The sequence below is a fragment of the Stomoxys calcitrans genome, chromosome 3 (genome assembly GCF_963082655.1).
Source record: "Stomoxys calcitrans chromosome 3, idStoCalc2.1, whole genome shotgun sequence".
NCBI classification, from domain to species: domain Eukaryota; kingdom Metazoa; phylum Arthropoda; class Insecta; order Diptera; family Muscidae; genus Stomoxys; species Stomoxys calcitrans.
The window spans coordinates 26,598,725-26,887,082 of record NC_081554.1 but is presented as its reverse complement, the minus strand read 5'-3'; the positions used below and the strand labels follow the sequence as shown (position 1 = coordinate 26,887,082).

Genomic DNA, 288,358 nt, shown 5'->3' with positions numbered 1-288,358 from the left:
TTAAAACTTCTCTACCAAGTGGTGTGGGCTTGGTAGAAGGAGTCGGTTGTCGGTGCGCGCTTCGAATGGTGTTTGTGTAGGTAGCGGGCGTCTTGTTGTCGGACTCCCGTTGTTAGCAAATTGGGCGCTAGCTTGGCTGACCTCGGGATCGTCGTGTTCGGCTGAAGTTGGAAAACTGGTCGGGGGATATGCTGACGACGTGCTATGTTTCGGTGGTAGGGAAAGGTAGATGCGCTCTATACCTATAAGAATATAATTTACAATCGGGATTTCATGTATCGCCACTACAAAGTCTACGGGATAAACGATATTTAGTAGGTGAGCATTCCTGACAGCAACTATCTACGGTCGGCAATTTTATCTTGTGATGTCACAAGGTGCGGATGCAAGCCAGGCGCGGATTCACCTAGGTGCGGACGCGAGGTAGGAGCGAGTGCAACTGAGTGCGGATGCGATCTAAATGCAGATGCAGACTTAGTGCAGATGCGAACTAATCGCGGATGCAGCTGGGTGCGGATGCATCTTAATGCGAATGCAGCCTAAGTGCCGATGCGAACTAAGCGTGGATGCGACCCAAGCGCGTGTGCAACTGGGTGCGGATGCAAAGTAAGCGCGGATGCAACTGATTACGGATGCATCTAAGTGCGGTTAAGTGCGGATGCGAGGTAAGCGCGGATGCGAGCTAAGCGCGGATGCGAGGTAAGCGGGGATGCGAGCTAAGCGCGGATGCGAGCTAAGAGCGGATGTCACTAGACAAGAATGCAACTGGGTGTGAATGCAAGCTAAGTGCGAATGCAATCTAAGGGCGGATGCAACTGAGTGCGGATGCAAGCTAAATTCGGATGAAGCCAAGTGCGCATGCGAACTAAGCGCGGGTGTCACTAGGCGCGGATGCAATTGGATGTGGATGCCAGCTAAGGTCGGACGCGAGCTAAGCGCGGATACAAAGGGGTGAAACTAAGTGCGGATGCGAGCGAAGTGCGAATGCGATCTAAGGGCGGATGCAACTGAGTGCGGATGCAAGCTAAATTCGGATGAAGCCAAGTGCGCATGCGAACTAAGCGCGGGTGTCACTAGGCGCGGATGCGATTGGGTGTGGATGCCGGCTAAGGTCGGACGCGAGCTAAGCGTGGATACAAAGGGGTGAAACTAAGTGCGAATGCGATCTAAGTGCGGATGCAACTGGGTGTGAGTGCGAACTAAGCGCGGATGCGAACTAAGCGCGGATGCGAACTTAGCCCGGATGTGACTAGGCACGGATGCATCTGGGTGTGGATGCAATCTAAGTGCGATGCGAGCTTAGTGCGGATGCAAGAGCGGATGCAAGCGCGGATGCAAGCGCGGATGCAAGCGCGGATGCAAGCACGGATGCAAGCGCGATTGCAAGCGCGGATGCAAGCGCGGATGCAAGCTAAGTGCGGGGCAAAAACCTGAAGCTATGTCAGGACAAGTTTTTTCGATTGTGGACTCTGCCACTTATCCAGTTAAGCCTGTCTTTCTCTAGAACCAGAGAGATCACGATAATGGCAGCAAAGACTAAACCCTAAGAGCACTAACGAAAACAGACTGATTGAGAATTATCTCTAGCATTGGAAAAAATGCAAAAAATAAAATAAACACTCAATGACATACCAACACTCAATAGTCTCCACATTGATTGTTTGCACAACTCACTGGCGGAGTTGCAATGTGTATACCAGTAAAGACAAGCCGTGTGTGTGTCTGATAGCATCAGTAGTAGGCAGTCGTGGAGTAGTCCCAAGCACATATGAGGCAGGTTCGTACTTATCGGCAGAACAAATTGTAGGAGGGCAACCAGTACGCACGAGGCATGACCGATTGGCAGAACGAGTCGTAACTGGCCGGTAAATGTAAATAAGAGCGGGATGTAGAGTAACTATGTATGGGCAAATGCAGTTTGTCGCTTGACAACTTCTATGGTCTCAAGAAGCCATATTGGGGTATTCTAGGGGCTCAAGAAGTCAAATCTGAAGATCGGTTCATATGGGGGCTATATTAGTTTAAAGATTGATTCAAATCACAATTGGCACAGATATTGGATGCCATATGACAAATTTCATTTAAATCAGATGAACATTGAGGCTTGTTGGGGCTCTAGAAGTCAAATCTGGGGATCGGTTACTATGGAGTCATAGCAGAAATCTTTGTGCCAAATTTCCACCAAATAAGGTTAAAATTGAGACTTGTAGGGGCTCAAAAATTCAAATCTGGGGATTGATTTATATGGGGGCTATACAGTTAATAAATGGATTCAGATTCACTTACCACAGATATTGGAGGCCATATGCCAAATTTCATTTAAATCTGATGAAAATTGAGGTTTGTAGGGGCTCATGAAGTCAAATATGGGGATCGATTTATATAGGGGTTATATCTGTTTATATACCAATTTAGATCATACTTGGCACGGATATTGAAGTCAGAAGCCTTTGTGCCAAATTTCAGCCAAATCAGGTTAAAATGTTGGCTTCTAATGGCTTAAAATAAAATCCGGGGATCGGTTTATATGGGGGCTACATGGGGTTTATATACCGATTCGGATCATACTTGATACCGATGTTGGAAGTCAGAACAGAAGTCAACTGCCAACTATCACCCAAATCAGGCTAAAATTGAGGGTTCTAGGATATCAAGATATCAAATCCGGAGATCGGTTTACATGGGGCTGAAAAGAAGACCATATATTGATATATTTTTATCAATTTAATTTAAAGCGGACGAGCTTGCGAGACTAGCATTCCTAATACCCTACACATTCCAGGGATACTGGAATCTGTGGGTATGCCTCTAGCGACATGCAAACTAAGTTTTCAGGATCAGGCCCAAAGGACAACGTATGATAGATGGTCACAAGGAGGCGGCTGTGAGCACTCCAAAACTATGTGGCCCAAACTAGACTCGAAGAAGTCCACCGCTTTGCTGTCACTGGCTAGAACAGCCGTCTCAGTCATTGTGTCCGCCATGACAGGTCAATGTCTAATCGGAAAACATGCTGACAGACTGAAGGTTTCCAGCAACGGCTTTTGCAGAAGCTGTGAGGACATCGAAGAAGAAGAGACTATAGAACACCTTATGTTTGTGTGTCCCGCACTAGCAGTCAGAAGGAGTTCCACTTTAGGTTCTCATTTCTTTGAGGACCTGTCTGATTTATGGGATGTGAACATTCGCAAGTTGTTGGGCTTTTTAAAGCGATCTGGATGGTTAAACGGTAGGAACAAGAAGGCATCTTCCTTCTCCTGACGAAAACGTCTTAGTGAGTCTGATGGCAGACTGCCACTTAAACCTAACCTACATGAGGCTGAATTAGTTTATAGATCGTTTCTGATCATGCTTGGCACAGATATTGGAGGCCATAATATTGGGTTGCCCAAAAAGTAATTGCGGATTTTTTAAGAAAAAGTAAATGCATTTTTAATAAAACTTAGAATGAACTTTAATCAAATATACTTTTTTTACAATTTTTTTCTAAAGCCAGCTAAAAGTAACAGCTGATAACTGACAGAAGAAAGAATGCAATTACAGAGTCACAAGCTGTGAAAAAATTTGTCAACGCCGACTATATGAAAAATCCGCAATTACTTTTTGGGCAACCCAATACAAGCCCTCGAATAAAACAAAGGGCTTCTAGGGACTCAAAAATCAAATTCGGGGATTGGTTTATATGGGGGCTATATCAATTTATAGAGCGATTTGGATCATACGTGGCAAGGATGTTTAAAGTCAGAACAGAAGTTCTTGTGCCAAGTTTAGTCAAATTGGGGCTTCTAGGGGTTTAATAAGTTAAATCCTTGGATCGATTCATTCGCAATCCCTAACAACCTACATCAATAAGAAGTATCAGTGCGAAATTTAGAATTTCCTTATATGATAAAAATGGAAAAATGATCGTTATTAACTTCGAAAGATATTTTTTTCTGAAATATTTGCGGGCTTCCCATTAAAAATTCTGTTAAATTGTTAATGTAATGTCCCGTAAAACAGCAAGACCAGAATTTTCAATGTTCTGGCTGGTGCTGTAAATGATGTTGCTGAATATATGTACGTATAAATATTCTTTCCATGGCTACTAAGAGTTTTCATCACAATAGGGGGCCTTTTTCTGGCTTTAGCCAGAAGACAAAAAAGATGACAAAACTAAAAACACTGGCAATTGGCTTGCCTCTCACAAAACAAGCTACAGTTGAATGGCATATCTGTGACAGAACACAACTTACCAGATATTTAATGTTTTTAAACTTAAAACTTCACATAGTCCAAAACAGTAGACCACCCCAACTACCCCTTTTGGTGGTGTAAATGTTAATAACAAGGCTTACACAGTCTGTGCTTAATCGGAGTAAAGCTATAGGGGGAGGGTTTAAATTTAATGCCTTTAGTAATCAAGCACCCAATGACAAACTTAAATAACGAGTATGCCCAACAAGCGCTCCTCCTGCAACGGTTTCTCACATAAATGGTTGGAATTGCCAAATGGCTCTCTAACACCCCCCGCTGACAATGAAAACTTTTTGTGGCTGACTTAAAAATAACGGCCTGAATGACCACAAAAAAAGCACCCACACACACACACAATGGAAATGACAATTCAATGGATGATGACATTGCGGTGGAGGTCTAATGATTTGTTTAAGTATCTTTGCGAAATTTATACTCTCATTAGTTAATCTCATAGCCAGAGTTTGTGGTTAACTTTGGCAATTTTAAGAAGAAATTATCTGTCATTATTTTATCACTGCTGCTTTCGGTATACAGAATGATAGGAAGGGGGTACTACATAGTAATGTTAGACAAACTCACCCGGGTTTTTGATTTTCAGTAAAGCATGACTATTGAAATTTAAGAAGAAACAAAGAAAAACATCGTTAAGGCTGAGCAGAGAAGATTTTTGTATACCATTGCAAATTGTAAATTTTGCCCATGTACATTCCACTAAGGGACAGGGGCAAACTTTTCACATATCAATGAGTACAGTCCGATTAAAGTTAAGTTCAATGATAAGGGACCTCCTTTTTTTAGCCGAGTGCGAACGGCGTGCCGCAGTGCGACACCTCTTTGAAGAGAAGTTTTTACATGGCATAATACCTCACAAATGTTGCCAGCATTAGGAGGGGAAAACCATCGCTGAATATTTTTTCTGATGGTCTCGCCAGGATTTGAACCCAGGCGTTCAGCGTTATAAGCGGACTTGCTAAGGCCATATAGGAAGAAAGATATATATGGGAGCTATATCTAAATCTGAACCGTTTTTTTCCAAATCAATAGCGTTTACCTTGTGCCAAAGAATTGACATGTGCAAAATTTTATGACAATCGGACAATAAATGCGACCTCTACCTTGATCACAAAAATACATGGACAGACGGACGAAGCTTAATCGAATCAGAAAGTGATTCTAAAGCTTCTGGGAACAGAACAAGCATAATCGAGAAACCGGTTTATATGGCAACTACAATATATCAGATTATAAACTGATTTGGACTGGACTTGGCACAGTTATTGAAAGTTCTGCCAAATCGGACAGAAAATGCGTCTTGTAAGGGCTCAAGAAATCCAATCGGGAGATCGATTTATATGGGAGCTATATCAGGTTATTGACCGATTTGAACCGTACTTACCACAGATGTTGGAAGTCATAATAGAACACCGCATACAAAATTTCAGCCCAATCGGACAAAAATCGGGGCTTGTAAGGGCTCAAGAAATCAAAACGGAAGTTAGGTATATATTGGAACTATATCGGGTTATATACCGACTTGGACCTTACTTGGCACAGTTGTAGGAATTCATAACAGAACACTGTGTTCAAATTTTTAGCCAAGTCGGACAAAAATTGCGGCTTACCGGGGGCGGACGGACGAACATGGCTATATAGACTCAAAACCTCGAGACGATATATTCTTTATGGGGTCTTAGACTAATATTTCGAGGTGTCACAAACGGAATGACTAGATTAGTATACCCCCGTCCTGTTGTGGTGGAATTTTGCCCTTGAATTTAGTAAACTTGGTTATAGTGTACTTATGACACAGCTTTCTTATTATACCCTCCACCATAGGATGGGGGGTATACTAATTTCGTCATTCTCTTTGTAACTACTCGAATGATCGTCCGAGACCCCATAAAGTATATATATTCTTGATCGTCATGACATTTTATGACGATCTAGCAATGTCCGTCCGTCTGTCCGTCTGTCTGTTGGAAGCACGCTAACTTCCGAAGGAGTAGAGCTAGCCGCTTGAAATTTTGCACACATACTTCTTATTAGAGTAGGTCGGTTGGGATTGTAAATAGGCCATATCGGTCCAAGTTTTGATATAGCTGCCATATAAACCGATCTTGGGTCTTGATTTCTTGAGCCTCTAGAGGGCGCAATTATTATCCGATTTGAATGAAATTTTGCACGAAATATGATATCCAAAAATTGTGCCGAGTATGGTTCAAATCGGTTCATAACCTGATATAGCTGTCACATAAACAGATCTAGGGACTTGACATCTTGAGCTTCTAGAGGGCGCAATTCCTATCCCATTTGGCTGAAATTTTGCATGACGTATTTTATTCTTACTTTAAGCAACTGCGTCATATAAGGTTCAAATCGGTTCATAACCTGATATAGCTGTCATATAAACCGATCTAGGGTCTTGACTTCTTGAGCCTCTAGAGGGCGCAATTCTTACCCGATTTGAATGAATTTTCGTACGACGGATCCTCTCATGACCATCAACATATGTGTTTATTATGGTCTGAATCGGTCTAAAGCCCGATATAGAATCGGTCTAAAGCCCGATATAGACCCATTGATAAGTATACCGATCGACTCAGAATCATTTTCTGATTCAATTTAGCTATGTCCGTCTGTCTGTTTGTCTGTCCGTCTGTCCATGTTAATTTGTGTTCAAAGTACAGGTCGCAGTTTTCATCCGATCGTCTTCAAATTTGGTACAGGCATGTTTTTGGCCCTAGAGACGAAGCCTTTTGAAATTGGAAAAAATCGGTTCAGATCTGGATATAGCTCTCATATATATGTTCGTCCAATTTTTTTACAACTCTCGGCATTACTGGTGAATTTCCTGGAAATCGGTTCAGATTTTGATATAGCTCTCATATGTATATATCACCTGATTTTCACTCCTGGAGCCACTGTAAGCTCATTTATTAACCAATCTTGCTAAAATATTGCACAACGCTTTCCTCTATGACTACCACAATATACATAGAGTTTGGTCAAAATCGGTTGAGATTTAGATATAGCTCCCATATATAGGTTCGTCCGATTTCCAGTAATATTGCAATAAAATTGTCTTTTGTTAACCGATTTTCTCGATATTCAGTAGGAGGGATTTTCTCTTGACTCTCAATATTACTTGTGAATTTCATGGAAATCGGTTCAGATTTAGATATAGCTCTCATATATATATCGCCCGATTTTAACTTATAGAGCCACTGCAAGCGCATTTATTGATCCATCTTGCCAAAATATTGCACAACGCTTTCCTCGATAACTACCACAATATACGTAGAGTTTGGTCAAAATCGGTCCAGATTTAGATATAGCTCCCATATCTATGTTCGTCCGATTTCCAGTAATATTGCAATTAAATTGTTTTTTGTTACCCAAATCTGTCGAAATTTTGCAGGAAGGATTTTCTTATGACTCTCAATATTAGTGGTGAATTTCATAGAAATCGGCTCAGATTTAGATATAGCTGACATATATGTATATCGCCCGATTTTAGCTTCTAGAGTCACTGCAAGCGCATTTATTGACCAATCTTTCCAAAATTTTGCACAACGCTTTACTCGATGACTACCACAATATACGTAGAGTTTGGTCAAAATCGGTCCAGATTTAGATATAGCTCACATATATATGTTCGTCCGATTTCCAGTAATATTGCAATAAAATTGTCTTTTGTTGACCGATTTTCTCGAAATTCGGCAAAAGAGATTTTCTCTTGACTCTCAATATTAGTGATGAATTTCATGGAAATCGGTTCAGATTTAGATATAGCTCTCATATGTATATATTGCCCGATTTTCACTCCTGGAGCCACTGTAAGCTCATTTATTGACCAATCTTCCCAAAATTTTGCACAACGCTTTACTCGATGACTACCACTATATACGTAGAGTTTGGTCAAAATCGGTCCAGATATAGATATAGCTCCCATATATATGTTCGTCCGATTTCCAGTAATATTGCAATTAAATTGTTTTTTGTTAACCGATTTTCTCGAAATTCGGCAGAAAGGATTTTCTCTTGACTCTCAATATTACTGGTGAATTTCATAGAAATCGGTTCAGATTTAGATATAGCTCTCATATATATATCGCCCGATTTTAACTTTTAGGGTCACTGCAAGCGCATTTATTGATCCATCTTGCCAAAATTTTCCAAAACGCTTTCCTCGACGACTGCCACAATATCTGAGGAGTTTGCTCAAAATCGGTTCAGATTTAGATATAACTCTCATATATATGTTCGTCTGATTTTGAGAAATATTGCAAAAAAGTGATCATTTGTTACCCGAATCTGTCGAAATTTTGCAGGAAGGACTTTCTTATGACTCTCAATATTACTGATGAATTTCATGGAAATCGATTTAGATTTAGATATAGCTCTCATATATATATATATCGCCCGATATATATATATATGCAACTGCAAGCGCATTTATTGACCAATTTTGCACAACGCTTTCCTAGACGACTACCACATTATCTGAGTGATTCGCTCGGAATCGGTTCAGAATTAGATATAGCTCCCATATATACGTTCGTCAGATTTTGGGTAATTTGCCATAATGTTGTCATTTGTCAACCGTAGTTTTTACAGTTTGAACATATTTGCTCGCCGAGGTCCACCAAAATTGGTTCAGAATTGGATATAGGTCCCACATTGTACTTATAGGGTAGGTGGAGGGTATTATACAGTCGGCATCGCCCGACTTTTGCCTTTCCTTACTGGTTATGCATATTTTTTCAAATGAGCTGCTCCGAAGGATTTACAAGTAAAAAGCTTTCTCTTCCTCTTATTCACCAGCACAGGAAAAAAACCTTTTACATTATTGCTTTAATATTTATGTACATTACCTAATCTGCTGGTTTTGCAAAAATGGTTTCTGTTGTTTAAAAGATAACCAGTTTTTGTGTGCTTTATTTACTTAACTTTTGGTTGGCTATTATTTTTTTAAATAATCCCTTTCAAACAAACGGATCATTACATACACATAAGATATCAAAAATGTTTTCCTTTTTTTTTTTGTTTGCAGTCCTTTGTGTCTTTGTAGTACAAATCAACCGACAAGATAATAAATATTTAAACTTATTATCTATACAACTTGAATCCCCACTTATGTGCTCACACTCATTCCGAACGAGACAGAGAGAGAGAGAGAGAAAGGGAGCAGCACAATCAAACATCACAAATGGGTAGTAATTTTATACATATTTGTTCAATGCTCTCATGGGTAACCGACCACAAAGCATTACCAACATCATTACCATTCATGCCAAACCCATCTCCGTGTCCAACAGAGTGCAGCAGTTTTCTTTTCAAATGTTTTTTTTTTTTCAGAAATAGCTGCAGCAGCACCATCAGCCCACAGAGCATAAATGAAAGAAATAAGGACTTGTTCGTTTATCCTTTCGTGTCAAAGATAACTTATTGTCTGTTGATTCAACTGTCGTTAGACATGAAGAAACCATACATCATCGGACATCTCCCAGCTCAGCTCAACATTGCATTGAGTCCAACAAATCACACATATCTCATATGACCCGCTTGCAACGAATAGCAAAATGCAAAAAAATGAAAACGTACCAAGAAAATGAAAAATGAAAAATAGATGTGAAATGAAATGCATACACGTTTGTATGTATGTGTGCACTTGTGATTTGAGCTATGGTTTATATACCAAAGATGCTGGTCTGTCTGCCTGTCTGTCCGTCCGCTCGTCCGCCTGTCTATCTATCAAAATGATTTCTTTAGTTTAACTAACACAATGACATCGATTCTGCTTTCCAATACCACCCCCACTACTTGATGGCACCCACTTACACACACACACACACACACACATGTAAACAATTGCATAGGGGGCTTCAAACGGAAATGGGAAAAAAGGAAAAAAGCCAAAGCAAGAGATGAGAAAGAGCAAAAATAAAACTAAATTTACAAACTGACCATTGATGAGTTCATGACCATTTGCAAATATCCCATGCAAAATACTCTCCCACACCCGCACACACACACACACACTCTTTCAATTGTTAGTTCCCTTATCGGGACTGAGTGTTTTAGACATCTACTACACATACATCATCATCAACATGCTGATGGTTGACTACATCAATAGGGAGTTCCATACGATTTTTTTTTGTTGATGGTCCCTTTTGAGATGCTTATGCTTCCTAAATCACTTATTTAGTTTTTATACCCTCCATTATAGGATGGCGATATTCTAATTTCGTCATTCCATTTGTAGCACATTAAAATATTGATCTGAGAACCATAAAAGTAATAGACATTCTGAGTCCATTTAGTCCGTCTGTCTGTCTGTCGAAAGCACGCTACGTTTCACAAGAGTAAAGCTAAGCCTCTGAAACTTTCCTATTACTGTAGGTCGGTTAGAATAGTAAATGGGCCATAACAATCCATGTTTCGATATAGCTCCCATATAAACCGATCTTTCGATTTTATTTCTTGAGCCTTGGAGGGCGTAATTCTTATCGGATTTGGCTTCAATTTTGTTCTATAACGTTTTCATTGACATTCAAAAGATGTGCCGAGTATGGTTCGAATCGGTTCAAAACCTAATGTAGCTCTCATACAAACCAATCACCCGATTATACTTTTTATAACCACCACCGAAGGATGGGGTATATTCATTTTGTCATTCCGTTTGCAACACATCGAAATATCCATTTCCGACCCTATAAAGTATATATATTCTTGATCAGCGTAAAAATCTAAGACGAACTAGACATGTCCGTCCGTCTGGCTGTTGAAATCACGCTACAGTTTTTAAAAATAGAGATATTGTGCTGAAACTTTGCACAGTTTCATTTTTTGTCCATAAGCAGCTTAAGTTCGAAGATGGGCCATATAGACCGATCCGCTGATTTAGGGTCTTAGTCCCATTAAAGCCACATTTATTATCCGATTTTGCTGAAATTTGGGACAGTGAGTTGTGTTAGGCCCTCCGACATCCTTCGTCAATTTGGCTCAGATCGGTCCAGATTTGGATATAGCTGCCATATAGACCGATCCTCCGATTTAGGATCTTGGGCCCATAAAAGCCACATTTATTTTCCGATTTTGCTGAAATTTGGGACAGTGAGTTGCGTTGAGCCCTTTGACATCCTTCTTTAATTTGGCCCAGATAGGTCCAGATTTGGATATGGCTGCCATATAGACCGATCCTCCGATTTAGTGTGTTAGGCCCATAAAAGCCAAATTTATCATCCGATTTGGCTGAAATTTCGGAAAAAGTGTTATATGAGGCCCTTCAACGTCCTTCGTTAACTTGGCGCAGATCGGTCTAGATTTGGTTATAGCTGCCATATAGACCGATCCTCCGATTAGGCCCATAAAAGCCACATATATTATCCGATTTTGACGAAATTAGGGACAGTGAGTTATGTTAGGACCTCCGACATCCTTCGTCAATTTGGCCCAGATCGGATCAGATTTGGATATAGCTGCCATATAGACCTATCTCTCGGTTTTAGGTTTTGGGGCCATAAAAGGCGCATTTATTGTCCGATGTCGCTGAAATTTGAGACAGTGAGTCGTGTTAAGCCCCTCGACATACTTCTGCAATTTGGCCCAGATCGGTCCAGATGTGAATATAGCTGCCATATAGACCGATATCTCGATTGAAATTCTTGGCCCCATAAAAGGCGATTTCACTGAAATTTGACACAATGACTTATGTTTGACTTTTCGGCATCCGTGTCATATATGGTTCAGATCGGTTTATTTTTAGATATAGCTACTGTACTTATTAGTATTTGGTCCAAATCGGAACATATTTCGAACGAACTTAACGCCTTTTTACTTGTTGAGCCTCTAAAGGGCATAATTTTTATCCGATTTGGCAGATATTTTGTACAATGACTTTTATGACGTGCAAAGTATAGCCTGAATCGGTCAGAAACCTGATATTGCTCACGATCTTGCAATTGCACTTCTTAAGCTCCAAGAAGGCGCAGTTTTTGTCTCATTTGGCTGAAATTTTTCACGACTTTTCCTCTGACCTTAAGTGTCAAATATGGTCTGAATGGGTCGGTAACCTGATAGAGCTTCCATATAAACTCATCTCCCGATTTTGTTTCTTTAACACTAATAGGTCGAAATTCTTATGCGAATATTGCGCAAGGACTCCAATGTAAAGCAAGTATGGTCTGAATCAGTCTATAACCTGATATGGCTCCAATGGCACAGCAATTCTTATCCATTATCCTTTGTTTACCTTAAAAAGGTATCTCTTTTTCAAAGAACTTGACAAATGCGATTCTTGGTGGAGGGTATATAAGATTCGGCCCGGCCGAACTTGGCACACTTTGACTTGTTTAACATCACTTGCACATACACATACACATACACACACACACATGTACTTATACAGTCATATTCATTCGAAAAAACTCAAAAGGCTAAAGCAATTACTTTTAACTTTAGTAGTTAAGATTTGTGTTTACACTTAACACCACATTGATAATCATACCAATCTCTCTCTCTCTCAAGAGCCATAAGAGAATAAGAGCTATGTCAGGTTAAAAACCGATTTAGACCATACTTCGCACAGTTTTCGGAAGTCATGACAAAAAACTCCACTTCAGCGCAATCGGATAACAATAATGGCTTCTAGGGGCTCAAGAAGTCTAATCGGTAGATCGGTTTGTATGTGAGCTATATCAGGACAGTATATTTGGACAGTACTTGGCACAGTTGTTGGAAATCGCAACAGAACACTTCGTGCAAAATTTTAGCCAAATCGAACAAAAAATTGCTGCTTCCAGGGGCTCCAGGCGTGAAATCGGGAAATCGGTTTATATGGGAGCTATATGGGTTTAGCGGGGCCAAGCCCTGGCAGTATTCTTGAATACTTATGACCTAATAACACTTAATATTGGTAAAACTGCTACCTTTGTTGATAGAATTAGCGAGGAGGTTTAAGGTGTGACGATATGTTCGAAGAATCCAATCGATGAGTTTCAGCATTGGAGGGTCTCCATGGAACACTCTTTCTCTGATCATAGCTACATTAGGTTAAGAATACCAAGGCCAGAGCCGAATCCGATAAGCTTCCGGAATAAGTTAACAAGTAAAAAGGCATTAAATTCAGCCGGACCGAACTTTAGATACCCACCACTTCGGATGTGTAAATCCCATTACGTCACAATCCGGTAAAATTTGGATAACTTAAGCACCCAAACTAGGCACGGACATTGAGTGGTCTAATATATATGTCACTATTCAATTTTGTAAAACAAAATATTGGTCTCTTTGGCAGATATATCCAATTATAAACCGATCTGAACCATATTAAGGTCGGATATCGTGAGGCGCAGTAAAACTCACTTTTTCAAATTTCAGCGAAATCTGGTAATAAATAAAGCTTTTATGGGCTTCAGTCCCCTTATCGACAGATCGGTCTTTATGGCAGCTATACCTAAATATAGTCCGATCAGAACCATATTTAGTTTGGATATTGGGAGGCCTTAGTCTACTAAGCTTTTATAGGCTTCAGACCCATTTTTGGCAGATCGGTCTATATGGCAGCTATATCTAAATATAGTCCGATCTAAACCATATTTAGGTCGGGAATCAGGAGTCTAAAAATAACTCACTGTTTCAAATTTTTGCGATATCGGTTGAAAAATAAAGCTTTTATGGGCTTCAGACCCTTTATCGGCAGATCGGTCTATATGACAGCTGTGTCTAAATATAGTCCGATCTGTACCATATTCAGGTCGGATGTTGGGAGGCTTGAATGCGCACCAATCCAAATTTCAGCGAAATAGGATAAAAAATAAAACTTTTATGGCCTTCAGACCCTCTATCGGGAGATCGGTCTATATGGCAGCTATATCTAAATATAGTCCGATCTGAACTATATTTAGGTCAGATGTCGGGGGGCTTAAAATAACCCACTGTTTTTAATTTCATCGAAATCGGATAATAAATAAAGGTCTTATGGGCTTCAGACCCTTGGCAAGATAATGTCAACAGGATTACGACTGCGCCGGTGAGGTTTTTCGAAGATATTTGTGCTCTTCGGGAAAGGAAATCAGCCCATGAAAAACCCTGGATGACCGGGGAAATTCGCAATATTGGGAAAGAGGTCCGCTAACTTTTTAACAGAGCACCTTGTAAAAAGCGGAAGTATTCGTATTGGGATGTGTATTACACACAGCTCAAGGAATACAATAGCGGCGAAACGTGCCTCCTGGAAGCTTTTCTGCGAACAGGTCGATAGCGTTAACGACGCCGCCAAGATGAAAAAGTCTCTCTCAAAAACCCAGGCCCAAACTGAAACGTTAGTAGACGACGTGGAAGTAAGAGCAGAGACAATGGAGGACATGTTGAGGCTTTTGATGAAAACCCATTTTCCATAGAATACGACGGGACCAATGGAGACACCGGAAACTTGGAATAATGATCGAAGGCTTATCATTACAGAATTTTTTGTAAAGAAAGCCTTGAGGAGCCTCATTTAAGAAAACCGGACCTGATGGAATATATCCGGCGTTATTACAAAAGGCTGCCTCACAGCGTGCCTAGGACTTGCATATACACCGAAATCCTGGTAGGAGGCAAGGGTGGTATTTATATCCAAGCCCGGCAAGGCAAGTTATGCTACACCAAGGGCCTACAGAGCTATAAGCCTTACGTCCTTTCTACTCGACACCATGGAACGTATTGTGGACACCAAGATAAAGAGTATGACATCCAGCGAACTGCTCAAATACAAACAGCATGCCTATGTCAAGGGAAGGTCGGTGGAGACTGCCCTGCACGAGGTTTAACATATTGGGTTGCCCAAAAAGTAATTGCGGATTCTTCATATAGTCGGCGTTGACAAATTTTTTTACGGCTTCTGACTCTGTAATTGCATTCTTTCTTCTGTCAGTTATCAGCTGTTACTTTTAGCTTGCTTTAGAAAAAAGTGTAAAAAAAGTGTAAAAATACATTTACTTTCTTTTAAAAAATCCGCAATTACTTTTTGGGCAACCCAATAAAATAGAAGAATCCTTCAATGCCAAACTGTACGTTGTCAATGGCATTGGTATGCATTGGTATCGAAGGGGCTTTTAACAATGTGCTGCCCAACACACTGATCCAATTCTTAGAACAGTATCGGGTCTACCCAGTCCTTAGAGACTAGATAAACCATATGCTAAGGAACAGGTGGATAAATTGTGTGTCCCATGACATAAATATAAGGGAGAAAGTGGCACAAGTCACGTCACAGGGGGGCATTTTATCGCCACTCCTTTGGGTGACCAGCATAAATGACCTATTACAGATTCTGACTTAGGAGGGATTTGAACCCTTCTGCTACGCAGACAATGTTATAATACTTCTAAGGAGTAAGGTTCCGAAGCAGCCATGCAGAAGAGCCGAAAGGGTCTTACAGATGGCACACAACTAGGTTAGACTTAGGGGTCTCAATGTTAACCCAGAGAAAACTAAATTCTGCCTGTTCACGAGGAAGACAAAGGTGGGCTAGTTTGACGCACCACGTTTCCTCAATAAAACGATTTCGATATCTGACAAGGTCAAATACTTAGGAGTAATCTTGGATAGGAAACTTAATTGGAAATGTCACATTCAGGAGCGTACTGAGAAGGCTCACAGATGTTGGGCACTACGTAGATGGGCCGTAGGCTCGAAATGGGGCCTGAATCCGAGGATTGTCCCCTGGTTCTACAGAAGCGTGATTAGACCAATACTTACTTACGCCTCAGTAGTTTGGTGGATTGCTATGGAGAAAAAGTGCAATGTTAGGACCATACAACAGGTTCAGAGAACATGTTGTCTTGGCATAGGCGGAGCGATGAGTACCACGACAACTAGAGCACTAGAGACTATTCTAGATATACGCCCCATAGACATACAGATTAAGTGGAAGGTAGCCATTGCGGCTAAGACACTTAAAGCGATGGGAGAATGGATTGAGGATAGGAGCAGCAGCTCATATCATAGCAATATAATCGAGGCGACGATAGGAAACCTATCGCTAATTCGATCGCATCCTAAAGCTGATTAGTTCGCAAGTTAACGCTGATTCGTCCGCTTGCTATCGTGGATTCGTTCGCATCCTAACACTGATTCGTTCGTATACCAACGCTGACTTGTTCGCATCCTAACGCTGATTCTAATCTAAGACCCGTCGAATGAGCCTATTCCCGAAGACAAACGAATACTATACGAATTCTTAACCGCCAGAAAATGAATCAATTCCGACCGTTTCTATACCAAAGATATTTACCGAATAGAGAATCTGCCCGACCGACTGGCTCAATTCATAGCCACCTACCGGCAAAAACCGCCTTACTGACTGACACCAATTGCTGAAGTATATTAGCAATAAAACACGTACAGCGTACCCTGAAAGGGATTTTTAAGTGCGTTATTATTAAGGTAGGCCACCAGCCGTCCAGAGTTTACCTTTAAATAGCCACAAGATAAAACCTAGACGACTGTTAGCCTACCTCAGCTGTAGATAAAACCACATTACAACCAGTGGTTCACATTTCTCCTTTGAAACTATTTAATTAACCCACAGTGTATCTTGTGTATTATACCAATCAATTATGTTAACATTCCCCCCTAAAATTTATATTTCTTTTTGATGGCATAAATACGTGTGAGTATGTGAGTGTGATTGTGATTGTGAGGACATCCTAGTTTACTCTGGTATCCGTTTTAAATAAACATAACCCAACTAATTTGCAACCATTGAAAAGAAAAATTGAATTCCGTTCTGATGATATTTTGATCGTTCACATCCCAGAGTGAGTGTTCGAAATTAAATGCCAATGCCAATGCCATGCAATACCATGTGGAAATAAAAGCAATTTTAAAAGCAGGAAATGGCTCGTAATGGACACCTGCAATTAAAATTCAATTTCGAAAACTGGGAAAATCTAATAACTATTCAATATCAAGCAGTTGGGCAATGCCAATGGGAGTGAAAGGGGGATTTTTAAATTGAAATGTTGTAAAACTTCCTCCATGAAAATGCTCAAACCAGGAAAATATGTTTGATAGAAGATAGAAAAGTTCCTATGTCCTAGATGCCATTTTATAATCAAAGTTACTTAAAGTAATCTTGTCCATTGTGACAACACAGGGAAGAACTCAATTACTCAAAATATTTTAACAGCCCCTATGATTGTGCAGTATGCAACATTCTTCGCTTCAGTAAAGCAGCAATAATCCTGTTTATAGAAAACTCTGTTTCCTTGCTTATGTATTTGGATGGTTCATTCAGAGCTCAAAAGGGATCGAAGCGATCAAGTTTGTCATGCTGAAATTAGTTGTCATTTATTTCCAATTTCCCCTACATAATCTAAAGACGATATTTCCAAATAATTTCACTTTACGAAACTATTTTGAATTCATTTAATCTTCTTCTCGAATTTTAACCCGTAAAATCCTTTTTCCACTTCCACTTCCTAGCACTTGGTAATAAAATATTGAATAAATGCTTTTAAAACTGTTTCATTAAATCTTCACCTGCTTCACATTTCCATTGAAGGTTTATTTAAGTGCCAGTGAAAAACGAAATAAAGCACTTCGTTATGCTGCAGGGGAAAAAAATGAGGAAAAAACACTACCTTCAAGGATATGCAAACAACCATCACAGAAAATGAAACGGAGGTGGCGGTATAAGGAGAAAGCCAATAATGGCAGTGCAGTGCATGTATAATTTAATTTATTTTATATGAGTGTAAAATTAAACAAAATTCGTTTCATTCTTTCCCCTCTCTCTCTCTCTCGCCATCCCTCTGCCCCCCCCTATCCTTTACAACTCGCATTACTTGCAATTCCACTTTTATATCCCTGAAAGGTAAAGGCAAAAAATGGTAGAATGCTATTCAAACTGATCAAATGCACACACACACACACACAAACACACACACTAACATGGGAATACGTTATGCGCACATACTTAAGTTAATGCTTGCACAAAAGCACATTCCTTCCTAACATATCCGACTAGTTGTACCAGAAAATACACAAGGGAGAACTCTTTGAATTCAAGGATAAAGCTGGGATCATGATATTACGAAACTTGATAAAAAAATTTTTTTGGAAAATTTCTACAAAGTTGTATTTAAAGATTTTTAATACAATTTTCTCTAAAGAACAAGTTTGGATGAGATTTTCCCTTTGATTTAATTTAATGAAATTTTCTCTGTAGAAAGGCAATGGAAACCAGTAAGGAAAGGCAAAAAAAGCGGTGCTGACTTTATAATACCCTACACCAAATCTTTAAATACAAACGTGGGACTATAACTAATTCTGAAGCAATTTTGATGGACCTCGGCGGATGTATTCAGATAGGTCATTAAAATAACGGTATCAAATTTCGAGCAAAAGAAATATGTTCAAAATGTAATAACTACGGTTGACACATGATGGGAGATGGGAGCTATATCTAAATCTGAACCGATTTCGATCAAACTTTATGGATATTGGGGAATTCGTGGAGAAAAGCATTGTAAAAAATTTTGGAAAGATTGGTCAATAAATGCTCTTGGGCCTAGGAGTGAAAATCGGACGAACATATATATGGGAGCTATATCCAAATCTGAACCGATTTCTATAAAAATCACCAGTAAAATTGAGGGTCACTAGAAAATCCTTTATGCCAAATTTCGAGAGAATCGGTTAACTTATGACCATTTTATTGCTGTATTACTGCAAATCGGACCAACATATATATGGGAGCTATATCCAAATATGAACCGATTTCCATGAAATTTACCAGTAAAATTGAGGGTCATAAGAAAATCCTTCCTACCAAATTTCCAGAGAATCGGCTTACAAATGGCAATTTTATTTCAGTATTACTGCAAATCTGACTAACATATATATGGGAGCTATATCCAAATCTGAACCGATTTCTATACAAATCACCAGTAAAATTGAGGGTCATAAGAAAATCCATCCTGCCAAATTTTGAGAGAATCGGTCAACAAATGGCAATTTTATTGCAGTATTACTGCAAATCGGACGAACATATATATGGGAGCTATATCCAAATCTGAACCGATTTCTATAAAAATCACCAGTAAAATTGAGGGTCTTAAGAACCTACCAAATTTCCAGAGAATCGGTCAACAAATGACCATTTAATTGCTGTATTACTGCAAATCGGACGAACATATATATGGGAGCTATATCCAAATCTGAACCGATTTCTATAAAAATCACCAGTAAAATTGAGGGTCATAAGGAAATCCTTCCTACCAAATTTCCAGAGAAACGGTCGTCAAATGACTATTTTATTGATGTATTACTGCAAATCGGACGAACATATATATGGGAGCTATATCCAAATCTGAACCGATTTTTTCCAATTTCAATAGGCTTCGTCTCTAGGTCAAAAAAGATGCCCCTACCAAATTTGATGACAATCGGATGAAAACTGCGACCTGTTGTTTGTACACAAATTAACATGGACAGACGGAAAGACAGACGGACATAACTAAATCGAATCAGAAAGAGATTCTGTGTCGATCGGTATACTTATCAGCTGTTAGTGCTGGCGACATTTATGAGGTACTATGCCATATTAAAACTTCTCCCCAAAGAGGTCGCACTGCGGTACGGCGTTCGGACTCGGCTATAATAAGGAGAGCTAACAAGTAAAAGCGTGCTAAATTCCGCCGGGCCGAATCTTATATACCCTCCACCATGGATCGCATTTGTCGAGTTCTTTTCCCGGCATCTCTTCTTAGGTAAAAAAGGATATAAGAAAAGATTTGCTCTGCTATTAGAGTGATATCAAGATATGGTCCGGTTTGGACCACAATTAAATTATATGTTGGAGACCTGTGTCAGCCAATTCGAATAAGAATTGCGCCCTTTGGGGCTCAAGAAGTAAAATAGAGAGATCGATATATATGGGAGCTGTATCGGGCTATAGACCGATTCAGACCATAATAAACACGTATGTTGATGGTCAAGAGAGGATCCGTCGTACAAAATTTCAGGCAAATCGGATAATAATCGCTACCTCTAGAGGCTCAAAAAATCAAGATCCCAGATCGGTTTATATGGCAGCAATATCAGGTTATGAACCGATTTGAACCTTATTTGACACCGTTTTTGAAAGTCATAATAAAATACGTCATGCAAAATTTCAGCCAAATCGGATAGGAATTGCGCCCTCTAGAAGCTCAAGAAGTCAAGTCCCCAGATCTGTTTATATGACAGCTATATCAGGTTATGAACCGATTTAAACCATACTTGGTCCGATGTGGACCATATTTGGGATGGATGCGTGTAAACAAAATCGGAGGTTAAATGTGACTTTTATGGTCTTTATACCCTAGAGCCGAAGATCGGTCCCTATGCAGCTATATCTAAATATAGCCCGTTCTGGACTATGTTCGGGATAGATATTGGGGTCTTGCATAACTCAACTCTTTACAACTCATGGTTCCAAATTTTAGAGAAGTCAGGTAGTAAAAGTCCTTTTTATACGCTTGAAAACCTAAATCATCAGATCGGTCTCTATGGCAGCTATATCTTAATATAGCAATACCTGGACTATTTTCGGGACAGATGTTGGGAGTCTTAATACAATTCACTGTTTCAAATTTCAGCAAAATCGGAGAAAAAATGTCTCTGCTATAGGCTTAAGACCCTAAATCGCCACCTCGGTTTAAATGGCAGCTATATCTAAGTATGGTCCGATCTGGACCATATTTCGTTTGAATGTTAGAAGCGAAAGCCGGGCAATGACAAAGGAAATGTTTCAACGTCTCATCATCTTCCCCGCATGCGCTGCACATGCTATCACTTGCCGCACCGTAGTCCTATGTGTCCCGTTACACAAAAAAGCTAAACTGACCTCCTTTTTACTTCCTTTCAGTAACGGCCTCGTCCTCTCACGATTTGGATCACTCCATAGGATTTTCGCCTTCCTACGACTTTTTCGCTGTTCCATAGTGTTACATGCGCGTTTGTCGCCCATGCCCTTAAATTGGACTGCGTCAACCCGAAAGGCTTCGGGTTAACCAAATCTACCGACTTCAGTTCTCTGGTATGCACTGGCAAATCGTCTGCCCTTTCATTCCCCCTTATTCCGTTATGGCCCGGCTCCCAAACGATCCGGATTTTGCCATCCTCAGAGAAGGCATTAATCTCCTTCTTACACTGCAAGACTGTTCGTGACCTTATCCTTCTGATTGTTGTAGCCCTTATGGCCATTTTACTGTTCGAAAAGATGTTCACACTCAACGTCCTCGCGTTAGCACTACACCACCTCAGGCATTCTGTGATCGCCCGTATCACCGTCTGCAGAACCGTATTATGGTCAGGCAGTCTAAAACAGATCTCAGTCCCTGGGTTCTCAATGTAGATCATCAGGCCCACTCTGTCCTCTAGCTTTGATCCATCCGTGTAACATGATCTTCCAAATGGCAATACTAGGGTTCCGTCAGTCCAAGACTCTGCCGCTGGTAGCAGTGCCTCGCACTCGACCATAAGTGTCGTCTCAGATATCCGATCAGAAACCTCTTCCATTCCTTCCAGGTTTCGTATTATCGCCTCGATTATACCGCGATGGTATGAGCTGCTCCGATCCTCAATCCATTGTCCCATTGCCCTTAAGTCTCATAGCCGCAGTGGCCGCCTCACATTTAATTTGTATGTCAATGGGTCGGATATCTAGAATAATCTCCAATGCCCTAGTGGGCGTGGTCCTCATCGCTCCGCCTATGCCAAGACAACATGTTCTCTGAACCTGTTGTATGGTCCTTATGTTGCACTTTTTCTCCATAGCAGTCCACCAAACTACTGAGGCGTATGAAATTATAGGTCTAATCACTCTCCTGTAGAGCCAGTGGACTATCCTCGGATTCAGACCCCATTTCGAGCCTACGGCCCGTCTACATAGTGCCCAACATCTGTGAGCCTTCTCAGTACGCTCCTGCTGAGCATGAGGACTCACTGAGTCGGTTTGCGAGCGGGCACTCTAATACACGGTTGGTCACTAAGGTTCTGCAGCCAATAGGTAACACAGAGACACACATTAATACTTGGTAGGTCACGCAGATTGGTGGCTCAGAGACACACACCAATAAACGGTTGGGCACTGATTGGTGGCTAGAAAGGACACCCTAATACGCACGAGGCTGCGGAAGATCACACAGTTGCGAAGCAAGAAATTCGGGCACGGAAAACAAAATGAGGCACACCCTAATACACGGTCTTGTCCCGGTTCACCGGGCCTGATGACACGAGAAGGCGAAAGGGGCTCTCAGTGGACATAAAACAGGGTTTTGAGCTCGATGGCAAGTGAGTGGCAAGGAGCCAAACCTTACTACACGGTACTGTTCGGATTCACTGTGTGTCGGCACGATGAAACTATCGAGGGCATTCCGTTAATATAAAACGGGATTGTGATCACGGTGGCAAGTAAGTGGCAAGGAGGTACACCCCATAATACGGCACAAAACGCGGGTTTGGTGGCTAGGAGGCATACCATACTACACTGTATTGTTCGGCTTTACTAGGTGAAGGCACGGAGGGCGATAGAAGGCAATCCGTGGACATAAAACGGAGTTTTGGGCACGGTGGCAATGAGGCACACCCTATTATACCGCATAATGCGCGTGTTTGGCGGCTAGAAGGCACACCCTACTGTACCGCACTGTTTGCGTTTACTAGGTGACAGCACGGGAAAGGTAAAGAGGGCTCTCCGTTAATGTAAAGTGTGGTTTCTGGCTCGGTGGCAAGAGAGTGGCCGGGAGGCATACACCCTAGTTCACAGTACTGTTCGGGTTCACTGAGTGACGGCTCGTGGAGGCGAGAAGACACTCTTTAGGTACACAATGAGGTTTGGGAGTGTTTTCGGATGAGTGCCAAGGAGTAACACTACCCTATTCACTCGCTAAGACAAAGCTAAGTAGAAAGAGGACACTCTTTTATACTCACCACCGAAGGATGGGGGTATATTCATTTTGTCATTCCGTTTGGTACACATCGAAATTTTCATTTCCGAACCTATGAAGTATGTATATTCTTGATCGTTGTAAAAATCTAAGACGATCTATCCATGTTCGTCCGTCTGTCTGTTGAAACCACGCTACACTCTTTAAAAATAGAGATATTGGGCTGAAACTTTGCACAGATGATGTCCATAGGCAGGTTACTTTCGAAGATGAGCTATATCGGACTATATCTTGATGATATAGCCCCCATATAGACCGGTCCGCTGATTTAAGGTCTTAGGTCCATAAAAGACGCATTAATTATCCGATTTTGCCGAAACTTAGGACAGTGAGATGTGCTAGGCCCTCTTTAATTTGGACCAGATCGGTCCATATTTGGATATAGCTGCCATATAGACCGATTTCGATTTAAGGCCTTAGGCCCATAAAAGACGCATTTATCGTCCGATTTCGCCGAAATTTGATACAGTAAGTTATATTAGGCTTCTCGACATCTTTATTCAATTTGGCCCGGATCGGCTAAGATTTTAATGTAGCTGCCATATGGACCGATCTCTCGATTTAAGGCCTTAAGCCCATAAAAGACGCATTTATCGTCCGATTTCGCCGAAATTTGGTACAGTAAGTTGTGTTGGGCCACTCGACATCCTTCTTCAATTTGACCCAGATCGGTCCAGATTTGGATATAGCTGTCATATAGACCGATCATTCGATTTAAGGTTTTGGGCCCATAAAAGGCACATTTATTGTCCGATTTCTCAGATTTTTTGGGACAGTGTGTTAGGCTCCTCGACATATTTCTGCAGTTTGGCTCAGATCGGTTCAGATATGGATATAGCTGCTTTGTAGACCGATCTCTCGATTTAAGGTCTTGGGACCATAAAAGACGCATTTATAGTCCGATTTTACCGAAATTTGGGACAGTGAGTTGTGTTAGGCCCTTAGAGGTCCGTCAATTTCAATTTGGCCCAGATAGGTCCACATTTGGATATAGCTGCCATACAGACCGAACTCTCGATTTAAAGTCTTGACCCCATAAAAGGGGCATTGTTAGAATTTTCTGACTTATGTTAGGCTTTTCTACATCCGTGTCCCATATGGCTTATATTTGAATATAGCTACCATATAATGGACCATATTTTGATATAGCCGACATATCGACCAATTTTTCCAATTTAGGATCTTAAGCCCATACCTGCTGGGATTATTTCCTAGTTTCGCTAAAATTGAGAAAAGTGAGATGTATTAAGCCTCTCGACACCCTAACTCAAAACGGTTTACATCGGACCATAGTTTGATACATCTGTTCTAAAGACCAATCCACCAATTAGGTGTCTTATTTATTATGCAATTTCGGTGAAATTCGGAGCAGGGAGTGGTTTGAAGACTTTGGCCATATGACCAGAATATGATGCAGATCGGACCATATTTAGATCTAGCTGCCATATTAACTGATCTGCCAATTTAGGGTCTTAATCCAATGAAAATCTCGGCACCTAAATAAAAATATTCCCTAAATACAAAATTTCAACGAAATTTTCCCTTAAAACAAAATTTTGGTGATTTTTTTTCTAAAGACAAAATTTCCATGAAATTTTCTCTAAAGGCAAAATTTCCATGAAATTTTCTCTAAAGACAAAATTTCCATTAAATTTTCTCTAAAGACAAAATTTCCATGAAATTTTCTCTAAAGACAAAATTTCCATGAAATTTTCTCTAAAGATAAAATTTCCATGAAATTTTCTCTTCAGACAAAATTTCCATGAAATTTTCTCTTCAGACAAAATTTCCCTGAAATTTTCTCTAAAGACCAAATTTCCATGAAATTTTCCCTAAAGACAAAATTTCCCTGAAATTTTCTCTAAAGACCAAATATCCATGAAATTTTCTCTAAAGACAAAATTTCCATGAAATTTTCTCTAAAGACAAAATTTCCATGAAATTTTCTCTAAAGACAAAATTTCCATGAAATTTTCTCTAAAGACCAAATTTCCATGAAATTTTCTCTAAAGACAAAATTTCCATGAAATTTTCTCTAAAGACAAAATTTCCATGAAATTTTCTCTAAAGACAAAAGTTCCATGAAATTTTCTCTAAAGACAAAAGTTCCATGAAATTTTCTCTAAAGACAAAAGTTCCATGAAATTTTCTCTAAAGACAAAATTTCCCTGAAATTTCCTCTAAAGACAAAATGTCCCTGAAATTTTCTCTAATTTTCTCTGAAGACAAAATTTCTATGAAATTTCCTCTAAAGACACAATTTCCATGAAATTTTCTCTGAAGACAAAATTTCCATGAAATTTTCTCTAAAGACAAAATTTCCATGAAATTTTCTCTAAAGACAAAATTTCTATGAAATATTCTCTAAAGACAAAATTTCCCTGAAATTTTCTCAAAAGACAAAACAAAATTTCCATGAAATTTTCTCTAAAGACAAAAAATTTCCATGAAATTTTCTCTGAAGACAAAATTTCCATGAAATTTTCTCTAAAGACAAAATTTCCCTGAAATTTCCTCTAAAGACAAAATGTCCTTGAAATTTTCTCTAAAGACAAAATGTCCCTGAAATTTTCTCTAAAGACAAAATTTCCATGAAATTTTCTCTAAAGACAAAATTTCCATGAAATTTCCTCTAAAGACAAAATTTCCCTGAAATTTCCTCTAAAGACAAAATTTCCCTGAAATTTCCTCTAAAGACAAAATTTCCCTGAAATTTCCTCTAAAGACAAAATTTACATGATATTTTCTCTAAACAAATTTTTTTAAATTTCCATGACTTTTTTTCTATGAAAAGTCAAAATCATTCACTTACCCCCCCTTACAGTACACCTATGCGTATACAACATATGCAAGCTAGTATTTAATGTGCATATGCCAGGACATGGCAGTGCGGCATTGGGTAGGTTTTTACTCCACAGTTAGTATTTCGTTAAAGCCATATTGCAGTAAATGGCATGATGTGAACACCAGACAAGCGTGTGTAAAACCAAGCAGCAGCTTGTCTGTCTGCCTGACTAAGTGAGTGGCCAAACCACACCAAAAGCCAATGGAAGCTGCGGGTAGAGGTTTGCCTTCCTTGTATCCTGTTCCAGTCTGAGATACTTGGCAAATAAATATTAACTTACATGCTTAAGGTAAATTGCGTATTTCTTTCTACATTCATTCGTTTGTGCACTTTTCCCAGCGGTGGATTTACCTCAAGGAATTTGTTCGGAAAAAAAAACACACACAGGGTGTCGTCCTATTCCTAGTAAAGCTGGGGATGCCGCCAAAGCTTTTATTATAGAAATGCACAAAGTGGCACACATATACACACACACACACACACACACTCATAACATATCTGGCTTACATTACGTATAATATTACAAAAATCCCCTGGCGTGATTATAAAATGAGAGTAAGGAAGAAACATGGATGCATGCATTTGAAAAAGGTGTTATGCATGCTGCGTTCTTGGGAAATTGATGTACCCATGGGCTTTGGTTTACATAGTTTTTCCTTTCACTTGCTGGCTCTTTTGCAGTGAAATTCGTCTCTGTGGGATGTGACTTTGTGCGGTGTTGCTAGCTTGGTTTCCCACATTCATACCTATTTCGGTTTATTTCATGGATAATAATCCTTTGAACAGGATTTCCACACAGGTTTTCTGTGTGGTGTGTTTTGCTTAAGTAAATATTTGCCTAAATTATACTGCAGCAGTTGCGAGTCTCTGATCGTTTTTATGAAAAGTTTACTGTCACAAAGCATTTGCCACACTCAGAACTCTTCAAGCCTCTAGATCTTCTGCAGGTCTTCCCAATCGAGGAAAAGCGGTTTCGATATGTCTTTCTTCACTTGCGTTTAACATCATGAGCTAGGATTTCTTCATACCTTCTAATATTTAGTTGACATATTTCCATGGTGGCACACTGTAATCCTTCTCAATTTTTTTTATACCCACCACCGAAGGATGGGGGTATATTCATTTTGTCATTCCGTTTGCAACACATAGAAATATCCATTTCCGACCCTATAAAGTATATATATTCTTGATCAGCGTAAAAATCTAAGACGATCTAGACATGTCCGTCCGTCTGTCCGTCTGTCTGTTGAAATCACGCTACAGTCTTTAAAAATAGAGATATTGAGCTGAAATTTTGCACAGACTCTTTTTTTGTCCATAAGCAGGTTAAGTTCGAAGATGGGCTATATCGGACTATATCTTGATATAGCCCCCATATAGACCGATCCTCCGATTTAGGGTCTTAGGCCCATAAAAGCCACATTTATTATCCGATTTTGCTGAAATTTTGGACAGTGAGTTGTGTTAGACCCTTCGACATCCAACGTCAATTTGACCTAGGTCGGTCCAAATTTGGATATAGCCCCCATATAGACCGATCCTCCGATTTAGGGTCTTAGGCCCATAAAAGCCACATTTATTATCCGATTTTGCTGAAATTTTTGACAGTGACTTGTGTTAGACCCTTCGACATCCAACGTTAATTTGACCTAAATCGGTCCAAATTTGGATATAGCTGCCATATAGACCGATCCTCCGATTTAGGTTCTTAGGCCCATAAAAGCCACATTTATTATCCGATTTTACTGAAATTTTGGACAGTGAGTTGTGTTAGACCCTTCGACATCCAACGTCAATTTGACCTAGATCGGTCCAAATTTGGATATAGCTGCCATATAGACCGATCCTCCGATTTAGGGTCTTAGGCCCATAAAAGCCACCTTTATTTTCCGATTTTGCTGAAATTTGGGACAGTGAGTTACGTTGGGCCCTTCGACATCCATCGTCAATTTGGCTCAGATCGGTCCAAATTTGGATATAGCTGCCTATAGACCGATCCTCCGATTTAGGGTCTTAGGTCCATAAAAGCCACATTTATTATCCAATTTTACTGAAATTTGGGACAGTGAGTTACGTTGGGCCCTTCGACATCCATCGTCAATTTGGCCCAGATCGGTCCAAATTTTGATATAGCTGCCATATAGATCGATCCTCCGATTTAGGGTCTTAGGTCCATTAAAGCCGCATTTATTATCCGATTTTGCTGAAATTTGGGTCAGTGAGTTTCCTTAGGCCCTTCGATATCTTTCTTCAATTTGGCACTGATCGGTTCACATTTGGATATAGCTGCCATATAGACCGATCTCTCGCTTTTAGGTTTTGGACCCATAAAAGGCGCATTTATTGTCCGATGTCGCCGAAATTTGGGACAGTGAGGTGTGTTGGGCTCATCGATGTTGGTCTTCAATTTGGCTCAGATCGAACCAGATTTGGATATAGCTGCCATATACCCCGATCTCTCGGTTGAACATTGACTTGTACTTATAAGCATTTGGTCTAAATCGTTTGATATATCTATATAGCTGCTATGAGGCAAAAGGTATGCATTTTTCACTGGATTTTGACGAAAGGTTGTTCACATATGTACCCGAGGTGGTGGGTATCCAAAGTTCGGCCCGGCCGAACTTAACGCCTTTTTACTTGTTTTTGCTGGCTTCAATCACACTCCTCGTTCCTTTTTTCCTGGCTTAACAAAACGATATGGCATAGTCTTTCTCTTCTGTTGACTATGTAGCTGCTCTACGATTGTCTGTCCCTTTGGAAGACCAAGGTACTTTCTATACACCAGACTTTGAAAGCAGATCGCAGCCTTTGGTCGGGTGTGGAGATTGTGCGTGCAAAGCAACGAGCATGAGAGCATGGAAATTGAATAATAAATTTCATTAAAACAAATAAAATAATGGGGTGTTAAATTTACAACAATGCTTAAGGGGTTTTGTGGTTAAACCACAATTTGTTGCTTTTCCTGCTGTGTTATAGTTTTTGTTGGCTTCCATTCGCTGCTTTTTGTTCTTTTTTTCCGCTTTGACATTTGGCTTTAGCTTCAGCTTTCACCCATGACGCCTTCATGTTTCACATTTCATTTTCAATTTATTTTGAAAATGACTTCATTTCAATGGCATTTTCTGCTTTGTATGTATGGCATGACGAGTAAGGAAGGATATTTGAACTGACCGCTCGCCTTTTCTGTGTTTTTTACCTTAGGGATAGGGGAAATATGGAATAATACAAAATGAAATCAAAAGGGAATGCCATTAAATTATTTAAATAACATTATCATTATGAGCTATTATCCATTCATTCATACAGCACACAGGGGAAGGGCGTTAATGTACATAATTGTAATCTCTTTGAGCAGTTCTCGAATCAGCCCTTTTCCCCCCTCCATCACCACCATTGGGTGATAATATGATATGCCATGTGAAAAGGTCAGGCAACCCGCACTAATGATATTTTAATTAAGGTAAGATATCACGGAATCGACAAAAAAAGAGTCGAGCACAGTGCTTTGTTTGATAATAATAAAGGAAAGTGGGGTGATGGACTATTCTGGCTCTCTTTAAAAAATCAGGGGTAAAATATATTAAATTCTTCTTTCTTCTATTATTCAAATTCAAATTTTGCCCATGAACATTCCACTAAGGAACAGGGGCAAACTTCTCACATATCAATGAGTGCAGTCCGATTCAAGTTTAAGCTCAATGATAAGGGGCCTCCTTTTTATAGCCGAGTCCGAACGGCGTGCCGCGGTGCGACACCTCTTTGGAGAGAAATTTTACATGGCATTGTACCTCACAAATGTTGCCATCATAAAGAGGGGAAAACCACCGCTGAAAATTTTTGCTGTGGTCTCGCCAGGATTCGGACCCAGGCGTTCAGCGGCATCCAGCGGGGCCTCCTTTCTTCTATTATATGAAAATGATATTGTTGTGCTTCGTTTGTTTATTTGTATGTCTGTTCCGTATAGACTCAAACACGGCTGAACCGATTTTCATGAAATTTTAACAGATGGGAGAGTTGGGCTCCCGTTCAAAATAGGGTTCTACATTTTTTGATATTCGAAGGGGGAGCGGATCCTTCCCCACAATCCAATTTTCAAAAACGCCAAATTTCGGATATTGATGCACCGATTTAAGCGAAATTTTGTATGCCACCTTATGATAGAAAATGTTAGGGTCAAATAATCTGGGGGGACGCCCCATCCGAAAACCGACCCGGGCGGACATGTTTACCGATTGGGACAATATGGGTATCAAATAAAAGGTATTTAAAATTAGAGTACGAACTTGATATGCAAATTTCGCCCAAAGTGTTTGGGGGGGACCTCCGCCCCAAAAAAAAATTCCAACAGGACTTTTTCAACGCTTTGGGAAATATGGGTATTAACTGAACGGTATTGAAAAGCAGAGTACAAATCTGACATAAAAATGTATCGTTTGGTGACTGAGGGTCCTCCCACCTCCCAAAAGAAGTGGACACCTTGGAGAAGAATTTTCTCCAAGGTGTTCACGGGGCCTCTCGTTCGGTATAATATGGGAATTTAACGAAAGTTCTATGACAGTAGAGTTCGAATCTAATGTTGATATAAGAATTCAAGGATCTTGGTCAGATCCAGCCGTTCAACAGGACATGTATATCGCGACAATAAAGTACAGAAATTATTTGTCTTTTAGGTCTTAGCGTCAGAGGGAGCGACCCTCTCCTCCCAATAAAAACAAAACCAAACTGTCATGTAGGACGACCGTGAATATATTGTATTCAAATGAAAGGACGTGTGGAAGGACAAAAAAAGGAATTAAAAATAATAAATTAAATCCGATCAGTATAGAATAGGACAGCAAGAAAAAGTCTTTGGTAGGAGAGTACACTTTTTACCCTCAAATCGAGAGAGTCGCAGGAGGATCTGTGGATCTTTAAAAATGTGGTGTCCCAAGTTTTAGCTTTGAAATATGATTTAAATTGTAGATAACCAAAATTACAAAACAATAATAATTAGTGTGGATCTATACGAGACCCGTTGCCCTGAATATCTTGATAGCCACCTTCAAAATGCCTAAAATTATGGGGCCAAACAAAATCGTGCTCTAGCACGATGCTGATACTATTTGAGTGTCCGCCCCCTAATATCTTGATAGCCACCTTCAAAATGCTTAAAATTATGGGGCCAAACAAAATCGTGCTCTATGCTGATACTATTTGAGTGACCGCCCCCTAATCTCCCTTCAAACCGGCCATGTTTGCCTTCTATGGCAATAGGGGGTACAAATGATAGGTATTTGATAATAGGAAAATAATTTGGTATGCAATTTTGAAGCCAAGTGTTTGGGTGTCGTCTCATCCCATAAACTCCCACTAAACCGATGGCGATTGGGACTCAAAAAAAATTGAGAGTAGAGCACGATGCTGATTTTTTCATCGCTAAGTGCGTGGGTGGCCGCCCCACCCTGCATACCCCTCAAACTGGACATATTTGAGGATTATGCCAAAAAGGGGCCCAAATCGGGTATCTGTTTTATGGCCAAGTGTTTCAGGGACGTCTCACCTCATACACTTCTCCTAAACCATACATATATACCGACTATAGGTCAAATGTGGTGTTTTAGTCTAATTTCCACTTCCGGGGCAAAGGGTTTGGCAACTCTAATCCACCACCAAAACCAGGAGAATGAAGTAGATCTAACATCCAAACTTTAATGGGCGCACCCTCCTTTTACCCTATTTTCAAAAATGTCGCTCAAATAAAAGGTATTTGAGATTAGATCACGAATCTGATATATGGGCGTCCACTTCACCCCCAAAAACCGGATATATTTACCGATCACAGCAATATAAGGCTCAAATCAAAGGTATTTGGGAGTAGAACACGAAAATGATATCCACATTGGGGCGAAATTTCTGAAAGGCCGTACCAGCACCCCAAAACAGGACTTATTTCCTGCCAATGTCAGTAAAGGGCTCTAATAAAATAAGAGAGTGAAAGAAGGCGCAGCGGAGAGGGCTCAAAAATGGCTGAACCGATTACCTTCCCAGAGTGAGTAGGTTGGTCTGGAAGGAAACATAGGCTATATAATTTTTGATATCGGGAGGGGGCGGACCCTCCCCCTAACCCTAAAAGTTTTATCCAAAAATAAAAGTGGACTGATCGGGACAATATGGGATTCAAATGGAAGGTATTCAAGAGCAGAGTACGAATTTCATAATAAGGTAGGGTCCAAGTACCTAGGGGGCCACCCCAGACCCAAAACCCCTTAAAATAGGTTTATTTGACGATCATGACAATATGGGACTCAAATGAAAGGTATTCGGGAGCAGATTACGAATATGGTCAGGAAATAGAAATAGGCTTTATAATTTATTGATAACAGAAGGGGGCGGACCCTCCACCGTTACCCTAAAAACACCACCCAAAATCAAAAGTATCGGTCCACTTTTGATTTTGGGTGGTGTTTTTGGGGTAACGGTGGAGGGACAATGGAGGACAATTTCTGTATCAAATGAAAAGTATGCGGGAGTAGATAACGAATCTAGCATACAAATTCATGTCAAAGTATTGGGGGTCACCCCACTCCCACAAAAACGCCCAAAAGTGGCACATTAGCCAATTTCGGATAATTGGGACTCGGTTTGTTTGTTCCGCATACACTGAAAAGCGTAAGAACCGATTTTCTCGAAATTTTCGCATATTGTGTAGATTGGTCTGGAAAGGTATTGGAAGGAGGACGGACCCTCCCCCTCATGCCAAAAACACAACCCAAAATCAAAATTGGACCGTTAGGGACAATATAGATATCAAATGAAATGTATTGGAGAGTAGAAAACGAATATAGTATTAAAATTCGAGTCTAAGTACTCATCGGGCCGCCCCAACCCCAAAACTGCCCCAGATAGACATCTTTGACGTTCATTTCAATAAAGGCTCAAATGAAAGGTATTTGGGAGTAGATTTCGAAAATGGCATACAAGTCAGATCGAAGTATAAGGGTCATGGGACTCAAATGGAAAGTATTAGGCAGTAGATTACAAATATGGCATAAAACATTAGGTTCAAGTAATGGGAGACCGCCCACCCCTAAATAACCCCAAATGGGCATATAAGCCGACCATGGCTATATGCGACTCAAATGAAAGTTATTTGAGGGTAGAATACGAATATGTCATTGAAATTTGCCTTCAAGTCTAGGAGGCGCTTTTATTCCTAAAGATACGTCAAATGTGTTAGTTGACCCATTATGACAATATGGGACTCAAATGAAAGGTTTTTGTGTGTAGAAAACGAATTTGATATCCAATTTTTGAGCCAAGTGTTTTGGGGCACGCCCTAAAGCACCCCCATAACTGAACTTCATTTCCGTTGGGAATAAAGAACGAATATCTATTTTCAGTAAAAAGTGCTGGTGGCCGCCCCAGCCCCAAAACACCCTCCAAACGGTTCATATCTACCGGCCATGGTAATATGGGGCTTAAATTAAAGAGATTTGGAAGAGCAACACGAATTTGATATCCATATGTGAGTCGAAATGTCTGAGGTGCCATCTCTCCACCAGGAACCGAGAAGGGGCGAATTCTCACACATCAATGAGTGCTTTCCGATTCAAGTTTAAACTCAATGATAAGGCATTGGCATTGTATGGCATTGTACCCCGCAAATGTCGCCAACATTAAGAGGGGATAAAGACTGCTTTGATCGATGTTCTCGCCAGGATTCGAATGCGTTGAGAGTCATAGGCTGCAATGGCAATAATTCGATATCCGCATTCAGGGCGAAGTGTCCTCACCTTTAAAAGATATTAGATAGTAAAAGATGGCGCAGCGTTAGTTGAGGGGCATAATGTTATTCTACATACCAAACTTCTGTAAAACCAACAAAAATTAAAGCTTCTATGAACCGAACAAAGATGATAGAGAGATCGGTTGATATGGGAGCTATATCAGGTTATAGACCGAATTGGACCATAGTTGAAACAGTTGTTGGAAGACATAACAGAAATTATATAAAAGTAACAGTTTCAGCGAAATCACAGAATAAATTCACTCTGTTCACGCACAAAGGTCAAGAACCTGATATATGGGTTGCCCAAAAAGTAATTGCGGATCTTTTAAAAGAAAGTAAATGCATTTCTAATAAAAATTAGAATGAACTTTAATCAAATATATTTTTTTATACTTTTTTTCTAAAGCAAGCTAAAAGTAACAGCTGATAACTGACAGAAGAAAGAATGCAATTACAGAGTCACAAGCTGTGAAAAAATTTGTCAACGCCGAATATATGAAAAATCCGCAATTACTTTTTGGGCAACCCAATAGCTCCCATATAAATCGATCTCCAGATTTGACTTCTTGAGCCCCTGGAAGCCGCAATTTTTGTTCGATTTGGCTGAAATTTTGCATAAGGTGTTCTACTATAATTTCCAACAACTGTGTCCGCTACGGTTCAAATCGGTCTATAACCTGATATAGCTCCCATATAAATCGATCTCCAGATTTGACTTCTTGAGCCCCTGGAAGCCGCAATTTTTGTCCGATTTTGCTCAATTTTTGCATAAGGTGTTCTACTATAATTTCCAACAAATGTGTTCACTACGTTTCAAATCGATCTATAACCTGACATAGCTCCCATATAAACCGATCTCCCGGTTTGACTTCTTGAGCCCCTGGAAGCCCCAATTTCTGTCCGATTTAACTGAAATTTTGCACGTAGTGTTTTGTTATGATTTTCAATAACTGTGCCAAGTACGGTCGAAATCGGTCGTTAACCTGATATATCTCCCCCCATAAACTGATTGCCCGATTTGACTTCTTGAGCTCTTACATGCCGCAATTTTTGTCCGATTTGACTGAAATTTTGCATGCGATGTTCTGTTACGACTTTTAACAACTGTGCCAAATGCGGCCAAAATCAGTCTGTAACCTGACAGAGCTCCAATGTAAGCCGGTCTCTTGATAATCTTTGTTAAATTTCTATTGTAGAAGCTTTAAGTTTTGCTGGTTTGACAGAAGTTTGGTATGTAGAATAAAATTCTGCCCTTCAACTAAATTTTTAGCAGAATCCATGGTGGTGGGTTCCCAAAATTCGACCCGGCCGAACTTACCACGCTTTTACTTCTTAGAAATGTTAGTAAAGAAACTTTTCGCATCTAAGTACCTTGGCATACCCGTGGTTTTGGGTATACCAAGTTTCCTTTCTCCAAATGTCTCAACTCAAATTCTGTTAAAAGGCTTCAGAACCCCTATTCCTTTCAACTTAAACTCTTAAATACTTGTTTTAAATTGAAGGTACACCCAATGTATTTCGATATTCCTTTGGTTTTTCAAAATCCCTATTATTTTTCTTTGATCTACAATTGCCAGGAAACAAAGACACATTCGCTTTGTTTCTTTGCCCACTTTGCAAAACAGTCAAGTGTTTTTAGAATACTTTCAAGAGTTTGTTGAATACATTCAAGAGTTTAATTATAGTACTTCCACATTTAATATCAAAAGGACTTCGAGGAAACACTCATCCATTAAACGTAATACTGTGCAAAACTCAAGTGATAATTATAAGCGATTTATATGGGGACCGTTATTAACCGTAGCTCTTTGGCCTCAAACACTGGCAGACCTCCAAGTATTTCCATTCTCTGCTGTTGAAGTTTGTGTTTTTTTTTTGTTGTGCCATAAAAGCATGCCCTAAAGTGGAATCCTTCATTAATGTGATTTCCTTTTGTGAGAGTGTGTTTATGAATTGGTGTGGGTGAAGGAGAGTGGCGGGGTTATCATTAACTAAACATATCAGACATTTCATATAATTTCCTTTGAAATCACATTTTCCTGATAACCTTTCCTGCCATTGCTCGCGGCAATCATTGACAGCAGCAGGCATTTTAGAAAAAGAAACCAGCAAAAGTTATGCCGAAAGGGGTTCTGACCCATTACGTTTGATTGAAACAGCAACTGTATGAATGAAGCAGGCATACTAGGCGAAAAAAAAACACATTTTCAGTTCAAGGATATGTGAATGGCATTGTAAACTATTGAATGATTGCAGAATATTTTCATGCTGACATTTTCATTTTCCCCCTCATATAACCTCTCACTATATGTGCAGGGAAATTTGGGTTTTCATCACAACATTTTGTCAATATTTTTGCATTGATGTAGTCTAGAAAAAAAAATGTGGGAACACCCAAACTTTTCTATGGCTTAAGTGAAATATAATATCTGCTAATAAATCACAACCCAAAAATGATGATTTATGAATTATGATGGTGAACTCCAGATATTTGCAACCATCAATCAATTCGGCTTTGGCCGATATACTACCTCCTACTTTTTTTCCCCTCGACATACATGCATGTGGTATTCCAATCCATTTCACAGTCATTCAATCAAATATTTGTGACTACCTATTCATCCTTTCAACTCATTCACAGAGAGAATGGGGAAAAGTGACATTAAAAATCTGAAAGTAAGTTCTCCCATGCAAGAGAATATGGAGTTTTCAGAGATTTTTGGCAAATAGAAATGAAAAAAACTTAAACATTTAACTTTAATTCGCAAGAAATCCAATATGCAATAGCACCAACCATAGAACGAATAGATGGTTGTATCTGCTAAACTATGCGTACTGGGGGGAAATGGGTCTTAATTCATGACTCCATCGAAAAATTACAAATTTCATAGAAAACCCATCAAAAATCTAATTTTCATATTGAAAATTTTAAATTGGCTATATCTCTTAAACTATGTGTCATAGAGAGAAAAAGGACTTTATTCATGACGCTTAAAAAAAAAATTCAAAATTTTATCTAAAATCCATCAAAATCGAATTTTCACTTTGAAAACTTTTAATTGGCTATATCTCCTAAACTAAGTGTCCAAGAGGGAAATGAGGGAAACGGTCCTTAATACGTGGTTCCATCAAAAAAAAATTCAAAAATTCAAAATTTTGTCTCTCCACCAGAAGGAGTACACGATGGCGGTCTTCTTCGATATTGAGAGTTCATTTAAAAATGTGGAAATAAGATATTCTCGCCTATTCAGTGGAACCTGGTGATAAACGAAATCCTATTGGATCTCAACGAAGTTGGCGAAAAACTAATCGCATATGCATACTACGTCTTCCTTTTGATTCGAGATAGATTTCTGCCGACGATCAGTGAGATAATGGAAAGGTCACTGTGGCTATTGTTATGGACTACGAAAAAAACCCAAAGAAGCCGGAGTTGGTGTTCTTCACTCGGAGATATAAGATACCGGAGTTTAGACTACCGTCCTTGGACGAAACTACTCTGCAGTTGTCAAGGGAGGCGAAATACCTAGGCCTAGTCCTCGATTCGAAACTGACCTGGAAAAGGAATACGAAGGAAAAGTGCCTACAGGCGATGTGCGTATTCTACTCCTGCACAGGGATGTTCGGTAGGAAGTGGGGAGTTAGCCCGAAGATGATATTGGGTTGCCCAAAAAGTAATTGCGGATTATTTAAAAGAAAGTGAATGCATTTTTAATAAAACTTAGAATGAACTTTAATCAAATATACTTTTTTTACACTTTTTTTCTAAAGCAAGCTAAAAGTAACAGCTGATAACTGACAGAAGAAAGAATGCAATTACAGAGTCACAAGCTGTGAAAAAATTTGTCAACTCCGACTATATGAAAAATCCGCAATTACTTTTTGGGCAACCCAATATATTGGATGTACACGGCCATTGTGAGGCCGGTGATGACATATGAAGCACTGGTATGGTGGAAGGCTGTGGAGAAGACTATGCGAACCAGGGAACTTTAAAAGCTACAGAGACTGGCCTGCGTCGGACCAGGGAACTTCGAAAGCTACAGAGACTAGCCTGCGTCGGTGTAACAGGCGCGTTAAGATCCACACCACAGACAGATCTGGAGTTAATGCTAAACATACAACATGTAAGAATATTCATTCGGGGCTGTGCCGTTAAGTTGGCGCTTTAGCTGAGGGAACTTGTCATGATGAAACAACAAAAAAGGCGTTAAGTTCGAACGGGTCGAACTTTGGATACGCACAACCCCGGGTAAACCACGTTTCCTCATAATCCGGTGAAAAATTCATTATTTATGCCCCCACAGTAGCTTTATCAAAATTTGGTCCGATTTGGACCAAATTCGACACGGATATTGACGTACAAGTCATTATTCAATTTTTTAGAACAAAATATTGGTGTTTTTGGTAGCCATATCCAAATATAGACCGATCTGAACCATATACGACACTGATGTCAAAAAGCCTAACATAAATCAAATTTCAGCGAAATCGGATTATAAATGTATACATATGGCAGCTATATCAAAATCTGAACCGATCTGGGCCAAATTGAAAAGAGCTGACGACGGGCCTAACACAACTCGCTGTCCCAATTTTCGGCGAAATCGGATAATAAATGTGCCTTTTATGGGCCAAGACTTTAAATCGAGATATCGGTTTATACGGCAGATATATCAACATCTGAACCGATCTGGGCCAACTTGAAAACGGCTGACGAAGGGCCTAACACAACTCACTGTCCCAAATTTCGATATCGGACAATACATGTGCCTTTTATGGGCCCAAGACTTTAAATCTAGGGATCGGTCTATATGGCAGCTATATCCAAATCTAGACCGATCTGTGCGATATTGCAAAAAGATGTCGAGGGACCTAACACAACTCACTGTCTCAAATTTCGGCGACATTGGACAATACATGCGCATTTTATAGGCCCAAAACCTTAAGTCGAGAGATCGGTCTATATGGCAGCTATATCCAAATCTGGACCGATCTGGTCCAATTTGAAGGAGAATGTGGACTGGCCTAACACAACTCACTGTGCCACCTTTCAGCAAAATTGGATAAAAAATGTGGCTTTTATGGGCCTAAGGCCCTTAATCGGCTGATCGATCTATATGGGGGCTATATCAAGATATGGTCCGATACAACCCATCTTCGAACTTAGCCTGCTTATGGACAAAAAAAGAAGGAGGCAGATGCTGTGTTTCGGTATTTCTGTTAGATTGCCGGATAAGTGCAAGATTATTCAGACGAAGAATTTACCTGATTCATGCGGAGAATGAACCTGACATCTTCGAAACTAAAGTTATATGTGGGCCGCCTTGAGTCCAAGAACGTTGAGGTCGAAGTGCGGCCTCCGTTTGTCCAAGTACTGAATGTTGTAGAAGAGAGGCCGTCGCGCACAATTACAACTGCGAGCGATGTCTTCATGAGAAGTGGAAGTGGGGGGTAGGAAGTGGGGGGTAGGAAGTGGGGGGTAGGAAGTGGGGGGTAGGAAGTGGGGGGTAGGAAGTGGGGGGTAGGAAGTGGGGGGTAGGAAGTGGGGGGTAGGAAGTGGGGGGTAGGAAGTGGGGGGTAGGAAGTGGGGGGTAGGAAGTGGGGGGTAGGAAGTGGGGGGTAGGAAGTGGGGGGTAGGAAGTGGGGGGTAGGAAGTGGGGGGTAGGAAGTGGGGGGTAGGAAGTGGGGGGTAGGAAGTGGGGGGTACGAAGTGGGGGGTACGAAGTGGGGGGTACGAAGTAGGGGGTAGGAAGTGGGGGGTAGGAAGTGGGGGGTAGGAAGTGGGGGTAGGAAGTGGGGGGTAGGAAGTGGGGGGTAGGAAGTGGGGGGTAGGAAGTGGGGGGTAGGAAGTGGGGGGTAGGAAGTGGGGGGTAGGAAGTGGGGGGTAGGAAGTGGGGGTAGGAAGGTGGGGGGGGGGTAGGAAGTGGGGGTAACACCCGAGCTGATTTCTTGGATGTATACGGCCATTGTGAGAACAGTAGAGGTGCTGCTATGGTGGAGGGCCGATTTTCAACTAAATTTATTAAATATCCATCCATTGGTATTGCTTTTATATAAAAACTATATCCAGATTTGTATACCCTCCACCATGGGTGTATACTAATTTCGTCATTCTGTTTGTAACACCTCGAAATATGCGTCTAAAATCCCATAAACCATATATATTCTTGATCGTCGTGACATTTTATGTCGATCTAGCCATGTCCGTCCGTCCGTCTGTCTGTCGAAAGCACGCTAACTTTCGAAGGAGTAAAGCTAGACACTTGAAATTTTGCACAAATACTTTTTATTAGTGTAGGTCGGTTGGTATTGTAAATGGGCTAAATTGGTCCATGTTTTGATATAGCTGCCATATAAACCGATCTTGGGTCTTGACTTCTTGAGCCTCTAGAGGGCGCAATTCTTATCCGATTTGAATGAATTTTGGCACGACGTGTTTTGTTATAATATCCAACAACTGTGCCAAGTATGGTTCAAATCGGTTCATAACCTGATATAGCTGTCATATAAGCATATCTGGGGACTTGGCTTTTTGAGCTTCTAGAGGGGGCAATTCCTATCCGATCTGGCTGAAATTTAGCATGACGTATTTTATTCTTACTTTCAGCAACTGCGTCAAATAGGGTTCAAATCGGTTCAAAACCTGATATATCTGCCATATAAACCGATCTGGGATTTTGACTTCTTGAGCCTCTAGAGGTCGCAATTATTATCCTATTTGCCTGAAATTTTGTACGACGGATCCTCTCATACGTGTTTATTATGGTCTGAATCGATCTATAGCCTGATACAGCTCCCATATAAATCGATCTCTCTATTTTACTTCTTGAGCCCCCAAAGGGCGCAATTCTTATTCGAATTGGCTGACATTTTACACAGGTCTCCAACATATAATTTAATTGTGGTCCAAACCGGATCATATCTTGATATCGCTCTAATAGCAGAGAAAATCTTTTCTTATATCCCGTTTTGCCTAAGAAGAGATGTCGGGAAAAAAATACTCGACAAATGCGATCCATGGTGGAGTGTATATAAGATTCGGCCCGGCCGAACTTTGCACGCTTTTACTTGTTTTTTCTCATTTTCGTTTTAAATATAGGTGATAGGAGGTAAACGATAGTGTCGATATTTATTATTAGAAAAATCGAATATTGCGAAAATCGATAATCGATCTTATTTTACTTCTCTTTCTTTCTAGGGTACCACAATGGTCTAAACTGGCCTCCGAGTAAAATCGCCTATGGTGGGATGCCCATTCATCCTCACCTAGCATATTCTTGGATATAACTATGGATGTGTTAGTGGAATTGTAATTAAATAGGATGTTGGTCGGTATCCAAAGTTCGGCAAGGCCGAATTTAATACATTTTTACTTGTCTTCACAACTCTTCATCTCCTTGCCTTCCTTAGCACGAAGCGGGTGGCATTGTATTTCATCATCATGTTTTTTCACTAGGTCCTCCTCTTTCCTTTTCTTCTTTTCTTTTTTTTCTGGCTGGGGGTGTCACAATTGGCCGTACTGGCCTCCGAGTGAACTCACCTTTCGGGTTAGGTTATCCTTTCAACCTAAAACTAGACGAAACTCTGCATCTTGGCCCCAAAATTCGACACTAGATTCGTACTCTAATCCCTAATACCTTTCAGCTGACTTCTTTATTTTCATTGTCGGTCTATACGCCCGTTTGAAGGGTTTTTTTGCGTTAGGGCTTTTCCATCAAATACTAGACCCTAAATTTTAGTTTTTGATTTTAAATCAAAGTTAAAAATTTCAATACCCAAAAACAAACCCTAAACCTGTCACCCATCTCGCAATCTATTTTCCCTTCATTTTTTCTTTGCAAAACTCTATTACACTTCAAGATACTTTTCATACTGCAACAAGGAAAATCCATTAGAGAAAATGAAACAATTCCGCGGCGCTGGCAAACTCTTTGAATTTTTTTCCCTTGCAATACAAATACCTTGCATCATCTTATTTTTCAAAGAGCCTAAGCCGGTGCTACCACTACTACAACGATCCACTGGAAAAGTCCTTGAACTCAAACGGGGGTCACCACCACTCATCCATTTACTACTAGCTTTGGTGGGGGCGCGCTCTTCAGTAAACCGTCAATCACAACCCTGCCATTATGGTTTCGAAATGCATCACCAACACTGTTCACCTTTCATTGTTCTCTTTGTCAAATATTCGATGAAATCACGTTCTTTTCCTATGCATTTACTAGTGGTGCATTTTTATGCAAAGTTTACTGACTGTGACGACTGCCGCCTCTAGGCAAAGGGTCAATGAAAAATCGCCGCTTTTGTATGGAGAAACACACAAAACTGATGACAGCACAAAATAAAAGTGGGAAAATCTTTACAATTTCCATGACAGCTTTGGTGGTTGCGGCCAACAGGAAATTGTCCTCCACCCTGATGACGCCAGCATTTTGAGAAATGGAAAGATTTCTATGTAAAGTGTTTACCATTTCTTTTTATAGGCGATTTGCCCATTTTAAACATTTAAATGTTTTGAAAATAAGCACAGTGTTTCAAATTCAAATTTCATTAATAAAAAGTCTTTTCCTTTGTTTATACTAAGAAGAAGGAGAATGGTCAAGTAGAAGGAGAATGATCACTCAGATACTTAGCGCCAGATTTTTATATCAGACTAGCAAAACCGGGCCCGCTCCGCTGCGGCTTCTTTAACTCTCGAATGTCATTTTAGGCCCTAAATGTGGATATCGAATGCTTGCCACTGTAGCGCATATCCCCCTATGACTCTGAAATCCTGGCGAGAACATCAGAAAAATGTTCATGTAAAAAATTCTCCTCAAAGAGGTGTGCCACTGCGGACCCTCCCTCATCATTGCCCCTGTTCGGCTCATGAGCAAACTCTACTCCCAAATGTTTTGAGTCCTATATTAGCGTATTGGTAAATATTTCCAGTTTAGGGGGTATTTCGGGGATGGAGTGGCCAACCAGAGACTTTGCCCAGAAAGTAAAAACAAGCTTCGTGCTCAACTGTCAAATACATTTGGTATCAGCCCCATATTGGCATGATCGCTAAATTGGTTCTGTTTACGGGTCGGGTGGACCCCAGGGTCTTCGTCCCGAACCCGTCCGTCTGTCTATAGAAGTCACGCTACAATCTTCCAAAAATACAGACCGATCCGCCGATTTAGACCGATCCGCCAATTTAGGGTCCTAGGCCCATAAAAGCCACATTTATTATCCGATTTTGCTCAAATTTGGGACAGTGAGTTGTGTTACGCCCTTCGACATCCTTCGTCGATTTGGCTCAGATCTGTCCAGATTTGGATATAGCTGCCATATAGACCGATCCCCCGATTTAGGGTCTTAGGCCCATAAAACCCACATTTATTGTCCGATGTCGCCGAAATTTGGGACAGTGAGTTGTGTTAGGCCCTTCGACATCCTTCGTCAATTTGGCCTAGGTCGGTCCAGATTTGAATATAGATGCCATAAAGACCGATCCTCCGATTTAGGGTCTTAGGCCCGTAAAAGCCACATTTATTATCCGATGTCGCCGAAATTTGGAACAGTGAGTTGTGTTAGGCCCTTCAACATCCTTCGTTAATTTTGACCAGATCGGTCTAGATTTGGTTATAGCTCCCATATAGATTGATCCTCCGATTTAGGGTCTTAGGTCCATAAAAGTCACATTTATTATCCGATTTTGCTGAAATTTGGAACAGTGAGTTGTGTTAGGCGCTTGGACATCCTTCGCTAATTTGGCCCAGATCAGTCCAGATTTGGATATAGCTGCCATATAGACCGATCCTGCGAGTTAGGATTTTGGGGCCATAATAGGCGCATTTATTGTCCGATTTTGCGGAAATTTGGAACGGTGAGTTGTGTTAGGCCCTTTGACATCCTTCTTTAATTTTTCCCAGATCGGTCCACATTTGGATATAGCTGCCATATAGACCGATCCGCCGATTTAGGGTCTTAGGCCCATAAAAGCCACATTTATTATCCGCTTTTGCTGAAATTTGGGACTGTGAGTTGTGTTAGGCCCTTCGACATCCTTCGTCAATATGGCCCAGATCGGTCCACATTTGGATATAGCTGCCATATAGACCGATCCTCCGATTTAGGGTCTTAGGCCCATAAAAGCCACATTTATCATCCGATTTTGCTGAAATTTGGAACAGTGAGTTGTGTTAGGCCCTTCGACATCCTTCGTTAATTTGGCCCAGATCGGTCCACACTTGGATATAGCTGCCATATAGACCGATGCTCCGATTTAGGCTCTTAGGCCCATAAAAGCCACATTTATTATCCAATTTTGGTGAATTTTGGGACAGTGAGTTGTGTTAGGCCCTTCGAAATCCTTCGTCAATTTGGCCCAGATCGGCTCAGATTTGAATATAGCTGCCCTATAGACCGATCTTCCGATTTTAGGTCTTAAGCCCATTAAAATGCCTATTTTTTGTCCGATTTTGCTGAAAATTGAGACAGTGAATTATGTTAGGCCCTTCGACATGCTTTGTTAATTTGGGCTAGATCGGTGCAGATATGGATATAGCTGCCATATAGACCGATTTCTCGATTTAAGGTTTTGGGCCCATAAAATGCGCATTTATTGTCCGATTTCGCCGAAATTTGGGACAGTGCTTTGTGTTAGGCTCTTCGAAATTATTCTGCAACTTGGCCCAAATCTGTTCAGATTTGGATATAGCTGCCATTTAGACCGATATCTCGACTTAAAGTTTTGGCCCCATAAAAGGCGCATTTATAATCCGATTTCAGTGAAATTTGACATAGGCTTTTCGACATCAGTGTCGTATATGGTTCAGATCGGTTAATTTTTAGAAACAGCTACTGTACTTATTAGTATTTGGTCCAACTAGGAACATTTTTCGATATTTTTTTCGGATTTTGATGAAAGGTGGTATGTAGACCACCTTTCATCAAAATCCCGAGGTGGTGGGTATCCAAAGTTCGGCCCGGCCGTCTTATCGCCATTTACTGCCAAGGCCATTTTCACTGACTCTCTTTCGATTCTTTCAAAGACTGCAGTTACTACTTTCGGTGACCGACCTGTGATGTCAATGTCGTAGGCATAGGGGATCTTAAAATCGGCTGCGATGACTGTCTCATTGACACTGTTGCTATCTGAATCTGAAACGGAAACACCACCTTCACTTAAAGGACGAACTGCGTATCCCTCTGGGTTATCCCTCTCTTGCTCACTCGTTAGTCTGACGAGTGGTTGTGCGCTGGAAGCATTACTCTCGACTACAGGTACCAAGGCACCCACACCAACGGGAGGGCCGAACAACACGCTACAGTCAGATGCCACCACCACAGCTGTAGGGACTTTGGAGTCCATCCTACTCAACTTACAACCAGACCCTTTACTTCTTAAGGACATATTCATATTTCCCTAATAAGCTTCGAGGGCAAACATCCAAAAATCGTAGTTGGTATAATTTTGTTGCACTTCTAAATTTTTGTACACTGAAACAAGCTTTAATTTTCCGAACACATTTGGTTATTCCCCAGTTTCAATAAAAACTCAAAAAATTTAAAGCACTGAATATAAAACAGAAGCAAGCGAATAAATGCTCTTAAAACCAAATTAATTATTTACGATTTGTATTAAAACATTGTTGTTGGATTTTTCTATTTTTGTATGCCGTTGAAATGTGACGAAGATGGCCGCCAAAGAAGGCAAGCTGTACCAAAAAAAAAACCCCTTCATCTTGTGCTAAGAAATTTATGGTTGCCCCCATGAAAGAGGGCAATAAATTGTCATAAAAACCAACTCTGGGGTTTGGTGTGATGCGGACACCAACAACCGCAATTTTCAATGCTATCTCTTTCCTGCGTTTTGCTCTTCTCTCTTGAAAAAGCGAAGTGCAAGCTGTAACCCTTCCCCTTGTCGCCAAAGAAAAAATTCCTTTCGAAAATTATGAAAGTCCATGGGATGAACAAAAAGCAAAAAAAAAAAACAAGTAAAAGCGTGCTAAGTTCGGCCGGGCCGAATCTTATATACCCTGCACCACCATGGATCGCATTTGTCGAGTTCTTGCCACGGTATCTCTTTTTAGGCAAACAAAGGATAAAACAAGAAGTAAAATAGAGAGACCGATTTATATGGGAGTTGTATCGGGCTATAGACCGATTCAGACCATAATAAACACGTAAGTTGATGGTCATGAGAGGATCTTTCGTACAAAATTTCGGGCAAATCGGATAATAATTGCGACCTCTAGAGGCTCAAGAAGTCAAGATCCCAGATCGGTTTATATGGCAGCTATATCAGGTTATGAACCGATTTGAACCTTATTTGACACAGTTGTTGAAAGTAAGACTAAAATACGTCGTGGAAAATTTCAGCCAAATCGGATAATAATTGTGTCCTCTAGAGGCTCAAGAAGTCAAGACCCAAGATCGGTTTATATGGCAGCTATAGCAGGATATGAACCGATTTGAACTATTCATAGCACAATTGTTGAAAGTCATAACAAAACACCTCATGCAAAATTTCATCCAAATCGGATAATAATTGCGCCCTCTTGCGGCTCAAGAAGTCAAGACCCCAGATCGGTTTATATGGAAGCTATATCAGGTTATGGATCGATATCAACCATACTCAGCACACTTGTTAGAAGTCATAATAAAACACCTTGTGCAAAATTTCAGCCAAATCGGATAATAATTGCGCCCTCTAGTGGCTCAAGAAGTCAAGACCCCAGATCGGTTAATAGGGCAGCTATATCAGGTTATGGATCGATATCAACCTTACTCAGCACACTTGTTGGAAGTCATAATAAAACACCTTGTGCAAAATTTCAGCCAAATCGGATAATAATTGCGCCCTCTAGTGGCTCAAGAAGTCAAGACCCCAGATCGGTTTATAGGGCAGCTATATCAGGTTATGAACCAATTTCAACCATACTAAGCACATTTGTTGGAAGGCATAGTAAAACACCTTGTGCAAAATTTCAGCCAAATCGAATAAGAATTGCGCCCTCTTGCGGCTCAAGAAGTCAAGATCCCAGATCTGTTTATATGGCAGCCATATCAAAACGTGGACCGATATAGCCCATTTTCAATCCCATCCGACCTACACTAATAAGAATTCTTTGTGCAAAATTTCAAGCGGCTTGCTTTACTCCTTCGAAAGTTAGCGTGCTTTCGACAGTCAGACGGACTGAAGAACGGATGGGCGGGCGGACGGACGGACATTGCTAGTTCGACTTTATGGGGTCTTAGACGCATATTTCGAGGTGTTACAAACAGAATGACGAAATTAGTATACCCCCATCCTATGGTGGAGGGTATAAAAACACAAACCATGCCCAAAGACTGTGTGTGTGTTGGTATTTATTTTTCTCTCAAGCATACATGTTGGAGGTACTCTGCCACGAGGGGAGGGCTTTTGGGAAGCCAGCAGTGACTGGCACGATGAAAAGTGACATTAACTTTAGCTTGAAATGTAATTAATCTCCATTAAATTAAACGCGAAAAGCAAAAAGACGATGGACTACAAATGAGTGCCAACATTTGAACGAAATGGCGATGTGAGTTGAAGAAGTTGAAAAAGCATGCAAGCACGAATCTCTAGATTTCTAAGTAAAGGATAAATGGTTGATAAACAAACAATGTGCCAGCAATGTTTGCAACAAACAAACAAAAAAATGCTTTTGGGAAGAATTATTGGGCCGAGCGACACAATGGGTTGTAATTTTTAAATGAGGTGAAGGTATTTTAAGAACCACTGATGTGTTGAGTTTGCCCACCAACATGGAATAGTTGGCTCACTAGACTAGTCTAGACTATTCTAGATGGTCTGAACATTCTAAGCCGATCTAGCCAAGACCTTTCATGTGTCCGTCCTAAGAAACCCCAATAGTAATAAACTACTCTCTTTCGTTTTGGCCCACATACTTGTTATTGATGTGGGCCATGGAAGATTGTAAATGGACCATATTGGCTGATTTATATATTCTCCTATACCAATCGATCCTCATATGAGTCTCAATTTTATAAAATCTTCATTCACAATGAAACACTAAATCCATTTTTCCTTGGAATCTTCTTAAAGATATTTTCATAGTACAAAGAATTCCACCTAATGGAGAATCTCCAAGTGAAATAAAAACGCCGACAAGTTGTTCCCCAAAGTCAAACACTTTAAGAGTTGTGGGTGACAACTAAGTAAGCACCAAAATAATAGTCAAATGAAAAGAAAACATCCCAGCTCAAGTGCATGATGAGAACAGAAGAGGAGTGGCGGGGGGGTAGGAACAGAGAAAAGCATTTCCTTTTAACTACTTCACAAGGCTGATGAAAATAGCTGGGGAAGTTGAAGTTTGTGCATCTTAAACACTTGCAAATGTAAAACAGGACGAGTTTAAGCACTAAACACATTTTCGCAATCACATTAAAGGAGTTGGTTTGCAGCCAAGATTCAAAGCATTTAGCGAGCAAAGGAGGAATGCATAATTAGAGCAAAGTCACTTTGAGGAGGACAAATGTTTTACACAGTACAATATCTCAGGGAAATAGTACGCGAAAAAAAGTATCATGGCCAAAATAAAGTTTTAAGTATGTCAGAAAGTATGCGGAAAACTAAGGTGATAGAGTCACCATCACTCTAGGACGCATAGTTGGGGAGATAAAGCCAAACTAAAGCTTTCAAAGTCAAAATTTGATTTTCCAAGAATCTTCGATGAAATTATAAAACATTTGGAGGAGTCACGAATTAAGGCCCAATTTCCTCTAGGATGCATAGTTTAGGAGATACAGCCATTTTAAGTTTTAAAGAAAAATTTCGACTTCTAATGGATTTTTGGTGAAATTCCAAAGTTTTTGATAGAGTCACGATGTAAGGCCCCTTTCCCTCTAGGACGCATAGTTTAGGAGATACAGCCATTTTAAGTTTTTCAAGTAAAATTTCAATTTTTAATGGGCTTTCGATGAAATTCCAAACTTTTTGAGGGAGTCACCAATTCAGGCCCATTTCCCTCTAGGACGCATAGTTAAGGAGATACAGCCATTTTAAGTTTTTTAATTAACATTTCGATTTTTAATGGACTTTCGATGAAATTCCAAATTTTTTTAATGGAGTCACGATTTAAGGCCCATTTCCCTCTAGGACGCATAGTTTAAGAGATACGGCAATTTAAATTTTGCATGTCAAATTTCGATTTTTTATGGACTTTAGATTTCATTCCAAATTTTTTGAAAATTTTGGGCCGAATTAAGGCCCTTTTCTTTCTAGGACGCATAGTTTAGGAGATACAGCCATTTTAAGCTTTTTATCTAAAATTTCGATTTTTAATGGACTTCTGATGAAATTCCGAATTTTGTGATGGAATCACTAATTAAGGCCCATTTCTCTCTAGGAGGAATAGTTTAAGAAATACAGCCATTTTAAGGTTTCCAAGTGAAATTGATGAAATCACGACTTAGGCCCATTTCCCTCTAGGGCACGTAGTTTAAGGAATACAGCCATTTTAAATTTTGCATGTAAAATTTCGATTTTTCAAGGATTTTTGATGGAGTCACGAATTAAGGCCCATTTCACTCAGGACGCATAGTTTATGAGATACAGCCATTTTACGTTTTTTTAGTAAAAATTCGATTTTTAATAGACTTTCGATGTAATTCCAAATTTTTTGATGGAGTCACTAGTTAAGGCCCTTTTCCCTCTAGGACGCATAGTTTAGGAGATACAGCCATTTTAAGTTTTGCATATGAAATTTCGATTTTTAATGGACTTTCGATAAAATTCCGAATTTTTTGATGGAGTCACGAATTCAGGCCCATTTTCCTCTAGGACGCATAGTTTAGGAGATACAGCCATTTTAAGTTTTTTAAGTAAAATTTCGATTTTTAATGGACTTTCGATGAAATTCCAAATTTTTTAGTGGAATCACGAATTAAGGCCCATTTACCTCTATGACGCATAGTTTAGGAGATACAGCCATTTTAAGTTTTCGTGTGAAATTTCGATTTCGAATGGATTTTGGATGAAATTCCAAATTTTTTGATGGAGTCACGAATTTGGGCCCATTTCCCTCTAGGACGCATAGTTTAGGAGATACAGCCATTTTAAGTTTTTCAAGTAAAATTTCAATTGTTAATGGGCTTTCGATGAAATTCCAAATTTTTTGAGGGAGTCACCAATTCAGGCCCATTTCCCTCTAGGACGCATAGTTTGGGAGATACAACCATTTTAAGATTTACAAGTAAAATTTCGATTTTTAATGGACCTTCGATGAAATTTCAAATTTTTTCACGAATTTAGACCCATTTCCTTCTAGGACGCATAGTTTGGGAGATACAGCCATTTTAAGTTTTGCATATGAAATTTCGATTTTTAATGGACTTTCGATGAAATTCCAAATTTTTCAACGATTCCGATTTCCAATTTTTCGACACGAATCAAAGGCCATTTTCCTCTGTGATTCGATTTTTAATGGACTTTCGATAAAATTCCGAATTTTTGATGGAGACACAAGTTAAGGCCCTTTTCCCTCTAGGACGCATAGTTTAGGAGATACAGCCATTTTAAGTTTTGCATATGAAATTTCGATGTTTAATGGACTTTCGATGAAATTCCAAATTTTTTGATGGAGTCACGACTTCAGGCCCATTTCCCTCTAGGATGCATAGTTTAGGAGATACAGCCATTTTGTTGCCCTTTGATCGTAAAGCATCTTTCTTTTAGCTTTTTAAAGTTTACTTAACAACTCAAAATTATGTTGGGATTGAGATGTTGTTTTAATCGTCTCCTCTATACCCCCTTTGGCACAAAGAAAAGGTTGATAATATAATTAAATATTAATTAAAAAATTGCGCCCCCAACTCTGCGCAAGTAGATGACATGAGCATCATGTTGCCAATATAAATTCCACTTTCTAAAACCAACCACACTAGACATTGGCAACGGAAAACTAAGGACACGTCATTGCCTTTGGTATGGAGCTCAAAGTCACATAGTTTGGCTTTATGTTGTCAATTTCGCTGTCATGGTTTCCCGCAATGCAGTCAATTTAAAAGCCACATAAAACGCGCCAAACACGGCCAAGAGAAAGCCAACTAAGGTTAAATACATTAATGTCCTAAGACCCATCTCTCCTTCCCTACCATAGCCAGAGGGTATGAAAAATATTACATTTCTTGATGATGGCAGTCACACGCCACGCAAACACACACATAGACACTTACTGCAAAAAACGACAGGAATCGCCACAACAACCAAAAACCGGGATGCTGCAAAGACGACGAAATAAGCCAAGCGAAGGAAAAACATGTTCAGATTTGACAGTTTGCTAAATTATAGACATTTACAACAATTCTTCATTGCCCTCAAACTAACATAACTATCTACATTCACACTTACATACATATGAACATTCCCTTACAGATCTTTGGTCGCATGTTCAAAATAGATTCTAAATTTCCGCCCCTTTGTGTCAAAAACTGAGTGTGGTAGTCATCAGTTTGCGCCGAAGACATTCCCCATACACGAGACCAATGTCCTTGTGAGGTGAATTTTATTGCTACAGCATGTGTCCATTGAGAGCATATTGGTGATGGGTATATAAATATCTCATTTAGGCATGTTTATGCATTGAGAGGCTATGCTCTTGAAGGCCTTGTATTTCCTTAACGTAGAGGGAAATGAGCCTTAAGTCGCAAATTCAAATTTCCTCAAAACTTCTGCAACAATCTTAAAATCAAAAAACTTTAAATTGGCTGTATCTCCTGAACTGTGGGCGTAGGGGGAATGGGCCTTAAATTGTAACTTAAACAAAAATTCAAAATTCAAGGGTAAATCTGTGGAAAAACGGAATTTCACATTGAAAACTTTAAACTGGCCATATCTCCAAAACAATGCATACTAAAGGGTAATGGGCCAAAATCCATGAAAATCGAGTACTCCCTTTGAAAACTTTAAATTGGCTGTATTTCCATAACTATGTGTCCTAGAGGGAAATAGGCCTTAATTCGTGGCTCCATCGAAAATCCATTAAAAATCGAAATTTTAATGGGAAACTTAAAATGGCTGTATCTTCTAAACTATGCGTCGTAGAGGGAAATGGTCGTAGAGAGAAATGGTCGCAGAGAGAAGTGGTCGTAGAAGGAAATGGGCCTTAATTCGTGACTCCATAAAAATTCATTAAAAAACGAAATTTCACTTGGAAAACTTAAAATGGCTGTATCTTCCCTCCGTCGTAGAGGGAAATGGGTCCAAATCGTGACTCCATCAAAAATCGTTGAAAAATCGAAATTTCACTTGGAAAACTTAAAATGGCTGTATCTCCTAAACTATGCGTCGTAGAGGGAAATGGGTCCTAATTCGTGACTCCATCAAAAATCTTTGAAAAATCGAAATTCCACTTGTAAAACTTAAAATGGCTGTATCTCCCAAACTATGCGTCCTAGAGGGAAATGGACCTTAATTTGTGACTCCATCATTTAAAAATCATTTAAAATTTTATCGAAAATCCCTTAGAAATCAAAATTTTACTTCAAAAAATTTAAAATGTCTGTATCTCCCAAACTATGCGTCCTAGAGGGAAACGGGCCTTAATTGGTGACTCCATCAAAAATCCATTAAAAATCGAAATTTCACTTGGAAAACTTAAAATTGATGTATCTCCTAAACTATGCGTCCTAGGGGGAAATGGTCGTAGAGGGAAATGGTCGTAGAGGGAAATGGTCGTAGAGAGAAATGGTCGTAGAGGGAAATGGCCCTTAATTCGTAACTCCATAAAAATCCATTAAAAATCGAAATTCCACTTGGAAAACTTAAAATGGCTGTATCTCCTAAACTATGCGTCCTAGAGGGAAATGGGTCCTAATTGGTGACTCCATCAAAAATCTTTGAAAAATCGAAATTTCACTTGCAAAACTTAAAATGGCTGTATCTCCTTATCTATGTGTCCTAGAGGGAAATGGACCTTAATTTGTGACTCCATCATAAATTTAAAATTTTATCGAAAATTCATTAGAAATCGAAATTTCACTTGGAAAACTTAAAATGTCTGTGTCTCCCTAACTATGCGTTTTAGAGGGAAATGGGCCTTAATTCGTGACTCCATCTAAAACTTTGGAATTTCATCGAAAATCCATTAGAAATCAAAATTTTACTTGAAAAACTTAAAATGTCTGTATCTCCCAAACTATGCGTCCTAGAGGGAAGCGGACCTTAATTCGTGACTCCTCCATAAAAATTCTAAATTTTCATAGAAAATCAATCAAAAATCGAATTTTCACTTTGCAAACTTTAAATTGGCTGTATCTTCTTAACTATGCGTCGTATAGGGAAATGGGCTTCAGTTCATGACACCTCCAAAAAATTCAACATTTCATCGAAAATTTATTAAAATTCGTATTTCACTTTGATAACTTAACTTTGCGTTCTAGAAGGAAGCGGACCTTAATTCGTGACTCCTCCATAAAAATTCTGAATTTTCATAGAAAATCCATCAAAAATCGAATTTTCGCTATGCAAACTTTATATTGGCTGTATCTTCTAAACGTTGTGTAGGGAAATGGGCTTCAATTCATGACTCCTCCAAAAAATTCAACATTTCATTGAAAATTCATTAAAATTCGTATTTCACTTTGATAACTTAATTTTGCGTCATAGAGGAAATTATACTCTTCCTAGAAAATCTATAAAAAATCAAACTTTCACTTGAAAACTTTAAATGAGCTGTATCTTCTAAACATGCGACCAACAGGGAAACGCGCATTAATTCGGGACTACTCCAAAAAAAAAAAAAAAAAAAAAATAAACTATTCGTCCTACAGGGAAATGGGCCTTAATTCGCGACTCCTTCATATATTGAAAAATTCATCGAAAAATTCATCAAAATTCGAAATTTTACTTTGTTTGGCTGTTACTCCTAAACTATACTTCCAGAGGGAAATGAGATTTAATTCGTGACTCCTCCAAAAAAACTTTGATATTCATCAAGGCTCCATGGAAAATCGAATTTTATTTTAAAAACTTTAAATTGGCTGTATCTCCTTAACTAAAAACAAGTAAAAGCGTGCTAAGTTCGGTCGGGCCGAATCTTGGCAACCCACCACCATAGATTCTGTTGAAAATTTATACAAAATAAATTTAGTGGTTGGCATAATTTCATTCTACATACCAAACTTACGTCAAACCAGTAAATATGAAAGCTTCCAGGAACCAAACAAGGATGATCGAGAGACCGGATTACATGGGAGCTATATCAGGTTATAGATCGATTTAGACCGTACTTGGCACAGTCGTTGGAAGTCATAACGGAACACCATATGCAAAATTTCAGCCAATGCGAACAACAATTGCGGCTTCCAGATGCTTAAGAAGTCAAATCGGGAGCTCGGTTTACATGGGAGGTATATCAGGTTATAGACCAATTTAGACCGTACTGGGCACAGTCGTTGGAAGTCATAACGGAACACCACATGCAAAATTTCAGCCAAATCGAACAACAATTGCGGCTTCCAGATGCTTAAGAAGTCAAATCGGGAGATCGGATTACGTAATAGCAATATCTAAATTTGAACCGATATGACCCATTTGCAATCCTCAACGACCTACATCAATATTTAGAATCTGTGCATAATTTCAAGCTGCTAGCTTTACTCGTTCGACCTCTATCGTGATTTCCACAGACAGACGGACGGACTCAGAACGTCAAGAATCACGAATATATATACTTTACTAGACGAACAGGGCCCGTTCCGCTGCGCCTTCTTTAATTCTCTAATATCTTTTTAGGGTGGGAACACTACGCCCTGATTCATGCCATCGAATTCGTGCCATTGTAACCTATGATGCTGAAGGCGTTCGAATCCTGGCGAGAACATCGGACAAAGCGGTATTTTTTACATTACATTAAGAGGGGATTAATGTTGAGAAGTGCTTTTTAGGGGAGGGATGGCACCTAAGATATTTCAACTCAAATATGGATATCAAATTCGTGCTGCACTTCCATATTTAATTTGAGCCCCATATTGCCATGACCAGTAAATATGAACCGTTTGGAGGGTTTTTTTGAGGCTGGGGCGGCCTCTACTCCCTAATACCTTCATTTGAGCCTCATATAGCCATGGTCGGCTAATATGCCCATTTTGGGTGGCAGACCTCAGATTACTTGGACCTAATATTTTACGTCATATTTGTAATCTACTGCCTAATACTTTTCATTTGGGTCCAATATTGACATGAACTTTGAATATATCTGCTTAGAGGAGTTTTGGGGTTGGGGGGAGGGCCCGCTGGATACTTGGACCCAAATTTTAATACCATATTCGTTTTCTGGTCTCTATAAGGGTATCAAATGAAAGGTATCATCTGATACCCTTATTGTCCATCGGACCACTTTCGGATATGGGTGGCGTTTTTGTGGTAAGGGGAAGGTCCGCCTCCACCCGATATCTAAAAATTATATAACCTATGTTTTCCTCCAGACAAACGTACGCAATCTATGAAAATTTTAAGAAAATCGTTTCCGCCAAGTATCATATAGTCATAATGGGTCTAATGGCGTTTTTGAGAGGTGGCGTGACCCCCTATACTTCGATCTGATTTTGTATGCCAGTTTCGAAATCTACTTTCGAATACCTTTTATTTGAGCCCCATCCAATATGTCTGTTTGGGGGAGTTTTGGGGTTGGGGCGGCCCGTTGGTTACTTAGACTCAAATTTTAATACCATATTCGTATTCTACTCTCCAATACCTTTCCTTTGATACCCATATTGTCCCGATCGGTCCACTTTTGATTTTGGGTTGTATTTATGGCGTTAGGGGAGGGTCCGTCCCCCTTCCGATATCGACAAATAATATTTTCTATGTTTCCTTCCAGACCATCCTACACAATATACAAAAATTTCGAAAAAAATCGGTTTTGCCATTTTTCAGTATATACGGAACAAACAAACCGAGTCCCATATATCCGTGATTGGCTAATGTGCCCATTTTGGGCATTTTTGTGGGGGATGGGGTGACCCCCTATACTCCGACATGAATTTGTATGCCAGATTAGTTATCTACTCCCGCATACTTTTCATTTGATACCCATATTGTATTGGACCGATACACTTTCGGTTTTGGATGGTGTTTTTGGGGTAACGGTGGAGGGTCCGCCCCCTTCCGTTATCAATAAATTATAAAGGTTATTCCTACTTCTTGAACATATTCGTAATCTACTCCTGAATACCTTTCATTTGAGTCCCATATTGTCATGATTGTCAAATAAACCTATTTTAAGGGGTTTTGGGGCTGGGTCAGCCCATCAAGTACTTGGACCCAACTTTTTTTTATGAAATTCGTACTCTACTCTTGAATACCTTTCATTTGAATCCCATATTGTCCCGATCGGTCCACTTCTATTTTTGGGTAATACTTTTGGGGTAAGGGGGAGGGTCCGCCCCCTCCCAATATCAAAAAATTATATAGCCTATGTTTCGTTTCAGACCAAGCTACAAAATCTGTGAAAATTTCAAGGTAATCGGTTCAGCCGTTTTTGAGTCTATACGGAACAAACAAATAAACACAAATTGAATTTTATATATAAGATGGGGTCTTTTACGAATATTTCGAAGTGTTGCAAATGGAATGACTAGATTAGTATACCCCATCCTATGGCGGTGTGTATAAAAATTGGACTTAATTCGTGACAAAAAAAATTGCAAATTTCATCAAAAATCATCATCCAAAAATTTTAATTGGTTCTATCTTTTGAACTATGCGTCCAAGAGGGAAATGAGCCCTAGTCCGTGACTGCACCAACAAATTTAAAATTTTGTCGAAGATCTATCCAAAATCGATGTGTCACTCCGAAAACTTTGAATTGGCTATATCTCCTAACCCATGCATGTTAAAGGAACTGCCTTTCTTTCTATGAAAAGTCTTTTTTGTGGTCTATAGCAAACAAATAAATCTTTCCCTTTTATACCCTACACCACTACCGTGTTACAGGGTATTATTACTTAGTGCTTTCGTTTGTAACACCCAGAAGGAAGTGAGATAGACCCATTGATAGGTATATGTATCGACTCAGAATCACTTCCTGATTCGATTTAGCCATGTCCCTTTGTCTGTCTGTCCCTCTGTCCATGTTAATTTGTGTACAAACTGCAGGTCACAATTTTCGTCCGATCGTCTTAAAATTTAGTACAGTCATGTTTTTCAGCCTAAAGACGAAACCTATTGAAATTGGAAAAATCGGTTCAGATTTGGATATGGCTCCCATATATATGTTCGTCCGATTTGCAATAATAATGCAATAAAATTGTCATTTATTAACCGATTCTCTTGAAATTTGGCAGGAAGGATTTTCTCTTGACTCTTGACATTATAGGTAAATTTCAAAGAAATCGGTTCCGATTTAGATATAGCTGCCATATATGTATATCGCCCGATTTTCACTCCAAGAGTCACTGCAAGCGCATTTATTGACCATTCTTGCCAAAATTTGATACAACGATTTCCTCGATGACTACCACAATATTTGAGAAGTGTGCTCGAAATCGGTTCAGATTTGGATATAAGTCCCATATATATGTTCGTCCGATTTTGAGAAATATTGCAATAAAGTGCTCATTTGTTTACCGATACTCTCGAAATTTGGCAGGAAGGATTTTCCCACGACTCTTGACATTATAGGTTAATTTTAAGGAAATCGGTTCCGATTTAGATATAGCTGCCATATATGTATATCTCCCGATTTTCACTCCAAGAGCCACTGCAAGCGCATTTATTGACCAATCTTGCCAAAATTTGGTACAACAATTTCCTCAATGACTACCACAATATTTGAGAAGTTTGCTTGAAATCGGTTCAGATTTGGATATAGCTCCCATATATATGTTCGTCCGATTTTGAGAAATATTGCAATAAAGTGCTCATTTGTTGACCGATTCTCTCAAAATTTGGCAGGAATGATTTTCTTTCGATTCTCGGCATAGCTGGTAAATTTTATATGAATCGGTTCAGATTTAGATATAGCTGTCATATATGTATATCGCCCCATTTTCACTCCAAAAGCCACTGGAAGCGCATTTATTGACTAATCTTGCCAAAACCCTGCACATCGCTTTCCTCGACGACTACCACAATATCTGAGGAGTTTGCTCGAAATTGGCTCATATTTAGATATAGCTCCCATATATATATGCTCGTCCGATTTTGGGTAATTTACAATAATGTTGCCATTTGTCAGTTTGAACTAATTTGCTCGAAATTTGATACGGATTGTTTAATAACCCATCTGAAAACATACGGCGAAGTCCATAAAAATTTGTCCAGAATAAGAAATAACTCCCACTTTGTACATAAAGGGTAGGTGTAGGGTATTATACGGTCCGCACCGCCCGATTTTTGTCTTTCCTTACTGGTTTATGTTTACAAAATACCTTTAATTAATTTCTTCACACTTCCTAATTGACCCCTCTAGTAGGTCATTAATATTTAAGAAATCTTGATTTCTATGTCAATTTAAGTCAAACCTCAATTCAAAGGCACTCCCTTTGCGCTCCTGTATTGTTTGGTATTCACCACACACATTTTCCCATATAGAAGAAAATTATGGCGGATATGAACGCCATACATGTGTCGTTAGTCATGATGAATCTTTCGCCAAAACCATCCAATAATACATACCACACAAGCAGCCAATATATAATGATGTCAATAAAGAGACAATTTAAATTGAGAAATGACATCGGAAATGCTCTAAGTATATGTGTGTGTGTGTAAATATCCAATGAAACATTTTGAAATATGAGCAAGCCAATAAAATATAACCATTTTGGGGTGTTCTCTATACAATTTAGAATGTTAGGGAAAACTTTTTGTGATGTTATACAAAACGTTTCAAAAAGCAGCCAAGCACGCAAGCAATGGCATTTGTAAAAGATGGGATAATGAATAGAATAACGAATGTAACGACTCATTAACTTCACAAAGTCCAAGTCAATCTCAGCACCTTCTATATGTCAGCCAGCGGACACTGACCATCCCATGGTATCATGGTACCTGGGAATGGTGCCCTTAACATACGTTACTGAAGGCTAGATAGACCTTGGCGGGTTTTTCGCATAAGCCAAGGGTTTTATTACGGATAAATTGATTTTAATGAAATTGGCATCAATCGAAATGTATTTTTCCAGAGATGTGCAGAATATATATGAAAATTAATTCTTCGAAAAGAAAGGCCACGAAAATGAGGAATTAATTTTCAATACAGGTTTTCCGCATAAGCCAAGGGTTTTATTACGGCTAAATTGATTTTAATGAAATTGGCATCAATCGAAATGTATTTTTCCAGAGATGTGCAGAATATATATGAAAATTCATTTTTCGAAAAGAATAACCAAGAAAATGAGGAATTGTTTTCAATACAAGATGAAATAGCACAAACACAACAAATTGTTGTTGCTTTTTTTACTTTAGCATTCGTTATTTGTGTGAATGCAAAGCCAAAGGTGGGTGTATTCGTCGTAAGAGTGTGAGAGGTGACTGGTATGTGCGAGAGAAAGAGTATGCTAAAAGATATCACTAATGGGGTGCTGGTGTGTAGTGTTACGGTTAAATACAACTTTGGCAACGCACTTTAAATTTTTGATGAATTAGTTCGTGGAGTCAAGAAATAACCCCCGTTTACCTCTAGTACGCATAGTTTAGGAGATACAGCCAATTTAAAGTTTTCCAAGTGAATATTCGACTTTTGAAGGATTTTCGATTATTTGAATTGAATTTTTTGGTGTAGTCACGAATTAAGGCCCATAGGATGGGGGATTCGTTAATCCAGTCATTCCGTTTGTAACAACTCGAAATAGTGATATGCGATCCCACGTCGTCTTGACATTCCAAGTTTATTTAGCTGTGCCCGTCGACCTGCCTGTCTATGAAAGGACGTCGGTGAACGATCAGAACGGCGAACGGACATAAGGCCCAAAATTTTTTTGGGCGTTAGGTCCGCTTGACAGTAGATCACAACACCCAATTTTTATTCCGGCTTTGTGACCTCCATACAGGCGAACATAACTCCCAGCTTAGGTGTATGTCGATATTGGCATGAGACGGATTAATATCCACAACCACTTTCCAACCTTATTTAAGCTATAGTCTTAAACCCCTATACCGGGAGATCGGTCTATATAGTTTAATATAGCTAGTTAGGATCTTAATGTAGGGCCGTCAGTGGAAGGCCCCGTCGGTGAAGGGCCGTCGATGGAGACGACTCATCTAACAACATAGTAGATAGTCGTCGCCCTGGACCGCTCGACGGTCAACTCGGAAATCTCCCGGTTGATGGATTGTATACTACGCGGCAGGCTTATCAACGCAGATTTGGGAATGTAGTCGGTAAACGGGAGACAGGGGAACCGCTTTATAGGGGGGATGTTCTCTCCGATTGCCTGGAACCTAGAAATATAAGAAATTCTATTGGATTATAACTGGAATGGCATGAAAATGGCCGCATATGCTATCGACGTCAGATGGGCTACGAGATGGGCTAGAGACAGTCAAGATGGGCTACGAGATATGGGTTCCGGATGAACCCAGGGAAGACGGAGATGGTGCTCTTCACTTGGAGATATAAGATACCCAATTTTAGACTCCCGTATTTGAACGAGATCACCTTGCAGTTTTCAAATAATACAAAATATCGGGGCCTGTTCCTCAACTCGAAGCTATCCTCGAAAAGGATACAGAGATGAAAGCGCTGTGCCATTCTAATCCTTCGCGAGGATGCTCGATAGGAAGTGAGGAAACCCCATAGATGATTACTGAATGTACACGGCCATTATGAAACCAGTACCGACATATGGTCACTGGTATGGTAGAAGGCTGTGGAGGAGAGGACACTGAACAGGAAGTAGGCTCAAAGACAGACGTGCGTCGAAATCACGGGAGTGTTAACATCCACACTGCAAGCAGATTTGGAAACAATGTTGGATATGCAACCTATAGAAATCTATACATACAGAACTGAGACGCCATAGCTGCACTTAGGCTGAGGAATCTTGGCATGCTGAAGAAGCGCGGCCACGGCCCTGGCCACGGTTCTCTGGATACTATGGATGCGGTGGGCAGACTAAGGAATGTGGCACACTAACCAACACTGAGACCGTTGCTAGAGAGGATCTTCTGGGTCCGCTTTCTTCGGGGAGAGGAGTGGTAGGCGAATCCTGCCTCATTTCAAAAGAATGAGACCTCGGTCTTAACAGATGGCTCCATGATGGAGTCAGGTACTGGACAAGGGTCATATACTAAGACATTCGATAAAGCTATGCCCCTAAGAGAGCTTAACGAGTGTGCGGTTTTTCAGGCAGAGGTCTGAGCTTTGACTATAGGCGCAATAAAACTCCTGGGAAGGGACTTGCCGTCTTCGAAACTCAGGATTAAAGTGAGCAATATAGCTACTCTCGAAACTTTCTCGAATGAAATTTTGCACGAATGTTGGTCTTGGGTCATAGGCACAGAATAAGGCTGGATTTGGTGTTATTCGTAAGTTAAGGTACTAAAAAGTACGAAATGGAACATATTTGCCCAGCGGGAAAGGAAATGTCTAGAATTACATACTTGGGCTCAAATTAAACAACTTCTCGAAAAAATAAAGATTGGTACAAAATATTGGAAAATCGTACCGGAAGCGAGAGAAATAGTACGTTTAGTACCGCAATTGGTACTATTTGGTACTTTCTTTGTAAGTTGAACTAGAACTCTGAATTTTGGAACATGGGTACACTTTGGCTATCATAATTGGCTGACTATGAGACTATTTGGAAATTTTTACATTTAGGTACCAAAAAGGTACGAAGTGGATGAACTTTGTATAGGGCAGATGCATATAAATAGAATTTTGAAATTTGACTTAAAAGACATCTGGTGCAAAAGGATGAGGGTAAAAAAGGGAATAAGTATTGGTAACGAGAGGAAACGTACATTTAATACCGCAATTGGTACCATTTAGTACTTTCATTACAGATGGAGCTAGAGGTCTGAAATTTGCCATGTGACTAAATGATTTATTCAAAATTCGTACATTTTCGTACCAAAATTGGTACCATTTGTTACTTTCTTTACAAATGGAGCTAAAGTTGTGATGCAGTTACAATTAGGTAAAATATGATGGGTGAATATGATTTTTTTTCAATTCTTACACTTTGGTGCCATTTGGTACTTGGGCAGATGGAGCAATAGGGCTAAAATTTGGGATGTAGGTAAAAAATATCTGATGGGCGATCAAATGATTTTTTTCACAATTCGATCATTTTGGTACCAAAATTGACACTATTTCGTACTTTCCTTATAGATTGAGAAAGAGGTCCGAAATTTGGCATGTAGGTATGACTGAAGCATAAATGACGGATAACTAAAGGATCTATTCAAAATTCGTACTTTGTGGAACCAAAATTGGTACCGACTCGTACTTTCTCTTCAGATAGAGCTTGAGGTCTGAAATTTGGCATGTAGGTTCAACTAGGAAATATATGATGGGTGACTAAAAAATTGGTATATGTTGGTACTTTCTGTTGAGATGGAGCTAGAGGCCTGAAATTTGGCATGTAAGTACAACTATGAAATATATGATGATTAGTTAAATGATGTATTCACCATTCGGACATTTTGGTACCAAATTTGGTACTCTCTTCATAGATGGAGCTAGAGGCCTGAAATTTGGCATGTAAGTACAGCTATGAAATATATGATGATTAGTTAAATGATGTATTCACCATTCGGACATTTTGGTACCAAATTTGGTACTCTCTTGATAGATGGAGCTAGAGGCCTGAAATTTGGCATGTAAGTACAGCTATGAAATATATGATGATTAGTTAAATGATGTATTCACCATTCCGACATTTTGGTACCAAATTTGGTACTCTCTTCATAGATGGAGCTAGAGGCCTGAAATTTGGCATGTAAGACAACTATGAAATATATGATGATTAGTTAAATGATGTATTCACCATTCGCACATTTTGGTACCAAATTTGGTACTCTCTTCATAGATGGAGCTAGAGGCCTAAAATTTGGCATGCTAATACAACTAGAAAACCAGTAAGGAAAGGCAAAAGTCGGACAGAGCCTACTATATAATACCTTACACCTTGCCTACAATTAAAAATTGGGGCAATATATAAATATCTAGGTATATGAGAGCTATAACTAGATCGAAACCGACAATTAAACAGATCGTTTGGAAATTGTTGGTACTACGGCCATATGAGTGCAAATCTGGCGATATATATGTATGGGTGCTACATCCAAATCTGAACCGATTTTGATGAAATCGCCGAAACGTGTTAAGATCAGTAACGAAACAATCCGTGCCAAATTTTGTGCAGATCGGTTGAAAATTGTAGATTCTAGGGACATTTTAGTGCGAATCGGGCGATGCATATATATGGGAGCTATATCCAAATCTGAACCGATTTTGATGAAATTTTGCAGATATGTTAATATTGGTAGCAGAACAATCCGTGCTAAATTTTGTGCAGATCGGTTGAAAATTTTAGCCAATACGACCATTTAAGTTCAAATCGGTCGATACATATATATGGGAGCTATATCTAAATCTGAACCGATTTGGATAAAAATTTGCAGATATGTTAAAATCAGTAACGAAACATTCCATGCCAAATTTTGTGCAGATCAGTTGAAAATATAAGTTTCTAGGGCCATTTAAGTTCAAATCGAACGATACATATATATGGGAGCTATATCTAAATCTGAACCGATTTTTATCCAAATCAATAGCGTTCGTCCTTGGGCCAAAAAAGTGATATGTGCAAAATTTCGTGATGATTGGATAACAAATACGGCCTGCACTTTGATTACAAAAATACATGGACTCACAGACGGACGGACAGACAGACGGACATGGCTAAATCGAATCAGAAAGTGATTCTGAGTCGATCGGTATACTTATCAATGGGTCTAGATCTTCTCCTTCATAGCGTAGCTAACAAATGCAAAAATCTATAGTACCCTGTACAGTGGTGGTGTAGGGTAGGTCTGAAATTTGCGATGTAGGTACCAGAGGAAAACATATAATGGGAGACTAAATGATCCATTCAACTTTCGCACATTTTGGTACCAAAAAGTGCAAAATAGTACGAAATATATTATCTTCGTCTACAGACAACGGGGACTGACTTGTGTTCAGTTAATAATAAGTGTCATATAAATGTTTTCTTTGTGCACAAATTCTATGACTTAAATTCCTCCAAATTCACTTTTTATACCCTCCACCATAGGATGGGGATATACTAATTTCGTCATTCTGTTTGTAACTACACGAAATATTCGTCTGAGACCCCATAAAGTATATATATTCTTGATCGTCGTGACATTTTATGTCGATCTAGCCATGTCCGTCAGTCTGTCTGTCTGTCGAAAGCACGTTAACTTTTGAAGGAGTAAAGCTAGCCGCTTGAAATTTTGCACAACTACTTCTTATTAGTGTAGGTCGGTTGGGATTGTAAATGGGCCATATCGGTCCATGTTTTGATATAGCTGCCATATAAATCGATCTTGGGTCTTGACTTCTTGAGCCTCTAGAGGGCGCAATTCTTATCCGATTGGAATGAAATTTTTCACGACGCGTTTTGTTATGATATCCAACCACTGTGCCAAGCATGTTTCAAATCGAATGATAACCTGATATAGCTGCCATATAAACCGATCTTGGGTCTTGACTTCTTGATCCTCTAGAGGGCGCAATTCTTATCCGATTGGAATGAAATTTTGCACGACGTGTTTTTTTATGACTTTCAGAAACTGTGCCAAGTATGGTTCAAATCGAATGATAACCTGATATAGCTGCCATATAAACCGATCTTGGGTCTTGACTTCTTGAGCCTCTAGAGGGCGCAATTCTTATCCGATTGGAGTGAAATTTTGCACGACGTGTTTTGTTATGATATCCAACATCTGTGCCAAGTATGGTTCAAATCGAATGATAACCTGATATAGCTGCCATATAAACCGATCTTGGGTCTTGACTTCTTGAGCCTCTAGAGGGCGCAATTCTTGTACGATTGGAATGAAATTTTGCCCGACGTGTTTTGCTATGACTTCCAACAACTGTGCCAAGTACGGTTCAAATCGAATGATAACCTGATATAGCTGCCATATAAACCGATCTTGGGTCTTGACTTCTTGAGCCTCTAGAGGGCGCAATTCTTATACGATTGGAATGAAATTTTGCCCGACGTGTTTTGCTATGACTTCCAGAAACTGTGCCAAGTATGGTTCAAATCGAATGATAACCTGATATAGCTGCCATATAAACCGATCTTGGGTCTTGACTTCTTGAGCCTCTAGAGGGCGCAATTCTTATCCAATTGGAGTGAAATTTTGCACGACGTGTTTTGTTATGATATCCAACTACTGTGCCAAGTATGGTTTAAATCGAATTATAACCTGATATAGCTGCCATATAAACCGATCTTGGGTCTTGACTTCTTGAGCCTCTAGAGGGCGCAATTCTTATACGATTGGAATGAAATTTTGCCCGACGTGTTTTGCTATGACTTCCAGAAACTGTGCCAAGTATGGTTCAAATCGAATGATAACCTGATATAGCTGCCATATAAACCGATCTTGGGTCTTGACTTCTTGAGCCTCTAGAGGGCGCAATTCTTATCCAATTGGAGTGAAATTTTGCACGACGCGTTTTGTTATGATATCCAACTACTGTTCCAAGTATGGTTTAAATCGAATTATAACCTGATATAGCTGCCATATAAATCGATCTTGGGTCTTGACTTCTTGAGCCTCTAGAGGGCGCAATTCTTATCCAATTGGAGTGAAATTTTGCACGACGCGTTTTGTTATGATATCCAACTACTGTGCCAAGTATGGTTTAAATCGAATTATAACCTGATATAGCTGCCATATAAATCGATCTTGGGTCTTGACTTCTTGAGCCTCTAGAGGGCGCAATTCTTATCCGATTGGAATGAAATTTTGCACGACGTGTTTTGTTATGATATCCAACCACTGTGCCAAGTATGGTTTAAATCGAATGATAAACTGATATAGCTGCCATATAAACCGATCTTGGGTCTTGACTTCTTGAGCCTCTAGAGGGCGCAATTCTTATCCGATTGGAGTGAAATTTTGCACGACGTGTTTTGTTATGACTTCCAGAAACTGCCAAGTATGGTTCAAATCGAATGATAACCTGATATAGCTGCCATATAAACCGATCTTGGGTCTTGACTTCTTGAGCCTCTAGAGGGCGCAATTCTTATACGATTGGAATGAAATTTTGCCCGACGTGTTTTGTTATGACTTCCAGAAACTGTGCCATGTTTTGATATAGCTGCCATATAAATCGATCTGGCATCTTGACTTCTTGAGTCTCTAGAGGTCGCAATTATTAACCGATTTTGTACGACGGATCCTCTCATGACCCTCAACATACGTGTTTATTATGGTCTGAATCGGTATATAGCCTGATACAGCTCCCATATAAATCGATCTCTCTATTTTACTTCTTGAACCACTAAAGGGCGCAATTCTTATTCGAATTGGCTGACATTTTACACAGGTCTCCGACATATAATTTCATTGTGGTCCGAACCTGACCATATCTTGATATCGCTCTAATAGCAGAGCAAATCTTTTATTTTATCCTTTTTTTGCGTAAGAGGAGATGCCGGGAAAAGAACTCGACAAATGCGATCCATGGTGGAGGGTGTATAAGATTCGGCTCGGCCAAACTTATCACGATATTACTTATTTTGTACGTAGTGTACTGTTCGAACTTCCGGAAACGATGGGCCTGGGCTCCCAAACCGGCTACTATACAATTTATATGACTGACTTACCTCTCAACTCGGCTTTCAGTGATTATGAACTTCTTTTAAAGTTTAATAAAAACACGTTTATTTTTGTTATATTTTTATAAAATTTATTTTTCTTGCATTTCTCAATACAATTTTGGTTTATACACATTTTACTTTTCGTTTTCTTTTTCTTGTTTGAGAGAATTCTTTAGGTCTCAATCGAATATAATGACGACTTCAAAATGTCCATTCCTTTCAATTTATAATTTAATTAATATATATTTATGTATAATCTAAAAACTTAAAATTAACAGTACTTGGGGGAGATGAACAAGCATCGAATAGGAGATTATATTAAATATTAAAAATATTTTTTTATTACATTTATATATAATTTATTTTTTAGTTTTTATATACAATTTAAGTCATTTAAGTCATTTAATTATTTGTTTTTTTCCTTAGGAAGAAAGAGGGAGAGGAAAAATTATGAATAAAAAAAAATTTTAGAAAAAGACAGAGTATTTTTATAACGAAAAGTTTTATGTTTTAATGTTTGTGTATAGTAGAGATAGGCATTATGAAATATAAACTTGGGATATTTTAAAAAGGAGATTTGAATAGTTTTTCAACAATGTGATTAATATTAATGAGGAATAATAGCAGTGGTCGAGGTTAGGGAAATTTTATATATAATTGTGGGATTAGGAAAAAATTCCACAAAATGATAATGTAATAGTTTGTTCATACTCAAACAACAAATTATTGAGCTTGTTAAGAGAGAGCGTTAAGGACAAAATAAAATAAAACGATATTTACTTCGGCTGAACCTAACATTTGCGTTTCTACCACAAGGGATCTTTGGATGTACCTTACGATGACTTTAAATCAGGAGTTTTAATAATATAAAGGCCAATATTTAAAGTTGCACCTAATCAAAAGTATTCATCAAGAATATTGGAGGCGTGTCGAATCTCTTCGAGATTTTGTGAACAATAGATCTCTTGAAGTGCTATACCAAAGATAGGACCTATGTTTTCCATACTTAGTACTTATGGACTTTTTAAGAGAGGGAAAAATACGCTCTTAAAAAAATCCAAATCATTGGTATATAACATTTGTGTTGAATATGCTAATACATACATTTAAATTGTATTCTTTACGAATATCTAGTCCATCAAGTACGTATATGGTTATTTCACCCAATTTAATTGGAGTCCAAAACAAAACAAGCCTATGTTTAATGTTTCGATAATGTAAACGCACCATGGAATAGATAAGGCAAAGAGATATAAAGAAATTTGTAGCATACTTTTAGGCTCTTTGAAAAATGCCAACTATCCACTACGACTCCTCTTTACAAAAGAGTTGCCATATTTATTTTTAACTGTTCTCCCATGTTTCCATTAAAGATACTAATTTAGCTTTTACGAATTTCTTACGTGCAAGTTACCCAACCTATTATACTTTTACTTTACTTTGTATTGTCAACCATTTACAGTTACGTAGCATGATCTTTGTTGGTGGTCTTTATCTATTGTGTTGGCGAAATAAATATTTGTTTATTTAAATTATAATTGATATTCGAGATACCATAACTCACAATCCATTTGGTTCCCAACCTATTGCATTTCTGAATATTTTGCACATCAAGCAAAATACGACTTGATTCTTGACTCGTTTCATTTTTATGTTTCTTCATCTCTAGGAATAAATTAGTTGTAATTTACTACTCACCAGAAACAAACGGCAGTAGCCGGAATAAAAATAAAAGGCCTCGGCCAATAAAAAACAAAAAAAATATATTTTTATTTTAAAGTCCTTCCAGGACACAACATCCTTCCAGGACACAACATCCTTCCAGGACACAACATCCTTCCAGGACACAACAGTAATTGGCGCCCAACGTGGGGCACACGAGTTAAAAATATCCTTAATATTAAAAAATAGGATAACGTGTGCGGACTGTTAAATTAATAAAGTTCAAAAATACTTATATAACATCCGTGAAAATTTTCACCAATAAAAAGTGACTGACATTCAAAAGAATTTTGGTCATCATTTGCTGTGCACTTACAACACACACGCCTGTGAAAACGAAGTGCTACCAAGCAGTTAAGTCAAATCAAGTGCAAGAGAAGAAATTAAAAAAAAAAATTTAAAAACCAATAATTTTTGCAAGTGACTGACACTCAAAAGAATTTGTCATCATTTGTTGTGCCACTTACAACACACACTCACATATTACGCCTGCGAAAACGAAGTGAAACTAAGCAGCCAAGTCAAATCAAGTGAAACTTAAGCAAATCAATTACCCATGAGAGGAAATTGGATCATCAAATTTGAGCAAGACGTCATCACCGTAAGGAAAATTTTAAGTTATCTTATATATTATATTATTTTGAATCCGACAAGATAGTTATAGATACATAAGTAAATACTTTTTGAAAAAAGTAAAAATAACAGTTATTTTTGGATCAGACTTCGTATGCTAGTGTATTTAATTAAAAAATAAACAAATATTTAATAAACTTATCCAGAATGAGTACCCCAAACACTCCGACATTAACGGCTGATGTCGTAGCGCGACTTATTGCTGAAAATTTGTCAGCTTTAAGGACAGAGGTTAGGGACCTTCAGCAGAGACTTAATTCTATCACAGTGGGGGATAATGTCGTGGAGTATGACACCCAAAACATCGATGAGAATATAGGTTGTGATGAGAGTTTGGAGATTATAAAATCATTGCCAGAATTTAGTGGCAAAGCAAATACATACGTTAGTTGGAGGGAGGCATCACAAAATTGTATGAGCCTTTATAACAGGGGCAGTAGGAAATATTTTGCTGCTCTTACAATCTTGCGTAACAAAATAACATCGTATGCAAACGATGTTCTTACAAATCACGGAACCGTGTTGAATTATGACGCAATTATTAGCAGATTGGACTTCGCCTTTGCAGACAGGAGACCAATTCATATAATCGAACAAGAGATGAGTATTCTGAGACAAGGGGGTATGTCCGTTTTGGACTATTATAACCTTGTCAATAAAAAATTGACCTTGCTTATTAATAAGACTGTGATGACCCATGGTAGTGGCAAGGACATCACCAAGGAACTTAATGAGAAAAACAGGCAGACGGCTCTAAGAGTTTTTATAACTGGACTACAGGCTCCTTTATGCGATATTTTATTTTCTCTATCGCCAAGTGATTTGCCCAATGCTCTGGCCAAAGCTCAAGAGCTAGAGGCAAACAATATACGTGCAAATTTTGCCAATCAATATAGCAAGAATTTGAAGACAAACAATGACACGCAGAAACAGAAACTGAATAATTCCAATAATCTGAGGTTTGAGAGAAAGTCTGATCGGAATCAGAATCAGAATCAATTAGGTCAACCAGAACCTATGGAAATCGAATATCCACAGAAGGATTATAAGGATAACGACTTGAAAAAAGGTAATGGACGATATCAGTACTTTAGTCAAGATAAATCAAAAGGACATGTGATGAACCACGCTGTTAAGCATTCACATCCCACTGATAGCTATGTGAACACACAACCACACCCAAAGACACCCAGGATAAATAATATAGATGAGGCTCATTTTTTAGAAGAAGATCCGGACTCCCATTCTTGTATCGATGGGACCGAGCAATAAATCGTAAACTGCAGATACTAATAGACACGGGAGCAACTGCTTGTTATATCAAGGCAGGCATTTACCCAAATAAAAAGGAACTGGCTATTAGGAAGAGGGTCAAGGCTGTTAATAGTTATATTATTATTACGCATTTTCACGAGATACATATTTTTGGACGAAAATTCATATTTTATGAGACAGCCGAACTTGATTCGGACCTCTTAATAGGTTATAATTTACTTAAGGATATTAACGCATCTATTGACATTGGTGAAAAACTTTTTAAGTATTCAGGAGGCCAGAGTAAAATTTTTGATGACGACTCACATATATGTTTTACAGAGAAGGCATCAGAACCAGGTGAAGAGATCGAACCTGGTAGAGCCGGAGATCCAAAAGAGAAATCTACACAAATTTTGAAATCTATAAATCTACAGGTCCTAGGAACAGCCCCTGGACTCGCCATCGATGATAATCCCAACGATGTGGAATATTTAGGAAATATTCCTGACCCCATAGTGACAAATACGAATCAACTAATGGAATTCAAACTCGATTCTAATTTCCCTACGTCTGAAGACAGTCAGACTTCTAGTGACAAGAAGGGCTCGCTACGAACTTCTTGCACAACTGACTCAGATGTGAGTAAATCGACATCCCGTAGTGAAAGATTAAGATTAAGGCATGACATTAAGTGTAGCATTTCTGAAAGTCATTCTAAAATTGATACAACGCTTCCGTTTAGGACAGACGTACTTGCGGATATTCGGACGGTTTCTACAGATCCGCTATGGAGTCGCCAATATCCATATCCTTTCGCGGCCAATGCGTTCGTGAAAGAAGAAATTGAAAGTATGTTGGAGAAAAATATTATTAGACCCAGTAATAGCCCTTACAACTCCCCAATATGGGTTGTTCCGAAGAAAGGAACAAATAACGATGGTACTCCTAAACTTAGACTCGTTATAGATTTCAAGAAAATCAATGAGCAAACAATTCCTGACAGATATCCAATACCCGACACTAATATTATTTTATTTAATCTGGGGAAGTCCAAGTACTTTTCAACTATTGATCTCGAATCGGGATTTCACCAGATCCTTATGAATCCGGATGACATCGAAAAGACGGCCTTTTCAATAAACAATGGTAAATATGAATTTTTGAGGTTGCCTTTTGGGTTAAAAAACGCACCTCGTATTTTCCAGCGGGCAATGGATGATATCCTTCGCCCCTATATTGGCAATATATGTCATGTCTACATGGACGATATAATAGTTTTTTCGGAAACATTACATCAGCATTTGGAACATTTGAGAACAATTATAGATACTCTTCGAAACGCCAACATGAAAATTTCTCCAGAAAAATCGAGATTTTTTAAGAAGGAAATAGAATTTTTGGGTTATATGGTTGCCCATAAAACCGTTAAAACCGATCGCAGAAAGATTGAAACGATTGTAAATTTTCCAATTCCTATTAATCTAAGGGAATTGCGAAGTTTTCTTGGCATGGCGAACTATTACAGAAAATTCGTAAGGAATTTTGCACAAATCGCTAAACCACTAACTGTTCTTACCTCTGGTGAAAACGGGAAAGTTTCCAAACACATGTCTAAAAAGACTCCAATCGTAATGAATGACGTTGAACTAACTTCATTCCAAAATTTGAAAGACGAGCTTACCTTGCAAGTAGAGCTTACTCAGCCGGATTATAGCAAGAAATTTATCCTAAATACAGATGCTTCTAACATTGCAATTGGGGCAGTGTTATCTCAGGATTCAAAACCAATTACATTTATCTCTAGAACTTTAAACAAGACTGAACGTAACTATGCAACGAATGAGAAAGAATTATATGCTATTGTTTGGTCTTTAAAAACTCTTAGAAATTATCTTTATGGGGTTACTAACCTGGAAATTCATACGGACCATCAACCACTTTCTTTTGCAATTTCTAACCGTAATCCTAATTCTAAAATGAAACGATGGCACGCTTTCATTGAAGAGTTCTCTCCGAAGATAATCTACAAACCGGGGTCATCTAATATAGTTGCGGACGCTTTGTCAAGAATAGAAATTCATAACATGACAGATGAATCAATGAGTGTGGATGAAGGGGACTTCGAGACACAACATTCGGCCCCGAGCACAGATATATTTTTTATTGAGGAAACAAGGAAGCCTTTGAATCAGTTTAAACAACAATTACTAATATCGAAAAACAAGTTTACAATACATGAGTCAGTGTGTAACTTTGGAAAAACAAGGCACATAATAGAATATGATACAGTTGCGAATTTATTAATCATTCTTAAAGAATATTTGAAGCCCAATCTCGTGACGGCAATGCATTGTAGCCCCGAAGATCTCAATGAGATTAAACGTCATCTAAAGGAGAATTTCAGTAATAAATTTCTTTACACTAATTCATTTCCATTAGATATTGTTAATAGAGATGATCAATGTGTCATTATTGAAGAGACACATAACAGAGCCCATAGAAATTTCGATGAGAACATTAGACAAATAGAAAACTCATACTATTGGCCAGAGATGCGAAAGAAAATGAAAGAATACGCTCGAAATTGTGTCATATGCAATAAAAATAAATATGATAGAAATCCCCGGAAAATACCAATTAATCCAGCACCAATTCCAGTACGGGAAGGCGAGCAGTTGCATATCGATATATTTTATTGTCCTGATTACTCTGGACAATGAACCCAGTTTTTGTACACCCCTTTTTAAATCCCTGATGGACCGTATGAATATACAACTATATTACTGTGACCCTCATCATAGTACTACAAACGGTCAAATAGAACGAGTACACTCCACAATTATCGAGGTCGGTAGGTGTATAAAGGAGGAATACAATCTGGTAGACAGTTTAGAAATTATGCTTAGAGCGGCACAAGAATACAATTTGACTGTTCATTCAGTCACCAAATATAGACCATATGATGTTTTTTATAATAAAATTTTACATGAGGATATTCCGGAAAAACTACGGGTGGCTCAGGAGAGAATGCTAGGAGCCCACAATAGGGAAAGGAAGGCTAAGGACTTCGTACCGGGACAGATAATATATGAGAAAAGAATAGGGGAGCGCAATAAGTTGCAACCCCGATTCAAAAAACAGATAATACGGGAGGATCTAGGTAATAAGATTAAAATTACTAATAGAAACAGAATTATCCATAAGGATAATATTAAAACTTAGCATTTTTTCATAAACGTTATGCTTCCATTTTTCTAGGAAATGATTCTTATAACACTGCTATCATCAGCGTCCTTTGCCTTTGGGGATGTAAAAGACTACACGAGAGAGAACTACGCCCTGATCCGGCATGACGACGCTTTAGTGTACGAAGAGTACGGAGATATTCTTCATGTAACGAATTTGACTTACTACAGGAATATACTTTCAGAAGAGAAATATTTTTTTGAACAGGAAAAGGCCAAACATTTTTATACTCAGTCTGAATTTTTGGAAATTGACATGCAAATTCAATTAGCTGAAACCCTGTTGATTCAATTGGATAATAGACGAATAAAGAGGGGTATTAATGAGTTAGGAACAGCTTGGAAATGGATTACAGGGACTCCTGACCATGATGACTTCATCTTTATAACAAACAAAATTAATGACTTAATAACAAACAACAATAGACAATATGTTACAAATTCAGAATTGTTCAAAACAGTTGAAAGACTTAGTACTGCCGTTAGAACACTTACAGGACATGCCTATGAAAAAATGGTACGCAGACACAGACTTGGAGTCGTTATAACTGATTTACAAAACGCTATTCAGACCATTGTTTTGGGCAAGGCTTTAATACTTAATCCGACTATATTACATTATAGCGAAATTTTTGACATATTACGACATGAATATAAACAGATACATATGACAGATTTACTAGATGCTTCGACTTTCAAAATTGTCCAGAATGACTTTCTTATAATTATATACATTAAATATCCGCTTATATACGATAAATGTGAGTTATACGAAAGTAAATCAATCGCCCAGTCTGATGGTAAACTAGAGATACCAAAAGAAGTTGTAAATTGTGGAAAAAAATATTTTTACGTTGAAAATTGTAAAATAGAGTTAAGTAATATATATTGTAAAATAAACGATAAAGAAAATTGTCTTATTAATTTGCTAAACAAAAAACACGCTCAATGTAAGAAACTTAAAGAAAAAAATAAACCAATAGATGTAATTAAAGAAGGGGCCCTTCTTATATCAGGAAACCATGTTGTAGACAATATAACACTTTTTGGAACATATCTAATAACATTTAATGACTCAATAAAAATTGATAATGTAACTTTTGAAAACCCAACCAGGAAAATAAATGTTTACTTAGAAACCCAGAACTATTACAATTATAAAATCCTAGAATATATTGAGTCTACAGATGATAATTTAAAACTGGAAAACAGAAATTTTATAAACAATATACATAACGAATATTCCAAGAGCCCCGTTATATCCAACATTTTTATTATCACCATTTTTGTTATTATATGCTATACTTTATATAAGTTTTTCATATATGTTAAAATCCGAAAGGAAAAAAAGCGCGTCAAGGATCAAGAAAAATTATTTATCCAATTAAATGAAAACATTTCAAATTTGATGATTCGGGACGACTCATCTTAAGAAGGGAGGAGTTACCCAACCTATTATACTTTTACTTTACTTTGTATTGTCAACCATTTACAGTTACGTAGCATGATCTTTGTTGGTGGTCTTTATCTATTGTGTTGGCGAAATAAATATTTGTTTATTTAAATTATAATTGATATTCGAGATACCATAACTCACAATCCATTTGGTTCCCAACCTATTGCATTTCTGAATATTTTGCACATCAAGCAAAATACGACTTGATTCTTGACTCGTTTCATTTTTATGTTTCTTCATCTCTAGGAATAAGTTAGTTGTAATTTACTACTCACCAGAAACAAACGGCAGTAGCCGGAATAAAAATAAAAGGCCTCGGCCAATAAAAAACAAAAAAAATATATTTTTATTTTAAAGTCCTTCCAGGACACAACATCCTTCCAGGACACAACATCCTTCCAGGACACAACATCCTTCCAGGACACAACAGTAATTTGCAGAGTAGTACCAACATACAGTTGTGCATAGTCAATTTTTTAATGATTAAATTCATATTTTTATTAATAATAATAAAAGTGGAGTTTGCACCAATGCTATTATATTTCGTAGAGTGCGCTTCCCCGTCCCCAAGTCCCGTTAATTATGAGGGAAAATCAATATAATGTTGCAGCTGTCTAGTCAGCGGTAAATTAAGGATCAGTTTGCTTTTTTATTTCATAGAGTGCGCTTCGTAAGAGAGCAACGTAAACAAATGTGTCTCGCATCATGGGTGGACATAAAAAGACAACAAATGACCATATTGTGAAAAGTGTTACAATTCTAATAAAGTCCCGCAGCAGTCTGGTCAGCGGCTGGTTAACCCTCCAATGAGTGAGAAGGTCCCTAGGGACCTTTTTGCCTTTTCAAACTGAAATTACTCCTACTTCGGCCACTACAACCCACCCCCAAAGTTACTCTGTATTCTAAGAGTATTTTGTTGCGCATCTTTTGGAAAAAAATCAAGCCGATCGGAACATTACTTTAGGAGTTATTGAGGTTTTAGTGAGAATAGTACGCGGACGTGTGAATAGGTCCGTATGGACCTTGTACTGAATCTCACTAATAAATGCATGTTTTTGGGCATCATTATAATTTTTTTATTGTTTCAACACATAATTTACTTGTTCTGAACACAAAGACCCAAATTAAAGACATTAGGGATGATGATAAAAACAAAAAATTCTAAGAACAAAAATTTTGTTCTTAGAAAAATACACACATATTTTTTTTTAATCTTCATTGAGAGAACAACAAAAGTACATGTGCACCGAATGTATGTGTTTGTTGTTTTTTTAATGATTATTTTTAAAGATGGCATCCAATGGAGTTAAAAAGCACCACCAACATCACGCACTCGTTATCGTAACGTGGTCGACTTCAGAAGAAAGAAACCAGGGCCAACAGGAAATAAACACGACCCCTATACAATAATGCGTTCAATCATGACAGAGGAAAAAATACACTCAGTGCTACGTGAAACAAATCGTAACAGCAGGGAGGTTACAGCTGCATGGAATTTGGCGAATCCCACGAAGAAAAAGGTGTGGAAGCCAGTGATAGTGAAAGAGTTTGACGCCTTTGTAGCTATTCTTTTGTATGCTGGACTCACAAGATCAAACCATGAACCAGCTATGGAATTGTGGGACGCGACACGTTGCCCAATATACAAAGCTGCGTTGTCGTACGATCGCTTCATGTGTATAAAGCAATTTATTCGATTCGATAATGGAAACACACGACAACAGCGACTCATCAACAGCAAAACTGCGGCTATTGACGACATTTGGGAAATGTTGCAACATAACTTGGCAGCAGCTTACACTCTTCATGAAGCACTAACAGTTGATGAGCAGTTGTTCCCTTACAGAGGCCGCACCCGCTTCACACAATATATTCCGTCAAAGCCAGCTAAGTATGGTTTGAAAGTATGGTACGGAAGCCCTATGCCATATTAGACTACAACGCCAACAAATGCGGCGTTGATACCATGGATGAAATGCTAGGCACTTACAGCTGCAAAAGAGCAACACAACGATGGCCGTTAGCCATGTTTTATAATATGGTGGACGTCGCTGCATTGGCTGCTTTTATCTGTGTGATGTTCATTGCTGTCACGAGAAGCTGAGCTACCGGGCGCGTCCACAGTTTGCGGATAGTGGAATACTCCATACGGAGTAACTGCAGCGGCAGTTGCGGACAATCAGCGATATCGAGCGAGTCTCAGTGAGAGACAAATACTGAGTGCCTACGATGCTCGATGTGACAAGGCGAGTTATTGCCGCCTTTATATAACCCATGTCCACCCTGTTCCCGCGGCGATCGGCCCTTTGGACCGGAACGAGCTTACTTATCCTTAGGAGTTTCTCGAGAATCGTTACCGCCAACAACAACTCAAAAATACGAATTTGTTAAAAAATAGTGAGATTATGCTACTGGGGGGAACGCCCTATCCAAACGGGCATGTTTACCAATTGGGACAATATGTGTATCAAATGTAAAGTATTTAAGAGTACAATACGAATCTGGCAAAAAAGGAAATGTACTGGAGAACTACCCACGGTCCTGAATGTATTAAACATTTGGACAACAATATATTTAAAGAATATTCAATTTTTAAAGGAAGGCCACCGTGTTTGTAAGATGCCGAAGGCCTAGTTTCAAATCCCGGTAGCACTAGAAAAAAAATTATCAGCCGTTGCTACATTTTCAAACCGGTCACTCGAAAAATTACCGGTTATAAAGAAGTCATTGACATTATCATCACCATCACCACCCAAACATCCGGAGCTCCTGAGACATCTCCACAAGTCAGCAGAGTACAAACCCTCAAAAATTTTACGAAAAATGCTTTCTATTTGCTTTACGAATTACAGATTTCGCCTTATTGCGCTATTTGCAATAGACCCTTCAAAGATCACAAATGGACCTTGCAACTGTAATTTCTCTTCAATCAATTCATTCGTCAGCATTGCAAATCCTTTTCCTCACTACGGGTACACACGAGAATTTCCATTCGCTTTGCATGCCATCACCGCACACATTTGCCGTGGCTTCAATCATCCCAGGCCATGTGATAGGACGGTCCTCGTGGCACTGGACCTATCAAAGGCATTCGACACGGTCAGCCATGCCAAATTATTTGAGGACATCGCAAACACATCCCTCCAGCCAGGCCTGAAACGATGCATCGCGAATTATCTGTGTGGTCGCCAGTCATTTGTGGAATTTAGAGATAAGAAGTCGAAACACCGTAGAGTGAAACAGGGAGTTCCCCAAGGTGGGATGATATCTCCAGCACTGTTTAACCTCTACCTATCCCCCAATCCACCCCCTCCAGACGGCATAGAGATCGTATCATATACGGACGATTGTACGATCATGGCATCAGGCCCCCCATCCATTGATGACATCTGCGATAGGTTGAATGACTACCTCAACGAGCTTGCCTCATATTTCGCTGCAAGAAATCTGAAGATATCCGCCAACAAATCTTTAGCCACATTTTTCACTACAAATACGCTTGATAGTTGAATACTGAGCTGAGTGTGATGGTCGATGGAGAAATGATTCCGACCATCAAGTGTCCCATAATACTTGGCGTCACATTTGACAGCTCTTACACATTCTCCTCACATGCCACAGCAATCTGCGATAAAGTCAAAGTTAGAAACAAGGTCCTCAAGTCACTTGCTGGCAGCACTTGGGGTGCAGACAAAGAAACTTTGTTGACCATGTACAAAGCAATTGGCCGGTCGGTGGTAAGTTATGCAACGCCAGTGTGGTCTCGTCAACTTTGTGTTACGCAATGGAATAATATTCAGATCTGTCAGAAATAATATTCACATCGACGGGCTGTCTTCTCAGTTCTCATGTGGACCCATCAGGGACTCCATCAGGAGACAAAGATCCTACCAGTGCGAAAGCAATACCTTTTGGGCTGTTATCGCAAAAACCATCCAAATCATCATCTTGTGGATCGATATCCACCGCCCAGAAGCCTTAAGGTAGATCTACACGATCTAGAGCGTGAGGTTCAGCGCTACAAGAGAGAACCTTTGGATCAAGCGAGTCCAAAACAACATTCATGCAGACACGGTAGCAGATGCGGTAATTGGCTACCGGCTGAATGTAGTCCTTGGAGAACGACCGCCACCCGAAGAAATCGACCTCCCCCGGCAAACCAGAGTATTTCTGGCTCAATTACGTTCCGGCACATGCAGCCGCCTCAATTCCCATAGAGCTAGGATTGATGCCGACGTGCAATATGTATGTCCCGATTGTAACCAGGGACCGCACGATACACGTCATCTGTTTAACTGCCCGGCCAGACCCACTCGAATCAGACCCAGATCCCTGTGGACGCAGCACCCCATCTTAGTCGCAGAGTTCCTGGGTCATGACACTCAACAGAATCAAGCAGACGAAAGATAGAACACAATAAACTGCTACAACAACAACGAGAAAAGATCCCCAAAAAGAAGACTTATGAAGAAGAAGATTTAGTATCAACATCAGGAGCACCTTAAGTAGGGCCAATGTCAAAAGAATTTAAAGAAGAAAACAAACAATCCCTGTCAATGTTACGTTAATCTCTAAACTCAATGTACCCCGTTGACCTAGAGGAACTAAAAGAAAGAATAGAAAAGAGGAGCGCGTGGTCAGACAAGAACATTGCACTTGATCAACGAAATTTATTTAAGTTGCATCACTAACTAACATAAAGTCAATAAGGGATTCTATTCCACGTTGTGGTAATGACCAATTAATATATTGCCCATGTTAATTGACCAAATAAACATAAAATTTAAATAAAATCATATTTTTTTTTATATTTTTTTTCTTTATTCATTATTAATCACATTGTTAAAAATTTTATATTGATTTTTAAATAAATTAAAATTGTAGTAAAAACAAAAAATTAAGCATTTTGGAGGTATAGTAATTTTTGTTTTTTAATAATAGAAAGCCTGAAATGCTTTCTTATCCACAGTTCTCTAAATTTATCTATCTGGTATATAGAGAGTATAGTCGTTATGGTAGATAGTAATAGAATAGGTATTATCTTATTAATTTGTTATTATAAATATTATTGTTGTCAATTATTGTTTTTTGGTTTTTAGAAAGTGTAATTAGTGATTTTCATAATTTCTTTTTCTATGTTTTTGCCATTAGTTCTTTTTCGCTACTTTTTTGAAAAGAGCTGCATAAAGATTTTATCGGAAGAAGGAAGCATGGCTGGTGGTTAGTTCAAAAATGGGGGGAGGGAAAGGGAAATGTTGGAAATCACAAGGCATATGTTTTTTTTTTTTTTTTTTGTTTTTTGTTTGCTTATGGAGAAAAGAGTTAAAAAGAAAAACAAACATCTTAATAATGCTAGGAATTATCTTAACTCACAGTTAACATGTAATGAGTGTTATTTCAAGAACCCTTTTGGATTTGCTGTTAACATTTCCAAACACCATTTCTTTTTGGCAATGCCTTATTCCCTTTTTTTATTTTTTTTTTTTTTTCAAGATTTTTCTTTTTGACTTTTGTTGGAACACTTATTTTTGCTTTCTTGCTTCAAGTTGTAGTTTTCTTTTTTAAGAAGTTTTGCATTTTTTTTATGTATATAATTTTTTCTATATAATTTTTTTTTTCAGATACTAAGGCCACATTTTGAGAGACAATTTAGAAGTGTGGTAGTGGGGAAAGGAAAAGTTTACAAAAAATTTTCGAATATAAAAAAATATATTTTAAAACCCAAAAAACACATACGTACACTTATAATTACTTATATTTTACATTAAATTAAAGACATGCAAGATATTTGTGTTGGGAAAAACATAGACGCCAGCTGTTGGAATATGTAGAAGAAAGATAAATGCATAACTAAAGTCAATCAGTCTTCATTAAACTGGAATTTATTAAATGAAGACAAGGCTTTTAAAAGGCCTATAGGGAGGGATATAAAGACCACAATTGCTCCTTGGAAAATAGAGATGCTACTCCATAACTTTTGTAACTACAGATTGGGTTTTTTAATATTATAAGAATTAGTGTTGAACAAATTTACTTATACCCCATTAATCTCTCTCAGTAGATTAACGATCTCTTCCTCACCAAGGAGGAGCAATTACTTGCAAGATATTTTAAGTGCAGATTTGTTGATAAACCTTAATATGAAAGTATGATTTTCTTTCACTTTCAAACTTATTGCATAGGCTCAATAGAGTCACTTGGTAATGAATATGATAATGTTTACATACGTAGTACAAAAAAACGCAACTAGTAAAAAAAAAACACTAGATGCAATTAAAATTTTTACTAACGAAAGATATAAACTTCCTTATGGATTTATTAATAAAATTTATTTTTGGGGGATTTTTGTTTTCCTCCTACTAAATTTGCTACAGCACAAGTATACAAGACTCTTTTAATTGCGAAATTTGTTGATAAGATTTTGCTAAGACGAAGATTTTAATATCACATCATAGCTTATTGCATAAGCTCAATAGAGTCATTTTGTAATGAATATGAACATTTTCCTCAAAAGAAAGTTACTTTCCTCAACTAGTAGTAAAAAGACTAGCGTATTTAAGAATCGAAAGGTTTAAATACCTTCGTAGGTTTTTTATTAAAATTTATTTCTGAAGGTTTTAGTTAAAATTTTGTACAGCACAGGAATATAAGACTTTTTTAAGTGCAAAAAATCGTTGATAAGATAAAGAAAAAACTAAGACGAGAACTTTAATTTCACATAACATATCCCGGCACGTTGAGCATTGGAACATTGAGGTCCAATCTGTGTGGTGTTCATTGCTGTCACGAGAAGCTTAGCTGCGAACTACCGGGCGCGTCCACAGGTTGCGGATAGTGGAATGCTTCATCCGGAGTAGCTGTAACTGCAGTCGTAGACAATCAGCGATATCGAACGGAGAGTCTTAGTGAGAGGTCGGGGTGAACCGGCTCTTGCACAAATACTGAGTGCCTACGATGCTTGATAGTACAAGGCGAGTTATTGGCGCCTTTAAATAACCAAAGGCCACCCTGTTCCCGCGCCGATCAATCCTTTGGACCGGAACAAGCTTGCTCACCTGCAAAAGCTTGACGAGGATCGCCACCTCCAAATGAAAATGTGGTTACAACAACAACAACATACCATACGCTTTATCGCATACACAAAAAAAATCGTTCTAAAATCAAGCTTTAAATTCCTATTTCATACTTGAAAATTCTAGTACGTCCACAGCAAGCATATTTGGAAATGTTCAGTGTTGAAAAATATCAAAACAAATAAGACAGCGCGTATATATTAAAAAAATAATGTAAATAGTTATATTATTGTATTATTATTTCGAATTGTTCTGCGATTTTCGCAAATTTACGATGTTAAGTATGATACATTTTTGCCCACTAAACTTATTGCTTAGGCTCAATAGAGAAGTTGTGTAATTGGAATAAAAGTTACTATTATATGTATTGTGTAAAGTGAAATAATAGAACGCAACACAACTGAGTTTGTTTATTTAAATTGAAAATTTCTACTCCACATGTAAAAGAGTAGACATATATGGGCCAAATCCTAAAAAGTGGAAATTTGACACTATGATATAAATGAACGTAGCTAACCATTAGGTGGAAATTGATGATTACATCAAAGTTTTCTTAGATGGATATAAAGGTGTTTTAATCAAACTGAACGGATTTTCATATTTTAACTGAGTTGGAAAAGAAAGCACTTTTCAACTTATTGCTAAGGCTCAATAGAGAAATTTTGTAAAACAAAATTAGAGTAATGCAAGGATCAAGTGTAAAGTATAGCAAGCTAAAGTTAGTTTTAAACAAATCAATCAACATATAACACAAGTTAACCGGAAACTCGGAGGTCAACGTAGCGCAGAGGTTAGCATAAAAGCCTATGACTCTGAACGCCTGGTTTGGCATACTGACGAGAATATTAGAAAAGTTTTTCAGCGGTGGTTATCGCCTCTTAATGCACATTTGTGAAGTACTATGCCGTGTTAAAACTTCTCCCCAAAGAGGTGTCACGCCGTTCGGACTGTGTTATAAAAAGGAGGCCCCTTATCATTGAGCTTAAAATTTGAAGCAGACAGCACTCAGTGATATGTGAGAAGTTTACCCCAGTTCCTTAGTGGAATTTTCATGGGCAAATTTACACTTGCAACCCGAAACACCAGGCAAACAATGGTGCCCTGATAAATTAGAGGGACTCCAATCACCAATAACTCAAACTGAAACCCTTACCAGCAAACTGCCACAACACCAGGCCAGCAACATTGTACTGTGGTATCTACTGACGCAGCAATATCCCAACTAAAGTCCCACGGAAAGCACACAATATCAGAGAGTAAGGCTAAGCTATAATTATAAGATTAGCTAGTAGTTTACTTCTTATTGTGAATTAAAACAAAAAAAAAATCGAGCTATAGCCAAACCATAACGAATTTACTTGCCAACATATTAATTTACATATAGAAATAGATTAGGCTACCGCACATATACCTGATTGGTACAGTAACACATAGACCAATAATTAGGTTTGAGCGGGGTAGCCGCCAATGGACACAAAAAACCAAATAAAGTCGCTAAGTAGAAGTTGAAGAAATCAACCTGGTACGAATATTTAATGAAATCAGAAAAATGCTTTAGATTGGATAATGAAAAAATGGTTCAAAACTCTTGTTGGGCAGTTGTGCTAGGGTGTACAATATTACTAAACCCATTAATCCCATGGCAGCCGGTTTTACATACCGGATTAACCCGATGGAGTTCTTCATCGGCAAGGGCTGCCGCCTCAGTGTATAACACACTGCTACAACAACAATAACAAAGCCCATGGGCTTATGTTCTTGCATATATACACAAATATGTGCAGTAGTGTGTGTGTATTTTCCAGCCACTGGTTTAAACAGACAGCTAACGGTTTTGTATAAGTTAACCCGAAACACCAGGCACACAATGGTGCCCTCGACATTGTCTCAAGGATCTGTGGAATCCGCTGACTAGACAAACTGCAACCACCAAACAAGTCCACCCGAAACCCTTAGCAGTAAACTTCAACAACATCAAGCCAGCAATATTGTAATGTGGGATCCGCTGAGGCAATACGCTGACGCTGCAATCTCCCAAAAATGAGTGACATTCAAAATCAAAAACAGCGAACAACGACCACAGCGAACGGCGACAGCAGCGAAGACAATTAGACTAAGCTAAAATTGTGAGTTTAACCAGTAAGTCAATTATAATTTGGAATTCAATAAAGAAGATCGGTCTAGCACTGAACCAAAAAGAATCAACTGACAAACAATTTAATTTATACAGCGCAACAAAATGGTATCCCTGATTGGCCAACTGAAAATTAATTAAAATGGCTGATAACCCCAAATGTTTCAACCCAGAAAGACTTAACTAAGAAAGCTACATCAAATGTCTTACGTCTCAACAGACGAAAAGACTTCAGGAAGGACAAAAATCGAACACCAACCTAACCTTACAAAAGGCTTTACATGAATGTTACCAACCAAGAAGGCTTATGGTGTCCGTGATTGGCCAACTGAAAATTAGTTAAAATGGCTGATAACCCCGAATGTTTCAACCCAGAAAGATTTAAAATGGCTGATAACCCCAAATGCTTCAACACACAAAGATTTAACCAAGATAGCTACAATCAATTATCTTACGGCTCAACAGACGAAAAAGGATTCAGAAAGGGCAAAAATCGAACACAAACCTAACCTTACAAAAAGCTTTGTTTCCAACCAAGAAAGATTCAACTCAAAAAGTTTCAACCCAGAAAGATTCAACCAAGGAAGCTGCATCAACCATCTTCTGTCTCAAGAGACGAAAAAGGCTTCAGAAAAGGCAAAAATCGATCACCTACGTTAAAAAAAAAATTGACGTGATCAGACGACTTTGCAATTCTATCACAAAAAATTTCAAGAACATATATTCCTGTGACAAGGTTTCTGTTTTTAAAACGGATTCGTAGAGGAAGGCCAATCACAACAATTTCACACTACAAATATTGAAACAATTATGAGCTTATGGTCTCAAAGGCAGACTCTCTATGAAGAGCCAAAGACCCTTCAGAATAAGGTCTTAACCAGAATAACTACGATGCAAGGTTTTTGTTTTTAAAACGCATTCGTAGAGGAAGGCCAATCACATTAATTTCACATAATAAATACTGATGCAATTGGGGGCCTGTGGACTCAAAGACAGAATCTCTATGACGAAGTATGGCAAAGGCCATTCAGAATCAGGTTTTAACCAGAACGACTACGATACAGTCGAAGCAGAATGACTACGGTTCAGCATCATATCATCAGTTATGGCTGACAATGGTTTCGGAGAATCTTTTGGACAGTTTGAGACACCTTCAATGTAGAAAGCTACAAACGAGAATTTTTCGAACCATAAAAGAATGTGTCAACCCAGAAAGATTCAACCAAGAAAGGTTCTTCAACACCATATATCAGATTTCTCTCAGCCGTGTCGTTCCGACAACACGACAACCACTTCTCTCGTTTTAAGTTACGATATCGGTAAGACATCGGATGATTCATCCGAATGTCGAAGCGAAATCGGAAAATTTTGTTAGCTGGGAGCTTACGACCCCCGCAAACCAAATGTCTGATTATCAGACATATTCTGAAGTTTTCCGACAAGATCTTACCGAATTCTCTTCGACATTCTGAGGAAATTTTTGTTCCGACAGTTCTGAAAGAATTGTAAACGATTTCTGACTACATTTTCGCATGGAGTTTTTTTTAGAACTTTTCTTCGGACAATTTGGAAGGAATTCTGAACGATTTCTGGAATTTTGTCTGAAGGAATTTTTGTTCCGATAGTTCTGAAAGAATTCTGAACGATTTCAGTAGTATATATAAGGGGATTGTGGAACTTGTGGAGCATCGAGAGTATGAGTCATCAATGAGGATTGATGACGTCATAACACCACCCCAACCCACCCCATTAATGACGTCATAACCGCACCCCACCCCACCCCATTGATGACGTCATAACCCCACCCGACCGCAACCGCAGCCGATCGTAGCGCAGGGGGCGACCGCAGGGGGGTATGTGGTCAGATGGCGGGCGGCCGGTTGAAATGTGTGGACGGACATTAGGGTGCAGATCGCAGGGCGCAGATCGCAGGGCGCAGTGGCAGATTTCGATGATGACTCATCGCCCAGAGTTGTGGTGAGGGTAGTTTAAAATTAGAATGATTATGCATGATTGTGTATGATTGTTAAGAATTGTGGTTTGAGTTGTTTATAATTAGAGTTGAGTGTGATAAGAAATGTGATTGGTATCGATAGTTATCCTGCAAAAGAAGAATTTTGGTTGGTACCGAGAGGTAACCTTTAACGCAATTTTTTGTATAAAAAGCTGAACAAATTGTTAGTAAACATGCAGCAGCAATTTGATTTTCAACTCAAAATTTAAGAAAATATTTATTATGGGATCAAACTTAAAGGAAATATCGGAGCAGGCTTCTTTCAAGAAGACTATTTTGTCCATTAACAACATGCCTTTCGATGAGTACTTCATCATACATCAAGCTGAAAGGAAGATGACTAAATTTGGCATGCGCTTGATGATTGAATTAAGTGATCATATTATGTTCCTGCCGGAGAAGTTTAATAATATTAATAATGAGGCCATGGCTGATCTTAATAGTGGAGTCTTATCAATTAAAAAGGAACAAATTAGCGAAACTAATTATAAATTAGTATTTGAATCAATAATTTAATATTTTTTATATATAATAAAGAGAAAAAAAGTTCATTGAAAACCGAATCAATATAATGAAGAGAACAATAAATTTCATATAGGTGGACATGAAATAACTATTCCTCTTGAATCAGATGAATTTTCGAATATATCTGAGTTAATAACGGATGAATATCGCAAGCTTAATAAAAAAATGGAAATCTTATTATGAAACCAAATTACAATACACTTCAAACATATCTGAAGAGTACGCTTGATCCAATTTATTTTGATAAAGAAAACACTATTGGTTCATTATTAGGTTTTAGTAAAAGAGTACTTGATTCGAATGTTGATTCTGATAAGGTGATAGAAATTACAAAAGTAAACACTATAGTTATTGAGTGTAATATTGTAACAGGATCCTATATAAACAACAAGTCAGCACACACTCTTCATCAGTTTTCACTCGTCGTTAGCCCAGGATATAAAATCACGGAAAATCCCACGAACGTTATATATCTACCTGTTAATACAAACACAATAAATACCATTATTTTGAAAGTTTTTGATCAATCTGGAAAATTGATAAACTTTCGTGGGGAAAAAATTTCAATTAGGAGGTATTAGTAATTTAACAAAAAGGAGGTATTTGCGGATATAACAACCACTCAACCATCAACTTTGAAGGGATACACAACTAAAATATCACATCAAAAAGGAAAAAGAGAAATATTTTAAGTAAAACTAACCAAGAGTTCCTGGAAAGTTTGGGTTTCACACTAAAATAATAAAGGGTTGAGTTTAAAAATGAGTAACATTGTTAATGTTTTACAAAAACCACAAGATTACAAATATCTGGCTTACAAAACATTTTCATGGGTTGAGATGGAATGATGGTAACATCATTTTTAAAGATTTTAACGATTATTTAAATAAATTTATAAAAAAACAAGAAAATCTAACAATATTTGTGAAAGGATGTGAAAAACAAAAATGGATAAAGCAGTTAATAGAAGAAGATATAAATATAACAAATTTAGATGATGCTAACTGTTCAAACATATGTAATCTTTATAAAAATAATTTGCATATGAAAATTTGTAATTATCATAAACAACACCCTAATTATAGATGTGCTGAAAAAAATGTTATTTTATTAAGTCAATTTATTAATGTTTTTTTTTAAATAAAACAAATAAAATAAAAACATATCGTTTTTTCTTTATTTAGGATATATAAGGCTATGTAATGTAAGTATACATTAGTTCCTTTTTTCATTTTGTTGGGGTAACTTCTCAAAGAAAATGATATTATCAACGAATATAAAATATCTATTAAAAGAATACAACTCCTACATTGATAAGGAACATAAACAATTTTTTGAAGAGATGATTGAAGAATTAAGGATATACAAAAATTTTTATACTTCATGTATACAAACAACACATGGAATTCATATATGGGACTGCAAGCTGAACTCGATAGAAAATATAAATATTTGTAGTTGTATAATTAAATATAATCGTTACACCCTATTACAAAAACTCTACAATTTATACTATCGCATTCTTTGCAATAAAAGTGTAATCAATTCTTAACTTCAACTTGAATTTTTTTAATTTCCTTTACCGCAATTGGGTTTAGTAATATGTGTGGTATAGCAAATATTAATAAATATAAGTTAACCACCCTGTTCGCCCCTGTTCCTTAATGGAATGTTCATGGGTACATTTACATTGTTGCATTGCATTTGCATACGTTAACCACTATATCACCCTAGTACAGAAAACTTTTCTATTTATGTTATAGCAGCACTTTTGAGTTTGAGGTTTGTTATTTTCTTCACCACAATGACTGAAATTTAAAATTATGAGAAAGCATACCAGGCATTTGTGGAATTATATAAACGTGAAACCAATTATTAACTTCAACTTGAATTTTTTTAATTTCTTTAACCGCAATTGCGTTTAGTAATATGTGTGGTATAGCAAATATTTATAAATATAAGTCAATCACTAAATCATCCTAGAACAGAAAACTTTTAAATTTTTGTTATCGCAACACTTTTGAGTTTGAGCTTTGTTATTTTCTTCACCACAATGATTGAAATTTTAAATTATGATTAAGCATAGCAGGTATTATATGTTAACCACTGAAAACATATTTACATAACACCCTAGTACAAAAACTGTTGCAGGCATATGTGGTACAATATATTTTTATAAATATATGTTAACCACCATAACACCCTACTACAAAAACTTTTGAGTTTTGTGGAAATATATATTTTTTATAAATATATGTTAACCACTGAAACATGTTTATGAATTAAATTTAGCTCATGAAAAATAAAAATTAACCACTATAAAAATTCTATATGAAAATGAATGTGTGCGTTTTAGATTTTTTTAATATAAATACAAAGAAGTTTTCCAACTCTTCATCAGAAAAATTGTGAAAATCAAAATTAAAACATGTTGTATATTAATTTCTGTGAAAAAACTATGACATTCCAAGTATTTGATAATGGTTTGTCACTAAGCGTCGAGGACGCTTGGTCACACCCCAAATTTTTTTCTAAATTTTGGGATGATTTAATCCTTACAAAGTTAAATAAATATTTAATTAATTCGGCGGATTTAACCAGAGAAGGTAAACTTCTCCAAGAGGCGGAGCTATGGTTATCATTTAACGTAAAATTTCATGATTATTTAGCTCATGAAAAATAAAAATTAACCACTATAAAAATTCTATATGAAAATGAATGTGTGCGTTTTAGATTTTTTTAATATAAATACAAAGAAGTTTTCCAACTCTTCATCAGAAAAGTTGTGAAAATCAAAATTAAAACATGTTGTATATTAATTTCTGTGAAAAAACTATGACATTCCAAGTATTTGATAATGGTTTGTCACTAAGCGTCGAGGACGCTTGGTCACACCCCAAATTTTTTTCTAAATTTTGGGATGATTTAATCCTTACAAAGTTAAATAAATATTTAATTAATTCGGCGGATTTAACCAGAGAAGGTAAACTTCTCCAAGAGGCGGAGCTATGGTTATCATTTAACGTAAAATTTCATGATTATTTAGCTCATGAAAAATAAAAATTAACCACTATAAAAATTCTATATGAAAATGAATGTGTGCGTTTTAGATTTTTTTAATATAAATACAAAGAAGTTTTCCAACTCTTCATCAGAAAAGTTGTGAAAATCAAAATTAAAACATGTTGTATATTAATTTCTGTGAAAAAACTATGACATTCCAAGTATTTGATAATGGTTTGTCACTAAGCGTCGAGGACGCTTGGTCACACCCCAAATTTTTTTCTAAATTTTGGGATGATTTAATCCTTACAAAGTTAAATAAATATTTAATTAATTCGGCGGATTTAACCAGAGAAGGTAAACTTCTCCAAGAGGCGGAGCTATGGTTATCATTTAACGTAAAATTTCATGATCCTGCTACTCGATTCATCTCCATTGTGGGATACTTGTATCATGTTGATAACGTAGACGAAAGAAATCCTGCAATATATGTTGAAATTTATCTGGATGACTTCGACGTGATGTTATTTAGACGAATTATGCCACAAAATTAATAAATAAACTCATCTCGATTCATCTCCATTGTGGAATAATTGTATCATATTGATAACGTAGACGAAAGAAATCCTTCAATATATGTTGAAATTTATCTGGATGACTTCGACGTGATGTTATTTAGACGAATTATGCCAGAAAATTAATAAATAAACTCAATTATATTAAACAAAAAATGTTTTTTTTTTAATTTTTTTTTTTGGTTGGGTAATCACCACAGATGAGACGTTTAGCTCTATATTTGGATCCTTGCACTGCTCTTTTTGGTTGGGGTTGAATTTCTGGGGCTTTTCTCTTACAGCTTTTATTTTTAAATAAACTAAATTATATATTAAAAAAAATTTTGGTTGGGGTTAAATTTCCCTGGGCTTTTCTTTTTAAATAAACTAAAACTTATGACGTCATCAATCCAATCCAATCCATCAATACAAAGAATTTTTCCAACTCTTCATCAGAAAAGTTGTGAAAATCAAAATTAAAACATGTTGTATATTAATTTCTGTGAAAAAACTATGACATTCCAAGTATTTGATAATGGTTTGTCACTAAGCGTCGAGGACGCTTGGTCACACCCCAAATTTTTTTCTAAATTTTGGGATGATTTAATCCTTACAAAGTTAAATAAATATTTAATTAATTCGGCGGATTTAACCAGAGAAGGTAAACTTCTCCAAGAGGCGGAGCTATGGTTATCATTTAACGTAAAATTTCATGATTATTTAGCTCATGAAAAATAAAAATTAACCACTATAAAAATTCTATATGAAAATGAATGTGTGCGTTTTAGATTTTTTTAATATAAATACAAAGAAGTTTTCCAACTCTTCATCAGAAAAGTTGTGAAAATCAAAATTAAAACATGTTGTATATTAATTTCTGTGAAAAAACTATGACATTCCAAGTATTTGATAATGGTTTGTCACTAAGCGTCGAGGACGCTTGGTCACACCCCAAATTTTTTTCTAAATTTTGGGATGATTTAATCCTTACAAAGTTAAATAAATATTTAATTAATTCGGCGGATTTAACCAGAGAAGGTAAACTTCTCCAAGAGGCGGAGCTATGGTTATCATTTAACGTAAAATTTCATGATTATTTAGCTCATGAAAAATAAAAATTAACCACTATAAAAATTCTATATGAAAATGAATGTGTGCGTTTTAGATTTTTTTAATATAAATACAAAGAAGTTTTCCAACTCTTCATCAGAAAAGTTGTGAAAATCAAAATTAAAACATGTTGTATATTAATTTCTGTGAAAAAACTATGACATTCCAAGTATTTGATAATGGTTTGTCACTAAGCGTCGAGGACGCTTGGTCACACCCCAAATTTTTTTCTAAATTTTGGGATGATTTAATCCTTACAAAGTTAAATAAATATTTAATTAATTCGGCGGATTTAACCAGAGAAGGTAAACTTCTCCAAGAGGCGGAGCTATGGTTATCATTTAACGTAAAATTTCATGATCCTGCTACTCGATTCATCTCCATTGTGGGATACTTGTATCATGTTGATAACGTAGACGAAAGAAATCCTGCAATATATGTTGAAATTTATCTGGATGACTTCGACGTGATGTTATTTAGACGAATTATGCCACAAAATTAATAAATAAACTCATCTCGATTCATCTCCATTGTGGAATAATTGTATCATATTGATAACGTAGACGAAAGAAATCCTTCAATATATGTTGAAATTTATCTGGATGACTTCGACGTGATGTTATTTAGACGAATTATGCCAGAAAATTAATAAATAAACTCAATTATATTAAACAAAAAATGTTTTTTTTTTAATTTTTTTTTTTTTGGTTGGGTAATCACCACAGATGAGACGTTTAGCTCTATATTTGGATCCTTGCACTGCTCTTTTGGTTGGGGTTGAATTTCTGGGGCTTTTCTCTTACAGCTTTTATTTTTAAATAAACTAAATTATATATTAAAAAAAATTTTGGTTGGGGTTAAATTTCCCTGGGCTTTTCTTTTTAAATAAACTAAAACTTATGACGTCATCAATCCAATCCAATCCATCAATACAAAGAATTTTTCCAACTCTTCATCAGAAAAGTTGTGAAAATCAAAATTAAAACATGTTGTATATTAATTTCTGTGAAAAAACTATGACATTCCAAGTATTTGATAATGGTTTGTCACTAAGCGTCGAGGACGCTTGGTCACACCCCAAATTTTTTTCTAAATTTTGGGATGATTTAATCCTTACAAAGTTAAATAAATATTTAATTAATTCGGCGGATTTAACCAGAGAAGGTAAACTTCTCCAAGAGGCGGAGCTATGGTTATCATTTAACGTAAAATTTCATGATCCTGCTACTCGATTCATCTCCATTGTGGGATACTTGTATCATGTTGATAACGTAGACGAAAGAAATCCTGCAATATATGTTGAAATTTATCTGGATGACTTCGACGTGATGTTATTTAGACGAATTATGCCAGAAAATTAATAAATAAACTCAATTATGTTTTTTTTTTTTTGGTTGGGGAATATTTATTTTTAAATAAACTAAATTATATATTAAAAAAAATTTTGGTTGGGGTTAAATTTCCCTGGGCTTTTCTTTTTAAATAAACTAAAACTTATGACGTCAACAATCCTCATTGATGACTCATACTCTCGATGCTCAAAGTTCCACAATCCCCTTATATATACTACTGATTTCTGACCGTTTTTTCGGATGGGGTTATTTTGAAATTTTCTTCCGACTGTTCGGAAGGATTTCTGGACTGTTTGTCTGAAGGAACTTTAGATCCGACAGTTCTGAAATAATTCTGAACGATTTCTGACCGTCTTTTTGTATGGTTTTTTTAGTTTTTCTTCCGACAGTTCAGAATGAATTCTAAAGGAAGTTTGAACTTCGTGTTTGATGTTTGTATAGGAAGGGCGGACAACATGCTAGGGTCCGATATCATTATCGACTGTTCGGAAGGATTTCTGGACTGTTTGTCTGAAGGAATTTTTGATCCGACAGTTCTGAAATAATTCTGAACAATTTCTGACCGTCTTTTTGTATGGGTTTTTTAATTTTTCTTTCGACAGTTCGGAATGAATTCTGAACGAAATCTGAACTCCGTATTTGATGTTTGTATAGAAAGGGCGGACAACACTCTACAGTCCGATATTATCACCGCAGCTGTTGCAACTTTGGAGTCCATTTTTTTTACCATTATGAGGACAATGAAAAAAAAATTAGTTAAATTTTTTAATTGATATATATACGAAGTTTCGGAAGGTACGTCCGATTTCAATATGAAATTAATTTAGAAATCTTTACGAAGTTTGGGAAGGTACATCCGATTTCAATGCGAAAATACTTCCGAAATCCTTCAGAATTCTTTACGAAGTTTCGGAAGGTACATCCGATTTTAATACGAAAATACTTTCAAAGTTCATCAGAATACTTTGGGAAGTTTCGGAAGGAACATCCGATTTCTATACCAAATTGCCTCCGAAATCGTTCATAATTCTTTACGAAGTTTCGAAAGGTACATTCGATTCCAATACGAAATTAATTCAGAAATCTTTACGAAGTTTCGAAAGGTACATCCGATTTCAATACACAACTACTTCCGAAATCGTTCAGAATTCTTTACGAAGTTTCAAAAGGTACATCCGATTTAATACGAAAATATTTTCAAAATTGTTCAGAATACTTTGCGAAGTTTCGGAAGTTTCGTTCAGAATTATTTACAAAGTTTCGGCAAGAAATTTCCGTCTCCGAATTTCCCAAGGTTTTTTTCAGATTTCGTTGTGAAACCGGAACGAATTCGTTCCGATTTCTCTCCGAAACTTCGACGTTTCGTTTCGAAATCACGGCAACCACTGCATATAACTTCCGCTAATATTATGATTTCGGATCCCAAGTCGGAAGAATCATCCAAAGATCATCATGTCAACCATTCCATATAATTTTCGTTAAGATTTCGTTATGATTTCGGAGCGGAAGTTGGAAGAATCATCCGAAGATCGTACAGATTTCTTTACGATTTCTTAACTATTGGTTTGCTGGGTTGTTTTTGGATTGAGGATTGCTTGCCTTCCTCAACACAAAGAGGACACACTAGCCAACAAAGTTCCAGGTACGTGCCATAGAAACTAAGCTGTCGCGCTTACAGTAAGTAAGAATTATGAAGTGGTATATGCGAAATTGTACATTTTAGTCAATGAATAGCTTAAGCTTAAATTTACAGAATTTTATTATTATAAGACCACTTTGGGATACAAAAACTTGGATTAATAATCAATGTTTACAAGAGGAGATGGGTAACTATTTATAAAGTTTCCCAATGGAATTTCATTTATATGTGGTTATAAAGATTGTGTGTAATATTAAATAGTAACTTTTCATTATATTTTCTTTAATAAGAAAACTTTATTGACAAACATATAAAGGATTTTATTCATGATAAAACCAAAAAGGCTTCAAAAAAGTGATTTTTTCGCTTGAGGGGAATTGTGAAAAATTTCACGATGAGTACTTTTATGCAATATCCCCTTATTTATAATTTTCAAAAATTTTGAAATTCACAGCCCTTTTGATAGGGCTGCGAACCCTTAGCAATACCTAACTTAGATTAAATGCAGTTATAATAACATGTTGGGCAATGCATGTGATAAGAGAATAAATAATTCTACAAAATCAAGATGAGTTGTGATTGATGTATTTAATTTAATAAGTTCTAATAACACCCGCTTGTTACACACAAGCATTGGGAAAAGAAGCACTGGATCTGCCAGTGGTGTACGTAAGTTACCATAAGTAAGCAAAAAGCTTTGCCTAATCAAAAACCTCAAAGGAAAGTTTTAATAATTGTAACACTACACAGAAAAAGAAGTGATAATCGTTTTTAGCTAATACCAATATATTGAATTATAAACGTTTTTTTGTGCTAAAACCTATAAAATATTATGCTGACATTTTGAGAAATAAACAATGAATAATTTGATACATCTGGCAATGTCTTATTCATGACGACATCAAAATTGTTCACTATGTTATAATAATATATGTAATAAATTTCATAAAACAAGCAGTTGCCAATAACTAACTTAAGTCTGGTGCATACTTGCGCAACGATTCATAATAGTAAATAAATATAAAGAAAGGTCTAATTATGCCTAACCCTCACAAGTCCAAACCCCACCCGGGTGAGTTTTTCGATTTTCCAACATCAATAACTCAGCGAATTTTTTCAAATCAAACAATTCTTGGAACTCAGTGGCAATTTTTTTTTTTCTACAAGAAAATAATATCCAAACGCTAACCTTGATTTTTTCAATATTTTTCGATTTTTATAAGTCGTAGCCCAAAATCCACCCTGCTGGGATCCTAATTTTTTAAAAAAATATTTTGTGCCCCACCATTAAAAGAAATAGATTTTTGTTCAAAAAAAAATTACACAACTTGCGTTACGATCTATTAAAGAGAAAATCCGAAAGTGTATACAAAAATTTTTACTTCTGGCTGGCTAGCCTCTAGGCCCTTACCCAACTCATACAGAAACTGGCTTAGTAAAGAAGTTGGTTAATTTGAGGCAATTTTTCTTCTTTAAAAAACCTACTGCAGGGGGAAGTGGTTGAAGGAGATGTTGTATTTTTCTGTCTCTTTCAGTTTTTCTTTCCACAAGCATAACATTTTGGGATATATATGACACTTTTCTTCAAATTATATTGTTGACCCACCCGGATGGGTTTTGTACCACGATGTACATAAAAATCGTTGGACCTGCGAGGATTAAAGTCATTACTACACTTTTCCATTATCGAGCTCAAGGTCTTGAAACTTTTAAAGTTTGGACTCAAAATCTTGTAAAACAGACTTCAGATTTGTTGCGAACTTGCACTTCTAAATTTCACGCTCAAAATAGTTTTGAAAAGTTAATTTATTTACTTGGTTATAATAATATATGGGAAAAATTGGATGGAACGCAAACTATGAATTAACCACAGTTACTCATGGGCCATACTTCTTTATGGGCGTACTTTTCTTAAATAAAAGCAAAAGGCTTTAACATTACTTAACTCTGAACAGAACCAAAACCTGCAGTAACTTTTCTGTTGGACTTCGACATTTACTGGAAATCCTCATTCGATGTTTACTTTAATTAGCCGTTTTTTAAATAATTTCAAATAGAAAAGTCCATTTTAAAGGATGAGATTTTAAGGACATAAGCAACGATTTTAATGTGGCAAAATGCTTGAACACATGACTCAACTCTGAGCAGAACCAAAACCAGCAACATATCCAAAAATATCCTTAGTCGGATACCAAATGCGAAATCTGGTAACATTTGACGGAAATCCTCCCAACTCGCCTGCGCCTGGTGTTAGTGAACTCTACATGGAATGTATGGGTATAGCAGACAAGTCCAGTATTGCCGAGATAAACCTGAACAAAATGAGCATACCGACGGTTGGTAGTTGTGTCCAAGATAATGGCCAATCTACAGTACCAGGTGAGTTAAATGCGCATCTCGTTGCATGGCATTCTTCCCTAGGTAAAGACCAGCGGGATATGGCTTAGGAAGAGCAGATTGAAAGTTTTACGTTCCCGGCAAGTCATCATTTACCACCTACCCATTATACTCACCATCGACCGACCACCCGACTTCATAACCTCTTAGCGCCGGACTTTTATCACTCGAAAGAAGTCCGTGTGGGTTGGCTTCAGAGAGTACACCCATCGCCGCTTCAATGGACTGACACCCCCACCAAAATGATAGTTGCCGAGACAAAATTCCGAGACATCATTAAGGCAGCTGCTGTTCGCTTTATACCAGCCGATCGAATACCCCAATTTCCCGCCGCAGGCAGTGGTTTTCACAGACGAGCGTAATGGTGTTCGTTGCACGGACCCCACTAAACTCAGAATCAGCGAGCTGAATCTGGAAATAAACAGGGTGGCCAACGAACCTAAACGGAACTTGTCGCTAGAACACCTGGAACAATGTAACTCAGGTACCGGTTTAGGCAAGCTGTGGTCTAATATAAGTCACTATCGAACCCCGGGAGAAGGGATGACAGGACCTTAGTCACTTTTGGCCGACGTGACTTATCCGGAAGAAATGCGCCAGGTTATTCAACCGTCAATTTATTGAGCATCCCGAGTTGTCAAGGCTAGGGGTAGAGCCATTCGTCGTATCCGTAGTCTCCGAGGCGGTGGACAGCCATCACAATTTACCGTGGAGGAAGTTACGTATGTCATCTAGGGTGTTGGACCTCGTCGGAATCTCAACCCTGATGCAGAAGAATCTGGATCTACATGGAGTAAGATACCTTTCAACTGTCCTTGAACACTCTTATGATACCCCATGTCTGGAAGATGAGCAGAGTGATCCCGAGTAACGGGGAGTCATACAGACCGATCTCCCTTGAGTGATTACACCTCTTGGGCCTCGTTGCAGAATTTCCATTCGCCGATCATCAGTATGGATTTCGAAAATTGCATAGCACAACAACAGCTCTGCATGCCATCACCGCATACATTTGCCTCGACTTCTATCAGCCATCAGGCCATGTGATACGACCGTCCTCGTGGCACTGGACCGTAAAAGCGGCATTCGCCACGGTCTGTCATGCCTAAACTATTTGGGGACATCGCCAACACGTCCCTTCAGTCAGGTCTGAAACCCTGGATGGCGAATTATCTGTGTGGTCGTCGATCATTTGCGTAATTCAGCGATAAGAAATCCTAACATAGAGTGAAACAGAGTTAGAGGTAGAGTTACCCAAGGCGGGATTTTATATCTTCGTCACTGTTTAACCTCTACCTATCCTCCATTCCACCCACTCCAGACGGCAGAGATCGTATCATATGCGGACGATAGTACGATAATGGCACCAGCCTCCCCATCCATTGATGATATCTACTCTAGGTTCAACGTCTACCTATGCAGCGCCAGTGTGCTCTAGCCAGCTATTTGACACGCAGTGGAGTAATATTCAAATCTGTCAGAATGCCGCTTTTCGAACTGCGACGAGTTGTCTCCTCAGTTCTGACTTGGACATTCTCCATCAGGAGATACAAATCCGAGCCGGGTGATCACAAATCACACATTGTCAACGCCAGGACTCCGAATGTGAACACATCTATGGACAAATAGTTGGCAGTTGGTAAAAGCAACCAAGACGATTAGGTCATTAACGGTCTTTAGGTCTAAGAAGGGTGCCAACATTGAAAAACCAAAGACCAGTCATGCTTCCGCCTGCTTGACCACGGCATAGTCCTGCCCAATCATAAGGCAGCCAGTTATACGTACCGGATTGATTAGATGAAGTCATCGGCAAGGTGTGCAACAGCAACAATAATAACAGTCCTGCCAGCCGAAATCACGGAATATGTAAAATGGTAAAGTCACAGCTTCAGAATATCGAACTTGAAAATCTTTGCGGACAGTAAGTCCGAGTTGATGACATGGTTGGCGTGTAAGCATATAACGCTGTGGAAAATTAAAACGTTTGGAAGGACAACAATAATTCTACTGGGGGAATCCGCATTGTGACAAAAACGAGGCTAATATTGAGAAGTAGTAAGAACGACATCAGCATGGCTTTAGGCATCTCTACCGCATACATGGGACTGCAGGCACATTTTATACAGAATCGGTGCGGCAAGTGATAACTTTCCGGGAAAACGATGAGACTTTAAGCATTTGCTAAGCTTTTGCCCAGCTTATGGAGCTAACATTTGATCAATATTTTCTGGTCAACCTAACCTAAATTTCTTAAAAAAAAAGTGGTTACTGCAAAAGGTTTAACGGGACTATCAATATTGGTCGTCGAGCCAACGGGGTTAGGTTCTGGTGTGCCCACATAATAATATACAACAAAGTCTATATGTATGTTCTGTATGACATAAAAGAACGAAGGAAAGATCGAAAAGTAGTGATGAATGTGATAGCCAATGAACATATATTGGGTTGCCCAAAAAGTAATTGCGGATTGTTCATATAGTCGGCGTTGACAAATTTTTTCACTGCTTGTGACTCTGTAATTGCATTCTTTCTTCTGTCAGTTATCAGCTGTGTAAAAAAAGTGTATTTTATTAAAGTTCATTCTTTTAAAAAATCCGCAATTACTTTTTGGGCAACCCAATAGAAAGAACTTATTACATATCAGTATATCAGTTTGAAGGTATATTGAGTTATGTCTTCGCATAGGCCGTCTATTCTAAGACAGATCGCCCTGATTTAAAAGAAAGTTGTAATGGCAGGTGGTGTTGGCCTTGTTAGAGATTTTTTTTGGATGAATGTACTCAATATTGAATAAATAAATGTTTTTTAATACTACCTAGAAGGATTGAAGCAAGGGGTTTCAATATATATTCAAATTATGACCTTGAGTTTGCAACAAAAGTATGCTGCTTTAGAACGTAGACGACAATATAATGCCCCTAAAAAATACAAAAGCGGGAACTGGAAAGGAAACGAGAAATCTTACCCCTTGATGTAATACTTTATGGCACAAACTCCATATTTTTTTAATTATAAGTGAAAAAAGCCCTGAGGCCCTTAAGTTTCCCCTTTAAAACGCATACTTGAGTTTAGTTTCAGAGGGGAAAATGGATTTAAAACCTATTCACCTCTTTGCTAAAATATTTTCCTATCGAAAATAAGTTAGGACTAAGACAAATTTCAAAGCTTAATTATAATCACAGATGATAAAAGACAGGACCATAAAAGGTACTTATGCATAGATTTGCAAAATTACGGTATTTTTTCACAAATGATACCTGTAAGGTAAGTTCTATTACAATATGGTACTTTAAAACAAAAACATTTGTAGATTCTTTAGCCAAAGATGAAACGAAAAAACAAAAAAAAATCTCTCATTACAAAATAAAATGAGGTTTTAGGATTTAAAAATAGGTTCCAGAGCCCAAAAACGCTCAAGAGCCTTGTAAACAGCTGACGTCTGGGATTTATAAACAAATATCTTGTATGTCTTTTACAGTTTGAATTCATAAGAACCTATTCATTTACAGGACTAAAATTATGTACTTACATAGGAAAATTTTACATAATATTTACATATTAGAGTAGGCTCATCTGGCAGCAGCAGCCTTAAAGGCTCCGCTTACTTGGGTTCAGAGATTAGACACAAGTTTTTCTATTCCATTGCGGGTAACAGGTTTTTAATGGTGTTTGAGAAAAAACTGTAGCCTAGATGATGACGGGAATCCGATTCGCATATATGTTCTAGAGACATATTTTCTGATGACCAAAAAGTTATACAGCAAAGGTTGACAAACGGTCCCAAACTGACAGAGTAGGGGTACGCTGGTATCTGCTGGTAGCGCTGGTATGTGGTAGTAGAAACCGCCGAATGGTAGGCTCTGCTGTTTTTATAAGTTTCCAGCGTTCAAAGGCCATAGATGATGGCGATCAGTTTGGATGAGAGAAAATGGTTTTTTGTTTCATGGATTATTCAATATTTCACAAATATTTCCATCTTCGTATGACACTCTTAAACATCAACATGTCCCAAATCTTCTACTTTTTCTAGTAGTAGAGTTGGTTTATACCTGACCCATCTGAAACATCAACCTTTCCAAAGATTTCTACATGGGATTCTCCAATTTCTTCAAAGGTAATAAGCATTTAAGTATATGGCCTTCATGTTGGTACAGCCCACATCATCCTAGGACCTCATGCTTTCTTTAGTCTTCATTAAAAATTATCATATATCTATGCTATATATCCCATGGTAATGAACTCGTATACACTTATACTCTGCCAACTGATTTTGCCTCGCCATTGAAAGACGAAACTTAATTTTCTGCATATTACTCTATGACACCATAAAAGCCTTCACTATCGCCATCGTGTTAATATTTTTCTTATACATAATGGCGCCTGTGGCAATGGTATTTCTAGTGGCAAGGACACTGTTAATGAAGATGTAATCGATGTAAATGATGATAGTTCCTTATTTGCCATTACCAGCATCACAATCAACGCCATAGCCTTCAATTCTACAGCTGTCTTCAACAGCATATGGAATACTTCCATTAATTCAGCAATTTGTGTATGTCGATGAGAATGATGATAAAATTGATGATGATGACCACGATGATATTCAAACAAATCCTTTAGTAATTGTTTTCTTATTGTCTTGAACATTTTGTACACTGAGCAGCTTAAGATAATTTGTTGCGCATCTCTTTCACTTAGTATGTTGTAGTGGTTGTTCTTATATGAATTCGTTAATGGCAACACAAGTCGTTGCAGTTCTCGTCATTCATCCCACAGACATTGCTGTTTTTGTCGTACATAATACGAGAATAGGGAACATTTGCGACATGTCTTAATGCCACAACGATAGTTGGAGGCTGCTGCTGCCGCTGCTGAGGAATCACCCACCGCTTTGCCTTTACAGTATTTCAGGCCACATGGATACCAACCAATACAGGTCTCAAGGGTACATATGCAAGGAGCCCACAAGCTGCTTACTTCATTGCAACGCGACGATAAAGTATCAGGGAATTTTTCTGTGGCTGCCTCAAGGCTGGATATTGAAGAACCTGAAATTGAAGAGAGCAAGCAAAGAAATTCTATTGGAATAAAGCGATTTATATGTTGAATACAAAATTGGCAGATAAGTTAAATGAAATTGAAAAACCAAAAAAAAGAAGCAACTATACTTTAATGCAGAGGTTTTAAGGAGATTTTGCACAAAGAAAAATTAGAAACAGTTGGTTTTCAAAAAAAGTTAAGAAGGACAGATTTGAAGTTTAGTTTACTTAACGAAAATTATAAAAACAAATTCACTTCAATAAAAATTTTCCGAAAAATTAAGAAGGACAAAATTTGAAAAACAAATTCACATAAAAATTACCTGGTAACTCTGACCATGCCTTTAAATCGACATCCCTTACATAGGTAGCATCTATTGCCTCACTACACACCGTCATTAAATGTCGCGATATTGGCTGTGAACGATTCAAATGCACCCATGATGTCATGGTAAATGTATCCTTGCCCTTATCATCTTCGGGTGTTCGTATTGTACTGGGATTCTTTTGACGTAATTTGGCCATGGCATCTGATGATATGAAATCACCTTTTATGAATTTGGTCACAAAACACATGACCTGATACAGATTTTGTCCTCGTTCTTCTTCGCCCAAGACAAGAGCTTTGAGTATTCGAACTTCCTGAAATAAGCAAGGAATGGAAAAATAGCAATTTAAGAGGGCATCGAGAAATTTAATGAGGAAATCGATTTTTTATGTCAAATTCATATACTACTCCTTAATAAACCTTTAAACACTCGCCTGTTCGTTAAACCCCAAAACGGCTCTCATACATTAAACTCAAAAAATGTTATATCATAACTTTCATATTCGTGGCCTTTGATTTGGATGTAACATTCATGCTCTACTCGCAAATACTTTTTATTTCATTCATATTTAGAAAACGATGAACAAATATTTGCAAAAAATTGATGCACGACGAGTTCAATGCCTAAAAAAGCTCACTGTTCTAAGTTTCAGCGAAATCGGGTAATAAATACGTCTTTTATGGTCTTAAGATCCCAATAGCCAGATCGGTCTGTATGGCAACTATTGTATATCCAAGAAAATATTTCTATCTGAACCATATTTGGTTTGGATATCGACGGGCCTAATAAAACTCACTGATCTGAATTTCAACGAAATCCGAAAAATGACGGTAATTTGCCAATACCGCCTGGTATTATTTTGTGCGCGTCATTGGTATAGATTTTTAATAACATTTGGTATTAATTCAATACCAGACAAAGAAGGCTGGTAATAATTGACGGCGTCACATTTATATTCTTGTCATCACGCCATAAATCTTGTTAAGCTTTGTACTTAAAATATTGTCGCTATTATAAAATATTTGGTGAAAGTAGAAATTGTTAAAATTTTAAGGATATTCTACATCAAAAAACATGATATTATCTTGTGTTGGTGTATTCATGTGAAAACCACTTGCATATGAAATCAATTGCTGAATACAAAGAATTGAGGTTGGCCAAGGTGTAACATTACATTTTGTAATTATTAAATAAATAACCGAAAAAAAATTAAATTAAAATAATTTCCAATGTTCATTAGGCAATGGAATAATAACGGTTTGGTACTAAAACCAATAACGGTCTGGTACTAAAACCAATAACGGTCTGGTGCTAAAACCAAAAACAGATTGGTATTAAAACCAATACCAGCTCGGTAATAAGGTTAGTACCAAACAGTACTTATCATTTTATGTTTCATTCATACCATCCGATATTGTTTTTGTACCGTATGGTGTTGCTTTACTATCAATACCGTATGGTACTGAAATGAGCACATTCAGTATCAACTTTTCTCTGGGTGTAGTTAACCATTTTCATGCTGGTTTCATTTCATATTCAACTAGATCCCTTAGAAAGCACTGCATCCAACTTTGTACGTCGTGACGGGTTATCGTTAACCCATCGCCATAATACTTCGTAGTTTGCTTATTGGGATTAAAGGTAAAACAAATGAGGATAGCGTTGCAAAAGAAAAATATTTTTTTTTGGGACACTCTAATGTATAACTTTCATTTAATATGGCATTTTAGGCTGTAGTATCTAAAATTTTGGTCCGATCTTAACAAAATTTAGCATAAGAAGTTTTATTTGTCATCCCAATACCTGTCGTTCAGATTAAATATAGCTCCCATATATAACTTTCATTCGATGTGACATTTTTAGATTGCAGTAGCCACAATTTGGTCCGATCCTTGCAAATCTCGACGTGAATAAATCCCCGGGCCCGGATGGCATATCGATACCTGTTTTGTTCTTCAACGCTTGCTCGTCCACTATGCTACCTTTTTAATCTTGCTTACCGTGCGGGAGTTTTCCCGGCGCATTGGAAGATTGTGAACGTTCAGCCCATCCCCAAAAAAGGAGGGGCAAACAAACCCTGCGAAATACCGGCAAATTGTGATATGCTCCGAACTCTCCAAGATATAGTTAACAATCATCTTGTGAGAAACTTAAAGTCCCATGGCCATCTTAGCGTTAAACAATATAGGTTCTGCAGAAATCGCTCTACGGGAGATCTCATGGCATTTCTGTCGGAACGTTGGTGAGAATTAGATCGTGGCCCTGGATATCTCCAAGGCATTTGATAGGGTCTGGTACGGTGCCCTTTTATCAAAGCTTGTCGCTTTTGGAGTCGGTAATAACTTCGTTCGATTTATATCGAGCTTTCTCAGAGATCGCACTATACGACTTGTTGTAGATGGGTTCTCATCCAATGAGTATACATTGACCACAGGTGTGCCACAAGGCTCTGTCCTTTCCCCTTCCCTTTTTCTTATTTTCATTGACGATCTTTTGGGTCAGACTGCAAATCCGGTCTACTCATTTGCCAATGACAGTAGTCTGTGTCATTCATATTCATTCGATGATAGGCCCAGTCCTCAAGAAATTGTGGACAGGAGGCGCATTATGGATGAGACGATCTCCCAGGATTTGTTGGACATTTCCGAGTGGGGTAGATTGATCAGAGATGACTTTAACGCACAGAAGACACAGTGCTGTTTCTTGTCTCACAAGAAATTCACTGTCCTACTACTGCTATCTATCGACGGTATAGATATTTAGCAGTCAGATGCTCTTGATGCTCTGGGCATGAAGATACAATGTGATGTCCGTAGTTCAAGACACGTATTCGAAGTGTCGAAAGAAGCATTCAATTGTTTGGGCTTTCTTAAGCGTTGCATGAAGTATATCACCTCTTCTGATCTTCTCAATACCTATTCTACCTACATTAGGTCGAGGTTGGAATATAACTCTCATATATGGGCATGAGCTTCAAAATCATCCCTGTAGCTACTCGACCGGGTTCAACGTGGAGCGATGGTGTGGATTGGGGACAGTAGAGTGTCCAACTTTATTGCTTCTCTTGAACATGGTAGTGTTGTACTGCTCTATTGTATATCATGGCGTGTGTTCAAGGGATATTCGTCTTTTAATTCCTGTCGTTAGGATGTACACCAGGAATACTAGACATGCCAGGAACTCACACCCGTTTGTAATTGATTGGCCGGTCGACCAAACCATGCATTACCGAGAGAATTCATTTTTCGCCCGAACCATTCGTAAGTGGAATCGACTTCTGGCTAATGTCTTTCCCACCGACATTGACGTTCAGAAATTCCAGACGAATATCAATGAACACTACTCCCTCTTTCTTCCCCTCCCTCTTTCCCCCCTCCCTAAAAGCGTCTTTTATCGGCCCAAGACCTTAAATCGAGAAATCGGTCTATATGGCAGCTATCCGAATCTGAACCGATCTGGGCCAAATTAAAGATCAATGTCGAAGGATATAACACAAATCACTGTCCCAAATTTCGGCGAAATCAGACAATAAATACGATTTTTATGGGCCCAAAACCTTAAATCGGCGGATCGGTCTATATGGGGACTATATCAAGATATAGTCCGACATAGCCCATCTTCGAACTTAACCGGCCTATAGACAAAAAAAAAAATTTGTTTAAAGTTTCACCTCTATGTCTCTATTTTTAAAGACTGTATCGCGATTTCAACAGACAGACGGGCGGACATGGCTAGATTTTTACGATGGTTAAGAATACGAGGGTTGCCTTCTATATTTCGGGATTAGATAACAAATATGAATCATCGAAAATCGCTTTATTGTTTTTCAAAATATTCCCCATTAAGGTCTTTACACTTTTGCATGCGTTTGAACCTATTGTCGAAGCATTTTTGCCACTCTGATTGAGGTATTGCAAAAACCTGCATTCTTCAGGTGATGAAAAACGTTGACCTCTCATTTTATTTCTTCCGTACGGAAATAAAAAAAGGAAGTAATTTGGTGCCAAATTAGGGCTATACGGCGGATTAGTCATCAAATCGATGTTTTGAGTGCTCAAAAATGCTGTTGTTTGAGCCGATGTGTGAGAGAGCTCGCATTGTCGTGGTGAAGAGAGATCCGTCTTCGGGGGTTGGTTTTCCTGATTTCTTGGAAGACATTGGGCAAACAAATGGTTGTGTACCACTCAGAATTGACAGTTCTTCGTTGTTCTATTGGTACGATTGCGACATGTCCAGTTTTCCCGAGAAAACAGACGATCATCTTGAAACACCCACACAGTCGACTGCTGTTTACTTTCGAACTTATACCAGTAAATCCACGATTCATTTACCTGTCACGATGTCAGCATTTTAGCATTTTTTTTTCACCAATTGACACGAGACTTTTCCCACAAATTGTGTGGGATCCAATGCGAACAATTTGCTTTTGACGGTCAAATGTTCATGACATATTGAATGTTCGCTGGTCCCACTTATGCCTAAGGCTGTATCAATCTCGTGATAGATGCAATATCTTGTAATATCAGTTGGCGCACAGCATCAATGGTTTTTGGAACAACAACTGATTTTGGACGACCTTCGCGAAATTCGTCTTGGAGTGCAATACGACCTCGGTTGAATTCACCATGACATCGATAAACACTGGTTCTTGATGGAGCTTCACGCCACAAATTTAATTAAGTTCCATGTCGAAAGTTGTAAAAATAATCGCAAGAAAATGTTTGCGATTTAATTCCATTTTTTAGGCGAGATGAATCATCAAAATTACTGTAAACCACACAAATAGCGCTCGTATGTCAAAACGTTCTGAGTACGTATAACATCAAAAAATGTCAAGCTTTACGATAGAGCTGTTAGTTAGCAGATTGCAACACTAGGGTTGTCCAGTCCCGAAATATAAGAGGCAACCCTCGTATATATACTTTATGGGGTCGGAAATGGATATTTCGATGTGTTGCAAACGGAATGACAAAATGAATGAAATAAACCCCCATCCTTCGGTGGTGTGTATAAAAATCTTTTGTAGCGCTCTTATTGAAAAACCCGATATTATTCATCAAATATGTTATAGCTACAGTTTTGGTCCTATCAATAAATAGAAGGGGATACGGTTTCTCACTTCGCAATCGTTTTTCCCCATGCTAAATAAGCGACATAATCCGCTTATTGGGTAAATAAGCGGCAAATTCTGTATTGTCTCTACATTCTTCCATATCCGAATGAACACTACCGCAATAGATTTAAAGGATAGCATCTTTTGTAGCCTTGACACCTCCAATATGTAAAACTTTCCACCCTAATCTAAACTACCATAATCCTAGACCTTCCATCTCATTCTATGTTCAGCGAAAATTCAATTTTTGTACAGAAGATAATGATTTTGCATTGAGTTTTAGTTCAAAACATATCCAATATCAAATGATTGTAAACAAAATTCTCTTTTACTTACATTTCGAAAATCTATTATCTGTGTTATCAATGTACCATCGGTCTTTTGGAACTCCAAAGTTATCAGATCTTCGCTGACATTCGATGTAATGCTCTCCTGTATAACTTCACCGCCCTGCAAGCAAGAAAAAGAGGAAAATAAGTAAATTAGTCATTGATTAAATATAATTCCTAATATGAAAATACTACAAATTTTCAATTAGCCCTAACAGTAAATTAGCCATTAAATGCCCTTCATTTAAGTTACTCGGTACATACTTCAAATTAATGAGGCAGCCAAAGCAAGAGAAATATAAAACCTGGTATACAATCAACAAAATTATTGGTAATACCTAGTGTTTAACTGCACAATGCTAATTTAGTACCCAGTAAGAATCTACGAATGCATGAAACCAAAGTTTTTGGCCAAGGTGTAGCAATGGCGGAGGAAGTGGAGTAGTTGGAGGTTTTGGATTTTTGTGACCCAGGATTATGTCAGGTATGCAAAATTGCATTTTTGTGCAAAACTTTTTTTTTTTTGGGGGGGGTGGAGAGCACTTCAACTATTAATTGCAACAGTAAATTGAATATAGCAAACCATTTCGGCACTTTATGCTTCTCCGTAGAGTGAAGCTAAAAATAGGGAACCCATACAAATGTGCTACTAATAGTTCATCATCATCCATGCAGCCAACCAGCCAACCAAGCAACCATCCATGAAACATATCATTTGCCTGTGCTCTATGCTCAAACCAGTCATTCAAACAACCACCCACTCATCCATCCACTTAGGCACCCCCAATTAAAGCTGAAAATAGAATGAATGTTTCCAGTAGCTGGAAAATCACAAAAAAAAGGGGGCAAGGTATTTTTCCTAATTTCATAGAAGGCAATATGGCGAATGTAAGCTTAGCTGGAGCTTAGACGGATGATGGTGCTGACACTAATGTTAATTTGATAGTTCTATACGGCTGTAAAGGGTGGCCCAACTAGCAGTAGCTTTTGAAAAAAATTTAACTCCCTATATATGAGGCAACACAGGAGTCATGACTTGAAACACAAAGTTATAGTGGTCATTGCAGCCATGCAAGGGCAAATGGCTTGCCTTATGAATAAAGTGAAGTTCCATTCATTAGAGGGAAACTAACTCCTCACAATATCAATTGAGTGCAGCCCCATTTCAAATTAAAGCTTAACAAGTAAGAGCGTGCTAAGTTTGGCCGGACCGAATCTTATATACCCTTCACCATTGATCGCATTTGTCGAGTTCTATGCGCGGTATCTCTTTTTAGGCACACATAGAATATTGAATAAGAACTGTTATGATATTGTAAGCTATATCAAGTTGTAGTCCGATTCGGACCATAAATGAATGCTGAACATTGTAGAAGTCACTGTGTAATATTTCAGTTCATTCGAGTAAGAATTGCACCTTGTAGGGGCTCAAGAAGCAAAATCGGAGATAAGTTTATATGGGAGCTGCATCAAGCTATTGATCGATTCCGACCATATAAGACACGTATGTTGAAAGTCATGAAAGAAGCCGTTGTACAAAATTTCTGCCCAATCGGGTGAGAATTCCGGCTTCTCGAGAGGCTCAAGAAGTCAAAATCCCAGATGGGTTTATATGACAGCTATATCAGGTTCTATACGGATTTACGCCATACTTAGCACAGTTATTGGAAGTCATAACAAAACACCTCATGCAAAATTTCAGCCAAATCGGATGAGAATTGCGCGCTCTATTGGCTCACGAAGTCAAGATCCAAGATCGGTTTATATGACAGCTATACCAGATTATGAACCGATTGTTGGAAGTGATACCAAAACACTACGTGCAAAATTTCCGTTAAATCGGACGAGAATTGCGCCCTCTAGAGGTTCAAGAAGTCAAGACACAAGTTCGGTTTATATGGCAGCTTTATCAAAACATGGACCGATTAAGACCATACTTTGAGTAATTGTTGGAAGTGATACCAAAATACTACGTGCAAAATTTCCGTTAAATCGGACGAGAATTGCGCCTTCTAGAGGCTAAAGAAGTCAAGACCCAAGATCGGTTTATATCGTAGCTAAATCAGGTTATGGACCGATTTAGCCCATACTTAGCGTAGTTGTTGGAAGTGCTACCAGAACACTATGTGCAAAATTTCAGTTAAATCGGACGAGAATTGCGCCCTCTAGAGGCTAAAGAAATCAAGAGCCAAGATCGGTTTATATGGCAGATACTTTTCATTTGAGTCCCATATTGATAGGAACATCGAATATTTCTGTTTAGGGGAGTTTTTGGGTTAGGGCGGCCCGCTGGGTACTTGGACTCAACATTTAATATGATACTCATTCTCTAGTCTCCAATACCATTCATTTGATACCCATATTGTGCCCATCAGTTCGCTTTTGGTTAGGGTGGCGTTTTGGGTGTAAGGGGGAGATTCAGTCACCATCCGATATCTAATAATTATATAACCTATGTTTCCTTTTTTTTATTCTACGGAACAAACAAACCGAGTCTCATATAGTCATGATGGGTCATATGCCCCTTTGGGGGAGTTTTTAGGGGGTGGGGTGACCCCCTACACTTCGATCTGATTTTGTATGCCACATTCGTAATCTACTCCCAAATACCTTTCATTTAAGCCCCATATTGATATGGACGACCAATTTTTCTGTTTTTAGACATTTTGGGCTTAGGGCGACTTCCTGGGTATTTGGACCCAATTTTTAATACCATATTCGTAATCTACTCTTCAGTACCTTTCATTTGATATCCATATTGTCTTTATCGGTCCACTTGTGATTCTGGGTGGTATTTTTGGGGTAACGAGGAGGGTCCGCCCCCATCCGATATCAAAAAATTATAAAACATATTTCTTTTTCCTGACCATATTCGTAATCTACTCCAGAATACCTTTCATTTGAGTCCCATATTGTCATGATCGTCAAATAAACCTATTTTAAGGGGTTCGGGGCTGGGGCGGCTCAACGGATACTTGGACCCAACTTTTATTATGAAATTCAATTCTTGCTCTACCCCCAATTCTTTTCATTTAAGCCCACATTGACATGGTCGCTAAATATGCCCGATTTATAGTTGTTTTGGGGAGTGGGGTGGTCCCCCAAACACTAAGCCCTGAAAATATATCAGCAACGTCCTCTATTCACATATATTTGAACTTCATATTGCCATGGTCCTCAAAATTCGATATCAAATTCGTTTTCAGATCTCAAATGCCATTCACTAAAACCCCTTCAGCAATTATAACCGGTTTGGGGTATGGGCACCAAAAACTATGAATATCGAGCTCCACTGTCTTGAAGACCCAAACTGTCTTGATGAGCAATACGTCTTTGGGGATGTTATGGTGGTGGGACGTCCCCTAGGCAGTTGGTCCCGAATGTTGATGTCAGATTCATGGTCTACTTCCAAATACCCCTTCATTTCAGCTCCATGGATTTGAAAATATATATCGGATTCATGTGTTAATCTGGTGTTATAGGGGTGGGGTGAACCCATAGAAACTTTTTCCAAACATTGATATCAGATTCGTGTTTTACTTTCAAAGACCTTTCATTTGAGGCCCATATTGCTATGGTCGTACATTTGCCTTCTTTGGAGGATGTTCTCGGGTATGGGCGGCCCCCCAAACACTTGGTCCGACAGTTGGATATCAGATACGTTTTCTAATCTTAAATACCTTTCATTTGAGTCCCATATTGTAGTAATTGGTGTAAATGTATATTTGGTAGGTTTTGTGGTGGAGCGCCCCCCCCTAAGTACCCCATCCGAAATTTGGATACCAAATTTTTGTATGTAGGATACTAAAAGGGAGCACACAAAATTTCGCTTAAATCGCACCACCCATCTTCGAGATCTGGCGTTAGGGTAAGGGGGAGGGTCCCTTCCCCCTTCAGATATAAAAAGATAGTACCCTATTTTCACCACGGGATCATTATGCCTCATCAGTGAAAATTTCAAGAAAATCGGTTCAGCCGTTTCTGAGTCTATAAGGAACACACAAACAAACACAAATTGATTTTTATATATAAGAATTTTTGCTACAGACTTGTCTTTAGAACTCGGTAATAAAAAGGAGGTCGCCCCTTATCATTGAGTTTAAACTTAAATTAGACAACAATTATAGACATGAGAAAGAAAGTATCCTCGCTGCTATTCCATAGAATTTTCATGGGAAAATTTGTTTTCCCCCTTAAGTTTTTGATAGGCCATTATGTTACCAACATTCTCCAGTACTGCATTCCAAATTCCCCATAAAATTTCTCTGTAATTCTGGAAAACAGCAATTACAACCTTTCGTTTGACATTCTCTCTGAGCCTTCAATTAAAGCTTCTCACACACTGTGTTTAAAAAAAAAATTAAACACTTGCACGACTTTTAAAAGCCCTAATCATGGGTAATTTCAATGTAATGCTCTTAATTGCGGTGCAACATGCATGGCTTCAGCAAAAAAAAAAAACTCTTACATACGCATATATGAAGTGATTTCGTTCATACTATGCTACCAGCCAACCACCCTCCTGCCAAAGCATTAAATGAAAAAAATAGCAAATACGGCAAAAATTCTAAACAATTTAGTAGCTTTAGTCATTTAGTCCTACATACAAACACGCGTGCAGCAAAAAAGAAAAAAAAATAAACAGAATCTATTAACCTGCCATTATAACATTTTCGTATTATCTATGCGAAAACTTTTGCAGGTGTCATGCATGGGCTAGGAGGTGAAGTAGAGGTTCGCTGCCGGCGCTGAATATAATCCTGCTTCACACATTGCGTGTTGTTGTTTAGGTTATTGGGGTATTTGGGGCATTTTTGAGGTTGCTGCTGCATGTTCATTAAATCCCCTCTTGGTGCTCGAAGCAACGCAGCAACAACAAAACACACAAAACCAAAAACAAAAACAAAAATTACTAAAATGTTCACTCGAAAACTGTGGCGACAGAAGCGCGAGAAGCCGACACATGTAAACTTTTCAACAACTTTGGTAAAGTACAACAAAATGAGCAAAATGCCAAGCTCTGAATGAACAACTACACGAAATGTCAAACAAAAACTAATGACACAGTGTGTAGAGCTTTTCAATTTCTCTGAAAAAGTGAGGGGGGGGGTAACAACAAAGTTTTCGCTGAGAGACACTTGAACATAATGTAATGAAAGAGGATGAAAATAGGAAATAGACAGTTAAAACCAGTGAATGGATATTACAGACCAAATGACATATACAGCAAGGATAAATTTAGCAAAGAAGTGTAGACCTATTGACCAAACACCTATAGAACAAAGACCTTTAGGCCAAAGGCTTAAAGACAAAAGACTTATAGAACAAAAACCTATAAACCCAAAGTCTCATAGACCCAAAACCCATAAAGCAAAGACCTAGAGACCGGAGACCTATAGACCAAAGACATATAGATCAAAGACCTATAGACCAAAGACCTATAGACCAAAGACCTATAGACCAAAAACCTATAGACCAAAGTCCTATAGACCAAAGATCTATAGACCAAAGACCTATAGACCAAAGACCGAGGACCTGTAGACCAAAGACATATAGCCGAAAAACCTATGGACCAAGGATAAATAGACCCATAGACCAACGAACTATAGACGTAAGACCTATAGACAAAAGACCTATAGACCCAAGATCAAACATCTATAGACCCCAAACCAAAAGCCAAACACCAAACACCTACAAAACAAAGATCTGTAGACCAAAGACAAAGACCAGAAACCTTTAAACCAAAGACCTATATATAAAAGACCTATAGGCCAAATACCTGTGGACCAAAAAACTACAGACACATAAACCTATAGACCAAAGACTTACTTAGTAAAGACCTCTAGATCAACGACCTACAGACCAAAGACCTACAGACCAAAGACCTATAGACCAAAGGCATATAGACCAAAGACCTATATACCACCGACCTATAACCAAAAGACCTGTAGACCAAATATCTACAAAATAGACCAAATATCTACAAAATAGACCAAATACCTCATAGACTTGTAGACCAAAGACCTACAAAACATAGACCTGTAGACCATAAACCTATAGAGCAAAAACCAAAGTCCTGTAGACCTATAGACCAAAGACCTATATACCACCTACAGACCAAAGACCTATATACCACCTACAGACATATAGACCAAAAGACCTGTAGACCAAATAGCTACAAAATAAACCAAAGGCCTCATAGACATGAAGACCAAAGACCTACAAATCATAGACCTGTAGACCATAAACCTATAGAGCAAAAACCAAAGTCCTGTGGACCTATAGATCAAAGTCCTATAGATCAAAGACCTATGGACCACGGACCAATAGACCAATACCTACAAACCAAAGACCTGTAGCCCAAAGAGCTACAAACCAAAGACCTATAGACTTAAGACCTATAGACCATAGAGACACATAGACTTATCAAAGACCTCTAGACCAAAGACATATAGACCAAAGAGCCATAGACTGAAGAGTGATAGACCTACAGACCAAAGTCCTATGGACCATAATCATTAAACAACCAACCAATAGCTCATAGATCTATAGAGTAAAGACCTGTAGGCCAAAGACATATTGACCAAAGACCTATTGACGCAAAGATCTGTAGACCAAAGAGATACAAACCAAAGATCTATAGATCAAAGACCTGTAGACCAAACTTATAGAACTATTATCTGTAAACCAAAGACCTATAGACCTACAGACCTAAGACCTATAGAACGAAAACCTGTAGACCTAAAACCTATAGACCAAAGACTTGTAGATCAAAGACCAGCAGACCAAAGACCTACAAACGAAAAACCTTCAAGCGGAAGGCCGAAGTCTATAGACCAAACACCTATTGACCAAACACTTACTGGTTAAACACCTATTTACCAAAAACCTATAAACCAAAGATACGGCGAGCCGCAGAGCGATACCTCTTAGTACAGAAGATTTCGGCGGCCTATTACCTCAGTATTGATTAGGGAAAACCCACCACTAAACATTTTTTTTGTAATGGAGAGACATTTTAAGGTTTGTTGTTGTCACATATGCGAATCCAAAATCGTCCTACGTCACCTACGTACCCTCTTCCATAGGGTATACTATTTTTCTTCATAATGTGTGTAACGCCTCGAAATATTCGTCTAAGACCCCATAAAGTGTATATATTTTTGATCGTCATGACATTTAAAGTCGATCTTGTCATGTCCGTCCGTTTGTCTGTCGAAAGCACGCTAACTGCGAAGGAGTAAAGCTAGCCGCTTGAAAGTTTCCACAAATACTTCTCATTAGTGTAGGTCGGTTTGGAATGAAAATGGATGATATCGGTGTATGTTTTGATATAACTGCAATATAAACCATCCTTGGATCTTGTCTTCTTGAACTACTAGAGGGCCGATTTGGTTGAAATTTTGCATGAAGTGTTTTGTTATGACTTCCAACAAATGTGCTAAGTATGGCTAAAATCGGTCCATAAGCTAATGTAGCTGCCATATAAACCGACACTGAATCTTGACAACTTGAGCCTATAGAGGGCGCAATTTTTATTCGATTTAGCTGAAATCTTGAATGACGTGTTCTGTTTTGATTTCAAACAACTCTGACAAATATGGTCCAAATCGGCTCATAATCTGTTATAGGTGCCATATAAACCGATCTGGGATCTTGACTGCCTGAGCCTCTAGAGGGCGCAATTACTATCCGATTTTGTACAACGGCTTCTTCGGTCTATAGCCAGAATGAGCTCCAATATATCCTATAGCCTATAGGCTGATACTGCTCCAATATTAACCGATCTCTCTATTTTACTTCTTGAGCCCCCCTAAAGGGCGCAAATCTAATTCGAATTGGCTGAAATTTTTCATAATGACTTCAACTATGGTTTCCAACATTCAATTCGATTATGGTCCGAATCTGACCTTGACTTGATATAGCTCCAATAGCATAGCAATTCTTTTCTTTTATCCTTTATTTGCCTAAAAATAGATACCGGTAAAAGAACTCGACAAATGTGATCCATGGTAAGATTCGGCAGGGCCGAACTTAGAACACTTTCACTGAACGCATAGACTACAAAAAAACAGATAAACAAAAAACATTTTGAAATTTGGTGAAAATTTTCTTTTTTAAAAAAAAAAACACATTTTTAGAAAATTTTGAAAAATTTTTTTGTATAAATTATTTTTTTAAGGAAATTAAATTACTAGAAATATCGTAAAATTTTAATTTTGTTGAAAAATTATTTATTTGTATTTTTTTTTTAATTTAATTTTTGGGCCTTATTGAGCCCTGTTTTAAAACAAAAGCGTGCTTTTGTAAAAAATTAAATATTTTGGAAAATCAATGTTTTTTTTATAAAATTTAATATTTTTAGGAAAATATATTTATATATTTGTATTTTTTTTAATTTCATTTTTGGGGGGTTATTAAGCCCTGTTTTAAAACAAAAGCGTGATTTTGTAAAAAATTAAATATTTCGGAAAATTAATGTTTTTTTTATAAAATTTAATATTTGTAGGAAATTTAAAAAAAAAAATAGTTTTTTAGAAAATTTAATGTTTTCCAATTCTTGTTTCAAAATTTGTTAAAAAATTTTGCAAAAATTTTGTTTCCATAAAAACTTGTATTTATTAAAAAATATTGCCCATTATACGTTTTTTTTTTTTGTTCTCCCAAAACCTAAGATGTTCTTTGTCTTCCAAACCTATATGGACAACATTTCGCTCTATATACATCATTATCTTTCAACAACAACATTGTTCTTCTTCTTATTTCCCCCCCCCCCCCCCCCCTAAATTATTACACAATTCTTGTTATTTCATGTTTGCTGAGGGAACCTTTATTTTCCATCACCAAATCTGAGCAGAAAAATGCCTTTACATGAACATGGATTTTTGCTTTGCATATACCAAGGATTAGAGCATGTCCCAGTAAAAATATTCTTGTTTAGCAAATAACAACATTTTTCAATTTTGATTAATTGTTTTGTTACACCTCTATTATTACTTGGCAGTATGGGTAGTAGAATGTATGGGAGGCCACACAACCAAACAACCCACCAATCCTATCTGAACGCTTGTGGACTTTGGTTGTACTCCTATCATTTAATCTTTTTAATGGTCAACACAAAATGCTGTTTTGTTTGCTTAATATTTTAACACTAACCACGTAGTGGTGGTACTCTCTTCATTCTGTCGACTAATATGCCGGGGCATATTAGCAATAAAGAGTATAACAAATATGAATGATAAAAATTGGAATAGCGGAGAAATGGTATAGCGTATGCTTACTAACAACAGAATGAGTGGGTTAGGCGAAAGCTTGTCTTACTTTTCTTATAGCAGGAAGTGATCTACAAATTAGCAGATTGATAGCACAGTGAAGAATTTATCAAGACTCTGTAAAGTATACCCCATACTTGATCCCCCTATACATACAGAGTCATCTAAACCATGTCCATTCGTCCATCTGTCAAAGGACGATAACTCACAAACCAATAAAGCTGTCTTACACAAATTTTTCGCTTATACTTCTAATTGTAAATTAGGTACATATGCAGAGTACGTTTCAAAAGGCGCCCGATCATAGAACTATCCATTCTTATATCGTACTACTTACTTACTCTTTATTATTTTTATTTTAATTTATTTTCTCTATTATAGTTCTCATAGAATCCCAAAATACATGCATTTTCTTACAAAATTACGTTATGGCGTCCGATCATAAAACTCCTACTTCTTAAATTGTACCACTACCTATCCTTTTTTATGCATAATAATTTTCTTTTTTAGAACACAATTATTTTCTCTTTTTATAACCGCGTGAACACACAAAACTCACTTTTCCAACCAAAAGTATGCTATAAATGGCGCCCGATCATAGACTTCTTCATTTCTATTTTGTACCAATATCTCACCCTTTATTATGCATAAATTATTTTCTCTATTATATGCGACACATCCCTTTTCTCTTCATACAATGTAGTATGGGGCAAATCTGTGCTTGAGTACAAAAAAAAGAACAACAACAATGACCTTTCGTAGAAAAATTTCCCGTGAAATAACTAAACAAACATTAAGGTAAACATTGTCCTATGACAAATAAGGAAGGAACCCCTAACACATAACCCAGTTTATGTTTTTATGTATACAAATGCAAGTGAGGTAGCAGATGATTTAAAACAGTGAGGTCCATTAGGCCTCCGGGCATCAGAATTAAAAATGGTCCAAATCGGACCATATTTAGATACAGATTTCATACTGACCGATCTGGCGATTTAGGGTCTTAAGCCTATAAAAGCTGCATCTATTACCCGATTTAAGGTCCTGGGCGCATTTATTATCACATTTTCCCTGAAATTTGTCACAGTGACCTATGAAAGGCTTTTCGACATCCATGCCATGTATAGTTCTGATCGGTCTATATTTGGATATAGCTGCCCTATAGACCGATCTCTTGGTATAAGGTCTTGAATCCATAAAAGATGCATTTGTTACCCCGATTTCGTTAAAATGGTGCCAGCATAGGAGGGGAAAGCCACCGCTGAAAATATTTTGCTGATGGTATCGCCAGGATTCGAACCCCGGCGTTCAGCGCAATAGGCGGACATGCTAACCCCTGCGCTACGGTGACCTCCCATGGGACCTATAACAGAGAAAAAAAAATAATGCATACAAAAGGATGATTTAGTGGTACAGGGATTAAAAAGTTCTATGATCGGGCGCCATTTAAATTGTACTCAGTATATGTACTATTTTCAATTAGAAGTATAAACCAATAAAACTGTCCTATACAGTTTTATTGGTTTATGAGTTTTCGTCTTTAGACAGATGGACGAACGGACATGGTTTAGATAATTCTGGATGTGTTGGGATCAAGTATGGGGTATACTTTACAGAGTCTTGATAAATTCCTCACTACCGATTTAAGGTATTGGGTCCATAACAGGCGCATTTATTAACCGATTTCGCTCAAATTTAGCATAGTGCCCTTTATAGTTCCCATCGGTCTTTATTTAGATATAACTGCCATATAGACTGATCTCCTGATTTAAGGTCTTTGGCCCTTAAAAGGTGCATTTATTACCGGAAATCGTTCCAATTTGTAAGTTTTTGCATATTTTGTATGCCCTACACCACCACTGTAGTACGGGGTATTATAACTTTGTACTTTTGTTTGCAATGCTAAGAAGGGGGCGAAGTAGACCCTGATACATGATACGTATACCGATCGGCTTAGAATCACTTCCTGATTCGATTAAGCAATGTCCATCTGTCTGTCTGACCATGTATTTTTGTGATCAAGGTAGAGGTCACATTTGTTGTCCGATTGTCGTAAAATTTCGCACAAGTCTCTTTTTTGGTCCAAGGACGAACGCTATTGATTTAAAAAATATGGGATCAGATTTATATGTAGCTCCTATATATATCTTTCATATAGTTTTTGACGGCGGTAGTCTCTACAGTTTTGGTCCGATCTTGAAAAAATGTTGCGTGATCTTTTATTTGACGTCCCAATACGTGTGAAAAAAATTCAGAAAAAATCGGTTCAGATTTATATATAGCCCTTATATAAATCTTCCACCCGATATGGCCTTTTAAGTAGCAGCCACACGAGATGTTTCATTTGACGCTCCAATATTTATAGATCCGAAAACTGCACGAGACCCAAAATTTTGCACTCAATAGCCACTTTGGTCAAAGCAATTGTCTGTATCGCATGCCACATAAAAACAAAGTAAGCTAGAAAAACACACACAATACAATAGAGTGAGGGAAGCGCGAACGTTTTAATAATCGTTCAGTGGATTTGATTTTCAATTTGGTCGACGGACATCGTATGTTGTTTGCAAATAAACAACACTCAGATCAGTGCCATATAAAGCCAAAGCAAGCAGAGGAAGGAGACGTCAAATTCTGTTGAGCGGCATAGATATACTCCGTTGTTTTTTTGCACTTGCTTTTTATTTATGGATCAGAATTGCTTTGATGTACGTGATTTTGACGTCCCAAAAATAATACCTTAAAATTGAAGCAGATTTAGTCATAGCTCCCATATGCATCTTTTTTCCGATATGGCCCTTTAAGGCTGTAGTAGCCACAATTTAGCTCCTATCGTAAGAAAATCTTACAAGGTTCAATTCAATACTTCAATAGGTATGCAAAATTAAAGACTGACGTATGTGCCATGTATTATAAGTAGTACGATGGTGTAGGGCATAATATAGTCGGTTCCTTTGGAATTTTGCCTTTCCTTACTGGTTTTTATATATATTTTTTCAATTTTTTATTTTTTTTTATTAAATAATCTCCAAATACGGATTACTTCTCATATGGTTGCTCTATAGCAGAAAACTGTTTATGTAAAAAAAAAGAGTTTGTTAGAAAACTCTTATCCTTTCGCTTGTGCTATTCCCAACATGGTGTGTAATGTCATAACCACTAAATGGCACTTTGGTAGCAACAACCATGAAAGCATGTCATTGTATCGTCCGTTGTTGCTTTTTTCCATTTTTTTTTTTCTAAATAAAAACAGGTGTGCAAGCGTCAATTTAAGCTCCCGGTGTTTTAAGTAGAAATGAAACCTACCTACCCCAGCGACATAAATGCTGACACCCATTTGTCCCAGATACAAGTATTCAAATTTGTTTCATGTCCTTTCAACATTCTATAAACACACACATACCACATACACACGTATATGCAAATAAAGAGGCCGCGAGGTGAAAGAAAGTCAACGAAAGTGTTGCCACAATTTGCCACGTGAGAATATTTCATGTAAATAATGCGATGAAAATGCTAAATATTTTCATAATTTCTAAACCACACCCCAAAAGCATGAAGACATCCTGTGCCATGACATGCATACAGAGACACACATACAGCGGTCAAAAAAAGTATTCATCATTAGCAAAATTGATAATAAATTCACTTATTTTGGGTAATTGAAGAAAATTTAAAGTAAACAAATAATGCAGTTTTATGCAATAGTTTATTTTTTCGTAATATGTTTTAAAATAAATTCAAAAAATAAATTTAATTAGCGCAAAAAATGCAATTTTATATAATAACACCAAAAACAGAACAAAAAAAGTATTCATCATTGATGTGCTATCATCAAAGTCAAATTCAAATATTATTTGGGAATCCCCCTTTTCTGTTTTATTTAGTAAAGGAGGCTTTGCCCTTGACAGCAAATATTTAATTTCATTGAAAATATAGCTTTTGTCAAAATGGGTCGTAAGCAAAACGAGGTTTCTGATGAGGTAAAAGTTTTGATAATAAAACACCACAGGAATGGTTTAACTCAAAAAACTATCAGTGAAATATTAAATAGACCACGATCTACTATACAATCCATCATCAGAAAGTGGACAGAAACGAAAACTGTTGACAATAAACCAAGATCTGGTCGACCAAAAGCACTTTCAGTTGGAGATGTGCGTTGGCTAGTGCGGCAAATTCAGAAAACTCCGAAGACAAATGCGACCATTCTTCGTAAAAACACTATGGAATATTTAGGGAAGGAAGTTACTACACAAACAATTCGAAATACACTCAAAAGGCATAGTTACAGAGGAAGAACTGCACGTAAGAAGCCCTTTATAAATAAAATAAACCGAGTGAAAAGGCTAAACTTCGCAAAAATGTATGTAAAACAGCCCGAATCATTTTGGAAAACAGTCATTTTTGCAGACGAGAGCAAGTTTAATCTTTTTGGGTGCGATGGAAAGGTCATAGTGTACAGAAAACCAAATACAGAGCTTGAAGAACGAAACACAGTTGCTACTGTAAAACATGGTGGAGGTGGTTTAATGGTTTGGGGGTGTATGGCGGCTTCAGGAGCGGGAAATCTTGAAATTATTAATCGAGTAATGGATCATAAGTATTACATTGACATTTTAAAGAGGAATTTAAAAGATAGTGCTGTAAAACTTGGGGTTGGTAATAACTTTCAATATTATCAAGATAATGACCCCAAACATTCTGCTTTAAATACCAAGATGTGGATGCTGTATAACTGCCCCAAAGTCATTAAAACTCCTCCTCAAAGTCCCGACTTGAACCCAATTGAACATCTTTGGGAACATCTCGAACGCAAATTGAGAACGCGCAATTTTTCGAGCAAGAGTCAAATGCAACAGGTGATAATGGAGGAATGGACTAATATAGACCAAAATATAACCGCTAAATTAGTCCAATCGATGTCAAACCGTTTAAAAGAAGTTATAAGACGCGGTGGTCGAATAACAAAGTATTAATTTTTTTAAATTATGTTATTTATTTTTTTGTTTTTTTGCAATGATGAATACTTTTTTTGTTTAATTTTTTGTGTTCAGCTGTAAAATGGCCCTTTTTGTTCCAATAAATACTATTTTTTTCTTTAAAAACAATGAAATTGTGTACATATATATCACACAAGCACTACTGCATCATTAGTTTAATATGTTTTTATTCCAATTGTCTTTTGTAGACTTATTAAAAAAAAAACATTGAATGATGAATACTTTTTTTGACCGCTGTAGTTTGATATATATGCATATTTTTAAAAATATTCCATAAGGCCAACATAAAATTAGGAAATTTTAATTTTAAAACTGCATATCAAATGAAATCTAAACTTATCTAGATGAAAAGCAATAAAGCATTTAAAAATCTACAAATTATTGTTAGAATTGCTTGGCAATAAAATCGTCAATTCATAAGTGTCTAACTCGCAAATAGCAGTAGGTGGGTATCATAATTTTAGCTTTTGTACTGTAATCCAAGGAAGTACAACTAAGCTGTAGGTAACTAAGGATTACCGGAAAGCCAACAACCAAGGGAACTGCAAAATGTTGACTGCTAAAGAACTCTTAGGAAGAAACAACGAAGTTAATTGCTGGGAAAAATAGTTTACAGTTTTGTATGGTAATCTAATCTAAAACAAAGCTTTAAGTACCTATGGATTACCGCACAATTAACTACCCAAAGTAATTTGAAATTTTTGTTTAGTACACTGATAGAAAAAGTCGTTACTTTGAAAATAGCGTATAGTATTATTTTATTCGCGTTATTGGTAAATATTTTAAATACCATTTGGTATCAATTTAATACCAGACCAAGCAGTTTTTTAATAATTGACGTCGAAACATTTATAAGCTTGTCGGCAAAAGTGTTGTGTATCAATCGCTGAAAACAAGGAATTTAAGTAGGTCAGCGCCATAACATTTTTTTTTGTAATTTTTATACCCATCACCATAGGATGGGGTATACAGATCTAGTTGTTCCGTTTGTAACACCCCGAAATATTTGTGTAAGACCCCATAAAGTATATATATTCTTCATCGTCACGACGTTCTGAAGCGATCTAGCCATGTCCGTACGTCCGTTTATCGAAATCACGATAGAATAAATTTTAATTTCAGATTTGTACTCTACTTTTAAATACTTTTTATCCATATTGCCCAAAGCGGCAAAAGTGTCCTTTTGGGTGGTTTTTTGGGGGTGAAGGACTCCCCGCTACTGAGGGTGACATTTTAATGCCAAGTTCGTACTCTACTCTTAAATACCTTTCATTTGATAGGTTTTGGTTTTGGGATAGGGCGTCCCCCCAGGTTATTTGATAGTAAAATTTTATATGCAAATTTTCATGCAAATTTCTTTAAAATCGGCGCACCCATCTCCGAGATCTGTCGTTTTTGAAAATGGGTGTATGGGGTATTTTCATATAAAAGATAATTGAAATAAAATAAGATTAAAATTATTTTCATTGGTTTTTTCATTTTGGTTTATTAGGTGATGGAATATTCAATGGCGGTTTGGAACTAAAACCGATTGGTATTAAGAGCAATACCGGTTCGGTATAAGGCTAGCACCAAACGGTACTAATAATTATACCATATACAGTCGGCACAGCCCGACTTTTTGAATTTCCTAACTGGTTTTATATTTCATTCATACCATGCGGTATTGCTTTTTGAGCACATGGTGTTGCTTTACTATCAATACCGTATGGTACTGAAATGACCAGGTTTGGTATCAACTTTTCTTTGGGTGTATACAACTCCTAGAAAAGCACAATGAAGTTATTTGCTGGTTATAGCAACTTTAGATTTTGCATGGTAATCTTATGAAATCCATCAATGATGTAGGTACCTACGGATCATCGAACAATCAAAAAGAGAACTGAAATATTGGGTTACCCAAAAAGTAATTGCGGATTTTTCATATAGTCGGCGTTGACAAATTTTTTCACAGCTTGTGACTCTTTAATTGCATTCTTTCTTCTGTCAGTTATTAGCTGTTACTTTTAGCTTGCTTTAGAAAAAAAGTGTAAAAAAAGTATATTTGATTAAAGTTCATTCTAAGTTTTATTAAAAATGCATTTACTTTCTTTTAAAAAATCCGCAATTACTTTTTGGGTAACCCAATACTTTGTAAGATATACAAAGTCCTAGAGAGAAAGAATAAAGTTAATTGCTAGATACAAAAATTTTAACTTTTGATGGTTTCTCTGGGTATCCCACAAAGCAGTAGGTACCTATGAATTACCAGGAACTCTGCAACCGAAGTTAAAACTGAAAAATTCGGTTTGTTATACCAGAAAAACAGAAGTTAGGCGATGTGTACTAAAAGTTTATCATTTGTATAGTGATCCAGGACAATAGAACAGAGCTGTAGGTACCTACAGTTTACCGAAAAATCCAAACTTCATGCTAGCTGAAAAAACTCTATTTGCTATACAACTTCTAGAGAAATAGAATAAAGTCAGTCGCTGAGTACAACAATCAACTTTAAACTTTTTCTCAAAGTCAAGGAAATGACCCATTTCCATTAGGTATGGCGTAGAAAATCTAAAGAAGTCATTATTTCAAGCTAAACTGAGAAACATACATCCTGGCACACCAAGAAGAAAAGGAAGAAAGAACGACAAACAATAAAAAAAACATGTGAATGTGGACACCATCCAAGAAAAGGTCATTAAAAACAATTGAAGGATGTATGGAACAATACACGCAGCCAGCCAGGCAGTCAGCGTACAAACCAACCGAAATAATATACACTAAAATACAAAACAAAGTAAATGTCCATGAACTAAATCTCTGAAACAAAAAATCAACGAAACAAAACATCTGCAGCCACATAAAATCAAAATAAAACAAACCCCTCCCCCCCCTTGGCCGTAATAGGAAGGTGGCGGGCAGAAGAGCGAAGAAACACAGCACTACAGATGCAATGCCATGCAATGCAGTTGAAATTGCATCACATCTGCTGTTTTGCAACTACTAATGGCGCTAGCTGGCGTTATGCCGTTATGCCTCAGGCAAGGATATGGCAGCAAGGATGAAACAAAAAACCAAACGAGAAAAACATTTACCACCAGGCTACAACACATCATACAAAACCATACGAGCGCACAAGCAAACAGAGCAGATATAGATAGTTATGTTTGTTCTGTCTCGTTTTCAGTTTTTGTTTGAAGCCATAGTGGAAATGATGAGATTTTCATTTCGTTTTCTTTTTTTTTTTTTTTGGGGGATAACACAAATACCAAGGACAAATTTGATGGTGTTCTATGATTTGGTTTTTTAGTTTGTTTGGCTTATTGAAAATTAAATGATGACCACCAAGAGATGGAATTCCCATCAAATGATGATTTTTGTGATTACAGCTGAAAATAAAGATAAAAACGAAGACAACAAAATGAAATTGATACTCAACCCTGAACTTGAGCCATAAAAGGAAGACAGGGGGGCAAGGTCAAAGATGTATAGGCGAGAAGTAGATAAATTTTGCATACCATCTAAATGTAAAACTTGTGGTTTTGATCAAAATTTCCTATAATCATCACCTCATAGGCAAAATATTTGTCAATCAACCTTAACCACTTTATTATTATTTTCTTTTTTTCATCACTTTTCCTGACACCTTTGTCCTTTTATGTTTGTAATCTAAAATATTTTTCAATATCAACCTACTCATAAAACCGCTTAACCTCAAATCCGATCTCATATTAAAATAATTCTTGGAATTTGATAATTCTTCCCACCATGGGTAAGCAGCAGTAATCAATGACAACAAAACATCATTTGAATAATAATGAATGCCACCGCACACCGTAGTAGATGATCCCAACAAAGAATTTCGATTGAATGTGAATTGTAATACAAACAATATGCAAAGCTGAGATGGTTTGAACGAACGTTGAAATATTCATAAGGAAATCTTAAGTGGCTTCGCCTCAAGCATCTTTCGTTGCATAAAACATTAAATTCAAAGAAAACAAAACAAAAAAAAACCAAACTTCGACAATAAGAAAAAAAGGTATGCATTAAGTGAAAGCTGTAAAAAATATGATGGATTATTTATGCCATATCAGCAGATAAAACTTTAATTAAACAAAATAAAACTGCCATGGCGGAAGAAGACACTTCAAAAAGTGAAGACCAAAATAATTAAAAATATTGAAAGGAATACATTTAAGCAAGTGCCCAGCAAGGGAAACTTTTGCACATCCTTAAAACATGGGTCCATAGAGTAATTTCAATGTGTTAAATGATAACATTTCTCGTAAGAAGGAGTAGTTTTAGTACTCTTTTGACTTGGGAAAGGGTTATTTTTATAACCTTTCTTTAGGGAAAGGGTAGTCTTTATGCCCTTTCCTTTGGGAAAGGGTAGTTTAAGTACCCGTTCCTTGGGAAAGGGTAGTTTAAGTACCCGTTCCTTGGGAAAGGGTAGTTATAGTACCCGTTTCTTTGGGAAAGGGTAATTTTAGTACACTCTCCTTTAAGAAAAGGTAATTTTAGTACCCTTTTAGTATCCTTTAGTTTGGGAAAAGGTAGTATAAGTACCCATTCCTTTTGGAAAGGGTAGGATACGTACCCTTTCTTTTGGGTAAGCGAAGTGTAAGTACCCTTTCCTTGGGGAAAGGGTAGTATACGTACCCTTACTTTTGGGAAAGGGTAGTATACGTACCCTTTCCTTCGAGGAAGGGTAGTATGCGTACCCTTCCTTTTGGGAAAGGGTAGTATACGTACCCTTTCCTTTGGGAAAGGGTAGTATACGTACCCTTTCCTTTTGGGAAGGGTAGTATACGTACCCTTTCCTTTGAGATAGAGCAGTATATGTACCTTTTCCTTTAGGAAAGGGTAGTATAAAAACCATTACCTTTAATAAAGTGTAGTATAAACACCCTTTCCTTGGGAAAGGTTAGTATAAGTATCCTTTCCTTTGGCAACGAGTAGTATACGGGCCCTTTCCTTTAGGAAATGGTAGTATAAGAACTCTTTCTTTACGTAAGGGTAGTGTAAACATCCCTTCTTTTGGGAAAGGGTAGTATAAGTACCCCTTTATTTGCGAAAGTGTAGTATAAATACCTTTTCTTTGGGAAAGGGTAGTACATTTACCACTCCTTTCCTTTACGAAAAGGAAGTAAAAGTACCCTTTCCTTTGCGAAAGAGTAGTATAAGTACCCTTTCCTTTGAAAAGGGGTAGATTAAGTACCGTTTCCTTTGCGAAAGGGTAGTAAATTACCCTTTCCTTTGGGAAAGGGAAGTATAAGGACCCTTTCCTTTAAGAAAGAGTAGTACAAAATAGCACCCTCTCTTTTGGGAAAGGGTAATCTTAGTATCCTTTTCTTTGGAAAAGGGTAACGTTAGAACCCTCTCCATTGGGAAAAGGTAATTTTAGTGCGTTTTTCTTTGGGGAAGGGACATTTTTGCACCATTTCCTTTGATAAAAGGTAATTTTAGTACAATTTATTTTGGAAAAGGATAATTTTAGTACCCTTCCTTTGGGAAAGGGTAATTTTAGTACCCTTTTTTGGGAAAGGGTAATTTTAGTACCCTTTCCATTGGGAAAAGCTAATTTTAGTACCATTTTCTTTGGGAAAGGGAAATTTTTGTACCGTTTCCTTTAAGGGTAATTTTAGTACCGTTCCCTTTGGAAAACGGTAGTTTTAGTAACCTCTCATTTGGAAGAGTACCTTTTCTTTTGGGAAAGGGTAATTTTAGTATCCTTTCTTTTGGAAAAGGGTAACTTTAGTACCCTTTCCATTGGCAAAAAATTAAATTTGGTATCCTTTTCTTTGGGAAAGGGCACTTTTTGTACCATTTTCTTTAAGAAAGCATAATTTTAGTACCCTTCCCGTTGGGAAGCGGTAGTTTTAGTAAATTTTCCTTTGGAAGGGGTAGTTTTAGTATATTCTCCTTTGGGAAAGGGTATTATAAGTGCCTTTTCCTTTGGGAAAGGGTAATTTTAGTACCCTTCCCGTTGGGAAGCGGAAGTTGTAGTAAATTTTCCTTTGGAATGGGGTAGTTTTAGTAGATTCTCCTTTGGGAAAGGGTATTATAAGTGCCTTTTCCTTTGGGAAAGGGTAATTTTAGTACCCTTTGTTATAGGAAAGGGTAATTTTTAGAACCCCTTTCCTTTGGGAAAGGGTAACATTATTACCCTTTCCAAGGGTAGTTTTAGTACCACTTCCCATTGAAAAGAATTTAGTTCCATTTTCCTTGAAAATGGTTAGTTTTAGTACCATTTTCCTTGGAAAAAGGTAGTTTCTGGAGCATTTTCCTTTAAAAAGGGTAGTTTAACAAAATTTTCCTTGGAAAAGGGTGGTTTTAGTATAATTTTTCTTGAATAAGTGTTGTTTTAACATCATTTTCCTTAGAAAAGGCTAGTTTTAGCATCACTTTGCTTGGAAACGGACAGTTTTTGTACCATTTCCCTTGACTTTTTCTTGGAGAATGGTATTTTAAATACCCTTCTTCTTGGAAAAGGGGAGTTTACGTACACCTTTCCATGGAAAATGGTAGTTTTAGTACACTTTTCCTTGGAAAAGTTTAGTTTTAGTTACCTTTTCTTTGGGAAAGGGTAGTGTTAGTTTTAGTACTAGAGCTTTTAAAATATTTGTTAGAACATATTTTCTAACGTGTCACCTTACAACATCCCAGAGAAATTCTTATTTTTATACCCACCACCGAAGAATGGGGGTATCTAAATTTTGTCATCCGGTTTGCAACACATCGAAATATCCATTTATGACCCTATAAAGTATATATATTCTTGATCAGCGTAAAAATATAAGACGATATAGCCATGTCCGTCGGTCTGTTTGTCCGTCTGTCTGTTGAAATCATGCTATAGTCTTTAAAAATAGACCGATCCTATATAGACCGATCCGCCGATTTAGGGTCTTAGGCCCACAAAAGGCACGATTTTGCTGAAATTTGGAACAGTGAATTGTGCTACGCCCTACGACATCCTTCTTCAATTTGGCTCAGGTCAGTCTAGAGTTGGATATAGCTACTATATGGACCGATCTCTCGATTTGAAGTTTTGGGCCCATAAAAAGACCATTTATTATCCGATATCGCCGAAATTTGGGACATGAAGTTGTGTTAAGCCCTTCGACATTGTTCTTCAATTTGAATCAGATCGGTTTAGATTTGGATATAGCTGCCATATAGACCGATCTCTCGATTTAAGGTTTTGGCCCCACAAAAAACCCAATTATTGTTTGATGTCGCCGAAATTTGGGACAGTAAGTAAGGTTAAGCCCCTTGACATACTTCTGCATTATGGCACAGATCGGTCCAGATTTGTTCCAAATCGGAACATATTTCAATATAGCTGCTAGGGTATGCATTTTTCACCGGATATTGATGAAAGGTGGTTTACATATATACCCGAGGTGGTGGGTAACCAAAGTTCGGCCTGGCCGAACTTAATGCCTTTTTATTTGTTTTATATATGCTTTCAAAGCGTACAAGCAAGACTTTGCTTCTTCTTTCATTATAAGACATCATAATTGGATTTAATAAGGTCTTAAATCGTTGCCCATTTAATTACAACTACAAAATAGTTTTCTATGCACAATCATCATTGCTTCCTGGCTTACAGCAGTGCCACATAAGTTGGCTTTATTTGTCATCGTCATCATCATCATGAGGCCACTAATTAAAGAAAGAAACTATTCAAAAACAATGGGTATTATAACACCCCTATGATTCGAGCTCATGTAAGTATAAGCACTACGTTGTTATGACTTGTCTGTATTTCCTTGTGTCAGAATCAAAAACAAAATAAACCATCATTTCCCTTGTTGTTTCTTAAGATGGTTTGAAGAAGAGGAATGTTATAATTTCATTTCTAAACAAGTACTTTTTCGAGACAAATGGCATAAATACTATGATCTCACAACATATGGTTAGCAGTCTAATTAGAATGTGATTGTTAGGTGATTTTGGTCAAATTAAATGAAATTAGTTTCAAAATAGAAAAGATGAAATGATATGTTGTGCCTTTGTAGAGCTTAATAACTAACCATAGCTTCATTACCATAACCGTTGTTATGATTTCAGATGCCTTATTATTATTCCGAACCAGCTATGCTGAAGGGCCGAAAGGTTCTTGCAGATGGCATACGACTGGTCTAAACCTAGGGGTCACAATGTTAACCAGAAAAGACCGAAATCTTCTGTTCACGTGGAAGACAAAGGTGGGCCAATTTAACGCACCACGTTTCCTCAATAGAACGATTTCGATATCTGACGGAAGTGTCACATTCAGAAGCGTAGGCCCGTAGGCCCACAGATGTTGGGTACAATGTAGACGAGCGGGAGCCTCAAAATGGGACCTGAATCCGAGGATTGTCCACTGGCTCTACAGAAGCATGATTAGACCAATACTTACTTATGCCTCAGTAGTTTGGTGAATTGCGATGGAGAAAAAGTTTAACGTTAGGATAATACAACAGTTTCAGAGAACATGTTGTCTTGGCATAGGCGGAGCGATGAGGACCACGGCCACTGGAGACTTTTCTAGATATCCGACCCATAGGCATACAGATTAAGTACAAGGCAGCCATTGCGTCTATGAGACTTAAGGCGATGAGAGAATGGTTAGAGGATATGAGCAGGTCATACCATCGCGATATAATCGAGGCGACGATAGGAAACCTGGAAGGAAAGAAAGAGTTTTCCGATCGGATACTTGAGACGACATTTGAGATCGAGAGTGAGGCATGGCTACCAGTGACACAGTCTTGGATTGACGGAACCCTAGTATTGCCATCTGGATCATATTACCCGGATGGACATGTTAGAGGACAGAGTGGGCCTGGCGGTCTACATTGAGAACCCAGAGACTGAGATCTGTTTTAGACTGCCTGACTTACAGGCAGAGATCCGAGCGATTACGGAATGGATGAAGTGGTTTGGTTTTTATGCGAGGACGTTGAGTGTGAACATCTTTACGGATAGGAAACTAGCCATCAGCGCAATAACAACCAGGACGGTAAGGTCACCAACAGTCTTGAAGTGTAAGAAGGAGATTAACGCCTTCTCTGAGGATGGCACGATCCGCATCGTTTGGGTGCCGGGCCATAGCTGACTAAGGAGAAATGAAAAAGCAGACGATTTGATAGTGAAGGACAGAGGACTGCCGACAATAAACTTGGTTAACCCTAAGCCTTTCGGGTCAACGCAATACGAGTTAAGGGTGTGGGCTACGAACAATGTATTGGGTTGCCCAAAAAGTAATTGCGGATTTTTCATATAGTCGGCGTTGACAAATTTTTTCACAGCTTGTGACTCTGTAATTGCATTCTTTCTTCTGTCAGTTATCAGCTGTTACTTTTAGCTTGCTTTAGGAAAAAGTGTAAAAAAAAGTATATTTGATTAAAGTTTATTCTAAGTTTTATTAAAAATGCATTTACTTTCTTTTAAAAAATCTGCAATTACTTTTTGTGCAACCCAATATATTAGCGACACGTTCAGTAGGATGGCGAAAATCCTATGGGATCGTGAGAAGACAAGGCTATTACTGAAAGGAAGTCAGAAGGAGGTCAGTATAGCTTTCGGTATCATAACAAGACATACCAAGGGAATCCTAACTTAGATTCTCTTTTTCAAGATTATTTTTTAGAGTAGGGTATAAACCATAGGATGGCGGTATACTAATTTCGTCATTCTGTTTGTAACTCCTCGAAATATTCGTCTAAGACCCTATCAAGTTCATATATTCTTGATCTTCATGACATTTTAACTCTATCTAACTATGTTCGTTCATCCGTCCGTCTGTCTGTCGAAAGCCCGCTTACTTTCGAAGGGGTTAAGTTGGGATTGTAAATGGACCATTGGGATTGTAAATGGACCATAAACCGATCTTGGATCTTGACTTCTTAAGCCACTATAGGGCGCAATTCTTATCCAATTTGGTTGAAATTTTGCTGAGGTGTTTCCAACAACTTTGCCAAATATGGATCAAATCTCTTCATAACCTAATATAGCTGCCATATAAACCGATCTTGAATCTTGACTTCTCGATCCTCTAGAGGGCGTAATTATTATCCGATTTGGCTGAAATTTTGTACAACGGCTTCTCCCATATACGTGTCAAATATGGTCTGAACGTGTCAAATATGGTCTAAAGCCTGATGCAGCCCCCCTATAAACCGATCTCCCTATTTCCTTTGCCACTCTGATTAAGGTATCCACGTCGAAAATTGTAAAACATAATCGCAAATGTTCACTATTTAATTTCATTTTTTGGGCGAGATGAATCCTACTGTAAACAACGCAAAAAGCGCTCGTATGTCAAAACGTTCTCTGTACGTATAACCTCAAAATGTCAATCTTTACGATAAAGCTGTCAGTTGGCAGATTGGTACACAAGGGTTGTCCAATCCCGAAATATAAAATGCAACGCTCTTATTGGAGAAATACAAGGCAAATATTACCGCCGTACAGGAAATGCGATGGACTGAGAATGGCGTCACTACAACACCAAACGTTGACGCACTATACTATAGCTGCCATAACACGAGGCATTAATTTGGCTGTGGATTTGGGGTTAGTCGAAGACTGAAACGCCTTGCCTCATGCTTTACTCCGGTGGATGAGGGGCTAGCCACAATCCGCATTCCAAGCCAAATTCTTCAACATCTGCCTTATTTGTTAACTTCTCACAAATGAATGCGAAATTTTGCACATTTTGCCCATGAACATTGCAAGGGCAAACTTCTCACATATCAATGAGTGCAGTCCGATACGAGTTTAAGCTCAATGATAAGGGACCTCTTATTTACAGCCGATCTCAAAAGGCGAGCCGCTGAGCGACACTTCTTTGGGGAGAGGTTTTTACATGACAAAGTTCCTCACAAATGTCGCCAGCATTAGGAGGGGATAACTACTGCTGAAAATTTTTCTAATGTTCCTGCCAGGTTTCGAACCCAGGCGTTCAGCGTCATAGACGGACATGCTAACCTCTGCGCTACGATGGCCTCCATGAGTGCTAATGATTCAATTTTAAGCTCAATGATAAGGGACCTCCTTTTTACAGTCGAGCCCGAACAAGGAGAAGTTTTTACATGGCAAAGTACCTCACAAATGTCGCCACCATTAGGAGGGGATAACCACCGCTGAAAATGTTTGTGATGTTCCTGCCAGGTTTCGAACCCAGGCGTTCAGCGTCATAGGCGGACATGATAACTTCTACGCTACGGTGGCCTCCTGTTTGTACAACATCGAAATATATTTTTAAGAGCCCATAAAGTTTGAGTATAGATATTCTTGATCGTCATGACATTCTAAGTCAATCTAGCCATGTTTGCCCGTCTAACTAACGATAATTTTAGAAGTAGTAAAGCTTGGCGCTTGAAATTTTGTACAAACACTTGCTATTAGTGTGGGTCGGTTGGGATAGCAAATGGGACATATCGGTTCATGTTTTGATTTACCTGACATAAAACCGATATCCCGATTTTACTTCTGGAGCCTCTAGAGAGCGTAATTCTTGTCCTATATGACTGAAAATTTGTACTACACAGTTTACAATGACCTTTAACAGATGTGCTATGTATGGTCCGAATCGGTTTAAAACCGGATGTAGCTCCCATATAAACCGATCTCCCTATTATATTGGGTTGCCCAAAAAGTAATTGCGGATTTTTTAAAAGAAAGTAAATGCATTTTTAATAAAACTTAGAATGAACTTTAATCAAATATACTTTTTTTACACTTTTTTTCTAAAGCAAGCTAAAAGTAACAGCTGATAACTGAAAGAAGAAAGAATGCAATTACAGAGTCACAAGCTGTGAAAAAATTTGTCAACGCCGACTATATGAAAAATCTGCAATTACATTTAGGGCAACCCAATATTTCTTGAGCATCTAGAGGGACGAGTTCTTATCCGAATTAGTTGAAATTTTGCACAGTGAATTTCTCTGTGGCCTTCAACATACGTTTCAAGTATGGTCTGAATCGGTCTAAAACCTGATATAGGTCCAATATAAACCTTTCTCTCGATTTAAATTCTTGAGCCCCTCCGATTTGGCAAAAAAATTTTGCATAACAATTTCTCCTATGGCCTTCAACATACGTGCCGAGAATGGCCTGAATCGGTCTAAAACCTGATATAGCTTCCATATAAGCCTATCTCCCGATTTTACTTCTTGAGTCCCTATAGGGCCTCAATTTGGCTGAAATTTTGCTTCTAGAGCCTTTGGAGGGCGCAATTCGCCTCCGATTTGGCTAAAATTTTGCACAAAAATTTCTACTATGGCCTTCAACATACGTACCAAATATGTTGTGAATCGGTCCATAACCTGATATAGCTCCCATATAAACCTTTCTCCCGATTTAACTTTTTAAGCCCCTATAGGGCGCAATTCTTATTCGATTTGGATAAAATCTGCTATGATCCCTAACCTCCAAGCCAAGCATGGCCCGAATCGGTCCATAAGCTGATATAGCTCCAATAGCCTAACAATTCTTATCCATTATCTTTTGTTTACCTAAAGAGAGATACCGGGCAAAAAAACTAGACAAATCTGATCCATGGTGGAGAGTTAAAAATATTCGGTGCAGCCAAAACTAGAACGCTTTTACTTTTTATCTTTAAGTAGCATCACATGCCAGGATCATTTCAATTTCACCCCAAACATGATCTAAGATTTATTGAAGAAAAACCAAATAGGGGTGGTTGCATGCAATGTACAAAAAATAATCTGCGCATGGCAGTACAACAGTAATTAAAACTGCAAGGGTGTTTTTTTTTTAGAACCAAATCTGAAAAGCTGACTATAAAAAATCTTACTCTATAAAATATAAATTTAGGTATAACTAACTTAGATTTCCCATCGATTTTGAGACTGAAAAATTACAAAAAAAATGGCTAAGGGATTTGAGTTTAAATATTCGTTATTTTTATGAAAAGCATTGAATTTTTCCTCATTATACCTATACACAATAACCCCCAAAATGCAGTATTAAAGAAAAGTAGACAAGCAACTTCAAATTAAAGCCATTATCAACATTATATCCTATATATGATCATCAATCAGTTTTCTTATAAAATTAGTTTTATTTGACAAAATATTTTTGAATATACACAGATTTCTTTTAAGAGCTGCAACAAAAATGTTTTCTTCCAAACATGCTAATTTGTCTTAATTCTTACCTTAAATGTCATTCAAGTATGTACCCATAAGGGTTTTAAGTCGGCTTAACATTTTTTCACTTTTTGTTCTAGATTTAATATTTTCACATTTTCTTCGACTACTCAAAAACACTTTTGCCGATATTTTAACAATATACCCGCCGAATCAATCTCAGTGTGTTCTCCACGAAATCAACAAACAGACTGTTTATACTCTGATGAAGTTTGTTCATGGGTACATGGAGGTAGGTAGATAGTTTGGAACATATGCAGTAGCACGGCCGGTCGGTCACCACCAACTCTCAAAATTCAATTGAGGACGGAAATGCTTAACAATAATGAATAGGGGTTCAAAATGTGTGAATGGCAGTGTATGAGAGTGTGTGTGCACAGCAGCGGCAGCAGTAGCATACGGACACAACTCACATATGTATGTAAATGAATATAGGGAATGAGGAGAGTAGAAAACAAATTTAAGTGGGAGCAAAAGGGGATGCTATTTGCGTGTGAAGTGCATGTGTAATTTTGCAATGTTGTAGTGGGGTGAAAAGTTCAAAGATAGAAAAGGCCTGACAGAAGGCCTTTCTAAGAAGAAGACAGCAAATTTCAACTATGTCAACATAGTAATTAAAACTCTGCACATTAGGGAAGGGAAATTTCGTGTGGAGTTTCTAACCTACTGCTCCCATCGGACGCCTTCCCGGGTGGTGGCGAAGAGGCGAACCAAAAAAGCAAGCACAAGCAGGAGATGTCCCCTCACATATCAGATTGAAGCTCAATAATAAAGGAACTGCTGTTTATAACCGAGTCCGAACGGCGTGCCGCAGAGCGACACCTCTTTCGAGAGAACTTTTTATATGACATAGTACCTCCCTGTACCATAGGGATGGGAAACTTCATGCGGAGTTTCTACCCTACTGATCCCATGGGACGCATTCGCGGGTGGTGGCGAAGAGGCGAACCAAAACAGCAAGCACAAGCAGGGAATGTCCCCTCACATATCAGATTGAAGTTCAATAATAAGGGAACTACTGTTTATAACCGAGTCGGAACTGCGTGCCGCAGAGCGACACCTCTTTGGAGAGAAGTTTTTATATGACATAATAGCTTCCCGCATCTTAGGGAAGGGAAACTTTGTGCGGAGTTTTTATCCTACTGATCCCATCGGACGTCTTCCCGGGTGGTGGGGAAGATGCGAACCAACAAAGCAAGCACAAGCAGGGGGTGTCCCCTCACATATCAGATTGAAGCTCAATAATAAGGGAACTACTGTTTATAACCGAGTCTGAACGGCGTGCCGCAACACCTCTTGGGAGAGAAGTTTTTATATGACATAGCACCTCACAACACAAGGGGACACGAAAGTCATTTTAATTCCGAAAGCAGGAAAACCCTACCACACGAAGGCAATAGATTTTCATCCCATTAGTTTGTCATCCTTTATGCTGAAGACTCTTGAGAGGTTTATAGAAACATATCTTACGGTAAAAACCCCTGGAGATCGCCAGTCGAGGCAGCAGCATGCATATAGTAAAGGCAAGTCCACTGAAACAGCCCTTGATGACGTAGTCGGCTACATAGAGGGTTCTCTCGCTGTCAAGGAATATACAATGGTAGCATTTCTTGACATGACAAGGTGCTTTCAATAATGTTAAAACGACGTCAATAATGAAGGAGTTGGAGTTTCTGGGCATCAACTCTACCTTAAGAAAGATTATTTATATCTTACTTACTAAAAGATGCATTACGACAGATCTAAAAAGATGGTTCAGCAGAGGAGCTCCTCTAGGAGATGTATTGTCTCCTCTACATTTGGAATATAGCCATTAACAAGATCCAGGAACTCTGCGACTAAAATGGGGTGCGTCTACAAGGACATGGGTCTGAGTCGAATCACGTCGTCGTCGGCATCAATCCTTGCTCTGTAGGAGTTGAGGCGGCTGCATCTGCCGAAACGTAATTAAGCCAGATCTACTCTGGTTTGTGGGGGGAAGTCAATTTCTTCAGGTGCATATGAGGTGGTCGTTTTTCAAGGACTACATTCACCCGGTAGCTATTTACCGCGTCTGCATGAATGTTGTCTAGATCCGCTTCATATGCCGCTTGGTCTAAAGGTTCTCTCTTGTAGCGGTGAACATCACGCTCTACATCATATAGATCTACGTTAAGACTACTGGGTGGTAGATATCTATCCACAAGATGATGACTTGGATGGTCTCTGCGACACCAGTCCAAAAGGTATTGCTTAGTCATCATGTAGTTATGTCTTCCACCTTTGCCTCCTGATGCAGGTAGTCCACATGAGAACTGAGGAGACAACCCGTCGCAGTTCGAAGGGCGGCATTCTGACAGATCTGAATAATATTACACTGCGTATCGCAAACCTGACGTGACCACACTGGCGCCGCATAACTTACCACTGACCGGCTAATTGCTTTGTACGTGGTCATCAAGGTTTCTTTATCTTCACCCCAAGTGATGCCGCCAAGTGACTTGAGGACCTTGTTTCCACTTTTGACCTTACCGCAAATTGCTGTGTAAGAGCTATTAAATGTGACGCCAAGTAAAAGTGGTCGCGTATGCTGATGACGTGGCAATTGCGGTTAGGGAAAAGTTTCCCAGCACTCTAAGACATATACAACCGGAAGCTCTACATGCGACAGCGAAGTGGGCCACCAAAAATGGTCTAGGTGTAAATCTGTGCAGATTGGGTTGCCCAAAAAGTAATTGCGGATTTTTCATATAGTCGGCGTTGACAAATTTTTTCAATTTGCATTCTTTCTTCTGTCAGTTATCAGCTGTTACTTTTAGCTTGCTTTAGAAAGAAAAGTGTAAAAAAAGTATATTTGATTAAAGTTCATTCTAAGTTTTATTAAAAATGCATTTACTTTCTTTTAAAAAATCCGCAATTACTTTTTGGGCAACCCAATAGTTCTTTTCAGCAGGAGATACATATTGCCTACAGTGGCACCTGTCTCATTGGGAGAAGAGAATGGTCCATTTAGAGAAAACGCAAAATACCTGGGTGTTTTGCTGGACAGGAAATTGAACATCAAATCCAACATTTTTGAAAGGGCAAGAAAGGCAACTCTTATCCTATACACCTGCAAGAGAGCCATTGGCAAAAGTTGGGGGTTTAGACCGCGTGCCAAGCATTGGGTATATACTGCAGTTGTCAGACCTATAATGCTATATGGTGTTGTGGTCTGGTGGACGGCGCTTCAAAAGTCCACCTACTTTTCAATACTCAACTGGATCCAAAGGATTGCTAGTTTGTGCATTACTGAGGACGACACCATCTGATACACTAAATTTAATGCTTCATCTTATGCCTCTGAACATTGTGCCCAGACAAATTGCTGTGATCACTACCGTGAGACCAAGGGAGCTTTCTCTTTGGTTACAGACACTGTGTTATCCTTGATACAATATCCGATGTTCCAGGCATGGTGGATTACACCCCACCTGAGCCACTTTTTGACAAAAAGTACTTTACCAATATTCTTGATAGAACCGATTGGAACTGCGATAGCCCTAGTAATAGAAGTTACATAGACTTCTATACGGATGGTTCCAAACTAGATAACCAGGTGGGCTTTGGGGTGTACTCTAAAGATCTAGAACTGGTCATAACGAAAAGTAGATCCTTGTTATTAAGGAAGTGGTAGAATGGCTAATATATAATGTCTTAACGTCGATTGCCATAAATATCTTCTCAGATAGCCAGGCAGCCATTAAATCCCTGGAGAACGTATTTCTGAACACAAAAACCGCCCTCGACTGTCATAGATCTCTCAACGAAATGGCTGAACAGATCAAAATTCATCTGTTCATCTGGAATTGTAAAGCGGAGGAGCTTGCAAGACTAGGAACTACCTTACACATTCCAGGGAAACTGGAATCTGTGGATATGCTTCTAGCAAACTGTAAGCTAAGTTTTCAGGATCAAGCCCGGAGGGCAACGAATGATAGAAGGTCGCAAAAAGGGGGCTGAAAGCATTTGAAAACTATGTGGCCTAATCTAAACTTGAGGAGGTCTGCCGCTTTGCTGTCATTGGCTAGAACAGACGTCTCACTTATTGTGTCCGTCATGACAGTTCACTGTCTAATCGGAAGACATGCTGACAGACTGATCAAACAGCAACGACTTTTGCAAAAGCTGTGAGGACATCGAAGAAGAAGAGACTATGAAACAACTTCTGTGTGTGTGTGTCCAGCGCTAGCAGTCAGAAGCAGTTCCACTTTAGGTTCTCATTTCTTAGAGAACCTGTCTATGTTAATATGTTAGTGGCCCGACTTTCACTTCTAAAGCCACTGCAAGCGCATTTATTGACCAATCTTGCCAAAGCTTTGCACAACGCTTTCCCCGACAACTACCACATTATCTGAGAAGTTTGTTCGAAATCGGTTGAGTTATAGCTCCCATAGATATGTTCGTCAGATTTTGGGTAATTTGCAATAATGTTGTAATTTGGGAACAGTTTGATCTTATTTGCTCAAAATTTGATACGGATTATTTAATAGCCCATCTCAAAACATCCACCGAGGCCCATCAAAATTGGTTCAGAATTGGTTGTATCTCCCACATTGTACTTATGTGGTAGGTGTAGGGTATTATACAGTCGGCACCGCCCGATTTTTGCCCTTACTGGTTTATATATAACCTCGTGCAGGGCTGTCTCCACCGAACTTCCCTTAACATAAGCATGCTTTTTGCATTTAAACAGCTCGCTGAATGTTCTACCCTTTATCATGGTATCCACAATGCGTTCCATGGTTTTAAATAGAAAGGACATACAGCTTGTAGGCCTTTGATATCGCATAACTTGCCCTGCCGGAATGAATTTTCAGCGTTCAACGTTTGTCTTTAAAAAAGGCCCAGCAATCACAACTCGTTGTACTCAACTCCCTTCCCTGCATGAACATGGCATTTTCAGCGTTCATCATTTGCCCCCCCAAAAAAGGCCCTGCAATCATAACTCATTGTACTCAACTTCCTTCCCTGCATGAACTTCAAATACAATGTCATTCTCCAAATGTAGCCTTCTCATTCTGCCTCTGCCTTGTAATTATCCAATCGCATAGTCCCATTCATTTCGCATCTATACGCTCTACACTCCCTTTTATTTACTTTTGATTTTCTACACAGTCTATGGCCATTCGACTTAACTATGTTAGCAGCAGTGTAGTAGACCTTGCAGCAATCTAAGGGGTAAATTCCCTCTTGTGCTCAATCATTAAAACAAAAACCGTAAAAAAAAATTCTTCATATTTATCCCTCGTGTGTTACTCGTGCTAATGAAAACTGTGAAAAAAACAAGGGAGTATTTGCACTTCTTACGATACACTGAAAAAAAAAACTCAATTGGAATGGTATTTTAGATGGGAAATTGTGATTTTCAGAAAACATAAAACATGGCAAGACTCAAAACTCACTACTCTTGTAGTTGTAACATGTAGGATTACAGATTTGCAACCTTATAAGTCAAATGTGCATGTATGTATGCTTAATCTTGGCCCCATTACCGTCCGTCCATCGGCGAATTTTACTTCTTGCTTAACTTTCAAAAAATTGTATACAAACATCAAAACTGTTTTAAAAATTTAGAGTAAAATATGTTTAGAGTATGATTACATTTTCCACAGTGTATGTTAAGAGCCACATAAAACGCCTTTAAAGCGTGTATTTCAACAAATATTTACCTTTACAGTTAGAATCTGCTCGTTAGTTATATTTAAATAATCTAATGCTATGATGAATTTGGTCATGATTTTCAATATGGATTTCTTTATGCCTAAAAAAATGTTATAAATGTACAGTAGAGGCATAAAAAGAACTTTGAAATGGATACTTCAATATTTGAAGGAAAACGAAAATTGTATAGTAAACAAACTTCAAAGATTTAGAAAAAAAAAATCAGGCATTCAAATTAATGATTTTGGTAAAGATTTGGCAACCAATTCTGTACCAGGAAGGCTGAAAAATTCATATTTTATGGTTTCACTACTTCACTAGACTTATGACACAAGCATGATGAGGAGAGGTGTACCATAAACACTCCTTTGACTCGGTCTTGTTGCCTAACCTTCGTGAGTACAAAAGCACCATCTAAAACTCCTTCGACAAGAACTCCTTCCAAAAGCGCTATCTAAAACACCTTCGACTCGACTCTCTACCGATTTGCAATGCAATTCCATAAAAAATTTTTACTCTTTTTATACCCTACACCACCACAGTGGTACAGGGTATTCGAACATTGTGCATTTGTTTGCAACGCTAAGAAGGAAAAGAACTTAACCCATTGATAAGTAAACCGATGGGCTTAGAATCACTTCCTGATACGATTTAGCTATGTCCGTCTAACTGTCTGTCCATGTATTCTTGTGATCAAGGTACAGTTTGCATCTGTTGTCGGATTGTCATGAACTTATGCTGAAGTCTCTGTTTCGATCCAACGACGAATTTTGAAAAAAAAATCGAATCTGATTTAGATATCGCTTCCATATATATTTTTCATCCGATATGACTTTTGGAGGCCGTAGTCCCCACAACTTTGGTCCAATCTATACAAAATTGTGCATGACATGTTTTAGTTGTCTTCCCAAAACAAACGTATCGGTGTTTTGCGGGACAAGAAATTTAACTTCAAATCCAAAATTTTGGAAAGAACAAGAAAGGCATCTCTTGCCCTATACACCTACAAGAGAACCATTAGCAAAAGTTGGGGGTTTAGACCGAGCGTCATGCATTGGGTATATACTGCAGTTGTCATACCTATAATGCTATATGGTGTTGTGGTCTGGTGGACGTCACTTCAAAAGTCCACCTACTGTTCCATACTCAACCGGATCCAAAGGATGGCTTGTTTGTGCACCACAGCCGCACTGAGGACGACACCATCTGATGCACTGAATGTAATGCTACATCTAATGCCTCTGGACATTGTGGCTAGACAAATTGCTGCGACCACTGCCGTGAGGTTAAGGGAGCTTTCTCTTTGGTCATGTGGCGGCTACGGACACTGTGTTAGCCTTCATACAATATCCAATGTTCCAGGCAGTGTGGATTAAACCCAACCTGAGCCACTTTTTGATAAAAAGTAGTGTACCACTTCTCCTGATAGAAACGATTGGTAGTACGATATCTCTGGTAACAGAAGTTACATAGACTTCTATACGAATGGTTCCAAACTAGACGACCAGGTGGGCTTTGGGGTGTACTCTAAAGATCTAGAACTCGAACTCGAAAAGGTTACCCGACCACTGCAGTGTGTATCAAGCGGAGATTCTTGCAATTGAGGAAATGGTGAAATGGCTAAGATATAATGTCATAACGACGAGATATCTTCTCAGTCTGCCATGCAGACATTAAATTCCTGTAGAACGTATCTCTGAACACAAAAATCGCCCTCGACTGTCGCAGATCTCTCAACGAGATGGCTGAACATTTCAAAATTCACCTGTTCTGGGTGGCCTGGCCACAGAGATATCCCAGGGAATAGTAAAGCGGAAGAGCTAGAGAACTAGAATCTGTAGGTATGCCTCTAGCGACATGTAAGCTAAGCTTTCAGGAACAGACCCGAAGGACAACGAATGATAGATGGTCACAAAGAGGGGGCTGTGCAAATACAAATGCAAATTTTGCCTATGAACATTTCACTAAGAAACAGGGGAGAACTTCTCACATATTAGAAAGGGCAAAGGGCCTCCTTTTTATAGCCGAGTCCGAACGGCGTGCCACAGTGCAATACCTCTTCGGAGAGAAGTTTTACACGGCATAGTACCTCACAAATGTTGCCAGCAAAAGGAGGGGAAAACCACCGCTGAAAATTTTTTCTGATGGTCTCGCTAGGATTCGGATGCAGGCGTTCAGCGTCATAGGCGAACATGCTAACCTCTACGCTGGCCTGCTAAGCGGGGACTGTGAGCATTTTAAAACAATGTGGCTTAATCTAGACTTGAAGAGTTCTATCGCTTTGCTGTCACTGGCTAGAACAGACGTCTCACTCATTGTGTCCGTCATGACAGGTCACTGTCTAATCGGAAAACATGCTGACAGTCTGATGGTTGCCAGCAACGACTTTTGTAGAAGCTGTGAGGACATCGAATAAGAAGAGACAATAGTACACATTCTATGTGTGTGTGTCCCGCACAAGCAGTCAGAAGGAGTTGCACTTTAGGTTCTCATTTCTTTGAGAACCTTTCTGATTTAGCAGATGTGAACATTCGCAAGTTATTGGGCTTTTTAAAGCGATCTGGAGGGTAGGAACTAAATAGAAGGTATCTTCCTTCTTCTGTTCCTGTGGTATTACAATGGTCGAAAACGTCTTTGTGGGTCTGATGGCAGACTGTCACTTAAATCTAATCTGCATGTTCAGCGGGTACAAGGGTTTCAAATGAGTATGGGCCGTCACTTTTAAACTCGTCTTTTTGAGCATTAATCAAAATAAGTGGGAATAACTAAATACACACTCAATATTTATTTATGCTGGCCAGACCATTGCCCAATATCGTCTCAGTTTTAATTAACAGCATCTATGATTTTCCCCCGAGACTAGTGTTATCATTCATAAACGTTATCGCTCACTTTGCTCATTTCCGCTCACTGAACTAATACGTCAAGTAAGTTCATTGTTCAACTCGTTCAGTGAGCTAAACGCAATATCTTCATCTTACTTATTTACAGCATCCTTTGTTTTCGGCTTAGACTAGTATTTCGTGTTGTCATTAATTAAAGGAAACGCTCACTCACTCCATTCACTTCAGCTCACTAATTCGTTTAGTTAGTTCACTAACATTCTTATTTCCTTCATACTATTACCCAAGAAATAGTAGATAAAGAAAATGGAGAAAGTTGGGAACCACAACTTCGAGATAGTCAGTAACTTTATCTACGTCGGCACCGCTGTTACCGAAACGAATGACCTCAGTTTTTTGAGATAAAGCGAAGAATAATACTGGCAAACAGATGCTACTTTGGACTAAGTAGGCAGTTTAGAAACCAGGCCACCACTCGATAGACGAAGATAACACTATACAAGACACTTATACTACACGTGTTGTTATATGGTTCTGAGGCATGGGTACTTGTAAAAGCAGATGAGGCAGTGCTTGGAGTATTTGAGAGAAAGATTCTTCGTTAAATATATGGACCAGTTTGCGTTAATGGAGAATATAGGTGACGTATGAACCACGAGCTGTATGACGACGATAGCATAGTTACAAAATACAATGGCTGCGTTGACTAGGACATATTGTCAGAATGGATGACGAAGCTCCAGCAAAGAAGCCTTTTCAAGGCAAACACGCAAACCGGGAAGACCAAAATCCCGATGAAAAGATCAAGTGGTGGGAGACACCTTGAAACTTGATGTCAGAGATTTTAGAATGAGCGCAAAAGATTGAGGCGCTTGGAACGCTATTCTACGTTCGGCTAGTGCAACAAATGTTCTGTCATAACCAATTAGGGTAAGTTAAAGTATGTAAGTATTATCTAAGAATTTTTGTCTTCTCTAAAATTATTCGTTCAGTTAGCTCCTTAATACAGTTCGTTCAATGTGATGTTTTGATTCTTCTTCATCGTTTCAAATGCCAAATTCTGCCACCACAAAAAAAGAAATGATTGCACAAAAGTTTTTATAACCTAACTGGAATAGCAATACTATTAGCCATTCAAAAGAACTAGTTCGTTCGCGAACCAGACAACTCTACCTTGGACTGAAATTTTAATATCACCAAAGCTAAAGCACCGACAACAGTTAATTGGTTGTCTCATTTTCTCAATTGTGACAACGACAGCAATCGTTTTAATAAAATAAAATTAATATCTTCCTATATACTGCCATTTCCATTTCGCCGTAATCATTTTTATACCCACCACCATAGGATGGGGCTATACAAATCTAGTCATTACGTTTGTAACACCTTGAAATATTGATCTGGGACCCCATAAAGTATATATATTCCTGATCGTCTCGAAATCCTAAGTCGATCTAACCATGTCCGCCCGTCTGTCGAAATCACGATAGCGGTCGAATGCGTAAATTTTACACAGATATAAATATTGATGTAGTTCGTTGGCGATTGCAAATGGGCCAAATTGGTTCAGATTTGAATATAGTTCCCATATAAACGATCTCCTGATTGATTGATTTCTTGAGCCCCTGTTTGACTAAATTTTAGTCCGATTTGGCTGAAATTTTGCACATAGTGTTCCGTTATGACTTCCAATAACTGTGCCAAGTACGGTCTAAATCGGTCTATAACCTGATACAGCTCCCATATAAACCGATCTCCCGATTGGACTTCTTGACCCCTTGGAAGCCGCAATTTTTGTCCGATTTGGTTGAAATTTTACATGAAGTGTTCCTTTATGACTTCTAACAACTGTGACATGTACGGTTCAAATCGGTCAAGAACCTGATATAGCTCCCATATACACTGATCTCCTGATTTGACATCTTGAAACACTAGGAGCCTTAATTTTAGTCCCATTTGGCTAAAATTTTGCACATAGTGTTCTGTTATAACTTCCAACAACTGTGACAAGTACGGTTCGAATCGGTCTAGAACCTGATATAGCTCCCATATAAACCGATCTCCCGATTTGACTTCTTGAGCCCCTGGAAGCCGCAATTTATTCCGATTTAGCTGAAATTTTGCACGAAGTGTTCTGTTATGACTTCCAACAACTGTGCCAAGTACGGTCTAAATCGGTCTATAACCTGATACAGCTCCCATATAAACCGATCTCCCGATTGGACTTCTTGACCCCTTGGAAGCCGCAATTTTTGTCCAATTTGGCTGAAATTTTGCATGAAGTGTTTCTTTATGACTTCCAACAACTGTGGCAAGTACGGTTCAAATCGGTCAAGAACCTGATATAGCTCCCATATAAACCGATCTCCCGATTTGATATCTTGAGCCACTAGAAGCCTCAATTTTAGTCCCATTTGGCTGAAATTTAGCACATAGTGTTCTGTAATGACTTCCATTAACTCTGCCAAGCACCGTCCAAATTAATCAAGAAACTGATATAGCTCCCATATAAACCGATCTCCCGATTTGACTTCTTGGGCCCCATGGAAGCCGCCATTTTTCTCCGATTTGACTGAAATTTTGCACATAGTGTTCTGTTATGACTTCCAACAACTATGCCAAGTACGGTCCAAATCGGTCTATAACCAGATATAGCTCCCATATTTTAGCAGAATCCATGGTGGTGGTTTCCCAAGATTCGGCCCGCTTTAACTTGTTTTTACTTCTGCTACTCTCAACTAACATACATACTTAAAAAGCAGTTATACAAATTGATTTTCAAACAAATCTAATTTTGATAAGGGTTTTTCCATAAATCCTTGTTTCGTTGCAATATTATTTATCATTTAAATTTGATTTCAGTTTATATGCATAGGATCCTAGATAAATAGGAGTGAGAAACGTGTGCCCAGAACCCAATTCAATTTACATATATTAAAACAATCAAATGTCAAGCTGCAAGACAAACGAACGTCATTGAAATTTATTCCATTAAATTACAGAGAAATTGCTATTAATTTTAGGTCCAAAACAAAAAAAAAATCAATTTTTCATGAACCTTTATCAATCTGTGTAAAAAATAGACAAGATGAGGGTTTTGATGTTGTACAAAAGTGTGACATGTCAAAACTCGAGTTTCTACTGGAGATAAATCTTTTATTTTTTCAATTTTTTGTTATGACACTCTTGCTGGTAATAAAATATTCGTTATCATCAGCAGGTCTATCTCACTTGAAGGTCACATTTTAATTTTAATCAATCATATACAACAGCCCAATCAATATATTGAAATGATAAGAAAAAAGGGATATTCTCCGAATCCTTTAAATACTCAAAAAAGAAAATACAACAACTTTTTCCATAGAAACCCCTAGCAATTTAGAATTAAAATTCAACAAAAAAAAAGTTCTTCGTCACAGGCCAAAGAACTCATTTAGGCATTCCTTGTCAATGTTTTGGTTAATTTGTAATTCATATTCAAAAATTCAAATGTAATAAGAAAAGCATAGCAACTCTTCACAGTTAAAAGGTATTTATTTTTGCTGGTAGTTAACAACAAGTAAAAGCGTGCTAAGTTCGGCCGGGCCGAATCTTATATACCCTCCACCATGGATCGCATTTGGCGAGTTCTTTTCCCGGTGTCTGTTTCAAGGCAAACAAAGGGAAAGATAAAAGAAAATAATTGCTATGATATTGGAGCTATATAAAGTTATGATCCGATTCGGACCATAATGGAATGCATATTGGAGACCATAGTAGAAGTAATTGTGTCAAATTTCAGCCAAATCAAATAAGAATTGAGCCCTTTAGGGTCTCATAAACTACAATAGGGAGGAAGTTTTATAGGGGAGCTGTGTTAGGCTATAGACCGATTCAGACCATATTTGACACGTATGTTGAAGGTCATGGGAGAAGCCGTTATACAAAATTTCACCCAAATCTGATAATAATTGCGTCCTCCAGAGGATCAAGAAGTCAAGACCCCAGATCGGTTTATATGACAGCTATATCAGGTTATACACCGATTTCACCCGTACTTGGCACCGTTGTTGGAAACCATAACAAAACGCCTTATGTAAAATTTCAGCCAAATCGGATAGCAATCGCGCCCTTTAGAGGCTCAAGAAGTCAAGACCCCAGATCGGTTTATATGACAGCTATAGCAGGTCATGGACCGATTTCAACCACACTTAGCACAATTATTAGAAATCAGAACAAAACACCTCATGCAAAATTTCAGCCAAATCGGATAAAAGTTGCGCCCTGTAGTGGCTCAAGAAGTCAAGATCCAAGATCGGTTTATATGGCAGCTATATCAAAACATGGACCGATATGGCCCATTAACAATCCCAACCGACCTACATTTATAATAAAAATTTGTGCAAAATTTCAAGCGGCTAGCTTTCCTCCTTCGAAAGTTAGCGGGCTTTCGACAGACAGACGGACGGACGGACATGGCTAGATCGGCATAAAATGTCATGACGAACAAGAATATATATACTCGAATATTTCGAGGAGTTACAAACAGAATGACTAAATCATTATATCCCCATCCTATAGTGGAGGGTATAAAAAGAGTTTAAAACTTTCTTTAATGAATACAAAAAACAAAAAAATGCAAGTGGCATAAAAACCATAGGCAGTCAAAAAAGGATAAAGGACTAGAAACCTTAAATTCATTAAGAAATTTAGAAATAAAAACAATTTAGAATTCTAGAGAAGTTCATTGCACCCAAATACTAAGAAAAGTAGCCAAAAGCTACCAACCACAAAATCACACCCCAGAATAAGGATTAGGGCAAAATTATTTTTTTCCCCAAATCAATGAAATTTTATAATGATTTCGAGCTTACCATTTGCCTAATGCCTCGAAATCCGTACTTGGCAGCAATATCCTCATAGGATCCCATTACCCATCAAAATGCTACTGAAGCCCAGCATAGAACATAAATAGCAACCTTGCTGTCAGGGGCAACACGCCAGGTGAAGGAGAGGTTTCGAGAGAAAAGAAGAGACAACAAACTTCAATTCCGCAAAATGAATAGAAAAAAAAGAAAAACGTGATACTGAGCGAACCCATATGTTCAAGAGTCAGAATGAAGTTGGAAAATTTGATCAAAGAGTTAAACATCAACTGAAAATAATATTTTGGCTAGCTGTTGCCCATTGGCAGAGCCGCGAACCAATCCCGGATGACAGTATGGAATGAACAGGATTTATACCTCAGCATACTTTGTACATATTGCCCGCTATTGTCCCGACATTTAGTATTAACATACATAAATTTTCCATGTTTACCCCAAATGCTATGCAGCACGTATACAACAGATCGCTCACATATTCCTAGCCTAAAAGAATGCTACATAAAACACAACGTGTGCTGTATGGGCTCAAATATTCTTTGCAGACAATTCAAACTACAAACCTATCGTTACACCATTTACTTTTATGCAACACGCATCATCTTAGCAACCCAATTTCAAACTCCTTTGTTTTTTTTTGGGGGGAAAACAGCTCCCTCCTTCTACTATTCACACACTCTATCACTTCACTTAGATATAAAACAAACAACATGAACAATAAACTATTCGTGTACTTTTGAAGAATGTCTTATAAAAAGTTTATTTTATTAGCTTTAGGTGAGGAAGAATAAACCAAGAAATACAATAACTGAGTTGGGCACGAAGGGGAATACCTTCAGTCAGTCAGTGAGCTAGTAGTAGCGCATGCCTTGGGACTTCATTTTCAGTAGCTACTCCTGAGTTGTAGTCAAGTTATAAACAAAAGAAGTTGCCTACCATAAAAATCAAATTTTTAAAATTGCTTCATAGCAAAACTCAAACCCCCCAAAAAAAGGAGAAGAAAGTGCCATAAAATCGAAGCGTTATAAACAAGAGAATTTTGATGTTTTAAAAATGCGAATAGCGTATTGGGAATTGTAAAAATAAAATCTAATAAAAATGTAATCAATATGAGGAAAATAAGTGCAGGCGTTTTTTTTTGGATTTTATGTAGAAAGTAGTTATTTGATATACACCTAGCTCGAAGGACCATTTATACACCTAAAACAAAATTGAGCATACAGAAATATTGCAAAAATCATAGCATATTTTAAGGCGACACTGATAGATGATATTCAATATGAAAGGTAATATTTTTTTTTGTGTCTGTGTGTTTGTTCCTTAGCCCCATGATGTCTCAAAAGATTTTCCCATGTTGGTCTGAAGGTATAAATGGCCATATAATTTGATGTCGAAAGGGGCGAAACTTCCCCTATACGCCAAAAAAAACTTCCCAAACTAAAAATAGTCTGATTGGGACAATATTGGTCTTAAATGAAAATGTATTTGGCAGTACAATGCGAACCTGTTATCATAATATTTCACCTAGGCTCTGGAGGACCCAATGTGTTCCGTATAGACTTAACAATGCCTTATACTATTTTCTGGACAATGAATGGCCATGTGGTGAAAATAGAGTACTTAATATTACGATACCTGAAGGGGGGAGGACAATTTCCCCTTACACCAAAAACTCCAAGCAAACTAAAAATGGACTGATTAGGACAATATTGGATTCAAATGAAAGATATTTGTTAGCAAAATACACTGGACTGCTCACTAATTAGTGAGTAGCTGGAAGCATGTAATCTTTTGGTGACATTGCAATCTGATGAGCCCTCTGGCAAAGGTCGAAATCGCGATCATTGCAACCAGCCCCTGATACATATAACACACCTCAATTGCCGAGACTCTTTAAAGTGTTTTTGTTGTTTTGTTTTTAGAATAGAAGCAAAAAATAATAACACATTGGTCTAAGCTGAGTTATCCAACGACAAAATATAAAATACAAATCTGATGCAAAATTTTGCCACCAAGACTCACGGGTGCCCTATGTGTTCTGTATAGACTCAAATTCCTTTTGCAATTTTCTTAATATTGAATGATCATGTGGTGAAAAAAGGGTATTTAATTTTTCAATATCTGAGGGAGGGAATACCCAAAAATGGACTGATTAGGACAATATTGGACTCAAATGAAAGGTATTTGGAGTAGAGTATAAATCTGCCGCCAAGACTCCTAGGTCCCTCGTGAGTATTCTGTTCTCCATGGAGAGCATTTGTCAAATTCTTTGCCTGGTATCTCTTTATATGCAAACAACGAATAATGGATACGAATTGCTATGCTATTGGAGCTATATCAGGTTATGTACCGATTCGGGCCATACTTGGTTTAGATGATGGAGATCATAGTACAGGGTGCGCCATAGAAACATACTTATTCTAAAAACTCCCGAGCGGTCAGTTGGGCGGGAAGGAGGGAATCGAGACGGGGTGCATCTGAAGGGGGATGTCCTTAAGTTTATTTCTCTCTTCAGTTAGTTGCTATCATGTTCTGGTCTTGGGAGCAACGGGCCTTCGCCGTCGAGAGCTTATTTTCTAACGTTCCCTCACGTAGTACTACGCAACTATAGGCGGACATGCTAACCACTGCGCCACGATGGCCTCCAAAGAGTTGACACGCATTGCAAAAATCGAACTATTCAGTGTACGAGTATGCGCAATGGGGGTCACCATCTAGATGTTCGACATATCTAAACAATTTCGGAATGAATTTGTTCCGATTTCTCTCCGAAACTTTGACGTCTCGTTCCGAAATCATGTCACTACTTCATACGACTTTCGTAACGATTACTGTCCGACTTTCACCCATTTCTCTACATTGAGAGAGATATTTTTGTTATGATTTGATTTTGTTTGCCTATTCCTGTTTCTCTCCAGCTTGTCCTGTTGGTTTTTCAAGGCCTCTTCCCAAAGTTTCGAAGGCACATCCGATTTGAAAATTTCCCTTTCAGAATTTCCTGAGGTTTTTTCTTCAGATTTCATTGCGTTGCAAGAACTGCGCCCTCTAATGGCTCAAGAAATATAATCAGGAGGTCGGCTTTTATGAGAGCTAAATCGGGCTTTGGACCGATTCCGATATGGCATCTCTTATGTCATAGAAAACGACATTGTACAAAATTTCAGCCAAATCGGATAATAATTGCGCTCTTTAGAGACTCAACATGTTAAATCGGGAGATCGGTTTACATGGGAGCTATATTAGGTTCTAGATCGATTCAGACCATATTGGAACGTATATGGAGTCATTTTGCCAAAGTTAGGAAAATCGGTTAAGATTTGCGCCTTATAGAGGCTCAAGAAGTATTATCATGAGATCGGTTTATATGGGAGCTATATCAGGTTTTGGACGAATTCAGACCATACATGGTACATCTTTTTTATGTCATAGACAACGTCATAAAACAAAATTTCAGCCAAATCAGAGAATAATTGCGCCTTCTTGAGGATCAACAAGTAAATCGAAAGATCGGTTTATATCAGGTTCTAGACCAATTCAGGCAATCCTTGACACATATGTTGGAGGTCATAGAAGTCATTGTGCAAATTTTCAGCCAAGTCGGATAATAATTGCGCCCTCTAGGGGCTCCAGAAGTAAAATCGGGGGATCGTTTATATGGGAGCTATATCAGGTTATAGACCTATTCAGACCATACTTGAGGAGACCATTGCATAAGTTATTGTGCAAATTTTGAGACAAATCTGATAATCATTGCGCCCTCTAGAGGCTCAAAAAGTCAAATCTAGGGATCGTTTATATGGGATCTATATCAGGTTAGAGACCGATTCAGACCATACTTGACACATATGTTGGAGGTCATGGAAGAAGTCTTTGTGCAACGTCATAATCCAAAATTTCAGCCAGATCGGATGGTATTTGCAAATTGAGAGATCGGTTTATATGGGAGCTATATCAGTTTCTAGACCGATTCAGGCACAGAAACTGACACATATGTTGGAGGTCATAGAAAATGTCATTGTGTAAAATTTAAGGGAAAATGGGTTACGATTTGCGCCTTATAGAAGCTCAAGAAATGTAATCGTGAAATCGGTTATATGGGAACTATATCAGGTTGTAGGCCGATCCAGGCCATACTTGGCACTTATGTTGGAGGCCATAGATGAAGTCATTGTTCAAATTTTCAACCAAGTCGAATAGTAATTGCACCGACTAGAGGATCAATAAGTCAAATCGGGCAAAATTTCATGCACCTGCATCTACTCCTTCGAAAATTAGCGTGCTTTCGGCAGACAGATAGAGGTACAGAAGGACGGACGGACAGAAGGACGGACGGACAGAAGGACGGACGAACAGAATGATGGACGGACGGGCGGACAGAAGGACGGACGGACGGACAGAATGACGGACGAGCGGACAGAAGAACGGACGGACAGAAGGACAGACGGACAGACGGGCGGACGGACAGACGGGCGGACGGACAGACGGACAGACGGGCGGACAGAAGGACGGACAGAAGGACGGACAGACGGACAGAAGGACGGACAGAAGGACGGACAGAAGGACGGACAGAAGGACGGACGGACAGACGGGCGGACATTATTTAACAGACTTAGAATATCAAGACGATCAAGAATATATATATATATTGGGTTGCTCAAAAAGTAATTGCGTATTTTTCATATAGTCGGCGTTGACATTTTTTTTCAACGGCTTGTGACTCTGTAATTGCATTCTTTCTTCTGTCAGTTATCAGCTGTTACTTTAGCTTGCTTTAGAAAAAAAGTGTAAAAAAAGTATATTTGATTAAAGTTCATTCTAAGTTTTATTAAAAATGCATTTACTTTCTTTTGAAAAATCCGCAATTACTTTTTGGGCAACGCAATATACAGTGGGACAGAAAAGTCTACATACCCAACTGAAAAAAGACGTTTTACGAAACAAGTTTTTAAAAGAAAAATTGTTCTGCCAAATCTCAATTGTTGCTAAAATTATTTACCATGATGCCCATTATTATAATTAGTTAACATTTTTGGGGTTATATCGTATCCTAACTACGTTACTATGAGTTTGCGTAATTACTGTTTATGAAAAGGTATGCAGACACATTTGTGCCACTGTACATACTTTGTTGGTTCTCAGTTCATTATTTCGTTGAGTTACAAACGGAATGACGATGTTAACAAATTTCCATTCCAGTGGAGGGTATAAAATATTTATATCCAAACTTTGGAGAGGGTACCTTGGGGGACCGCCCCCGCGCCTAAGCCCGCTAATGGGTTATACAAACCAATCATGACAATATACGACTCAAATGAAAGGTATTTAAGATAGGAGTACGATTCTGACCTCTGTTTTTAAGCCAAATGTCCTGGTGGGAGCCCCACCCCCAAAAATCAAGTCAAAAATATTTGAATGTAGATCACAATTCTGATTTGCACTTTCGAGCCATGTGTGCATGGCCGTTTCAAGCAAATGAAACGGCCATACACACATGGCCCGAAAGTTCGGTTCAAATTCTAAACTAGACATATTTCATGTGTCAAGAGACATGATATTTCAAAAAAAAGGCTTTTATATGTCGTCTACAAATATTCAAAGGAATATGTTGTTCCGTTTCAGCTAGTTTTCCATAAAAACTAACGATTTTTGCTTTACACATGGAAATCCCCATATGCCCGAAAGTTCGGTTCAGATTCTAAACTAGACATATTTCATGTGTCAAGAGACATGATATTTCAAAAAAAAAGGCTCTTATATGTCGTCTATAAATATTCCTAGGAATATGTTGTTCCTTTTCAGCTAGTTTTCCATAAAAACTATCGATTTTTTGCTTTACACATGGAAATCCCCATATGCCCGAAAGTTCGGTTCAGATTCTAAACTACACATATTTCATGTGTCAAGAGACATGGTATTTCAAAAAAGAGATCTTATATGTCGTCTACAAATATTCAAAGGAATATGTTGTTCCGTTTCCGATAGCTTTCCATAAAAACTAATGATTTTTGATTTACACATGGAAATCCCCATAAGGCAATATTTACCTTGTAACCAATCAGACAAAACTGCAAATTACAAAACTCATTATTGAAGTTCACAACATTCGATTTGATGACAAAAGCACATAAAACCACCAGCCCACGCATATGGCAAAAATATTTTATTGTCCATCCAGCCATCCATCCATCTATCCAAGCATGCACTTGGTCGGTCTATAACCCATAGCCAACGACCGACCGACCGACCAACAAACAAACAAACTTAATTGAAATGTTTATTAAAAATTAGCACGACTTGGCAAAATTGTACGCGATGGGATATCCTGACTGTTAAAAGCAAAAAACTTGTTGGCTCTAGAACACTATGCCCTGGTCATCTGTAATGGGCGCCAATAACACAACATCATAGTCATCAACAGGGCCAGGTTTGATGGCGACAATTTTCGGTGAACGACTGTCAGGCAAGCAAGCAAATTGTAATGTTTGCCTGGTCATAGGCGTAGGGATTAACATTTTTGTCGTATTTCTTTATTATATCCTCCCACATTACTGTGTCTTTTCTTCTCTGGCGCTCGCTGTGTGCTTTTTTGATGAGGGGTTTAGTTCCTTTATGGCCATATTTTTTGCACAACTGCGAAAAATATTATTTATACACAGGCAAAGGACAAAATAACAAGTTCAAGGACACTGCGTTATGTGTTACATACATACATACATACACATGTTTTGCTATAATCCATGATGGTAGGGAACTTTTGGTTTTTAGGTACGGTACCAGCTCGTATATTTTTAGTTGTTTGCAAAACCAACTTAACGTTAAGACCTCCGACTAAAGTGCTAATATATGCTATGGTGTAGTACTTGAAGGACAAATGTTTGTTTTCCTTTAAACTCGAATGTCTGCAATAAGATTTTATATTATTAAAGAGACCCATTTAGGTGAATATTAGAAAAGAAGTCTCGCAAGAGGGGTTGAATTGTATCTTAAACGTTTTGACGATAAGTTTGTATACACTCCAACACTCATATCGTTGGTAACCGATTTTGGCTTATGGTTTAAGGATTTCTTTAAGGATCTTTGTCTGTCTATTTTGTATACTGAAAACACGCTGGTTCATGAAAAAGAAAGTCTGACGACTATAAAGATCTCAATAAAACCATTGCTCGATGTTGACCTCAATAGTTCCTGGCACAGTTTGGTAGATACACGATTATTTAATGAATTTTCAATTCCATTTTGAATTTTTTGGTGGATCCGCCAATTAATGCACGTTTACCTCTTAAAGCTTAGGAGTTACAACCTATTTACAGTATTAAAAGTGAAATATCAATTTTTGATGGATTTTCGATAAAATTTTGATTTTTTGACAAAGTCACGAATTAAGGCACATTTCCCAATAAGGAATAGTGTAGAAGATGTAAACCAAATGTAACATTTTCAAAGTTGAATTTGGATTTTTAAAGAAATGTCGATGATATTTATAATTTTTTGGCGGAATTACGAATTAAGGCCCAATACCCTCTAGGACATTTATGCAGTCAATTTAAAGTTTTCTTACTAAAATTTGGATTTTTGATGGATTTTCCACAACATTTTGGATTTTTTTTTAAACAACAAGGCAGCACGATTCAATCGGTTATCATCAACATACTTGATGATTGAAGCCCCCAACTACAGAGAAATAAGTCTTTTCCCCAATGCACACAAAATACTTTCAGGCGGGCTTGATGTTATGAACATTTCATTACTCACTGCATTCCAAACTTTTCACATATCAATCAGTGCTTACTCAACCGTTTGATATAGCAGCCATGTAAATATTTCTCCCCAAAGAGATGTCTCACTGTGGCACGCCGTTGGGACACGGCTATAAAAAGGAGGTCCTTTATCATTGCCCTTAAACTTGAAGCGGACTGTATTCATTGATGTGACAGAATTATCCTGTGTCTCAAATTAAATGTTCTAGGAAATGTAGTTGTTAGTAGTATAGAATATATTAACAGTGTAGAAGTAGTTATTGTTGTAGTAGCAGTGTTTTGTACACTGAGGCGGCAGTACTTGCCAATGAAGTACTCCAATGGGTTAATCCGCTATGTACAACCCGCTGAACAGTATAGTAGTATAACAGGATAGTAGTATAACAGTATAGTAGTATAAAAGTATAGTAGTATAACAGTATAGTAGTATAACAGTATAATAGTATAACAGTATAGTAGTATAACAGTATAGTAGTATAACAGTATAGTAGTATCACAGTATAGTAGTATAACAATATAGTAGTACAACAGTATTGTAGTATAACAGTATAGTAGTATAACAGTATAGTGGTGTAATAGTATAGTAGTTTAACAGTATAGTAGTATAACAGTATAGTAGAATAACAGTGTAGTAGTATAACAGTACAGTAGTATCCAGGCCGCCGTAGCGCACAGAATATCATGATTACATATCACGCTGAAAGCCTCGGTTCGAATACTGGCAAAAACATGAGAAAAAAATTTCAGCGGTGGTTATCCCCTCCTAATACTGGCGACATTTATGAGGTACTAGGCAATGTGAAAACTTCTCCCTAAAAAGGTGTCACGCTGCGGAACGCCGTTCGGACTTGGCTCTAAAAAGAAGATCCCACAAAGAGCTTAAAATTGAATCGGGTAGTACTCATTGATATGTGTGAAGATTGCGGCTGTTCATGGGAAAATTTTCATTTGCGGTATAACAGTTTAATAGTATAGCAATAAATTAGTATAAGAGTATAGTAGTATAAAAATATATATTAGTATACCAGTATAGTGGTGTAACAGTATAGTAGTATAACAGTAAAATAAAATAACATTATGGAAGTATAACCGAATAAAAGTATAACAGTATATATTACTAGTAGTATAACAACATAGTTGTATAACAGTACAACAGTATAGTTGTAAAACAGTATAGTGATATAAAAGTATAACAGTATAGTACCCGGCACGGGATAAACATAAGTTGGATCTTTGAGCTCCGATCTATGTGGTGTTAACTGTTATCACGAGAAGCATAGCTGGATGCTACCGGGCTCGCCCACAGATTTCGGTTATTGCAATGCTCAATCCGGATTAAAAGTTATTGCTGTCGCGGTATCGTCTTTGTCTACACTTTACAAGACACTGATACTACCCGTGCTGTTATATGGTTCTGAAGCATGGGTACTTGTGAAAGCAGATGAGGCAGTGCTTGGAGAATTTGAGAGAAAGATTCTTCGTAAAATACAATATATGGACCAGTTTGCGTTAACGGAGAATATAGGCGACGTATGAACCACGAGCTGTATGAGCTGTATGTCGACGATAGCATAGTTACACGCATCAACATACAACGGCTGCGTTGGCTAGGTCATGTTGTCAGAATGGATGAAGAAGCTCCAGCAAAGAAGTCTTTTGAAGGCAAACACGGTGGTACACGCAAACCGGGAAGACCAAAAGCCCGATGGAAAGATCAAGTTGTGAGAGACACCTCGAAACTTGGTGTCAGAGATTTTAGAATGAGCGCAGAAGATGTAGGCGCTTGGAACGCTATTCTACGTTCGGCTAGTGGAAGAAATATTCTGTCATAGCCACTTAAAGCAAAGTAAAGTAAAAGCTGTCGCGGTATCGTGTGGAGAGTCTTGAAAAGAGGCAGCGCGGCACCGGCCCTTGCTTTAATACTGAGTGCCTATGATGCTCGACAAGGTAAGACGAGGTATTGGCACCTTTAAATAACCTGTATGGTCGCCAGTCATTTGTAGAATTTAGGATTAAGAAATCGAAACACCCTATAGTAAAACAGGGAGATCCCCAAGGCGGGTTGATATCTTTGGCACTGTTTAACCTCTACCTATCCTTCATTCGACCGCCTCCAGACGGCATAGAGATCGTATCATATGCGGACGATTGTACATTGATGACATCTGCAATATGTTCGCTGCAACAAATTTGAAGATATCTGCCACCAAATCTTCACCCACATTGTTCACTACATACACGCATGAGGTGCGTAGGAAGCTCAAAAGTGATTATCGACGGAGTGACAATTCCGACCATCAAGTTTCCCAAAATATTTGGTGTCACATTTGACAGCTCTTACAAATTCTCCTCACATGCCACAGCAAGTTGCGATAAAGTCAAAAGTAGAAACAATGTCCTCAAGTTACTTGCCGGCGGCACTTGGGAAACCTTGTTGACAACGTACAAAGCAATTGGCCGGTCTGTGCTAAGTTACGCAGCGCCAGTGTGGTCCCGTCAGCTATTTGACACGCAGTGGAATAATATACAGATATGCCAAAATGCCGCCATTCGAACTGTGCCGGGCTGTCTCCTCAATTCTCATGTGGACCACCTCCATCAGGAGACAAAGATCCTACAAAGACATAACTACATGCTGTCTAAGCAGCACCTTTTGGGCTGTTATCGCAGAGACCATCCAAATCATCACCGCCCAGAAGCCTTAAGATCGATCTACATGATCTAGAGCGTGAGGTCCAGCGCTACAAGAGAGAACCTCTAGATTAAGCGGCGTATCATGCAGACCTAGACAATATTCATGCAGACACGGTAGCAGATGCGGTGAATAGCTAACGGGTAAGATGTGGTGAATAGCTAACGGGTGAATGTGATCCTTAGGGAACGACTGCCTCCAATGCACCTGAAGAAATTGACATCCACCGGCGAACCAGAGTAGTTCTGGATCAATTACGATCTGACAGATGCAGCCGCCTCAATTCCTACAGAGCAAGGATTAATGCCAACGTGCAGGATGTATGTCCCGATTGTAACCAAGGACCACACGACACACTTCACCTGTTTAACTGCCCAGCCAGGCCCACTCGTCTTAGAACCAGATCCCCCTGAACGCACTCCATCTTAGTCGCACAGTTCCTGTATCTGGACACTCAACAGAATCAAGCGGACGAAAGATAGAACACAACACACTGCTACAACAACAACGAATATGGTTCATATCAGACTTTATTCAGACGTAGCTGACATATACACCGACCTCCCGTTTTTGGGTCTTAGGCCCATAGAAGACGCATTTTTTCCCGATATTGAAAAAATTTGGAATAGTAAGTGGTTTTGTTCTCCTCGACATTCTTTTCCAAATATTAAAAAAATTTATGGAGGTAGTTGTCCAAAGTTCGGCACTGCTGAACTTTATGCCAGTTTACTTCTCATTTCTTAATTGTAATATTAGTAACTTGTTCTACGATTCAGATCTTGAAAAATTGACCACTTATGTATGCTCGCATGATGTGAGCTTACTTGCTCTACCCTTAGCTATCAACAATACTTGCCCGGCACGGGATAGCTGTAAACACCGCACAGGCTGGAACATTGAGGTCTAATTTATGTGGCCAGGCGCTTCCATAGATTGCGGATAGTAGAATGTTCCATACGGAGTAGCTGCAACGGCAGTCGCAAACAATCAGCGATATCGAGCAGAGAGTCTCCGTGAGAGGCCGGTTGGCACCGGCTCTTGTACAAATACTAGGTTAGGGTTAGGTTAGTTTAAAGTGGCAGTCTGCCATCAGACTCACTTAGACGTTATCGTCCATTGTGGTACCACAGGAACAGAAGAAGGAAGAGACCTTCTAGTTCCTACCGTTGAACCATACACACATAGCCACATAGTTTTGGAAAGCTCACAGCCCCCTTTTTGTGACCATCTATCATTCGTTGTCCTTCGGGCATGGTAATGAAAACTTTGCTTACATGTCGCTAGAGGTATACCCACAGATTCCAGTACTCCTGGAATGTGTAGGGTAGTTCCTGGTCTCGCAAGCTCGTCCGCTTTACAATTCCCTGGGATATATCTGTGGCCTGGCACCCCGAACAGGTGAATTTTGAACTGTTCAGCCAACTCGTTGAGAAATCTGCGACAGTCGAGGGCGGTTTTTGTGTTCAGAAATACGTTCTCCAGAGATTTAATGGCTGCCTGGCTGTCTGAGGAGATATTTACGACAATCGTCATAATGACATTATATCTTAGCCATTCCACCATTTCCTTACTTGCAAGGATCTCCGCTTGATACACACTGCAGCAGTCGGGTAAGTTATTCGATATGAGTTGTTCTAGATCTTTAGAGTACACACCAAAGCCCACCTGCTCGTTTAGTTTGGAACCATCCGCATAGAAGTCTACAGGGTGGCTGATGAAAGCCGCTACCAAAAAAAAAAATGTAATAACTTTTTTTCTATTTAATAATAATAATTTAATAATTAATTTAATTTAATAATTAATTTAATAATTAATTTAATAATTTAATTTAACATGAATAAAAAAAAATGTATTCCATACACCGAAAAAAAAATGTAGCAATATTCATCAATGTAGCAATATTCATCAGCCACTCTGTATGTAACTTCTGTTACCAGGGATATCGAAGTTTCAATCGGTTCTATTATGCACAAAATCCAAAGTGCCTACGATGCTAGTTATGACAAGGCGAGTTATTGGCGTCTTTAAATAACCAATGACCAACTTGTTCTCTTGGCGATCGGTCTTTTGGACCCGAACGAGCTTGTTCGCCTACATGAGGTTGACGAGGATTGCCAACTCCACATGAAACTGTAGCTACAACAACAACAAATACCAATATGCGAAAATCACATGGAACAAAATTTGAGTTTCCCGGTTAACCTGCTACTGATAAGGCTTATACCAAATGATAAAAAAACGAAAATATTTGAAAGAAGTAAAAGCGTACTTCGGTCGGGCCGAATCTTATATACCCTCCGCCATGGACCGCATTTGTCTAATTCTTTTCCCGGTATCTCTTTTTAGACAATCATATGATAAAAGGAAAGAGTTGCTATGATATTGGAGCTATTCGAATAAAAATTGCGCCCTTTATGGGCCCAAAAAGTAAAATAGGGGGATCGGTTTATATGGGAGCTGTATCAGGCTATAGACCGATTCAGACCATAATTGACACGTATGTTGAAGTTCGTGAGAGAAGTCGTTGTACAAAATTTCAGCCAAATCAGATAATAATTACGACTTCTAGATGCTCAAGAAGTCAAGATCCCAGATCGGCAGCTATATTAGGTTATGGAAGAATTACAACCATACTTGGCACAGTTGTTGTAAGTCGTAACATAACACCTGAGGCCAAATCGGATTAGAATATAGAGGCAGAAAAAGTCAATACCCCAGATCGGTTAATATGACTGCTATATCAGGTTATGTACCGATTTGAACCAAACTTTACACAATTGTTGGAAATCATAGCAAAAACCCTCATGCAAAAATTCAGCCAAGACGCATATTTCAAGGAGTTACAAATAGAATTAAGAAATAAGTATACCCTCATCCTATGGTGGAGGGATTAAAAATAAATGCCATTATGCGAAAATAACATCGCACAAAATTTGAGTTCCCCGGTTTAACTGATAAGGCTTAAACCAAATGAATAAAAAAAGCATAATATTTTCACATGCTCTACATATTTTGAAAATAAAATGACAAATATCAGCACACAAAAGCATTAAAATAGCAACATTTCAACACGACTTCATTCACTTATCTACTGTTGTGGTTTTTGGCATAGTAAGGCAGGAAGGGGAGAGCCTCTTGTTAGAAGCAGGCATGATAACAACTGGATGTCAGGTTTTGGGTCTACTCTATGCCAGCATGTTTATTTTCTAGAGAGTCTTAGAATTTTGAAAACATTCTTCCTACATACAAATTGATATTTGAGTTTTTTTTTTGTATTTCCAAACTAAACAACGACTATAAAATCATACAAATTTTGGCAAAATTATTAACCAGTTCCAAATGTTTTTTATTTAAAAATATGAAATAATTCTTCGAAATGATAACACTCATGGAAAGAGATAATAAATGTTCTACATGAAAAGATTATTTCTGTACATAAACACTCGGAAGGTCATTCACAAAAAAATATATATAAAATTGGAGTTATGACATTCTTTAAGAAAATTTAGTCAATAAAATGAACAAGTACAAGCGTGCCCAAAAAGTAATTGCGGATTTTTCATATAGTCGGCGTTGACAAATTTTTTCACAGCTTGTGACTCTGTAATTGCATTCTTTCTTCTGTCGGTTATCAGCTGTGACTTTTAGCTTGCTTTAGAAAAAAAGTATAAAAAAAGTATATTTGATTAAAGTTCATTCTAAGTTTTAATAAAAATGCATTTACTTTCTTTTAAAAAATCCGCAATTACTTTTTGTGCAACCCAATTAGTTCGGCCGGGCCGAATCTTATATGCTCTCCACCATGGATCGCATCTATCGAGTTCTTTGCGCAGTATCTCTTTTTAGGCAAACAAAGAATAATGAATATGGGCGGAGGAGGAGGTGGAGCTTTATCAAGTTATAGTCCAATTCGGGGCTCAAGAAGCAAAATCGGGAGATCGGTTTATATGGGAGCTGTGTCAAGCTATAGATCGATTCATACCATATTGCACACGTATGTTGAAGGCCATGGGAGAAGCCGTTGTACAAAATCTTTACCAAATCGGATAGGAATTGCGCCTTCTAAAACCTCAAGAAGTCAAGACCCAAGATCGGTTTATATAGCAGCTATATCAGGTTATGGACCGATTTGAACCATACTTCGCACAGTTGTTGGAAGTGATATCAAAGCACTATGTGCAAAATATCAGTCATATTGGATGAGAATTGCGCCCTCTAGAGGCTCAAAGTCAAGACCCAAGATCGGTTTATATGGCAGCTATATCAGGTTATGGACCGATTTGGCCCATTTACAATCCCAACCGACCTACACTAAAAAAAAGTATTTGTGCTAAATTTCAAGCGGCTAGCTTTACTACTTCGAAAGTTAGCGTGCTTTCGACAGACAGACGGACGGACATGGCTACATCGATTTAAAATGACATGACGATGAAGAATATATTGGGTTGTCCAAAAAGTAATTGCGGATTTTTCATATAGTCGGCGTTGACAAATTTTTTCACAGCTTGTGACTCTGTAATTGTATTCTTTCTTCTGCCAGTTATCAGCTGTTACTTTTAGCTTGCTTTAGCAAAAAAGTGTAAAAAAAGTTTGATTAAAGTTCATTCTAAGTTTTATTAAAAATGCATTTACTTTCTTTTAAAAAATCCGCAATTACTTTTTGGGCAACCCAATATATACTTTATGAGGTCTCAGACGAATATTACGAGTAGTTACAAACAGAATGACGAAATTAGTATACCCCCATCCTATGGTGGAGGGTATAAAAATAGTAAACAGCCTGTCACTTCAAGCACTAAAATCTACGAAAATTATAGTTGGGGGTATACTAATTTCGTCATTCTGCTTGTTATGAAATATTCGTCCTAGACCCCATAAAGTGTATATATTCTTGATCGTCGTGACATTTTATGTCGATCTAGCCATGTCCGCCGTCTGTCCGTTCGTCTGTCTGTCGAAAGCACGCTAACTTTTGAAGGATTAAAGCTAGCCGCTTCTTATTAGCGTAGGTCGGTTGGGATTGTAAAAATATCGGTCCATGTTTTAAATTAGCTGACATATAAACCGATCTTGGGTCTTGACTTCTTGCGCAATTCTTATCCGATCGGAATGAAATTTTGCACGACGTGTTTTGTTACGATATCCAACAACTGTGCCAAGTATGGTTATAACTGTGCCATATAAACCGATCTTGGGTCTTGACTTCTTGAGCCTCTAGAGTGCGCAATTCTTATCCGATTGGAATGAAATTTTGCACAAAGTATTTTCTTATGGTAATCAACAAATGTGGCAAGTATGGTTAAAATCGGTCCATAACCTGATATAGCTGCCATATACACCGATCTGGGGACTTGACTTCTTGAGCTTCTAGAGGGCGCAATTCCTATCCGATTTGAATGAAATTTTCCATGACGTTTTTTATTATAAATTTCAACAACTGTGCCAAATAAGGTTCTGATCGGTTCATAACCTGATATAGCGGTCATATAAACCGATCTGGGATCTTGACTTCTGGAGCCCCCTAGAGGTCGAAATTATCCGATTTGCCTGAAATTTTGTACGACGGATCCTCTCATGATCTCATCAACATACATGTTTATTATGGTCTGAATCTGTCTTTAGCCTGATACAGCTCCCATGTAAATCAATCTCTCTATTTTACTTCTTGAGGCCCAAAGTGCGCAATTCCTATTGGCCCAAAGGGCGCGAATTGGCTGACATTTTACACAGGTCTCCAACATATAATTTAATTGTGGTCCGAACCGGCCTTTATCTTGATATCGCTTTAATACCAGAGCAAATCTTTTTTTATCCTTTTTTTGCCTAAGAAGAGATGCCGGGAAAAGAACTCGACAAATGCGATCCATGGTGGAGGGTATATAAGATTCGGCCCGGCCGAACTTAGCACGCTGTTACTTGACATTTCAATACCTCGTGTGACGACAAATGAACTACTATGTCAAAGGGATTTGACAATGAGTACAAAAGTTATGAGAATGGAGCAAACTTTTCTTCTAAAAGCAAATACCAAAGGTATTCCTTAAAATTCTAGCGCCAAAAATAAAAAGTTTAACGGCCATGTTCCCACTCACTTAATGAAACCTTAAAAAAGGTTCATTTAACAGTTCTATAAAGGAAATCTGTAAAACCTCTTTCAAATCTACCGGTATGCATCATTATCTATGCCTGTCTCAATCAAACCCCACAGATAGGCCAACGAAAAGAAATCCTTTCATGGACATCTCATGCTACGGCTTATTTAATTCTACCATGGATTATTTCAAACATAGCCATTTAAACTTAGAGAAATGACGGCTTAAGAAATCAATTGTGCTAAAGAAACTCAATTTTCAATTTCACCATAATTGCTGTTGCTAAGTTCAACTTGAAGAAGCTGTACCAAAAAATCCAACATTCATCATTTAAAAAAAAAAGACTGTCCAACTTCTTCCACTATTGCGAACTTTGAAATTTTTTTAAAAACTGTACATAACCATTTAAGTGCTGCTGAAAGTGTATGAAGAACAAAAAAATGAAGCAAAGAAAAGATTCCAATCTAAAGGGATGATCGACATTATTGTGATGTGATTGCAAATACAAGCTTCGTTGGGCACTCAAAAGCACAAAACGATATGAGAACGAGTTGAAGGAGGAGGAGACTAAGGAAAGAAACTCAACAAGGGCTAACAAGATCATAAACGATTATTGTTGCTATGTCACCACTTTGCGAATACTTTACTCTATTATTCTTTCCATTTTTTTGTGCATATTTGCCTTAAGTGGTTTGATGAACAAACACTCGTAGGTGCATCTAAGCGTAAAGGGGATAGGTGTTAAGATGATTTAGGAAATCAAAATAAATAAATAACTAAGAAATAAATACGGCTTTTGAGGGCCCAAGACCTTAAATCGGGAGATCGGTCTATAGGAGAGCTATGCTTAGATACAGACCGATCTAAACCATATTCGGCACAGATAGCTGGGATCTTAACACAATTCGTTGTGCCAAATTTCACCAAATCGGATGATAAATGTGGCTTTTATAGGCCTAAGACCCTAAATCGGGAGATCGGTACAAATTTAGACCTAGTAGGTTCTTAGGATACTATTGGAGGAAAATGGGTTTAAAGAGGACATTCATACCCACAATAGTACTTGGAACCCAAACCATTAAATCATTTAAGGTTCTAAACGTATCTATTTTGGCTCGTACATTTTGCATATTTTTTACATATATCAGATTTGACGTCAAAATTCGTTATCTTACACCAAATAATGGCTAAATAAAAATTTTTGTTAAGTTGGGCCTATAAACAAAAAGTGCTTATATATCCGCTGTCTACTGACCACCCAACGAGAGACAAGACAAAAAGAGGCTTTTTATGAAAGGCAAGGAGGTTTCCAGTCGAGGTCGTACTAGAGCTGGCAAAATATCGATGGCACTATCGATAGAGGCCACCGTAGCGCAGAGGTTAGAATGTGCGCATATGACGCTGAACGCCTGGGTTCGAATCCTGGCGAGACCATCAGAAAACATTTTCAGCGGTGGCTTTCCCCTCCTAATGCTGGCAACATTTGTGAGGTAATATGCCATGTAAAACTTCTCTCCGAAGAGGTGTCGCACTGCGGCACGCCGTTCGGACTCGGCTATAAAAGGGAGGCCCCTTATCGTTGAGCTTAAACTTGAATCGGACTGCACTCATTGATAGGTGAGAAGTTTGCCCCTGTTCCTTAGTGGAATGTTCATGGGCAAAATTTGCAAAAAAAATTTGCAATTACTATCGATATTTTATTTTAGGTCTAAATATCGATTGATATTTTTCCGATTGATAATATCGGCAAAGTTCAATTTTTTGCAAAAATAAGCGATTTGTCACTGAATAAGTCCTATAAGATAAAATTTTGTACAATGATTACTTTCATGACTTCCAACTGACTTGGTTTTGTTCGGTCTGTATATTGATATTGCTACTACCTAAATCGGACTCCTGACTTTTATACCCTCCAGCATAGGATGGGGGTATACTAATTTCGTCATTCTGTTTGTAACACCTTGAAATATGCCTTTAAGATACCATAAAGTATATACATTCTTGATCGTCATGAAATTTTAAGTCGATCTAGCTATGTCCGTCCGTCTGTCTGTCGAAAGCACGCTAACTTTCGAAGGAGTAAAGCTAGGCGCTTGAAATTTTGCACAAAAATTTTTTATTAGTCTAGGTCGGTTGCGATAGTAAATGGGCCAAATCGTTCCATGTTTTGATATCGCGGCCATATACGCCGATATTGGGTCTTGAGTTCTTGAGCTGCTAGAGGGCGCAGTTCTTATCCGATTTGGCTAAAATTTTGCGTGATGTGTTTTAGTTTCACTTGCAAAAACTGCGCTAAATATGGTTGAAACCGATCCATGTTTTGATATAACTGCCATATAAACCGATCTTGGGTCTTGACTTCTTGAGCTGCTAGAGGGCGCAGTTCTTATCCGATTTGGCTAAAATTTTGCGTGATGTGTTTTAGTTTCACTTGCAAAAACTGCGCTAAATATGGTTGAAACCGATCCATGTTTTGATATAACTGCCATATAAACCGATCTTGGGTCTTGACTTCTTGAGCTGCTAGAGGGCGCAATTCTCATCTGATTTGGCTGAAATTTTGCACGTGGTGTTTTTTTTTTGAATGACTTCCAATAACTGTACTAAGTATGTCCCAAATCGGTATATAAACTGATACAGCTGCCATATAAACCAATCTTCCGATTTTTGGTTCTTGAGCCCCTATAAGGCGCAATTCTTATCAGAATTGAATGAAATATTACACAATGACTTCTACAATTTCATTTATGGTCGGAATCGGACTATAAATTGATATAGCTCCAATGGCATAAAAAATCTTATTCATTATTCTTTGTTTGCCTAAAAAGAGATACCGCGCAAAGAACTCGATAAATGCGATCCATGGGTATATAAGATTTGGCCCGGGCGAACTTAGCACGCTCTTACTTTTTACTTCTCTTTTTCGTTTGAAATATATAGGTGATGGGAAATGGACGATAGTATCTCCTCCTGATGGAATATCGATGGTGAAGCTCAAGCATATAGGTAAGATAGGAATAAAATACCCGAAGGATATCCTTGAATCTCCTAACACTAACTCCACCTTTATAATATTGGAAATATGGAAAATGAGGTCAGCTGGACCCTATTCTTAATCCAGATAAATATGCTGAACTGGGGAAGTCATATATGCATTTCTCTCTTCTATGGCTAGAGTAACAACAAATCATCAACACGAATCCAGTACAATGCACAGCACTTACCGCACTCGGCACGGGATAGCTGTGAGCACCACACAGGCCGGAACATTGAGGTCCGATTTGTGAAGTTTTCATTGCTTTCACGAGAAGCTTAGCTGCAAGCTACCGGGAGCGTCCACAGGTTGCGGATAGTGGCATGCTCCATACGGAGTAGCTGCAACGGACAATCAGCGTTATCAAGCGGAGAGTCTCAGTGAGAAGTGGGGCGGTTCCGGCTCTTGCGCAAATACTGAGTGCCTATGTTGTTCAATAGGACAAGGCGAGTTAATGGCGCCTTTAAATTACCAATCGAAAGCGTTCCCGTGGTGGACCGGAAGGAGTTTGCTCACCTACAGGAGCTTAACGAGGATCGCCACCTCCACATGAAAATGTGGCTACAACAACAACAATAGCATTTACCGCACATACCTGTGAAAAAACCTGCACTCGCGGGCCATGGACCTATCAAACACATTTGAAATGGTTGATCACACCGTGCTCTTCTTAGAAACGCAAAGCCGAAGCCAAGTAAACTAAAACCGGGTGTGTCCCGGTTGGTGTTTTTTTTTTCAACCCCGTTTAACTTCTACCTCATCATGCTTCCTCTACTCTCTACAACCGTGGCGATAATACAATATGATACGCGGACTCATGTTATATCTTAGCAAGAGACAATAAAATCGATAGAAAAATGATTCTCGCCCTAAAGGGCAAACATATTTAGAAATAAAGAAATATTTACCTCCGAAACCTGTCGGAATTTTCCAGCAGTCATAACCCAAAAATTTCACCCACAAAATCATCAGCGATACTGTTTATTCACCACCTGCGCCAGTGAGGGTAATGAAGTTTTCGAGGTCATGGCCGATAGGCAAAGAACTCCGAGAGTGAAATACCCAATGATTCTGGAGTAACCCTCGACCATCTATTCTCGATATCTGCTCACGCTAGGCAAGTAACAAGGTCCAAAATAATTTGGCCGACAGCAAATGGGGCATGAATATTCATCGATAAGGCAAGAAACAAGAACAAGGTCCTTAAATCTTTGGCTACCAGCAATTGGGGAATGAACAAAGAAAACCTTCTTTACAAATATTGGCCTACCGGAATTAAGCAGCCTTAGTGTGGACCGCAGGAGTAAGCAAAATGCAGTGGAAAAGTAAGGACTTAAAGGCCTTGCTGGGCAGCCCACAAAAGTAGATTAAGATTCGTATCTTCTGCTTAACTGTCATTGGAGAAACCACCCGAACTTGTAACTCATGAGAACGAAACCCTTCCAAGGCAGGGGTTCGCCGATCCTGTCACAACCACCTTATACGGAGTAAACCAACAGGATATCTATCGAGATTCTGTAATCAATACTAGGAGTCTTTAACACTAAGAGGATATTATCTAACAGGACACTGTAATCAATACGACTATCATATCGACCGAATATATAGTACTTCCTGGACGCATGGTGGACCAATTGAGGTCCGCATGGTGTAATAGCCAATACTCATATTATTCGAGGTTAGGTAATACTATCTCTGATATCTGCACAGCATGCTGCAGTCTACTACTCCAAATGAATCGGCTGCAGCTGGGTCGGTATAACATCAGAATAAATCAATCTGCATACTTATAGCGAACGTTGCTTAAACCAAAACACCATGTCCCACAAGCTTACTGCGCCAACCGTCAATTTATTGTGCATCCCGAGAGTGACAGAGTAAGGAGGATAGCCATTCGCCGTATTCGTGGTCTCCGAGCCTATAGACAGCCATTACAATTTTGCGTGGACGAAGTTACCAATCTCATCCGTGGCGCCAAATCATCCAAGACGATGGACCCCGACGGAATCTCTACATTGATGTTGAAGAATCTGGATTTACCTGGAGTTGAGTACCTTACTACTATCCTCAACCTGTTTTTGAGAACTCTTATAGTTCCCGATTTCTGAAAAATGGACAGAGTGATCCCGCTACTGAAGCCTGAAAGGGCCCGAGTTTGAGGAGTCGTACAGACCGATCTCCCTTCTCTCACCAGTAGCAAAGACGCTTGAGGCATTATTCCTCCCGAGCCTCGTAGGAGAATTTCCATTTGCCGAGCATCAACATGGACTTCGAAGACCACATAGCACAACAACTGCTTTGCATGCCATCACCGCACACATTTGCCGTGGCTTCAATCGGCACAGGCAATGTGGTAGGACGGTCCTCGGTCCCCTTAACTGCCCGGCCAGACCCGCTCGACTCAGACCCAGATCCCTGTGGACGCACCCCATCTTAGTCGCAGAGTTCCTGGGTCTTGACACTCAACAGAACCAAGCAGACGAAAGATAGAACACAATAAACTGCTACAACAACAGCAACGGTCCTCGTGGCACTGGACCTATCGAAGGCATTCGACACGGTAAGTCATGCCAAACTATTTAGGGACATCGCCAACATGCCCCTCCAGCCAGACCTGAAACGCTAGGTCTGAAATTTAGGAATAAGAATATGAAGCACCGTAAAGTGAAGCAGGGAGTTCCCCAAGGTGGGATGATATCTACGGCACTGTTTAATCTTTACCTATCCTCCATTCCTATCCTCCAAATCGTTGTGGACGCAACCCATCTTAGTCGCAGAGTTCCTGGGTCTTAACATTCAACAGAATCAAGCAGACGAAAGATAGAACACAACAAACTGCTACAACAACAACAATCTTACTGCCTAAAGGGCAGTAACCATCACTTGGAAATATGTGGATGTAAAAACAATTTGAATTTTTTAACATATAGAGGAACATTTGCGGGAATCGTTTTCTTCCAACGGCTTATGTCTGTCGCTGCTGTGGTATTACAATGGATTTGTGTGATGTTCTGTAATGATTTCCAACACCTGTGCCAAGAATGGTCGTAATTCGTTCCATTTTTTTAAACTTTTGTGCCCTCAATTCCTAACACATTAATACACGTGGTCTCTATTTTGTTAGATTTTTGAGGCAGTTGATCTTGAAAATTTCGAAAAAAAGTTACGTTAACAGACAGAAAGACGGACTTGCTTAGGTTGTTGTTTTTGTAGCAGTGTGTTGTAAACTGAGGCGGCAGCCCTTGCTGATGAAGGACTTCATCGGATCAAACCGGTACATACAACTCGCTGCCATGACTAGGTCGACTCAGAAATTGATTTCAAGCCCCATCCACTTTTCGGCGGGTGTATGTAACCCACTTCGGGGTCTTACACACAAATTAGCGGGTTTATCCTTCTGGGTCTAGCAAACTAAAGTTTTTGATAAAAATCCAATAGCAAATATTTTGAAATTCAGCCGTTATTTTCAGCTACCACAGTCTTCCCAAAACACATAATTTCTGTAGCCTCCACATAAATTTCGCATAACCACAAGAACAAAGGAACAATGGCTATGCAAGGGGACGCCAATGTTTTAAATGAGCAAATGAGGTAGACTGCTTGGCTGTCTGGTTGCTTAAAACCAGACACCTTATGGTATGCCCTGCAATGCTGAATGTATGGATACACATTACTGCAGCAGAAGTATGCAGTATGCGCTTGTCTGGCATAATACCTCTACTATCGCCATTTTGCCAATAATAATTGTAATAACAAACCATAATTTAATACAAAAAAATAATAAAAAAAAACTGCCCATAGACTTACTTGATTTTGTACATTTATCAGCAATTGGCCACAGCAAGTTTTCAGCAACAAATTTATAAGCAGGAATAAAGTAATGTTAACAGACGCCAGACTGCCACCACCGACACCAACACCGGTATGATGATGGCGACCACTTTTGCTAACTACTTTGTTGCCGGCACATGCTGCAGACTTTGGGAGGAACAACAAAGAAAAATGACGCCAAAGAGAGTGATTCTCGTTTGCATTGGTGGTATGGGTGGTAGTTGGTGGGTGACAATGAGCAGCAGCAGCAGCAGTGTGGCCCCGCCAACAATCGTAGCATTTTGAGCTTATTGTATTATTGGAGGAATGCTGGTTAAGTTGATGCTCCACCAATAGTGGTGCTATCTTTTTTGTTCTGGCTGTAATATTTGTCGCATTTTGCATACTGGCTGCGACGACATGGTCGTCATGTGAGCACTTGCATTTCATTAAAGGCATTTTATCATTTCTGATGAGTATGGAGATATACTACCATACGTTGTAGCTAAGCAATGGCTTTGGTTTAACAACTTTTTCTTATAAAGCCTTAGAAAATGTTTAAATAAAGTCACTCTGTTTTCTTTTTAGTCGCTTTCGTACACAATCACTGCACATTAGAAACAATCTCGGCCACTGTTCGCCTTGAATTCCAAATTCCAATTGGAGGAAGGCAAATTTTTCACACACACACACACACAAAACGCATGAAAAGAGAAAGAACCAAAAAAAAAGACACCAACAAAACTACTCTCTACGCTTAACGGGAGCACTGAACACTAATAAGATTTAAACAAGTTGTGTGTGATTTCTTTTAAAATCGTTAAAGGCAATGATTTTTTTCTTTCATATTAATTAAAGCAAACACCACAACTACTTATATGATGACAATGAAACGTTTTTGCTTGGTTTTTGTTGTTCTCATTTTCAATGTTTTCTTTCGTCTACTGTCGCATCGTTGTGAATTACGTTTGTGTTATTTATTGTGTATAAGCGCCGCCGTCGCCTTGTGCCGCCCGACGTATTACCGCGCCGTGTTGTGTCGCCCGACTATACGATTTTTTGGATTTCTCAAAATTTATTTTACAAAATCGCATATTTAGCGCAAGCGCATGCATACACCACAGAGCCGAGACAGCTGAATTTGAAGGCGACACATCAGAGCCCCAACACTGGCACAAATTTTTAATGTAATCTGCTGATTTTTGTCAGGAGGGGGGGGGGGGTGTTTAAAATTAAACTCCCAAACAAATACATGGTTTAATAATCAAAGTTTGTCCCCCACGAACAGCTGATATTAGCCTACAAAATTAGAGACTAAACCCAATCAAAGAGTCAGTTCCAAGTTGTTTAATACATGTACATTTCACATGGGACTTTGATGCCGCTGGCCTCTAAAGCTAACGGTCAACGGTTCATTTGTTTCCGCCTAAATTTACTTAAGCTTTTGATACAAGATCAGACATGTTATATCAGCTGTCACTTTCTGTATTCATAAAGGCCTGGTTATGCTCTCGTAAATGTAATTGCCTCTTTACATACAACTTTCAGAATTGCTATTTTAGAAATTACATATGACATGTCTGATCTTCTAATGGCAGCTTAAATAAGGTTGCGGAAGGTAATCAACCGATATACATTTTTTTTAATTATTGATAGTACTTGCCGTTGAGAATGTCAACATGCTCAACTCTTTTTTTACATCTAATCCTTTTTTCCATTTTCTTCTATTTGTGACATATTTAATGGTCACATTTTTAAACCCCGTTTACGCCGCGCTTTAAATCCGGATTTAATGGCTCGATCATCCATTTTTCCTTTATAAAGAATGCTGACGAGAACCTTAAACCAGGATTGAATGAGCAGTGTAAACGGGGTTTCATATCCTCAATCAAGATACAGGTAGTGGCAGTTGCCCAACATCAAAATATCTGCCAAAACCTGTGATAAAGCAATTCTGATTTTGTGTATGTTATACACACACACACACAACCAACTATAATACAAACACACAACCAAAACTCGTTGACAGATAGTGCACTTTGCGAGAAAAAATTGTACTCAGCTGTTTACGGTAGTCTACCTTGCAGTTATATCATGTCCTCAATATTCATGGGTCGTTTCCACTCTTCGTATTTGTTAAGTAGCGTAACCTTCTATTATTCAGCCATGTGTAAAAATATCTGTTAATTCACTATCCGAAATTTTTTTATACTATGTTCAGACCAAAGCTGTTTTCAGCTGTGTCTTTTTCTACATACACTCGTTTTGCTTATGTCGTTTTGAAAAACATCTCAACCGTTCACACTAGTTGAGATGTTTTGGAATTTTTTCACAATCCAACATAAATGTTATAATGTGTTATTGTTAAGTTTTATTTTTTCTTGCTTTATGTGTAAAATTTTGTTTATTTTATAATATTTTTTTTTTGGAAAATTCGATTTTTATTTTTTTGACATTATTCAGGGCTGTTTCTATTTAGCACAATTAAGGCATTTATTTGGGCTCACATGCTTTGAATGACTCGTTTTTGTGGCAAACGAGTCGTTTTGCCCCTATAAATTGTAAAGGAAAAAGGAGTCGCCTTGAGCGCATTTGTCAATGGCAAATTTGAATGACGGGGAATGCGGCACCCGCAGTTACACACTAGTTGTTGTATGTATGTGAAGGTAGCGATGCCCCTAAAATGACCGTTCGCTGCGGGAACGGGGCCATTGGCCATTGTTTATATAAAGACGCCAAAAACTCGTCTTAAGTAGGAGCCGGTGCAATCCTGCTTCTCACTGAGACAGTTTACTCCGTAACTGCAATTGCAGCCACTCTCAACTGAGCTTCCCATGATAACAGTGAAGACCACACAAATCGGAGCTCCACAATAGTTGTCACAGTTGCAATGTGCTGCTTAAAGATCGCACACGGAATTGAGGTAGGGAACTGACTTTCTCAGTGTACGATCATTGACTGTAGGTGCGGGACTGCCTAGATAGAGCTTTACGACTTATATACATATGTATACCGCCGGTTAGCTGTTGTGACCCAGGTAAGGACCAGAAGGGGCTTGACTTTGGCAGAGCGGATTGATAGATCCACGTTTTGGATGGTGAATGAGTAGACCCCCCATAAATATAGGTGAATACAACAGCCAGCCACATATTTCAATCGCATCAACTGGTCTAGCAAATAATTGATCCTGGCAAGCCGTCTAGTCATAGGCATCAGACAACATACCCAAAATTCTCACCATTGACCGATCATCTGCATATATAATCTGTGAACGCCAATCAGAAGAGAGAGGATTGGGACATTGTTAACCCAGCATCCGTTTGCTTTAACAGCTGAATAACTCAAATGAGGCCCAAATTTCCGGTACAGGCAGTGGTACACCCGGACGAGCGTTTGGATTTGCAACTGACCCTTGAATCAGGGAACAATCTAGGAATCCATAGTAAGAGTCATTATGTAAGAGCACTGTAACCGATATTTGTAAGCTGTGGTCTACTGTTGGGACCACAGTACTGTCAAACATAGGTATAAGAGATGGCGGAGGTTATTGTGGTAGCAGTGTCTTGTGTTCTATCTTTCTTCTGCTTGATACTGTATTGTTGAATATCCAGATCCAGGAACTCTGCGACTAAGATAGGGTGCGTTTAGGGGGATCTGGGTCTGAGCCGAGGGGGTCTGGTTGGACAGTTAAACAGGTGACTTGTGTCGTGTGGTCCCTGGTCACAATCAATCCTGCATGTCGGCATCAATCCTTGCTCTTTAGGATTTGAGCCGGCTCCAGAACTACTCTGGTATGCCACATTGACCCGGTAGCTATTCACTGTATCTGTTACCGTGTCTGAATGAATGTTGTCTAGACCCGCTTGATCTAGAGGTTCTCCCTTGTAGCCCTGAAACTCACGCTCTAGATCATGTAAATCTTCCTTAAAGCTTCTGGGAGGCGGACACCTATCCACAGGGTAATGATTTGGATGGTATCTGCGATAACCGCCCAGAAGATATTGCTTAGACAGCATGTAGATATGTCCTTGCATGGGTCTACCGATTGAGGTGGTCCGCGTGGGAACTGAGGGTCAGAAAGCGTTGGACTCTTCATTTCTCACGTGGACCACTTACATGCTATATATGCAGTACCTACCGGGCTGTTAGCGCAGAGACTATTCTAACTACCATCTTGTGGACAGGCATCCATGACTTAGAGCAAGAGGTTCAGCGCTAAAGAAATGAACTCTAGATCAAGCGATTCTAGATAATAATCAGGTGCATACTATACCATAGCTCCTAAAGAAGTTAACCTTCCTCGACAAACAATAATCCTTTTGCGTTCCGGCAGATTCAACCGCTTCAATTCCTATTAGGCTTGGATTGATGCCAAAGTGTTGAATAAGTCTTGCGCTGGAAATCAAGGGTCGCACGACACCCAAATCCCTACGGCTATTTTTGAATGTCAATGCCCCGTAATGGCGGGAATAGGCAAAGGATTGTGGTTTTTTGCCTAGATTTGGATTTGGACACTCAGTCCTATTCTTATTCTGAACTACTGAATTGACTTAAACTATCCCTGAGGAGGGTGTATTCTTATCAGCCAAGCACTTATACACTAATTGATTTTTTTCTCTATATACAAAAACACAAGTCTATAACTCTACAACTGAATACTCAACGTTATCAAGCAGACGAAAGATAGAACACAACAAACTCCTACAACAACAACTCTATAACCTATTCTACAATACCCATCCTATCAAGCCTATATAGCCTATAATAACCATTTCTTTTTTTTTTTTGTAATCAAATAAGAATAGTTCATAATTTAGATTTTAGTGAGAGTTAAGTTTTATTTTTGTACTTAGGCATATTGTTACATATGCAATGCGAATTTTTGGCCAAATAGGCTTAGTGTTGCAAAGATGCGAATAAATAAATAAATAAATAAAATAAATAAAAATGTATGCAAGTTTTGTGATCAACTTGGCGTTTGTTAAAGTTTTCCCATGTAATGCAGGTTTCAATTGACCTTTTTATGTAGGTGAAGCGTCCCCTGAACAAACGCTTAGGTACACTTTGAAACTCGCTGGCAGGTTTGTAACAATCAAGTGTGATTTTCTTCAATTCATTCAAAATGTTGTCTAAATGTTACCCAACCTTACTGTTATTAAAAGCAATTGGTGTTGTTTTTTTTTTTTTCAATTACGATTTTTAATAGAAAACATTAACAGATGCAGAAAGCACGTATTATTGCATACGCCAACTCGGTTGTCCTAGCATACAATACTTAGCAAGAAATTAAACAACATAACACATTAATTGTTGAACCCGTGTTCACTTCTTTTCTCTAGTATCAGCAGCAGTCGCATTCGTGGAATAGCCAATTTTCGAAGACACCGCCATACCGCTCTGTTCCACAATAGAGGGTGATCTCTTCTCGACAATTTCCTCATTTTGATCGGGCATTACTCTGTCCACAATGTGTTTATAGATGAGACCATTATCTCCCAAATGCAATATAGAAAAGCCATCGTACCAAGCTTCCTGGCTGGCAAATACACCCTTAAGGTCCCATAGTTTATATTTCCAGAAGTTTAACATTACTTTGAGGGCCGATATACCACGCACACGCCATCTAATTTTAATCGTAAAGTCTTCGGGGTGTTTTGTAATCTTTAGGACTTCTAATTTGACATAGGCATATTTCAAATGACCCACTGTACGCAAAAGGGCAATGGTCTTAACGTAATGGTACAGGCCAATCGTATGCTTGCCCGTGATATTGTTTTGAAATTCCAAATTTGGATCGTATATGGAGTAATCCAAGGGCTGAATAAATAGCTTTGGTAACGTCTCTCTTAAAACAGCATAGGCATGTTCCAGATCAGCAGAAGTGGGAGGCCTGCTTTGCTGTACACGGCCTTGTCCACCCTGGCTATAGGAACGACTTATTGCTATTATTGGAGGTCTGGGTATGGATCCATTGTTTCTTAGTTTTGTTATTTTGCTCTGCACTGTTGGTCTAGAACCGGCACCGCCATCACCAGGACCGTTTGCAGCCGTACTTTGTCGTATTGCATGGAACGATGAGAAATTCTTTGTACATTGTGATTTTTCAAGGCGACAGCATAAACCATTTATCCTGGCAGGGAATTGCCGCAACGCCACCGTTGTCGAAATCATAAAGCTTAAATTTCTTTCGATTTTAATTCAAGACTACGAAAAATGTGAAGTGATATAATTATAATATGTGTGTGAATAAACGACAGCGATGTGAGAATGTCCGTCCGTTTAAGCAGCACGGAACCATTCAAGAACAGCTGATTCGAATACCGAAAACTTATTGCAAAAAGATTATATGATTGTACGATAAATTTTTCGTACAGCGATTAATTTGTTATGGGTTCTTTATACTTACAGATAACATTGTAATTGTAATTGATACATATATAAAAATTACATATTCGGTGCCAAGGCGGATTTATAAAGGTGGTCTCAGGCGAACAGCTGTTAACAGCCGGCCAGGTTTGACGGTATTAAGAGGTCAGGATTTTGTTTGCATTCTCTTTGTTGTCATCTTCTTTCTCGCATATTCTCTGCTCATGTACGCACACGTATACACACACGCACACAAATTTATTTGCGTGTGTGTTGGCAAAACGTCACGTCGATCAGCTTGATGGCAAGATGGCGGATTGCTCCATATGATTTATGGTTGTTGTACAAATGGGACCACCTTTAATTGTTTCGCCATGCTTTCTTCTACTGAATCCTGATCTGGTGCGAAATTGGGCGCATTATTACCAAGCCCATGGGATTAAGATTTTATTAGCATACATCTATCTTGTGTATATACACACAAACGTGAAAAAGTGCGAGTGTGTTTGCAATCTCTGTCCAAATCCTGGCGAGAAAATCCAAAAAATGTGCAGCGTTGTTTATCACCTTATAATCCCGACGACATTTGTAAGACATTACTTTACTTTAATTGACCATTACAGAAAACTTATTCCTCCAGCCGCACGTAAAAAAAATGTCCAATCGCGTCGATCTTCTGCGCTCCTTCTCCAATTTCTGACACACAATTTCAAGATGTCGCTCGGCACGGGATAGCTGTGAGCACCACACAGGCTGGAACATTGAGGTCCGATCTGCGTGGTGTTCATTGTTGTCGCGAGAAGCTTAGATACGAGTTACCGGGCGCGTCCACAGGTTGCGGATTGTGGAATGCTCTATACGGAGTAGCTGCAACGGCAGTTGCGGGCGAGTTGGAGTGGCGCCTTTAAATAAGCAATGGCCACCATGTTCCCGCGGCGATTCTTTGCTGAAGCTTCTTCATCCATTCTGACAACATGACCTAGCCAACGCAAACGTTGTATTCTGGTGCGCTTAACTATGCGTCGTCATACAGCCGGTGGTTCATACGACGCCTATATTCTCCTCGAACTAGACCATGTATTTTACGTAGGATTTTTCTCTCCAACACTCCAAGTACTAACCATTTACTGTCAAATCGACTTTCATGACTATTTTTCAATACTTTCAAAGGCTGAGATTGCTTCTTCCTATGACCGACCTATGATATCGATTTCGTCGGCATAGGTAAGTATAATATGTCCTTTTGTGTGTTGTGCCATGCCTATTCACACCTGCTTTTAGTATAATCTTCTCCAGCAGGATATTAAAGAGATCACACGATACGTTGCCTCTCTGTCCGAGACCTCGTTTGGTATTGAAGGGTTCGGAGAGATTCTTTCCTATTTCAACTGAGGAGCTGCAAAGTAGTATCCATTTTGCTTTGTCCTTCTCGGGTCATCTCCAGGATTTGGCGCAGTGTAAATATCTGGTCTATGGTGGATTTACCAGGTCTAAAGCCACACTGATAGGGCCCAATTATTTCGTTGACTTAAGACTCTAATATTTCACAAAGTACGCTCGATAGTATCTTCTATGCCATGGGAAGGAGACTAATTCCTCTGTAGTTGGCATATACCATCTTGCCCCTTTCTTATGCACGGGACATAGTATGCTGAGGTTCCAATCTTCGGATATGCATTCTTCTAGCCAGATTGTGTACATAAGCTGATGCATACGCCTTTTCAGTGTGTCGCCTCCGGTTTTAAATAGTTCAGCGGTTTCTACTTCGGCTCCTGCTGGCTTGTTTTTCTTTAGTCGAATCACTGCTACTTGTTCCTCATTCTGACTAGGAGGTAATCATCATCATTGATTAGTTCTGCGGTATACTCATGACCACCATCATCGGATATCAGCAGCTGGGAAAAGTGTTCTTACCACATCCTCAGCACACTATCTTTGTCTCTGCAGGAGGATGTGCCTGTACCAAAGTTATTGGTTTGATGTTTTTTTCTTCAGTAGCTTTTTTGTACTCCTATTCGTACTGTGGGTTCCTTGGAGGTGGATTTTGGTACCCAAGTACGGATGTTGCTGCTCTTTCCATGGGGTGGGCAAGGGTTTTGCCATTGTGCTGCTATACTATCGGGACAGGGGTGCTTTTTTCAAGCAATTGGCGATGTTCATGGGGTCTATCCACTTTATGTTTTGGCAAGTGACCTAAGCTTCTATTAGTCAATCCTGAATCCGCCTTGGCGTTGGAGTTAAAAAACAATTTTGACGCTTGAATGTGAGCGTCATTCAGTTTTTAGTCGCCAAAGTTAAACATTTTTTAATTTTTGCTTGCTGACTTTTTGGCATTTGTTTGCAGATTAGCATTTTTCAACACGACTCTCCTCAAAGCCTTTAATTATCTTGTTTCTACATTTGCCATTTTTACCCCTTACAAGTACACATGTATGATATCTTTGTTTCATATACTCATACCTGTCTTTTAATATAAACGGCCCATAGGTTAATATTGAACTTGTTGTTGAACATGTACTGGCAACACTACATTGTCGAAAACATCTGTTCTGGCACTTTTCGAACATTAAAATGACGTGTCTTTGACAGTTGGCACTAAGTATTTTTTTCTTATAGCAAATGAAAATGTTTTCATTCCATTAATAAATTAATATTAATTAATATACCCTAAACAAGTTAAAAAAATATAAGATTGCAAGCGGTGTAATAGTCGAAAAAGGATAAAGTCCAAAAATGCTGACTTTGAGAGAGCGACAAATAAGTGAGTTCAAGAAAAAGACTGAATCATACCGTAGTTTATGTTTTTTTGTGGCTCTTTCATTTATTGCTATTGTTTCGTTTTATTGGCAGATGCCATTAAGCAAATGCTTAATTTGAATGCTCAGCAGCCCAAAGTTTTAGCTGCAGAGCCAGTGTGGAAGATACTGATTTATGATCGTGTGGGCCAAGACATAATTTCACCCATAATATCAATCAAGGAATTGCGAGAATTGGGTGTTACTTTACATGTGTAAGTGAAAATGCAGTTCTATCATTTGGTTACTTTTAAATATGTCACTCTTCCTTTCAGCCAACTGCACTCTGACCGAGACTCCATTCCAGATGTACCCGCCATCTACTTCTGCATGCCTACGGAGGAAAACCTAGATCGAATTCAACAGGATTTCACAAATGGCCTTTATGACATTTACCATCTAAACTTTTTGGCCCCCATATCACGGCAAAAAATCGAGGATTTGGCAGCAAGTGCTTTGCAAGCCGGCTGTGTGGCCAACATTCATCGCGTTTATGATCAGTATGTAAACTTTATCAGTTTGGAGGATGATTTCTTCATTTTGAAACATCAGAAAAGTGAGCAGTTATCGTATTATTCAATAAATCGTGCCAACACCCGTGACGATGAAATGGAAGCCCTTATGGATTCTATAGTGGATTCGTTGTTTGCTGTGTTTGTTACATTGGGCAATGTGCCTATTATACGTTGTCCCCGCAATACGGCTGCTGAAATGGTAGCACGCAAACTGGAAAAGAAATTGCGTGAAAATCTCTGGGATGCACGTTCAAATCTTTTTCACATGGATGCTACACAAGCTGGTGGCGGAGTGTTCAGCTTTCAGCGTCCGGTTCTTTTGCTGCTCGATCGTAATATGGATTTAGCAACACCATTACATCACACATGGTCATATCAGGCATTGGTACATGATGTTCTTGATTTGGGCTTAAATTTGGTTTACGTCGAAGATGACCAACCGGCTGGAGGTGAGTAGGATATGATGTTTTTTTGTAATTGTAAAATTCTATGCGTAAAACATGAAAGCTATGATAAGGGCGTGAGTTATTAAAAAAAGTGTAAAGTGACCCAAAAATGTGGAGGACACCATAGCGCAGAGGTTAGCATGTTCGTCATGCCCCTGAAGGCCTAAGTTCGAATACTGGAGAGAACTACAGAAATAAATGTTCAGTGGTAGTTATCCCCTCCCAATGCTGGCGACATTTGTGAGGTACTTTGTTTGTCATGTAAAAACTTCTCCCCAAGGAGATGTTGCCCTGCGGCAGACCGTTCGGACTCGGGTAGAAAAATGGGGACCCTTATCATTGAGCTTAATGAGGGGCTAGTTTGCCCCTGCTACTTATTGGAATGGTCATGGGCATATTTGGATTTGACTTGAATTTGTAATGCTAAATATCCGAATCTAGAAACTCAGCAACCTGGGTGCGTGTGTTGAGAATTATTATAGTTGTGCTCCCTGGTTCCCTGTGAGACACACATCTCGGACGTTCGCATCAATCCCAGCTCAGTAGAAATCGAGTTGTCTGTATCTACCCAAAAGTAATTGAGCCAGAATCACTCGGGTTTACTGTAGGAGGTTAACTTTTTTAGGCACGGGATGACTATGGGCATCGCACAGTCTTTAACTTTGAGGTCCAATAAATGTTTTTCGTTATCACAAGAAGCATAGCATGGGTCTACCGGGCGCTTCCACGTGTTGCGGATAGTGCTCAATGCGGGGTAGCTGCAACTGCAGTCGCGGTCTCAGTGAGCGGACGGCTGGCACCGGCTCTTGCTTAAATACTGAGTGCCTATGATGCTCGATACGACAAGGCGAGATATTGGCGTCTTTAAATAACCAATGGCCATCATGTTCCCTCGGCGACCAGTCCTGTGAAGGCACTCTGCGGTGCTTCAACTTATAAATTTCACAAAGGTGGAAAATCAGGCGCCCTGAAAGTTTAAGTATAGGGCCTAGCCAGGTCTAGCCTAGGATACAAAAAGCTCCTTCGAACGATGGGGAAGGCAGTCAATTTGTGCGCCTTCACCGGAACGAGCTTGCTTCCTACAAGAGAGTGACGAGGTTCACCACCCCCACATACAAATGTGGCTACAACAATAACAACTACTTTTTCAGTACAGCGGATGGTTCCCAAGAATGACATTTGCTTGGTAGCTGTCCACCGTTTCCGCTACCATATCCTGTGTCATCGTTCGGTAAGGACCATGAGTCCAATTTTGTACAATCGTCCGCATATGATGCGATTTCGATGCCGCCTGGAGTTAGTGGAATAGGGAAGAGCCAGAGGTTAAACTCTTACTCGGGTTGGAACTCCATACCACACGGGTTGAAACTCTGAATGACAAGTCATCGACATCATAAGAAGCTCAGCGGAGAGCTAACGGGCACGTCCACAGATTGCGTAAAGTGGAATGCTCCCTATACTGAGTAGCTTCAACTTCAGTCGCGGACAATCACAGTATCGCGTGGAAAGTCTCAGTGAGAGACCGGCCGCCACTGGCTCTTGCGTAAATTCTGAGTGGCTGTGATATTCGATGTTACATGGCGACTTAAAATAATCAATGACCATAACGTTCTCTCGGTGATCGGTATATGAAAGCACTCTACGGTGCTTATGAATTCCTCAAAGGTTGACAATCAGCCGCCCTGAAGGTTTAAGCATTGGGTCAAGTAAGGTCGAGACTAGTTAAAAGATGCAAAGCCTCCATTTTGTGCTGGGTCCCGCGTCATCAATCGAAGAATGAGTACGGCCGTCGAGCTTGATATGAGATAAGCGCGAATAGAGCTACAGAATCAGTGCGCTTTTCTATGTGCAAGCTTCTTGGTTGGGATGACGCTTTCAACGATAGCTGTGCGAATGAAACTTTAGATTGCAAGGTAGCAAAAGCCCTACAGCCGAGTATTTCGCGAAAACGGTGAATACTTTTTTTCGCACCTGGATTCCCTTTAGACACTTGGTCCTTTTGTCATTCTGGAATTAGAGGCCTGAGTTAGTTGACTGGTGAGATTTTCCTCCGGTGAGAATTTCTCCCATCCGCCTTATTCCACACTTTTTTTTTGGCTTTTATGTTGATTTCCCTTTTCTGTCGTACCTGCTGTCTTTCACCATCGTAAGGTGTATCCCTACTTGCGTTCTTCACTGTTCATTCTCACTTGTGCCTTCTTCTAGGGCGAACACAATGGGCCTCAGGCCCGCCTGTGGGCTTGGCCCCCCAACCTAACCACCTAACAAGAGAAAATAATTATGTATGTACGATTCTCCCTTGCACGAATCCTTTCCTGGCTTCAGTAACGGGATCACTCTAGCCGTTTTTCTGATATCGTGTTGTACACTGAAAAATTAAAATCGGTTGACCAATTCTTGATCAGCCACACAATTTTTCCGGGCATACTCAATAAATCGAATTTTTCGTGTTTGAACAATTTTATTCAATAAAAAAAAAAATTTAAATTTTATTACAAAAAATAGTTTTAAGTAAAACAAAATTGTATGAGGTTGCTCTATTTTTTGTTATTGCTAAAATAAGTTAACGTAAATATTTGAAATTGTGTAAAAAATTGTTGCAAATTCTGCAGATTTGTTAATTTTTTTATGTTTTTTATTTTCTATATGCAAAAACTCAACATTTTCCTTTTGTTAAGAGAAGAAAAAAAGAAATGGGAACCCTGTTTTATAATTTCGATTCACTCTACTCCTAAGTATCATCGATGTTTGAACTGTATTTACAAAAATAACTGCTATCATTTTGAATTCTTAATTGTTAACATGGTTGAGCCGGTTGAGTTGGGAAATCGTGTCAGGAAACGTTGCAATCGCAAGAACTTGATGGAAACCAAACGATTATCAAACCACCAGCCATTTATTTCATTGTGTATAATGCCAGCATCTCTTTCACTGGCGCAACGTATGTACACACAACAATATTGACGGTCCAGCTGTATGTCATAGATCTGGCATTGGGGTCCCACTTTCTCCAAAATCGATTCAATAATTGCTTGTCTTAGATCAGGTTGATTTGCCTCAGCGGCATCGAACATGTGACGAATTTTCAAGCAATTTGTGGGAGGATCCAATATTCTGTTGACATTATCGAAGGCGGGGCTTTGCCAATGTTTCTTGGGTGGTTTGCCCTCGTACTTGTCCTGGTGCGAAAACGATGTAGACAGTGAAGAAGAGGACGAAGCCGATGTAGACATAACCGATTCACACCATTTCATGGTACGAAATTCTTCGCCATTCTGTAAAATCGAACCAAACTGTATGCGGCTGTCGCTGGATTCCAATTTGTGTATTGCCTCGTTCCAGGCCCATAGTAAGGCTTTCCTTTTATTGATGGGCAGCAATTTGTCTCTTAAATGGTTGATTATTAACTCGCCAGTGTCGTTTTTCATTGAACTCCTTTGCGTTAGCTCCTTAATGATTTCCTTGCAGAAATTTTCCACAGCCCGTTGCTGGTTAAGTTTTCTTTGGCTCACCCAACGCCATATGGCAAAGACAACAATCAAAATCAAGGCTATTATGAATATGGTGCCTATGATGAAAAGGAATCTTTGCAATTTGTTATACAGGACACACTTCAACGGCAGATATGGTTTGAGTAGCACAAAACGCACATCGTGTTTGTAAATGTCCAACAATTCTGGGCCTTCGGGCTTGTTGAGTACTTGTATCTTCCATTGGGGATTGTGCTCTATGAGATAGAGGGCAGCATGGAAGCTTTTCAGCAGCTTATGCCCATCGGCAATGCGTTTTTTGTACAAGTGTTTAATGAAATCGGTGACCGCAACCTCAGGACTCTGTTGTCTGTCTTGGCAATAATGCACTTCGGTGTTGGCCTGCAATAGCTGTATGAGTTCTTTGCATAATGCTAAAGAGGGGGCTATGGCCTCATTAGTAATGCAATCGATATAGGGCCTGGCCATGCCAGTGGTTGTCTCCGGCCAATTTTGTTCTTGTTCACACAAAGTAAATGAGGTACTCTTTTCCAGCATTGTGCTGGGCATATCTGGTGGCTTGGTCATATAGAGTATTGCTAACAGCACGAAAAACAAGCCCAGACAAGTCATCAAAAGGTATGGCACTGAGGATTGCTTCCATTTTTCCTTGAGATTTATTTTGCTCCAGATTATTTCGGGCACAGTTTTCTTATTGTAGTTTCTTCTGTTCATAGAGTATCTGGTGGGGCTGCTGTCCGAGTCCGAATCAGTTGAATACAAATGATTTCTGGCAGCATAGGTGGTTGATGACGATAGCAGCGATGAGGTGGCAGGAAGAGAACCTCGCAATGATTTGTCCCTCAGCTTTAATAGACGACTCACCACTCCAGAAGATTCCCCTGCATTATGATGCAGCGGCACCCTTTCCACTTCGCGAAGTCTTGGAGATTCACCAATACGCTTTGGTGGGGCAGGACGCCGTGGTTGGGCATCGTTGGCAACTATTGGAGGTGGCAGATAGATTTTGGGGGAAGTCTTCATGTTATGCTGTGGCAAATTCTTATTTCTTTCGCCGTAGCCAACCGTGGGGCTACTGTTGCCATAGTCCTTGTATAAATGCGATACACCCTCATTGGAGAGATAGTGGTGTTGTCTGCGCTCAATGACTACTTCTGGACGATTGTAGTCAGGGACAGACATTTCATTTGTGTACGACGAATCATTTGCCATCACTGTGGTGGGGCCGTTGTTGGCGCGAGAAAATGAATTCACCGTTCGTCTCCTGCCGGGAGAGGCATTACGTTTTGTTGATGCTGGCGCCGAGGTCGGTGTCTGCAGGCTTCTCCTATTGGTTTTCGGGCTAGACGTTGCACCGTTGCTATTTCGAACGTGATGCTTTAATTTTTTGATTAGCAAATTTCTCGTAGTCTCGACAATGGGTACAGCTGGTATTCCATATTTGCTAAGTTCCTGACGTAATTCCACGTCGCTCAGATTGTCGAAGTAACTGTCATTCATTGTTTCTATGACTAGTTCCGTTTGAACGCACCTTTTGTTGTTCTAAATTACAATAAATGATTTATTTATTTATTCTATTTTGATAATTTGTGGCGAAGTTGACGTTCTTTTTATCAGAGAACGAAGCCGAGTCTTTTCGTTGGCGGCGTCGGGACAAAAGTCTTGATCGACGGCGGCGTTTGAGACGACTTAAAACGGCTGTTGCATAAATCAGCATTATTTTGATGATTTATTGTTCAATTTTGTTGAACGGAAAATATTCAAAGAAAGAAAAGAGACATGTGAGAAAAATGTCAAGATTTAATTATTTTTATTTCAGCTCAGACAATTTTGTTTCTGAAATCGGCGCCTCAATTTAAGCTACACGAGCTGTTAAAAAAGACGGTCGGTTGACATCCACACGGCTTCGTTCTCTGCTTTCTAGCCATACGGCTCTGTAACTCGTTTTGACATATCGTGTTTCTCTTCGCCTTAATGTTGCCATATGTATGCCTTCGCACACGCAAGGGGAAAGTTGGCGTTTAGCCGCACTCATAACCGCACAAAATGATGTGTGTAGGTTAATGGCAACGTAACGCGTGAGTGACGTAAAAGCTAATCACAGCATTTATTTGAAAAATAAAAAAGTTGTTATTATTTTTTGTTTTATTTAGGCAATCATGTTGCTATGGCAACGTTGATAACACATTTTAAGGAAATATTTTTTTTTTAATTTCAACCTCCTTTAAAATAATGTTGTTGTTGTAGCAGTTTATTGTGTACTATCTTTCGTCTGCTTGATTCTGTTGAGTGTCAAGACCCAGGAACTCCGCGACTAAGATGGGGTGCGTCCACAGGGATCTGGGTCTGAGTCGAGTGGGTCTGGCCGGGCAGTTAAACAGGTGACGTGTATCGTGCGGTCCCTGGTTACAGTCGGGACATACATCTTGCACGTCGGCATCAATCCTAGCTGTGTGGGAATTGAGGCGGCTGCATCTGCCGGAACGTAATTGAGCCAGAATCACTCTGGTTTGCCGGGGGAGGTCGATTTCTTCGGGTGCAATGGGTGGCGGTCGTACTCCAAGGACTACATTCACCCGGTAGCCAGTTAACGCGTCTGCTACCGTGTCTGCATGAATGTTGTTCAGACCCGCTTGATATGCCGCTTGATCTAGAGGTTCTCTCTTGTAGCGCTGGACCTCACGCTCTAGATCATGTAGATCTACCTTAAGGCTTCTGGGCGGTGGGTATCTATCCACAAGATGATGATTTGGATGATTTCTGCGATAACAGCCCAAAAGGTATTGCTTAGACAGCATGTAGTTATGTCTTCGCACTGGTAGGATCTTTGTCTCCTGGTGGAGGTGGTCCACATGAGAACTAAGGAGGGAGCCCGTCGCAGTTCGGAGGGCGGCATTCTGACAGATCTGAATATTATTCCACTGCGTGTCACAAAGCTGACGTGACCACACTGGCGCTGCATAACTTACCACAGACCGGCCAATTGCTTTGTACGTGGTCAACAAGGTTTCTTTGTCTGCACCCCAAGTGCTGCCAGCGAGTGACTTGAGGACCTTGTTTCTACTTTTGACTTTATTGCAGATTGCTGTGGCATGTGGGGAGAAAGTGTAGGAGCTGTCAAATGTGACGCCAAGTATTTTGGGACACTTGATGGTCGGAATCAATTCTCCATCGACCATCACAGTCAGCTCAGAATTCACCTCACGCGTATTTGTAGTGAACAGTGTGGCTGAAGATTTGGTGGCGGATATCTTCAGATTTCTTGCAGCGAAATATGAGGCAAGCTCGTTGAGGTAGACGTTCAACCTATCGCAGATGTCATCAATGGGTGGGGGGCCTGATGCCAAGATCGTACAGTCGTCCGCATATGATACGATCTCTATGCCGTCTGGAGGAGGTGGGATGGAGGAAAGGTAGAGGTTAAACAGAGCCGGAGATATCACCCCGCCTTGGGGAACTCCCTGTTTCACTCTACGGTGTTTTGACTTCTTATCCCTAAATTCCACAAATGACTGGCGGCCACACAGATAATTCGCGACCCAACGTTTAAGGCCTGGCTGGAGGGACGTGTTGGCGATGTCCTCAAATAATTTGGCATGGCTGACCGTGTCGAATGCCTTCGATAGGTCCAATGCCACGAGGACCGTCCTATCACATGGCCTGGGTTGATTGAAGCCACGGCAAATGTGTGTGGTGATGGCATGCAAAGCTGTTGTTGTGCTGTGCAGTCTCCGAAATCCGTGTTGATGCTCGGCGAATGGAAATTCTCCTACGAGGCTCGGGAGGAGTAATGCCTCAAGCGTCTTAGCCACTGGTGAGAGAAGGGAGATCGGTCTGTACGACTCCCCCAAACTCGGGTCTTTACCAGGCTTCAGTAGCGGGATCACTCTGCCCATTTTCCAGACATCGGGAACTATAAGAGTGTTCAATGACAGGTTAAGGACAGTGGTAAGGTACTCAACTCCAGGTAAATCCAGATTCTTCAGCATCAATGTAGAGATTCCGTCGGGGCCCAACGCCTTGGAAGATTTGGCGCCACGGATGACATTCGTAACTTCGCCCACGGTAAATTGTGATGGCTGTTCATCGGCTCGGAGACCACGAATACGGCGAATGGCTCTCCTCCTTGCCCTGTCTCTCTCGGGATGCACGATAAATTGACGGTTGAACAACCTGGCGCATCTCTTCGGATCAGTCACGGTTAACTCGCCAAAAGTGACTGAGGTCCTGTCGTCCCGTCTACCGGGGTTCGAGAGAGACTTAACAGTGGCCCACAATTTGCCTGCACCGGTGCCTAAGTTACATTGCTCCAAGTGTTCCAGCCACAAATTCCGCTTATGTTCGTTGACTACCCTGTTTATTTCCAGATTCAGCTCGCTGATTCTGGGGTTAGCGGGGTCCATAGCACGAATCCCATCACGCTCGTCTGCGAGTACCACTGCTTGCGCCGGGAAATTGGGTCGCACTTGCGGTATTCGACCGGCTGGAATAAAGCGAGCGGCTGCTGCGTTGATGATGTCTCGGAATTTCCTCTCGGCCACAAGCACATCAGAGGGGGGTGGCAGTTCATTGAAGCGGCGATTGGTATACTCTCTGAAGCCAGTCCAATTGGCCTTCTTATAGTTGATGAACGTTCGGCGGTCAGAGGTTATGAAGTCGGGTGGTCGGTCGATGGTGAGGATTATGGGGAGGTGGTCTGACCCCAAAGAGATGACGGCTTGCCAGGATACGTCACTCAGGAGATCAGGGGATGCGATTGAGATGTCTGGCGAGCTGCTGCACCTCCTCGTAATCCTAGTGGGGGCATCCTCATTCACCGTGCAAAACGTGGAGCTATCTATCTGCTCTGCCAAAGCTATGCCACGCTGGTCGTTGCCTAGGGGAGAATGCCATGACGAGTGATGTGCATTGAAATCCCCCAGAACCAGACGACTATGGCCAGATAGCAACCCACTTATGTCGGGGCTGTAGGCCTGGCCATTAATCGGGACACAGCTGCCAACCGGCGGTATATACACGTTGTATATCTCTATCTCGGCAGTACCAGACTTGACTGCTACCCCCATACATTCCATGTATGGGTCACTAGCGTCAAGCGCAGGCGAGATAGGTCTATACTGCACGGAATGGTGTATAACGAAGGCCAATCCCCCACCTCCATTCCTTGAGCGATCCTTACGTAGCACATTGTAGCCGTGACAACTGTGCAAGCTGCAGGTGTTAGTCAGCTTTGTCTCCTGGATCGCTGCGACCGATATGCTCTTCCGACTCATAAAATCCACAATCTCATCAATCTTGCCTCGCAGTCCATTGCAGTTTAACTGCAGGAACGATACATTTCCCGACACTGGCCTGGCAATAGTAGGGCTAGGGTGCTGTCTTTGCATAAATTGCCGTACGGGAGAGGTCGGGGGGGTCACATAGTCCGACGACGAGGACGCCGAAGGCGACGACGGCGACGCTTGTGACCCACTGCTGGCTGAGTTCGCACAGCACCTAGCGACATAGCCAGTATGACTATACTCCCGTAGCGAAGTTAGGCCAGAGCAAGAACGGAAATGTACCCACTCCAAGCACCTGTTACACCTCACCGACACTGACCGATGATGAAGGCGGTTCTGGCAAACGGAACAGAACCAGGGTCCGGGGTTCTTTTCAATCCCGGCACGGACCAAAAGCATACGGAGAAGGCACTCCGGGATGTGCCTCTCCCATGACGAAAAAAGACGAACACGTACACTGAGGCGGCAGCCCTTGCCAATGAAGATTCCATCGGGTCAATCCGGTACGTACAACCGGCTGCCTTTAAAATAATGGGGCCCTGATGTAATTTTGCATTTTTTGAAAAATTTTCTAAGTCTTTCCGGGTTCTATTTTGTACTACGAGAGTACATACAAATTTTCGAATTGTTTCGTTTCACTGAAGTGAGTGAGCAACACATTTTAAAGAAATATTTTTTTTAATTTCCACCTCCTTTAAAATAATGGGGGCCTGGTGTAATTTTGGTTTTTAAAAAAAAAATTCTAAGTCTTTCCGGGTTCAAAATTGTACTACGAGAGTACATACAAATTTTCGAATTGCTTCGTTTCACTGAAGTTTGGCTAAAGTCATTTACGCCAACTATCTGATCGGTGGTGTTGCCATATCTACACACAAGGAACAGTTAGGATCGGAAATATTTCAAATAGTTTTTGAAATGTTGTTATTTTTATACTCTCCGCCCACCATAGGATGGGGGTATACTAAATTCGTCATTCCGTTTGTACCACTTCGAACTATTCGTCTTAGACCTGTCGTCGATTTATAATTATCGTCATGACATTTTTAGTCGATCTAGCCCTGTCCGTCCGCCCGTCTGTCGAGAGCTCGCTAACTTTCGAAGGAAGAAAACTGGGCGCTTGAAATTTTGCACAAATACTTCTCATCAGCGTAGGTCAATCCCAAGGATGGATGGACCCGATTCATCGGCAAGGGCTGCCGCCTCTGTGTATGACACACTGCTATAGCAACAACATCAGTGTAGGTCGGTTGGGATTTTAGATAGACAGATCTTGACTTTTTGAGCCAATAGAGGGCGCAATTCTCATCCATTTGTTTGAAATTTTGCATGTTTTTGTGTTTGTTATGACTTCCAACAACTGTGATAAGTATGGATTAAATCAGCCCACAACCTGATATAGCCGCCATATAAGCCGATCTTGGATCTTGCCTTCTTCAGTCAATAGAGGGCGCAATTCTCATCCGATTTGGCTGAAATTTTGCATGATGTGTGTTGTTATCAATTCCAACAACTGTGCTAAGTACTGTTTAAATCAGTCCATAACCTGATATAAGCACCATATAAACCGATCTTGGGTCTTGCCTTCTTGAGCCACTAGAGGGCGCAATTCTCATCCGATTTGGTTGAAATTTTGCATTAAGAGTTTTGTTATGACTTCAAACAACAGTGCGATGTATGGTTTAAAGCAGTCCATAGCCTGATATAGCCGCCATATAAACCAATCTTTGATATTGCCTTCTTGAGGCACTAGAGGGCGCAACTCTCATCGGATTTGGTAGAAATTTTGCATGATGTGTTTTGTTATGACTTGCAACAACTGTGCCAAGTATGGTTTAAATCAGTCCATAACCTAATATAGCCGCCATATAAATCGATCTGGGATCTCGAATTCTTGAGCCTCTTAAGGGAGCAATTCTTATCCGATTTGGCTGGAATTTTGTACGTTCGTCTTCACCCATGACATTCAACATACGTGTCAAATATGGTCTGAATCGATCTATAACAGCTCCCATATAAACCGATCTCCCGATATAACTTCTTGAGCCCCTATAGGGCAGAATTCTCATCCGATTAGGCTGGAATTTTGCACAATGACTTTCATTATGGTTCGAATCAACAACAATTCTTATCCATTATTCCTTGTTGGCCTAAAAAGAGATATCGTGCAAAGAACTCGATAAATGCAATCCATGGTGCGGGCCTCTAGAGGTCGCAATTCGTATTCGGCTTCTCTCATGACCTTCAACATACGTGTCAAATATGGTCTGAATCTATCTATAACAGCTCCCATATAAACCGATCTCCCGATATAATTTCTTGAGCCCCTATAGGGCACAATTCTCATCCGATTAGGCTGAAATTTTGCACAATGACTTTCATTATGGCCTTCAACATTCAATTCATTTATGGTTCGAATCGGACTATATTTTGATGTAGCTCCGTGCAAAGAACTCGATAAATGCAATCCATGGTGGGCGGCCTCTAGAGGGCGCAATTCGTATTCGATTGGGCTGAAATGTTGTACAACGGCTTCTCTCGTGATCTTCAACATACGTGTCAAATATGGTCTGAATCGATCTGAAGCCTGATACAGCTCTCATATAAACCGAACTCGCGATATTTCTTCTTGAGCCCCTATAGGACACAATTCTCATTCGATTAGGTTGAAATTTTGCACAATGACTTTCATTATGGCTTCAACTTGATGATGTAGCTCCAATAGCATAACAATTTTTATTCATTATTCTTTGTTAGCCTAAAAAGAGATATCGGGCAAAGAACTCGACAAATGCAATCCATGTTGGAGGGTATATAAGACTCGACCCGGCCGAACGTAGCACGCTCTAACTTGTTTCTAACCTCAAAAATATTAAATAATTGCTATTATTTCTCCCCAGGTACTCGTAAGAAACCCAAACCCTGTGATTTGGATCGCAGTGATCGTTTCTGGGTCAATCACAAAGGTAGTCCATTTCCCACGGTAGCCGAGGCCATTCAAGAAGAACTTGAATCCTATCGCAATTCCGAAGAGGAAATCAAACGTCTCAAAACATCCATGGGTATTGATGGGGAAGCCGAGGTGGCCTTTTCCATGGTCAACGATGCTACAGCACGTCTTACAAATGCCGTCAACTCACTACCACAACTTATGGAGAAGAAACGCCTAATTGATATGCATACAAAAATTGCAACAGCCATTTTGAATTGCATCAAGGCTCGGCGCCTGGATTCCTTTTTCGAATTGGAAGAGAAAATAATGTCGAAACAAACCCTGGATAAACCACTTATGGATTTGCTTAAAGACCCGGAATTTGGCACAGCCGAGGATAAATTACGTTTGTTCATCATATTCTATATATGTTCGCTGAATGTTGCCGACTTCGAGATAGAACGTTTGAAAGAAACACTGCAGGAGAACGGTTGTGATCTGGCATCACTGGCGTATATACAACGTTGGAAATCCATAATGAATAGGACCCCAAGCATGAATCAAGCCGCTCAATATGAAGGTGGAGGCACAAAAACTGTTTCAATGTTTTCCAAATTGGTCTCACAGGGATCATCGTTTGTAATGGAGGGTGTTAAAAATTTGGTAGTTAAGAAACATGTAAGTATTACCAGCGTGGTTAATATTCTACTCTGTATTTAAGCAAGATCAAGAGATAGAAAAGTTTCTCTCAAAAACCCACATCCAAATTGAAACTTTAGTAGACGACATGGGAGTGAGAGCAGAGACAACGTAGGACATGTTGAGGCTTTTGATGAAAACCCATTTTCCACATGATACGAAGGGGTTCACAGAGACACCGGAATCTTTGAATAAAGACGTAGATCGAAGGTTTATAATTACGGAATTTATGATGAAGGCATCCTTGAGGAGCTTCAAACCATTTAGGTCACCTGGACTTGATGGAATATTTCCGGCGTTACTACAGAAAGAGGCAGGCTATCTGGTGTCTCATCTGGCCAATATTTTCACAGAGTGCTTGGGACTTGCATATACTCCGAAAGTCTGGCAGGAGGCAAGGTGAGTGGTGTTTATACCCAAGCCCGGCAAGGCAAGTTATGCGGCACCAAAGGCCTACAAATAAGCCTTACGTCCTTTCTACTGAAAACCATGGAACGTATTGTGGACACCATGATAAAGAGTAGGACATCCAGCGAACTGCTCAAATACATGCCTATGTCAAGGGAAGGTCGGTGGAGACTGCCCTGCACGAGGTTGTGCATAAAAAGAAGAATCCTTCGATGCCAAAACGTACACTCTGGCGGTATGCATTGACATCGAGGGGGCTTTTAACAATGTGCGGACCGACACACTGATCCAATCCTTAGACCAGTACCGGGTGGACCCGGTCCTTATAGACTGGATAAACCATATGCTAAGGAACAGGTGGATAAATTGTGTATCCCATGGCATAAATATAAGCGAGAAAGTGGCAGAGGGCACGCCACAGGGGGGCATTTTATCACCACTCCTATGGGTGACCACCATAAATGACCTATTACGGATGCTGACTGAGGAGGGATTTGAACACGTCTGCTACACACACGATGTTATAATACTTCTAAGGGGTAAGGATCTGAACGAGCTATGCAGAAGGGCCGAAAGGGTCTTGCATATGGCATATGACTGGGCTAGACCCAGAGGTCTCAATGTTAACCCAGAGAAGACTGAAATATGCCTGTTCACGAGGAAGACGGAGGTGGGCCAATTTAAGGCACCACGTTTTCTCGATATCAGACAAGGTCTAATACTTAGGTGTAATCTTGGACAGGAAACTGAATTGGAAGTGTCACATTCAGGAGCGTATTGAGAAGGTTCACAGCTGTTGGACACTATGTAGAAGGGCCGTAGGCTCAAAATGGGGCCTGAATTCGATAGTCCACTGGCTCTACAGGAGCGTGATTAGAACAATACATACTAACGCCTCAGTAGTTGGACTGCTATGGAGAAAAAGTGCAACATGATGTTCTCTGAACCTGTTGTATGATCCTTCATACAACAGGTTCAGAGAACATGTTTTCTTGGCATAGGCGGAGCGATGAGGACCTCGCCCACTCGGGCACTGGAGACCATTCTAGATATCCGACCCACTGACATACAGATTAAGTGTGAGGCAGCCACTGCGGCTATGAGACTTAAGGCGATGGGAGGATGGGAGCAGCTCTTACCATCGCGGTCTAATCGAGGTGACGATATGAAACCTGGAAGAAAGGGAAGAGGTTTCCGATCGGATACCTAAGATGAACCTTGAAGTCGAGTGCGAGGCACTGCTGCCATCGGTACAGTCTTGGATTGACAGAACCCTAGTATTGCCATCTGGAAGGTCATGTTACACAGATGGATCAAAGCTAGAGGACAGAGAGTGCTTGAGGGTTTACATTGAGAACCCAGGCACTGAGATCTGTTTTAGACTGCCTGACCATAATACGGTCTTGCAGGCGAAGATCTGGGCAATCACGGAATGCGTGAGGTGGTGTGGTGAAAACGGGAGGACGTCGAGTGTGAACATCTTTACGGACAGTAAAATTGCCATAAGGGCAATAACAACCAGGACGGTAAGGTCACGAACAGTTTTGGAGTGTAAGAAGTAGATTAACGCCTTCTCTGAGGATGGCAAAATACGCATCGTTTGGGTGCCGGGCCATAACGGAGTAAGGGGAAATGAAAGGGCAGACGATTTGGCGGTGAAGGCCAGAGGAATGCCTTCAATAAACTTGGTTAACTCGAAGCCTTTCGGGTCGACGCAGTCCGAGTTAAGGGAGTGGGCGACAAATGCGCATGCAACATTGTGGAACAGCGAGACAGTCGGTAGGATGGCGAATATCCAGATCGTGAGAAGACGAGGCTTTTACTGAAAGAAAGCAAGAAGGAGGTCAGCTATAGCTATTGGTAATATAATGGGACACATAGAACTACGAGCTCACTTATATAAAATCGGTGCGGCAAGTGATAGCATGATTAGGGCATGCGGGGAAGATGATGAGACGTTGGAGCATTTTCTTTGTCATTGTCCGGCTTTCGTGTCTAACAGAGACTAAGACAGGGACTTAGGTGGAGACACAATACCAGACATGAACCAACTTAGGGGAGTGGTATTGAAAACAATTAAGGATTTTGTAAGTAGCATGGACTTCCAAACTTAAAATTTTCTTTTTAGAGGATTACTTTATAGTTTTAAGAGCGCACAACAAGCCGATTAATGGCTTAGGTGTATGTCCATAGTGGCATGGGGCGGATTAATATCTGCACCCTCTTTTCAACCTAACCTATATGCACGTTAAGCCACGTAAATTTACTAAATTCCCTGTTCTTTACTACCTTTCCAGAGTCTTCCTGTCACAAAAATCACCGAGCAGGTGATGGAGTGTCGCAGCAATCCCGAAACAGATGACTACCTCTATTTGGACCCGAAACTGTTAAAGGGCGGCGATACAATGCCCAAGAATCGTGCACCCTTTCAGGATGCTGTGGTTTTTGTAGTTGGCGGAGGCAATTACATCGAATATCAGAATTTGGTAGATTTTATACGGCAAAAGCAAACAGCGAATGTTACCAAACGTATCGTTTATGGCTCCTCGACCCTTACAAATGCTCAGCAATTCTTAAAAGAACTTTCCGCTTTGGGTCGTGAAATTCAAGGCCCCGTCTTGAGTTAGGATCGTGAGAGTTGCTTGGCTATGGATATCTTTCATTTCAGATGCTGTTGAACAGTGAGTGTGGATGATAGCCTTAAAAGGGTGCGACCACAAGGATATAGGAAACACAAGAAGAAAAAACAATGAAAACATTTTGCAAGCCGATGCTTTTTTTTAATTTATAAATTTTTAAATTAAATTGTTCTTATTCTTATCATAATTTCTCTTTGTAATGTAATTTATTATATAAGATTATAATTATTTTTATATAATTACAAGGATATAAAAAATAATAAAAAAAAACCACAGGTTATCTTATGTTATCAAGAGGTATTTGTTACACCTGTAGATGTATTATTTTGAACCAGGGCGATGGGCTTTAAGCAATGAAAGAGTGTTGTGTATAAAAATAAAACAAGCAAAACCGTACTGAGTTCGGCCGGGCCGAATCTTATATACCCTCCACCATGGGTCGCATTTGTCGAGTTCTTTTCCCGGCATCTCTTCTTAGGCAAAAAAGGTTATAAGAAAAGATTTGCTCTGCTATTAGAGCGATATCAAGATATGATCCAGTTTGGATCACAATTCGAAAAATTCGAAAAAGAAGTAAAATAGAGAGATCGATTTATATGGGAGCTGTATCGGGCTATAGGCCGATTCAGACCATAATAAACATGTATGTTGATGGTCATGAGAGGATCCGTCGTACAAAATTTCAGGCAAATCGGATAATGATTGCGACCTCTAGAGGCTCAAGAAATCAAGATCCCAGATCGGTTTATATGGCAGCTATATCAGGTTATGAACCGATTTTAACCTTATTTGACACAGTTGTTGAAAGTAAGAATAAAATACGTCATGCAAAATTTCAGCCAAATCGGTTAGGAATTGCGCGCTCTAGAGGCTCAAGAAGTCAAGTCCCCAGATATGTTTATATGACAGCTATATCAGGTTATGAACTGATTTGAATCATACTTGGCACAGTTGTTGGATATCAACAAAATTCATTCAAATCGGATAAGAATTACGCCCTCTAGAGGTTCAAGAAGTCAAGACCCAAGATCGGTTTATATGACAGCTATATCAGATTATGGACCGATTTGAACCATACTTATCATAGTTGTTGAATCTCATAACAAAACACGTCGTGCAAAATTCCATTCAAATCGGATAAGAATTGCGCGCTCTAGAGGCTTAAGAAGTCAAGACCCAAGATCGGTTTATATGACAGCTATATCAAGTTATGGACCGATTTGAACCATACTTGGCACAGTTGTTGAATATCATAACAAAACACTTCGTGCCAAAATTCCATTCAAATCGGATAAGAATTGCGCGCTCTAGAGGCTCAAGAAGTCAAGACCCAAGATTGGTTTATATGGCAGCTATATCAGGTTATGATCCGATTTGAACCATACTTGGCACATTTGTTGGATATCATAACAAATCACGTCGTGCAAAATTTCTTTCCAATCGGATAAGAATTGCGCACTCTAGAGGCTCAAGAAGTCAAGGCCCAAGATCGGTTTATATGGCAGCTATATCAAAACATGGACCGATATGGCCCATTTACAATACCAACTGACCTACACTAATAAGAAGTATTTGTGCAAAATTTCAAGCGGCTAGCATTACTCTTTCGGAAGTTAGCGTGCTTTTGACAGACAGACGAACGGACATGGCTAGATCGACATAAAATGTCGCGACGATCAAGAATACATTGTATATGAGAATAGAATACGATGCTGAAATATTTTCAGGGCTAATTGCTTGGGGGACCACCCCACTCCCCAAAACACACCTAAATCGGGCATATTTACCGACCATGTCAATGTTAGGATCAAATTAAAGGAATTGGGGAGTAAAGCCCGAAATTGATACCCACTTCGGGACCAATTTTTTGGGGGTATACCCCTTTCCCAAAACACCCCACAAACAGCAATTATGTACTGACCATCGCAATATGGGGCCCAAATAAAGGTATTTAGGAGTAGAATACGAATCTGATATCTAAATGTGGGACCATGTATTTGGGGCACCATCCCTTCCCCAAAACACCCCCAAAGGGTAAACATTTACCGACCATGCCAATATGTGGCTCAAATGAAAGGTATTTGAGATTAGAAAACGAATTTGATAACCAATTTTGGGGCCAAGTATTTGGGGGACGCCTCATCCTATAAACTCCCCTGAAATCAATGGCAATAAACCCCATATAAATGGTACTTGAGAGAAGAGCACGATGCTGATATTTTTTTCAGGGCCAAGTGTCTGGGGGACCATCTCACCGCCGAAAATACCCCTAAATCGGACATCATGAGAACATCGGGCTGAAATAAAATCTTTTAAGAATGGAGTACATCTAACATCCAAACTTAAATGACATTAAAACTCCAAGCTCATTCGTTCAGCCAAATCGGACAAAAATTGCGGCTTATAAGGGCTCAGGAAGTCAAATCGGGAGATCGGTTTATATGGGAGCTACACCAGGTTGGAAGTCATAACAGAACACTATCTGCAAACTTTTAGCTAAATCGGACAAAACATTGGGGCTTCCAGGGGCTCAAGAAGTCAAATCGGGAGATCGGTTTATATGACCGAATTGGGCCGTACTTGGCAGAGTTATTGGAAATCATAACAGAACACTATTTACAAGAAACGAACAGAACTCTCTTTGCGTACAGACGTGTTTTTATAACGCTCCTCAAAAATAAATTATTTCAAATGTTTAAAAGTGTTTTTTAACTGACAAAGTTTAATTTTTGTTCATACTGTTTGCTTGGCAAATCACCGTCGTGTCATTTACAAAAAAGAATACAACACAGGCTTCAAATACAAATTCAAAACAAAACAAAACCACATATCAAAGTGCTAAACTAGAAAAAAGTGAAGAACTAAAACAACAACAACAACAATTAACCCTGAGAAACATTAAAGTTAACTCATCATGTCTGAAGTGCCATCAGTGAAAATAATATCTTCATCCAACAACAATATTTCTCCTGGAGAGTCTCTGTTGTTGGCGCCAAAACGAATGAGAGAGGGGATGAGCATAAGTGAGGAAAGTGTCAACAAAACTCCGCGGCTTTCAAATTATGACTCTCCACACCGAATGCTTATGTTAATCGATAAGAGATTTGAGAAGCAAACAGAGCTTTTAAAATCTCTTTTATCTGAAACTGAGTCGCGTCTCTTAGCTGTCATAGATAAGAGTATGGCCGACATCAAGTGCGAGATATCTAAATTAAATGAAAAATATGTGAAACTCAATGAAAGGGTTGACAAAGTAACAACAGTCGTGGACAAAATTGATGGTATGGAAAATACAATGACTGAAATGAAAAATCAAATTCAATTACTGAAAGCAAATCAGCAAAAATTTGAAAACAACCAAGTGGCTTGCGATCTGAGAATAAATGGCATACCTTCCGAAAATGGGGAGAACCTGTACCAAATTTTTGCAAATATTTGTGACACAATTAACATAGCGATCCCAACGATTAGAGCTATGTACCGTCTGGACAACGTTCGTAACCAGAATAACTCTTCAGACTCTGTAATTATGGTTCATTTAGCAACGCCATTTGACAAAAACTTTGTCTTAAAAAATATTGCGAGGTTTAGAAAATCAATTAATTCAAACCTGGTATTGAGTCATGCAGGTTTTGACTCTAATAAACCGTTCTATATAAATGAGAACCTGACAAACCATAATTACAAAATTTTTCAAAATGCACTGAAGCTTAAACGACAAAAACATCTGGAGTCTGTTTTTTCGCTTCGTGGCCTTGTTTATGTAAGACGGCCTGGATCTGATTCCCCTACGCTTGTTGAAAACATAGAGCAACTTACCAATCTCTTTCGTGAAACACCTGAAAGACCAGTTGCTCATATTGAGTCCTGAAATATTTTGGTGTCATATTAAATTTAATATAATAATTTTAATTGTATGTTACTATATATTCGCTTTACTATGCCTTTTTCTATGTTATCATATATATGTTTTGCCTCTATTTAAATCGAATTTCCTTAATACAGCTCAGCACTTAAGTCAACTATTCATACTGTTAGCATTGCTTATGCGTATTACATATGTCAAGTGACACTTCTTGCGGTTCCAGAGATAATCTCAAATTGATGCTGAAGATTTTTAAGAACCAAATGCCTGGGCTTACAATTGTTCATATAAATGCACAAAGTTTGAACAATAAAATGGATGAATTTCGAGATACTTTTGTGAATTCTGCTATAGATGCCATATGTGTATCTGAAACTTGGTTTCGCCCGGATATATGCGATAATATATATACCTTACCAGGATATAACATATTTAGAGCCGATAGGCAAAGTCATGGTGGCGGTGTTGCTATATTTTTGAAATCTGGACTACATGCGACTGTTAAATGTATGTCATCACAAGGTGACAGCATTGAATACCTATTTCTAGAAATAAACTGTTATTCAAATGAGAAGATGCTGATTGGCTGTGTTTACAGGCCCCACAACAATATACCATATGACATGCTCCTATCTTGTATCGAAACAATCTCGTTTTCTTACAACAATATAGCTATAGCTGGTGACTTTAATAGCAATATATTGTCTGAATCTCATTTTTCCAGTTCGATGGAGCTGTTGGGCTTAGTACCAACTAACACTTCTGTGCCCACCCATTTTACGAGTCATTCATCCAGCATTCTGGATATATTTTTTGTTAACAATGTTGCAAATGTTTTGTTTTATGACCAACTTGCTGCACCTGGTTTTTCTAAACATGACCTACTGTTTCTAACATATAACTACGTCATGACCTATCAAGACAACAGAATTACCTACCGCGATTTTAAGAAAATAAACTACAATTTACTGAATCACCTTACTGATGAAGTACCGTGGGACTCAATTTATCATTTTGACTCTGTGGATGAACAAATATCATTTGTTCAAAATCATATCTGTTCAATATACAATCGATGTGTTCCAGAGAAAACAATAACAATTAAGTATTCACAACCACCTTGGTTTAACCAGCGAATAAAAACTTTGATTGATGAAAGAAACTTTTCATATAGACGTTGGAAACGTTTTAGAACCTCACAACTACATGAACATTTTAAAAATGCTAGAAGAGCTGTTGGAAAGTGTATAACTGAGGCAAAGACATTGTATTTTCATAATAAATTTCAGAATGCTGTTAATAGTCGCTCTAAATGGAATGAGATACGAAAAATTGGCGTTGGAGAAAAACGCAATACTCAGCTGGAACCCAACATGAACATAAATGAACTAAATGAGAATTTTGTTTCAATAAACACTGTCTATCCTACTGAAAATATATATGAAAATATGTGCATGGTAGCTGTTGAAAATCCTTTTTCCTTTCGCTGTGTAAATGAAACTGAGGTTCTACACAGCATTCTGTCCATTAAATCTAATGCGATCGGAACTGATGAAATAAATCCACGATTTATTAAAATAATTGTGCCAAAGATTCTGCCATATTTAACATATATATTTAACACTGTTCTAACTAAATCCACTTTTCCGCTTGATTGGAAACATGCAAAAATTGTACCTATTCGCAAATCAAAAAATGAGTACCGTCCCATCGCCATTTTACCATACCTATCTAAAGCACTGGAACGCATAATGGCTAACCAAATTGAGCATTTTCTGAAATCTGAAAATTTGTTATCTAACTGGCAATCTGGATTTAGAAAGAAAAGAAGTTGTACCACTGTTCTGATTGATGTAATTGAAAACCTTCGTCAAAGTATGGATAACGGAATGATATCCTTTCTCCTTCTTTTGGATCACAGTAAGGCCTTTGACACTGTAAACCATAATATTCTTGTCCTAAAACTTATGAAATTATTTAATTTCTCCGAGACGTCTTGCAAGCTGATATCATCATATTTGACGCAAAGATCGCAGTCTGTTTTTTATAACAATAGTTGGTCTAACTCTCTGAATGTCCTTAAAGGAGTACCTCAAGGTTCTATCCTTGGCCCTCTTTTATTTTCCATGTATATAAATGATCTGCCTGATGTGCCTGCAACATCTAAAATCCAAATGTATGCTGACGATGTCCAACTTTACACATACTGCAAACTGAAAGATATCCAAACCTGTGTGTCTAACATAAATATTGATTTAGACTTAATACATTGTTGGGCTGTTAATAATGCATTATGTTTAAATCCATCCAAAACCAAACTGATTCTGATAAGTAAAAGAAATGTGACAATAACTGATGATCTCGTTGTGAAAATTGGTAACTCTGTAGTGAATCTTGTACAAGTAGCCACAAATTTAGGATTGACTTTTAATTCAACCCTAACGTGGACAAATCACATTAATGCAACAGTTGGCAAAGTACGTGGGATGCTGCGAAATTTATGGACTGTTCGCTTGTCAACTCCTTTTCACATCCGAATGTTACTTGCAAAAAGTTATTTAATTCCCACACTGTTATATGGATGCGAGATATTTGCGAATTGTGATGCAGACACCAGTAGAAAGCTTAATGTTGCTTACAATGATATTGCAAGATATGTGTTTAACAAAAGTCGACAAGCTCGTATATCACAATTTACATACCAAATATTTAACTTAACTTTTTCAAACTTACTGAATGTCAGATGTCTACTTCTTCTGCACAAGGTAATCTACACAAAAGAACCTGAATACCTACACAAACATCTGAAATTCGCCAGATCCAACCGTGGCCTAAAACTCATTCAACCACGATTTGCCACACAAACCTCTGAACGACAGTACATTGTACATAGTACGCGTCTCTGGAACAACCTACCTCCCAACATACAGAGCATAAGCAATGCAACTTCATTCAAAAATGAGCTATTTAAATTTTTTAAATGAACTACGAATTATTTTTCTTTAAATGTCCTTAATATTTACTACTATAATTTAAAATGTTAAGATTAGTTAATATCCTTTTAAAAAGAATAATCATTATTTTATATACTCTATTGCGAATCAGCACATTAACATATAAGATATAATCTTGTTGTGCTGGTGTTACACTCAATAAACAAACAAACAAACAAACAAAATTTTGGCCAAATCGGATATAAGTTGTGGCTTCCAGGTGCTCAAGAAGTCAAATCGGGAGATCGGTTTATATGAGAGCTATATCAAGTTATAGACCTATATGGACCGCACTAGACACAGTGGTTGGAAGTCATAACGGAACACCACATAATCAATTTCAGCCTAATTAGACAAAAATTGAGGCTTGTAAGGGCTGAAGAAGTCAAATCGGTAGAACGGTTTACGCGTTCGACCGCTATAGTGATTTCGACAGACGGATGGACGGATATGGCTAGATCGACTCAAAACGTCGAGACGATCAAGAATATATATACTTTATGGGGTCTTAGACGAATATTTGGAGGTGTTACAAACGAAATGATTAGATTAGTATACCCACATTCTATGGTGGTTGGTATAAAAAGAGAAGAAAAGTATGGAAAACTAAAAAAAATCAATGAAACGAAACGCAAAAGCTGTAATCAACACGAACATACGATGAGTACGATCATGATGTACCATATAAACGGCCTATAAGATTAGCCCGGCCGAACTTAGCACGCTTTTACTTGTTTTTGTTCCCATTGTTCCACCATAGGGGGTATACTAATTTCGTCATTCTGTTTGTAACACCCCGAAATATGCGTCTGAGACCCCATAAAGTATATATATTCTTGATCGTCGTGGAATTGTAAATGGGCCAAATTGGTCCATATTTTGATATAGCTGCTATATAAACCGATCTTGAGTCTTGACTTCTTGAGCCTCTAGAGGGCGCAATTCTCGTCCGATTTGACTGAAATTTTGCATGTAGTATTTTGATATCACTTTCAACAACTGTGCTGAGAAAGGTTCAAATCGGTTCATAATCTGGTATAGTTGTAAACCGATCTTGAACCGTGACTTTTAAGCCAATAGAACGCGCAATTCTCATCTGATTTGGCTGTAATTTGGCGAAATATGGTCCAAATCGGTCCATAATCTGTTGTAGGTGCCATATAAACCGATTTGGATCTTAACTATTGGTTAAAATTTAGCATGAGGTGTTTTAATATGACTTCCAAAAACTGTGATAAGTATGGCGCAAATCGGTACATAACCTGATATAGCTGCCATATAAACTGATCTGGGATCTTGACTTCTTGAGCTTCTAGAGAGCGCAATTCTCATCCGATTTGGCATAAATTTTGTACAACGGCTTCTCCAATGGCCTTCAACATACGTGTGCAATATGATCTGAATCGATCTATAGCTTGATACAGCTTCCATATAAACCGATCTCCCAATTTGACTTCTTGAGCCCCGAATCGGACTATTACTTGACCTCCTCCTCCGTCCTTATTCATTATTCTTTACTTGCCTAAAAAGAGATACTGCGCAAAGAACTCGTCAGATGCGATCCATGGCGGAGGGTATATAAGGTTCGGCCCGGCCCGGCCGAACTTAGCACGCTGTTAATTGTTTTTTATACCCACCACCGAAGGATGCGGGTATATTCATTTTGTCATTCCGTTTGCAACACATCGAAATATCCATTTCCGACCCTATAAAGTATATATATTCTTGATCAGCGTAAAAATCTAAGACGATCTAGACATGTCCGTCCGTCTGTCTGTTGAAATCACGCTACAGTCTTTAAAAATAGAGATATTGAGCTGAAATTTTGCACAGGTTCTTTTTTTGTCCATAAGCAGGTTAACTTCGAAGATGGGCTATATCGGACTATATCTTGATATAACCCCCATATAGACCGATCGGCCGATTTAGGGTCTTAGGCCCATAAAAGCCACATTTATTATCCGATTTTGTTGAAATTTAAGACAGTGAGTTGTGTTAGGCCCTTCGACATCTTTCGTCAATTTGGCTCAGATCGGTCCAGACTTGGATATAGCTGCCATATAGACCGATCCTCCGATTTGGGGTCTTAGGCCCGTAAAAGTCACATTTAATATGCGATTTTGCTGAAATTTGGGACAGTGAGTTGTGTTAGGCCCTTCGGCATTCTTCGTCAATTTGGCCCAGATCGGTCCAGATTTGGATATAGCTGCCATATAGACCGATCTCTCGATTTAAGATTTTAGGTCCATGAAAGGCGAATTTATTATCCGATTTTGCTGAAATTTGGGACAGTGAGTTGTATTAGGCCCTTTGACATTTTTTTTCAATTTGACTCTGATCGGTTCAGATTTGGATATAGCTGCCATATAGACCGATTTCTCGATTTTAGGTTTTGGGCCCATAAAAGGCGCATTTGTTGTCCGATGTCGCCGAAATTTGGGACAGTGAGTTAAGTTATGCCCCTTGACATACTCCTGTAATATGGCACAGATCGGTCCAGATTTGGATATAGCTGCTATATAGACCGATCTCTCGGTTTTAGGTTTTGGGCCCATAAAAGGCGCATTTATTGTCAGATTTTGCCAAAATTTAGAACAGTGAGTTGTGTTAGGCTCTTCGACATTCTTCTTCAATTTGGCCCAGATCGGTCCAGATTTGGATATAGCTGCCATATAGACCGATCTCTCGATTTAAGTTTTTGGGCCCATAAAAAGCCCATTTATTTTCCGATGTCGCCGAAATTTGGGACAGTGAGTTAAGTTATGCCCCTTGACATACTTCTGCAATATGGTACAGATCGGTCCAGATTTGGATATAGCTGCTATATAGGCCGATCTCTCGGTTTTAGGTTTTGGGACCATAAAAGTCGCATTTATTATCCGATTTCGCTGATATTTGGGACAGTGCGTTGTGTTAGATTCTTCGACATTTTTCTGTAACTTAACCCAAATCGGTGCAGATTTGGATATAGCTGCCATGTAGACCGATCTCTCGATTTAACGATTAATCCGATTTCTCTGAAATTTGACACAGTGACTTATGTTAGGCTTTTCGACATCTGTGTCGTATATGCTTCAGATCAACCCAAGTGTTTGCTATATCAGCAGATATTTTTTACAAGTGTATTACTCTGATAGTTCATCTATCCACTCTAAAAATCCCTAAATCGTGCCCAATATGTACGCGGACGATTTTTAATCGTGGAACTTTTGGTAAAGCGATCTTATAAGTCAGCCCTTTTATAAAGTTTGAAATGGCTAGATTTAATGCCATTTTTACTTAAATTGTTAGTTAACGAATGCCTTTGAGTCTTGGACAACTCATTGAATGGTGTGAGTTGTGGCTACATTCCTCTTTTAATTGAGAACGATAGACTTGCACTTCACAAAATGAGAGAGGGAGTTCTTTGAATTGCTATATCGATGTTGTGACATGATGTTCAACGGCAAATTCCTTGCTTTTGAAATTGTGAGGATAAATATTTTAGTCCCTTTAATCTTTAATTCCGTACTTACCCAGTGATTATTGATAGACTTTGCAAAATTACTTACAATTTTAAATTCCTGTTCGCTTTTTTGTGTGTTCCAAAGGTGTCGTTAATTCGATAGCAAGGCATTTTATAGAAATGCCTACTTAAGGTTATCAAACCTTTTAAGCTCGACTCTAGGAAAAACTTGCATCTTCATGCGTTGTTTTCCACTCTGCAGCAGTTAACCAACATTTTTGTCAATCAATGTCTTGACCATACACTTGAACTTCACTTGCCAAAGGATTAGTCCTCTATATCTAAAGCCGTCTAGGGAGAAGGAAGAAGTTATGCCTCTTTAGGTGGTAACTGCAAAAAAAGAATGTAGACTAATTTTTTCTTGTTGTGAGCAAAAAGGCATTGCAAAGCATAGCAGTCATTCATTTCGTTATACTCGTACCTATGGGTGATTGAAAACCACTGGACAGTGGTACGTTATGATCCCCCTATGTGATGTGGTGGTCCCAAATCCAAGTGTAAATCCAAGTGCGTGATGTGACTACTACCACCTCAACTGAGATTGGACATTGCAACACGTAACATGGCAGCCATGACTGTGTTTCAGTACTCTTGGAATTGCGAACTCTTTTCCAGGTAACAACACTTTACAGCCGGCCATGAAAAGAAATGCGCCAAAGACTTTGGAGCTCAAAGTGATGTCGCAATTATGCCCTATTTTAGCACCTTGTCAATCATTCATTCATTCTTTACCACGACCATTGCTGGGTTGGATAGCTTGACATGTAGACAGACAGACAGACAAGCGGACGGACTTATAGTTAGAGGTACAGGCAGCTAGTTTGTAGGTACATGTGTACGACAACCATTATTTTTTCTCCTCGATTCTTTGGAGTGCCTTTGATGGATTTCTGATGTATGCTGGTGAGGGCTGACTGTTTGTTCCATGGGTGAAACATACCAGGTGTGTTTGAATGAACAGTAGTGGCTTGTGTTTATGCTTCATTTATATGTATTACAACCTTGCCTTGGGTGTATACCTGGATAAGGCTAAATTTAATATGTGCAAGCCTAATACAGGAGAGGGAGAAGAGGACTACCATGATCTGATGTTGAATGTCATAAAATATTAAGGTATAAGGCACTTGTAATGACTTTCCATAGGATTTTTTTCTTCTAAATGATAAGTGAGTTCATGTGCAAAATTTCAAGACCCTAGGAGCCTTGGCAGAAACCTGAAGTAAGTCACCACGGCATTTCGAACAAGTAAAAGCGTGCTAAGTTCGGCCGGGCCGAATCTTATATACCCACCACCCTGGATCGCATTTGCCGAGTTTTTTTTCCCAGTATCTCTTTTTAGGCAAACAAAGGATAAAAGAAAAGAATTGCTATGCTATTGGAGCTATTTCGAGTTACTGTCCGATTCGGACCATAATTGAATTGAATGTTGGAGACCACAGTAGAAGTCATTGTGTAAAATTTCTGCCAAATCGAATAAGAATTGCGCCCTTTAGGGGCTCAAGAAGCAAAATAGGGAGAGCTGTATCAGGCTTTAGACCGATTCAGACCACATTTGACACGTATGTTTATGGTCATGGAAGTAGCAGTTGTACAGCGAAATCGTATAATAATTGCGTCCTCTAGAGGCTCAAGAAATCAAAATCCCAAATCGGTTTGTGTCACAGCTATATCAGGTTATGAACCTATTTGAACCACATTTGGCACAGTTGTTAGAAGTCATATTAAAACACGTCATGTAAAATTTCAGCCAAATCGGATAAGAATTGCGCCCTCTAGTGGCTAAAGAAGTCAAGACCCCAGATCGGTTTATATGACAGCTATATCAGGATATGGACCGATTTAGACCATACTTAGCACAGTAGTTGAAAGTCATATCGAAATACTTCGTGCAAAATTTCAGCCAAATCGGATAGGAATTGCGAGCTCTAGAGGCCCAAGAAGTCAAGACCCCAGATCGGTTTATATGACAGCTATATCAGGATATAGACCGATTTCAACCATACTTAGCACAGTTGTTGAAAGTCATATCGAAATACCTTGTGCGAAATTTCAGTCAAATCGGATAGGAATTGCGAGCTCTATAGGCCCAAGAAGTCAAGACCCCAGATCGGTTTACTTGACAGCTATATCAGGATATGGACCGATTTCAACCATTTCAATCGAAATACCTCGTGCAAATTTTCAGTCAAATTGAATAGCAATTCCGACCTCCTAGAGGCTGAAGAAGTCAAGACCCCAGATCGGTATATATGACAGCTATATGAAATCAACCGACCTATAATAATAAGAGATATTTGTGCAAAATTTCAAGCGGCTAGCTTTACTCCTTTGAAAGTTTGCGAGCTTTCGACAGACGGACGGATGGACAGACGAATATTTCGAGGAGTTGCAAACAGAATGACGAAATTAGTATACCCCCATGCTATGGTGGAGGGTATAAAAATTACTTGGGTTGCCATTTCTTCATATGCGGTTCGAAAATCCTTTTTAATCTGGATAGTGCTCAAAAAACCCTATCCAGTAGGGATTTTTGAACACTATCCAGCAAAAAAAGGATTTTGAAAATCGGACCACATATGAAGATTTAGTAACCCAAAAATTTTTTGTAAATGTAGAGGTGACCAACTTTAGGGGTTCTGTCAAGATGCGCTTAGACCACCTAGGGCCTTGAAATTTTGCACATGATCTCAATGACACTTCAGCTTACAGATTTAGAAGAGTTATCATTATCCGTTCTCAAATGGCATGTTTTTAAACCAACCACCATAGGGCAGGGGGGTATATTCATTTAGTCAATCCGTTGGCAACTCATCGAAATATCCACTTCCAGCCCCACAAAGAATATATATTTCTGATCGTCGTAAAATTCTAAGACGATTAAACGATGCCTGTGTGTCTGTCCGTCAGTTGTAATTACTCTGCAGTCTTTAAAAATTGAGATATTGAGTAGACTCGTATTTCTTCTTTACGCAGGTTAAGTTCTTGATTGGGCCAAATCGGACTATATATAGATATAGTTGCCATATAGACCGATCTGACGATTTAGGGTCATAAGCCCGCAAAAGCATAATTTTTTTCGATTTTGCTGAAATTTAAAACAGGAAGTTATACTAGGGGCCCCGATATTCGAACCGAATATGGTCCACATCGGACCATATTTACATATAGCTGTCATATAGACCGATATGCCGGTTTAGGGTCTTGAGTCCGTAACGGGCACTTTTTTTATCTGATTTCGATGAAATTGGAAACAGTGAGTTATTTTAAGCCTCCCGACATACGACTCAAATATGGTTCAGATCGGGCTGTGTTTAGATATAGCTGTCACATAGTCCGATCTGATGATTTAGGGTTTTAAGCCCATGAAAGCACCAATTACTATCCGATTTCGCTGAAAATTAAAAAAGGTGGGTTGATGAAAGCTTCCCGATATACGACCCAAATATGGTTCAGGTGGGTCTTTATTCAGATATAGCTGCCATATAGACCGATCTGCCGATTAAGGTTCTTAAGCCCATAAAAGGTGCATTCATTACCTGATTTCGATGGAATTTGACACAGTGACTTGTATTAAGCATCCTGCCATCCGGCAAGAATATGGTCCAGATCAGACTGTATTTAGATATAGCTGCCATATAGACCGATCTTCCAATTTAGGATCTTAATCTCATAAAAAGCGGATTTGATGGCCTACCTCGCTGAAACTGTGACTCGTATAAGAGTTCGCGGGTACCTAAATGAAATATTATCCATACCAGCCCCAATTTACATATTATTATGGATATGGTAGTGGAGTTGTTACAAAAGAGGATGGTTAATTTATCCTTGGTGGTGGGTATCCAAAGTTCGGCACGGCCGAACTTAGCAAGTTTTTAATTGGTTTTTACTAGTTTTTTTTTTTGTTTCTATCCCACTGTATACCGCCTTATTCTCATAGCCGCAGTGGCTGTCTCACAATTAGTCTGTGTATCGATGGGTTGGATATCTAGAATAGTCTTCAGTGCCCTAGTGGGAGTGGTCCTTATAGCTCCGCCTGTGTCAAGGCAACATGTTCTCTGAACTCTTACGTTGCTCTTTTTCTCCATTGCAGTTCACCAAACTACTGAGGCTAAGTAAGTATTGGTCTAATCTCGCTCCGGTATAGGCGGTTGATTATCCTCGGAATTGGGCCCCATTTAAAGCCTACAGCACGTCGTGATCAACATCTGTGAGTGTCAGATGTCGAAATCGTTCTATTGTTACGCGTCAAAATGGACCACTTTCTTTTTCCAGGTAGAAGCTTTTCTGTGGGTTAACTAGGTCTAGTCCTTTCGGCATTTTACATGGCTGATTCGGATCGTAACCAATTAGAGGTATTAAAGGATGATTTTTTAGCCATTATCTTTTCGGGAACACTGGTTTAAACAGCTCACACACGTTTTGTGTTTTGATTCACTGTCAAACATCTTCTGTTTGGTCTATAATTTAACCAAGAATCGCCTTACAAAAGAACAATGCTTGCAAATTATTGAATTTTATTATCAAAATGCGTTCTCTGTTAAGAAAGTTCATGGCGCGTTTCTTGTGTTTAGCGATGAAGCTCATTTGTGACTCAATGGGTGAGTAAATAAGGAGAATTGTATATTTTGGATTGAAGATCAGTCAGAAGGATTGCAAGAGCTACCAATGCATCTAATAAAAGTCTTAGTTTGGTGCGGTTTATGGGCTGGTGGGATCATTGGACCGTACTTCTGCAAAGATGATGCCAATCGTAACGTAACTGCGAATGGAGAGAGCTATCGTGGGATGATTTCCAACTTTTTTTTTGCCCAAAATACAAGAGCTTCAGTTGCATGACATATGGTTTAAACAAGACGGAACGCGTAACAATCGACTTATTGAGAGGCGAGTTCGGTGAACAATATTTCGGGACCGGTCAATTGGCCGCATATGGCGTGCGATTTAACGCTTTTAGACGCTTACAGACAAGCCCGCTTCAATTGGCGCATTGGAAGACAACATTGAAACACTTATTCGTGAGATACCGGCCGAAATGTTGGAAAGAGTATGCCAAAATTGGACTAAGCGAATGGACCGACAGGGATCGTACTATCGATTCCAATAAAGATTTCATGCATTTTTCTGAATTTAATGTGTTTTTTTGAAAAACTTTCCTATAGCTCTTAAAAAATCGCTCTTAATAACATCACCTGCATATCAGATGGATTCATATTCCTCCTCAGTCAGCATCTTACCCAGTTAGCATATTTAAAGGAGTACGGTCCAATGATGCCACCAGCCCATAAACCGCACAAACTGTGACTTATTCTGGATGCATTCATAGCACTTGCTACAATCCGATATGGATTGCAAATGGGCCATATCGGTTCTGATTTGAATATGGCTTCCATATAAAACTGATCTCCCGATTTGATTTCTTAAGCCCCTGGAAGTCGGAATTTTTGCATGTAGTATTTTGTCATGATTTCTAACAAATGTATCAAGTACGGTCTAAATCGGTCTTTAACCTGATATAGCTCCCATATAAACCGATCTCCCGATTTGACTTCTTCAGCCCTTACAAGCCGCGATTTTTATCCGATTTGGCTGAAATTTTACCATATAGGGTTCTGTTATGACTTTCAAAAACTGTATCAAGTACGGACTAAATCGGTCAAGAGCATACAGGTCTATATAAACCGATCTCCCAATTTGACTTTTTTTGAGCCTTACAAGCAGCGATTTTTATACGATTTGGCTGAAATTTGGCATAAAGTGTTTTGTTATGGCTTTGAACAACTGTGTCCAGTACGATCCAAATCGGTCTTTAACCTGATATAGGTCTCATTTTAACCGATCTCTCGATTTGACTCCTTGAGCCCCTGGAAATTTGCACATGGTGTTCCGTTATGTCTTCCAACAACTGTAACCTCATATAGCTCCCTTATAAACCGATCTCCCGACTTGTCTTCTTGAGCCCTTACAAACCGCGATTTTTATCCGATTTGGCTGAAATTTGGCATATAGTGTTCTGTTATGACTTTGAATAACTGTGCCAAATCGGTCAAGAACCTCATATAAGTCCCATATAAACCAATCTCCCAATTTGACTTCTTGAGCCCCTGGAAGCTACAATTTTGTCCCATTTGCCTAAATTTTGCATGCGGTGTTCGGTTATGACTTCCAACAACTGTGCCAAGTACGGACCAAATTGGTCTATAACCAGACATAGCTCCCATATTTTAGCAGAATCCATGGTGGTGGGTTCTCAAGACTAGGCCCGGCCGAATTTATCACACTTTTACTTGTCTTATTTAAGACCCTAACTTCAAAGCAAACTTTTTGTGCAGCAAGTTTTTGTTTTTAATGAGCACCAATTAAAAATATTTTCATGGAAATTCTTTGCATTAAATTATGAAAATTTCAAAATAATATTTTGAATATTTTGAGCACCATTGCCATTATTGTGGGCCTTACAGATAAAGCCGTGCAGTATCTCACAGGCCTTGCTCGATCCATCCTTAGTCAAAACACAATTGTCGGGATTATCAGCAGCGAGAACATCAGTTATTTCAGCATCTTCCATTTTGATTTTGAAAAAATCTTCAGTTAATGAGGGCAAAATGTTGTTAAGGTCCAAATCCAAATTGGAACGTAGCCAAAACTCAGGAACGGGATCTGCTTTGAGATGAAAGAGAAATTTAGGTTATCTTTTCCGGTATTTACCCAGCGTGTATTTCCTTCTTAACTTACCAAAAGTTTGCTTTAGATATTCATTCAAAAGTTCATCGCCATTGAAGTGCTTCAAGGTCACAAGATTGAGATTTTTGGATTTGCATTCAGCATAGGATTGTTGCCAAGAGAACTAAGGAGAGATATGAAATAAGATATCATTTTTATACTCTCCACTGTAGGATGGGAATGGGGAGGCGTCTAAAACCCCATAAAGTATATATATTCTTGATCTTCATGACATTTTAAGTCGATCTAGCCATGTCCGTCCGTCCGTCCGTAAAGCTAGGTGCATGCAATTTTGAAACAAAAATTCCTATTAGAGTAGGTCCTATTAGTGTAAATGGGTCCATGTCGGTCTATGTTTTGATATAGCTGCCATATTAACCGATCTTCGGTTTTGATTTCTTGAGCTTCTAGAGGGCGCAATTCTTATCTAATTTGGTTGAAATTTTGCATATGTCGTTTTGGTATGACTTCCAACAGTCGTTCCAAGTATGGTCTAAATCGGTCTATAACCTGATATAGCTCCCATATAAACTGATCTCTTGATTATCCCGGTTCCTAGAAGATTTAATTTTTAGTAGTTTGAAAAAAGTTTGGTATGTAGAATAAAATTATGCCCTTTAACTAATTTTATTTTGAATATATTTTTAGCAGAATCCATAGTGGTGGGTTCCCAATATTTGACCCGGACGTTCTTACTTGTAAATACTTGCGACTTATTCTAAATTTTCACCATAAGCATTCCAATAACTAACGCACCTTTTGATCCGGTTCAATGTAATAGGTATTGTTGTCGGTTTTAAACCACTTCGTCAATGGTGCTCCAGTTGTTAAATTTGGTGCCACCACAGCTGCCAATAATAGGGTAAGCCAAACTGCTCTCATGTTGGTTTCGTTGCAAACTAAACTTAAGCTCAACTTGAGAATATTTTATATGGTATTACTATATTATCTCGTTTGCCTGGGGGGAAAAACATACCCACGAAAGCGCATAAAGTTTTATCAAACTTGTGGTTTGAATTTAAAAAGTATTCCGTTTCTTTTCCCTTAGCCCATGTACATACATATGTCCGCTTATCGTAATTATTTTCATATACACCAGATATGCAAAAAAACAAGTAAAAAGGCCTTAAGTGCGGCCGGGCCGAACTTTGGGTACCCACCACCTCGGTTATATATGTGAAAACCCCTTTTCGTCACAATCCGGTGAAAATTGGATAACTTATGCACCCAAATTCGACACGGATATTGTGTGGTCTATTAAGTATTGGATTGCCCAAAAAGTAATTGCGGATTTTTCATATAGTCGGCGTTGAAAAATTTGTTCACAGCTTATGACTCTGTAATTGCATTCTTTCTTCTGTCAGTTATCAGCTGTTACTTTTAGCTTGCTTTAGAAAAAAAAGTATATTTGATTAAAGTTCATTCAAAGTTTTATTAAAAATGCATTAACTTTCTTTTAAAAAATTCGCAATTACTTTTTGGGCAACCCAATATAAGTCACTGTTTAATTTTTTATTTCAAATTTCAACAAAATCTGGTAATAAATAAAGCTTTTATGGGCTTCAGGCCCTTTATCGGCAGATCGGTCTATATAGCAGCTATATCTAAATATAGTCCGATAGGAACCACATTTGGGTCCTATATTAGGAGGCGTAAAACTACTCAAAGTTTAAAATTTAAGCGAAATCGGTTAAAAAATAAAGCTTTTATGGGCTTTAGACCCTTTATCAGGAGATCGGTCTATATGGCAGCTATACCTAAATATAGTCCGATTTGAGGTCAGATGTCGGGTGGCTTAAAATAACCCACCGTTTCAAATTGCAGCGAAATCGGTTAAAAAATAAGGCTTTTATGGGCTTTAGACCCTTTATCAGGAGATCGGTCTATATGGCAGCTATATCTAGTTCGATTTGATCCATATTTAGATCAGATATCGGGAGGCTTAAAATTACCCACTGTTTCAAATTTCATCGAAATCGGGTAATAAATAAAGCATTTATGGGTATTGGACCCTTTATCGGCAGATCGGTCTATATAGCAGCTATATCTAAATATAGTCCGATCGGAACCACATTTGGGTCCTATATTAGGAGGCGTAAAACTACTCAAAGTTTCAAATTTCAGCGAAATCGGTTAGAAAATAAAGCTTTTATGGGCTTCAGACCCTTTTTCAGCAGATCGGTCTATATGGCAGCTATATCTAAATATAGTCCGATCTGTACCATATTTAGGTCGAGTGTCAGAAGGCTTAAAATAACCCACTCTTTTAAATTTCAGCGAAATCGGTTAGAAATAAAGCTTTTATGGGCGTCTGACCCTTTTTCGGCAGATCGGTCTACAATATATGGCAGCTATATCTAAATATTGTCCGATCTGAACCATATTCAGGTCAGATGTCCGGAGGCTTACAATAGCCAGCATGCATCAAAAAGACGCATCTGTGCCAAATTTCAGCTTAATATCTCAATTTTTGAAGGCTCATGAGTGATTACAACAGACGGACGGACAGACACACGGACATCGTTAAATCGTCTTAGAATTTTACGAAGATTCGAAATATATATACTTTCTAGGGTCGGAAATTGATATTTCGATGTGTTGCAAACGGAATGACTAAATGAATGTACCCCCTATCCTACGGTGGTGGGTATAAAAACAAAGCATTAATTTCGGCTGCTCCGTCAAAGAGGCCATCGTAGCGCAGAGCTTAGCTAGTCCGACTGTGACGCTGAACGCCTGGATTCGAATCCTGGCGAGAACATCAGAAAAAAATTTTCAGTTGTGGTTATCCCCTCGTAATGCTGGCGATATTTGTAAGGTATTATGCCTTCTTTTCAAAGAGGTGTTGCACTGCGCCAAGCCATTCGGACAGACAGATAGACAGACAGACGGACGTAGCTAAATTGAAATAGAAAGTGATTCTGTGTCGATCGGGTCTATCTCTCTTCCTTCTGGGTGTTACAAACAAATGCACGGACAGATGGACGGACATGGCTAGATCGAGATAAAATTTCACGACGATCAATAATATATATACTTTATGGAGTCTCAGACGAATATTTCGAGTAGTTACAAACAGAATGACGAAATTAGTATACCCCCCATCCAATGGTGGAGGGTATAAAAATATAATGGCTTATATTTTTATACCCTCCATCATAAGATGGGGGGTATACTAATTTCGTCATTCTGATTGTAACTACTCGAAATATTCGTCTGAGACCCCATAAAGTATGTATATTCTTGATCGTCGTGAAATTTTATGTCGATCTAGCCATGTCCGTCCGTCCGTCTGTCTGTCGAAAGCACGCTAACTTCCGAAGGAGTAAAGCTAGCCGCTTGAAATTTTGCACAAATACTTCTTATTAGTAGGTCGGGTGGTATTGTAAATGGGCCATATCGGTTCATGTTTTGATATAGCTGCCATATAAACCGATCTTGGGTCTTGACTTCTTGAGCCTCTAGAGTGTGCAATTCTTATCCGATTGGGATGAAATTTTGCACGACGTGTTTTGTTATGATATCCAACAACTGTGCCAAGTATGGTTCAAATCGGTTTATAACCTGATATAGCTGTCATATAAACCGATCTTGGGTCTTGACTTCTTGAGCCTCTAGAGTGCGCAATTCTTATCCGATTGGGATGAAATTTTGCACGACGTGTTTTGTTATGATATCCAATAACTGTGCCAAGTATGGTTCACATCGGTTTATAACCTGATATAGCTGCCATATAAATCGATCTTGGGTCTTGACTTCTTGAGCCTCTAGAGTGCGCAATTCTTATCCGATTGGAATGAAATTTTGCACGACGTGTTTTGTTATGATATCCAACAACTGTGCCAAGTATGGTTCAAATCGGTTTATAACCTGATATAGCTGCCATATAAACCGATCTTGGTTCTTGACTTCTTGAACCTCTGGAGTGCGCAATTCTTATCCAATTTGAATGAATTTTGGCACGTAGTATTTTGTTATCATATCCAACAACTGTGCCAAGTATGGTTTAAATCGGTTCATAACCTGATATAGCTGTCATATAAACAGATCTGGGGACTTGACATCTTGAGCTTCTAGAGGGCGCAATTCCTATCCGATTTGGCTGAAATTTTGCAAGACGTTTTTTATTGTTACTTTCAACAACTATGTCAAATAAGGTACAAGTCGGTTCACAACCTGATATAGCTGCCATATAAACCGATTTGGGATCTTGACTTCTTGAGCCTTTAGAGGTCGCAATTGTTATCCGATTTGCCTGAAATTTTGTACGACGGATTCTCTCATGACCATCAACATACGTGTTTATTATGGTCTGAATCGGTCTATAGCCCGATACAGCTCCCATATAAATCGATCTCTCTATTTTACTTCTTGAGCCCCTAAAGGGCGCAATTCTTATTCGAATTGGCTGACATTTTACACAGGTCTCCAACATATAAATTAATTGTGGTCCAAACTGGACTATATCTTGAAATCTCTCTAATGGCAGAGCAAATCTTTTCTTATATCATTTTTTTTGCCTAAAAGAGATGTCGGGAAAAGAACTCGGCAAATGCGATCCAAGGTGGAGGGTATATAAGATTTGGCCCGGCCGAAGTTAGCACGCTTTTACTTGTTTTTAATATGAGTTTTCATGTACACTCATAAGCCAAAAAAATTATTTTGTTATCGTATTTAAAATTTTCTTTTTCGAGGTATTTTTTTTTATTTAGAGCGCATGACAAGCCGATTACTGGCTAAGGAATAAGTCTATAGTGGCATGGGGTGGATTAACATCTGCACCTTCTTTTCAACCTTATCTAACTTAATATTTGTAGAGATTTTGGTGCCTTAGTTATATCGAAATATGATCCTATCTGCGTGATATTCGGGGAAGATGTTTCAGAAAATTCGGGTAATAAATAGTCCTGTGGTGGGAGAAAGACTTTCAACCGAGTTATCGGTCCATATGGGGGATATACCTAAAAATGGTCCGATCTAAACCATATTCGTCGCGGGCGTTAAAACACAGCTCACTGTGTCAAATTTTATCAAAATCGGGAAATAAATGCGGTTTTTATGGGCCTAAGACCTTAAATCTGGGTATCGGTCCATATGAGGACAACATTTAGATATACACCGATTTTGAACAAATTGGGCACGAATGTTGGTGATCTTAACAAAACCCATTGTGCAAAATTTCAAATCGGCTAATAAATGCGGTTTTTATAGGCCTAAGACTTTAAATCGGGAGATTGGTATATATGGCAGCTACATACAAAGAAAGATCAATCTATACTATATTTGATACAAATATCGGGGGACCTTATACAAGTCATTGTGCTTATTTTCTACGAAATCGAGCTATAAATGCGGCTTTTATGAGCCGGGAAATCGGGAAATCTGTCTATATGGGGGCTATATCAAGATATAAACCATCTTTGTACTTAACCTGGCTAGATCAACATTCGATGTCGATCTAGCCATGTCCGTCAGTCCATCTATAAAAACCACGATAGCGTGCAAAAGAATTTAAACTAGCCACTTGAAATTTTGGGCAGATACCTCTTATTGATGTCGATCGTTGGAGATTGAAAATAGTTAACATCACAGTGGAATAGAATCGAATAGAACTGGTAAGAACAAGTAAAAGCGTACTAAATTCGGATGTGCCGATTTTTGGGAACCCACCACCATGGATTCTGCTAAAATGTGGGAGCTATATTTGGTTATAAAGGGTGATTTTTTTGAGGTTAGGATTTTCATGCATTAGTATTTGACAGATCACGTGGGATTTCAGACATGGTGTCAAAGAGAAAGATGCTCAGTATGCTTTGACATTTCATCATGAATAGACTTACTAACGAGCAACGCTTGCAAATCATTGAATTTTATTACCAAAATCAGTGTTCGGTTCGAAATGTGTTCATTCACCGTAACGTTGCGTCCAACAGCATCTTTGAAAAATACGGTCCAATGATTCCACCAGCGTACAAACCACACCAAACAGTGCATTTTTCGGGATGCATGGGCAGTTCTTGAACGGCTACTGGTTGCTCTTCACTCCAAATGCGGCAATTTTGCTTATTTACGTAGTCATTCAACCAGAAATGAGCCTCATCGCTGAACACATGAATGAACACATTTCGAACCGAACACTGATTTTGGTAATAAAATTCAATGATTTGCAAGCGTTGCTCGTTAGTAAGTCTATTCATGATGAAGTGTCAAAGCATACTGAGCATCTTTCTCTTTGACACCATGTCTGAAATCCCACGTGATCTGTCAAATACTAATGCATGAAAATCCTAACCTCAAAAAAATCACCCTTTATATCGATTTGGACCGTACTATACGCAGTTGTTGAGAATCATAACAGAACACTATGCACAAAATTTCAGCCAAATCGGAAAAAATTGCTGCTTGTAAGGGCTGAAGAAGTCAAATCGGGAAATCGGTTTCTATGGGAGCTATATCAGGTTATAGACCGATGTGGACGGTACTGCGCACAGTTGTTGGAAATCACTATGTGCAAAATTTTAGCCAAATTTCGGATAAAAATTGCGGCTTCCATGGGCTCAAGAAGTCAAATCGTTAGATTAGTTTATATGGGAGCTATATCAGGTTACGAACCGATTTGGACATTACTTGGCACAGTTGTTGGAAGTCATAACAGAACACTATATGCAAAATTTCAGCCAAATCGGACGAAAATTGTGGCTTCCAGTGGCTTAAGAAGTCAAATCGGGAGATCGGTTTATATGGGAGCTATATATACTTCATGGGGCTCCAGTTCATTATTTCGAGGTGTTACAAACAAGATTAGTTTACCCCCATCCTATGGTGGTGGGTATAAAAATGCCATTTGAGAACGGATAGAGTAACCTATCTCTTAGATTAGGTTGAAAAAAGGGTGCATATACTAATCTGCCCCATGCCACTATAGACATACACCTGAGCCAGTAATCGGCATGTTGTGCACTGTAAAAACTAAAAAGTAACCTCGAAAAAGAAAAAGTTAGGAATTCCGTGCTACTTACAGAATCCTTAATTGTTTTCCATACCACTCCCCTAAGTTGGTTCATGTTTGGTATTGTGTTCCCACCTAAGTCTGTTAGCCGCGAAAGCCGGGCAATGAAATAGGAAATACTCCAATGTCTCATCAACTTCCCCACATGCTAACACTTGCCGCACCGATTTTGCATCAGCGAGCACGTAGTCCTATGTGTCCCGTTATGACACCAAAAGCTATACTGACCTCCTCCTTTTTATTTCCTTTGAGTAATAGCCTCGTCCTCTCATGATCCGGATTATCCCATAGGATTTTCGCCGTCCTACCGACCGTTTCGCTGTTCCACAACCCTTAAATCGGTCTGCGTCGACCCGAAAGGCTTCGGGTTAACCAAATTCATCGACGGCAGTTCTATGGCCTTCACTGCCAAATCCTCTGCCCTTTCATTCCCTCTTACTCCGTTATGGCCTGGCACCCAAGCCATGCGAATTGTGCCATCCTCAGAGAAGGCGTTAATCTCCTTCTTACACTCCAAGATTGTTAGTGACCTTACCGTCCTGCTAGATATTGCCCTTATGGCCATTTTACTGTCCGTAAAAATGTTCACACTCGACATCCTCGCGTTAGTACCACACCACCTCACGCATTCCGTGATCGCACAGATCTCTGCCTGCAGGACTGTATTATGTACAGGCAGTCTAAAACAGAGCTCAGTCCCTGGGCTCTCAATGTAGAGACCCAGGCCCTCTTTGTTGCCTAGCTTTGATCCATACGTGTAACATGATCTTCCAGAAGGCAATACTAGGGTTTCGTCAGTCCAAGACTGTGCCGCTGGCAGCAATGCCTCGCACTCGACCTCAACTGTCGTCTCAGGTACCCGATCGGATACCTCTTCCCTTCCTTCCAGGTTTCCGCTAGTCGCCTCAATTATACTGCGATGGTATAAGCTGCTCCCATTCTCAATCCATTCTCTCATCGCCTTACTTCTCGTAGCCTTAATGGCTGCCTCAAATTTAATCTGTATGTCAATGGGTCGGGTATCTAGAATAGTCTCCAGTACCCTAGTGGGCGTGGTCCTCATTGCTCGGCCTATGCCAAGACAACATATTCTCTGAACTACTGCGACCTAAGTAAGTATTGGTCTAATCACGCTTCTGTAGAGCCAGTGGACTATCTTCAGTTTCAGGCCCCATAACGAGCCTATGGCCCGTCTACATAGTACCCAACATCTGTAAGCCTTTTTAGACCTGAATGTAACACTTCCAATTAAGTTTCCGATCCAAGATCACTCCTTAGTATTGGACCTTGTCACATATCGAAATCGTTTATTAAGGAAACGTGGCGCGTAAAAATGTCCCACCTTCGTCTTCTTCGTGAACAGGCATATTTCTGTCTTCTCTGGAATAACAATGAGACCCCTAGGTCTTGCCCAGTCATATGTCATTTAAGGCCCGTTTGGATAGAGATAATTCATTAAAATTTTAAGTGGTTAGAGCTAAGGTGTTGTTCAGATCATGTGCAAATTTTCGAAAAAATGTTCGGGCTGTCAAATCATTTGTGGTCTGATTTTCAAAAACAAAATGCACCCTCTAGAGGCTCAAAAAGTCAAGAGCCATGATCAGTTTATATGGCGGCTATATCAGATTATCAACTGATTTGGACCATACTAGGCACAGTGGTTGGAAATCAAAATAAAACATCTTGTGCAAAATTTCAGCCAAATCGAATAAGAATTGCTCTCTATGGGGGATCAAGAAGTCCCGACCCAAGATCGGTTAATGTGGCAGCTATATCAGATTATCAACTGATTTGGACCATACTGAACACAGTTGTTAGGAATCAAAACAACACATTTTATGCAAAATTTCAGATTTATCGGGTAAGAATTGAGGCCTCCAGGGGCTCATGAAGTCAAGGTCCATGATCGGTTTATATGGTGGCTATATCAGGTTATGGACCATATTTGGTACAGTTATTGGAAATCGAAGCACAACACCTCATTCAAAATTTCATCAAAATGGGGTAAAAAATTCTTACTTCTAGTGGCGCAAAAAGTACAGATCTGAGAGAGGTTTATATTTCAGCTATATCAGGTTATGAACCGATTTGGACCATACTGACCACTGTTGTTGGGAATCAAAACAAAGAATTTAAGATCCTACATCGGTTTATATGGCGGCTATATCAGGTTGTGAACCGATTTGAACCATACTGAGTCCAATTGTTGGGAATTAGAAGAAATATGGGCCCAAAACCTTAAATCGCATCAGTTGCATAATTTATGCCAAATTGGATAAAAATTGCGCCCTTTAGAGGCTTAAGAAGTCAAGATCCGAGATCTTTTTATATGACAGCTACATTAAACAAAACATAGACCTATATAACCTTTATACAATTCCAAGTGAACTGCCCTAAAAGGAAGTATTAGCGCAAAATATCTAGCGCCTGGCTTTATTTCTTCGAAAGTTCGCGTGCTTTCGACAGACAGATAGACGGACAGATGGACGGACATGGCTTAAACGACTTAGAATGGCAAGAGGATCAAGAATAAATAGACGTTGTTGGGTCCCAGACCAATATTTCCTTGTTTTACAAACGGAATGACGAAATTGGTATACCCTCATGCTATTGAGGCCACCGTAGCACAGAGGTTAGCATGTCCGCCTATGACGCTGAACGCCTGGGTACGAATCCTGGCAGCAACATCAGAAAAATTTTTCAGCGGTGGTTATCCCCTACTAATGCTGGCGACATTTGTGAGGTACTTTGCCATGTGAAAACTTCTCCCTTAAGAGGTGTCACCCTGTGGCACGCCGTTCGGACTCGGCTATTGAAAGGAGGTCACTTATCATTGATTCGGACAGCACTCATTGATTTGTGGAAAGTTTGCTGCAGTTCCTTAATGGAATGTTCATGGGCAAGTTTGCAGTTTGCATGCTATGGAAGAGCGTATAAAAAGTATATATCCTATATACTTGTATATACGGAGTTCGAATCCTGACGGCAATTTTTTTTTTAATACCCACCACCATAGAATAGGGGTATGAAATCTAGTCATTCCGTTTGTAACACCTCGAAATATTGATCTAGGACACCATAACGTATATATCTTGATCTTCTCGATATTCTGAGTCGAACTAGCCATGTCCGTCCGTCCGTCTGTCGAAATAACAATAACGGTCGAACGCGTAAAGATAGCCACTTGAAATTTTGGACAGATACTTAATATTGATTTTAGCATATCCGCCTATGACAATGAACGCCTGGGTTGGAATCCTGGCGAAACAATCAGAAAAATTTTCAACGGTGGTTTTCCCCTTCTAATGCTGGCAACATTTGTGAGGTACTTTGCCATGTAAAACTTCTCTCCAAAGAGATGTCATTGAGCTTAAAAAACTTGAATCGGGCTGCACTCATGGTTTCCAACAAATGTAGTAAGTACGGTCAGAGTAGGTCAAGAACCTGATATAGCTTCCATATAAACCGATCTTCCGATTTGACTTCTTGAGCCTCTGGAAGCCTAAATTTTCATCCGATTTGGCTGAAATTTCGAACATAGTGTTCTGTTATGACTTCTAATAACTGAGTCATGTACGATCCGAATCGATCCATAACCTGATATAGCTCCCATATAAACCGATCTCCCGATTTGACTTCTTGAGTCTCTGGAAGCCGCAATTTTTTTTCCGATTTTGCTGAAATTTTGCACATTGTCAACACTTCCAATAACTGAGCCAAGAATGGTCTGAATCGGTCTATAACCTGATATAGCTCCCATATAAACCGATCTTCCAGTGTGACTTCTTGGGCCCTCGGAAGCCTCAATTTTCGTTCGCTTCGGCCGAAATTTTGTACATAGTGTTGTGTTATGACTTAAAAACTGTGCCAAGTACGGTCCATATCGGTTAAGAACATGATATAGCTGCCATATAAACCGAACGCCCGATTTGACTTCTTGAGCCCCTATCAAGCCGCTATTTTTATCCGATTTTTATACCCTACACCACCACTGTGGCTCAGGGTATTATAACTTTGTGCATTTGTTTGCAACGCAAAGAGGGGGAAGAACTAAACCCATTGTTAAGTATACCGATCGGCTTAGAATCACTTCCTGATTCAATTTAGTCCTATGTCCGTCAATCCGTCTGTCTGTCCATGTATTCTTGTGATCAAGTTACAGGTCGCGTTTATTGCCCGATTGTCATGAAATTTTGCACAAGTCTCTTTATTAGCCCAAGGACAAACGCTATTGATTTTGAACAAAATCGGTTCATATTTAGATATAGCTCCCATATATATCTTTCATCCGATATGCCCTTTTAAGGCTGTAGAAGCCACAATCTTCACAAAATTTGGCAAGAGGTGCTTTATTTAAAGTGCCCATATGTTTGGAAAATTTCATAAAAATCGGTTCAGATATAGATATAGTTCCCATATATATCTTTCATCCGATATGGAGTTTTTAGGTTGTAGCATTCACAATTTTGGTCCGATCTTTACCAAATTTGACATGAGGTGCTTTATTTGACGTCCCCATATGTGTGAAAAATTTTGTTAAAATCGGTTCAGATTTAGATATATCTCCCATTTTTAACTTTCATCCGATATTGAATTTTATAGCTATAGCAGCCACAATTTTGGTCCGATCTTTACGAAAGCTTTGCAGGAAATGTTTTCTTCGAAGTCTCAATATGACTGCAAAATTTCATAAAAATCGGTTCAGATTTAGATATAGCACCCATATGTCGATTTTATCCGTTATAGAGTCTAAAGGCTGCATGGGCAACAATTTTGGTCCGATCTTTACTAAATTTGACATGGGATGCTTATTTGACGTCTTCATATGTTTGCAAAATTTCATAAAATTCGGCTTAGAATTAGATATAAGTTTCAGATATATCTTTCATTCGAAATGACTTTAGCCTGTAGAAACCACAATTTTCGCCCGATTTTGCATGAGAAGTTTTACTTGATGTTCCAATACGTGCGCAAAATTTCATTATAATCTTTCCAGATTTAAATATAGCTCCAATGTATATATTTCATCCGATATGGACTTTTAAGGCAGTAAAAATCACAATTTTGGTCACATCTCTACAATCTAGGGCGTGAGATGTTCTATTTGACGTCCCAGTATTTGTCATCAGAATTGGCACAGGTTTCGATATAACTCCCATATCATCATTTATCCGATATGGCCTTTAAAGGATGCGGAATTCCAAATTTCTTGTGCTATCGTAGGAAAATCTTACAAGGTTCTATTTGAGATTTTTCAATAGGTATCCAAATTAAAGTCTGACTGAATTTCGAAATAAGTTCTACATATAAAAAGTACTACGTACACAAGGTGGTGTAGGGTATTATATAGTCGGCTCCGCCCGACTTTTGCCTTTTCTTACTGGTTTTGTTATGCGTCTCTATAACTGTGCCAAGTATGGCCCAAATCGGTCTTTAACCAGATATAGCTCCTATATTTTAGCAGAATACATGGTGGTGGGTTCCCAAGATTCGACCCGGCCGAACTTAGTAAGCTTTAACTTGTTAGAATTAGTCTCTCATATATTGTGAGGTATTCAGCCGATTAGAACTTCTCTTTTAATTGTCATTCATTGACATAGGAGAAGTAAATTGAAGTTCCTTGATGGAATGTACATGGGAGAATTTGCATTATGCTTAAACACATGGTGTTAGTTATACACAGGTCGACCCACCTAAACTTTGTACACTGTTGTTTGTTTCAAACTTCTGTTTATGATAAGATATTTGAGCATTGATTTCCAAAGATAAAATATTGTCTAACTTGATTTTTTTCTTCAATTTATTTTAATGTCTGGTTGTGCTTTTTTTTATTTCCCTCCACCATAGGATGGGGGTATACTAATTTCGTCATTCTGTTTGTAACTCCTCGAAATATTCGTCTAAGACCCCATAACGTATACATATTCTTGATTGGCATGACATTTTATGTCGATCTAGCCATGTCCGTCCGTCTGTATGTCCGTCTGTCCATCCGTCTGTCAGTCCGTCCGTCTGTCCGTCTGTCTGTCCGTCCGTCCGTCCGTCTGTCCGTCCGTCTGTCCGTCCGTCTGTCCGTCCGTCTGTCCGTCCGTCTGTCCGTCCGTCTGTCCGTCCGTCTGTCCGTCCGTCTGTCCGTCCGTCTGTCCGTCCGTCTGTCCGTCCGTCCGTCTGTCCGTATGTCCGTCCGTATGTCCGTCCGTCTGTCCGTCTGTCCGTCAGTCCGTCCGTCTGTCTGTCCGTCTGTCCGTCCGTCTGTCCGTCCGTCTGTCCGTCCGTCTGTCCGTCCGTCTGTCCGTTCGTCTGTGCGTCTGTCCGTCCGTCTGTTCGTCCGTCTGTTCGTCCGTCTATCCGTACGTCTGCCCGTCAGTCCGTATGTTCGTCCGTCCGTCTGTCTGTCAAAAGTACCCTTACTTTCGAAAGAATAAAGCTTGCCGCTTGAAGTTTTGCACAAATACTTATTATTAGTGTAGGTCGGTTGTTATTGTAAATGGGCTATATCCGTCCATGTTTTGATATAGCTGCCACATAAACCGATCTTGGATCTTGACTTATTGAGCCTCTAGAGGGCACAATTCTTATCCGATTTGGCATGAAGTGTCTCGGTATGAGTTCTAACAGCTGTGCCAAATATGGTTCAACTTGGTCCATAACCTGATATAGCTGCAATATGAACCGATCTGGGGTCTTGACTTCTTGATCCTCAAGAAGGCGTAATTATTATTCGGTTTGGATGAAATTTTGAACAACGTTTTCCCCCATAACCTCCAACGTACGTGTCAAATGCGGTCCGCATCGGTCTATAGCCTGATACAGCTCCCATATAAACCGATCTCCCTATTTTACTTCTTGAGCCTCCAGAGGGCGCATTTCCTATCCGATTAGGCTGAAATTTGGCATGACATGCTTTGTTATGACTTCCAACAACTGTACTAAGTATGGTTCAAATCGGTTCATAACTTGATATAGCTGTCAAATAAACTTATCTAGGATCTTGAATTCTTGAGCCTCTAGAGGGCGCAATTATTATCCGATTTGGCTGAAATTTTGTTGAACGGTTTCTCTCATGGCCTTCAATATACGTGTCAAATATGGTCTGAATCGGTCTATAGCCTGAAACAGCACAACAGAGATACTGGGAAAAGAACTCGACAAATTTGATGCATAGTGGAGGGTATATAAGATTCGGCCCGGCCGAACTTAGTCCGCTTTTACTTGTTTTTATTGATTTTAATGATAAAATTTAAAATTCTCAAAGATGTGGTATAAAAGCAGAAAACATTATAACAGCAAAACACCTTCTCACAATGAAGTTACTGGGATTGTTACTTTGCACCTCTATTGCTGTGATTTCAGCACAAGCTGTACAAAAATGGCACAAAAGTGCTGATGGATCTCTCTTCTATATTGAAAATGAACGCAAGGTAAGTGAATGAAATACAAGTCTAAAGCAATTAGTGCTTGAGTTAAAAAGAGTTTTAAAATGTATACATATATTACTTAGTTCACTTGGTTTGGTGCCTGGAATGAATGTGCCCGCAAAAATATGAGCCTTATGGCCATTGATAGTTACAGCAAACATGTGCAAATCGACACTTTAATAAGAAAATTATATGGTGAGTTTTTAATAAGAGAAAAGTTTAAGATTTTACTGTAGCGCATTGGGGGATAGATACATGAGGCATTGAGTAGGTACTAGGCCAAAAAGCATATCTCCATAATGTGCCCAGCTCTTGTAGGTACTATCAGATGTGAAATTGAAGATTTACTTTTTGAATTAATATGAAGTAAGTCCGGCTATAAAACGCCTGTTGAACATTCCAGGTGTAATCCAATTCCTCGGTGTAGCCGGTGGAACTCACAGCATATTGTAATGGGATTAGTTGTACCGATCCTACAGATCCTACTGATCCTAGAATCTGGTACGGAATTTGGAAGTAAACATGGTGGTTAACGAAAAAACGGGAATTTATGACTAAGGCGTATCCTGAGATGGACAGGGCGAAGAAGAAAGTCATTCATCCTATACGTGGTCTTCGCGCCAACGAGGCATTACAATTTACCGTGGATAAGGTTACGAACAATATGCGCTGCGCCAAGTTATTCAAGAATTTATCCGTGGATAAAGTTAAAAACAATATGCGCAGCTCCAAGTCATTCAAGGCCATCAACGGCTACAAAGCTGCATTGACGTCTTCAGTTCCAAGTCGTTATTGATCCATGTATGGTTGGCGAAACTCAAGTCTCTAGCGGGTCGCCACAAAATATAGTTCGACGAGGTCAAAAAGTTCAAAAAGCAGTCGTTAGATGGAGCTACCTTTATGAAATTTTATGATCGGAAAAGAAGTGTAGTTTTTAAGATTCCTTATAATTTTTTTTGTATCTTTTTATTTTTGCCTGTTTCCGCTTTCTTTTTGTTCATATTTTAGCTGCAGGTCCTGGCCTCTGGATTGGCGGCAATGACAATGATCTGACTAACCGCTATGAATGGTCTGCCACGGGAGAGATATTTAGCTTTACCTATTGGGGACCCAATCAGCCGAAACGTGGTGTTAATCATTGCATCTTAATTTGGGATGACTTCAAATGGCACGATTGGCCTTGCACCAATAAATTGGGATTTGTTTGTGAGGAAAATCGTTTCATTAAGCAAAAATCTCAAGAATTAGAGGCGTTGCAAAATGAGTGTGATGCCATGATAACTAATCTAACTAAAACTCCAAATATTGTATTGAACATTAATCCTAAGATTGAGCAATGACGTTAGCTATACATTTTTGAGTGAAATATTAAAGAATTTAACAATAAAGAGAGATAAAACTTTGGACCGAACTTTGCCCACCACCTCGGGTATATATATAAACCCCATTTCGTCACAATCCGGTGAAAATTGGATAACTTAAGGACCCAAATTCGGCAAGGACATTGAGTGGTCTAATATATATGTCACTATTGAATTTTGTAGTACAAAATATTGGTCTTTTTGGTAGATATATCCAATTATAAACCGATCTGAACCGTATTAAGGTCGGATATCGTGAGGCTCAGAAAAACTCACTGTTTTAAATTTCAGTGTAGAGTTTAACATGTCCACCTATGACTCTGAGGGTTTGGTTCGAATCTTGGCGAGACCATCAGAAAAAAGTTTCACCGGTGGTTTTCCCCTTCTAATGCTGGCAACATTTGTGAGGTACTATGACATGTAAAAGTTCTCTCCAAAGAGGTGTCGCATTGCGGCACGCCGTTGGGACACGGCTATAAAAGGATGTCCCCTTATCATTGAGCTTAAAAACTGAAATCGGACTGCAATCATTGATATGTGCGAAGTTTGCCCCTGTTGCTTAGTATTGTAGAATGTTTTTGGGCAAAATTTGCATTTGGGTAATAAATAAAGCTTTTATGGGCTTCAGTCCCCTTATCGGCAGATCGGTCTATTTGGCAGCTATATCTAAATATAGTCCGATCAGAACCATATTTAGGTCGGATGTTGGGAGGTCTTAACCTACTCACTGTTTCCAATTTCCGCGAAATCGGGTAATAAATAAAGCTTTTATTGGCTTCAGACCCTTTATCGGCAGATTGGTCTATTTGCAAGCTATCTTATATATAACAAGTAAAAGCGTGCTAAGTTCGGCCGGGCCGAATCTTATATACCCTCCACCATGGATCGCATTTGTCGAGTTCTTTTTCCGGCATTTCTTCTCAGGCAAAAAAGGATATAAGAAAAGATTTGCTCTGCTATTAGAGCGATATCAAGATATGTTCCGGTTTGGACCACAATTAAATTATATGTTGGAGACCTGTGTAAAATGTCAGCCAATTCGAATAAGAATTGCACTCTATGGGGGCTCAAGAAGTAAAATAGAGAGATCGATTTATATGGGAGCTGTATCGGGCTATAGACCGATTCAGACCATAATAAACACGTATGTTGATGGTCATAAGAGAATTCGTTGTACAAAATATCAGGCAAATCGGATAATAATTGCGACCTCTAGAGGCTCAAGAAGTCAAGATCCCAGATCGGTTTTTATGGCAGCTATATCAGGTTATGGACCGATTTAAACCTAATTTGACACAATTGTTGAAAGTAAGAATAAAGTACGTCTTGCAAAATTTCAGCCAAATCGGATAGGAATTGAGCCCTGTAGAAGCTCAAGAAGTCAAGTCCCCAGATCTGTTTATATGGCAGCTATATCAGGTTATGGACCGATTTGAACCATACTTGGCACAGTTGTTGGATATCATAACACCTCGTGCAAAATTTCATTCAAATCAGATAAGAATTGCGCCCTCTAGAGGCTCAAGAAGTCAAGACCCAAGTTCGGTTTATATGGCAGCTATATCAAAACATAGACCGATATGGCCCATATACAATACCAACCGACCTACACTAATATGAAGTATTTGTGCAAAATTTCAAGCGGCTAGCTTTACTCCTTCTGAAGTTAGCGCGCTTTCGACAGACAGACGGACGGACGGATAGACGGACGGACATGGCTAGATCGACATAAAATGTCGCAACGATCAAGAATATATATACTTTATGGGGTCTCAGACGAATATTTCGAGTAGTTACAAACAGAATGACGAATCCCCATCCCCATCCCCATCCTATGGTGGAGGGTATAAAAATCATTTTGTGTTTGTTTGTGTGTTCCTTATAGACTCAGAAACGGCTGAACCGATTTTCTTGAAATTTTCATTCATAGATGGTGCATAGTGATCCCGTGGAGAAAATAGGGTACTACATTTTTTGATATCTGAAGGAGGGGCGGACCCTCCCCCTTACCCTAATTTTCGTAAACACCAGATCTTGGAAATATGGGGTTCGATTTAAGCGAAATTTTGTATGCTCTCATATAGTACCCTAAAAATAAAAATTTGATATCCAAATTTCGGATAGGATACCTAGGGGGTACGCCCCTCCCTAAAACCCACCAAACATATATTTAGACCAATCACCACAATATCGGACTCAAATGAAAGGTATTTAGGATAAGAAAACGTATCTGATATCCAATTGTCGGACCAAGTGCTAGGGGGACCACTCCAACCCCCAAAACACCCCTAATTCGGACAAACTTACCGTCCATGGCCATATCGGACTCAAATGGAAGATATTTGCGAGTAGAATACGAATTTGATATCCAAATGTGGGACCACGTTCCTGGGGGTCCACCCCTTCCCCAAAACACTCCCCAAACAGGACTTAATTACTGACCATGGGAATATGGGGCTTAAATAAAAGGTACTTGAGTGTAGAATACGAATCTGATATCCAAATATATGATCAAGTATTTGGGGGGCCGCCTCTCCCCAAAAACATCCCACAAAGGGGACAAATTTACGACCATAGCCATATGGGGCTCAAATGAAAGGTCTTAGGGAGTAAAGCACGAATCTGATATCAATATTCGGGAAAAGTGTCTATGGGGCCACCACACCCCCATAACACCACAACACCATCCAACCCCCAAAACACCCCTCAATCGGATATATTTACCGACCATGGCAATATGGGACTCAAATGAAAGGTATTTGCGAGTAGAATACGAATTTTTCGACCATGCCAATATGTGGCTCTAATGAAAGATATTTGAGATTAAAACAACGAATTTGATAACCTATTTTGGGCCATGTATTTGGGGGATGCCTCATCGTGTAAACTCCCCTAAACCAATGGTAATATGGGGTTTAAATAAATGGTATTTGGAAGAAGAGCACGATGCTGATACTTTTTCAGGGCCAAGTGTCTGGGGCACCACCTCCCGCCCGAAAACACCCCTAAATCAGAGAAAACATGAGAATATCGGGCTGAAATAAAGTATTTTACGAATGGAGTACACCTTACATCCAAACTTAAATTCGTAGACCAATAAAGATCACATGGGATTCGGATCAAGGCACTTATATTGTTAAACTGTTAGTCAAGCGATATAATATTTCCGTTGCATGGTATTTCACTAAAAGCTCTTTAATTGTCGAAAATAAATATTCCAAGGAAACTTTTGTTCTAAATAAAGCAAAAGAAGGCGCAGCGGAGCGGATCCAGGTCAGCTAGTAAAGTATATATATTCTTGATTGTCATGACATTTTAAGTCCATCTAGCCATGTCCGTCTGTCTGTCTGTCGAAAGCACGCTAACTTTCGAAGGAGTAAAGCTAGGCGATTGAAATTTTGCACAAATATATTTTATTAGTGTAGGTCATTGTTTGGGATTGTTATTGGGTCAAATTGGTCCATGTTTTGATATAGCTGCCATATGAACCGATCTTGGGTCTTGAATTCTTGAACCCCTAGAGGGCGCAATTCTTATTCGATCCAGCTGTAATTTCGCACGTAGTGTTTTGGTATCACTTCCAACAACTGCGCTAAGTATGATTCAAATCGCTTCATAACTTGGTATAGCTGCCATATGAACCGATCTTGGATCTTGAGTTCTCGAGCCGCTAGAGGGCGCAATTTTCATCCGATTTGGCTGAAATTTTGCATAAGATGTTTTGTTGTGGCTTCCAACAGCTGTGCATAGTATGGCGCAAATCGCTTCATAACTTGGTATAGCTGCCATATAAACCGATCTTGGATCTTGACTTCTTGAGCCGCTAGAGGGCGCAATTCTCATCCGATTTGGCTGTAATTTCGCACGTAGTGTTTTAGTATTACTTCAAACAATTATGTCAAGTATGGTTCAAATCGCTTCATAATTTGATATAGCTGCCATATAAACCGATCTTGGATCTTGACTTCTCGAGCCGCTAGAGGGCGCAATTTTCATCCGATTTGGCTGAAATTTTGCATAAGATGTTTTGTTGTGGCTTCCAACAGCTGTGCATAGTATGGCGCAAATCGCTTCATAACTTGGTATAGCTGCCATATAAACCGATCTTGGATCTTGACTTCTTGAGCCGCTAGAGGGCGCAATTCTCATCCGATTTGGCTGTAATTTCGCACGTAGTGTTTTAGTATTACTTCAAACAATTATGTCAAGTATGGTTCAAATCGCTTCATAATTTGATATAGCTGCCATATAAACCGATCTTGGATCTTGACTTCTCGAGCCGCTAGAGGGCGCAATTCTCATCCGATTTGGCTGAAATTTAGCATGAGATGTTTTGTTATGACATCCAACAACTGTGTTTAGGTATATAACCTAATATAGCTGCCATATAAACCGATCTGGGATCTTGATTTCTTGAGCCTCTAGAAGGCGCAATTCTCATCTGATTTGGCAGAAATTTCGTACAAGGGCTTCTCGCATGACATTCAATATATGTATCCAATATGGTCTGAATCGATCTATAGCTTGATACAGCTCCCATATACCGATCTCCCGATTATGCTTCTTGAGCCCCTACAGGGCGCAATTGTTATCCGAATGGAATGAAATATTACACAATGACTTCTACAATGTTCAGCATTCAATTCATTTACGGTCCGAATCGGATTATAACTTGATATAGCACCAAGAGCACAACAGTTCTCATTCATTATTCTTTGTTTGCCTTAAAAGAGATACGGGGCAAAGAACTCAACAAATGCTATCCATGGGGGAGGGTATATAAGATTCGGCCCGGCCGAACTTAGCACGCTCTTACTTGTTCTATTATTACACCTTAAACCATGGGTATAAAGACGGAAATCTATGGAAATGTGTCTTCATATTTGTCCATATACTCGTATCTATATGACTGTTATGAGACCTACCCTCTTATTTGATTTCTTGAATACATTCGTCATCTTCTGAAGAAATTGTGTTTATCTTTAAAGGGAAGTGTTTCTTTTTTTAGGATTGGGATTCCCAAGTTCATTCTGGACGACCTTAACGTTTTACTTTTCATTTGTTTGTTCGTTTCAAATTTATTTAGGTGATAAGAACAAACGTTTGCCATAGATTTTATATAAAAAAGGCAAACATTTTAATACTGATTATTATAAGTTGCAATGAAGTTGTTGGTACTGGTACTTGGCAGCCTCATTGCCTGGGTTTCGGCGCAAGCTGTACAAAAGTGGCAAAAAAGTGAGGATGGTTCACTCTATTACATCGAAAATGAGCGCAAGGTAAGCGAAGCATATTTAAGGGATTTCATGTAGGTTAGGTAAGGTAAGAGGGGCAGTCTTTTACAGACTCACTTAGACAATTTTAAGTCCATTGTGATACCACGGAAGCGAAATACCAAGGGGTCTGGTGGAAATCGAACCCACGACCCCTGTACTGGTAATCCAAGCATGCTACCAACTCGGCTACCTGGGCGCCCAAATGGATTTCATGTAAAAAGTTTAAATTTTTCTATTATTTTATTTTTCAGTTCACTTGGTTTGGTTCCTGGAATGAATGTGCCCGCAAAAATATGAGCCTGGTTGCCATTGATAGTTATAACAAACACATGCAAGTTGATTCATTATTAAGAAAATTATATGGTGAGTAAAGTTAACAAGACCTTAGAAAACACTTGAAATTCAATAAACTATGAACATTTTGATTAATTTAAAAAATTTTATCTTTTTTTTTTAAGGTACTGGTCCTGGCCTCTGGATTGGTGGCAATGACAACGACTTGACTGATCGCTATGAATGGTATGCCACTGGCGAAATCTTCACCTTAACCTATTGGGGACCCGCTCAACCCAAACGTGGTGTCAACCACTGCATTCTAATATGGGAAGATTTTAAATGGCACGACTGGCCGTGTACCAACAAATTGGGTTTTGTTTGTGAGGAAAATCGTTTTCTTAAACAAAAATCCCAAGAACTGGAGGCCTTGAAAAAGGAATTGGATGATAAGACAATTGCTCCTACAAAATTTCGTAATTTTATCATGAACATTAATCCCACATTCGATCATGTGGTTTTGTCTGGCAATGAAAGTGTGTTGTTTCCCAATGATGGTTCGGTGCCCACAAAATAAATGAAAACTAGATGAATTTATAAAAAAAAGAGATGTCTTTACAATAAATTATGGTTTGTAAAACTGAGTACCTGAGGGTATTGCTGGACAGAGAACTAAACTTTAAATCCAACACGGAAAGGACGAAAGGACCATTATTAACTTAAAAGTGAGCAAGAAAATATGCTAGGCGCTGGTTGTGTAGTGGAGTTGTCTGACCTATGCAAATGCAACTTTGCCCATGAACATTCTATTAAGGAACAGGGGCAAACTTCTCACGTATCAATGTGTGTAGTCCGATTCAAGTTTAAGCTCAATGATAAGGGACCTCTATTGTATAGCCAAGTCCGAACGGCGTGCCGCAGTGCGACACCTCTTTCGAGGAGAAGTTTTTATATGGCATAGTACCTCACAAATGTCGCCAGCATTAGGAGGGGATAACCGCCGCGAAAATTTTATGATTTTCTTGCCAGGATTCAAACCCAGGCGTTCAGCAACATAGGCGCACATGCTAACCTCTGCACTATAGGATTATTTTATGTGCGTATAGTGTTAGCTTGTTCTGTAGCCTTCACTGTAGGATAGGAGTGTGCTTCTTTCCCTCCAATTCTGTTTGTGACAGCTACAAATATTGTTCTAAGATCCAATGAAGCACCTGCGTAGCAAGGGTGAGGGGATGCGGGTTTTTGGAGGCTGAAGCCCGGGACCCCCCACCTCGAAATTATTTTTTCTAAAGACAAAGTTTCAATGAAATTTTTTCTAAAGACAAATTTCTTATGAAATTTTTTCTATAGATAAAATTTGAATAAAAACTTTTCTTAGGACACAATTTCAACGAAATTTTTGTTTAGAGGCAAAATCTCTATGAAATATTTGCTGTTTTTTAGTTGACATGTCCCTTTTATTACTCAATCTCCTTATGTTTATTTAAATTCCTATGGATTTCTTATACCCTCCACCATAGGATGGGGGTATACTAATTTCGTCATTCTGTTTGTAAGACGTCTAAGACCCCATAAAGTATATATTGGGTTGCCCAAAAAGTAATTGCGGATTTTTCATATAGTCGGCGTTGACAAATTTTTTCACATCTTGTGACTCTGTAATTGCATTCTTTCTTCTGTCAGTTATCAGCTGTTACTTTTAGCTTGCTTTAGAAAAAAAGTTTAAAAAAAGTATATTTAATTAAAGTTCATTCTAAATTTTATTAAAAATGCATTTACTTTCTTTTAAAAAATCCGCAATTACTTTTTGGGCAACCCAATATATTCTTGATCGTGGTGACATTTTAAGTCGAACTAGCTGTGTCCGTCTGTCTGTCCGTCTGTCCATCTGTGTGTCGAAAACACGCTAACTTTCGAAGGAGTAAAGCTAGCCGCTTAAAATTTTGCACAAATACTTTTTATTAGAGAAGGTCAGTTGGGTTTGTAAATGGGCTATATCGGTCCACGTTTTGATATAGCTGCCATATGAACCGATTTGGGATCTTGACTTCTTGAGCCGCTAGAGGGCACAATTATTATCCGATTTGGCTGATGTTTTGTTATGATATCCAACAACTTTGCCAAGTATGGTTGACATTGGTTCATAACCCGATATAGCTGCCATATAAACCTATCTTAGGTCTTGACTTCTTGAGCGTCTAGAGTGCGCAATTCCTATCCGATTTGGCTGAAATTTTGCACGAAGTGTTTTTTTATGACTTCCAACCACTGTGTTAAGAATGGTTCAAATCGGTCCATAACCTCGATATAGCTGCCATATAAACCGATCTGGGGTCTGGACTTATTGAGCCACTAGGCGGTGGCCCATGACGCTGAACGCCTGGGTTCGAATCCTGGCGTGACCATCAGAAAAAATTTTCAGCTGTGGTTTTCCCCTCCTAATGCAGGCAACATTTGTGAGGTACTATGCCATGTAAAACTTCTTTCCAAAAGAGGTGTCGCACAGCGGCACGCCGTTCGGACTCGGCTATAAAAAGGAGGCCCCTTATCATTGAGCTTAGATTTGAATAGGACTGCACTCATTGATATGTGAGAAGTTTACCCCTGTTCCTTAGTGGAATGTTCATGGGCAAAATTTGCAATTTGCACAACAACCCCACTTCATGTAAAATTTCAGCCAAATCGGATTAGAAATGCGCCCTCTAGCGGCTTAAGAATTCAAGATCGGTTTATATGTCGGCTATATCAGGTTACGAACCGATTTGAACCATACTAAGCACAGTTGTTGGAAGTCATAACAAAACACTACATGCAAAATTTTAGCCAAATCGGATAATAATTGCGCCCTCTAGAGGCTCAAGAAGTCAAGATCCAAACTCGGTTTATAAGACAGCTATATCAAAACATGGACCGATATGGCCCATTTACAATCCCAACTTACTTACATAAAATTTTAAGCGCCTTGCTTTACTCCTTCGAAAATTGAGATATTGAGTTCATATTTTGCACAGACTCGTATTTTTTCCATACGCAGGCTAACATGCTAAGTTCTTGAACGGGCCAAATCGGGCTAAATGTAGATATAGCCGATAGACCGATTTGGCGATTTAGGGTCTTAACCCTAAAACAGGCGAATTTATTACCCGTTTTCGCTGAACTTTGGCATAGGGTCTTAAGCCTAAAACAGGCGCATTTATTACCCGATTTCGTTGATATTTGGCATAGTAAGTTCTATTAGGAATGCCGATAACCGATTAAAAATGGTTCAGATCCGAACTTATTTAGACATAGGTGCCATATAGACCGATTTGATTTGGGTCTAAAACCTATAACAGGCGTATTTATCATCCGACTTCGCTGAGATTTGGTTCAGTGAGTTGCATCAAGACTCCCAATATATGTACCGAATATGGTCCAGATCGGGCTATATTTAGATATAGCTGCCATTGAGACCGATCTTCAGTTTTAGTGCCTAAAGACCTTGAAAAGCGCATTAACCGATTTTGCTGAAATTTGGAACAGTGAATTGCACTAAGGGTCTCGATATCCGACCCGAATATGGTGTATATCGGATCATATTTACATATAGCTGCCATATAGGCCAATATGCCGATTTAGGGTCTTAAGCCTATAACAGGCGCATTCATTACTCCATTTCGCTGAAATTCAGAACAGTGAGTTTTAAAAGGCCCGTCGATATTCGAACTAAAAATGGTCCAGATCGGATCATATTTGGATATAGCTGCCATATAGGCTGGCAATTTTAGGTCTTAGGCATATGACAGGCGCATTTATGACCCGAGTTCGCTGAAATTTGGAACAGTGAGTTGTATTTAGACTCCTAACATCTGTCCGGTCCAGATCGGGCTACATTTAGATATCTGCTAGCTATGAGACCGATCTTCAGCTTTACCTTAAAATTTACATTCTCGGATTTTGCTGATATTTTAAACAGTGGGTTGCTTTAAGGCTCCCGACATCCAACCTAAAAATGGTTCAGATCGGACCATAATTAGATATAGCTGTCATATAGATCGATCATTCGAATTAAGGCTCAATCACATAAACAGTGCACTTATTACCTGATTTTGCTGAAATTTCGAACAGTTACTTATATAGAGCTTCTCGGCACTTGAACCGGACTATATTTGGATATTAATATGGATAGAGTAAGGTTAGGTAAGAGTGGCAGTCCTTCACAGAGTCACTTAGACAATTTTAGGTCGATTATGATACCACAGTGGCGACAGACCAAGGCTTCTGGTGGGAATCGAACCCACGACACCTGCACTGGTAATCCTAGCATGCTACCAACTGGGCTACCGGGCCGGGTTGTGCTACAATAAATTCTGATAGTAAATATATCCGTGGTAGTGGGTATCAAAAGTTCGGCACGGCCGAGCTTAATACTGCCGAACTTAATATGTTTTTACTTTTTTTTGAAGGTGGCTTGCTGCTGTTCTCTGGTCTCGATGACCTAGTGCTTCGAACCTTGCCTTTATGATATTTTCCTGCAGATACTGGAGCCACTGTGCCATTATTCAAGTTACACGTACACGGAGGCCACCGTGTTGTAGAGGTTACCATGTCCGAATTGGATTGGGTTCAAATCCTGGCGAGAACAAAAACAAGTAAAAACGTATTAAGGTTGGCCGTGCAGAATTTTGGATGTCTCAAACCATGGATATATTCATCATCCTGTTTTATCATAACTCCACAATCCTTAGTTTTATCCATATATGGGCTGGTCTGGATCATATTTGTTTCAGATTCCGAGAACTCTTATACAAGTCACAGTTTCAGCGAGATCGGGCAATAAATCCGACTTTTATGGGCCTATTACACTAAATTGGAATATCGGGCTACATGGCAGTTGTATGTAAATTTGGTCCGATCTGAACCATATTTTGTGATAACAAGAAGTTAGCATGTCCGCCTATGACGCTAAATGCATGGGTTCGAATCCTGGCGAGTCTATCAGAGAAAAAAACAGCGGTGGTTTTCCCTTTCTAATACTGGCAACATTTGTTCGATACTATGCCATGTAAAAACTTCTCTCCAAAGAGGTGTCGCACTGCGGCACGCCGTTCGGTCTCGGCTATAAAAGGTAGGCCCCTTATCATTGAGCTTAAACTTGAATCTGACTGCACTCATTGATATGTGATAAGTTTGCCCCTGTTCCTTAGTGGAATTGTCATGGAAAATTTAGTAGTAATAGTAGAAGGCCACCGTACCGCAGAGGTTAGCATGTCCGCCTATGACGCTGAACACCTGGGTTCGAATCCTGGCAGGTACATCAGAAAATTTTTCAGATGGAAATCTATGGAAAAATGTCTTTATAATTAACCATATTTTTATATGGCTCATATGAACCCCTATACCCTGATTTGATTTCTTGAATATATTTATCATATTTTGATGAAATTGGGTTTATCTTCAGAGGGAAGTTTTTTTTGGGAGAATTTGGATTCGCTACTTCATTGTGGACAAAGTTAATGTTTTAATTTTTAATTTGTTTGTATGTTTTCAAATTTATTTAGGTGATAAGAACAAACACTGCCAAAGACTTTGTATAAAAATGGCAAACATTTTCATACTGATTACTATAAGTTACAATGAAGTTGCTGGGACTGGTGTTTTGTGCCCTGATAGCCTTGAATTCAGCCCAAGTTGTACAAAAATGGCAAAAAAGCGAGGATGGTTCACTTTACTACATCGAAAATGAGCGCAAAGTAAGGGAAGACAATTTGAGGGATTTCATGTAAAAGTTTGAATTATTCCAAAATTTTATTTTTTTTTCAGTTCACTTGGTTTGGTTCTTGGAATGAATGTGCCCGCAAAAATATGAGTCTGATTGCCATTGATAGCTATAATAAACACATGCAAGTTGATTCATTGTTAAGAAAATTATATGGTGAGACCAACCCCTTAGAAAACACTTGAAATTTAAAAAAACAATTTCAAAATTTTTGTTTGTTTTTTTTTAGGTACCGGTCCTGGCCTCTGGATTGGTGGCAATGACAACGACTTGACAAATCGCTATGAATGGTATGCCACTGGCGAAATCTTTACCTTAACCTATTGGGGACCCGCTCAACCCAAACGTGGTGTCAACCACTGCATTCTAATATGGGAAGATTTTAAATGGCACGACTGGCCGTGTACCAACAAATTGGGTTTTGTTTGTGAGGAAAATCGTTTTCTTAAACAAAAATCCCAAGAAGTGGAGGCATTGAAAAAGGAATTTGATGATAAGACAAAATTTCGTAATTTTATCATGAATATTAATCCCAGATTTGATCATGTGGTTGTGTCTGGCAATGAAAGTGTGTTGGACCCCATGATGATTCGGTGAACAAAAATAAATGAAAATTAGAGGAAATCTTATATATAACCAGTAAAAGTGTGTTAAGTTTTGGCTGAGACGAATCTTGGGAACCCAAATCGGATAAAATGTACGACTTGGAAGGACTCAAGACTTCAAAAAGGCAGATCGGTTTATATGGGAGCTATGCCAGGTTATAGACCGATTTTAACTTTATTTAGTGCAGTTGTTCAATGTTATAACAGAACACTACATGAAAGATTTCATCCAAATCGGATAAAAATTGCGGCTTGTAAGTGCTCAAGAAGTGAAATCGGGAGATCGGTTTATATGGGAGCTATATCAGTTTATAGACAGGCTTGGACCGTACTTATCACATTGTTGAATGTCGTAACATAATACTATCAAATCGGCTGAAAATTAAGACTTCTAAGGGCTCAAGAAGTCAAATTGGGAGATCGGTCTATATGGGAGCTATCATCAGGTTATAGACCGATTTGGACCCTACTTGGCACAGTTGTTGGAAGTCATAACAGAACACTATGTGCAAAATTTTAGTCAAATCGGGCGAAAATTGTGGCTTCCATAGGCTCAAGAAGTGAAATCAGGAGATCGGTTTATATGGACCTATATCTAAATCTGAACCGATATAGCCCATTTGCAACCCCCAACGACCTACATCAATTCTAAGTATCTGTACAAATATTCAAGCGGCTAGCTTTACGCTTTCGACCGCTATCGTAATTTCGACAGACGGTCGGACATGGCTAGTTCGACTCAGAACGTCGAGACGATCAAGAATATGTAAACTTTAAGGGGTCTTAGGCGAATATTTCGAGGTGTTACAAACGGCATGACTAGATTAGTATACCCTCATCCTATGGTGGTTGGTATACAAAATGTTAGCACGGCTGATTTAAGAAAGTTTCTTGAATGAGATATTGACCGGTAGGCGAATGGAGATGTGTGTCTCAGTAGCTGTTTACATTCCATACGGCTTTCTTCATATAGGTGGGGTTGAAAAGAGGGTGCGAATATTAATCCGCCCCATGCTACTATGGACATTCACCTCTGCCATCTATTGGCTTGTTGTGCGCTCCAAATATTAAAAAGTAACCTCGAAAAAGAAAATCCTTAATTGTTTTGCATACCACTCCTCTAAGCTGGCTCATATCTTGAATTGAGTCCTCATCATAGCACCGGTGTCTGTTGGCCGCGAAAGTCATTTTCCCCACACGCCCTACACTTGCCGCACCGATTTTGCATAAGTGAGCTCATAGTCCAATGTGTCTTGTTATGATACCGAAAGCTATATTGACCTCCTTTTTACTTTCTAGCAGTAATAGCCTCGTTTTCTCATAATCCGATCTCCCCATAGGATTTTTGCCGTCCAACCGACCGTTTCGCTATTCCACAGTTTTACACGTGGGTTCGTAGCCCAGGCCCTTAACTCGGACTGTTTCGACACGAAAGGCTTTGGGTTAACTGTGTTTATTGACGGCAGTCCTCTGGCCTTCACTGCCAAATCGTCTGCTTTTGCATCTGCTATGGCCCGGCACCCAAACGATGGGAATCGTGCCATCCTCGGAGAAGGCATTCTTTTTACACTCTAAGACTGTTCGTGGCCTTACCGTCCTGGTTGTTATTGCCCTGATGGAAAGATTTTGACACTCGACGTCTTTGTGTGAAAACCATACCACCTCACGCATTCCCCGATCGCTGGGATCTCTGCCTGCAGGATAAAACAGATTTCAGTCCCTGGGTCCTCAATGTAGACCTCCAGGCCCACTCTGTCCTCTAGCTATGATCTATCTGTGTAACATGTATATATTGCCCAAAATCTGTGAGCCTTCTCAGTACGCTCCTGAATGTGACACTTCCAATTCAGTTTCCTGTTCAAGACCATTCCAAAGTATTTGACCTTGTCAGATATCGAAAACGTTCTATTGAGGAAACATTGTGCGTTAAATTGGCCCACCTTTGTCTTCCTCGTGAACAGGCATATTTGTGTCTTGTCTGGGTTAACATTCAGACCCCTGGGTCTTGCCCAGTCATATGCCATATGTAAGACCCTTTTGGCTCTTCTGCATCGCTGGTTCGGATCCTTATCCCTTAGAAGTATTATAACACCGTCAAATCACTCCTCAGTCAACATCCGTAATAGGTCATTTATTCACATGGATCTAGAAAACATAGTTTCCAATTAAAATGCTGAAAGAATCCATTGAGCTCTGCCCAACGTGCTTTTTCGTATAAAAATATTGACCGCTTCGGAAATGGGGAGAAAGCAGAATACGAAAATCGACGCTAAAACAATGCAGTGATCGGGGTTACCAAGAGGTGCAAGAATATTTACTTCATACTTTTCGTTAGGCGGTATTGAGTGTCCTGCCATTGCTCCGATTGATAGCTCAATATGAGGATATTTGTCTATCCTACTCCTCCCAATTTTGAAAAAGATGGCATTGGTCCTGTAGTACGCCATGCCTTTGTCTTAGCCAAACTTGTCATGGAGACTTGAACAATTCCCACCACAAGGAGAGTTCTTTCCTCATTCTCCTCCTTGTGAAATACTTCCCATTTCGAATTCGCCACCCTCAACCTTTGTGAGCGGGGGGATGTCGATCTTCCTCATAAGGTCGAGCTTTGCGCCCCAGGGAGTGTCGGTAGTTCCAACGAGCTATCTGATGGCATCAATACACACCGCCGACGCACAGTGCAGCGTTAAGATGTCCCCACTATACTCGCAGCTTATAATCCAATCTAAGTCCTTATTTATTTTTATACCCTTCACCTGTTTGTAACTACTCGAAGTATTCGTCTGAGACCCCATAAGGTCTATTTAGTCTTGATCGTCGTGACATTTTATGTCGATCTAGCCATGACCGTCCGTCTGTCTGTCGAAAGCGCGCTAACTTTCGAAGGAGTAAATCTCGCCGCTTGAAATTTTGCACAAATACTTCTTATTAGTGTAGGTAAGTTGGGATTGTAAATGGGCCATATCGGTCCATAACCGGATATAGCTGCCATATAAACCGATCTTGGGTCTTGACTTCTTGAGCCTCTAGAAGTCGCAACTCTTATCCGATTAGAATGAAATTTTGAACGACGTGTTTTGTTATGATATCCAACAACTGTGCCAAGAATGGTTCAAATCGGTCCAAAACCTGATATAGCTGCCATATAAACCGATCATGGGTCTTGACTTCTTGAGCCTCTAGATGGCGCAATTTTTAGCCGATTGAAATGAAATTTTGCACGACGTGCTTCGCTATGACTTCCAACAACTGTGCTAAGTTTGGTTCAAATCGGTCAATAATCTGATATAGCAGCCATATAAACCGATCATGGTTCTTGACTTCTTGAGCCACTAGAGGGCGCAATTCCTATACGATTTGAATGAAATTATGCACGAAGTATTTTGTTGTGATATCCAACAACTGTATCAAGTATGATTCAAATCGGTCCATAACCTGATATAGCTATCATATAAGCCGATCTACGGACTTGACTTCTTGAGCCTCTAGAGGGCGCAATTCTAATCCGATTTGAATGAAAGCACGACGGATCCTATCATTACCACCAACATACGTGTTTATTATGGTCTTAATCGGTCTATAGCCCGATACAGCTCCCATATAAATCGATCTCTCTATTTTACTTCGTGAGCCCCCAAAGGGCGCAATTCTTATTCGAATTGGCTGACATTTTACTCAGGTCTCCAGCATATAATCTAATCGTGGTCCGAACCGTACTATTTCTTCATATCGCTCTAATAGCAGAGCAAATCTTTTCTTTTATCCCTTTTTTGCCTAAGAAGAGATGCCGGGAAAAGAACTCGACAAATGCGATCCATGGTGGAGGGTATATAAGATTCGTCCCGGCCGAACTTAGCACACTTTCACTTGTTTTTACTATAACTAAATCGGTTGCGGTTTTTAGGGTGCTGGAATTTTTTAGTTGCGCCTAGATGAACTTGGCGTTGTGTTTCTTCTTAAATGTTTGTTTTCAAAAAAAGTTTTGGTGACAAAAACAAGCATTGCCAAAGATTTTATATAAAAATGGCAAACACTTTTGCATTGATTGTGCTATGAGTCAGAATGGGTTTGGTGGGACTGGTAGTTTGTAGTCTCATTGCTTTGGTTTCAGCGCAAGCTGTACAAAAATGGCACAAAAGCGAGGATGGTTCTTTGTACTACATTGAAAATGAGCGCAAGGTAATGAAATTTAAATCAGTTTTTGTCAGAGTTTAAAATATGCCAACTTTTATCACTCAGTTCACATGGTTTGGTGCCTGGAACGAATGTGCCCGCAAAAATATGAGCCTGATTGCCATTGATAGCTACAGTAGACATGTGCAAATTGATTCATTGATAAGGAAATTATATGGTGAGTAACATTACCAAAGCCTTAGTATTCTCTAAAATTTTATTTTTTTTCAGGTACCGGTCCTGGCCTCTGGATAGGTGGCAGTGACAACGATTTAACCGATCATTATGAATGGCATGCCACAGGAGAGATCTTCACCTTAACCCTTTGGGGTCCCGGTCAACCCAAAAGAGGTGACAACCATTGTATTCTTATATGGGAGGACTTCAAATGGTATGATGGGCTTTGCACCCTCAAATTGGGTTTTGTTTGTGAGGAAAATCGTTTTCTTAAACAAAAATCCCAAGAAGTGGAGGCCTTGAAAAAGGAATGTAATGGTGAGACAATTGAGCCAAGAAAATTTCATAATTTCATCATGAATATTAACCCTAAGTTTGAACATGTTTATTTGTCGGGCAATGACGGTGTGTTGTTCAACAATGAAAGTTCAATGCCCACAAAATAAATGTAATGTAATTGAATTTATGAATAAAGAAATATATTGCAGAAAAAATTAAAAGTTTACAAAATTAAAAGCCAAAAACTAACAGGGGGTTTTGTCGAACAGAAAACAAGTAAAAACGTGTTCAGCCGTGCCGAACTTTGGATACCCACCACCATGGATATATTAATCATCCTATTATATCTAAATAGGGGCTGATCTGGATCATATTTCATTCAGGTCCCGAAAACTCCTATACAAGTAACAGTTTCAGCGAAATTAGTCAAAAAATCCGCTTTTTGTGGGATTAGGACACTAAATTGAAAGATCGGTCTATATGACAGCAATATCTATATAGTTTGATAAGGATCATATTTGGATCGGATGTCGGGAGGCTAAAAAAAACAACTCACATTTTCAAATTTCAACGAAATCGAGCGATATAAAAAGCTTTTATGGGCTTCAGACCCAAAATCGGCAGATCGGTCTATACAGCAGCTATATCTAAATATATTCCGATCTGAACCATATTCAGGTCGGATGTTGGGAGTCTTAAAACAACTTACTGTTTTAAATTTCAGCGAAATCGGTTAATATATAAAGCTTTTATGGTCTTCAGTCCCTAAACCGGCAGATCGGTCTATATGGCAGCTATATCTAAATATAGTTTGATCTGAACCATATTCGAGTCAGATATCGGGAGGGTCAAAATAACCCACTGTTTCAAATTTCAGCGAAATCGGGTAATAAATGCAGCTTTTATGGGCTTCAGACCCTAAATCGGCAGATCGGTCTACATGGCAGCTATATCTAAATATAGTGAGGTGTGAACTATATTTGAGCTGAATGTCGGAGGGCTGAAAGCATTTCGTTGTTTCAAATTTCAGCGAAATCGAATAATAATTAAAGTTTTCATGTGCTTCAGACCCTAAATCGGCAGATCGGTCTATATGTCAGCTATATCTAAATATAATCGGATCTGGACCATATTTGAGTCAGATGTCGGAAGGCTCAAAACAACACACTGTTTCAAATTTCAGCGAAATCGAGTAATAAATGCCGCTTGTATGGGCTTCAGATCCTTTATCGGCAGATCGGTCTATATGGCACCTATATCTAAATATAGTCCAATCTGAACAATATTAGGATCGAATTACGGGAGGCTTACAGCAACTTGCCGTTTCCAATTTTCCCCAAATCGGGTAATAAATAAAGCTTTTAAGGACTTTAGATACTTTATTTGCAAATCGGTCTATATAGCAGCTATATCCAAATATGCTCCGAGTTAGCCCATTCAGGAACTTAAGCTGCGTGCAGCAAAAAGACGTATCTGTGCCAAATTTCAGCTTAATATCTCTATTTTTATACCCACCACCACAGGATGTAGGTATACTAATCTAGTTTGTAACACCTCGAATTATTCGTCTTAGACCCCATAAAGTATATATGTTCTTGATCGTATCGACCTTCTAAATCGATGTAGCCATGTCCGTGCGTCCGAAGCCACGTTAGGGGTCGAACGCGTAAAGCTAGCCACTTGAAATTTTGCACAGTTACTTAATATTGATATGGGTCGTTGGGGATTACAAATGGGCCATATCGTTTCAGGTTTATGGGCCATATAAATCGATTTCCCGATTTGACTTCTTGAACCCCTGGAAGCCACAATTTTTGTAGTGTTTTGTTATGTTACATAGTGTTTTGTTATAATTTCCAACAACTGTGCCAAGTAGGGTGCAAATCGGTCTCTAACCTGATATAGCTCCCATATAAACCGATCTACCGATTTGATTTCTTGAGCCCTTACAAGCCGCAATTTTTGGCTGAAATTTTGTTTGCGATATTCTGCTATGGCTTTCAATAACTGTGCCAAGTACGTTCCAAATCGGTCCATAATCTGATATAGCTCCCATAGAAATCGATCTTCCGTCAAATCGGAAGATCGATTTTTGAACCCTCACAAGCCGCAAATTTTGTCCGATTTGGCTGAACTTTTGCATATGGTGTTCTGTTATGACTTTCAACAACTGTGCCAAGTACGTTTCAAATAGGTCCATAATCTGATATAGCTCTCATATCAATCGATCTCCCGATTTGACTATTTGAGTCCTTATAAGCCGCAAGTTTTGATCGATTTGGCTAAAATTTTGCATGCGGTGTTCTTTTACGGCTTGCAACAAGTATGCCAAATTCGGTCCAGATCAGTCTATAATCTGATATAGCTCTCATGTAAACCGGTATCTCATTTTTGTTCAGTTCCCAGAAGCTTAAACTTTTGCTGGTTAAATTTATTTTCTAAAAATTTTTAGCAGAATCAATGGTGGAGGGTTCGTAAGATTCGGCCCGGCCAAACTTAGCACGCTTTTACTTGTTAAAAATTTGTACTCATATCCCCGAAACCTGTGGAGATATTGTAAACCTCAAGCAAAAAAATGTTTTGGAAATCGGACCACAAATGAAGATTTGGCAGCCCGAACAATTTTTCGAAATGCCGAGGTGACTTACTAAGGGACCACCTACGGCTTAAAAATTTTGCACACGATCTCGCACCTAAGTATACCGATCTACTCAGAATCATTTTCTGATCCGATTTAGCCATGTCTGTCTGTCCGTCTGTCCGTCTGTCTGTCTGTCTGCCTGTTCATGTTGTCCGATTTTCACAAAATTTTGCATTTTTGGTCCAAGGAAAAAAATCGGTCGGCATTGCCCGACTTTTGTCTTTCCTTATAGGTTTTCAACCGATCTGTTCAAAACAAGTCGGTTCAGCTTTAGATATAGCTCTCATATGCATATATCTATTGCCCGAGTTTTTAAGGTAGGTGTAGGTTAGATGTAGGGTTTTATATAGTCGTCTCCGCTCGACTTTAGCCTTTCCTTATTCGTTTTTGCTAGTTTTTTCCCCCACTGTGCGACGATAGCATAGATAAATGCATCGAAATACAATGTTTGCGTTTGCTGGGTCATGTTGTCAGGATGGATGAACGAGCCCCAGCAAAGAAGTCCTTTGAAGGCTACGATAAGCCTTCAAAGGACGCAAAAGGGGAAGACCATAATTCCGATGCAGTGACCAAGTGGAGAGCGACATCTCGAAACTAAGGGTCAGAAAATGGAAAAGAAGCGCCGAAGATCGAGACGTTTGGGCATCTATACTACGTGCGGTTTGAGGTAAAATTTTTCTGTAATGGCCAATTAACATAAAGTAAAGAGTCTCAAAAGGAAATTTTGTCTTTAGAGAATATTTTATGGAAATGTTGTATTTAGAGAAACTTTACTGTCTGGAGGAGCATGTTAAGTATCTTCTTCTATTATATAAAAATTAAATTGTTGCGCTTTTCATGAAATTTCCACAGACGGTGGAATTTGGGACCCCGGCGAAAATAGGGTACTACATTTTTTGATATCCGAAGGGGGGCGGGCCCACCCCCATACCCCAATTTTCAAAAGCGATAGATTTCGAAGATGCGTGCACCAATTTAAGGGAAATCTTGTATGCCATCTAATGGTACCCCAAAAACATGAAATTGGTAAAAAATGTTGGGGTCAAATAATCTGGGGGGACGCCCTATCCCAAAACCCACCCGAACAGACATGTGCACCGATTGGGACAATATGGGTATAGAATGAAAGATACTTACGAATTTGGTATACAAACTTCAGTCTTAAATTTTGGGGGGTGGTCCCCCTCCTTCAAAAAAGCCCTAACAGGACACTTACACCGCTTTGAGCAATATGGGTATCAAATGAAAGGTATTTGAGAGTAGAGTACGAACTTGGCATTAAAATGTTACCCTAATTGTCGGGGTCCCTCACCCTCAAAAACACCACCCAACAGGACACTTTTACCGTTTTGAGTAATATGGGTATCAAATAAAAGGTTTTTAGAAGTAGAATACAAATCTGAGACAAAAGATTATTTTTTGGTATCTGAGGGCCCTCCCCACCACCTAAACCCCCCAGACTCAAATAAATTGTTGTTTGGTTCTTAGCGTCGGGGAGACCCTCCCCTCCCAATAAATGCAACACCAAACTGTCATGTAGGATAACCGAGAATATATTGTACTCAAATGAAAGGATGTGTCAGAAGGCAATCCCCCTCCCCCTATCTTATCCCAAAAAAAAAGAAATTAAAAATAATATATGAAGGCCGATCAGGACAGGTCAGGACGATCAAAATAGGACAGTAATAAAAGGCCTTTGGTAGTGGAGTACAATATTTACCCTTAAATTGGGATGAGCACAGGAGGACCTGCGGATCTTTAAGAATGTAGTATCGCAAGTGGTCGCTTTAAAATATGATTTTGAATGTAGATAACCAATACAAAGAAGTGTTTCATGGCTAAGTACGGGCTTATGCTGGCAACATTTGTGAGATACTATGCCATGTAAAACTTCTGCATTTTTAATAAAACTTAGAATGAACATTAATCAAATATACTTTTTTTACACTTTTTTTCTAAAGCAAGCTAAAAGTAACAGCTGATAACTGACAGAAGAAAGAATGCAATTACAGAGTCACAAGCTGTGAAAAAATTTGTTAACGCCGACTATATGAAAAATCCGCAATTACTTTTTGGGCAACCCAATATATAGCGACCATAGCAATATGTAGCTCCATTGTGATTTTCGGGAGTGAAGTATGAATCTGATATCCAATTTTCGGCCAAAGAGTTTGGCTTCTCCAATCCACCACCAACTCAAAGAGAATGAAGTAGTAGTAGTAGAATGAGCGGACCCTCCTCTTACCCTATTTCTAAAAACACCAGATCTCGGAGATGGGTGGGATATCTAGGGTCCGCCCCACCTTCAAAGCCACCAGCCAAATGGAATATAAACCAATAATGGCAATATGGGACTCAAATGAAAGGTATTTGAGACCAGAGCACGAATCTGAAATATGGGGATCCGCCTCACTCTTAAAAACACCCCCATACCGGACATATTTACCGACCATAGCAATGTACGGCTCCAATGAAAAGTTGGCGCATTGGCGCGAAATATCTGAAAGGCCGTACCAGCACCCCCAAACAATACTTATTTCCTGACGTGACCGTATAGGGCTCAGATAAAATATGAGAGTAAAAGAAGGCGCAGCGGAGCGGGCCCTGTCCAGCTAGTAGCCCATAAATATTAAACAACTTAGCCCCCAAAACTTTGGGGCATGTTTTGTTAAAAAAATTATCATGAATAAAGACTGGCTAAGCTAGTTTTAAAACATCTAAACGTCTCTCATATGCTTTGCAGCTTGTTTGTAGTTCTTCGTATGTTATCGCAAGATCAAAACAAACTTCACTTAAACTTTCTCACTTTGTCAATTGCCACAAACTCGCCAACTTTACAATTTGTTGTGTCGAACATAAAACCGCAAATCATAAAAAATTCCCCATGTTCCCATGCTCTGTCCTAGCATTTGTTATCAAAAATTTTTGTATAAAGCCACAGTGTATTATCAAATACGGTCCCAGTTTGTTTGCAGAAAATGAAGCAAATCACACAATTATTGATATTGTCAGCCCTTTTTGCATGTGCCTTGACAGTGGCTGTTAATAAATGGCATAACAGTGAAGATGGCAGTCTTTTCTACATAGACACTGAAGCCAAGGTATGAAAAGTTCTCGTCACAAGATTTTATTAATTTTTCAAAATAATGGACCTCTTATTGCAGTACAACTGGTTTGCTGCCTGGAATGAGTGTGCTCGCAAGAATATGTCCTTGATTGCCGTTGATACCCACTACAAACATCTGCAGATAGATACTTTGATAAGAAAGCTTTTTGGTAAATTTCCATTGACTAAAAATTGCCAGCAACACTTCATGGATTGTTTTTTCTATTTCCTTTAGCTGCCTGCCCTTCATTTTGGCTAAGTGGCCATGATAATGCCGTCGATTTACGCTATGAATGGGCCTTGACCGGCGAAGTCTTTACATTTACCAATTGGGGTCCTTCCCAACCCGATCGTCTTGGCAACAAAGAGCATTGTGTTTTGATTTGGCAAAACACTTGGCAATGGTACGATTTAAGCTGTGACTACAAATTAGGCTTTATATGTGAGGAAAATCGCTACATCAAAGAAAAAGCCCAAGAAATTGCAAATCTTAAAAAGCAATGCGAGAATTCAGCGAAGGATACAAGTAAATATAAGAAAATTATATTTTACATAAATTCGAATGCAAATTTATCACATTCGATTGAATAGTGGAAATAAATGTGTTATGTAAATAAAAATTACAAAAAAAATGTTTGCTGAAAAATAAAACTAAAGTTAAGAAAACAAGTAAACAGCTGTTAAGTTCGGCCGGGCCGAACTTCGGATACCCCTACCTCGGGTATAAACGCAAACCACCTTTTGTCAAAATCCGGTGGGAATGCATACCTTATGCTCCATAGCAGCTATATCAAAATAGGTTCCGATCTCGACCAAATACCAATAAGTACAAGTCATTGTTCAATTGTGTATAACAAAATATTGGGTTGCCCAAAAAGTAATTGCGGATTTTTTAAAAGAAAGTAAATGCATTTTTAATAAAACTTAGAATGAACTTTAATCAAATATACTTTTTTTATACTTTTTTTCTAAAGAAGCTAAAAGTAACAGCTGATAACTGACAGAAGAAAGAATGCAATTACAGAATCACAAGCTGTGAAAAAATTTGTCAACGCCGAGTATATGAAAAATCCGCAATTACTTTTTGGGCAACCCAATATAAGGCTTTTTAGTAGCTATATCTAAAAATAAACCAATCTGAACCATATACGACACGAATGTCGAACAGCCTAACATAAGTCACTGTTGCAAATTTCAGTGAAATCGGATTATAAATGCGCCTGTTATGTGGCTGAGACTTAAAATCGAGATATCGGTCTATATGGCAGCTATATTCAAATCTGGACCGATTTGGGTCAAGTTGCAGAAAAATGTCGAAAAGCCTAACACTACTCACTGTCCAAAATTTCGGCGACATCGGACAATAAATGCGCCTTTGATGAGCCCAAAACCTTAAATCGAGAGATCGGTCTATATGGCAGCTATATTCAAATCTGGACCGATTTGGGTCAAGTTGCAGAAAAATGTCGAAAAGCCTAACACTACTCACTGTCCCAAATTTCTACGACATCGGACAATAAATGCGCCTTTGATGAGCCCAAAACCTTAAATCGAGAGATCGATCTATATTGAAGCTATATCCAAATCTTAACTGATCTAGGCCAAACTAAAGAAAGATGTCGAGTGGCCTAATACAACTCACTGGATCAAGTTTCGGCGACATCGGACAATAAATGCGCTTTTGAAGGGCCCAAAACCTTAAACCGAGAAATCGGTCGATATGGCAGCTATATCCAAATCTAGACCGATCTGTGCCATATTGCAGAAGTATGTCCAGGGGCCTAGCTTAGCTCACTGTCCCAAATTTCGGCGACATCGGACAATAAATGCGCCTTTTATGGGCCCAAAACCTTAAATCGAGAGATCGGTCTATATGGCAGCTATATTCAAATCTGGACCGATCTGAGCCAAAGTGCAGAAAGATGTCGAAGGGCCTAACATAACTCACTGTCCCAAATTTCGACGACATCGGACAATAAATGCGCCTTTTATGGGCCCAAAACCTTAAATCGAGAGATCGGTCTATATGGCAGCTATATCCAAATCTGGACCGATTTGTGCCAAGTTGCAGAAAAATATCGAAGAGCCTAACAAAACTCACTGTCCCGAATTTCGGCGACATCGGACAATAAATGCGCCTTTTATGATCCCAAAGCCGTAAATCGAGAAATCGGTCTATATGACAGCTATATCCAAATCTGGACCGATCTGTGCCAAATTAAAGAGACATGTCAAAGGGCCTACCACAATTCAATATCCCAAATTTCAGCAAAATCGGCTAATAAATGTGGCTTTTATGGGCCTAAGACCCTAAATCGGAGGATATCATGGAAAATTTTGTAAAGATCGCACCATAGTTGTGGCTAAAACGGTCTTAAAAGGTTATATCGGATGAAAGTTAAATTTGGGAGCTATGTCTTAATATGATCCGGTTTTGTTCAAAATCAATAGCGTTCGTCTTTGAACCAAAAAAGAAGCTTGTGCAAAATTTCATGACAATCGGACCACATATGCGACCTGTACCTTGAACCCAAGAATACATGGACAGACAGACAGACATAGCTAAATCGAATCAGGAAGTGATTCTAAGCCGATCGGTATACTAAGCCGATCGGTCTAGCTCTTCTCCTTCTCATAGTTGCAAACAAATACACTAAGTTATAATACCCTGTGCCGCAGTGTTGGTGTGGGGTATAAAATCCAAAAACTTTAGATTTCATGAATTTTTGCGGTTAAATGTAAACCCCCTCTGTCAAATGTATCAAAAAGTGAATGGCTAATTTTGAATATAAATCATAGCAATCTTAGGTTCTCACATTTCAGTTGGTTGCTAACAATGAAACAAATCGCATATGTGTTAATCTTCATGGCATTGGCTGCAATGGCCTCATCAATGGCCATTCAAAAATGGCGTAACAGTGAGGATGGAAGTTTGTTTTACATTGACACCGAAGCCAAGGTGGGTTTAACTTGTTTGGGGTTAAATGCTATACAGCTTTAGTATGTGAATTGTTTTTCCCACAAAATTTAGTACAACTGGTATGGAGCCTGGAATGAGTGTGTTCGCAAAAATATGTCCTTGATTGCCATTGACAGCTATTACAAACATCAACAGATTGACTCGCTGCTCCGAAAGCTTTTTCGTAAGTTTTGACTTTTATAGAAATAGAAATTCAAATTTTTTTGTCACAATGCCTTGCAGCTACTTGCCCCTCATTTTGGATTGGTGGTCATGACAATGCCATTGATTTGCGCTATGAATGGGCCAGCACTGGGGAAGTCTTTACATTCACAAATTGGGGCACCTCGCAGCCCGATCGTTCGGGAAACAAGGAGCACTGTATTTTGATTTGGCAAAATACTTGGGAATGGTATGACTTGCCATGTGAACATAAATTGGGTTTTATATGCGAGGAAAATCGTTATATAAAAGAACACATCAAGGATAAAGAAGTAGAGCGTTGCAGTCACAAATGAAAACTGTTATCTAAACTGTCGAAACTCCACATTTTAATTTTCGTAACTTTTGTTTGAAATTTTTTTAAATTTTTAATAAACGTATTGCCTATATTTTGGACCAAAATTGTGGCTTCTACAGCCTTAAAAAGCCAAATCGGATGAAAGATATATATGGGAGCTATATCTAAAACTGAACCGATTTATATGAAATTTTGCACATACACTGAGACTTCACAAAAACGACTCCACGCCAAATTTGGTAAAGATCGGACCAAAATTGTGGCTTCTATAGCTTTAATAGTTCAAATCGGATGAAAGATATATATGGGAGCTATATCCAAATCTAAATCGATTTTTATGAAAAAAGATCTATTAAGTGCAGTAACCAAACAGTCCGTGCCAAATTTTGTGCAGATCGGTTGAAAATTGTAGATACTACGGCCATTTAAGTGCAAATCGGGCGATACATATATATGGCAGCTATATCTTTATCTGGACCAATTTTTATGAAATTTTGTACACATATGGAAACGTCAAATAAAACACCCCATGCCAAATTTTGTAAAGATCGGTAAAAAATTGTGGCTTCTACAGCCTTAAACGGCCATATCGGATGAAAGATATATATGAGAGCTATATCTAAATATGGACCGATTTTCATGAAATTTTCCACACATATTAGGACGTCAAATAAATCACCTCGTGCAAAATAGTTTAAAGATCGGACTAAAACTGTGGCTTCTACAGCCATAAAAGTCCATGTCGGATGAAAGATATATATGAGAGCTATATCTAAATCTGAACCGATTTTTATGAAATGTTGCACACATATGTAGACCTTAAATAAAATACCCTATGCCAAATTTTGTGAAGATCGGACTAAAACTGTGGCTTCTAGAGCCTTAAAAAGCCATATCTGATGAAAGATATATATGAGAGCTATATCTAAATCTGAACCGATTTTTATGAAATGTTGCACACATATGTAGACCTTAAATAAAATACCCTATGCCAAATTTTGTGAAGATCGGCCGAAAATTGTGGCTTCTACAGCCTTAAAAAGCCACAACGGATGAAAGATATATATGAGAGCTATATCTAAACCTGAACCGATTTTTTTTCAAAATCAATAGCGTTTGTCCTTGGGCCAAAAAAGTGGCACGTGCAAAATTTCATGACAATCGGACGGCAAATACGACCTGGACTTTGATTACAAGAATATATGGACTCACAGACGGACAGAGGGACATGGCTAAATCGAATCAGAAAGTGATTCTGAGTCGATCGGTATACTTATCAATGGGTCTAGCTCTTATCCTTCTTAGCGTTGTAAACAAATGCATAAATCTATAATACCCTGTACTACAGTGATGGTGCAGGGTATAAAAATTATGGAAATAAGTCTGTCATTTGTGTGCGGATAAAGATATCACACGAAGACCCGGGGGTCCATTGGTGGGCCTTCAAATTTGCTCACGTCCGCTCTACAAAACTTTGTTCAGGCTGCCAAAAGCGCAATTTATTTTCGATTTTCAAAATTTTTCATTTCCTGGAAAGTGTTTACAAAACCCTACAAAAGACTTGCTTTGGTGTGGAGGAAGTATGCCCATGTCATGTCCGTCCGTCTGTCAGCTGAAATCACGCTTTAAAAATAGAGATATTGAGCTGAGACTTTGCACAGCTCCTTTTTAGTACATAGGCAGGTTAAGTTCGAAGATGGGCTATATCGGAGTATATCTTGATATAGAGCGTCATATAGACCGATCCGCGAGTTTGGTTTATAATTTAACCATGAATTGTCTTACAAATGAATAACGCTTGCAAATCATGGAATTTCATTATCAAAATGCGTGCCCTGTTAAGAAAGTTCATTGCATGCTTCTTCCATACCATCTACAAAGTTAATTTTTGGCTTAATGGGCATGTAAATAAGCAGAATTGTCGATTTTGCAGTGAAGATCAACCAGAAGCAATGCTAGAGCCACCAATGCGTTCAGAAATAGTCACAGTTTGGTGCGGTTTATGGGCTGGTGGCATCATTGGACCGTACTTCTTTAAAGATGATGCGAATCGTAAAGTAACTGTGAATGGTGAGCGCTACCGTAAGATGATATCCAACATGTTTTTGCCCAAAATACAAGAGCTTGACTAGCAAGACGGTGCCACATGCCACACAGCACGCGTAACAAAGGACTTATAGAGAGGGGAGCACGGTGAACATCTTATTTTACGTTCGGCACCGGTCAATTGGCCGTCTAGATCGGGCGATTTAATACCTTTTGACTATTTTTTGTGGGGCTATGTTAAAGCTCATGTCAATACAGACAAGCCCGCATCAATTGACGCATTGGAAGACTACATTGAAGCATTTATGCGTGAGATACCGGCCGAAATGTTGGAAAGAGTATGCCAAAATTGGACTAAGCGGATGGACCATTTGAGGCGCGGTCATGGTCAATATTTACATAAAATAATCTTTAAACGTTAAATTATATGGATCGTACTATCGATTCAAATATAGATTTCATGCATATCTGTGAATTTTATAACCGAAGGTTGGGGGTATATTCATTTTGTCAACACTTCGAAATATCCATTTTTGACCCGATGAAGTGTACATATTCTTGATCGTCGTAAAAAAGTAAAACGATCTAGCCATGTCCATCCGTCTGTCTGTTGAAATCACGCAACAGTCTTTAAAAACAGAGATATTGAGCTCAAACTTTGCACAGATTCTTTATTTGTACATAAGCAGGTTAATTTCGAAGTTGGGCTATATCGGACTATATCTTGATATAGCCCCCATATAGACCAATCAGCCGATTTAAGGTCTTAGGCCCAAAAAAGCCACATTTATTATCCGATTTTTCTGAAATTTGGGACAGTGAGTTGCGTTAGGCCCTTCGACATCCTCCCTGAATTTCGCTCAGATCGCTCGAGATTTGGATATAGCTGGCATATAGACCGATCCGCCGGTTTGGGTCTTAGGCCCATAATTCGACATTCTTCTTCAATTTGCCCCAGATCGTTCCACATTTAGATATAGCTGCCATATAGACCGATCTCTCGATTTAAGGCTTTGGGCCCCATAAAAGACGCATTTATTGTCCGATTTCGCTGAAATGTGGGGCAGTGAGTTATGTTAGGCCCTTTAACATCTTCCTGCAATTTGGCTCAGAACGGTCCAGATTTGGATATAGCTGCCATATAGACCGATCTGCCGATTTTGGGTCTTAGACCCATAAAAGGCGCATTTATTGTCCGATTTTGCCAAAATTTGGGACAGTGAGTTGTATTAGGCTCTTTGACATATTTATGAAAATTGGCTCAGATCGGTCCAGATTTAGATATAGCTGCCATATAGACCGATCTCTCGATTTAAGGCTTTGGGCCCATAAATGGCGCATTTATTGTCTGATTTCCCCAAAATTTGGGACAGTGAGTTGTGTTAGGCTCATCGACATATATCTGAAGTTTGGCTCATATCAGTTCAGATTTGGATATAGCTGCCATATAGACCGATCTCTCGATTTATGGTTTTGGACCCATAAAGGCGAATTTATTGTCGATGCCGATGTCGCCAAAATATTGGACAATGAGTTGTGTTTGGGGCCTTGGACATCCTTCTTCAATTTTGCCCAGATCGGTCCAGATTTGCCAGCTGCCATATAGACCAATCCCTCGATTTAAGGTCTTGGACCCATAAAAGGCGCATTTATTTTGCGATTTCGCCAAAATTTGAGACAGTGAGTTGTGTTAGGCTTTTCGACATTCGTGTCGTATATGGTTCAGATCGGTCTATATTTGTATATCATAAAGTAAGCATTTTTCACCGGATTATAGCGAAAGGTGGTTTACATACCCGAGGTGGTGGGTATCCAAAGTTCGGCCCGGCCGAACTTATCGATTTTTACTCGTTTTTTTTTTTTTTGAAAACTTTTCTATAGCTCTTAAAAAATCATTCTTTATATATATGGTATAATCAGTCCATACCCTGAAATAGCCGCCATATACACCGATCCCCCAATTAGACTTCTTGAAATTTTGCATATCCCGATTTGAAATGACTTCCAACAACTGTGTCAAATTTGGTCTAAATCTGTTGATAATCTGATATAGCTGCCATATAAACCGATCTGCCAATTTGACACTCTGAACCACTGGAGGGTGCAATTTTCACTCGATTTGCCTGAAATTTCGGAGTTGGTATTTTTCTGTGACTTCTAACAGTCATGACAAATACGGTCCATATCAGTCAATAACTTCATGTAGCTCATATATATATTGAAAAAGTCATTCAAAGAACTTGACAAATACGATCCATGGTGGAGGGTATATAAGATTCGGCCCGGCCGAACATAGCACACTTTTAGTTGTTTTGGATATTCTAGTATATTTGTATATTTCCTCCCCATCTGACAAAGTTTTTAAAATATAATTTTTCCCCTAATTAACATTGCCATTGTAGTTTCTCCATATGAAAGTCTTGCCAAAACCCATGTAGTCATCTGAATCCTTGCCTTTGCATTTTTCCTTCACAGCTCGATTCTCTTCACAAATGAAGCCTAATTTATGGGTGCAAGTCAAGTCATGCCAGTCCCAGGTGGTCCAGAGCAGAATACAATGTTCACCAGTTGTTCGTCCAGGTTGGCCGGAACCCCAATTGGTGAAGGTGAATATCTCCCCCGTGGTAGCCCATTCATAACGACCATCCACAGCATTGTCGTTGCCTGCCAGCCAGAACGAGGGGCAAGTAGCTGTAAAGCAGAAACAGAAGACAATTTGAAATGGCAATAAGACTCAGTATGTAAGTACATTACATACTAAATAATTTCCTGATTAAAGAATCAATTTGGTAGTGGCCCTCGTAACGATCAATGGCTATTAAGGACATATTTTTGCGAGCACATTCATTCCAGGCTTCAAACCAATTGAACTGAAAAAAATTTGATAAAGACTCAATTTAAAGAATATTTTCAAAAATTGTTCTTCCCCCATGTTCACCTTTTGTTCAGGTTCTATAAAATATAAGGCTCCATTATCACTACGGTGCCATTTTCGTACGACTGTGGCTGATGCTATATAAACTAAGGTACTCAGTATAATGACAGACTTCATTTTACTAAATGTTTGTAAGGCATTCGTTTGTAAGGCGTTTTATAGTGACTTCCAATCCAAGCCTCCCAATGAAAGCCTTAAATGCTAAAAACATTAAACTGTGTCTACTGGAGAAGTACTTTTGTTTCAATTCTCAAAGACTGATAGCAATATTTTTGAGGCACAATAAAAAACAGTAGAGAAAGCCCATCCAGAATTATTATTAAAACATTTGTATACCCTCTACCATAGGATGGGGGTATACTAATTTCGTCATTCTGTTTGTAACTAGCCGAAATATTCGTCTAAGATCCCATATGGTATATATATTGTTGATCGTCATGACATTTTAAGTCGATCTATGATCGATCCATGTCCGACCGTCTGTCCGTCCGTCTGTCTGCTTGAAATTTTGCATAAATACTTCCTATTAGTGTAGGTCGGTTGGGATTGTAAATAGGCCATATCGGTCCATGTTTTGATATAGCTGCCATATAAACCGGTCTCGGATCTTGACTTCTTGAGCCTCTAGAGGGCGCAATTCTTATCCGATTTACCTGGACATTTGTATGACGTGTTTTGTTATGACTTCCAATAACTATGTCAAATATGGCTCAAATCGATCCATAACCTGATATAGCTGTCATATAAACCGATCTGGGGTCTTGACTTCTAGAACCACTAGAGGGCGCATTTCGTATCCGGTTTGGCTGAAATTTTGCATGACGTATTTCATTACGACTTCCAACTACTATTCTAAGTATGGTTCAGATCGGTCTATAACCTGATATAGCGGCCATATAAACCGAACTTGAATCTTGATTTTTGCGCCTCTAGAGGGCGCAATTCTTATCTTATTTGGCTGAAATTTTGCATGGCGAATTTCGTTATGACTTCCAATAACTGCGTCAAATATGGTTCAAATCGGTCCATATCCTCATATAGCTGTCATATAAACCGATCTGGGGTCTTGACTTCTAGAGCCTCTAGAGGGCGCATTTCTCATTCAATTTGGCTGAAATTTTGCATGACGAGCTTCATTACGATTTCCAACAACTATGCTAAGTATGGTTCAGATCGGTCCGTAACCTGATATAGCAGACATATAAACCGATCTTGGATCTTGACTTCTTGAGCCACTAGAGGGCGCAATTCTAATCCGATTTGGCTGAACATTTGTATGACGTGTTTTGTTATGACTTCCAATAACTATGTCAAATATGGCTCAAATCGATCCATTACCTGATATAGCTGTCATATAAACCGATCTGGTGTCTTGACTTCTAGAGCCTCTAGAGGGCGCATTTCTCATTCGATTTGGCTGAAATTTTCCATGACGAGTTTCGTTACGACTTCCAACTACTATGCTTAGTATGATTCAGATCGGTCCATAACCTGATATAGCTGCCATATAAACCGATCTTGAATCTTGACTTCTTGAGCCACTAGAGGGCGCAAATCTCATCCAATTTGGCTGAAAATTTGTACGACGTGTTTTGATATGAATTTCAATAACTGTGTCTAATATGGTTCAAATTGGTCAATAACTTGATATAGCTGTCATATAAACCGATCTGGGGTCTAGAATTCTTGAGCCTCTAGAGGGCGCATTTCTTATCCGATTTGGCTGAAATTTTGTATGGCGAATTTCGTTACGACTTTCAACTACTATGCTTAGTAAGATTCAGATCGGTTCATAACCTGATATAGCTGCCATATAAACCGATCTTGAATCTTGACTTTTGGCTGATTTGGCTGAAATTTTGTACAACGGCTTCTCCCATTACCTTCACTATTCGTGTCAAATAAGGTCTGAATGGACCTAGATCCTGCAACAGCTCCCATATAAACCGATCTCCCGATTTAACTTCTTGAGCCTCTATAGGGCACAATTCTTATTCGATTTGGCTGAAATGTGGCAAAATGTCTTCCACTATGGTCTTCAACGTTCAATTCATTTATGGTCCGAATCGGACTTTAAATTGATATAGCTCCAATAGCATTACAATTCTTATGCAATATACTCTGTTTGCCTAAAAGGAGATACCAGGCAGAGATTTCAACAAAAGCGATCCATGGTGGAGGGTATACAAAATTCGACCTGTTGAACTTAGAGCGTTCTTATTTGTTTAATAATAATTTTTTCTTAGGATTGAATTGTTTTTCTTAGACGATGCGGGGTTTTTTTTTTTGTTTTTTTTCTTTTTTCAGAACCAAGGAATTTGATAGGAGCTTCATAAATTCCCCTTTCTCAAAAATATTTTTAAGTTTGTTTTACAAAATGATAACATAGTTTCTGATATGAAAAACTCAAGTTCCGTCTTAAGGGGAACCACAAAACAATAAAATGTGGTTAGAGAATAAGAGCGATTTTGAGTCTTATGCTATCGGTAACACATTTCGGACATAAATTGTTTTAAATAAGAGTTTAATACTTGGTGCGGATTTTGGGATTTTTTTTTTTAATGTTGCTATTAAAATTTTCTACGTCAAATTTAGGTGTTGAATGTTCCTTTAGATTTGTATTTTGTATTTTTTTCGGGGGCTTATACAAGCCGAGAAAGCAGCTTCAATAATATGGTGATTCCATAAAATCCCCTTCGTTATGTTCGACAAACTTTAGCTTAATTTTTGTTTTTTTAACTTATGAATTGATGATAAGAATAAAGTCCCAAACAAAACATTGCAGTCTTGTGATTGAGAGAAGATTATGCCGAACACTGTGGTGTCAATGCTTGGGCCCTCGAATAGCATTTCACTTAGAAAAAACATTTATATATTTCAGCCTAATCGGATATGAATTGCGCCCTCTAGTGGCTCAAGAAGCCAAGATCCAAGATCGGTTTATATGGCAGCTTACCTGCACCATATTCGGGGATGGTGTGAAGGGATTTAACAAAGCTCAGTTTATTTAATTTCAGCAAAATTTGGGTGAAAGACCTTCAATCGGGAGATCTATATGGTGTCCGATCCAAACCATTCTCGACACGGTCGTCGAAAGGCCGAACACAGCTCCAGTGTTTTATTTCAGCAAAATCGGTCAATAAATGCGGAATAATAGCCGCATAGGCCCAAGACCTAAAAACGTGAGATCGATCTATTTGGGAGCTATATTTATATAAAATCCGATTTGAATCATATATGGCACGAATATCGAGGATCTTAGCACAAATTATTGTGCCAAATTTTAGCCCAATTGGAAAAAAAGGCAGCTTTTCTGAGCATAAGACCCTAAATCGGCAGATCGATCTATATGGGGGTTACATTAAGATATAGACTGATGTGGACCATATACAGCACGGATATCGAGAACCCTAACATAAGTCATTGTGCTAAATTTCGGGGAAATCGGGCAATAAATGTTGCTTTAGTGGGTCTAGGACCTTAAATCGGGTTATAGGTCTATGTGGGGGCTATAGTAACACACAGACCAATTTGTTTCATATATGCCACATATATCGGGGATTTTAACAGAAGTGCTTGTGGCAAATTGTAGCCAAATCCGATTATAAATACAGCTTTTATGAGCCTAAGACCTTAAATCGGGATATTGGTTTTGTGGAAGATATGTTAAAAAATAGACCGATTTGGACCATATTCAGCACGGATATCGAGTAACACAAGTCATTGTGCCAAATTTGAGCGAACTTCAAAATCAGCGCTATGTCATGAGCTGAGACTTTATTCAGGCATTCCAAACACTCCGCCAATCACTTCGACCTGAGGGCCGCGACTGTAGTCGCCATAAATCCAATGTTTCGAAGGCGGTAAATCCCTTCCCAGGAAGGGAATGCCAACGTTCGTTCGGCAGTCTCACCATATTGGAGCCATCTGTGAAGATGAGGTTTCGCCTTCTTCGACAACTGGTGTCGATCAAAGACGGGAGTCTTCTATCTGGTACTTTTTATACCAATTGGCGACCATCCAATTGATACTCCCTCAATGCCCACGAAGGTGCTGGCCACCATGACGTTGAGGTTAGTTTGTTCGCCTATAACGCTGTAAGCCTGGGTTCGAAACTTGACGGGAGAACATCCGAAAAAAAAAGAATTCTGCGGTGTTTATCCCATCCTAATGCTGGCGATATTTGTGATTACGTTCGGACTCGGCTATAAATGGGAGATCCCATATTAGAAAAAATATTTGCAATTTTCGCGTCGACCGTCTTGGCATTCTTTTCAGTTGGAGTGTCGTCTCGATTACTGGTATCACTTCGTGGAGGGAGGTATACATGTTGCACCCTGGGGTCAGTTCCTTCCTCATTTTTAGGTCTATCCATCCTTCCAGTGTTATCAGTAAAAATGCTAACAGACTGATGGGCGTATAGTCCTCCGGCGTACTTTGGTCTAATTTTTCCGTCTTGGGGATAAAGACCAGCCTGAGTTCTCTCCATGCCCACGTATTATGCAGAACAATGCTAGACACTCTCTGAAAATCCCTTCCAGCTATGGCAGTATAACTCAAAGAGACACCTGGACTCCTCCGGTATTATTCCGAGGCGTTCCCCTTCTCACCCGCTTTGTCACCCGCCTTCTCACCCGCCTTCTCACCCGCCTTCTCACCCGCCTTCTCACCCGCCTTCTCACCCGCCTTCTCACCCGCTTTGTCACCCGCCTTCTCACCCGCCTTCTCACCCGCCTTCTCACCCGCCTTCTCACCCGCCTTCTCACCCGCCTTCTCACGCGCCTTCTCACCCGCCTTCTCACCCGCCTTCTCACCCGCCTTCTCACCCGCCTTCTCACCCGCCTTCTCACCCGCCTTCTCACCCGCCTTCTCACCCGCCTTCTCACCCGCCTTCTCACCCGCCTTCTCACCCGCCTTCTCACCCGCCTTCTCACCCGCCTTCTCACCCGCCTTCTCACCCGCCTTCTCACCCGCCTTCTCACCCGCCTTCTCACCCGCCTTCTCACCCGCCTTCTCACCCGCCTTCTCACCCGCCTTCTCACCCGCCTTCTCACCCGCCTTCTCACCCGCCTTCTTACCCGCCTTCTCACCCGCCTTCTCACCCGCCTTCTCACCCGCCTTCTCACCCGCCTTCTCACCCGCCTTCTCACCCGCCTTCTCACCCGCCTTCTCACCCGCCTTCTCACCCGCCTTCTCACCCGCCTTCTCACCAGTCTCCCACCCGCAGTGGTGGGCACTCTAACATTGGTGAAAAGGCCAAACATCTAACATCAACTAACTTGTCACCATCCATTAGACCCGGTATAGGACGGCTGTTGCAAATGCAAATTTTCCCATGAACATTCATTCCATTTAGGAACAGTGGCAAACTTCTTACATTCCAATGACTGCTGTCCGATTTCCATTTCGAGCTCAATAATAAGGGACCTGCTTTTTTTAGTCGAGTCCGAACGGCGTGCAGCGGTGTGACACCTCTTTGGGGAGAAGTTTTTACATGGCATAGGACCTCACGAATGTCGCCAGCATTAGGAGGGGTAACCACCGCTGACATTTATTTTCTGATGTTCACGCCAGGATTCGAACCCAGGCGGACATGCTAACCTCTGCGCTATGTTGTTAAAAACCTTCTTAATATCCCAGAAGGCCGTCTTGGGGTCATCTCTTATATAGCTTCGCCATCACCTCTGTCCTATCCAACAGGCATGGGTAGGTCAGAGGAGATGGCCGAAGTTCTCAGGTGTTAGTCCTTGCCTCACTTTCAGCTCTATCAGTCTTTCCAGAGCTTTGAGTCAAAAAATTGCAGACTGATCGAGCCATGCCATTTCTCGTGCTGTCGTCTATTTCTACCGCCTTGAAGATGAAGACCATCCTAAGCTCTCTTCATGCTCTGAAAATCCGTTGCAGTCATAGATGTGTAACTGCAAGAGATTTCGCCGGAATAATTCTGTCCGGTTCGGCCGAATAAATGCTTGGAAAGGATCTTAGGCCCATAAAAGCCACATTTATTATCCGATTATGCTAAAATTTGAGACAGTGAGTTGTGTTAGGCCACACAATATTTTTCTGCAATTTGGCTTTGATCGGTTCGGATTTGGATGTAGCTGCTATATAGACCGATCTCTCGATTAAAGGTCTTAGGCCCATAAAAGCAATATTTATTATTCCATTTTGCTGGAATTTGGGACAGTGACTTGTGTTAGGACCTTCGACATCCTTCTTGAATTTGGCCCAGATCGGTCCAGATTTGGATATAGCTGCCATATAGACCGATCCCTCAATTTAAGTTTTTGGTCCCATAAAATGCGCATTTATTGTCCGATGTCGTCGAAATCTGGGACAGTGACTTAAGTTCGGCCCCTTGACATCTTTCTGCAATATGGCATAGATCGCTCCAAATTAAGATGTAGCAGCCATATGGACCGATATCTCGATTATAGGTCTTGGGCCCATAAAAGGCGCATTTATTGTCCGATTTTGCCAAAATTTGGGAGAGTGAGTTGTGTTAGGTTCTTCGACATCCTTTTTATATTTGGCCCAGATCGGTTCAGATTTAGATGTAGCTGCCATATCGACTGATCTCTCGATTTAAGGTTTTGGGCCCATAAAAGGAGCATTTATATTGCGATTTTGCCAAAATTTGGGACAGTGAGTTGTGTAAGGCCCTTCGACATCCTTCTTGTATTTGGCCTAGATCGTCCAGATTTGGATATAGCTGCCATATAGACCGATCTCTCGATTTAAGGTTTTGGGCCCATAAAAGGTACATTTATTGTCCGATTTTGCCAAAATTTGGGAGAGTGAGTTGTGTTAGGTTCTTCGACATCCTTTTTATATTTGGCCCAGATCGGTTCAGATTTAGATGTAGCTGCCATATCGACCGATCTCTCGATTTAAGGTTTTGGGCCCATAAAAGGTGCATTAATTGTCCGATTTCGCCGAAATTTGGGACTGTGAGTTGTGTTAGGCTCTTCGACAACTTTCTGCATTTTGCCCCAGATCGGTTCAGATTTGGACTTAGCTGTCATATAGACCGATCTCTCGATTTAATGTTTTTGGCCCATAAAAGGCGCATTTATTGTCCGATTTCGCCGAAATTTGGGACAGTGAGTTGTGTTAGCGCCTTCGACATCCTTCTTCAGATTTGAATATAGCTGCCATATAGACTGATCTCTCGATTTAAAGTCTTGGCCCCATAAAAGGGACATTTATAATCGGATTTCGCTCAAATTTGACTCAGTGACTTATGTTAGGCTTTTCGAGCTTTCCGTTTCGTTTATAGTTCAGATCGGTCTATGTTTGGATATGGCTACCAAAAATACCAATATTTTGTTCTGCAAAATTGAACATTGACTTGTACTTAATAGACCACTCAATATCCATGTCGAATTTGATCCAAATCAGACCATATTCCGATAGAGCTGCTACGGGGGCATAAATTATGAATTTTTAATCGCATTCTGACGAAAGTTGGTTTATATATTTATATACCCGAGGTGGTGGGAAACCAACGCCTGTTAACTTGTTTTTTTTTTTTTAATAAAACAATAACCGTTGTGGATATCAATGAAATTCTTTATTTTTGTGAAATTACGTTCGATGCCATTATGTATGGAAATCGATTAGTTTTGCATGGCCACTACGGGCACGCATGCAGAAGTCCAAACGCTAAACCCAATTTTCGAGGGTTTTTAAGCATAATCGGTCTATAATGCTGCAAGTCGCGTTCGATATTCTTACGAAGTACATCAATCATCGCTGTCTTGTTGGCATAGACCATAAAATTGATGTAGCCCCACAGGAAATAGTCTAACACGGCGTCATATCTCACGACCAAGGCGGCCAATCGACTGGATCATTTCGTGAGATAACACGTTCTCCAAACTTGGTTTCCAATAAATTGATTGTGACATTCGCTGTGCGGCTTGTGGTGCCGTCCTGTTGGAATCACGTGTCTTCCGAGTCCATATCATCCAAATGGGGCTGAAAATATTATGTTATGATTGAACGGTAGCGATTCCCATTCACAATAAAGAGCCGGTCTTGACGTCGGCGGCCCTTAAACCGCACCAAACCTTAATTTTATCGGCATGCAATGATGACTGAGTGAGTAGGTGTGGATTGTTGTCTGACCATTAAAGCATATTTTGCTTATTAACGAACCCAATCAGCCAGAAATGAGGCTCATCGATGAAGATGATTTTTCAATGAAAACAATGAGGCAACTTACTCCAAATTTCGGTGGAAAATTTTAATAATTTCAACTTGTTGCTGGTTCGTATATCTTTCCTTGGTGAAATGGCAAACCTTACTGAATAGAAATGTGCAAAGAGCGTCGTCGGTCTACTCTTGCAGCGTTCCTGAAAAAAAGCACTGTATTTTAGTAGGAATTTCAAAAATGTCAGCCTTATAAAGCACCTTCAAGAGTGACCACCATGAAAATTTTCAATTTTGTAGGCTTAGCCATTTCGTCTTGTGCCAATATCAATTGGTTGCCCTACTCTTCGATATATGCAGATTTACAGAATTTGTATTGCGAAGACTAATATAACTCATCATTCCAAATTTCATCTAAATTGGACGAAAAATATGTCCATCGTAGGCCGAAACTCTTTGTAAATGCGCTTAAATATGCCTTCAATTCAATAAAACTCGTATATAGATCTGTTAAGGTGTACAGGGTGCCGTATACGTACTGTTACACGAAATTTCCAAAATATAACGTATACGCACTATAGGATAGTAGAGATAGCTTAGGTATATGATAACAACCGGCCAGCTGAGTCGTCTCTAGAATTTGGCAATGAGTAAAAATCGGTAATGAAGAGTAAAAATAATAAAATATGTAAGAAATGCATACATATTTCCCATGTAGATTGCTTTGACCATGGATGTTGCCAGAATGCCTTTAAAAATACCTAAAGTCCCCAGTCTTATAAAGCATTTTAATTGAGCATATTATTTAAATTTGAAAATCTCCTTAGATTTTCAAAATCCAGCTCGTTTATAGACATGTAAGTTGTTATTAAATAATGGCATTCTTACATCCCATCCCATTCTAGGAAACTCAACATTGACCATCTGCATTTAACGAAGGTTGGACATTACAGCACACCACTATCAACTACATTGGCAAACAATATAAAATCACAAAGTTACAGCGGCTGTCGACATTAGTATAAAGACGAAACTCATCATGAAAACTTGTATAGCTGTGGTAATCGCTCTCGCCTGTGTGTATAACAAAATCGTGGTACAAGCCGATAGGGGGCAGTTGTATCAGACATCAAAAAATGTCACATATTTCATTAATCAAGACTATGCGGTGAGTCGTAAAAATCAATTTAAGCAGAAACAATTCTTAACTAACTCCCCCTCGCCCACCTTATTGCAGTACACCTGGTATGAAGCATTTTTAGAATGCAGCTTTCGCAATATGACTTTGTTATCTCTGGAAAGGGACGAAAAGATTGATGAACTGTTACAAGTCATCAATAAACATAAATTGTAAGTTTTAATGCTTGTCTGTAAAATATACATTAATTAAGATCTTATTTTTTAAAGTTCGAAAAAACCTCCTCATCTTTGGACTGGCGGCATTGGTTCCAATCGAAAATTTGTCTGGAGCAATACGGGTAGGCCAATTGTATCTCGTCTTTGGGGTCCTGGAAATCCCGATAACTCTGCCAATATGGAAAATTGTGTACAGATTTATGAAAATACCAAACACTTGAACGACATCAAATGTGTGGAGAAATTTGGCTTTGTGTGTGAAATGACACAGTGCAATCTTGATGTGGCTAAAGCATGCGATCCAGAGAAAACCGAAAGCAGGCGTATTGAGAAATACAGTGGTTTTGTGTTTAATTTTAATCAAGGCAAATGAAAAAATAAACATATTGAAATGGAAATGAAATATTTAAATGCCGCAGGACCCAACATCACACAGTGGCAAGAGAATGAAATTTCGTGGAGAAAAAATCTGGCAATCATGAAACGATGGAAATTTTGGGGGCCCAAATGGTGCAATTTTATGGTTATTTTGTCTTTAGGGAAGTTCCATTGGAATTTTGTCTTAAAAGAAAATTCTTGGGATACTTTGTCCACGGAGAAAATTTTGGGGAAATTTCGCCCGCAGAGAAAAGTTCTGGGAAATTTTGTCCACAGAGAAAATGTTAAGGAAATTTTGCCCAGAATGAAAATTTCAGGAAAATTTTGTCCGCAGAGAAAATTTGCCTTTAGGGAAAGTTTCATAAGAATTTTGTCTTGAAAGAAAATTTCTGGGATACTTTGTCAACGGAGAATTTTTTGGTGACAAAAACCGGGACAACGGGACAAAAAAGTTCCGGGAAATTTAGTCCACGGAGAAACTTTTAGGGAAATTTTGCCAATAGAGAAAAGTTCTGAGAAATTTTGCCCACATAGAAAATTTCAGGGAAATTTTGTGCACAGAGAAAATTTCAGGAAAATTTTGTACACAGAGAAAATTTCAAGTTTTTTACTTAGAAGAGAAAAACTCAAGGAAATTTCCTAAAGGAAAATTCATGAAAATTTTGTCTTTAGGAAAAATTTCATAGGAATTTTGTTTTGAAAAACAATTTCTAAGACACTTTGTCCGCAGTAAACATTTCTTAGAAATTTTGTCCGCAGAGAAAATTTGAGGGAAATTTTGTCTACAGAGAAAATTTCAGGAAAACTTGATCCACAAAGAAAATTTCAGAAAAATTTTGTCCACAGGGAAAATTTCAAGTTTTTTACTTAGGGCGAAGAAACTCACGGAAACAGAGAAAAATTCATGAAAATTTTGTCTTCAGGAAAAGTTTCATAGGAATTTTGCCTTGAAAAACAATTTCTAAGATACTTTGTCCACGGTGAAAATTTTAGTCACAGAGAAAATTTAAGGGAAATTTTGTCTACAGAAAAATTTCAGGAAAACAAAGGAAATTTCAGTGAAATTTTGTCCACAGAAAAAATTTCAAGTTTTTTACTTAGGTGGAAAACCTCATGGAAACAGGGAAAAATTCATGAAAATTTAGTCTATAGGAAAAGTTTCATAGGATTTTTGGCCTGAAAGAAAAGGGAGAAAAACCCAATGAAAATTTTGTCCCAAAATTTTTTTTTTTAATAAAATTTTGCCTTTTGAGTAAATTGCACGGAAACTTTTTGATTTGAAAAAAAATTTTGGAGAATTTTTGTCTGCAAAAAAAGTTCATGAGATCTTTGTGTTTTTTTTGGAAAATATCTTGGAAATTAAGTTAAAAAAAAAACAAGTTATAGTCCGATTCGGGGCTCAAGAAGCAAAATCGGGAGATCGGTTTATATGGGAGCTGTGTCAAGCTATAGATCGATTCTGACCATTATGCACACGTATGTTGAAGGCCATGGGAGAAGCCGTTGTACAAAAGTTGTGCCAAATCGGATGAGAGTTGCGCTTTCTAGAGGCTCAAGAACTCAAGACCCAAGATCGGTTTATATGGCAGCTATATCAGGTTATGGACCGATTTGGACCCTACTTTGTGCAGTTGTTGGAAGTGATACCAAAACGCCATGTGCAAAATTACAGCCAAATCGGAAGAGAATTGCGCCCTCTAGAGGCTCAAGAAGTCAAGACCCAAGATCGGGTTATATGGCAGCTATATTAAAACATGGACCGATATAGCCCATTTACAATCCCAATCGATCTACACCAATGGGATGTATTTGTGCAAAATTTCAAGCGGCTAGCTCTACTCCTTCAAAAGTTAGCGTGCTTTCGACAGACAGACGGACGGACGGATGGACGAACAGACTTAGTTCGATTTAAAATCTCACAACGATCAAGAATATATATACATTATGGGGTCTTAGATATGCGCATTTATTGTCCGATGTCGCCGAAATTTGGGACAGTGAGTTAAGTTAAGCCCCTTAACATACTTCTGCAATGTCGCACAGATCGGTTGAGATTTGGATATAGCTGCCATATAGACCGATCTCTCGATTTAAGGTTTTGGGCCCATAAAATGCGCATTTATTGTCCGATGTCGCCGGAATTTGGGATAGTGCTTTGTGTTAAACTCTTCGACATTTTTCTGCACCTTGGCTCAAATCGGTCTAGATTTGGATATAGCTGCCATGTAGACCGATGTCTCGCTTCAAAGTCTTGGCCCCACAAAAGGCGTATTTATATTGGGTTGCCCAAAAAGTAATTGCGGATTTTTTAAAAGAAAGTAAATGCATTTTTAATAATACTTAGAATGAACTTTAATTAAATATCCTTTTTTTACATTTTTTTTCTAAAGCAAGCTAAAAGTAACAGCTGATATCTGACAGAAGAAAGAATGGAATTACAGAGTCACAAGCTGTGAAAAAATTTGTCAACGCCGACTATATGGAAAATCCGCAATTATTTTTTGGGCAACCAATAATCCGATTTCACCGAAATCGCCACAATGACTCATATTAGGCTTTTCGACATCCGTGTCGTATATGGTTCAGATAGGTTTATTTTTAGATATAGCTACTTTACTTATTACTATTTGGTCCAAATCGGAACATATTTTGATATAACTGCTATGGTACATAAGGTATGAAATTTTCACCGAATTTTGATGAAAGGTGGTTTAAATACCGAGGTACTTGTTTATTGAAAATTTGCCAATGAGTTTAAATTACTTTTTTTAATGGATAATACATTTTATTTAAACCCTATTATTTTGGTATAAATTTATAGTTAATCCCCTATATTTGCCTTCATTGTGTGCCATGGCCGTCAAATGGTCTTCACTATTGCTTTCACAAACAAAACCAATTTTCAGCTCACAATTTAAATCGTTTAAATAGCGCTTACGGGACCAAATTTGCAGGCAATGTTCCATTTCATTGGCATTATCCGGATTGTTGGGTGCCCATAGATCATCAAAAGTCATGGGTTGCTGGGTTTTAACCCAGAAAAATTTACTTTTCAGGCCAATGCCACCTATCCAAAGATTCGGCGGTTTATCATTGCTGAAAAAAGTTTAAAAAATTAACTCACAATTGCCAATATTGCCAAAGAGAAAGAACATCTTACAATTTTCCGCTCATAAGCAGAGAATGTAAATCATGGAACTGCTCAATATTTTTAATGGTATACAGGCTCATGTTACGATAACTGCATTCAAAATAGGCCTCGAACCAATTAAACTAAAAATGTTCTAATTTTGTATTGGGTTTAAAATAACAATGGTTGGTTTGTTTTACTCACTTGATACATAGGTTCTATATAATAGGCAACTCCACTTGGTGTTTGATAATGATTTCCTGCCCAAACTTCAAAGTATACCGCGGTAAGCAGCAAGTAAAGAAATAGAAATTTTGGTGCTTTCATGACGACAATACAATTGCGTGTGATTAAAGCTTGATATAAGTTTCTTCGCATTTAATGCTTTTTGATGAAAGTGTATACAAAAAAAAAATCCCCTTATTTAATCGCTTGGTAAAGCATAAGTCAGATTATGAACAGGGTGAAACCAAAGGAGTGTTACCCATTTAAACAAAACATATTGTTTTACCATCCACCATGGACATATGGTTGTACTAACTTCAATGTATATATAATCAAATAGCTGGACATGGCCCGCTTCGCTGCGCCTTCTTTCACTCTCTTATTTTATCTGAGCCCTATACTGATATTGGCAGGAAATAAGTCCTGTTTTGGGGTGCCGGTACGGCCTTCCATATATTTCGCCCCAATGTGGATATAATTTTCGTGCTCTACTCCCAAATACCTTTTATTTGAGCCTTATATTGCTGTGGTCGGCAAATATATCCGGTATGGCGGTCAGGAGGACGCCCATATATCACATTCATGACCTAGTCTCAAATACCTTTCAGTTGAGCCACAAATTATCGTTATTGGTTTATATTTCCATTTGGCGGGTTTTGGAGGCGGCGCAGCCCCCCTAGATATCCCACCCTAAATAAGGATAAATAAGGAGATTAAGGATTCTCGGTCGTCCTACATGACAGTTTGGTGTTGTTTTTATTGGGGGGAGAGGGTCGCTCGCCCCGACCAAAAAGATAATTTATTTCAGTCTTTTATATGTCGCGACATACACATGCTGCGGAACGGCAGGACGGCTGGACATGACCTAGATTCTTGAATTCTTTTATCAACATCAAGTGCGTACTCCACTGACAGAGACCATTCTTTTAATACATATATTATCCCGCTAGAACTACACGTCCTATTGAAGGGTATTTAGTGGGTGGGCCGGTGCCAGACTCTATCCCAAATATGTAAACCAGATTCGTAGTCAACTTCCAAAGACCATTCATTTGAAACCCATTTTGTGACGTTGGACATTCATGAAGGGTATTTAGTGGGTGGGCCGTTGCCAGACCCTGTCCCAAATATGTATACCAGATTGGTGGTCATCTTTCAAAGACCTTTCATTTGAAACCCATTTTGTGACGTTGGACAATTCATGCCTGGTTAAGGGCTTTTGGGATTGGGGAGGCCTCGAAGATACCTTGGACCAAATTCTTATAACAGATGTGTACTCAACCAAACACCTTTCATTTGATATCCATATCTTCCCAATTGGTTAATAAGCCCTGCGGTTGGGTTTTAGGGGGTGGGAAGGCGGCACAGATACCAAGAAATACATTTTTGTATCAGATTCTTACTCAACTTTTAAATACCTTTTATTTGATATCCATATTGACCCAATTGGTAAATATGCCCTGCGGGGGGGTTTTTTTTTGGGGGGGGGGGTTTATTTCAGATTTGTACTCCACTTTTAAATACCTTTCATTTGATACCCATATTGCAAAAAGCGGTGACAGAGTCCTGTTGGGCGGTTTATTGGGGGAGGGGGACTTTCAGCGAAATTTTTATACCAAGTTCGTACTTGCCTCTTTAATACCTATCGTTTGATAACCATATTATCCCAATCGGTAAACATGCCCGTGGGGGAATTTTTGGGGGGTGGTTAGGCCCCTTAGACACCAAGGGATACATTTTTATGTCAGATTTGTACTCTACTTTTAAATACCTTTCATTTGATACCCACATTGTCCAAAGCGGTGAAAGAGTCCTGTTGGGGGGTTTTTTAGTGTGGGCGACCTCCCTCCCCGAAACTTAAGAGTGAAATTCGTACTCTACTCTTAAATACCGTTCATTTGATACCCATATTGTCCCAATCGGTATATATGTCCGTTCAGGTGGGTTTTGCGATGGGGCGTCCCCCCTGATTATTTGACCCCAAATTTTATACCAATTTTGTATTTTTGGGGTACCATAAGGTGGCATACAAAATTTTGCTTAAATCGGTAAACGTATCCCCGAGATCTGGCGTTATTGAAAATTGGGGTATGGGGGAGGGTCCGCCACCCCTTCGGTTATTAAAAAATGTGGTACCCTATTTTCACCTGGGGCCCAAACTCTACCCTCTGTGAAAATGTCATGAAAATCGGTTCAGCCGTTTTTGAGTCTATACGGAACAAACAAACAAAGCGCAACAATTTAATTTTTATACCCACCACCATAGGATGGAGGTATAATAATATGGTCATTCTGTTTGTAACACCTCAAAATATGCGTCTGAGACTCCATAAAGCATATATACTCTTGATCGTCATGTCATTTTAAGACGATCTAGCCATGTCCTCCCGAGTGTTTGTGCGTCCGTCCGTCTGTCTGGCGAAAGCATGCTAACTTTCGAAGGAGTAAAGCTAGGCGCTTGAAATTATGCACAAACACCTTCTTTAAATGTAGGTTGGTTGGGATTGTAAATGGGCCAAATCGGTCCATGTTTTGATATAGCTGCCATGTAAACCGATCTTGGGACTTGACTTCTTGAGCCACTAGAGTGCGCAATTCTTATCCGATTAGAATGAAATTTTGCATGACGTGTTTTGTTATGATATCCAATAGCTGTGCCAAGTATGGTTCAAATCGGTTCATAACCTGATATAGCTGTCATATAAACCGATCTTGGGTCATGACTTCTAAAGCCTCTAGAGTGCGCAATTCTTATCCGATTGGAATGAAATTTTGCACGTAGTATTTTGTTATGATATCCAACAACTGTGCCAAATATGGTTGAAATCGGTTCATAACCTGATATAGCTGTCATATAAACAGATCTGGGGACTTGACTTCTTCAGCTTCTAGAGGGCGCAATTCCTATCCGATTTGGCTGAAATTTTGCAAGACGTATTTTATTCTTACTTTCAACAACTATGCCATGTATGGTTCAAATCGGGTCATAACATGATATAGCTGCCATATAATCCGATCAGGGATCTTGACTTCTTGAGGCTCTAGAGGTCACAATTATTATTCGATTTGGCTGAAATTTTGTACGACGGATTCTCCCATGACCATCAACATACGTGTTTATTATGGTCTGAATCGGTCTATAGCCCGATACAGCTCCCATATAAATCGATCTCTCTATTTTACTTCTTGAGCCCCCAAAGGGCGCAATTCTTATTCGAATTGGCTGACATTTTACACAGGTCTCCAACATATAATTTAATTGTGGTCCAAACCGGACCATATCTTGATAGAGCAAACTTTTCTTATATCCTGTTTTGCCTAAGAAGAGATGCCGGGAAAAGAACTCGACAAATGCGATCCATGGTGGAGGGTATATAAGATTCGGCCCAGCCGAACATAGCGTGCTCTTACTTGTTTTTTTGTTATCTTTATATACAATGGGAAATTATGGTTAACTGCTTACTGTACATAAAAACAAAATACGACGATGGTATGTTAAGAATAGAAAATAAGCATAATCTGTCTCTGATTTTAGGCACCTCATATCTGCAAAATTTCTTGATGATTGGGTAACAAATGCGATTCTAACCTTAATTTAAAGCAAGTATAAAGGCATCAAGTTTGGCCGTGCCCAACTTTGGATGCCCAACACCATGGATAAATTAACCATACACTTTTATAAGAACTCCACTACCATATGCATTGTGCGCAATCGGGGTTGGTCTGGATCATATTTGATTAAAGTCCCGAGAACTATAAACCGATCTGGCGTCTTGACTTCTTGAGCCTCTACAGGGAGAAATTTTTATCTGATTTGGCTGAAATACTGCATGATGTGTTTTGTTATGACTTCTAACAACTGCGCTGAGTATGGTTCAAATCGGTTCATAACCTGATATAGCTGTCATATAAACCTATCTGGGGTCTTGACTTCTTGAGCCACTAGAGGGCGCAATTATTATCCGATTTAGCTTAAATTTGGCATGAGGTGTTTTGTTATAATTTTTAACAACTGTGCTTAGTATGGTTGAAATCGGTTCATAACCTGTTATAGCTGCCATATAAACCGATCTGGGGTCTTGACTTCTTCAGCCGCTAGAGGGCACAATTCTTATCCGATTTCGCTGAAATTTTGCATGAGGTGTTTTGTTATATCTTTCAACAAGTGTGCTAAGAATAGTTCAAATCGGTCCATAACCTGATATAGCTGCCATATAAACCGATCTGGGGTCTTGACTTCTTGAACCACTAGAGGTCGCAATTATTATCCGATTTAGCTGAAATTTTGCATGAGATGTTTCGGTATGACTTCCAACAACTGTGCTAAGTATGGTGGAAATCGGTTCATAACATGATATAGCTGTCATGTAAACCGATCTGGGGTCTTGACTTCTTGAGCCACTAGAGGGCGCAATTATTATCCGATTTAGCTGAAATTTTGCGTAAGATGTTATGTTATATCTTTCAACAACTGTGCTAAGAATAGTTCAAATCGGTCCATAACCTGATATAGCTGCCATCCAATATGGATTCTTGACTTCTTGAGCCTCTAAAGGGCGCAAGTATTACCCAATTTGGCTGAAATTTTGTACAACGGCTTCTCTCATGACCCTTAACATACGTGTCGAATATAGCATGAATCGGTTTATAGCCTAATACAGCTCCCCTATAAACCAATCTCCCTATTTTACGTCTTCAGCCTCTAAAGTGCGCAATTCTTACTAGATTTGGCTGAAATTTACACAATGACTTCTACCATGGTCTCCAATATTCAGTTCAATTATGTTCCGAAATGAACCATTACTTGATATTGTTCCAATAACATAGCAAAGACCTTTCATTTGTTACTCACTTTGTGACGTTGGACATTCATGCCTGTTTTGGGGTTTTTTCGGATGTCTACTTAGCTTCCAAAAATCTTTCGTTTGATACCCATATTGTCCCAATCGGTAAATATGTCCTGTTGAGAGGTTTAGAGGGGTGGGGAGGCGCCATAGACACCAAGGAATAAATTTTTATCATCATTGGACTCTACCTTTAAATTGCTTTCATTTGATATCCATATTGTCCCAATGAGAAGAATTTGTCCTATTGGGAGGTTTTGGGGGGTGGAAAGGGCCCTTAGACACCAAAAAATAAATTTTTGTCTCAGATTTGTATTTTACTTTTAAATACCTTTCATTTGATACCCATATTGCCCTAAGTGGTAAAAGTGTCCTGTTGGGTGGTGTTTTTGGGAGTGGGGGACCCCCCCGACTCTTAGGGTAACATTTTAATGCCAAGTTTGTACCCTTTCATTTGACACCCATATTGTCCAAAGTATTGAAAGTGCCCCCCTTGGGGCTTTTTGGGGGGTAGGGGACCCCCTATGAGTGAAATTTTTATACCAAATTCGTACTCTGCTCTTAAATACCTTTCATTTGATACCCATATTGTCCCAATCGGTACACATGTCCGTTCGGGTGGGATTTTGGATGTGGCGTCCCCCCAGGTTATTTAACTCCAACATTTTATACCATTTTATATCAACTTTACGAGTATTAAATGTACTTTAATGAAGCCAATTTTTTAATAATTAATGGAATACCTATCAAATTTTCAAAATACAAAGCCGAGATCCCCCATTCAGGCATTTATTTCAGACAAGTGCAAAAAATTCTTTGCTTAAAAAAAAATTGCTACTTGGAAAGCTTCATTGCCTCAAATGGGTATTTTAGGTATTTTTGTGAAAAATTTCGGGCACGATTTATTTTATGTTTTTTACAGACATCTGCAGAGCGCGGAAGCAGAAAGCAGAAGGAATCATCATCTTTATTCGTTTTTTTTCCTAAAATTCTTTCAATATGATTTGTCGTTTTCAAAAAAAAAAAAATTTAATCGTACTTCGTGCAGACGAATTTTCAAAGTGGATTTATTTAAACATCTCACCGCCGATTAATTTATTTTTTTGTATTTTTTTTTCAATTTAATTTTTTGGAAATATTTTGTTGCTTAGTGTAAATAACTTTACAAGCTGTTTGAAATCAATTGAAAGAAACGCCTAAAATTATGCTTTAAAATTATTCTTAGCCCAATACATAAGGCAATTGGAAATAATGACCTGTCGCGGATAAAGATGAGAGTAAGAGAAAAACGGATTGCTTGTAACACTTTCCTGGCCCATGCTCTTTAGTCGTATTATAGGAACAGAGAGTACTATTTTTCTTGGCCATTAATACCTTCACGCATCGTTAAGTTAACGTGATCATCACTCGGGTGTAAGATATTCTATTCGGGTGTAAGAATTAGTGTAGTTTTTTCTACACTGGTGGCCCAATCTTATGATATATGAGTGTGTTATTATTTTTTTTTTTCATTTTTACCAGGAAATTCAAGAACAATTTAATGATCTAATTAGATATTTGAATATTCATTTCCACATTGTTAATTGTTAACAAGCTCTATTGAGCGTTTGCTTAGTTACAGGCCTTAATATAATAGAAATATATAAGACCATGTAAAGGTTTACCATCATGGGTCAAATGCTTGTTATTATACCCACCATCGAAGGAGGGGGAAATACAGTTATGCCTCGATTTACGTTTGTCTCGGTTAACATCGTCCAAAAATTTTCCCAATAACTTCGATTGAATAGCAAAGTAATTCGTTTTACCTCATCTCAGCGAAATCAAAGCGAAATCGCTAGATGTTTGGTTGTAGTTGCTTTTAATTGGAGAATCTCAATGTTGATCAATGTGCGTGTCCATGAATTTCGGGAATCAATGTGCCTGTTTGCTTATTTGGTGAGAAGGCTCTTAATTTAGCCTTCACACAAGGGCTTTCCACAGACCACAAATCGATCAGTACTAAACAAGTAAAAGCGTGCTAAGTTCGGCTGGGCCAAATCTTGGGAACCCACCACCATGAATTCTGGGTTTTATACTACATACCAAACTTCTGTCACACTAGCAAAAATTAATGCTTCTAGGAATCGAACAAGCGTGATCGAGAGACCGGTTTACATGAGAGCTATATCAGGTTGTAGACTGATTTGGACCGTATCTGGCACAGTTGTTGGAAGTCGTAACAAAACACCACATGAAAAATTTCAGCCAAATCGGATAAAAAATGCGGCTTGTAAGGACTCAAGAAGTCAAATCGAGAGATCGGTTTATATGGGAGCTATATCAGATTATAGACCGATTCGGGCCGTACTTTTCATAGTTCTTGGAAGTCATAACGGAACACCACATGCAAAATTTAAGCCAAATCGGACAACAATTGCGGCTTGTAAGGGCTCAAGAAGTCAAATCGTGAGATCGGTTTATATAGGAGCTATATCAGATTATAGACCAATTCGCACCCTACTTATCACAGTGATTGTAAGTCATAATAGAACACTACATGCAAAGTTTAAGCCAAATCGGACAACAATTGCGGCTTGTAAGTGCTCAAGAAGTCAAATCGTGAGATTGGTTTCTATGGTAGCTATATAAGGTTATAGACCGATTTATATCCGATTTGGCTGAAATTGTGTTCTATAACGTTTTTTGTAACATTCAACAGATATGTCATGCATGGCGCCAATTGGTCCAAAACCTGATGTAGCTCCCATATAAATCGATCCCCCCATTATACTTTTTGAGCCTCTAGAGGGCGTAACTGGCGATCTGGCTGAAACTTTGCACAGTGACTTTTTCTATGACCACTAACATACCAAGTGTGGCTTGAATGGGTTAAAAAAAAAACCAGAAAACCCAATCTCCCTATTTTACTACTTGAGCCCCTCTCTAGAGGGCGCTACTCTTATCCGATTTGGTTGATATTTTGCACCAAGCCAATTACTATGGCCTGCAACATTTAAGCCAAGCAGGCCCGAATTGGTTAATAACCTGATATAGCTCCTATAGCATAGCAATTCTTATCCATTTACCATTGTTTGCCTATAAAGAGATACCCGGGCATAGAACTCGACTAACTCGATCCATGGTGGAGGGTATATATGATTCGGCCCATCTGAACTTAGCACGCTTTTAGTTGTTTCACAGTTCGTGCTTATAGCACCCAATCCCCTTAACAGTTCTTTTGTGGATATTCCATTCTCCCAAGCCATCCAAAATTGGTGGGAATTATTGAATTTTCTACAAACTAAGAATGCACTCTCATTTCATTCACTTTTAGTTCGATCTCAATGGGTCATGCAGTCATTTGCATAATTTTTAAAGCTTTTTCAAACAAAAAACCAAACCTCAATGAAATTTTCACTTCAACAGTTTCGGTGTGATAAAATACTTCAACCTACCCACTACTAGTCAAAGTAGAAGCAACACTAAAACTCTGGAACCTTCACAAAACAAATAATTCCATTTTTCACTGTCCAATCACGAAAAAACGTAGTCATGTGGCTAACAAGCCACAAGTATCCAACCAGAAAGCTATGTTGGTGGTCCGGGCAAACAAACAACCAACAACCTAAAAACGAAAAAAAAATGATCCAATAGCCGAAAAAGTAACTCTAACAAAAAAGCAAACAAACAAATAGATCCACATACAGGCATGCAGTCACATACGCATATCCATAAATCGATTATAAAGCAGTAGTTATATGTTACCAAAAAAAAAAAAAAAAAAAACAAAACAAAAAATCAAAACCCAACGGCCAGTAGGTTTAACCAACCATGGTATTCCCAAAACAAAAATCATACACAAAAAGGAAATAAATACACACACACACACACATACACACAATCGCTGAGCCATTGCACCCAAATAATCGACATGATACTGCTAGAGCTTGCATTAAAAATGAAGCATATCTTCCTATGCCATTGACTCAACATCAACTTGAAAATCATTAACATCACCATGCCAGCCAACAGTGTGAGAGTGTGAGTAAGAACAACTCCACTACTACCACTACCATCAGAAATATGGTTGGACCACTTATAACTCAATGTTGCTCTCCCAAGGAGCAACACGGTGATGACCAACTCCATTGCTGTTTATCGACAATGAATTTCTTTCCCCCCAGAAAGTCTCCCATGGAACAAAGATGAAATATTAATTACGAGCATAGCAGGTTATCAAATAAGAATACCCACTACCGTAGACATAAACTCAAGCCACGATGGGTAATAAATAAACCTTAAATCGTGAGATCTGTCTATATGGCAGCTATATCCAAATCTGGACCGATCTGAGCCAAATTGAAGAAGGATATCGAAGGGCCTAACACAACTCACTGTCCCAAATTTCAGCTTAATCGGATATTCAGTGTGGCTTTTATGGCCCCAAAACCTTAAATCGAGATATCGGTCTATATGGCAGCTATATCCAAATCTGGACCGATCTATGCCATATTGCAGAAGTATGTCGAAGGGCCTAACACAACCCACTGTCCCAAATTTCAACTAGATGGGATATTCAGTGTGGCTTTTGTGACCCCAAAACCTTAAATCGAGAGATCGGTCTATATGGCAGCTATATCCAAATCTGGACCGATCTGGGCCAAATTGAAGAAGAATGTCGAAAGGCCTAACTTAACTGACTATCCCAAATTTCGGCGAAATCGAACAATAAATACGCCTTTTATGGGCTCAAAACCTTAAATCGAGATATCGGTCTATATGACAGCTATATCCAAATCAGGACCGATCTGGGCCAAATTGAAGAAGAATGTCGAAAGGCCTAACTTGACGCACTATTCCAAATTTCGGCGAAATGGAACAATAAATGCGCCTTTTATGGCTCCAAAACCTTAAATCGAGAGATCGGTCTATATGGCAGCTATATCCAAATCAGGACCGATCTGAGCCAAATTGAAGAAAAATATTGAAAGGCCTAATTTAACGTACTGTCCCAAATTTCGGCGAAATCGAACAATAAATAAGCCTTTTATGGGCCCAAAACCTTAAATCGAGAGATCGGTCTATATGGCAGCTATATCTAAATCTGGACCGATCTGGGCCAAATTGAAGAAGGATATCGAAGGGCCTAACATAACTCACTGTCCCAAATTTCAGCTAAATCGGATATTCAGTGTGGCTTTTATGACCCAAAAACCTTAAATCGAGAGATCGGTCTATATCCAAATCTGGACCGATCTGAACCAAATTGAAGAAGAATGTCGAAAACCCCAACTTGACGCACTATTCCAAATTTCGGCGAAATCGAACAATAAATAAGCCTTTTATGGGCCCAAAACCTTAAATCGAGAGATCGGTCTATATGGCAGCTATATCCAAATCTAGACCGATCTGGGCCAAATTGAAGAAAGCTGTCGAAGGGCCTAACACAACTCACTGTCCCAAATTTCAGCTAAATCGAATATTCAGTGTGGCTTTTATGACCCCAAAACCTTAAATCGAGAGATCGGTCTATATGGCAGCTATATTTAAATCTGAACCGATCTGGGCCAAATTGAAGAGGAATGTCGAAAGGCCTAACTTAACTCACTATCCCAAATAAATGCGCTTTTTATGGGCCCAAAATCTTAAATCGAGAGATCGGGCTATATGGCAGCTATATCCAAATCTGGACCGATCTGAGCCAAATTGAAGAAGAATGTCGAAAGGCCTAACATAACTCACTGTCCCAAATTTCAGCTAAATCGGATATTCAGTGTGGCTTTTATGACCCAAAAACCTTAAATCGAGAGATCGGTCTATATCCAAATCTGGACCGATCTGAACCAAATTGAAGAAGAATGTCGAAAACCCCAACTTGACGCACTATTCCAAATTTCGGCGAAATCGAACAATAAATAAGCCTTTTATGGGCCCAAAACCTTAAATCGAGAGATCGGGCTATATGGCAGCTATATCCAAATCTAGACCGATCTGGGCCAAATTGAAGAAAGATGTCGAAGGGCCTAACACAACTCACTGTCCCAAATTTCAGCTAAATCGAATATTCAGTGTGGCTTTTATGACCCCAAAACCTTAAATCGAGAGATCGGTCTATATGGCAGCTATATCCAAATCTGAACCGATCTGGGCCAAATTGAAGAGGAATGTCGAAAGGCCTAACTTAACTCACTATCCCAAATAAATGCGCTTTTTATGGGCCCAAAATCTTAAATCGAGAGATCGGGCTATATGGCAGCTATATCCAAATCTGGACCGATCTGAGCCAAATTGAAGAAGAATGTCGAAAGGCCTAACATAACTCACTGTCCCAAATTTCAGCTAAGTCGGATATTCAGTGTGCCTTTTATGGCCCCAAAACCTTAAATCGAGAGATCGGTCTATATGACAGCTATATCCAAATCTGGACCGATCTGGGCCAAATTGAAGAAGTATGACGAGGGGCGCCTTTTATGACCCCAAAACTATAAATCGAGAGATCGGTCTATATGACAGCTATATCCAAATCTGGACCGATCTATGCCATATTGCAGAACTATGTCGAGGGGCCTAACTTAACAGGATTCGAAGATGAAGTCTTTCGAAGATGGTTGACCTCTTCGAGAAAAGACATCAGCCCAAGAAAAACCCTCGATGACCGGATGGGGTCCAGATATTGGGAAAGAGGTCCGCCGACTTTTTAACAGAGCACGTCGAAAAAAAGCTGAAGTTTATTGCGATGTGTATTACACACCAGGTTCAAGGACTACAATAAGATTACCAGGGCGGCAAAACGTGCCTCCTGGAAGTTTTTCTGCGAACAGGTCAATAGCGTTAATGACGCCGCCAAGATAAAAAAGTTTCTCTCAAAAACCCATGTCGGAACTGATACTTTAGTAAACGACATGGGAGTGAGAGCAGAGACAACGGAGGACATGTTCAGGGTTTTGATGGAAACCCATTTTCCACAGGATACGAAGGGATACACGGAGACACCGGAATCTTGGAATAATGACATTGATCGAAGGTTAATAATAACGGAATATATGGTGAAGGAATACTTGAGGAGCTTCAAACCATTTAAGTCACCTCGACCTGATGGAATACTTCCGGCGTTACTACAGAAAGAGGCAGACTATCTGGCGCCTCGTCTGACCAAAATTTTCACAGCGTGCCTAGGACTTGCTTATACTCCCAAAGCCTGGCAAGAGGCAAGGGTGTTGTTTATACCCAAACCCGGCAAGGCAAGTTATGCGACACCAAAGGCCTACAGACCCATAAGCCTTACGTCCTTTCTACTCAAAACCATGGAACGTATTGTGGACACCATGATAAAGAGAAGGACATCCAGCGAACTGCTCAAATACAAAGAGCATGCCTATGTCAAGGGAAGGTCGGGGGAGACTGCCCTGCACGAGGTTGTGCATAAAATAGAAGAATTTTTCGATGCCAAAACGTACACCCTGGCGGTATGCATTGACATCGAGGGGGGCTTTAACAATGAGCGGACCGACAGACTGATGCAATCCTTAGACCAGTACCGGGTGGACACGGTCTTTAGAGACTGGATAAACCATATGCTAAGGAACAGGTGGATAAATTGTGTGTCTCATGGCATAAATATAAGGGAGAAAGTGGCACAGGGCACGCCAAAGGGGGGCATTTTATCGCCACTCCTATGGGTGACCACCACAAATGACCTATTACGGATGCTGACTGAGAAGGGATTTGAACCGGTCTGCTACGCAGACGATGTTATAATACTTCAAAGGGGTAAGGATCCGAACGAGCTATGCAAAAGGGCCGAAAGAATCTTGCATATGACTGGGCTAGACCCAGAGGTCTCAATGTTAACCCAGAGAAGACTGAAATATGCCTGTTCACGAGGACGAGTCAAAGATGGGCAAATTTAACGCACCACGTTTCCTCAACGAAACGATTTCGATACTTGACAAGGTCAAATACTTAGGTGTGATCTTGGACAGGAAATTGAAATTGGAGGTGTCACATTTAGGAGCGTACTGAAAAAGCTCACAGATTTTGGGCACTATGTAGACGGGTCGTAGACTCGAAATGGGGCCTGAATCCAAGGATAGTCCACTGGCTCTACAGAAGCGTGATTTGAACAATACTTACTTACGCCTCAGTAGTTTGGTGGACTGCTAAGGAGAAAAAGTGCAACATAAAGACCATTCGAAAGGTTCAGAGAACATGTTTTCTTGGCATAGGTGGAGCGATGAGGACCACGCCAACTAGGGCGCTGAGGACTATTCTAGATATCCGACCCATTGACATACAGATTAAGTGTGAGGCAGCCACTGCGGCTATGAGACTTAAGGCGATGGGAGAATGGATTGAGGATGGTATGACCTGCTCATACCATCGCGGTATAATCGAGGTGACGATAGGAAACCCGGAAGGAAGGGAAGAGGTTTTCGATTAGATACCTGAGATGAACCTTGAAGTCGAGTGCGAGGCACTGCTGCCAGAGGCACAGTCTTGGATTGACTGAACCCTAGTATTGCCATCTGTTACACGGATGGATCAAAGCTAGAGGACAGAGTGGGCCTGGGGACTGAGATCTGTTTTAGACTGCCTAACCATTATACGGTCCTGCAGGCGGAGATCCATGCGATGACGGAATGCGCGAAGTGGTGTGCTGCTAACGCGAGGACGTCGAGTGTGAACATCTTTACCGACACCGAAATTGCCATAAGGGCAATAACAACCAGGACGGTAAGGTCACGAACAGTCTTGCAGTGTAAGAGGGAGATTAAAGCCTTCTCTGAGGATGGCAAAATCCGCATCGTTTGGATGCCGGGCCATAACGGAGTAAGGGGAAATGAAATGGCAGACGATTTGGCGGTGAAGGCAAGAGGACTGTCGTCAATAAACTTGGTTAACCCGAAGCCTTTCCGGGCCATAACGGAGTAAGGGGAAATGAAATGGCAGACGATTTGGCGGTGAAGGCAAGAGGACTGTCGTCAATAAACTTGGTTAACCCGAAGCCTTTCGGGTCGCAGTCCTTCTGGGTGTTACATATAAATGCACTAAAATGTGATAACCTGTATCGCAGTAATGGTGGTAGGGTTTAATAAGTTTATTTTTATACCCTCCACCATAGGATGGGGGTATACTAATTTCGTCATTCTGTTTGTAACTACTCGAAATATTCGTCTGAGACCCCATAAACATCGACATTTTATGTCGATCTAGCTATGTCCGTCCGTTCGTCCGTCCGTTCGTCCGTCCGTTCGTTCGTCCGTCCGTCCGTCCGTCTGTCGAAAGCACGCTAACTTCAGAAGGAGTAAAGCTAGCCG

The 288,358-nt window shown here is 39.1% G+C and overlaps 15 protein-coding genes across 16 annotated transcripts; 9 read left to right on the top strand and 6 right to left on the bottom strand.

The window, feature by feature from the left end:
- Positions 1-99,620: 99,620 nt before the first annotated feature.
- Positions 99,621-172,884, bottom strand: LOC106091431 (out at first protein). The gene is made up of 4 exons (XM_013257952.2): positions 171,781-172,884; positions 107,596-107,709; positions 102,141-102,459; positions 99,621-101,826 (listed from the first exon to the last, which is right to left on the bottom strand). Exons 1-4 carry the CDS (start codon positions 172,240-172,242, stop codon positions 101,540-101,542), a joined length of 1,182 nt encoding a protein of 393 aa, XP_013113406.2. The 5' UTR covers positions 172,243-172,884; the 3' UTR covers positions 99,621-101,539.
- Positions 172,885-176,960: 4,076 nt separating this feature from the next.
- Positions 176,961-178,065, bottom strand: LOC106091435 (uncharacterized protein C6orf136). The gene has a single exon (XM_013257956.2). It carries the CDS (start codon positions 177,952-177,954, stop codon positions 177,106-177,108), a length of 849 nt encoding a protein of 282 aa, XP_013113410.2. The 5' UTR covers positions 177,955-178,065; the 3' UTR covers positions 176,961-177,105.
- A 2,675-nt stretch (positions 178,066-180,740) lies between these two features.
- On the top strand, positions 180,741-197,647 carry LOC106091445 (protein sly1 homolog). Its single transcript, XM_013257967.2, has 5 exons — positions 180,741-180,910; positions 181,000-181,159; positions 181,220-181,908; positions 193,576-194,285; positions 197,012-197,647. The coding sequence occupies exons 1-5, from the start codon at positions 180,883-180,885 to the stop codon at positions 197,339-197,341; spliced, it is 1,917 nt and encodes a 638-aa protein (XP_013113421.2). The 5' UTR covers positions 180,741-180,882; the 3' UTR covers positions 197,342-197,647.
- On the bottom strand, positions 184,435-187,042 carry LOC106091444 (inner nuclear membrane protein Man1). The gene has a single exon (XM_013257966.2). The coding sequence runs from the start codon at positions 186,894-186,896 to the stop codon at positions 184,683-184,685; it is 2,214 nt and encodes a 737-aa protein (XP_013113420.2). The 5' UTR covers positions 186,897-187,042; the 3' UTR covers positions 184,435-184,682.
- A 16,434-nt stretch (positions 197,648-214,081) lies between the features above and the next one.
- Positions 214,082-215,355, bottom strand: LOC106091440 (uncharacterized). Of its 2 annotated transcripts, none has more exons than XM_013257960.2 (3): positions 215,193-215,355; positions 214,449-214,560; positions 214,082-214,376 (listed from the first exon to the last, which is right to left on the bottom strand). In XM_013257960.2, exons 1-3 carry the CDS (start codon positions 215,316-215,318, stop codon positions 214,108-214,110), a joined length of 507 nt encoding a protein of 168 aa, XP_013113414.2. In that variant the 5' UTR covers positions 215,319-215,355; the 3' UTR covers positions 214,082-214,107. The 2 variants fall into 2 exon arrangements, with proteins under 2 accessions (XP_013113414.2, XP_013113415.2); XM_013257961.2 differs by having other exon boundaries at positions 214,082-214,373.
- A 13,386-nt stretch (positions 215,356-228,741) lies between these two features.
- Positions 228,742-230,251, top strand: LOC106091442 (lectin subunit alpha). The gene is made up of 3 exons (XM_013257964.2): positions 228,742-228,866; positions 228,947-229,058; positions 229,872-230,251. The coding sequence occupies exons 1-3, from the start codon at positions 228,750-228,752 to the stop codon at positions 230,201-230,203; spliced, it is 561 nt and encodes a 186-aa protein (XP_013113418.2). The 5' UTR covers positions 228,742-228,749; the 3' UTR covers positions 230,204-230,251.
- A 5,112-nt stretch (positions 230,252-235,363) lies between these two features.
- Positions 235,364-236,417, top strand: LOC106091432 (lectin subunit alpha). The gene is made up of 3 exons (XM_013257953.2): positions 235,364-235,503; positions 235,752-235,863; positions 235,959-236,417. Exons 1-3 carry the CDS (start codon positions 235,387-235,389, stop codon positions 236,348-236,350), a joined length of 621 nt encoding a protein of 206 aa, XP_013113407.2. The 5' UTR covers positions 235,364-235,386; the 3' UTR covers positions 236,351-236,417.
- Positions 236,418-241,383: 4,966 nt separating this feature from the next.
- LOC106091434 (lectin subunit alpha-like) lies at positions 241,384-242,160 on the top strand. Its single transcript, XM_013257955.1, has 3 exons — positions 241,384-241,505; positions 241,576-241,687; positions 241,761-242,160. Exons 1-3 carry the CDS (start codon positions 241,389-241,391, stop codon positions 242,126-242,128), a joined length of 597 nt encoding a protein of 198 aa, XP_013113409.1. The 5' UTR covers positions 241,384-241,388; the 3' UTR covers positions 242,129-242,160.
- Positions 242,161-246,185: 4,025 nt separating this feature from the next.
- On the top strand, positions 246,186-246,932 carry LOC106091433 (lectin subunit alpha-like). The gene is made up of 3 exons (XM_013257954.2): positions 246,186-246,315; positions 246,376-246,487; positions 246,541-246,932. The coding sequence occupies exons 1-3, from the start codon at positions 246,199-246,201 to the stop codon at positions 246,930-246,932; spliced, it is 621 nt and encodes a 206-aa protein (XP_013113408.2). The 5' UTR covers positions 246,186-246,198.
- A 5,440-nt stretch (positions 246,933-252,372) lies between these two features.
- Positions 252,373-253,103, top strand: LOC106091441 (lectin subunit alpha). Its single transcript, XM_013257963.2, has 3 exons — positions 252,373-252,507; positions 252,571-252,682; positions 252,748-253,103. The coding sequence occupies exons 1-3, from the start codon at positions 252,385-252,387 to the stop codon at positions 253,101-253,103; spliced, it is 591 nt and encodes a 196-aa protein (XP_013113417.2). The 5' UTR covers positions 252,373-252,384.
- A 2,230-nt stretch (positions 253,104-255,333) lies between these two features.
- On the top strand, positions 255,334-256,125 carry LOC106091439 (lectin subunit alpha). Its single transcript, XM_013257959.2, has 3 exons — positions 255,334-255,471; positions 255,544-255,655; positions 255,715-256,125. The coding sequence occupies exons 1-3, from the start codon at positions 255,349-255,351 to the stop codon at positions 255,987-255,989; spliced, it is 510 nt and encodes a 169-aa protein (XP_013113413.2). The 5' UTR covers positions 255,334-255,348; the 3' UTR covers positions 255,990-256,125.
- Positions 256,126-260,220: 4,095 nt separating this feature from the next.
- Positions 260,221-261,178, bottom strand: LOC106091437 (lectin subunit alpha). The gene is made up of 3 exons (XM_013257958.2): positions 260,976-261,178; positions 260,796-260,907; positions 260,221-260,728 (listed from the first exon to the last, which is right to left on the bottom strand). Exons 1-3 carry the CDS (start codon positions 261,087-261,089, stop codon positions 260,418-260,420), a joined length of 537 nt encoding a protein of 178 aa, XP_013113412.1. The 5' UTR covers positions 261,090-261,178; the 3' UTR covers positions 260,221-260,417.
- A 3,832-nt stretch (positions 261,179-265,010) lies between these two features.
- Positions 265,011-266,214, top strand: LOC131996011 (mucin-1-like). The gene is made up of 3 exons (XM_059365418.1): positions 265,011-265,045; positions 265,251-265,314; positions 265,567-266,214. The coding sequence occupies exons 1-3, from the start codon at positions 265,011-265,013 to the stop codon at positions 266,212-266,214; spliced, it is 747 nt and encodes a 248-aa protein (XP_059221401.1).
- A 3,920-nt stretch (positions 266,215-270,134) lies between these two features.
- LOC106091436 (lectin subunit alpha) lies at positions 270,135-270,934 on the top strand. Its single transcript, XM_013257957.2, has 3 exons — positions 270,135-270,294; positions 270,364-270,476; positions 270,534-270,934. Exons 1-3 carry the CDS (start codon positions 270,166-270,168, stop codon positions 270,853-270,855), a joined length of 564 nt encoding a protein of 187 aa, XP_013113411.2. The 5' UTR covers positions 270,135-270,165; the 3' UTR covers positions 270,856-270,934.
- Positions 270,935-273,619: 2,685 nt separating this feature from the next.
- On the bottom strand, positions 273,620-274,349 carry LOC106091443 (lectin subunit alpha). Its single transcript, XM_013257965.2, has 3 exons — positions 274,195-274,349; positions 274,021-274,133; positions 273,620-273,956 (listed from the first exon to the last, which is right to left on the bottom strand). Exons 1-3 carry the CDS (start codon positions 274,315-274,317, stop codon positions 273,650-273,652), a joined length of 543 nt encoding a protein of 180 aa, XP_013113419.2. The 5' UTR covers positions 274,318-274,349; the 3' UTR covers positions 273,620-273,649.
- Between the last annotated feature and the right edge of the window lie 14,009 nt (positions 274,350-288,358).

Bases quoted from the DNA above. Each gene is read 5' to 3' on its own strand.
- LOC106091431 (XM_013257952.2), bottom strand. From the start codon at position 172,242: ATGCCTTTAATGAAATGCAAGTGCTCACATGACGACCATGTCGTCGCA. The intron at 107,710-171,780 runs GTAAGTCTATGG...TCTTGCTTGCAG, and splicing joins TGATAAATGTACAAAATCAA to GGCGGTGAAGTTATACAGGA. The intron at 102,460-107,595 runs GTAAGTAAAAGA...TGCTTATTTCAG, and splicing joins AGATAATAGATTTTCGAAAT to GAAGTTCGAATACTCAAAGC.
- LOC106091435 (XM_013257956.2), bottom strand. From the start codon at position 177,954: ATGATTTCGACAACGGTGGCGTTGCGGCAATTCCCTGCCAGGATAAAT.
- LOC106091445 (XM_013257967.2), top strand. From the start codon at position 180,883: ATGCTGACTTTGAGAGAGCGACAAATAA. The intron at 180,911-180,999 runs GTGAGTTCAAGA...TTTTATTGGCAG, and splicing joins TTTGAGAGAGCGACAAATAA to ATGCCATTAAGCAAATGCTT. The intron at 181,909-193,575 runs GTGAGTAGGATA...ATTTCTCCCCAG, and splicing joins AGATGACCAACCGGCTGGAG to GTACTCGTAAGAAACCCAAA.
- LOC106091444 (XM_013257966.2), bottom strand. From the start codon at position 186,896: ATGAATGACAGTTACTTCGACAATCTGAGCGACGTGGAATTACGTCAG.
- LOC106091440 (XM_013257960.2), bottom strand. From the start codon at position 215,318: ATGAGAGCAGTTTGGCTTACCCTATTATTGGCAGCTGTGGTGGCACCA. The intron at 214,561-215,192 runs GTGCGTTAGTTA...ATCTCTCCTTAG, and splicing joins ACATTGAACCGGATCAAAAG to TTCTCTTGGCAACAATCCTA. The intron at 214,377-214,448 runs GTAAGTTAAGAA...TTCATCTCAAAG, and splicing joins ATATCTAAAGCAAACTTTTG to CAGATCCCGTTCCTGAGTTT.
- LOC106091442 (XM_013257964.2), top strand. From the start codon at position 228,750: ATGAAGTTACTGGGATTGTTACTTTGCACCTCTATTGCTGTGATTTCA. The intron at 228,867-228,946 runs GTAAGTGAATGA...TATATTACTTAG, and splicing joins ATATTGAAAATGAACGCAAG to TTCACTTGGTTTGGTGCCTG. The intron at 229,059-229,871 runs GTGAGTTTTTAA...TTCATATTTTAG, and splicing joins TTTAATAAGAAAATTATATG to CTGCAGGTCCTGGCCTCTGG.
- LOC106091432 (XM_013257953.2), top strand. From the start codon at position 235,387: ATGAAGTTGTTGGTACTGGTACTTGGCAGCCTCATTGCCTGGGTTTCG. The intron at 235,504-235,751 runs GTAAGCGAAGCA...TTTATTTTTCAG, and splicing joins ACATCGAAAATGAGCGCAAG to TTCACTTGGTTTGGTTCCTG. The intron at 235,864-235,958 runs GTGAGTAAAGTT...TTTTTTTTTAAG, and splicing joins ATTATTAAGAAAATTATATG to GTACTGGTCCTGGCCTCTGG.
- LOC106091434 (XM_013257955.1), top strand. From the start codon at position 241,389: ATGAAGTTGCTGGGACTGGTGTTTTGTGCCCTGATAGCCTTGAATTCA. The intron at 241,506-241,575 runs GTAAGGGAAGAC...TTTTTTTTTCAG, and splicing joins ACATCGAAAATGAGCGCAAA to TTCACTTGGTTTGGTTCTTG. The intron at 241,688-241,760 runs GTGAGACCAACC...GTTTTTTTTTAG, and splicing joins ATTGTTAAGAAAATTATATG to GTACCGGTCCTGGCCTCTGG.
- LOC106091433 (XM_013257954.2), top strand. From the start codon at position 246,199: ATGGGTTTGGTGGGACTGGTAGTTTGTAGTCTCATTGCTTTGGTTTCA. The intron at 246,316-246,375 runs GTAATGAAATTT...TTTATCACTCAG, and splicing joins ACATTGAAAATGAGCGCAAG to TTCACATGGTTTGGTGCCTG. The intron at 246,488-246,540 runs GTGAGTAACATT...ATTTTTTTTCAG, and splicing joins ATTGATAAGGAAATTATATG to GTACCGGTCCTGGCCTCTGG.
- LOC106091441 (XM_013257963.2), top strand. From the start codon at position 252,385: ATGAAGCAAATCACACAATTATTGATATTGTCAGCCCTTTTTGCATGT. The intron at 252,508-252,570 runs GTATGAAAAGTT...CTCTTATTGCAG, and splicing joins ACATAGACACTGAAGCCAAG to TACAACTGGTTTGCTGCCTG. The intron at 252,683-252,747 runs GTAAATTTCCAT...TATTTCCTTTAG, and splicing joins TTTGATAAGAAAGCTTTTTG to CTGCCTGCCCTTCATTTTGG.
- LOC106091439 (XM_013257959.2), top strand. From the start codon at position 255,349: ATGAAACAAATCGCATATGTGTTAATCTTCATGGCATTGGCTGCAATG. The intron at 255,472-255,543 runs GTGGGTTTAACT...CACAAAATTTAG, and splicing joins ACATTGACACCGAAGCCAAG to TACAACTGGTATGGAGCCTG. The intron at 255,656-255,714 runs GTAAGTTTTGAC...AATGCCTTGCAG, and splicing joins GCTGCTCCGAAAGCTTTTTC to CTACTTGCCCCTCATTTTGG.
- LOC106091437 (XM_013257958.2), bottom strand. From the start codon at position 261,089: ATGAAGTCTGTCATTATACTGAGTACCTTAGTTTATATAGCATCAGCC. The intron at 260,908-260,975 runs GTGAACATGGGG...AATTTTTTTCAG, and splicing joins TTATAGAACCTGAACAAAAG to TTCAATTGGTTTGAAGCCTG. The intron at 260,729-260,795 runs GTATGTAATGTA...TCTGCTTTACAG, and splicing joins TTTAATCAGGAAATTATTTA to CTACTTGCCCCTCGTTCTGG.
- LOC131996011 (XM_059365418.1), top strand. From the start codon at position 265,011: ATGCCCACGAAGGTGCTGGCCACCATGACGTTGAG. The intron at 265,046-265,250 runs GTTAGTTTGTTC...CATTCTTTTCAG, and splicing joins CTGGCCACCATGACGTTGAG to TTGGAGTGTCGTCTCGATTA. The intron at 265,315-265,566 runs GTCAGTTCCTTC...TATTATTCCGAG, and splicing joins TATACATGTTGCACCCTGGG to GCGTTCCCCTTCTCACCCGC.
- LOC106091436 (XM_013257957.2), top strand. From the start codon at position 270,166: ATGAAAACTTGTATAGCTGTGGTAATCGCTCTCGCCTGTGTGTATAAC. The intron at 270,295-270,363 runs GTGAGTCGTAAA...ACCTTATTGCAG, and splicing joins TCATTAATCAAGACTATGCG to TACACCTGGTATGAAGCATT. The intron at 270,477-270,533 runs GTAAGTTTTAAT...TATTTTTTAAAG, and splicing joins GTCATCAATAAACATAAATT to TTCGAAAAAACCTCCTCATC.
- LOC106091443 (XM_013257965.2), bottom strand. From the start codon at position 274,317: ATGAAAGCACCAAAATTTCTATTTCTTTACTTGCTGCTTACCGCGGTA. The intron at 274,134-274,194 runs GTGAGTAAAACA...GAACATTTTTAG, and splicing joins ATATAGAACCTATGTATCAA to TTTAATTGGTTCGAGGCCTA. The intron at 273,957-274,020 runs GTAAGATGTTCT...AACTTTTTTCAG, and splicing joins CTGCTTATGAGCGGAAAATT to CAATGATAAACCGCCGAATC.